The sequence below is a fragment of the Ictalurus furcatus genome, chromosome 11 (assembly GCF_023375685.1).
Source record: "Ictalurus furcatus strain D&B chromosome 11, Billie_1.0, whole genome shotgun sequence".
NCBI lineage: Eukaryota > Metazoa > Chordata > Actinopteri > Siluriformes > Ictaluridae > Ictalurus > Ictalurus furcatus.
The window spans coordinates 14,473,773-14,760,853 of NC_071265.1; the positions used below are offsets into that span (position 1 = coordinate 14,473,773).

The 287,081-nt window shown below is 40.1% G+C and overlaps 1 protein-coding gene and 1 long non-coding RNA gene across 5 annotated transcripts; one reads left to right on the forward strand and one right to left on the reverse strand.

Moving 5' to 3' along the window:
* The first annotated feature begins 26,074 nt into the window (after positions 1–26,074).
* Positions 26,075–28,141, forward strand: LOC128614501 (uncharacterized). Its single transcript, XR_008387056.1, has 3 exons — positions 26,075–26,795; positions 26,925–26,951; positions 27,080–28,141. It is a non-coding gene; the product is annotated as an uncharacterized LOC128614501 (long non-coding RNA).
* Positions 28,142–68,883: 40,742 nt separating this feature from the next.
* On the reverse strand, positions 68,884–189,741 carry chl1b (cell adhesion molecule L1-like b). 4 transcript variants are annotated; one of them, XM_053635831.1, is made up of 27 exons: positions 154,909–155,028; positions 154,415–154,497; positions 134,794–134,986; positions 127,236–127,344; positions 121,183–121,373; positions 120,518–120,640; positions 118,402–118,572; positions 114,886–114,924; positions 114,462–114,573; positions 113,987–114,168; positions 113,133–113,264; positions 110,060–110,200; positions 108,363–108,474; positions 107,341–107,507; positions 101,750–101,909; positions 101,527–101,651; positions 100,480–100,581; positions 99,634–99,831; positions 99,249–99,319; positions 93,878–94,100; positions 91,288–91,403; positions 89,273–89,477; positions 88,624–88,746; positions 77,873–78,052; positions 73,711–73,842; positions 72,887–72,959; positions 68,884–69,407 (listed from the first exon to the last, which is right to left on the reverse strand). In XM_053635831.1, exons 3-27 carry the CDS (start codon positions 134,885–134,887, stop codon positions 69,206–69,208), a joined length of 3,483 nt encoding a protein of 1,160 aa, XP_053491806.1. In that variant the 5' UTR covers positions 134,888–134,986; positions 154,415–154,497; positions 154,909–155,028; the 3' UTR covers positions 68,884–69,205. The 4 variants fall into 4 exon arrangements, with proteins under 4 accessions (XP_053491806.1, XP_053491805.1, XP_053491804.1 ...); XM_053635830.1 differs by lacking the exons at positions 154,415–154,497; positions 154,909–155,028 and adding an exon at positions 189,655–189,741; XM_053635829.1 differs by lacking the exon at positions 154,415–154,497.
* Positions 189,742–287,081: the final 97,340 nt, after the last annotated feature.

Sequence of the window (287,081 nt, forward strand, 5' to 3'; positions counted from 1 at the left end):
AAGAAAAGTGGGGAAGGGGATGGTGAGGGAGTGATGAATTAAAGTGAAGAGAGTTGTCGTTGCTTTCGTCCCAGCATGGGGCATGGTGAGCAGGGCTGGGTGGCGCCAAGGTGGGACCCAGGGAACTTTGTACTGAACTTGGGCACAGGCTGACAAGGGCAGCATTGTCAGGGAGCATAGTCTTCATCACTGTCATCCATCAGCTTCTATGAAAGAAAAGGAAGAATCAGCATAGCCATGCAAGGAATTCATGCTCACCTGTCTGTGTCTTCTGCACCCTTTTATACTCTCCTGGCTTCTGCAGGAGAGAGGAGAGTTGCCACTGCAATCATTGGCTGCCAACCATGTTTGTTCCCTTTCAAAGGGAACTCAACATTGCGTGAGTTACATGCCATGGAAAGCGCTCTCGCATGTGACCAGCATCTGAACCACCTATGAACCGCACCGTCAGCCTTATTATCTTCAGCAAGAAATCTATTTACTTTTCTGTCCCTTTAAAAAAAAGAGAGCGGAAAGTATGAGTGAGAGAGAATTCAGGAAGTGTGTTACCCCTTGCTCCCTTTTGATCACGCGGGGGGGGGGGGGGGGGGGGGGACACACGCTTTCTTTGCGAAGTGTCTAGGGTTGGTGTGTACTGTGCGCATTGTTAATGCCTTACAATAACACTCTCTTCTCAGCCGAGGGGAGTTGGGTTTCAGAGCCTCGCGGATTTGGGATGGACAGCCGGATCAGGTCCTGGGGATCTCGTATGGATCTGGAAGAGGAGCCGGAGATGAGTGGTCCTCTATCTCTTTCTCTGTCTTCTGGGTCCTGCTCTCCGCCGGATTTAGGAGCTCGCGTCACGACTCCTCCTTCCGCTATGGAAAGCCAAAAAAGAAATTCAAAAACTAAAGTAAATAAATAAACAAACAAATAAATAAATTTAAAAAATGATAAATGAATAAATAAATAAAAATAATTTCCTCTCGGACTCTGAGGAGCCAGAAGGGTGTGGTAAAATCTGAGTTTAGCTCTCAAGCATATAAAGAGCTGCTTGATTACTAAGGCTGGATGACGATTTTTTTTTTTCACCGGTGAAAATAAATCTCCTTCACACTACAGAAAACTCCCCTTTTTTCCGGAAGTGAATGACAAAATATCACGCTTCTGGGGAAAACCTTACACTGTAAAAAAAAAAAAAAAAGTGAAATTTACGGTGAAAAACCGGCAGCTGTGGTTGACAGAACTTTACCGTAAAAAACACGGTATCAACGTTTTAAGTTGTACGGGATTGCACTTTGTTTACTGTATTCATTACGGTTCATAACTGTCTAATTTAAAGGTTTATATTGTAATAATTACAGCTCATAAGTGTCTAATTTAAAGGTTTATGTGGTAAAATACAGTTATGGACCGTATTTATTACAGCTCATAACTGTCTAATTTAAAGGTTTAAGTTGTACTAATTACAGACAAAAACTATAATTATAAAAAATATTTCTGAAAGGGCACAGGAAACCAGTGTTTAACTATAGGAAAAAATTACATTAAATATGTTGGATATTGTGAACCAATCACGTGTTTCACTGTAAAAATTACAAATAACCACTATGATTTCATTCAGCAATTTCTATAAAAGCCTCATACTATCACACTAGCTGGACACTCAGGCTTTATGAAATATAAGCTACATATTGTGCAGCTGACAAGTGTTTCTTTTACTTTTAAATTGTAATTTTAATAATGCTTTAAACAACGAGAGGCATTTAAGGTTAAGATTATTAAGAGTATTGTTACACTAATTAACAAATATATTTAACTTGCAAACCTAAATCAAAAACTAGTCCATAAAAGACTAAGACATCAGTGTGGTTCCAAGTATTTTTAATTAAGACCGGCAAGAATTTAAGGAGATACAGTATGCTGTATTACTGAATTTTTCTTTGTTTTCAAACAGAAGTAGGCAGTGTTTTAAACAAAACACAAATGCTCCAGTTAGTCCAGACTGTAGAAGTTAAAACATTACTCTTACTACTCTACAGGCATTTTCAACAGAGCTTATTTAACGTTAAGTAAAGGTTAAATAAACCTGATAAATTAAAAAGAAAAGTGGATGTTTAAATACATTGTTCTACTTAACATCCTATGAGGAAAATCCTTCCCAGAAAAACACCGATTAGAGACTCCATAATTTACTATAACATAACCTCAGTAAATTATTTAAAACAGCACATCATATAAAAAACAAAACAGAACAAATCACCAAATTTGATCCAGTTGTTTTGATGACCAGCAAACTTGCTGTCTTGTGGTTACAACACATGTCAATAACACGTTCCCTGTTAATTCAATATAACCAAAAACTAGTTCAGCTTTACAATGTCTCTCGCCACTCATGATCTGAAAGGTCTGAGATTAAGGTGAAGACTCTTGGGTTCACTGGAAGTTGCTTTTTGTTCTTCTTCATCTCAACTTTTGTGCCCTTCTCTGGACTTATGATGAAAAAACACCTTGAAAAAGAATGATGGATTGTGAAAATTCTGTGAATGAACCTACGTAGTAAATTAACCACACCTCCACCCAAATAAAAACGTATTTGCATACCTTTGCAGGAACTCAAGCACTGAGGCCAATTCTGAAGGTAGTGAATGTTGAAACAGTAATAACTACCAAACATTAGACAGACAGCAGAGATGAATGTGGGAATGTCATCATTCACAATCTTGCAGTCCACATTCAGCATGAAGCGATCACCCGCAAAGCAGGAGAGTCCTGTGGATAAAACAAAAATTTTATGTAATATATACACATACACATGTAGTTATACACAAATGTATATACACAGATATATACACAGACAGATAGACAGAGACAAATAGATAGATAGATAGATAGACAGACAGACAGACAGACAGACAGAGACAAATAGATAGATAGATAGATAGATAGATAGATATAAAAATGGACAGACAGACAGACAGACAGATAGAGCTGTGCTTGAAGGTTTGTGAACTCTTTAGAATTTTCTATATATCTGCATAAATATGACCCAAAACATCATCAGCTTTTCACACAAGTCCTAAAAGTAGACAAAGAGAACCCAATTAACAAATGAGACAAAAATATTATATGTGGTCATTTCTTCATTGAGGAAAATGATCCAATATTACATATCTGTGAGTGGCAAAAGTATGTCAAGCTCTAGGATTAGCAGTTAATTTGAAAGTGAAATTAGAGGCAGGTGTTTTCAATTAATGATGATAATCAGGTGAGCACCTTGCTTTATTGAAAGAACAGGGATCTCTCAAAGTCTGATCTTCACAACACATGTTTGTGGAAGTGTCTCATGGCACAAACATCTGAGATTCTGAGGACCTCAGAAAAAGAGTTGTTGATGCTCATCAGGCTGGAAAAGGTTACAAAACCATCTCTAATTTCTAGTTTGGACTACACCAATCCACAGTCAGATGGATTGTGTACACATGGAGGAAATTTATGACCATTATTCCCCTCCCCAGGAGTGGTCCACCAACAAAAATCACTCCAAGAGTCTCCAAGGTCAAGTCTCCAAGAACCCAGGGTAACTTCTAAGCAACTAAAGGCCTCTTTCTCATTGGCTAAAGTTTTAACTTTAGTCCACCATCAGGAGAACATGGAACAGCAATAATATGCATGGCAGGGTTACAAGGAAAAAGCCACTGCTCTTCAAATATAACATTGCTGCCCTACTGCAGTTTGTCAAACGGTGGTGGTAGTATGATGGTTTGGGCCTGTTTTGCTGCATCTGGCCCAGGACGACTTGCCATCCTTGATGGAGCAATGAATTCTGAATTATACTAGCGAATTCTAAAGGAAAATATCAGGACATCTGTATGTGAACTGAATCTCAAGAGAAAGATAGTCATGCAGCAAGACAATGACCCTACGCACACAAGTTGTTTGAACAAACAATGGTTAAAGAACAATAAAGTTAATGTATTGGAATGGCCAGGTCAAAGTCCTGACCTTAATCCAAGAGAAATTTTGTGGAAGGACATGAAGCAAGAAGTTAATGTGAGAAATCCCACCAACATTCCAGATTTGAAGCTGTTCTGTGCTGAGGAATGGCCCAAAATTCCTCCAAGCCAATGTGCAGGACTGATGAACAGTTACTGCAAACGTTTAGTTGCAGTTATTGATGCACAAGGGGGTCACACCAGATACTGAAAGCAAAGGTTCACATACTTTTGCAACTTATTTGCACAAGGTGTGCTTGACTTGGAACACAAAATACCTGAACTGGGTAGATGCAGAAAATATATAAAATACCTGAAAGGGGCAGAAAAAGGAAGCTATCAACGGCTGCAAACAGATTTCTGAGAAGGCAGGTTGTGAAAAACCCTCGAGTGACTGCAAAAGATGAGGAGCAAGACTTGGTGGCAACAGGTACTGAGGTTTCAGTGAGCATAGTAAGGTGCGTACTAAACACAGAAGGTTTCCATGCCAGAACTGCAAGATGTACACCACTACTGACCCAAAAGTACAAGAAAATGTCAGCTCAAAATCATATAAATAAGCCAGAGAAGTTTTGGAATTCTGTTTTGTGGAGCTTGGTTGCAGAAGAAGTCCTGGAAGATTCTACAGGGCCATCACAGTCACCTGACTTGAACTCCATAGAAAATCTCTCATGGGATTTGAAGAAGGCGGTTGCAGCACACAAACCCAAGAATATTACTGAACTGGAGGCCACTGATCATGAGGAACGAGATAAGATTCTTCAGGAATGTTGCTAGACAGCAAAAGGGTGCTCCAAATTAAAGATGCTTGCCATGAAGGGGATGAATCATTTTGAAACTGGAAAAAAGCATAATAAGTTGCATTTTCAGTTGAATTTTGGGAAACCACTTGAAGCATTCGTTGTGTTGAACCATTTCAAATGCTTTTGTTTGATTTGTTCATTGCAAACAGCTGAAAGTCTGTACATTTTGACAATAAACCTGATTTGCAATGGGGGTGAATAATTTTTTTTGCAACTATATATAGACCACTGCAAAATTATCTGGAGTTTCTCTGTATTTACTATTTATAGGTATCTGTGAGTAAAATTAACATTTTTACTCAACAATATCGTCAGTACATTATAGAATAAAAGAAGAGAATCTGATCATTTTCTCTTCATTTTTTTTTTCCAGAGCTACACAGGTATATTGCTATAATTAGTTCATCATGATCAACCAAAACAGATCTGCATTGTAATAATACTACTAGTATAAGATTGGGGGGTGCCATCATAAAAATTGTACTTACCACACACAACAATGCATGGGGTCACAGGTAGGTCTTCCAACTCTACATTCATAGTGAGGCATGTCTCTTCCACATAATGAAAGAGGAGTTCCTCTTTCTCATCAAAATAGGAGAGGAGGAGAAGAATCATGTCTTTCACATCTTCTGAGCATCCGTTCCTCTGTCCTCTCATTACTTGTAGTTTTGTAGCAACCTGTAAGACATACTTGTTCTTAATTGTGCAAACTTTCCTCATGAAGTCCAGCAGCCTTTTCCCTTTTCTGTCAATGCTACTCAGGAAGGTCGCTTTGGTAAATGGTCTGCACTTATATAGTTACATACACTTACTTAGTTACATACTTATATACTTATATACACTGTGTCTCATTCACCCATTCACACACACACTCACACACCAGTGGTAGCAGAGCTGCCATGCAAGGCACTAACTTGCCATCGGGAGCAACTTGGGGTTCAGTGTCTTGCCCAAGGACACTTCGGCATGTGGAGTCATGCGGGCCGGGAATTGAACCACCAACCCTACGATTAGTGAACAACCCGCTCTACCACCTGAGCCACAGCCGCTTTCATTGGTATACCTGTGAGCTGTTTAAAGTGGACTTCCATGCCACTCTCCTGAAACAAAAAAGTCCATTCTTCAATGAGGGCTTTAATGTCTGCTCCTTTGTTGATATCCTTTAGTTGACTGTAGTATGTAGACTTCATAAGAACTTTCACCTCTTCTTGATTCCAGTCAGTTTTTTGTGAGAGACACTTCATCTGCTCTTTCTTCAACTGCTGACTTTCAGTAGTTTCACTAAGAAACATAAATTTAACATAAATTTAACTTAATGCATCCATATGTATCTTGAACTGCAGTTCTTCTTTCAGGTGGGAGTTCCTCAGTGTCATATTCATCTGAATTGTGAACACGCTTTCTTATTTTCGGTGTGATAGACCTTATTTTAGAGTATTTTCCACTCTGGCTTGAAATTGCTTGACCAAGGCGTAGTATCCAGGACCAATTACTGTCTCTTCAATCACATCTTGCAAAGACTTTGGATACTTTGCAACCATCCTTTTGGCAACTTCTGTTAAATTCTTCTTACTTGGACAAGCACTAACTTTCATCATTGCCTTAACAACAGCCCTTACCATTTCCCTGCGCAAACGAGGAGGCCTTTTCTGTCTCTCAAGGCCTGCATTAATTCCTCAGGAAACGTTTTCCATGGAATTTCGAAACTGTCAACCCAGTTCACAGTAGGAACTGGAGCTGGAGGATGAGCAGAAAGAACTCTGGGATAGGGAAGATGTTTGAGATGAATAGACTGGTTGCTTCAAGGTTCTGAACTTTGCGCTGTAAAAAAGTAAAAAAGAAATGAAAAAGCATCAGTGATATGTACTTAGTTAGAACAGGTATAGTTCACCCAAAATTAATATTCTGTCATCATTTACTTACCCTCAGGTCATTCCAAATCAGGTATTTGTTTGGAATGACAAGAGGATGAGTAAGTAACTTTTATTTTCAGGTACTCAACAATTTATTTAATTGTTGTGACCAATTTTACCCCACTGTTAAACAAAAACATAAAATGATAAATAAAATTTTAGAATAAAAATGTTACAACATATTTGATATTTGGTGTGTCCAACCATAAAGGTCTTTGTAATTGAAACAAATACATGGATTTACTGCTCTCCTTCAAAGCCGAAATAAATTTTCTGGCTTGAATGGGCCTCAGTACAGCAACCAGATCTGATTCCTCAAGATATTTTAAATCTTCTGGTGTCTCCACTCCAAGCGATTTTAAGGTGTCCTCAAGAGATTTTTTATTTGTGATTGGGAGGTCAGGTAATACAGCAGCAATGGCACTGCTAATGTTGGGAATGCTCAGCTCTGATTCACCCATTTCTGAAAAACAACCAAAGAATAATTAACATGAATAAACCACGTGTGAAAAAAAAAAAAGAGCCACAATCACCTTCAGTGTGATAACACACTGTGCTTCAATGGAATTACTAGTTTCTCATTCGTCACATATGATGTTAAAGTATAGAAATCTGCCAGGTCATTGATGCTCACACATTGCATTACTTTGGTCTGTATTTATTTATTTATTTATTTTCAATTCATGCAGACTGTACTCAGGAATTAATTCTGCTACAAATTTTCACAGCAGAAAATTAACAATTTCATCTTTTATCAGAATAAGTGCAAGTTCTCCAAACTCCATTGAGTCCACATTCTGTGTCACAAGGAACTGGCCTTTTTTGAATAATGTACCCCTGCTTTGACATTGTGGCACTGGCGTTGGCACATTGATACATTACAGAAAATGAGCCTTAAATGCTCCATATGTACGAAAAGTTTCGTGACAATCAGTAGCGACGCACTTGAACACACAACGTGGTTCATTACAATGAAGTTTGCAATGTAAAACATATTCCCTTAAGGTTTGCACCGAGGTTCCACAAAAATGACAGCTAGACATTTTAAATTATGTGAAAAAGCACACACTGCACTGCACCTCACCGCTCTGTTAAACACCGAAATGGTGGGTTCATGTCACGGGCAGGACTTTTCAGAACTTACAAGTGTTGATTAGACATGTTTCTGTGTCGTGAAAATAACGTGCATGAATGCTATTTATATTTCAAACCTGGCAATGCTAAGATGACTACATAGCCCAGACTGATTCAGAGGTGAGCTCCGAAAAGCCACTGTTACACACGAAGAGTGTTAAACAATCAAACTCTTTGCCCATTGGAGCGAAAGCGCACGCTGCATTTTGCCTGGATGATGCTCAAGCGTCAACGTTTAAATACTTGTGGAATTTGTCTTCTCATCATGAAATACATCCCTGAGTGCAGAGACAAAAAGCTTGACTTTCAATATATTTTCTTTCGAACAAACATGTTTTCCACATTAAAAGAAAGTGCTTATAATCAGTGTAGGAAAGCTGTTTTTCAATGCTAGTTATTCTTAATCAACAGCATTTGTTGCATAATGTTGATTACTACAAAATATTAGTTCAGCTCATCCCTCCTTTTATTTATAACAATATCAATTTCAAGGTTACAATGGAAGTGAAGGTGGACAAGTTTTTGAGGGTTTAATGACAGAAAAGAAAATCTTATAATTTTATAAAATTATTTACATTAATCCTTTAGTTAAAACATGTGTACTATTTAAGCTGTAAATTTGTTTAAATTGATTTTAAGGTTGTTTTAGGGTTTGATGACATTGCGTCTTCATAGCAACAAAGCTGTAAAATTGATTATAACTACCCAGAAAAGGTCAGTAGCTGATTTTATGGCACAAAAATCATGTTAATATACATTTGTTTATGTCCTGTGGCTATAGAAACAGAAGTATTTTAACATTTTCAGATGCACGTCCATTGTAGGTGCCTCACTGTTCTGCTTTTTTAAAGTGTTAAAATAATTATTTGAGTCAAAATCAACATTCAACATCAACATTATACAACAAATGCTGTTGATTGTGCTAAACTTATATCGAAGCAGGAATATTCCTTTAAGTGCACACTGCACAGTAAACCAAATAAGTATGTGTAATAATAAGTAAATAATACAGCTGCAAGCAGCGATGACAGGCCCAAGCACTACGGTGCCATCACCACCCTGTGGGTATATGAAACCAATGCATAGTGAAGCGAGTGCTATAGAGTACAATACACAAATATACAAAGAAAAAAGTATTAAAGTTTGATTCATTACCACAGCAACACTATTTAAGATATCAAGAATCATTTTGCAATTTGACATCAGCCATGTCTCAACATTATTCTGACCAAGTCTAAAGCGATTTGGGTAAATATGAGAAGATTCTTTGAAAGCCTGTTGTAAGTGGTACACTTCCTGCTGCCAGGTGGTGGTGCTATAACCGTGGCTCACAATAGTCACATCCATGTGATCAGCCCCCATTACCAAACATACAGCTCAAGATATATATAAATATACACACACACACACACACACACACACACACATATATATATATATATATATATATATATATATATATATATATATATATATATATATATATATATATCCCTTTTTTTGTCATACATTTATTGCCTCGTCATTTTGAAACTGTTTGGGATGTCAAAAATCCCTTCATAATTTTGCTTCCTGATTGTCTTGCCATAATGTTGACCAAGTTTGGTGACAATCACATGAATCCCCTAGAAGGTATCAAGCAAAATCAAAAATGCCCGACTTCCTGTTGGGCAGAGCTAATGATTGTTGTTCAAAAGTTGAAAGTTGTTTGGGTCGATGAGAACAGTGTGTACTGAGCTTCGTACATATATGTACAAGTATGTACAATTTATGCACCAAGGTTTTGTGTCATGTAAAACCATGCCCGTGTGCTACCGATGACTGGCATGTGTGCGGCATTTCATAATTTCATCTCATAAAAACAATGTTTTTTTTTTACGGTAAATAACACAATGCTTGGTTCATTCTACTGCAATAAACTATATTTTCATATGTTTTTTACTGTTAAATTAAATTTAGTACTCTGTAAAACAAATTACAGTTTTCACCGTAAATTCTATGGTTTTTGTACGTTTTGTACAATACGGGTCTTTACTATAGCATTTCTACAGTATTTTACCGTTAAATTCACAAACATTTTTTTACAGTGTAGATAAGCCGTATTTATAACATCGTGATGTCTGATTATTCGGCCATCGTGGGGAATGAACAGTACGGCTATTTAGCGATGCTGAAGGTGGAGGTGGTGCTTGTGAGCTACTACTCTCCATTGACGACAGATAATTTAGAGGGACCGGACTGTACTGTACTGTTTGGACATACAGGTTCAAGATGCTGGCACTCAAACTTATCATTCAGTTTGAGGACTGGTTTTTGATGATAGATATAAAAGATGTATATTTAAACATATTAATATTGCCCAGTCACAAGAAGTTCCTGAGGTTTATGTTTGGAGGCAACGCATAGCAATATCGGGTTCTTTGGGCTAGCTTTATCCCCTCACACCTTCACAAAGTGCATAGATGTCATTCTGGCTCCATTGCAATGCCAGGGCATCCGTGTACTAAACTACCTAGACAACTGGTTAGTTCTAGCACAATCCAGGGAACTGGCGATTCAACATTGAGATTTTATTCTTACCCACATGAACAGCTTAGGGCTCAGGTTGAACCTCAAGAAAAGTATGCTTTCTCCAGTGCAGAGGACAACTTTTCTAGAGGATATAAGGATTCAACTAGTATTAGGTCGTTTCTATCCCCAACATGCGTAGAGTCAATCATATCATCAACATTGAGCAAGAAAAAGCTGGATCGCGGCATCCCCTCCAGTCACTACGAGAGACTGTTGGGGCTTTTGACAGCAAAAACAGAGAGGATAAAACATCTGAGAGTAATTAGTGTCACGCGGCGATGCCTACGTGCTCTAGGAATTTGGAGGTGTCCCCATTTTCTACCCTTGGGTCACACTCCCATCCACAGGGGTCTACTGTCTCAAGCTGGAGGGCTGATTTATCACCCTCAGCTGGAACTATGGAAACTGTGGGTCTGGCCCCTGAGGGGCACCAGCTCATAGATTCTGGTCTCTACAACCTCAGTTGTACCATGTTGAATGCTAGAGGACTATCGACGAGAAATTGTATGTGCTCAAGTGGCAACTTTTTGTCTCGTGGTGTGAAGAACATCAGCTAGATCCAGTGAACTGCCCAATAGCTATAGTCCTGGAGATCTTACAAGGATGTTTCTCAGAAGGGGTTCTCCTTCTAGAACAGGGTCTATGTGGCCACCATTTTGGCCACCCACGCCCCATTGATGGAGCGTTTGTGGGGCAACATCCTCTAACTTCGAGGTTTATGCGTTGTATCAGGCAGATGAGGCCCATCTGCAGACCACACATACCTTCCTGGGACCTTTCTGTGGTTCTGGAAGGTCTGTCAGGGCCCCATTTGAGCCCTTAGAGTCAGCCTCAGAGAAGCTTCTGACTCCAAAGGTAGCTCTTCTGCTGGCTCTGGCATCTCTCAAGTGAGTAGGATATCTACAAGCTCTCTCTGTTGCCCCTTCCTGCCTTGACGTTGCCCCTGTATTAGCCAGGTCCTTTCTATATCCTAGGCCGGGTTATATTCCTAAAGTTCCTAGGTCTGCTGCCCAGCCAGTAGTGTTGCAGGCTTTCTACCCTCCTCTGTTCCTCACAACAGAACTGCACCTACTGTGTCCAGTAAGGACTCTCTGTACTTACGTCCACTGCTCTGGCCAGTGGCGTAAGTCTGAGCAGCTGCTTTGGCAGCGACAGTAGAGGTGATGCTGTGTCGATGCAGCACATCTCTAATTGGAGAGTGGAAGCAATCTCTATCGCTAATGAGGTGCTCGGTCTCGCTTCACCTCTGGGCATAAGGGCTCATTCCACTAGGGGTGTCGCCTCCTCAAAAGGCTTTGTCCAAAGTGATACCCTTACAGGATGTGTGTACTTCATTTGATATTACAGCCTGAATATATATGCATGGAACGAGATGTTGCGTAGCTTTGTCATACTGGGGCATGCCTGTGAATTGCATCTTCGCTTCAGATAATAGAGACTGATGGCACGATTCACAGGTGCTGTTTTTATATCATGCGACGCACGCACTTAATTCACGTCACCTGATCATGGCATGCCTGTAAATAGGCATGATGTTACACAAGCTTCAGATACTGGTCACACACGAGGGCACTTCCCACGGCATGTAGCTCATGCAATGTCTTGTTCCCTTCTCAGGGAGCAGGGTTACATGTGTAACCCTGATTTTTCTGCTGCCCCGCCTTGCAGCCATGTGCTTCTGTGCTTTTCACAACAGGTGGGGTGCTGAAGCGGAGCTGTCCTTTCAGCACCCGGGCAGCAATCATGCAAGGAGCACATCTGCTGCTTACAACTATAAAGTTAAAAATGTAGCACGTCAGCACTGTTAACAACACTAAAGTTAACAATGAAGTCACAGCATGCAGTACACTTAAAATAGTTATATTATGTCATGTAAATCCCCATTCAATGTTCATAAAGTTTTTGGTTTGCACTGAGTGGCTTCCAGTGCGACTCAGCACTCCTGTGTTTTTGTTTTGATCACCATCCATGTATGTTTTGTTTTGATTCTAGTCATGTCTCCACCCCTGTCATTGGTTTTTGCCCTAGTGTGTCATTATTGTCTTCAACTGTTTTCAGTTACTTTATAATTAGTTTATCTATTTAAACCTGTCTGTTAATTTGTGTCATGGTGAAGGCTTATTGTGCTTTCACATAAGTTAAGTCTTAGCCTCATTTCCACGAATGCTTGTTCCCGTATTTTTCCATATTTTCCTAGTTCTGTGTTTGGCGTGTTCCTCATTTGATTTCCTGGTTTTCTGATCTTTAACTGTTAATGTGATTTATGATTATGAATTTTCCTGTGGTGAACCTGTCTGCTGGTGATTTGACCTATGATTTGAACTGTGACTATAATTTTGTATGTGCCCTAATAAACATGCTGAAAAGATCATGTGATTGTGTTATCTCGCGATTGCGTTCTTGTGATTGTATCCTGCCTCTTCACCCTCTCAGACCACATTAAGGAAGACTTCATTGCCTAAGGACGCAGCTGAGAAATGTGCAGAATGGAAGTCTGGTAAGCTGCACCCCCTCTCTTTGACTCCATTAGGTACCTGTTGATGTGCCCTCTTGATGTTCCGACATCTTATGCTGGCATTGACTTCCCACTGAATGGATTCCTGCTGCAATGCAAAGCTGTATTTCCAGTATATGGAGGATCCTCATTTTGAGAAGCGAGAGAAGGTGTGGTTTTGTTATCATAGCTTAATACTTGCCAGTGGGCAGAAAATTTGGTCACCCATGAACATCCTGGCCTGCAGACCATCATAGTGTTCTCTAGTCTCCTGAGAAGAGTGTTCCCACTCAGTAAAGATGATCTTCTCCTAGGAAACTTGTTTTAGGAGGGCCTACAGTCTCTCCAGCCAAGTCCAAGGCTGATGAAGCTGACTCTCCTGCCAAGTCCAAGACAGATACCGCTCCCATTCTGTCAAGTCTGCTTTCTGATACCAGTGAGGACATTAGGGGTCCACCTCCCTGCTCCGGCAAGGACCTTATTCCTCCACTTGGCTGTGCTGAGGTTGTTGCTCTACATCCTGGCTCTGCCAAGGATGATGCACAGTGTATATATGGAAAGTGTAAACAATTACGTCTATTTTACACACTTTAAGTGTAACCTTCATTAGTGTGGTTGCAAGTACACTAATGCAGCATCATAATCTAATTTGGTATTTCAGTGATTTTTTTCACTAGGTTAGTATTGTTGGGCCACAAGTCTCTTTAATTATACTGGAGGTATGGAATATTACATCCCAAAATAATCTCTTTGGACAGTGTTCTTCATGAGATTGGGTTGAGATCTATTGACTGCAAACAACATAGCTTAAAATGTACATAATTTTCAAACATTCAATGAGCCCTCATGTCCTTTAGATGGGTTCATAGTCATCCTGGCAGAGGCCACTCCCATCAGGATATAAAAGTTTGATCATAGGATAATGGTTATTATTATCACAAAATTTTTTGCATTGATTTGGAGAGACACTTACCTCTAAGGGAACAGGTGGGCCATGCTGAGTAACCATGCCAGCAAATTTACCAGATGGCGTTATAGAGCCACCAGTTTTTCCTTCAATCTCTCACTTATCTGAACCTTTACAAAGAAAATTTAAAATTGGCATATGAAATGGATAAATTCTGGCCAATTTGAAGCAGTTCTCTGCCTGTTCACTGTTAATATTGCATTAAATACACTGGTTTAAGAGAGAGGTGAATTTCCTAGTTATAATGAAGACAATCATATTCAATGTTCCACTTTGGATTTTGATCCTAAAACAAGATGAGGATCAGTAGCAGTTAATTTTTAACCCTCACCTCTGAATCCAGTTACCAAAAGAACACACAGCCCCCATTAACAAAAAAAAAAGGATCAAAAGAAATGATAATCAAGACACACAGGGAATCTGGTTAAAAGTATCAACATTTCTTTCTCAAAGAGGACTGAGACAAAAGAATTGATGGCCCATTAATGTGCCTCTTTTGTGGACACTTTGACTCAAAAATCTTAATGTTGCTAACAGTTAATGTAAACTAATAAAGGCGGATTAGAATTTTGCAAATGTAATGATGCTAACTGCGCTATGTTATTCTTCCGCCTTTAGCAATCCTAGCACTTACAAAGAGTTATTCTGTTGGCTTAGTATAGCATTTCACTTGTAAGCATTTTAACTTTTTCTTGTTAAATAATGTGTACATTTTACACAAATATTTTTTTCAGTAACATAACTGTTTTTGGTTCCATGTAGTAATATTATAGTTTATGTTTTCTGTAATTAGTTTTTCCTAATTACAAAAATGCTTTTTTTTTTAAAAAACTCTTGAGTTTAAAGTTAAAATAATTACACTCATTGTGAACCCAGTAATAATAATTATAGTCATAAAACTTCATGAATACAGGCTTCATGAAAAGAAAGTGTTACCCATGGCAGCAAACTATTTGTAGCATGTTGAAAGTGAGGTGGATAGTTCCCTTTCAAACGGAACTCAATGTTGCATAAGCTTCACTCTGTGTGAAGCGCCCTCACGCATGACTGGTATCTGAAGTCTGCGTGAAATCACACCTATTTATAGGCCTGCCTTGGGCAGGTGATGTGGCAATTTTGCATGTTGCGTGACTATAAAATGGCACTTGTGAACCACATCATTGGCCTTATTATCTTCAGTGAAAGACTGCATGTTGGTCATTTGTGTGAACGCTCATAAAAAAGACTTAATTTCCTCTCTAATTTAAATATATATATATATATCTTTACTTTTCTGTCCCTTTAAAAAAAACAACAAGAAAACGCCAGGGTTATGCATGTAACCCTGTTCCCTGAGAAGGGAACGAGACATTGTGTTAGCTGAACACTGTGGGAAGCACCCTCGGGCGTGACCGGTATCTGAAGCTTGTGTAACATCATGCCTATTTATAGGCCTGCCGTGATCAGGTGACGTGGCAATTAGGCGAGTTCCGTGATTATATAAACGACACCTGTGAACCGCACCATCAGCCTCTATTATCAGAAGCGAAGACGCAATCAATTCACAGGCATGCCCCAGTATGACATAGCTACGGAATGTCTCATTCTCTTCTCAGAGAACAGGGTTACATGCGTAAACCAGATGTTTCCTTTCATGTAGACGCTGATTTTAGGAGGAGCCAACCCCGCTGAGAAACGTCCTTGTAAGAACTCAGGACTGTAGCTATTGCGCAGTTCACTGGGTCTAGCTGATGTTCCTCACACCACGAGACAAAAAGTTGCCACTTGAGCACATTCAATTTAGTCGTGGATGGCGTTCTAGCATTCTACATGGTCTCAACAACCTCAGTTGTGAGACCAGAATCTATGAGCTGGTGCCCCTCAGAGGCCAGACCCACAGTTTCCATAGTTGTGGCCGAGGGTGATAAATCAGCCCTCCGGCTTGAGACAGTAGATCCCTGCAGATGGGACTCTCCGAAGGAATGCTGTCTAGCAGGGATATAGTCTCTAAGAACCATATTTGAGCTGGCCATTAAGGTGCTACTAGCAGCAGACCTAGACATTCTTGGCGAACTCTCGCTACAACTTGTGGGAGCAGAGCGATCAGGGGAAAAAAATATAGATGTGACCTCGGCCACATGTGCATCATGGCGTCCAGCCCTATTAGTGCAGGAGGAGTGTGAGCGAACCACAGCGGGCAGTGTGTTGCCTCCTCGCAGGCAAACACATCCACTTCCGCTTGGCCAAACCTCCACCATATGGACTCCACCATTTGTTGATGGAGCCACCAATCCCTGGACCTCAGCCCCTGACTCAGCAGGATGTCTGCCCCCAAATTCCACATGCCCAGAATGTACACTGCACTAACTGACAAAACTTTCCCTCTGCCCAGAGAACAATTATTTGCTCCTGCCTGAACAGGGGGCACAAACATAATCCTCCCTGGTGGTCGATATATGAGACCACCGTTGTGTTGTCTGTCAACACATAGTGAATTCTGAATTGAGGAAGAAAGAATTTCAGTGGTAGAAATATGGCCCGCATTTCTAGACGATTAATATGCCACTCCAGATGAGGTCCGCTCCAGAGACCGTGAGCTGGACTGCCGTCTAAGACTGAGCCCCAGCCCATGAGGGAGATGTCTGTCATTACCATGTTGCGATAAGGAGACACCCCTAGAGTGTGACGCAAGGCTAGAGACCGGGTCACTTCCAAATTCTCAGAGCACGTAGGCATCGTCGCGTGATACTGATTACTCTCAGGGGTTTGGTCCGAGGACAAAACCAACTTTTCAGCGACCACTGAAATGGTCTCCTTTACAATAGCCCCAACGGTATGACGTTGCATGCTGCTGCCATAAGCTCCAACAGACTCTTGTAGAGACTGGAGGGAATGCCAAGATCCAGCTTTATCTTGCTCAATGTTGATAGGATTGACCCTACGTATGTTGGGGATAGAAACGCCCTCATCGTAGTTGAATCCTTGTAACCCTTTGAAAAGTTGTCCACTTCACTAGAGAAAGCATACTTTTCTGAGGTTCAACCTGAGCCCCAAGCTCTTCATGTGGGCAAGAACAACATCTCAATGTTGAACCGCCAGTTCCCTGGATTGTGCTAGAATTAACCAGTCATCCAGATAGTTTATTACATGGATGCCCTGGAGTCACAATGGAGCCAGAATGACATCCATGCACTTTGTGAAGGTGCGAGGGGATAAAGCTAGCCCAAAGTGAAGAACCTGATATTGGTATGCGTTGCCTCCAACGCAACCCTCAGGAACTTCCTGTGACTGGGCAATATTTCTATGTGGAAATAGGCACCTTTTAGATCTATCGTCACAAACCAGTCATCAAACTGAATTTGTGGAATAATAAGTTTGTGCGTCAGCATCTTGAACCTGTATGTCTGAAGAGTACAGTACAGATGATGCAGATCTAAAATTGGCTGCATGCTCATCTCTCTTTTTGTGGACTAGGAAATAATGGCTGTAAAATCCTCTCTCCCTCATGGAACGGGGTACATGTTCTATGGTCCCTTTGTCCAAGACGGATCTTACTTCCTGCACTAACATAGAGCTCTGCTCTGTGCTGACTACTGTGGTGAGCTCACCTCTGAACTGGAGCCGGTAACACTTTTCTACGGTAGACAGAACCCATGGGGAGACATTTGGCAGTAGTTTCCACACTGCAAGATGGTCTTTTGTGATGTTAACTTTTCCACATTCTATTGGAGGGAAAGCATCAGATTTTTGTTGCCCTGTGACAGCTCGCTGAGCAGAGAACATTGAAAACTTGGGACAGCCTTGGCTAGGGGAGGCCCTACAGTAATAATGGGGGCTAACTGCCCTAACAACCTTATGTCCCCTGATACGTCCCTCCACGGCCCCTCAGGACCACTCCTCCTTTGTCTGGTTGGCCTTTATGACCATTCTCAGATCAGGCCTATTAGCAGGCAGTGACTGTGGTCACCTCGTTTCCCTGGCTGTCTGCGGGGGGAGGCGGGCTGCCATACTCACCTTCTGTGCCTCCCTCACACTAGCGCTTTTTGGGTTTTTTTGGCTTTCTATAGCGGAATGAGCTCTCGCAATGCGAGCTCTAAAATCCAACAGAGAGCCGGACCCGGAAGACAGAGCAAGAGATGAGCAGCGCTCATGTCCGGCTCCTCTTCCAGATCCATACGAGATCTCCCGGACCTGAGATGTCTGGCCCTGATCCGTGAGGCTCTGAAACCCAACTCGCTTCGGCCGAAATGAGAGCGAGTGGCAAGCGGAGCTGTCTAATTGTAAGGCATTAACAATGCGCACAGTCAGAACTCTCGAGGGCTGCTGTGGCATGTTCCAGCCCTAGACACGTCACACAGAAAGTGTGCCGTCCTCCTCGATTTTTTTTAAAGAGACAGAAAAGAAAAGAGATTCTTTTTTTTTTTTGATAACATAGAGAGGAAATGAAGAGTCTTTTTGCAGGCAGTACACAAATGACCGACATTCAGTCTTGCTGAAGATTATAAGGCTGACAGCGCGGTTCACATGTGTCGTTTATATATCACGCAATGCGCTTAATTGCCATGTCACCTGATCACAGCAGGTTTGATGTTACACAAGCTTCAGATACCAGTCACGCATGAGGGCACTTCCCACAGTGTTCAGCTAACACAACGTGGAGTTCCCTTTGATAGGGGAGTATGCTTTCTCCAATGCAGAGGACAACTTTTCTAGGGGTTATATTGTATTATACTACAATTCTACTATGTAGGGTCAATCCTATCAACATTGAGCAAAATAATGCTGGGTCTGGGCATCCCCTCCAGTCTCTACACTGCTTATGGCAGCAGCAGCCAATGTCATACCGTTGGACCTATAGATGTGGCCTTTAAGAATGCAAAATTTTTTCACACGGTATCACACGATTCGTCACGTGTGATCACACGGTATACTGCAGGCACAGTTCTAAGAATTTAAATTAATTTCTTGTGCTTCACACAATAACCACCAGGTGGCACATGGAACAACATACTGTAACTGAACATAGCACAGTAAAAATGTGGGGTCGAATGTTTCAGATAAAAATATTACGTTTCTCATCAAAACTTTGGATAAACTTAATTTAAACAAGTTTCTAATTACAACATTATGTAAAATATAAAGTCTGGTAGTACAGGTACAATAACTATAGTATTTTCAATTAAGGTGGTATTGAATGTGTGTTATTGCAGCGGCAACATTTAGGCTTACTATGACTGCAACCCAAGTTTGAGCCTCAGCTCAACCAACTGTTTTTTAAATGAGCATATTTTTAACTTTATTAATTGTGGAAAGACCATGGTATAAACGTGGTAATCCATGGCTAGATGTGCATTAAACGATTTGAACGAGTGGTTCTTCGCCTCCACATCATGCATTAAAATCGTTTAATTCACACCTAGCCATGGATTACCCCTTACATATCATCTGAGAGAGACAGCTAATTCTGTATGTAAACAGATATACTTACCAATCATGACCTCTCCGAGTTGGAGAGTTGCCAGTGAAGTCTTTCCATTGACTCCCCTACAATTGAGGTTATTTACCAGAGAGTTGGCAATCACTCTCTTCAATATGCGCCAGGTGCAGTCATGCACATCTGCTCCGTCAATACGCGCCAACCAGTTTATCTGAAACCGATTGTTTTTAAAACAATATAATATAAAATAATATAAAAATTAATAATTAATAAGCATGTATTGCCTTGTCAACTGTGTACCAAAGATTAGGTCATAACTGTTGGTGTGTTGTATGTTGTGCTTTGAGTACAAGTGTCATTTTGAGAAAAAAGAAACGCTTTCAGTAGCTGTTTAATTGTGCAAGGAACTGTTAACAAAAAAAGAAAAAAACTGTCACTAGTTTTTGCTTGTAATCTGGGCTCTGTTGCATCCTTTGGTCCAGACTACACAGTTAAGGAAGGTCTTGCAGGGGCAGTAAACCTTCCTCAATATCCAAAGGCTGTACCTGGACCTCCTGTAGTTGAAGAAATCTCACTGGTTTGTTGGTCCAGCACCATCTCTAATTTAGTCAACACCTCCCTCAGCATGACTATGACAAAGAAGTTAACAATATTTAAAAATGATTCACACTACAAAACTATACATCTCCATCCTTAGTCTTATTCCTAACCTACACAAATTCCAGTAAGATGGCTGAGTGGAAATCACGGTTGGCCCTACCTGGTACTGATGATTGCTGGGGTCCCCTCGTGAAGTCTAATTGCCTGGCAGCGCTACAAGAGAACACTGTGTTAAGGGAAGTGAGGAAAATGTTCTACAAAATTAATATGTACAAAAGAAAGTCAATCAGAAAGCAGAGGAATACACTCACATGGCATATTGTCCACCGGCTGCCAGTTCTGCAGTATCTCTGTGAACGAGCCATGTGCTGCTGGTGGTGGTGCTGCTGGCAAAGTGGTGGTGGGAACAGGGGTGAAAGTGGTGTTAGGGGTGACTGTGGGGAAGTTAACAGTGGTAGCAGGTGGAAGAATTTGTTTGGGTGGTGTAGCACACATCCTCTGAGTCAAACAAACAATGCTCCTGACCTCCAGGGGGGCCAAACTGGACCCTCCTCCTAATAAAAAAATGTAATTGATCAAAACTAAATGTACACTTATAAAATATTGACTATATTGCCCAATTCTACAATGTTTCATGAAAAATACAACTTTAAATACAGCCTCAAAGCATCAAGGAATAGTAATAGTGATGTGCTGGACAAATATCCGTATGTTTTACATCTTGGTGGTCTTTGCCCAGATACTTCCATATTTGACTGGAGGTCTGACCAGGTCCTGCCCTCTTTGGCTTTCCTCCTGCCCTCTCTATAGGTGTCTGTAAAATACAGTTACATTTAAACATTATTCAATGCCTTCAGGATCACTTAATGAGACAAAAAATACTGTATGTTGCTAGACTCAGGCCTCCCTGGGATAGGCTCCAGGTTCCCCCATAACCCTGAAGAGGATAAGCGGTATAGAAGATGGATGGCTAGACTCAGGCTAAGAATTACACAAACGCCATAAGAAATACAGTACTGAGCGGAACAATGTGTCTGTTATCATGCCAAGTGGACAATATAATCTAATAACGGGACCACAGCATGCTGCAAACTGTGTGGGTTTTCTGACAGAACATATTAAATTAGCATTAGCTCCATCTTCCAGAAAGTTCTAACCAAACATTCAGAAAAAAAGACAATGGGAACAAAAAGTAAAATAAAAAGTAGTAAAGAGGAAAGGGAAGGAATAAATGAAGAGTTTGTGCCTTAATTGTAGAGCAATAAATTAAAAAAAAAAACTTTATAAAACAGTGTCGAGCAGTGAGAATCTGCATTTGTCACGATGATGCCAAACTCTCAGAGTCTCCCGACTGCTGTTATTGTGAAGTACACCCCCCCTCCCCTGTTCATCATTTCTGCCCGAGGATTAGTGCGTTAGCTATCCTAATAATTAAAAACATAACATTAAAATAAACAACCATCCGGATCTACTGCGTGAATGGATACACAATTTGGGCACTCTGTCATGTCCTCCTGACTCTTATACACATTATTAACATTAGCTAAATTAGCTATCCGGCTAGATAGCTGCTGGTACACCATCTAATGTTATGTTCTCGTCGCCATTACACATACCATAATAAAAAAATAAAAAACATCTTCTTCCTTACATTTTAAACATCAACCAATATTGTAGTCTGAAATTAATTAAATTGCTGACCATCTTCAGCTGAAAGAATTCCTCTTGAAAACGAAGAATGACTGCAGCCTCGAGGATCCTAACTGATTTAACCATCAAAATCTTTTTTTCCAGGCAGTTGAGCTCTTTAATTCTAGCTGTGGCCTGACTGTGACTTAACAAACTTGGGCCGAAAGTAGATACACACAGCTACACTGCGTATACACCAGCTTTCAGCTGAGATTGGCCCACATAGCAAAACCCATCTATCAGCCAGAAGTGGTGTGAACCGTCGGCAGGGCTCTGGTCAATGACCTTTTCACCGATACCGGCAATGAGCCGACAATGGCACATTTCTACCGGAATCAGCGCAAATGTGCTTGCTATCTGGGTCTGCTGCTTGTTGCAAAACGGTTCTGAGAGGTTCACAGATCCATGGGCCAAGCACAAACAGATCATGGGCTTCAGTACAAGAAACAGCACCATTTGGTTGGTAAAAGAATATATGTGTATAGTATATGCAGAACTACTGTATCTACTAGTAAGCTGTGTTTATTCAAATGAAACATGACTGCCCCCTACTGGTCTTGTATTTCCTGCACCCGCAGCACTCGCGTGATTCCATGTGATACCGCATGAAATTATAGGATCCCGTTTCTCCAACGCGCATTTTTAATGGCCAGATCTGTATTGCACATAAGACCGTTTCAGTGGCTGAAAAGTCGAGGGTTTCATTCGAAGACGAAACCCCTGAGAGTACTCAATGTCATGCAGTGATGCCTATGTGCTCTGAAAATTTGGAGGTGTCCCCAGTGTCTAGCCTTGGGTCACACTCTTGGGGCATCTCTTTATCGCAAGACGGTAATGACAGACGCATACCTCACGGGTCTTATGGACAGTTGTCCAGCTCACGGTCTCTGGAGCAGACCTCATCTAGAGTGGCATATAAATTGCCTAGAAATACAGGCCATATTTCTACCACTGAAATTCTTTCTTCCTCAATTGAGAGGTCACCATGTGTTAGTTGTGATGGACAACACACCGGTGGTCTCATATATCAACCACTAGGAAGGGTTATGCTTGTGCCCTCTTTTCAGGCAGGCGCAAATAATTCTTCTCTGGTTGGAGGGACAGTTTTTGTCAGTGAGTGCACTGTACATTCCAGGCAAGTGGAATGTGGGGGCAGACATCCTGTTGAGGCAGGGGCTGAGGCCCAGGGATTGGAGGCTCCATCCTCAAGTGGTGGAGTCTGTATGGGGGAGGTTCAGCCAAGCGGAAGTGGACATGCTGGCATGCGAGGAGACAACACACTGCCCGCTGCGGGTTGCACCCACTCTTCCCACTGGGGCTGGAAACCATGGTGCACACGTGATCGAGGCCATGTCTGTATGCTTTTCCCCCGATCGCTCTACGATCAGACCATCTATGTCTGCTGCTAGTAGCACCTTACTGGCCAGCTCAAATATGGTTCTCTTTGATAATATCACTGCTAGATGGCACTCCCTGGGAGATTCCCATCTGCAGGGATCTACTGTCTCAAGCCAGACGGCTGATTTATCACCCTCGGCCAGAACTATGGAGACTGTGGGTCTGGCCCCTGAAGAGCACCAGCTCATAGATTCTGGTCTCTCATCCGAGGTTGTAGAGACCATACTGAACACTAGAGCACCATCCACAAGAAAATTGTGTGCACTCAAGTGATGACTTTTTTTGTTGTTGCATGAGGAACATCAATTAGACCAAGTGAACTGTGCAATAGCTACAGTCCTGGAGTTCTTACAGGGACATTTCTTTGCAGGGTTGGCTCCTTCTACAATCAGGGTCTACATGGCTGCCATTTTGGCCAGCCACACCCCTAACATCCTCTAACATTGAGGTTTAGGCATGGTGTCAGTCGGATGAGGCCCATCTGCAGACCACACATACCTTCCTGGAATCGGTCCGTGGTCGTGGAAGGTCTGTCAGGCACCCCATTTGAGCCCTTGGAGTCAGCCTCAGAGAAGCTTCTTACTCTAAATTAAGCTCTTCTGCTGGCTCTGTCATTTCTCAAGTGAGTAGGAGATCTACAAGCTCACTCTGTTGCCTCTTCCTGCCTTGACTTTGCCCCTGGATTAGCCAAGGCATTCCTATATCATAGGCCAGATTATATTCCTAAGTGGCTACATCTGCTGCCCAGCGGTGTTACAGGATTTCTGGAACACCGAAACAAGAGAAATTGCACCTACTGTGTCCAGTAAGGGCTCTGTGTACTAACATCCACCACTCCAGCCAGTGGCATAAGTCAGAGCAGTTGCTGGTCTGCTTTGGCAGCAACAGTAGAGGTGAAGCTGTGTCGAAGCAGCACTTCTGTAATTCAGTTGTGGAAGCAATCTCTATTGCTTATGAGGCACTCTGTCTCTATGCCTCTGGACATAAGGGTTCATTCCACTAGGGGGGTTGCCTCCTCAATGACTTTATCCAAAGGGGTTCTCTTACAGGATGTGTGTACTGCCGTGAGGTGGTCTTCACCGGACACATTCATTCAATATTACAGTTTGGACATGAATTCCACCCCTGGCTTGAGTGCCTTGCAGTGACCCTCAGGCTCGGATCTTTCTGAACAGGCCATTCCCTCAGTGTGATGGAGTGGGTATACTCATTCCCACAACATAAAGCTCACGTAACGTTGAGTTCCCTTTGAAAGGAATGTCTGGGTTACGCATGTAACCCTGTTCCCTGAGAAGAGAACGAGAAGTTGCATAGCTTCATCATACTAAGTTTTTGCTTCAGATAATAAAGGCTGATGGTGCGGTTCACAGTTGCTATTTTACAGTCACGTGATGTGCAAAATTGCCACGTGACCTGACCACGGCAGGCCTATAAATAGGCATGATTTCACACAGACTTCATATACTGGTCACGCACGAGGGCGTGTCCCATGGCATGTAGCTCATGCAATGTCTCGTTTCCTTCTCAGGGAACAGGGTTACATGTGTAACCCAGAAGTTTAGCTCTCAACACATTATTAGATGCATCTGCATTGTCAAATATAAAAATGGGAACGTAAAAATGCAACAGAGCATTGTATAATAATGTGTTGGTCTGTTGGCTGTCTCTTAGTCATCATTTTGACAAAGAAGGACACTCTGACATTTCCCTAATAATTCCTCTGGGATTTCGAAAACTTGACAACATATTGCAATATACAATGAGTACATATACTGCATAGAATGTCTGGATAGCAGACAATCTAACCTCAGTGAAATGAATCAGCTGTAAGAACCCATGGGATTTCTCATGAATGATAGAATGCAGATGAATAATTAATAAAAAATTATTGAGAATACGAATAATTTAGTAAATCCTTAGTGCCTGTGTTGGACATACACATTTGAGGCAGAACATATTAGTAATGTCTAAAATGCCCTACTGCACCCATGATGTGTGAGTCTTTTGATTTAGTGTTCAATAAACCCAAGACCTGTTTTGGTCAATTAGATCTATTTATCTAAGTAATGGTATTTCATTTGGCTTTGACTTTCCTCTCTAGAGTAAATGATGTATACATTTTTGTGCTGAAGCTTGACTTCTCAGTTTATTCAATTTCATACAGTTTTTTATTGTGAATCAACAGCCAGTGAGGAAATTTGGATAAACTGAAATATAAGATAATATATTATCAGTATTATTTGTCATAGGGAAGTAATGAAATAAGGTGATAGCTTTGTTGCCAAGTTTTTTGTCAAAACTTTATGTGGGTGCATGATGACACTGTTATTTGTAGCTACGGCAACATGGGTTAGGGTAGAAATTCTTTATATGATCCTGAGGGACATATGCTCTGGAGAGACTTATTATTACATTTCAAAGATTGCTTATTCCGATCTTAAGACAGCAATTCAAGTGACTACTTTTGTTCTGCCACTAGAGATGACACAAATGATCTTGGTAATAAGTACTTTATTGATATGAATAATAAATAATACATTAGTCTTAAATTACTTTCCTCCTTAGCCCCTCTAGGCATGCAGTCCCCTCCAAAAGTATTGGAACAGCAAGGTCAATTATTTTGGTTTTGCTATACACTGGTTATAAAACTGGCTATAAGACAGTTGGGTTTGAGATCAACAGATGAATATGAGATGATAAATCAGAATTTCAGCGTTCATATCCTGATATATAGCAGCCTATACAGGATTTCACAGAGTTTTTTGTGATTCTTTATGTCACGGTTTCCCCTTTAAGCAGTGCGCTGGAGAGCATGTGGGCGCGCGTGCATGAGCAAGGTGCGCGAGCGCCCGCTCTTCATATGTTGACAAGCGTGACATTGTTTACTATGGACATGTGCTTTTGTTATGTTTCTGTTATGTCTCCTCCCTGTTCTGTCATTGGCTATTGTTTAAGCGTGTGTCTAGATTGGTGTCAGCCATCACCATCAGCACTTTAAATGCTGATTATGCTTGTATATATACCGCGCGCCTCCCAGCACACGGCACAGAGTATTAGTTTAGATTAGTTTAATATACGTTATAGATAGTTACGTTAGATATAGAGAGTCAAAGTCATAGTCATTGTCCATGTTATGTTTCATTGTTAGATTAGTGCATTTAGTCCACACTGGTTTTCTGCTCCCAGTTCCTAATCATAGTTTATGTTTCTTGTTTTGTTCTCGACCCTGTTTTCCGTGACCACGACCTTGATTCCTGCTTTGCCCCGTTTATCCCTGTTTGCTGATCGCCTGACCTTTGCATGTTTGTGGATTACGTTTTTGGATCACGATTTGGATTTACCTGCCTGTGTCTCTCTTTAATAAGACTGTTAAACTGCATTTGCATCCATCCTATCTCCCTTACGTCTGGGGACGTGACACTTTTGACCAAAAATGTTTGATTTTGCTGCAGCTTCTTTTCAAAATTTGCAATGAAATTTGCAGAGGTTTTTTTTTTTTTTTTGCTTTGCTTTTTTCTGGAAAATTACTCGAATTGGTGCAATTGCATGAAATTGTTTTCATGGTCTTTCACAGTGATGTTTACTCATGTTTGATGCTCGTGGATCAAAGGGAGCTTTGGTTGAATGTGCATTGTGACGATGTCACAAGATGCATCTTGGCCCAAATCTGCAGAAAATTTATAAAAATGGCTGGCTCCTGTGAATATTGTGGAGTTTGCCTGATTTTGTGTTAATTTCTGCAGCTGCAAAATACTAAAGGGACTTATTTAGAGCTACACGTGTTAAACTACTTAGAACATGGCAACTCTGATGGCAGACCACGCAATTTTTAGGTGAGCAAAAATATTAGAACAGATACTCTTAATATGACATATTTGGTTGCATATCCTTTTGTTGCAATAACTGCATAAAGCTGTCGACCCACTGACATCACCAAATTGTTGCATTCTTCTTATGTGAAGCTTTTCCAGGCTACATCCCACATCAAGGTATGTGCAGTTATAGGAAAATATCTCAACCTTAAATATCCTAAATTCTAAGAATTTACATAAAGTTTGTTTGAACTGTTTGTTTGAACTGAATTTTGTCTATTTTTCAAACCTTTATTGTACTTCAGGGCAGGATGGCAAGTTATTTGTTCTGCTAAACCCCAATGGAGACAGTGGACATGACCAATGCCCAAATTGTTTGGGGCATCTGCAAAAGGCAGTGCAGCATAATGCAAATGTGCCTCACAGGCCATTTTAAAAACTGTTGTCTATTCATCACCTTCCTCTGTTGCTGTATGGCCATGAAGAAAACTGTAATGAACAGCAGATTCCAGGCCTGAGGAAGAGGAAGGAGTGCCTTTAGTTCATTGAAATGCAGATTATAGGAGATATATAGAATTATTGCAGAGATTTATGGAGCCTACATATAGAGCTGATTCACATGTAGAGACAGAACCTGATATGCTATCAGTGGCTGTCTCTCATTCTTTGAAATTCAGTCCCACTTTAGCAGAGAGTGGTGGTAGCACAACATCAAAGCAGACTAAAGATCATTTTGGAAAAAGCAGGAGCACTGCACAGCATTGGCATTGAATGTGCTACAGGCTATTAGACTACTCTGGCAAAATTCCACAGGTGGTGGCAAATCACTGGGGATTTTAATGCAGATGAGGAGACAAGTTTGTCTTTAAAATACACTGTTCAGCTGGCACTGGTACCTCTACAGGTTTTTAGCGCACAGGCCCAGGAAGCATTAAACAATCACCTTTTCCAGTCTGAGATTAGTGAGTTAAACATGTGAATCAATAGATTACTCTTAGGCACTTGTCTGTGCTGGCACATTATACCTGCTGAGTTGGATTTCAAAGACCATAACAGTGGATGGAAAGAGCTTTGCAGGATGCATCAGGGACCACAGCAGCATTGAACAACAAGGTGGTTTTGTGCCAAAACATGGTGTGATCAAGCATCTAAAGCACATTTTACCAACCCTAAAAGTCAACTGGCTACACTGACCTGTGAAAGAGTTGCTATAAAAACAGGCAATATAAATAGTACAAGAACCAAAAATCCTGACTAGGTTTTGAGATCTTTTTTTAATTCAAAATATGGGTGTGGAATCCACCCTATTTTACATCTTCAAGATCTAACACAAATCTAATGCTATGAATATATACAAACATGATGTGTTTGTAATGGGGTGTAATAATATGATGATTTGGATTGATGAATCATTTTAAAAAGCAACAATACCTTGGTGATTTTATTTGACCAGATTTTTTAAAATTATAATTGAAATGGACATCCATATTTCTCATATTTATACATATATTTTTGCACCCACGAGAGATGCAGTAATGTTTTCACACGTTTATACATGTGTTGGTTGTTACAGAACTGTGCACACAATTGCACCACAAACTGCACAACTTGTATAGTATAGCATTTTGAAACACCCTTTCATAGACTTCTGAGTGTGCTAGAGTGTTACAAGCATTACACTTGTACATAAAAACATTTGTGCATTTACATACTTAAACTGTTGTTTAAATATTTTAATAGTGTAGCAAGGTGATTTTCCTATATCTTCTATATCTTTCCTATATCCTGCCATCCATTTTCTGTACGACTTATCCTTACTGGGTCACGTGGAACCTGGAGCCTATCCTAAGGGGCATGGGGCACAAGGCGGGATACACCCTGGATAGGGTGCCAATACATTGGAGGGCACAATCACACACATTCACACATCCATTCATACCCTTCTGACACTTTTGGACATGCCAATCAACCTACAATGCATGTCTTTGGACTTTGAACAAAAGTATGTGGACATCTGACCTTCACACCCATATGTGGGCCTTCCCCAAACTGCTGCCACACTGTTGGAGGCACTCAGTTGTCTAGAATGTCTTTTTATACTGTTGAATTATAATTTCCCTTTACTGGAACTAAGGGGCCCAAACCTGTTGCAGCATGGCAATACCCCTGTGCACAAAGTGAGCTCCAGAAAGACATGATTTGCCAAGGTTGGCAAGAATTCGAGTAACCTGCATGGAACCCTGACCTATACACCACTGAACACGTTTGGAATTAATTGGAACGCAGACTGCATGCCAGGCCTCTTCGCCCGACATTTGTGCCCAAGCTCACTGATGCGCTTCCTAATGGAAGAGTGGAGATTGTTACAACGACAAATGCGGGGACCAACTTTGGAATGGGGTGATCAAAAAGCACGTATAAGTATGATGGTCAGGTCTTTACATACTATTGGCCATATAGTGTATCATCAGATGTTTAAGGTGGATGTCCGGCTCAGTCAAGGATGTGTCTTTTTTCGTCTTCTTTTTGGGGTTTACATGGACAGGATACCAAGATGGAGCCTAGGTTGGAGAGGAGTCCAGTATTGAGGTCTAGTGGTAACATCCCTATTATAGATGATGTGGCATATGACATACCTTCAGGTGGGGAGAGAGACCTTGGCAGTTCAGGAAAATGTCTGGGTTACGCATGTAACCCTGTTCCCTGAGAAGGGAATGAGATGTTGCGTGAGCTTCACACTGTGGGAAGCGCCTTCGCACGTGACCAGTATCTGAAGTCTCTGTAAAATCACACCTATGTATAGGCTTGCCGTGGTCAGGTGATGTGGCAATTAAGTGCGTCACTTGATATAAAAACGGCACCTGTGAACCGCGCTGTCAGCCTCTATTATCTGAAGCAAAGACAAATTCACAGGCATGCCCCAGCTTTCTTCTCAAGAATCTTCTGGTAAACGACTCCATTCATTGTTCCTTCAATTATATGAAGGTTGCCAGCACCATGTGATGAAAAACAGCCCCACACCATGATGCTTCCACCTCCAAATTTCACTGTTGGTATAGTGTTTTTAGGGTGATGTGCAGTGCCATTTCTTCTCCAAATATGGTGTATGACAGCCAAAAAGTTCAATTTTGCTCTCAGCTGCCAAGAGTACACTCTCCCAGTATTTCATACACTTGTTCAAATGAGTTGTAGCAAACTTTAAACGAACTTCAATATGCTTTTCTTTAGAAATGGAGTCTTGTGGGGTGAGCATGAGCAGTGGAGTGCATTGCCAATTGTTTTCTCTGTGACGATGGTACCTGCTGCTTCCAAGTGTTTCTGGAGTTCTTTCCAAGTGGTCCTTGGCTTTTGGGCTACTCTTCTGACTATTCTTCTGAATCCTTGGTTAGAAATCTTGTGTCCGGTTGATGACTGAGTGATGTTGCTTCCACTTTCAGATAATGGCCCCAGTGGTGCTTACTGGAGGATTCAGAAGTTTTGAAATATGTCTGTATCCAATTCCATCAATATGTTATGCAACAATAAGGTTGCAAAGGTCTTGGGAGAGCTCTTTGCTTTTACCCATCATGAGATGTTTCTTGTGTGACACCTTAGTAACAAAAACATTTTTATAGACCATCAATTTTCTAGCCCAGGTGATATTAATTTGCACAGATAGGACATATAATTACTTGCGGATTTCAGCTGCTTCCTTGCTTTACCTTGCCTTGGATAACTGCGTTTTTCTTAGCACATGCAATACTTCTTTTCTGTGTCATTCCACTTTATTACACATAACTTTATTTATGGACTTTAATGTTGTGAATTCTTTATATTTCCAAATTTCTTGTTAATACCGATGTCTGGTGAAAATTTCATGTGAATGTGAATGCCTCATTGAAAATATATTTACTGAAAAAAAATGTTGACATGTTCAATACTTATTTCCACCACTGTAAGGGCAAACTTTAATACCTAATGAATTTGTGCAGCGTAGACCACCCTGCTGCAGCGCACACATCATCCTGTAATTGACCCCTTAGATAAAGCCTTTGAGGAGGTGCCCCCCCGGTGGAATGAGCCCCAATGCCCAGAGGTGTAGCGAGACTGCGCACCTCACAAGCAATAGAGATTGCTTCCACTATCCAAATAGAGATGCAATGCTTTGACACAGCATCACTACTACTGTCACTGTCAAGCAGACCAGCAACCACTCAACTTATGCCACTAGCCGGGGCAGTGAATGTTAGTACAAAGAGCCCTCACTGGACACAGTAGGCACAGTCTTCTTTGTTCTGTTGTAAGGAACAGAGGAGGGGAGAAAGCCTGCAACACTACTGGCTGGGCACCAGACATAGACACTTAGGAATAATCTGGCCTCGGATATAGGGTGGCCTTGGCTAATCCAGGAGCAAATTCAATGCAGGAAGGGGCAACAGGGATGTAAGGGTCAGCCAAAAGAGCTACCTTTAGGATCAGAAGTATCTCTGAAGCAGACTCTAAGGGCTCAACTGCAGTGCCTGACAGACCTTCCTGGACCACAGAAGGTCCAAGGAAGGTATGCATAGTCTGCAGATGGGCTCAGCCGTTTGACACCATGCATAAATCTTGAGTTTAAGGATGCTGCTCCACAGAGGCTCCATCAATAGGGGCATGGCTAGCCGAAATTGCGGCTACATAGACCCTAATTGTAGAAGGAGCCAACCTTGCTGAGAAACATTCCTGTAAGAACTCCAGGACTGTAGCTATTGTGCAGTTACTGGGTCTCACTGGTGTTTCTCACACCACAATAAAAAAGTCACCACTTGAGCACATACAATTTCCTTGTAGATGGTGCTCTAGCATTCAACATGGTTTCTATAACCTCAGTTGTGAGACCAGAATCTACGAGCTGGTGCCCCTTAGAGGTTAGACTCACAGTTTCCATAGTTGTGGCCGAGGGTGATAAATCAATCTTCTGGCTTGAGACAATAGATCCCTGTGAACGGGGATCTCCCAGGGATTGCCGGCCAGCAGAGATATATCTCTGAGAACCAAATTCAAGCTCGGAAACACTCAATAGAGCCTGTGGGAGCAGAGCAATCAGGGGAAAGATATACAGATGTGACCTCGGCCACGTGTGTACCATGGCGTCCAGCCCTGACCTTTTTTCCTTTGGTGAGGGAGGAGTGAGGGCGAACCACAACAGGCAGAGTGTTGTCTCCTTGGAGGCAAATACATCCACTTCTGCTTGGCCGAAACTCTGTCATATGGACTCAGCCACTTCTGGATGGGCCTCATCCCCTGCCTCAACAGGATGTCTGCCCCCACATTTTGGTTGCGTGGAATGTACATTGCACTCACTGACAAAACTTCCCCTCTGACAGAGAAGAATTAGTTGAGCCTGTGCAAAAACAATCCTCCATGGTGGTTGATATATGAGACCACAACTGTATTGTCTAACACATGGTGACCTCTCAACTGAGGAAAGGAATTTCAGTGGTAGGAGTACGGCCCACACTTCTAGGCGATTTATGTGCCACTCTAGATGAGGGCCGCTCCAGCGACTATGAGGGAGGAGTCTGACATTACCATCTTGGGATAAGAGACATACCTAGAGGGTGATTTGAGGCTAGAAACCAGGGATACCTCTCTCAGAGCACATAGGCATCACTGCATGACACTGATTACTGTCATGGGTTTCACCCTGAGATGAAATCCCCAACTTTCAGCCCCAAGCTCCTCACATGGGTGAAAACAACATCTCGATGTTGAATCACCAACTTCCTGGACCACACTAGAATTAACCAGTCATCCAGGTAGTTTAGCACATGGATGCCCTGGAGTCACAAACGAGCCAGCATGGCATCCATGCACTTCGTGAAGGTGCGAGGGGATAAAGCTAGTGAAAGGAAGAACCAATAAACGTGAACCTCAGGAACTTCCTGTGACTGCGCAATGGAATATGCATCTTTTTTTAGATCTATCACCACAAACCAATCCTCAAACTGAGTCTGTAGAATGATAAGTTTGAGCATCAAAATCTTGAACCTGTATGTTGGAAGAGTATGTTTCAGATGATGCAGATCTAAAACTTTTCCCATGGACCAGGAAATTATGGCTGTAAACATCCCTCCCTCAGAGAAAGAAGTACATGTTCTATGGCCTCTTTGTCAAGAGAGATCTACTTCCTGGGCTAATGTCGGGCTCTGCATTGTGCTGTTTACTGTGCTGACTACTCTGAAAAGGTGGGGGGAGGGTCGAGCTACAAACTGGACCCAGAACCCTTTTGTATGGAGGACAGAACCCATGGAGAGACATTTGCCAGTAGTTTCCACACTGCCAGATGGTCTTTAGTGTAATTTTGAATTTGATGGCCACAAAATGTCTCAAAAAAAGTTGGGACGGGGGCAACAAAAGGCTGGAAAAATAAGTGTTACTCAAAAGAAACTTCTGGAGATTAATTGCCAACAGGTCAGTAACATGATTGGGTATAAAAAGAGTATCTTAGAGAGGCAGAGTCTTTCAGAAGTAAAGCTGGGCAGAGGTTCACCAATCTGCACAAAACAGCATCTACAATTTGTGGAACAATTTCAGAATAATGTTCCTCAATGTAAAATTGTGAAGACTATGAATATCTCATCATCTACAGTACACAATATCATCAAAAAATTCAGAGAATCTGGAGAAATCTATGTACGCAAGGGACAAGGGTGAAAATTAATATTGCATGACCTTGATCTTCGGGCCCTCAGTCGACACTGCATTAAAAACAGGCATGATTCTGTAATGGAAATCACTGCATGGGCTCAGAAACACCTCCAGAACTCATGGTTTGTGAACACAGTTCGCTGTGCCATCCACAAATGCTGGTTAAAGCTCTATCATGCAAAGAAGAAGCCATATGTGAACATGATCCAGAAATGCCATCGTCTTCTCTGGGCCAAAGCTCATTTAAAATGCAGTGAGGCAAAGTGGAAAACTGTTCTGTGATCAGACGAATTGAAATTTGAAATTCTTTTTAGAAACCATGGACAACGCGTCCTCTAAACTAAAGAGGACTAAAAAGGAGAATTACCATCCGTATTTTTTATCAGCGCTCAGTTCAAAAGCCTACATCTCTGATGGTATGGGGGTGCATTAGTGCCTATTGGGTGGGTAGCTTGCATATCTGGAAAGGCACCACCAATGCTGAAACGTATATACAGGTTTTATAGCAACATATGCATCCATCCAGATTCTATCCCATCTTTACTTCTGAGACTCTGCCTCTCTAAGATGCTCTTTTTATACCCAATCATGTTACTGACCTGTTTCCAATTAACCTAATTAGTTGCAAAATGTTCCTCCAGCTGTTTCTTTTTAGTAACACTTACTTTTCTAGCCTTTTGTTGCCCCGTCCCAACTTTTTTAGACGCGTTGCGTCTAAAATATATATATATATATATATATATATATATATATATATATATATATATATATATATATTCTTTTCAAAATAAAGAGAAGAGTTTTAGGAATGTTTACACAGACAACTGACATGTGGCTTGTGCTGAACACAAAGAAAGCTTATGATGAGGTATAGTCTGCTGTATAGTCAGTCGACACGTGAAATGCCATGTCACCTGACCAGAGTAAGCCTATATATAGGCGTGATCTTACACAGACCTTAGATTCCAGTCGCATGAGGGCGTGTCCCACAGCATGACTCTCATGTAACGTTGAATTCCCTTTGAAAGGGACCATGTGATTTTTTTTTTTAGAACATTACAGAAAATGTCAAATTTTGACCATGTGAAGGGTTTTCTCAGGCCTCCACACCTTTATAAGCACATCTTTATATTGGTTGACTGAATTGCAATTGAATTTACAGATTATTTTTTTTAATAATTCGCTAGCTCAATTAATGTACCATTGCTCTGTGAGCATTATTATATTCATCCTGGCCCTCTTAGTGTGCTTTTAGACATCTTGGAATTTAATCTCCCTTTCTCTTTCTGTCGAGCTACACATGATGCTCCTGAGATACCAGTGATCCTGACCCCTTCTCATCAACTGAAAGTTACATGCTGCTGCTGAGGATGGCCCCACATAGTGCAGCCTAAAGATCATTGAGATTGCTGAGGATGGTACCACTTAAAAACCATAAAGATGGCTTTGGACCTCAATTCATATGAACAGTTATGCTATGATGGCTAGGACTACAATTGCTATTATAGCAATTATCTTAGCACTGAAATTACCACAAACAGTTTTGCATTCAAGTCTCCATCAGTTGATAAGTTAAAAAAACAGACTTTATGTAAAATCTGTAATGAATTTACCTGGTTGCACAACTGCACTATTTGAGCATGTAGTAATAGCACATTTATAGAAGGGATTTATTTATAATTGTACTATCCGCTGTCACCCAAATGTGGATGGGTTCCCTTTTGAGTATGGTTCCTCTCAAGGTTTTTTCCTCATATCATCTCAGGCAGTTTTTCCTTGCCACTGTCACCTCTGGCTTGCTCATTAGGGGCAAATTCATACATTTAAAATCTATATCCTGAATTTATACATTTCTGTAAAGCTGCTTTGGGACAATGTCCATTGTTAAAAGCACTATACAAATAAAACTGAATTGAATTGAATAATCTAAAATGAACCACTCACACCCATGCACACAGACACACACACTCCATCTGCCTGTCATCTCTGGAGACATGTTCCAATCTGTGACCTACTTGGCAGATTCACCTGACCTTTAGGAGTGGAATCTCTTTGTCAGAACTACAGTCACATCTGATGAACAACAACCTGCATCCACATACAAGGTTAATTTGCAATGCCATTCACCTTATTATAAGCATTACATATGCATTAGATGAAGGATGACTATTTGATCCCTCTAGAAAAGCATGTTTTGGGAAGTTCTAACACTTGAGGCACTGACTGATCTGATTGGAATTACCCGCCCCAAGCTAATGATTCAGAACAAGGTTGCCAGATTGCTGACCGTGTGAAGGATAAAACATAACAGCATAATTTGCATGGTTTACTGCTCTTTCATATATGGAGTACGCTGTCACATTTGAATTGTTTATTTATTTATTTATGCTTGCAGCATTTAGCAGAGCAATTTATAGCAGTGTTTTGGAGTGTCTATCAAAAACCCATCTTATCACTAAGTCAGGGACTCGTTTTATATTATTTATATTAATGAAATAATATGAAAAATAAAGAAAGCTAGCCAATACAAAACAATAAATTAAGACTAATAAAAGTAGGCATTCAATTATGACAAAAGAAATGCCTCCAAATAAACAGCCGTACGGATGTAAGCCGTAAAGAAATGACTCAGCTGACGGAAGATTTCATGCTCAATTATCTTAGCTTACACATTTACCGCCAACTATATTAAAATATTGATAAATGAGGCCCAGTGTTAGCAAAACAGCCCACGATTAGGCTGGAAATTTTTAATATTTCAATAAAAACCACACCTAAATTATTACATGTCTATGCTGACTCTAAGTGATCTCACAGACATCATTGAGACCCTAGGATGATATTCAAGTCAAATCCAAGTAAAGTCCTGAATATGGTGCCTGGGTAGTGGGGTCTTCACATTGCCTTAATGAATTGCATTATGCCACTGTAGCGAAGTTTATGTAACAATTTAATGTTGAATACAATTATTATTTTTGTCCATTAACATATCAGAGCATGAAAATTTCAGTGAAAATGTCTGTCTTATAATAGAAAGTCAAATCTCAAATTATTGATGAACTAGAATGTCAAATAATGTCACAAAATTTGCTGGACATCAGGTCAATTTTAACACACTTAAGTAGCATATCAGGGTGATGTAAAATCAGAGAAATGAGTATCATACCATAAAAAAGTGCCATAGAGACGAGAATAACATGCCAGCATACGCAAGACAATCCAACACGGGATTTAAACAACTGATAAGTTTTAAAGTTGGGATTAGTTGTTTTAAGTTAGAGAAGGAACCCTTTATTAAGTTGTGCCCTATTTGATAAATTCATATTTTGAGTTTCTTTGGTTGCCGCAGTCACTCTAAATTGGTGAAAAATACATATATACATCTACACAAATATAACAACTTATGTTTACTACCAACATCCAAGAAATCAGGACAAGGAGGAACATCTACCTGCCAATCAGTGATTTTGCTTGTCAACTGAGAGCTCCCCTTTTGCACCAGATTTCATACATTTTAGCCCATGCAATATTTTTCAGGCTTTGGACGGAACAGCTAGTTATGTAAAAAAATCACTGACAGGTGTTCCTTGTTGTCCAGGTGTGTCCTGTTAGATTGATTGTTTAAACAATAAATGGCATTGAACTTCTACTCTTGGTTTTAGCCTTTTACACCTGTGAGATCTTCATTTGTTGTTAAAAAGGATAATTAAAAAGATAACTGTTTATGGGAGAAAATCAAGCCATTTTGAAGCTGTGAAATAAATCCATTCAGTGGCATTGCACAAACATTGGACATAGCCAATACAACAATTTGGAATGTCCTGAAAATGGAAGAAACCACTGGTGTACTGAGCAACAGACACCGAATCAAGGAAAACAACACCTGAAAAGGGAATGAGATGTTGGTGAGCTTTACGCTGTGGTAAGAACCCTGTGGTAAGTCGGAGCAGCTGCTAGTCTGCTTTGGCGGCGACAGTAGGGGTGATGCTGTGTCGAAGCAGCGCATCTCAAATTAAATAGTGGAAGCAATTTCTATCACTTATGAGGCATGCAGTCTCACTACGCCTCTGGGCATAAGGATTCATTCCACTAGGGGAGTCACCTCCACAAAGGCTTTGTCCAAAGAGGTACCCTTACAGGATGTATGTGCTGTGGCGGCGTGGTCTATGCCGTACATATTCATTTGATATTTACAACCTGGATATACATTCCAACCCGGCTTGAGTGTCTTGCAGTGACCCTTGGACTCAGACCTTTTGAACAGGCCATGTCCTTAGTATGACGGAGTGGGTATTCTCATTCCCACAGCATAAAGCCGGGTTGTAACCCTGGTCTGGGTTGTAACCCTGTTCCCTGAAAAGGGAACGTGACATTGCGTATATTTGTCATACTGGGGCATGCTTGTGAATTGCCTCTTCGCTTCAGATAATAGAGGCTGACAGTGCGGTTCACAAATGCCATTTTTATATCACGCAACGCACTTAATTGACATGTCACCTGATCACGGCAGGCCTATAAATAGGCATGATTTTACACAAGCTTCAGAATTCGATCACATGCAAGGGTGCTTCCCACAGCATAAAGCCTATGTAACTTCCCTTTGAATGGGAACATTGTGACAGCTGTGAAGAAAAACACAAAAACAACAGTCAGTGATATCAACACCCTCCACAAGGCAGTGGTGATGGCATCACAATCCACCTTTTGATGAAGAATTAGAGAGTAGAAACATAGAGGCCATACCACAAGATGCAAACCACTCATCAGCAGTAAGAATTGGAAGGCCAGATTGGAATTCACAAAGAAATATAGAGATGAGCCACAAAAGTTCTGGAAACAATATAAACCTCTACCAAAGTAATAGACAGGCCAAAGTGTGGAGAACAAAAGGATCTGCTCATGATCCAAAACATACAAGCTCATCTGTGAAACATGGTGGAGGTAGTGTCTTGGCTTGGGCTTACATGGCTGCTTCTGGAACTCACTAATCTTTTTTGATCATGTAGCTCATGATGGTAGCAGAAAAATGAATTCAGAAGTTTATAGGAATATTTTGCATGCCAATTTTCAGAGAAATACATCCAAATTAATTTTGAGGAACTTAATCCTGCAGCAAGATCAAATGACGATCAAAAACTGCCAACTCAACAATGGACTTTATAAGGGGGGAAAGTGGAAGGTTTTAGACTGGCCAAGTCAATCACCGGACCTTAACCCAATTGACTATGCATTTCACCTCCTGAATAGGAGAATAAAGGGAGAAACCACCAAAACAAGCAACAACTTAAAGAGGCTGCAGTAAACGCCTGGAAGAGCATCACAAAAGAAGACACCAACAATTTGGTGATGTCAGTGAGTCACAGGCTTGAGGCAGATATTGCAAGCAATGGATATGCAACCAAATATTACGTGTTATTTACTTTAATTTAGTTCAAGACATGTCTGGTCCTATACTTTTGCTAGCCTAAAAATTGGGTGGTCTGATACAAAAGGTTCCATGTTTTATGTTGTTTAACACATCTAGATGGAACACATGGAAATACATGGAAATAAAAATTTAATTCCTAAACTCTCATCTCATATCCATCTTTTGATCTTAAACCCAAATGTATTTTATGTATAGCACAAAGAAATGAATTGGCCTTGCATTCCAATAGTTTTGAAGGGGACTGTATGTTTGTACCAAAATTTTATTCTGACGTCTTTCTTTTTTGGGTGGAACTAATAACAATTCTTGATTACTTTTTGAATTTGCTATTACATATTGAATTCTGTGAAGAAAGATTAGTCTCTTGTAAGAGTGTTTCATGTTGTTTTTTATTTTTTTTGCCTCATGGTTTGCCGCATTAGAGGAAAGAGTAGCCTGAAGAATCTGCCAAGGAAATTTTTAAGAACTCTTAAGAAATTTAAGAGTTAGAATGTATCTTTTCTAACACTAGCCAGTTAGACCCAGCTTGCTAGATAGCTATGAACAACCACTAAACCAGCACATAGTTTCAATGAACCTCAAAGATAAGACAAAGGCATTCCCCATGCTTGAATACTGGTAAGAAATATGTTTTTATTAATACATCTGTGATTTAATTTATTTGCTAATTAACTCAGCCAGCTAATTAATTTTTTATTTGTATTTTTAATGAACTTAATTAATGAATTTATTTATTTATTTATTTATTTTAAGACTGAAAGGACCTATTCTAAACTACTCAAAATCAGCCAGTTACTATTAAGCTAATTTAGCTAGTTAGCTGTTGTCAAGTGGCAGAGACTGTGACAATTTCAGAGCATGATTTTTATTAAAATCACTGGCAATAACAAACAAATTAAAATTGCGAGGCAAATGTCAGAAATGCTAAACAGACAGAAGGTCAGGTGAGATACAAACTGGATATCACAGAACTTAACAAAGATCAAGAGTTGAAGGCAACTATGTGGAGGCCGTTAGCAAACATCAAGCAAAGGCCTATTCTGTTAGATCTGAACACAAATTTAATGAATACTTCGCAGTGTGACTGAGTACCCCCCACCAAATGGCTTACTCCAGGAGTGGAGCTCATTCTTGGATTGCCTCTAATACATGGTTTGGGCTTTTCATTGTGATCAGACATTAAAGTTTTCCTCCCTAAGATCAGGAATCTAGAATTGCTCTGACTCTGTAGGTGCACTGTCGTTCTATGTCTAGATAGATAGCGAGATAGATATAGAGAGTTTTTATAGAATTAGTTTATTGATTACTTTATTGGTAAATTTGGTGTCACATCAGCCACAAAACAAGAGTAACAGGGAGGACTAAGAGTTAACAGTTCACAAGACTTTAAAAATGCACAATCAATTCATAATACACCACAAATACATTAAGAGGGAATAAAAATATACATATAAATAGCTCTCCAGGTTATTTACAGATTAAGATTCCTGTTCAGATTAACTATATTACAGGATGATAGGCTTAAACCTGTACATTAGACATTGGTATGTTTGGAGTGTGATGAGCAATTGTGGTAGTGTGTGTTTAAAAATGTACAGTAGTCATAAGTGTGGTCATAAGTAAAGTGGCAGTGCATATGTAAGAATGTGCAGTGACCCTATGTAAAAATTATTGTGCAATATGCAGTGTGGTAGTTGGGTATGCCAAATCAGTAAACAAGTCCATTGACTCCATTGTCCACATAGCTCCCCAACCTCATTGTTGACTCATTATAGAGTTGGATAGCAGTGGGAAAGAATGACTTCTTTGTACCGTTCTTTGTTACAGCAAAGCTGCCCTAATCTACTGAAGAAAAAGCTCTGCTGTTTGGCCAGAGTGGCATGGAGGGGGCATTTGCTATTGTCCATGATCCTCTCAATTTTGTCCACCATCTGCCTTTCCACCACACCTTCCTGGTGTCCAGTTTGCAGCCTAGGACAGAGCCAGCTTTCATGCTTAGCTTATTCAGCTTCTTCGCATTGCCAGCTCTAATGCTGCTCCCCCAACTGATTGCAGCAAAGAATATTGCAACCACAGACTGGTAGAAGGTCTAAAGCAGATTGGTACATACATTGAAGGATCTGAGTTTCCTCAGGAAGTAGCGTATGCTCATACCCTTCTTGTAAACCACCTCGCTATTGGTCCTCCAGACCAGTCTGTTGTTGAGATGGAAACCAAGGTATTTATAATCACTGAGCACCATGACTTCCTTGCCAATGATGAAGATGGGCTAGGTTACTATCATCTTCCTACTATAGTCCACCACCAACTCCTGGTCTTGAACACAGTGAGTAGCAGTTTGCTGTTCTAGAACCTCTACACAAATCTGTCCACCATGATCCTGTACCCTGCCTCCTGCCCATCCTTTATACACCCTACCACTGCAGAGTCATCAGAGAATGTCTGCAAGTGGCATGACTCAGTGTTGTATTGGAAGTCCTGGGTGTAGAGTGTGAACAAGAACGGAGACAGAAGTCCCCTGCAGTGCCCCTGTGCTCATGGGATGTGAGGACAACTGGATGGTAGACATTTAGGGTAGAGTGCTGCTTTTTTAGGGACACGAATAAGGCAAGCTGTCTCGCAAGCTGTGGGTTTGTGGGGGAGGAACACCTGCTGGCCCTGAGCTGAATCTATTGAAAAACAAATTTAGCTAATTAGCCCTGTCCAGGCTTCCCTCGGATTGTTGATGGTCCATATTGAAGCTGGTGATCTGCCTCATGCCAGTCCACACATCTCTTGTGTTTCCTGAAGCTGAAGTTTCATCTCCAACTTCCTTCTGTAGCTGTCTAATCTTTCCCTTAGCCTCAGATTTAATTCCCTTAGCACACACCTCAGTGCAGTCTCTAGTTCTGAAGGCTCTTTTTTTCTTATACAATAGAATAAGAATTTTCCTTCTCCTTATTCTCCTTCAGTTAGCTGGTAATCCAAGGATTGTTGTTGGGAAGACAGTGTACTGTTATTAACACAGAAAGTAATTGAGGCTGTGGTGCACTCTGTCATGCTGTTAATGTCCTCCCTATGTGACTTGAATAGTGCATTCCAGTCCTTGTATTCCAAACAGTCTTTCAGTGCCTCATTAGCTTCCTGTGTCCACCTCCTCACCATTCCTGTGGTCACAGGTTGCATCAGAACAACAGGAGCATATACAGTTGTTAATAGGACCGGTTTGTGGTCTGATCTACCAAGGGGGAACGGCAGTAGCACTGTATGCACTTCTTAATTCTATTCTTCATTCCTTAAGTCTAGGGGTTCAGGTGTTGTTGGTGGTATTCCTTCAGCTAGGGGACCTTGAATTGCTGGTTTGAGATAAGAAATGTGGAAGGATGGTGCTAGTCTGCACTGATGTGGCAATTCCAGCTGGTAAGTGAATCATTAATGCATTTTAGTACTTTATATGGTCCAATGTATCTGTAGGTGAGTTTACAGCAACTGTGACTGAGGCAAATGTCTTTGTAGAGAGCAATAACGGATCTCCAGGATGATTCATGGGGGTGTTCTTGCAGCATCGGTCAGCAAATTCTTTGTTGTTACAGGCTACCTGATTGAGTCTCTGATGGTAGCTTCCCACACTTGTTTACTGCACCTGAACCATTTGTCTATGGCTGGCAAGTCTGTGAATAAGGCATGTGAGGGGAACTAGGAAGGTCGGAATCCGAGGAAACTCTGAAATGTGGGTGAGCTAGGTGGCTGAATATCTGAGAGAATTCTCGGTGTACTGAGCCCAAGGGAGGAAGCACAATCTTCTTGATTCTCTGCACAGAAGGAACATACAGATGGTAGCGCTACGTGGTGATATAACCACAGATTTTAGGGGGTGAATGTGTCACAGCTCATTTTTTCAAGTAGCAGACAATCATGCCTTGCCAATGGGCTAGATTTGATGGTTGCAGTCAGTGGATAATAAAATAAAAACTCTATCTGTAAGTTAAAAACAAATAATTTTATCAGAACGAAATTTAATGCTCAAAAACCCATGTAAGCATTTGTTGTTTAGAATGAATTCAAGCCACATAGTAAATGTCAAGTCTGTGTTCTGTGCCTACTTTTATGTACTGTGTAATGTAGTACTACTACCTCGTATTTTATTTTATTAAAATTTAGGAATATGTGCATTATTATTTACATCATTCTATCTTATACTATTTTGTCCTTGAAATAAAATGAAAATGAAAGGAAAGGCAGACAGTCACGTAAATGTGGCTGAGGCAGAAGCAAGTGCAAGTTAGGCAGATTAATACAAGAAGTACAAGTCCAAAAGATCAGGCAGAAAATAATAAACAAAGACAGGCAGAGGTCAGGCGATCAGGCAAGCAGTCCAAACAAGGCAAGGCAAAAAGTTGAGGTTGAAAACAAGAACAAAGTCAAACCAGAATCAACAAACAAAATATCAAGGTTTGGTAATGGCAGAAACAAAATGTAACTTCGCGTATACTTCGCAAAGACTAGTGTTCAAACAGTCTCCTTTATGTGGGGTGTGATTGTGTGTGAGATTGGATGCAGGTGTGCATGATTAGAATGTTCTGGGAATTGTGGTCCATGGCGGACATGTTTGTAGGCCGCAGTGCAGGATGGGAAATGTAATCAGTGGTTTGCTGTGAGATGACAGAACCCCCCCAAAATACACTCCCTTCCCTGGCGGTCCTGGCCCTCTTTGCAAAATGTTCACACAGCCATCCATCCATCCATCCATCCATCCATCTTCTACCGCTTACTCCTTCTTCAGGGTCACGGGGAAACCTGGAACCAATCCCAGGGAGCATCGGGCACAAGGCGGGGTACACCCTGGACAGGGTGCCAGTCCATCGCAGGGCACAATCACATATACACTCACACACACACACCCTTTCATACATTACGGACACTTTAGACATGCCAATCCCCTCAGGTTCCAATGCAGGCAATTGTCCAACAAGTAGCAGGTTCCTCAAGGTGCCGAGGAGCAGACATGAGGCTGAGGCTGGTTCACCAGGGTCATTAGGCTAGACCCAGGCTTGGGAAGTGGTGTCATCAGCTTTAGACGGGGGCTTGACTTTAGACAGTGGGCCATCCCATCGGCCTTTCTTGAGTGTGGCGTGACGTCCTCAGCGGAGCAGGAAGGTGGAGCGATGTCCGTAGAGAAGCCTGGCGTAGTGACTTCTGAGGCACAGTAGGGAAGCAAAACAGAGCTGTTGGCTGCAACGGGAGGTGGAGAAACTTCCTCAGCTGAACAAGGACGTTAAGTGGTGTACTCAGCTGTATAGGGATGCTGAGCCGTAAACTCAGTAAACTCAGGTTTACGCAGAGCCTGGTCGGCCGTGTCATCAGTCTCCAGCATGAGAATAACTTGGTTGGTCGTGACGTCCGCTTCAGGTGTGAGCATAACTTGGTTGATCGTGACATCATTTTCAGGCATGAGCAGAACTTGGTTGGCCTTGACATCGGCTTCAGGTGTGAGCAGAACTTGGTTGGCTGTGATGTCAGCTTCAGGCGTGAGCAAAACCTGGTTGGCTGTGTCATCAATCTCAAGCATAACTTGGTTGGCCATGTCACCAGACTCGGGTGTGAGCTGAACTTGGTTGGCTGTGTCAGTGATCTCATACTTGAATTTGGCGTGGGAGGCCATCTTTTTCGACCTGGGACAGCAACGTGGTGTGGGAGGCCATCTCTTTGACTTCAGACAGGAACTTGGCTTGGGAGGCCGTCTCTTCGAACTCAGACAGGAACTTGGCTTGGGAGGCCATCTCTTTGACCTCATACAGGAACTTGGCTTGAGACGTCGTCTCTTCGACCTCGGACAGGAAATTGACTTTATGCTGGGGCTCTGGAGATGATCCAAACTCATGGGTCTCATGCTGGAGCTCTGAGGAGGAGCTCGCCCTGTTGACCTTCAACTGAGGCTCTGGAGCTGAGGTCGCCACATTGACCTCAGATGAGTGTTCAGCCAGTGAGACCACCTCAGCTAGGTCGTAGGTCTTATGCTGGAACTCTGGTGAAGAGATCGCCACATTGACCTCTGACTGGAGCTTGGCAGGTGAGACCACCTCATGGGTCTCAGGTTGGAGCGCTGGAGATGAGGTCACAACGTTGACCTCCTGCTGGAGCTCGGCAGGTGAGACCACCTGTGGGTCTCTGGCGGGAGCTCTGCTTTTGCTTTCTTGTGGAGCCTTTTGTGGGCACGCCAGCTGCCCTTGAAACATTCCTGAGAGCAGAAATATGATCCGGGTATTCCAAGTTTACTACAGGTGGGACATTGTAGCTGGTCTTCTTTACAGCAGCCCTCGGTCTTGCAGATCTGAGTCAACCCCACCACTGCCCTGTCAGCTGGGGACTGAAGCTGATCTGTGGAGGCTGGCCTGTCGATCCACTCATAGTATGTCACTCACAGATCATACTGGCTCGCTAAGCTAACTCCTCTCAATAGTTCATCCAGGTTGCAGTTCTGCCTTGGATTCCCAAACTCCTTTAAAAATAGTTCCGCAAACTGAGTTACTTGGGTGAGGGCACTGGACCCTGTACTGGCCTGCTGCTGTGCCCATTGGTAGGCTGGGCCATAAAGCCGGGACACAATGGACCCGAGCCACTGCCCTTTGTCCAGCTTGGGGTTTGCCAGGCTTATAAAGTACATTTGGCAATGGAACATGAACTGCCTCGGGTAGTAACACAATCCATAATCAGATCGGGGAGGTCTATGTCAGTCTACTGGGGAAACTGGACTGACAGGAATGGTGGCCAGACATCCCCATGTACTCTGGCGTGACACTCTCCTTGCTCTCCTGATGCTTCCATGTTGTGGGCAAAGTATTTCTGTCACGTAAAGGTGGCTGAGACGGAAGCAAGTGCAGGTTAGATAGTTTAATAGAAGTCCAAGTTCAAAGAATCAGGCAGAAATTAATAAACAAAGACAGGCAGAGGTAAGGCAATCAGGCAAACAGTCCAAACAAGGCAAGGCAAAAAGATGAGATCAAAAACAAGAACAAAGTCAAAACCAGAATCAACAAACAAGATATCAAGGTTTGGTAATGGCAGAAACAAAATGTAACTTAGCGTATATTTCACAAAGACTAGTGTTCAAACATTCTCCTTCATGTGTAGTGTGATTGTGTGTGAGATTGGATGCAGGTATGCATAATTAGAATGAAAGTGAGTGTTCTGGGAATTGCGGCCCATGGCGACCATGTTTGTAGGCCGCAGTGCAGGACGGGAAATGTAGTCACTGGTTTGCTGTGATATGACACAGACTATTCTGCATGGGAGCATTAAGAGTGGAAGCCTAGTTGTCTAATACCCTAGACTTTAAATCAAATGTTGTGATCACATTATTTATTATTTGTCACAAATACAAATGTTTGAAATGTACATTTAATAATTAGAAACATTGCATTCAAATAGGTGCTATTCGTTATCTGTCCTTTTTATTAGTAGTAGGTGTATTATTAATCGAAACTTATGAAAACTTAAATAAAACATTATTAATTTGCTATAAACCAATGTTGACTGACAGCATTTATGTTTTTCCATTCTCTGTGATGCTTAGAAATAAGAGACAGTAGACCATTATGATCAAGTGTTTGGTTTAATAAATAACAGCAACATTACAATAATTTGGTACAATTTGCCACATTCCAGTAGACCCTCAGCTGCGCTGTACCACAGCTGGAAAAACCTCTGAAGGTGGTCAGTGTATCTGTTGCAAGCGGTTTTTGTCAGGTGATCACACCAGAAAATCACAATGGCCTTGTGAAAGAAGCTTGTCTTTATTCCTTGGCTTGGTCTCACGTCTGATGAACTCCTTCAGTGCGTGCCAAACCAGCTCGATGGGACTGAGATTTGGTGATCTGCAGGCAAACAATGAACAAGTTAGATGAATTAGTCATATGCACACTTCATAAATGACTTCATGTAAAAAAGGTACCTGGTATAGAAAAATAAGACACATATTTGAGTGGTGCTTTCACCCAGTTGATCCCCTCCTCAGCAATACACTGTCTCACCGCTGTATGTTTCAGCTCATTGTCCATAAATGCATAGATACGTTAGAAAATAAATACATGCGAACATTCCGAGGGGGGTACCCTCATTTAATAGGTATGAGGATTCTCATGCATTTCTAGGGATTCCAGTGCTAATCCATTCACATTTACTTAAGTTTTATGATTTTTTTTTGTATATTATTATTATTATTATTATTATTATTATCATTATTATTGGAAAAAAACACTCATCCAAACCTTATTTCATGGCTCACTCGGCAATCCAAACAGCCTGTGACAGGTAACTCGGGAGCTGATTTTTTTTGACACAGCAATTAGGGTGTTATAGTAGGGGGAGGGTGCATTGTTTCTAATGTTTCACAAAGCTACTAACCCAGCAGCTGGGGAACACAAAAACTGTTCACTGCAGCCTCACGTATGAAGTTAAAGAACTTTTTGTAATCCAATGTAAGAGCATCTCCTAAATAAAATTCCCTCATAGACCTTTAACAAAATGTACATAGGAATTACATGGTGGTAAAATTAAACACAATTCAAAATTCATAATTTATTGATTTATGTTTATTTAACATTTATTCATTTGTATCTACACTGTACAATCGTCTGCTTGCAGCTCACTATCCCTACGGGTAGCCCGGTGGTTAGCATGTCAGAGAGAGCTCCTCAGTTCGTGCCCCATTGCCATTGGCATTAGTTGAGTTTGTGTTTCAGTCAGTAGAAGCTGCTCTTTTTGCTCCAGAACCACATTTTGGTTCTGTAAATTTTCATCTATTATCCATTTAGATAGTGGGCCCACCGTTTCCACCTTTGTACCTAGCCCTTTCCGTAACAGTTTGATTCACGTTTTGTGTTCTTTGGCTTGAACTAGTTTAACAAAATTTTTAGAAACATGAGGAAAAAAATAAAAACAAATAAGTAAAATTAACCCTTTAGATAACATAAATAAGCATGGTTGGGGAGTAATGGAATACAAGCAAAAATAGAGCAAAAACTGTATTTTTTCGTTCTGGTTTGAGTACATTGTTCTAATAAGTTTTGAAAATAACAATAACATGAAATCAGTCACTGCCGATTTTTTATTCAACAAAATAACAAAAATAATATAATAATTTTAGATTTTTATTACTATAAATTATTCCGTTATTTGAGCTCCATTTAAAAACCGAAATGTCACACTTCCAGTCGTTTTAAAAACCGTCCCTTTGTGCCACCTGATGGTAATATTTTGAATGGCTTTCACATGTGACTGGCTTTTATTTACCACCGTGGCCTTGCTATGGTGGTATACGCCACTGTAAAAGACATTCTGGTTGACTACCTAATGTAAGAACCAACCAATTACTTGGTTGGCTCTTCTGACTTGCCCATGTGTTTGAGGATGATACCCAGATGTGAGACTGATGGCCACTCCTAACTTCTCCATAAAACTTCTCCAGACTTAGGACGTGAATTTTGTGCCTCAGTCACTAACGACATCTTCATGTAATCTGTTAGATTTAAAGAATCTCAGATTATGTCCTTCAGTCCTCCATCAGCCTTACAGCCTTTTATTTCTTTTAACTCTTAGTTCTGTGCTATGAGCGAGAAAGTGTGATTTACCACAAAGCATTCAGGCGCCTGGAGAGTCTAAATGAACACACATTGACACAATGCTGTTCACAGAGACATCCAGTTTATTTCGTATTGAACAGGAGTATTTATACACATTGATAACAGCATTGCGTAGTAGGCGGGTTTCTGCTTGTGCAGGTGCTAGACAGATTTAGACAAAACACACAGAACACTACAAAAATAAGTCTTTTCAAGAAATAGAAAATACATATGTCAGCTATAATAAAGGATGGCAGTTGATCAGCTTATTCAAAGAGGTAATTAAATGGATACATTCATCATAGGTATTTGATAGCAGTTCATAATATAAGAAAATACATGATATAAGAGAATTTCCTTTCATAATCCAAAGTGAATACGTGGTTGAATATGAGTTCTGCAGTTTTAAAAGCCATTGGCAGCTTGGGCAGTGGTATTAGACAGAGTGAGTTGGAAAACCAATCAATAATGACCATGGGCATTGTAGAATGGGTAAAGGCACTAATTTATCAACAGAGAGTGTGCATGGGATTTTGGACTGGGCACAGACTGTACAGGAAGAGATGAGTCTCTAGATGTCAGTGAGTATCTGAAGCCACCAGTATTTACTTTGCAACAATACGTGAGTCTTATGCACCCTGAACTCCAGGGTGTCCTGTTGCTGGTGATGAATGTGCCCAAGTGAGTTCTCTCATAGTCCAGGTTTTCCTGGTAGGGCATGATGCTGGTGTTCTGAGGCTGTTGGCTTGAGTAATTTCTTGATCAAGGTCCCCTGTGATAGCTCAAGTGATCTGATTGTTCTCATGGGGGCTCCACTTTGCTATTGTGGTGGTGTTAAAAGCATTTTTCATCTCCTCTAGTGGTAGGACACCTCTGGTGTCCACGTCAAACCCAACCATAGTTCTTTAACTATGTTTGGGGATGTCCAGTCTTGGACTGCCATTACTTTGCCCTAGTCCATAATAATCCCTTCCAGGTTAATGACCTAACCCTGGAATGAGATTTGTGTGATGTAAAATTTGCACTTTTCTGTTTTTACAGTGGGGAAAATAAGTATTGAACTCGTCAACATTTTTTTTTCAGTAAATATGTTTCCAATGTGGCTATTGACATGAAATTTTCACCAGACTTTGGTATTAACTCAAGAAATCCACAAATATAAAGAAATCCAAACATTAAAGTCCATAAATAAAGTTATGTGTAATAAAGTGGAACGACACAGAAAAAAAAGTATTGAACACACTAACTGAAATTTATTTAATACTTAGTGGAGAAGCCTTTGTTTGTAATGACAGCTTCAAGATGCTTCCTGTGTGAAGAAATTAATTGGCCGCAGAATTCAGGTGTGATTTTGGCCCATTCTTCTAAACATTTTTTCTTTAAATCTTGTTCAATTGGCTTCAAGTTAGCTAATTGACTGGGCCACTATAACACCTTGATTTTGTTTCTCTGAAACCAATTGAAAGTTTCCTGTGCTGTATGCTTTGGATCGTTGTCCTGATGTGCAGTGCCATTTCTTCTTCAAACATGGTGTGTAGTATGACAGCCAAAAAGTAAAATTTTGCTCTCGTCTGACCAGACTACACTCCCAGTATTTCATAGTCTTGTCCAAATGAGTTGTAGCAAACTTTAAACAAGCTTCGACATGCCATTTCTTTAGTAATGGAGTGTTGCGTGACTGAACGTGGGATGACCGTGAGCAGTGGAGTGCATTTCCTATTGTTTTCTCTGTGATGATGGCACCTGCTGCCTCCAAGTGTTTCTGGAGCTTTTCTGGGTGCTCCTTGGTTCTTAAGCTACTCTTCTGACTATTCTTCTGACTCCCTGGTCAGAAATCTTGCAAGGAGCTCCCGTGTATGGCTGATGCCGTTGATGCACCATGCCGGGTTGATGACGGAATGATCTTGCTTCCATTTGCAGATAATGGCCCCAATGGTGCTTACTGGAAGATTCAGAAGTTTTGAAATACATCTGTATCGATTCCATCAATATGTTTTTCAACAATAAGGTTCCAAAGGTATTCGGAGAGCTCTTTGCTTTTACCCATCATGAGATGTTTCTTGTGTGAGACCTTGGTAATGAAAAGTCTTTTTATAGACCATCAATTTACTAACCCAGCTGAGATTAATTTGCATAGATAGGGATATAATTACTTATGGATTTCAACTGGTTCCTTGCCTTACTTTGCCTTGGAGAACTGCTTTTTCTTAGCATGTTCAATACTTTTTTTATGTGTCATTCCACTTTTACACATAACTTTATTTATGGACTTTATTGTTGCAAATTCTTTATATTTCCAGATTTCTTGAGTTAATACTGATGTCTGATGAAAATTTCATGTTAATAGCCTCATTGCAAATATATTTACTGAAAAAAATGTTGACTCGTCCAGTACTTATTTCCCCCACTGTACATCGAGCTTGTTCTCCCATAATTTCTTGAGCACTTTGTAACCCAGGGGTAAAACTTAGATATAAATAGATTAAATAAATAAATAAATAAGTCCCGAGTGACTATTAGTATCATTCAATACGAGGTCAGGGTGCTGTTAGGACATCAGCCTGTAGGAGTGAGAGTTGCTACATTCCAGCCAATGGGATGGCTGAGCCCACCTCTCATCTAGCGAGGGAGATAGGAAGAGATGCCAGTATTAACTGAGGCATCGTAGAGGTGTGTTGATGCTGCTGTTACGAGTGTAAATTACCAATAGTGTAGACTGCCACGAAAGAGTCTAAGTTGGAAGGCATGCTAGAGTAATGTTCACTCACACTCACGCCAACTCACTCACACTCATGCCAACCAGGACGGCCAGGAACCTTGGGGTGATTCTTGATGAAAGCTTGACCTTTACAGACCACATCTCAACAACTGCAAGGTCCTGTAGGTTCATCCTGTACAACATCAAGAAAATCTGACCCTACCTCACCGAACAGGCTACACAGATACTAGTCCAGGCTCTTGTTATCACTAAACTGGACTACTGCAACTCACTGCTTTCAGGCCTCCCAGCCAGCTCCATCAAACCCCTTCAGATGATTCTGAATGCTGCAGCGCGCCTCGTCTTCAACCAGCCCAAGAGAACCCATGTCACACCCCTCTTCGTCTCCCTCCACTGGCTTCCTGTAGCTGCCCGCATCAAATTCAAGGCCTTGATGCTCACCTACAAGACCTTTTCAGGAACAGCACCCTCCTACCTCAACTCTCTCCTGAAGGCCTACGTTCCCTCTTGCAATCTGCAATCGATTAGCGACCGACGTTTAGTAGTTCCTACTCAGCGTGGCGCAAGGTCCCTTTCCAGAAGCTTCAAACTAACTGTTCCTCAGTGGTGGAATGAACTTCCAACATCAATCCGGACCGCAGAAACTCTCACCATCTTCAAAAAACAGCTAAAGACCCACCTCTTCCGTGAACACCTAACCAACTAATAAAAAAAATTTAAAAAATAAAAAATAAAAAATTGCACTTACACCTCTACTCTGTGCACTTTGCTTCTTCTGGAACTCAATTAAAGAGCTTGTATGGTAGCACTTGTATTGTTCTCTGCTTGATATATCGCTTTGCTTGTATTTTTCTCATTTGTAAGTCGCTTTGGATAAAAGCGTCTTCTAAGTGAATAAATGTAAATGTAATGTGCCATTCTCTTGCACTGGTGAGTTTATATCTGTCAATTTATATGCGAAATCGGCCATTTTAGATTATTAACCGGGTTATAAACGTGTATAAACGGCGCTAGCCGCCACGCCTCGTGTTGCTGTATGCTAGGTGTGAGCTGTAAGCTAACGGCTATGGTGCCTTAACTGTGTTAATAAGTTGTATATATGTTAACTGATAAAAACAGGATATTTCATGGTATTCTGTATTTAGGACTGCTACCACTGGTAAGAGTAGCTCCGTTGAGATGTATGTTTTATTGTATTTTATGTCAAATGTTAAATTGAGTGTAATAACTGTTACGCCTTGAGGCCTAGTAACTGTTGAAACACTGATGTTAGTGAATGTTAGCAGATAGCTAGTTTTCATACCCTACATTCACACAGTTAAATTATTAACTGTATTATTTATTAATGTGGTTACTGAGTTATTGATATTAACTCCATTTATGCTGACTATGTTAATAGTTAGCTGTTAAGTAATTTTATGTGATCTATCTCATGTAGGTCAGGTTTTAATCTTGAGTTCAGATGTTGATTGATCGCGGATACGGTGGAGTCGACCCGGCGGCGAAGATTCTGGATAACCTCGGAGAAACTGTTCCAGTAATGGATGGCGAGCCAACCCCATTTGACCTAGAACCTGATTGCAGCTAGGAGAGCTTTGATTTATTTTCCCCTTGGCCCAAGGGATCAGGTAGAACTGTGTGCACATTGACACTTGTTTCCTTTGGAGGAGGACACTCAGACTGCACTGACTTGGTACTCGGTAAACCGAGGGACTGTGAACTCTGTCTCACCAAGACCCGAGTTTAGTTAAGTTAGTAGTTCAATGTGATCTGATTTGAGTACCACATTGTTTGAAGGATGTTGTGTTAACTTAATAATTGTGTAGTGTACATATACTGTGTTCTTCTGATAATTGTTTAGTGTATAAATTTGGGATTCTAATTTTTTATTTATTTCATTCATTTTATTTCCTTACTGCTATATTTGTTCCTATTGGTTATTTTATACAATATATGAAGTTAACTTAATTTGTTTGTCTGGCGTATTACTTCACTTTCGTCATTCAACTTGTGGCTCCAGCGAGTGAATCTATAGTCTTTTGATCTGGCCCAATTCCGACCATCTAGGTATCTCGACTACTCATTACGGTCATTACACGCTGTAATACCCCAGTAAGTGACCCGCCCTCGACGAGTGGGTTACAACTTGCTTGACATTGCTTTGGATGGAGAGTAAATTCATCTATATACATGATGACAAATTTTCCCAGCATTACTTGAAGTATATCATTAATAAGACATTGGAACACAGAGGGCATGCAAGAGAGCCCATATGGCATCACTAAGCACTTGTAGTGACCAGACGTGGTGCTACAGGTTGTCTTCCTCACATCTCTGGCTTTGGGTTTGCTGAAAACTTCTTGACAGCATCAAACATCCCAGGTCACCACAACACCCTATGCTAATGAGACCGCCATATCTGCTCATTTATTTAAGAAAAAAACTATTCACAAAAGGCTTGACTAAACAAGTATGTTTTCAGCCTAGACTTGAACAATTAGACTGTTTTGGAGTCCAGAACACTAATTGGAAGGCTGTTCCATAACTGTGGGGTTTTGTAAGAGAAAATTCTACCCCCTGCTATAGCCTTCAGTATTCAAGGTACCAAAATATAACCTGAACCTTTTGATCTAAATAAGTGTGATGGATCATACAAGACCAAAATTTCACTCAGGTACTGTGGTGAGAGACCATTCAGTGCTTTACAGGTGAATAGTAGTATTTTATAATCAATGCGAAATTTGATTGGGAGCCAGTGCAGTGTGGATAAGATATGGTGGATGTGGTCATATCTTCTAGTTCTAGTAAGGACTCTTGCAGCTGCATTCTGGATTAACTGGAGCTTGTTTATGCACCTACTGGAACAGCCAGACAGTAAGGCATTATAATAATTCAACCTAGAGGTAAGAAAAGCATGAACTAATTGTTCTACATGCTGTAGTGACATTATATTTCTTATCTTAGCAATATTTCTGAAATGAAACAAGGCTATCGTCTGGGTTACGCATGTATCCCTGTTCCCTGAGAAGGGAACGGGATGTTGCATTTAGCATAACACATGGGGAGCGCCCCTTGTGTGACCGGCTTCTGAAGCTTGTATAAAATCATGCCTATTTATAGGCCTGCCATGATCAGGTGACGTGGCAATTAAGCATGTCGCGTGATATATCTGGCACCTGTGAACCATGCCATCAGCCTCTATTATCTGAAGCAAAGACACAATTCACAGGTCTACCCCGGTATGACAAAGCTGCATGCGTAACCCAGATGTTCCCTTACAAAGGGAACTCGAAGTTGCGTTTAGCACAACAGTATGTGAACAAGAATACCCACTCCGTCATACTGAGGGTACGGCCTGTTCTAAAAGACCCAAGCCGGAGGGTCACTGCAAGACACTCGAGCATGGGGTGGAATGAATATCCAGGCTGTAATATCGAATGAATGTGTGTGGCATAGACTACCCTGTAGTAACAAAGATATCCTGTAATGATACCCCGTTGGACAAAGCCTTCGAGGAGGCAACCCCCCTAGTGGAATGAGCCCTTATGCTCAGAGTTGTAGCGAGACCGCGCACCTCATAAGCGATAGAGATTGCTTCCACTATCCAATAAGAGATGCGCTGCTTTGACACAGCATCACCTCTACTGTTGCGGCCAAAGCAGACCAGCAGCTGCTCCGACTTACACCACAGGCTGGAGCGGTGGACGTAATTACAGAGAGGCCTTACTGGCCACAGCAGGTGCATTCTCTCTTGTTCCGGTGTGAGGAACAGAGGAGGGCAGAAAGCCTGCAAGACCACAGGCTGGGCAGCAGATGTAGCCACCTTAGGAAAATAACACTTCCTAGGATACAGGAAGGCCTTGGCTAATCCAGCGGTAAAGGCAAGGCAGGAAGGGGCAACTGAGAGAGCTTGTAGATCTACTACTCGCTTCAGAGATGTCAGGGGCAGTAGAAGAGCTACCTTTGGAGTCAGAAGCTTCTCAGAGGCTGACTCTAAGGGCTCAAATGGGGAACCTGACAGACCTTCCAGGACCACCGAAGGTCCCAGGAAGGTATGCTCGGCCTCCAGATGGGCCTCAGCCGCCTGACTACATGCATAAACCTTGAAGATAGAGGATATTGCCCCACAGAGGCTCCATCAACAGGGGCATGGGTGGTCAAAATGGCAGCCATATAAGCTCTGATTGAAGAAGGATTACACCTCGCTGAGAAATGTTGTTGTGAGAACTGCAGGACTGTAGCTATTGCACAGTACACTGGGTCTACAGTGGATCCCTGTGGATGGGAATCTCCCAAGGAGTGCCATCTAGCAGGGATATTATCTCTGAGAACCGTATTCGAGCTGGCCAAAAAGGTGCTACTAGCAGCAGACACAGACTGTCTTGGCAAACTCTCGCTGGAACTTGTGGGAGCAGAGCGATCGGGGGAAAAGCGTACAGATGCGACCTCGGCCACATGTGCACCATGGTGTCCAGCCCTAATTGTGCGGGAGGAGTGAGGGCGAACCACAGTGTATAGTCTCCTCGGAAGCAAACACATGCAGTCCCGCTTGGCCAAACCTCCGCCATATGGACTCCACCACTTGTGGATGGAGCCACCAATCCCTGGGCCTCAGCCCCGGGCCTCAGCAGGATGTCCGCCCCCACATTCCAGTTGTCCAGAATGTACATTACACTCACTGACAAAACTTTCCCTCTGCCCAGAGAAGAATTAGTTGCGCCTGCCTGAACAGAGACATAATCCTCCCTGGTAGTCAATATATGAGACCACCGCTGTGTTGACTGTAAACACATGGTGACCTCTCAATTGAGGAAGAAGGAATTTCAGTGCTAGAAATATGGCCCACATTTCTAGGCAATTTATATGCCGCTCCAGATGAGGGCCACTCCAGAGACCGTGAGCTGGACAGCTGTCTAAGACCGCGCTCCAGCCCATGAGGGAGGTGTCTGTCATTACCGCCTTGCACTAAGGAAACACCTCTAGAGTGTGACCCAAGGCTAGAAACCGGGGACACTCAAATTCTCAGAGCACGTAGGCATCGCCGCGTGACACTGATTGCTCTGAGATTTCGTCCTTGGATGAAACCCCCAACTTGTCAGCCACCACTGAAACAGTCTCCTGTGCAATAGGCCCAATGGTATGACGCTGGCTGCCCATAAGCTCTAATAGTCCCCCATAGAGACTGGAGGGGATGCCAAAATCCAGCTTTATCTTGCTCAATGTTGATAGGATTGACCCTACACATGTTGGGGATAGAAATGCCCTCATCATCATAGATTCCTTATAACCCCTAGAAAAGTCAGTTTCTCCACTGCACTGGAGAAAGCATGCTTTTCAAGGTTCAGGTTCAACCTGAGCACCAAGCTCTTCATGTGGGGCAAGAACAACATCTCGATGTTGAATGGCCAGTTTCCTGGATCGTGCTAGAATTAACCAGTCGTCCAGATAGTTTAGTACATGGATGCCCTGGAGATACAATGGAGCCAGAATGACATGCATGCACTTTGTGAAGGTGCAAGGGGATAAAGCTAGCAATATTTCTATATGGAAATATGCACCTTTTAGAGATATCGTCACAAACCAGTCCTCAAACCGAATCTGTGGAATGATAAGTTTGGGCGTCAACATCTTGAACCTGTATGTCCGAAGAGTACAGTTCAGATGACGCAGATCTAAAATTCTAAAAAATCTATTTTTTGCGGACCAGGAAATAATGGCTGTAAAATCCTCCCTCCTTCAGGGAACGGGGTACACGTTCTATGGCCCCTTTGTCCAAGAGGGATCTTCCTTCCATGTAGGTATGAGCATAGCTGCTGAACAACAACATTTTTCTTTGATCTTGGAGATAAAGTGGAAATTAGACATGGGCCTATAGTTGGACAATTAACAGGGGTCAAGGTCAGGTTTTTTTAATCAGGATTTTGATAACTGCTTACCTTAAAATTATTTAGGTGCATATCCAGTGTTAAGAGAAGAATTGATTATTTTTAGAAGAGGTTCGATTGCTTCTGGAATTATCTGTTTGAAAACACATGTAGATTAGGGATCTAGTATACAAGTTGACGATATTTATGAGAAAATTAGTGAAATTAGTCTCTTGAAGTCCCCTTAAGTCATTCAGTTGCCTGATCAAGTTCTTTGGGATCAGACAGTGATCCAATCATAGTTGATAACTCTGGGAGATTATTGATAAAACATCAGATTATTGATGAAGTTGATGTGAATGTACATTTGATGTGCTAGTGTGACAAGGTGCATATATTATGATTAAGACACATTTTAAAAGAGATAAGATAATAATCTGAGATAGCTTCAGACAGAAATATGACTATATTTTCTATATTTAATCCATTTTGGCTGATCTGGTGAGGCCACCCTGTAGGCCTTTGGTGTTGGCTTAGCTGGTGAGGCCACCCTGTTGGCCTCTGGCGTGGGTCATACAGGGAAGTCTGTCCCATCAGCCTCAGCCATTAGCTGGTTCATTGAGACTGTCCCCTTAGCCTCTAGGGCAGAGGTGCTCATTACATCGATCACGATCGACCAGTTGATCGCAAGAGAACCATTGGTCAATCTTCCCGTCCCGTCATGGACACACACACACACACACACTCACACACACACACATACACATAAAGTGTGAATTTGAACCTGATTGAGAGAAAGCTGTGAGTCCGGGACGGACCCATTTCCTGTCGTTGTGTTGAGTTGTGTGAGTTTTGAAAGCGCCCTAAAAAGCACGGACTGAGTAAACGCGAGCCCAAAGTTCAGTTAAAATTCCACCTGTCTGCCAAGTCTTCCTCCATGACCTCACCCACCGGGGTTCTACACACAAATAAATTAAACACATATATTTAATTATAATAGAACAATCTCCAAGATCACTTTTATTTCCTATCTATAAACTTAATGATTTCTAAAAGATATCTCCAATGCTCTGCCACCATACGCTTCTGAGGCTATATGGTTACCATAACAACCCCTAGCAAATATAGCAGCAGTTAAAGCATATTACAGTTGCAAATTAAAAATGGCGGACGAAGCAGAAGCAGGTGGAGTGCCAAAAATAAAAACTATACCATTTTCACTCAGAATGGGAGGAAGATTTTTTCTTTACACTACCGAATTCAAAAAGTGTGTCTAATTTGTCAAAAACAAATCTCTCAAAATAATTTCTCAAACTCCAAATTTCAAGTGGATGTGCATATTTTACGTGGTGGATCTTACCATAATAATAATATGAAAAGTAGATCTCTTGTCGTAAAAGTGTGAGCACCCCTGCTCTGGTGTAAGCTGCACTGGGGAGGACACTTCATCATACTCTGGTATGAGCCCCGCTGTCGCCCAGCTGCCTGTGTCCTTCTAGACTCGGCCACTGCACAGGCTATAGTCCTACCCCCAATTTTTTTTGAGGGAGCCCAGCCTGAAGCTGGTCCAGGATAATCTGGATCTGGTTGAGCTGTCATTGGTTCTCCTAGATCTGCTTAGCCTTGTCTGACATCATCTGGATAAACTCCCATGCATCCATGGTTCAGTCAGGTGTAGGTGGATTTTACAATACAATTTCTAATTTTCTAATTAGATAAATCTAAAAGTATGCTTAAATTATTACAATACCAATTATTATTTAAACTTAAACTCCTTTCTTCTAATATGAAATATGCCTTGCTAAGTATTTGCAGTGTTACCACTTATGTAGAACAGTGCCTGACTCAAAAAATGTTCACCCAAATTCTTAACTGTCAACAGAAAAGTTTCTCTTTCACACTTGGTCTCCTGTTCACATGGAAAATGGGAGGGAAAAATGTAGTGATGAATGAAGCCTTCATTCAAAGTGAATAGCTGAAAGCTCCTGAGACTTGGGGACCAATTCATTTGCTGCAGAACTGCGATATGCTGAGATCATTCCCTCAGATATCCCCAAAGTACTGTGGAGGAGGCAGAAATTTTGCCCAAATGCCTAACAAGCATATCTTCCCCATCTCTCTCTGTATTGATAATAAAACTTCTCCTTATAAAAGCTAATGTCTGTTATAATTAACTGCAATTCTTAGATCTATATGTGTGTCATGCAAAGCAAATGTGACACTTATTGTGAAACATGAAGAGCTTTAGTAGTTCTCTTACTTTTTAAATGCTGGAGTCTCTATACAAAAGTAGCAGCTCTGCTCTGTTGATTCAAATCCATTTGTTTATGCTCATGCCTGGCCAATGGACAAAGAAGCCTTGCATTATTAATCTCGTTCTGGGTAATACAAATATGAACTGCAACTTGAGTTTTTTGTCTGGCTTGTGTTGTGGCATGTCACCATGCTCTTTCAACTTGCAGTGGTTGAGCTGTCTTTGCATATCTTATTGTCTCAGAAAGAATTATGCTCTCCCTCCTTAAAGAAATATACCAGCTTTGCACACCCTTACACAAAGAAAAAAATAATGTAAAACATAGCAACCTGGATAATAGTAGAATTTAGTAACTAATTAGCAGCAATCAATGATCTTAATGTAACATGTACTGTCATTTTACTACAATAATTAGCATCTGTTAATATGCTCAAGGATAACATCCTTGTCAGAACTTCTGTTCCTGAACAGAAAGTTTTGTCATTGCTCGGAACTGAACTTTTCACTATACAAATGTGGCATTCACAAGTGGAGGGAAACGTTTATCCCAAATTTAGTAAATCCAACTATGACACCCTGGGGGAGAACCAGGGAAATACTCCCAAATAAAGGCACACATAAGTTTCACCAACTGGGGCAAGGAACGAGACTGAGACGCAAGTACGAATATAAAAATTATATTTTATTATGACACTTAAGCATCATTAAAATTTAACATACAAATGTAAAATCACTCTCCCATGAAGCACAATAAGGATTTTTAAACTAGCCACTTCTCCAGGCCCAGGCTTGGCTGGGACAAGGCAGGCCAGCTACAGCTCAGGAGGTCATCCAAACCCACTTTAAGTCACACCCAAAATCAACAACACTACCTACACCATAAGGAAGTTGTTGTGTTGGCACACTGAGCACACACCACCGAATAAATGCAGCTAGCTTCCCCTGTCCCACCAAGACTCACTGGCTCCTGGAGAGAAAGAAGACACCGGTTAACACAAAATTACACAAAACACTAAACAACAAACAAAGAAAGACAAATATTACAGACACTGTGGTGTGGTGGCTATAACACCCAGGCCCACTGACACCACCACATGAAAGAGGCAGTTGACAGCACCTAAACAGAACCAGAATTATGGTAAACAGTACAAATGAAAAGTATAGTCACTATAGCATGGAAACAATAAGGCATAGCATACACCCCATCAGTAGTAAGGTGGTTGTGTGGAACAAACCTGAAACAGGTTTGAGGTTGGAAAACACTAATTTACCATTAAGCCTCTCAGACTACATGTGGTTACAAAACATAAGCCCAACATACATCCAAAACAAAAGTAAAGCAAAACACTGAAGTAAAGCAAAACAGATCGGGTGAAACAGAACAGTAAGTAAAGCAAAACAGCAGTGGCGTCACATGTAGCGTCTTCAGCTAGGGATTTGTCTTGGAGAAGACTTAGATGCTCAACTCCCCACTCTCAACTTAACACAAAGATCAGAGGGTCAACCTAAGTCTACCAAGTCCCAATGTGAAAAAGGTAGAGGTGCACTTACCATTGGGTTGAACAAAACACCAGACACGAAGTGGTAGAATTACTCACATGTACCGGCTCGACGTACATATACATATTCAGCCACCGGCTAAATGTTGCGATCACTGAATGCGATCTCCGGCGCGATCTCCGCCGCAAACTCGTCACAATGCACACGCCACCAGTGCCACTCTAAGACTATAAATAAACAAATTAGCCTTGAGATGTTCACCTCATTACACCATGAGCAAAGCCTGAACGTACCTGACCGGCCATGGGTAACGTGGACCGGAAATGCCAGGGGAACGAGGAACTCTGAATCACCAAGACACCTATGCACCTACCAAAATAAGGGTCCTTAAATAGTCGGGTAGCTCCCACCCTATTGGTCTGCCGAAGCCATACCCCAGACAAAAAGCCAATAGGATAGTTAAATCGCTTACCCTGCCACACAAAGAATATTTCCTTCTGCATATATGACTGAAAAATATTACTGTGCTTTAAAGTATGTGGTTGCTATCTGTTGATTTACTGATCTAAAAACACTGTAAAAAAACAAACAACAAAAAAAAAACTTTACTTATAAAGGTAAGGCAATTAGCAGGTATGTTTAAAAATAGAATAACCTATTCTGCCTTAAAGCCTCTTCTATTAACTGACAGTTAATGTTAGTGTAAGCTAAATTTATAGTTGAAGATATGTGGCAAAGTTTCATATAAGTAAAAGTAGTTTTCTGTCATTCATTTGAGAATCAATTTGAAGTGGGTACTGTTGCCTCATAGGCACTAACCTGACATAGCCCAATAACCACCCGCCTATGTGGTTAAGCCACGGCACCCGATGCACAAAAATGTCCTTGGCTGAACAAGAAAGCAGATTGGTGTCCTCAGTGGAGCAGGGAGGCTAAGTGATGGCTGATGTCGGGCTTGGGTGGAAGTTTTGGGTTGTTTTGGTCATGTTTCTTTACTGTCCAGGGTTTCTTAATCTGAACCAGATCACCAGGTTGAAGCCTGAAGGGTTTTGCATTTTTCCTGGCATCGGTGTACTGTTTAGCTGTCTTGTTTTCTTTTCACATGCTGTCTTATCATGCTTTTGTCAGTGTCTTTTACAGGAAAGTCCATGACTTGTAATTTGGTTCACATATAACGACTGTGGAGCAGCTCAAAGGGTGTAACACGAGGGGTACTCCTGTAATTCATTAGGAATGACAACAATGTGACAACAATGAGAGAAACCCACTCAGGTGAGTCAGTCCTTTCAATTATTCTATTCACCTCAGGTGTCTTGAGTTGATCTGACACCGGTGGCCGTACCGATAGAGGTAAGTGACAGAGTTTTTGTTGTAACGACTTGACTCCTGGGCAGATCTTTACTTTGTGTACAAAGTTTTTAGTGCATGCAAATCTAGGAGTGGTTGGTACGGAAGCAGGGCTATCTGTAAATGTAGTTGGAGTTGTGGATGGCTGAAGCATTGGACAGTGTGTGACAGGTTCAGTCAAATGACATCCTTAATTTCATTGTCCAGTGACTTACATAGTGTCATGCCCATTGAGAGGAGTTCCAGATTTCCTTATGTTAAACTCACCAACAACAGTATTTCCATAATATGTCACAATTATTCTCGGGTAACCACACACACAGGTATTTTGTCCTTTGAGTAGCTCAGGGGCTGCATTCTTAGTGGGGACAGGACACATAAACTGAAGGGTTTTTTGTAAATGTGTTGTGGCAAGATTGATGCTCCAGACGTCGTATCAACCATCATCTTAATGGTGCAGGTCTGTGTGGGAGATGTGGCTACTATAAAAGCGCCCATAGGAGGTCCATCTCCTGTGTTGCAGGCATTCACACTGAGGACCATCACTTCAGCTATGCACACTTAATTAACTGACTTTAACATTGATTTGCACACCTTTGACAAATGTCTGAGTTTTCTGCATGTTTTACATGTCTTTAGCAGGGCAGGACTTGTCATTTACAAGCTGGTTTGTAGAGCCACAGTGGTAACACTGTGGTTGTACTTTCACTCGTTTATCCTCATTCATCTTATTCTTTTGTTTATGCTTGTGCATCCATGTCTTATCCTGTTTTTGGATCACTGCAGCTTGTTTTGTTTCCCCTTCAGCTATGACTTTGGCATCTGCTACTGCAGCTCCACTTTGTCTTGCAATAATTAGCATCTTTTCAGGGGTTAAATCTGGCTCTAATAGTACTTTCTCATGAATTTGAGGCATGCACGTTTTTTCCTCAGTCTGATCACTGATTATTTCATGCTCAATTTCCCCTCAGGTGCATGTTTTCACCAGTTCATGAAGCGCTGCAATGTAATAGGCAGTCGACTCACCCATAGCTAGAGCACATTGCCTAAAGCAATACCTCTCTGAGACCACATTCAGTTTGGGGGAGAAGAACTGTTTCATTGCTTGTAAAGATGAGTCATACGTTTTAGTGGTAAGAGGTAAAGTATTGTAGATTCATTGCCCTTTTGTTCCCAACCAGTCTACTAGCATAGCTCTCTTTCTCTTGGCAGAAAACTCTTCACCACCAATACCTAGCAAGTAGTTCTTAGATAACTTTTCTCACACATCAAAGGGAATTTTTGGTTCACCTGGCCATTCCAGGAATGCTACTGGAGGTTGTATGGGCTGCAAATTGCTTACAAAGCAGGTACAGGATCTCGTTGTTGAAACACATCAATCAGAGTTTTAGTCTTTAATCAGAGTGGAGGGAATAATGAATAGCTCCAAATACCAGTCAATTTTGGCACAAAAGTCTTCTGCTAAAAATTCTACTAGGAATTTCACCTTTCATCAAGATAATGACCTTCAGAAACTTCTAAATCAACAAAAGAATGGCTTTGTCAAAACAAAATCAAGGTTTTGGTATGGCTTAGCCAGAGTGCATACCTAAATCCAATTGAAAATCTGTGGGGAGACCTGAAGAGGGCTGTGCACAGGAGATGCCCAGCCAATTTGAAAGAGTTAAGGGCCTTTCACACTGAGCGTGATTAAGTTACGCAAAGGTATGTCGTGATGATGCTCTTAAATTGAAACAATAGATTCCTGTAGAGCTATTCATACCGGGCACGATCAATCGCAGTGTGATAAAGCAAGATTATTTTTTTCCCATTGCCCCACGATGAAACGGGCCGTCCAATTAGATTTGAGCTTTAAATCACGTGCCCGGAGCCGCTGCTGTTGCACAAAAGGGCAAGATTGGTGGTGCTACAGCAGAGAAAGCTGTTTTGAAAACCAGTGTAAACACAGAAGAAAAGTATTAGTTTAGTTTAGTTTAGTTTATTGATTTATAAAGCACATTTAAAACAACAGATGTTGAAACCAAAGTTCTGTACAAGAAATATAAAACAATTCAACAAATTAAAAGAGTAAACAAAAAACAAAAAGGAGCAATGAAAAATTTACAGGATTATTTAAAAAATAAAGAATACAAATAGGTCTTCAACAGGTGTCATGTGCTCACTTTTTTAGTGTCAGTCAGTAATCTGGCTGCCGCATTTTGTAACAATTGCAAACGATCAGCAGTTGTTCTAGGCAAACCCAGATACAGCGAATTACAATAGTCCAACCTAGATGCTATAAATGCATGAATAACAGTTTTGAAATCCTTCTTGGAGAGCATTATCTTGATTTTAGCAATAGACCTTAACTGAAAGAAACTGCTTTTTAGAACAGCACTAATCTGCTAATAAAAGCAGAATGTGGAGTCAAAAATGACACCAAGGTTTTTGACACAGTCACACACATTAGAAGAGAGGGGACCAAGCTGACTGACAATGTCAGAGGACAGAGCTGATGGACCAAAGACAATTATTTCGGTTTTATCATTGTTTAGCTGTAAAAAGCTCATGTCCATCCAATGTTTAATATCATGCAGACAGTCAAACAAACTAGACAAAGAGCAGGTCTTATTTTCACGGGAAGTTAAAGCGATGAGCATCATCGGCATAGAAATTATATGATAAGTGGTGTCTCTCAATAATGTGACCTAGAGGAAGCATATATAGAGAAAAGAAAAGAGAACCCAAAATGGAACCCTGGGGAACACTATAGGACATTTAAGTACAGGATGAGAAACACTTCCTTACATTAACAGAAAAGGTTCTCTCCTTGAGATAAGAGGCAAACCACTCCAGCACAGGCCCCTGAAACCCAGCTACATGATGATCAAGTCTTAGCAGAAGGATATCATGATCTACTGTGTCAAATGCTGCACTCAAATCATGTAAGATTGAAATACAGCAAGAGCCTGATTCAAGAGTGAGTAAGATATCTTCAGTAACCTTCAAGAAAGCAGATTCAGTACTGTGAAGTTTCCTGAAACCGGACTAAAATTATTCAAAAATGCTAAAAGCACTCAAGTATGAAGAAATCCAAGAATAGACAACGTTTTCCAAGACTTCTGAAATGACAGATAGTTTGGAAATGGATCTGTTGTTATCCATGACATGCTGACCAAGATGATGCTTTTTTCACAGCGGTTGTACAATAGCATGTTTAAAAGTGGCTGGCACCACCCCATTTACTAGTGAGCTTTTAATAATAGCGGTCATGACCGGACTCAAAGCAGGAAAAGCCTCTTTAAAAATAGGCACAGGCAGAACATCAGAAGGGCAGAAAGGGGACTTCATACTAGAAACAATATCAAAAAGCTGTGAAGGAGACACTGGTTGAAAAAGCGAAAGAGAGCTCTGACAGAGAGGTGATTCTAGAGGAGAAGAACTATGAGATGGTATGTTAGACCAAATACCCTCAATTTTATGAGTAAAATAAGTTAAAAACTGATCATACAGGTCATCTCGAATGGAACACTAGGAGAGGGATTTAGAAGGGCATTAATTGTACTTAAAAGACCCTTCGGCCTTTGTGCATTTTGTGCAATTAAATCAGACATGTATTTCAACTGTGCCTCCTTAACAGCGCTCTGATACCACTTAAGACACTCCCTGAAGATTTCGTATGATATCTGAAGTCTTTCTTTCTTAAATCTGTGCTCAGAGCACCTACACTCCTGCCAGAGCGCATGAGTGGAGCTTTTTAACCAGGGCTGAACTTTCTTCGTCACCTTGGATCTTTGTAACTTCAAGGGGACGATTGAGTCTATGGTAGCAGTGCAGGTACTGATAAGTACCTGATCAGTAGGTTGTGCCACCTAGTGTGCAGGCGTAAAATGCGTTCTCAGTCAGCACCACCTATTGTGCAGGTGTGAATTAGCCGAAGGTGATCAATCATTTCGCGGTCAATGTGAAAGCAATGTTTGCCGGCGATTTGCTTCGCTTTATAGCATCGCACTCAGTGTGAAAGGGCCTTCTTTTGCATGGAAGAATGGCAAAATAGTCCTAAGATGTGCCAAACTGATTGACTCTTACCCAAAAAAAGATTGAATGCTGTCATAAAATTTAAAGGTACTTCAACTAAGTATTAGTTTAGGGGTGTGCTCACTTCTGCAACCAGGTTATTGTACATTTTTTATTTTACTTTTTTTCAGTATAATGATTCTTATTGTTTTTCACTTAAATTTATATGTAAAAATTTCAAAATAAAGGTACAAAATGTTCTATTAGTGAATTGTTTTCATTCATTTTTTACTTTATTCATTTTTTTGGCAGAGCTATATCTTTAAGATTATTGCACAGTCTGGGTTTCTTAAAATGAATAACTCATGCAATAAATATGTTAAACATACAGTGGGGGAAATAAGTATTGGATATGTCAACATTTTTTTTCAGTAAATATATTTCCAATCAGGCTATTCACATGAATTTTTCACCAGATTTTGGAATTACCTCAAGAAATCTGGCAATATAAAGAATTTACAACATTAAAATCCATAAATAAAGTTATGTGTAATAAAGTGGAATGACATAGGGAAAAAGTATTGAACATGCTAAGAACAAGCAGTTCTCCAAGGCAAAGTAAGGCAAGGAACCAGGTGAAAGCTGTAAGTAATTATACTTCCTATATGTGCAAATTAATATCAGCTGGGTTAGTAAATTGGTGGTCTATCTCATCATGATGGGTAAAAGCAAAGAGCAGAAGAGTAGCCCAAGATCCAAGGACCACTCAGAAAGAGCTCCAGAAACAATTGGAGGCAGCAGGTACCATCATCAAAGAGAAAAAAATAGGCAATGCATTCCACTGCTCACGCTCACTGCGCAAGACTCCATTACTAAAGAAAAGGCATGTTGAAGTTTTAAAGTTTGCTACAACTCATTTGGACAAGCCTATGACATACTGGGAGAGTGTAGTCTGGTCAGACGAGAGCAAAATTGAATTTTGTGGCTGTTGGTTTCAGACAAAAAAAATAAAAAAAAAATCAAGGCGTTAGAATGGCCCAGTCAATCACCTGACGTGAAACCAATTGAACAAGATTTAACGACAAGATGTTTAGAAGTATGGGCCAAAATCACACCTGAATACTGCGGCCGATTAATTTCTTCATACAGGAAGCATCTTGAAGCTGTCATTACAAACAAAGGCTTCTCCACTAAGTATTAAATACATTTCAGTTAGCATGTTCAATACTTTTTTCCTGTATCATTCCACTTTATTACACATAACTTCATTTATGGACTTTAATGCTTGGATTCTTTATGTGTGGATTTCTTGAGTTAATACTGATGTCTGGTGAAAATGTCATGTTAATAGCCTCATTGGAAATATATTTACTGAAAAAAATGTTGTTTAATACTTATTTCCCTCACTGTAAGAATCATTTTTGTTAGTGGAAAAGTTGTTTCTTCAGTTGTTAGAGTGGAAATTTGGAATAATTTTGTATGACCTTAATAAAAGTAGCAGAAAGAGTTTGTACCAAGTAAATGAAATGGTACAATTAGCAATTTATTTAAGACAGAAGACCACAGTGATCTGATTTGGAACAAAGTTTGGAATTAAACTTTGGAATTTTAGTTTGGAACGAAAGTGATATGAGGACAAAAAACAATGGTCTTTGAGTCACCAAATCTGAAAATGAGAAGTGATAAAATTTAATGTCAAATCTGTGCGAAATATCATTCAACATCCATAAACATGCAAACACAGACATGTTTGTACAGAGGAGTTGCCTGATGCCATTCAAATTTAACTTAATATTTCAATTGCCATTCTACACTCTGTTATGCTAGGTCAAAACAGTTGTGTGTATCCAAAGGCCTAGTTAAATATCATGTTTAAAATGGGAAATTTACCAAGATTAAGGACTAAACAGCTCAACACCATGATGGTATTGCTTTATGTGGTATGTTCATAGAACTCAAACTCCAACCATCAAAATGTCTGTTGGGTCAAATCCTCAGCTGGAATTATATTTGATCTTAAATTAAGAACTGGTAGAAGTGAGCCACAGTTGAAACAGTATTTACTAAGAGAGTGCATATGTGTGCATTTTGCATTTGTGTAAAGCCCTTGTGATATAACAATACTAAATGCAAGGCTGAAAACATTATAATGGTGATATCATAACCCTTTTTTTACAATATATATTTCACATATCATGATGGTATTGTATATTGCTCAGACAATGAGTTAATAGAAGCAAACACAAAATAATAATGATTGCACTGTATATGGATAATGGTTAGTGTAGCTTGAATACTGGATATGTTTACAGACTCAATGACTAGGCATGACTACTGTAGTTGCTTACAGAATCCTCGTTTTTTCTTTCTCTTCTAGTCTGCATACTTTTAAAATGGGAAATAATTTAATGAACAACTTTTTTGTACACATATTTAATTACACAATGAATGCAGATCTGAATATAAAATGTAAATAATATTTGCCTAGAAGGAAATAAAACTGGGAAAATTTCATAGTTTCATACTCTAACAAAAATTTGCTTGACTACAAGAAGACAATGGGGGAGACCCCAGAGACCTCACAGTACATAACAAATTAAGACTGGAATGTCTCCTTTTTTACCTCTTATTTTACATTAGGATGACCAAGACTGCCTTTGCAAAACAAAACAAAAAAACAAACTATATATATATATATATATATATATATATATATATATATATATATATATATATATATATATATAAAATAAAAAACACAGCACAACAAAAACAAACTTATTCCTGGCAGTTTGACATAATTTCAAAAATATAAAGAGAATACCTGACATTTATATACAACTGAAAATGACTGAATTATCTGTTACAATTTGTTTGAAACTAAGCCTTGTAAAATAACATAAGCACGAGAGCATGATTAACAATAAACACATGAATTACTGTTTTGTTTTTTTTTAACCAAATTGCATATGGGGGGGAGGATTATGTCATTCTCCCCCCTTTTTTGTCCCTGTGCCAAATTTATGTAAGCAATATCAAATAGGATTTTGTCCTTTCATGGTTTGCTCTGAGAGGTTCCTTTGATTTCCATGGATGCCCTTTCCTTCTGTCCAGCATATTCTCCAATAAAGGATCCATCCTCGTTAAACTGAGCATCCCCATCGCCATAATCCACTATGCTGTCCCCACTGTCCCCTCGCTTCAGGTCTCGAGACAGTGAGTGCTGGCTGCCTTTCAGGGGTTTCTCATCATTATCACTGCATTAAAAAAAAAAAAAAAAAAAAAAAAAAAGAGACAGATGACTCAACAGGACTGCTTCTGGTCGAGTTTAGCCCCTTAAAATGCCACCTTAGTTCTTAAATATCCATCTTGAAGCATATTTATTCTGTAAGTACAATTTAACTAACAGTAAAAGTATGCAGTAAGGTATAATATTGTATGGTATCATTTGACATAAGGTTCTCTGTCCTATATGTCTGCATATAGAACAATACACTGAACAGACTGCACAATAAAGTAGACTATTCATCATAAAATATAATTTATATAACATGACATTTAATAAACATTTAAACTTAATCAAGCCTACACTCCCTTGTCTGAAAAAAATAAACAAAAAACTTCTCAACTCAGGATAGGCTACAGGAATAATAAAACAAAAAAATCTCCTAAGTACACTGTTTTTCATGACCAAATGTGCTAGCATACTAGCTGGCACTAATACTATTCATAGCTCCAGACATACTGTAATTACACTCGCTGCCATGGAGAACATAGAATTCCAAAAGTTGCACAACTTTGTGTATTCCGGCTTATGAGTCAGACCAGCAGGGCTGCCAGATAGTTTGGCTGCCAGTTATACACGTGAGTTGGTTAGGGAACAAAGACTTATAAAAAGAAGAAAAACGAGTCTCTCTTTTCCGATGCCTGAATTCTTTGGGCTACTTTCAGGTGCATTTGCATTGTTTTATGGAAGTAGTTGGGGTGGAAATTTTGCTGAGACCTGGCAACCCTGCACACCAGTAGAAGCCTGGCCAGAGAGACAATGTTTAATTAGCCATGTTTAATTTTGTTACATTCTAATGCACAGCTTTTATTTAATTATTTGCTGCTAATAGTCTGTATCACATAAACACTGTGTCATTATTATGTTTTAATTATTGTACTATTATAAATGTTGAATGTTTTAATCAATTGCAAATAGAAACCTAAGACACATATACAAGCAGTCAATGTTTATTTTTGCTGTTTTAAAACAAAAGCTGCATTTACATGGACAACAATAATCCACTCTTAACCTGATTAAGACCATACTTTGATTAAGAAACTACCATGTAAACAGCAATTTTTACTTACCTTAATCTAATTATGGTCATACTCTAATTAAGCTCTAATCGAATTAAGACAGGTGGAGTACTCCTGTTTTAGTCACATTATGGACGTGTATTACAGACATGTAAACACCTTAATCACATTATGAATGTCGTGTGAGTGTTTTCACTGCATTTTGCGACAGGACATGATCACACACGGCAGTTTTCAACATTTTACGGCGACCAAGAGAGTTCAGCTGCATCCCAAACCGCATACTTATCTACTATAGGCCTGTAGTGGGGAAAAATACATGTGTCTCGGCTACTATATAGACAGTAAGTACGCGGTTTGGGACACAGCTCACGGCTTCAAGCAGTTGTCTATTAGCACGTATAGCATGACAAATAATTAACTGCACTTAAGGCATTCGTTAAAAAATTAAATAAAAACACCCCAAACAGTATACAGTACCATAACGAAGACGAACTGTATGTTGATACGTGAAATTCTGGAGGGATGTCGGACGGCGTGGCGCGGTGACGTAATGACGCGGGCTGTTAATCTAATTATGTTCTAAAACATGTCAAACGGGAACATGAAAGGAGTATTCTAAAAGCGACACATGTAAACACCTTAATCACAATATTATCTTACTCAGAGTAAGGTCAATAATTAGATTACTGCTGTCCATGTAAACGTAGTCAATGTATCATATTGCATCTAATTTAAATTTGGTGTATGGTTACACCCCTATTATGTAGCTATGAGAGTGAGGATTGAAGTCTAGGCGATGGTCTAAGTGAAAGGAATATATGATTTTTCAATGTGATACATAAGGGGAAGCTGGGGAAAGAAAAGGAAGGCTGTGCATGAGTGATTGATGTACAACAAATTTTAAAAGTACTATTTATTCCCAATTTATGAGGACTTGCAGGTGGGTGAGAGGTTACAGCAACACCTGCTGAAAGGTACGTTCACATATACAGCGATTTTATCGCTGCAAGTCGCCAGTCACTGTACTATGAAGTCACCAGTAGGCATTCCTACTACTGGTTTCCATAGTAACATTTATCAGTGGTTGGAAACTAGCATTCCATTTTAAACAACAAACCAGTTTTCTTGCCGCTAAAATTAAATATTCTGGATGGAGAGTGTTTGTATATAAAATTCATCAATGTATATAGGCATCATATCCTATGACATGAAGGAGAAGCAGTGTGTGCTCTTTGCCATTGCGGCCATCTATCTGCAGCAAAAGCTTAGCTTATGGCCTCCTTCGGCTGCAGCCTCAATGTTTCCTGTGTGAAGTGTCCGACTTGGCGCTGCTTGTTGCCAGGCGCCAGAGCTGGCCGTGTCAGCCTCAGATTCTCAGTCCTTGTGCTAGTGAGCACAGGAGGCTACGGATCACGTGCGCTCTACTGCCTTGACTCCCAGTGGTAGTCACTGCACCAATTCACTCCAAATTTCCATGAAGTTAAACTTTCCTCAACTTTGTCACGTCGCTAGATACACCCACACTCCAACAGTTGCTGTCGCTCATTCGCCAGAAGTAGCCAACTCTCATTGAAAACGAATGGTCTCCGGTCTCTTTGTTGCTGCGAATCGCTGTATGTGTGAATGTAGCTTAAGACTTTTGGTAGCCTAGTTTAGTTTGATTTGTGGAGGAGGAAATTTAAAGTGTATGAATGTTGGGAAGTATTTTATACTGGGCACTCACAGTAGTTGAATGAACTATTTGCTGCTACTACCTACAACTATTCCTCCTCCTTACAACTAGTGCTCTTACTGGTAAATACTACTACTATTTCTACCATTCCACTACTACTACTACTACTACTACTACTAGTACTACTACTAGTACTACTACTATTCCTACCATTCCACTTCTACTACTACAACATCTGCACTTCTTAATATTTGCACCCCTAACTCTTTAAAAATAAAGAAATAAATGGGAGAAAAAAATATCCACACTTTTCATCTGGTATTGGATAATCTAAATTTTGGGATGGTGGGCCTACACACACTGAGCTCTCAAAGAGAATGTTATGAAATGGATCACTTAAAGATTAATGAAATGAACACAGATATCGCTGCCCTGGAGGCAAGTGCCTTTCAATTATACCAGATTGTCCCTCACATTATCTCCTGCTGAGAACTGGGCATACTCCATTTAGTTTTGTTCCAAAAAACAAACACATTTCAATTTAACAGTGATGCAATTACGCCTAATTTCTATCACAACACTTGAGCTACATACCAAGCACTCTGAAATAAAAACACTGATTTAACATGAGCAATGTGTAGTTGTTGGATTTTTGTTTTTGTTGTTTGTTTATTATTTTCCCCCCAGACATCCTTATATACATGAGTTGACAAGGTTACAGCATTTCTATATGGAGTGACTTTAGACTTGGCCTACCTGTATTCACAGAAAGTGTCATCATTTATGCCTTGAGACTCCAAGTCTGGATGGAGATCTTCCTTCTCTTTCACTACCGAAAGGGGGATAAATATAGTTCTTTTAATTTCATTAACACAACTATTAAGGTAAATGAACCAATAAATTAAAGTGGAAATGTTTTATGTGACTAGATCCATCCTGTGTAGTCAATTACTGTCGCCATGATGTAAAAGCTATACTGGTAACAATAAGGTCGGGCTAATACCGAGTACAATTCCCCAATTTGGAATATAATAAACAATAGCAATTGCTGACTATCCTGAGCACGGCGCTTCTTATAGAAAATATTTAGAACAGTATGATTTACACAGGCAGTGATTTTTGAGCTTTTTACTAGTAAGTTATACATAATTTCACTTTTAGCATTTAGATTTTTGCCTAATTTGAAAGATATATCTTGTATAATTTTATATAGTATTTTTTAATAGGAGGAATTTAACAGATAAAATTTCACACCCTATCTTTTATTTACTGCATGGTTCATCCATACTGATGCTGTCATCCGAATATACATATGTTGGTCTTTCTTTCTACATATTTTATGTTGTAAAATTTCTTGAATTCTGTTCCTCATCAAGCTCCTTCTCTCTCTGTTTCTCTCTTTCAAACATCACTAATCTTTTTTGTAGTAGCTCTGTTCAGAGGTTCTTTCTTTGCTAACTATCTATCATCTGTCTGTCTATCTGTCACTCCCCCACCCTGCAATGCCCGTGGGTAATTGGCTCCTGGTGATAAGTGAACACAAAGAGGTTGATGGAGGTGCATTTGATGCAGGTCCTTACCCGAGTACTTCCCTCCTTTGTTCCTGTTTACAAAGCAAGTGATGAGCACGATGAGTGTGAGTAAAGCCACAGCACACATCAATCCAATAAACCAACCCTGATTTGAAATTCCACTGTGAATGCTGGCCAAACCTGAGGAACATAACAATTTGTTCACACAATTTTGCTGGACCGTCTTGTGCTATTGACTGTTTATATTGACAAAGCCTTTCTTAGGCCAGCTTATCAATGTGCAGACTAGTAGAATGGAAATGTAACAGTTACTTAATAATTAACAGCCAACCTGATTGTACAATTAATCAATTTAAGATGCTGGAAAAAAAAAACACCTAATTCCTTTCACTGAGCTGGTAACATTTAGAGATTATTGATCACAGTTGAGAAGTATGTTCAAGGACAATGACATGGCAATGGGACGCTTGTTGGCAGAGAACCCCTCCCCTCACCTTTGGCCCTGGTCTTGATAACATCTTCAAAAATGCTAGAACTATCATGCCAGCTTTTAACCATAACTCGTACTGTATATTCTGTCCCAGGCTCCAGCTCCTTAATGACCAGGAAAGTCTTAGAGGAGTTAACGGCCTCAGATATCTTCCAGTTACCTTCACCTACAGAAGGTGCATAACCAGGGAAGGGTTAGGCAGGGGTTAGTAAGCCAGAAACATGAAGTTAGTATTAATTAAATACAGGGGTTGCTAAGGTGTTACTAAGCCAGAAAGAATAATTTAGGTTAAAAAAAAAGAGAGAGAACGTTAGCACTAAGAAAGTCAAAGTGATCTAAATAATTAATTTTATGATTGTGCTTTATAATCATTGCATACATTATATTTACTTTGACTTTGTGACTTGTATAAATTTATCAATTAAAGTTCAGTATCAGCCTTGTTAGCTATAAAGAATGGTAAGATGGGCTTACGGTTTTTCATATATGCAACATATAACTCTGAATCCATTTGTTCCTTCCCCAGAATCCAGCTGATATTTGCAAAGTTGTCGCTAACTGAGGCACTAATATTCAACACAGTGGGTGCTGACAGGAACAAGAGGGAAAGAAAAATAACATGGCAAGAAAAAGAACAAAAAGTTGTTAGTGTATATCAAGAGAGATCTGTGTTCAAGAAAAAAAAGTTTTGATAGTTTGTTTCAGGAAGGAAGCAGGATTATTTTGTGTATGTGGCCGTCTTTAAGAAATTACATGAATAAAATGTTGGTTATTAGCATAAAAGCAGCATCTGTGCTATTGCTCAGTGCATTAAGACAGCAAAATAAGAACAGACAGGATGGACTACTTTTATGTAACATCACTAACAGAAAAATCGCTTTATAATATTGAAGCAAAATGATAAACCATGTCTCCAAGGCATGTTGTTTTTGAGCATCTTTTAGTTTCTCTGTTGTGCCAAAAACATGCTGAAAGTTTTAGCCTCCTGATGCTAAATTAATAATTACTTATTTGGCTCAGAGATGTATGTAATTAAATTAAAATTTAATTAATAACCAGCTTGAGCTAAGTTTCAGGAATCTACACCAACCATAAATACGAAATAATAAGGAAGCCATATTTCACAAAATAAGAAGAAAAAAAAAAAATAAATAAATAACCCAAACTAATAGACAAGCACTGGAAGCTTTATTAATGGTCGCCACTATGACACACAGTACACAATCTAACATCAGCATACTGGCTAATTGTTTTCACCATTTTTGGGTGTCCCAATTAGGCAAAGTGTCTTGAGCTGTCAGCTTTATTTAATCTACATCTCACTCATGGAAACGTCTTCCTTCATGACCAGACATGATAATCACATCCATCACACTCTTCCGTCAGGCCGAATGTTTCTGCATACATAGCTTCTGGCACACATTCTCTCCCATCACACCATTCGAAAATGTCACCTGCTAATTTCAGACGTGTTTCTTTGCTCCCTGTCACAGCAGCAATTCACGTAAATCGCAGTTCACTCTGATGATTTCATGTCACAAGTAAAAAAAAAAGGAGTGGGGGGCTATAAATATCGAGTGCTGCTGGCTGGGTCATTTGCTGCTGGAGAGTGGGATTAAATGAGACAGGAAGCATCTGCCAGTGTAGCAGTATAGGAGAAGCCCTCACACCAGGCCAAAAAACACCAAAAGCCATGGGAGCAAAGAAAATGTTCTGATCCACAGCTTTCAACTGTTTCCATTTATCCACTTAAGTAGTGGCAGCTGACTCTCTATGTAGCTCTGTCTTTCACCTCTCTAGCTGCTACCCCCAACTGTCACACATGAGAAGTTCTTACCCGTTCAGATGCTGGCTGTTTGCTTGGGATTGTGCCACTAAAGCTTTTCCACCAGGTTAACAAAGCATGGCCTATCTGTGCTTCACGTTTGATCAGTTACTGACAGTGGAAATGTAACAAGCTCTTGCCTCTAAGCGTTCAGTTTACTACATCTATTTCCAACTAAATAAATATCAGCATTATTTTTAATGCACACATCATACTGACATACAGACAATCTCCTTTTCTGTTCCATTTTCTCTTTTTTATAACCTAATTAGTCATGTATAGACCATCTATTTTGGACAACCTGTGACTAATTTTAAATATGGACTCATGTTTAATACCTATAGAAGAAAGTGTGGCTTTAGCCACAGGGGAGACAGAAGGTTTTCTTGGAGTCAAATGAGTTCTGGACTGTCCTGAAAAGAAAAATACAATCTTGAGTTTGTCCACTACAGTTTCTTAGTAAAGTTTCTACTAGGCTTTAAGTTAATGAATCCATGCATGCTACCCTACTGGACTCTAGTGAACTGCAGAACTATTAAACACAGGAAAAATTTAAGAGTTATTTGATGGAGACAAGGACTCTTTCAAGTACGGTATTAGATTTACTACAGTGTTGATAAACATTCTGTGATCAGAGAACATTTCTAAATTTAATGGCCTTTCTCATCTATATAAAAAAAGAGTTGTATCTCATAATTAGGTTTGTTGTCACTTTTTTTTTTTTTAACACAATAGTGATCTCTATGGCTGAGTTATAGTGTTTCTTTTTTAAGATGAGCATGAAAAGACAAAAAAATCTACTTTATTTAAACAGCTATTAAATGGAAATACTTCCATTTTATTTAGCATTTCTAATTTAATAATCTAAAGTACCACTAATGTTAGTACTACTATTACTAAATCTACATCTATGGAATAAAGAAGACCATACTGCTGGTGAAAGTATGCACATCTGTTGAAGCTGGCAAATCAAATAAAAAAAGCCATAAAAACAAGAAAAAAATGAATGAAAGAGACAGCTTGTTAAAGACAGCACACATTGAAAGTAAATAGCATCTACTTTCCGTTGAAAGCAATGCAAATTACCAAGGTGTTGTAAGGAAATGCTCCCTAGCAGCAGGCATGGAGAAATGCTGAGCTCTTACAAATTGGGATCTTCAAATTGTTCCCTGTAATACTGCTGAACACTGAGTTTACATTACATCATGTAAGACTTATATTCCTGCTTTCCTCTCCTCCTGACAATATTGAGTCCCATAGTCTGTCTAATGGTCTGTTGTTGATAAAGGAAATAAGATATCAAACTGCATATGAAATAGGCAATTCAATTTCCTAACTGTTCTTTTTATTATGCCATATATTAATGCAAGGCTACAAGCTTATGGCTCTCATGATATCTTTGCTGCGACTATGTGGATCCCCAGTCAAGTAAAAATAATAAATAACTTTTTATTGATCATTATTCTTTTTTAAGTATGTAAAAACATTGTATTCAACACAGCACATATTCTGGCACATTTAGTTGATCACTACATCATTACCAAATATGAAATGATAACTACATTATTTCATTACTTCCTGGAGGTGACATTATTTATTTTCCCTTTCTAAAGCTTTCACCCTTCCCCCAAATCAATAAGCACTTGGTCTTCCTTGACAGTGATGAATGTTACTGCTCCCACACTGCTATGATATTGTTTAGCAATAAAGAAGCGCATAGATGGGCATATGAAAAGCATGGTGGAATGAGAGGGAAAATGAACATCCTCTGACATGGATGGATGATCAGAAACTATTGACTCGGTCATCCATATCAGAGGACCAAGATCTCTGCCGTGTAAGCTGGGATCCATGCACGAGTCTCATTCGTAAAACAGCTATGCCCTGGTACTCACGTGCTTCTGGGATGGTGATGTACTCCTCACTAGTTACTGGGCCACAGCCTGTTTGTGTGCAGTAATACAGGTAGAACCTGTAGCGGCTAACTGGTTCCAGGTCCTTGAGGTGCCATTTATTTGTATCTGGATTGGTGATGTTCACAGTCAGCAGGGGTCCCACTTCCTCTGTGCTGTTAACTAAACAGAAAGTTTGGAATACAACTCAGATTTGCAAGATACATGAGTAGTGGACTTACTCTACTGTTGTGTATTTTACTCCCAGTCCTGGAAGGCCACTTCACTACACATTTAGCTGACTTTTTTTTTTTTAATCTAAAGTGACATTGATAACAATTAAGATTGGATACAACTGAGCAACTGAGAGTTAATGGCCTTCTGATCAGCAGCCCACAGCTTTAACCACTGAGCCACTGGTTTCGTCCCTCAAACTAAGACGCCCAGATGTAAAACTCTGTGGGATGGGCGGTTGAAAAATTCTCATTGCATTCACTGGGATTGATTACCACAAACAACAAATACCTCAGCCTTCTATGTCACAAGACAAGTGACAAGATTGACCTCTAGACAGGCTCAGATAATGCATCTCATTCACATACCATGCTGGACCCTGTAGAACCATGTCCTCTCGCATGCTGGGATGATTGATTAAGCTCTTAAAGGGTTTGATGATTACTTGAGAGGAATATAGTGCATTGTGGGTGGAAATCACTGAGCTGTGGAGAGCTTTGATCTCCCAATAATGTGAGTGGTCTGGAATATTCCAAAATGATAAAGACCTTAATTCATTAAATTAATTAAAATAATGTGTGATATGCTAATAATTACAATATGCAATCGGTAAATAACTACCTCATTATAACATATGTTCCCTATCAAAGGGAACTCCACGTTGTGTTTGGTCAACGCTTTGGGAAGCGCCCTCACACATGACCGGCATCAGAAGCTTGTGTAACATCATGCCTATTTATAGGCCTGCCATGATCAGGTGATGTGGCAATTAAGCGTGTCACGTGATACATATACTGCACCTGTGAACCATACCGTCAGCCTTATTATCTTCAGCTAGACTGCATGTCGGTCGTTTGTGTAATGCTCACAAAAAGACGCTTCATTTCCTCTCTATCTTTTCAAAAAAAGAAAGAAAAATCTTTACTTTTCTGCCCCTTTCAAAAAAGGGAAAAAAGAGACTGAGCGAGAGAGACTTCAGGAAGTGTGTTGCGCCTTGCTCCTGTTTCATCACGGGGGATGGACGGACACACTTTTTGTGTGAAGTGTTTAGGGATGGAGCATGCCACTCAAGGGGTCTGCTGTGAGCACTGTGAATTTTACAATTACGCAGCTCCGCTCGTGACTCGCTCTCTTCTCTGCCGAAGGGAGATGGGTTTCACAGCCTCACGGATCAGGTCCTGGGGATCTTGTATGGATCTGGAAGAGGAGCCGGAGATGAGCACCGCTATATCTCTTGCTCTGTCTTCCGGGTCCGGCTCTCTGCCTGACTTTGGAGCTCGCGTCGCGAATCCTCCTGCTATGGAAAGCCACAAACCAAAAAAACCCTCTCTGACTCCAATGAGCCAGTAGGGGGTGCCATTGCACCAAAAACAGATAGCAGCTCTCAAGCATATAAAGAGCTGCTTGAGGTGATTACTAGGGCAGTGGAAGTGGCTCGTAGCAGGCTGGATGAGCGCTTCCTCCCCAGTGAAAATAAATCTCCCTTACGCCACTGAAAACTCCCCTTTTTCCAGAAGTGCATAATGAAATATCACACTTCTGGGGAAAACCATACACTAGCCATGTTTATAACCCCGCAACGTCTGATTATTTGGCCATCATGGGGAGTGAACAGCACGGCTATTTAGTTATGCCGAAGTTGGAGGAGACGCTTGCGAGCTACTTCTCTCCATCGATGGCAAGTAATTTAGGGGGGCTTTCCTTTCCAATTCATGTAAGGCCACCTTGGTGTTGGCGGACAAAGTCTCTGCGGTAGCGGATCTTGCTTGTGGGTCACTGCTTACAATCACAGTGTTGCAGGCCTAACAAGCAGACCTGTTGAGTGAGCTTGACACTGAGGAGGAAATTGGGCCCGAGGCAGTAGCAAAGCTGTGCAGTGCCATGGATTTGTCTCTTTGGGTGACCAAGCAAATGGCCCGTCATATCGGCCGTTCAATGGGTAGCTTTGTTGCAGTGGAGAGGCACTTATGGCTTGACCTCTCAGGGATGGGAGACAAAGATAAGGTCTCCTTGCTGGACGCCCCTGTTAAACCTTCCGGCCTGTTCGGCGGCATGGTTAATTCCATAGCCGATGAATTTCATGAAGCAAAACAGTAAATGGCAGCGTTCAGCCAGTTCCTTCCACGTTGTGTCGAGTTCGCCCAGGCATTCATGAGTGGAGCCCAGGCCAGTGCTAGTGCAAGGGGTGACACAGAAGGCAAGTGTGGCAGCCCACCTACCCCCGCGGAGAGCCAGGGGGACTGGGTGGCCACAGTCACAGGCTGCTAATAGGCCTGATCTGAGAATGATCATAAAGGCCAAGCAGGCAAGGATGGAGCAGTCCTGAGGGGCCATGGAGGGACGTATCAGGGTATGTGAGGTTGTTAGAGCAGATAGCCCCCGTGCTACTGTAGGGCCTCCCCTAGTCAAGGACGTCTCAAGTTTTCAGTCTTCTCTGGTCAGCGAGCTGTCACAGGCAATGAAAATCCGATGCGTTCCCTCCAACAAAATGTGGAAAAGTTAACGTCACTAAAAGACAATCTGGCAGCATGTAAACTACTGCCAAATGTGTCTCCATGGTTTCTATCTACCATAGAAAAGGGTTACTAGGTCCAATTCAGAGCTCGATCCCCCTGGTTCAGAGGTGTGCTCACCACAGTAGTCAGCACAGAGCAGAGCCCAAAGTTAGCACAGGAGGTAAGATCCCTGTTGGACAAAGGGGCCATAGAACATGTACCCAGTTTCCTAAGGGAGGGAGGTTTTTACAGCTGTTATTTCCTGGTCTGCAAAAAAGATGGGAGTATGCTGCCAACTTTAGATCTGCGTCATCTGAACCATACTCTTCGGACATACAGGTTCAAGATACTGATGCACAAACTTATCATTCCGCAGATTCAGTTTGAGGACTGGTTTGTGACGATAGATCTAAAAGATGCATACTTACTCATAGGAATATTGCCAAGTCACAGGAAGTTCCTGAGGTTCGCGTTTGGAGGCAACACATACCAATATCGGGTTATTCCCTTCAGGCTAGCTTTATCCCCTTGAAACTTAACAAAGTGCATGGATGCCACTCTGACTCCGACTCCAGGGTATCGGTGTACTAAACTACCTGGACGACTGGTTAATTATAGCACAATCCAGGGAACTGGTGCTTCAGCATTGTTCTCACCCACATGAGGAGCTTGAGGCTCAGGTTGAACTTCAAGAAAAGTATGATTTCTCTAATACAGAGGACAAATTTTCAAGGAGTTATATGGGATTCTGCTATGATGAGGGTGTTTCTATCCCCAACACGCATAGGGTCACTCCTATCAACATTGAGCAAGATAAAGCTGGATCTTGGCATTCCCTCTATGAGAGGATATTGGAGCTTATGGCAGCAGCAGCCAACATCATACCATTGGGCCTATTGCACAGGAGACCGTTTCAGTGGTGGCTAAAAAGTTGGGGGTTTCACCCAAGTAATCAGTGTCATGCGGCGATGCCTACGTGTTCTGAGAATTTGGAGGTGTCCCCAGTTTCTAGCCTCTGTTCACACTCTAGGGGCATCTGCTTATCGCAAGACCATAATGACAGATGTGTCCCACACAGGCTGGGACGCAGTCTTAGATGGCTGTCCAGCTCACAGTCTTTGGAGCAGCCCTCATCTGGAGTGGCATATAAATCACCTAGAGATGTGGACCATATTTCTAGCACTGAAGTTCTTTCTTCCTCAATTAACAGGTCACCATGTGTTAGTTGTGACAGACAACACAGCGGTGGTCTCATATATTAACCTCCAGGGAGGGTTACGTTCACGCCCCCTGTTCAGGCAGGCACAAATAATTCTTCTCTGGGCAGAGGGAAGGTTATTGTCAGTGAGTGTAATGTACATTCTGGGCAGCCAGAATGTGGGGGCAGACGGGACGGGACGGGACGAGGGGGGGGTGGAGGCTCCGTCCACAAGTGGTGGGGTCCATATGGCGGAGGCTCGGCCAAGCGGAAGTGGATGTGTTCGCCTCCGAGGAGACAACAGACTGCCCGCTGTGGTTTGTCCTCACTGCTCCCACATCATTAGGGTTGGCCGCCATTGTGCACATGTGGCCAAGGTCGCATCTATATGCTTTTCCCCCGATCACTCTGCTCACACAAATTCTAGCGAGAGTTCTCCAAGACCGTCTACGTCTGCTGCTAGTAGCACCTTATTGGCCAGCTCGAATATGGTTCTCAGATATATCCCTGCTAGACAGCACTGCTTGGGAGATTCCCATCTGCAGGGATCTACTGTCTCAAGCTAGAGGGCTGATTTATAATCCTTGACTGGAACTATGGAAACTGTGGGTCTGGCCCCTGAGGGGCACCAGCTCATAAATTCTGGTCTCACAACTGAGGTTGTAGAGACCACCTTGAACACTAGAGCACCATCCATGAGGAAATTGTACACGCTCAAGTGGCAACTTTTTGTCTCGTGGTGTGAGGAACATCAGCTAGACCCAGTGAACTGTGCAATAGTTTCTCAGCGGGGTTGGCTCCTTCTACAGTCAGGGTCTACGTGGTCGCCATTTCGGCCAGCCACGCCCCTATTGATGGAGCCTCTGTGGGGCAACATCCTCTAACTTCGAGGTTTATGCATGGTGTCAGGCAGCTGAGGCCCATCTGCAGACCACGCATACCTTCCTGGGATCTTCTGTGGTCCTGGAAGGTCTGTCGAGCGCCCCATTTGAGCCCTTAGTGTCAGCCTCTGAGAAGCTTGTAACTCTAAACGTAGCTCTTCTGCTGGCCCTGACATCTCTCAAGTGAGAAGGAGATCTACAAGCTCTCTCTGCTGCCCCTTCCTGTCTTGACTTTATCTCTAGATTAGCCAAGGCCTTCCTGTACCCTAGTGGGGATTATATTCCTAAAGTGCCTACATCGGCTGCTCAGCCTGTAGTGTTGCAGGCTTTCTGCCCTCCGTTCCTCACACCGGAACAAGAGAGAATGCACTTACTGTGTCCAGTAAGGGCTCTCTGCATTTATGTCCACCGCTCTAGCCAGTGGCATAAGTCAGAGCAGCTGCTGGTCTGCTTCGGCGGCGACAGTACAAGTGTTGCTGTGTCGAACAGCGCATCTCTAATTGGATAGTGGAAGCAATCGCTGTCACTTATGAGGCGCACGGTCTCACTATGCCTCTGGGCATAAAGGATCATTCCACTAGGGGGGTCACCTCCTCGAAAGCTTTGTCCAAAGGGGTATCCTTACAGGATGTGTGTGTGCTGCTCCTTGGATATTCATTACTCTGCGGGGTCGAGTGTCTTGCAATGACCCTGGGAACTCAAAGGGAACTCCACATTGCGTTTGCTCAACGCTTTGAGAGCGAGAATACCCACTTTGTCATACCAAGGGTACGGCCTGTTCAAAATGAACAGTGCCTGTGAATTGCGTCTTCGCTTCAGATAATAGAGGCTGACGGTGCGATTCACAGGTGCAGTATATACCTGATCACGGCAGGCCTCTAAACAGGGATGATGTTGCATGAACTTCACATGCAGATGATTTATTGATAACCCAGATGATTTAGTTTCCCTTTGTAAAGACACACACACACACACATATATATATATATATATATATATATATATATATATATATATATATATATACACACACACATACACACACACAGTGAGGGAAATAAGTATTGGACACGAGCATTTTTTCAGTAAATATATTCACACGAGGCTATTCACATGAAATTTTCAAGAAACATTGGTATTAACTCAAGAAATTGAGAAATATAAAGAATTCACAACATTAAATTCCATAAATAAAGTTATGTGTAATAAAGTGGAATGGCATAGGAAAAAAGTATTGAACCCGCTAAGAAAAAGCAGTTCTCCAAGGCAAGGTTAGGCAAGGAACCAGCTGAAATGCGTAAGTAATTATACCCCCTATCTGTGCAAATAGTCAGACGAGTAGCCCAAGAGCCAAGGAGCACTCGGAAAGAGCTCCAGAAACACTTGGAGGCAGCAGGTGCCTTCATCACAGAGAAAACAATAGGCAATGCACTCCACTGCTAACACTCACCCCACAAAACTCCATTACTAAAGAAAAGGCATGTCGAAGCTTGTTTAAATTTTGCTGCAACTCATTTGGACAAGCGTATGAAATACTGGGAGAGTGTAGTCTGGTCAGACAAGAGCAAAAGTTAACTTTTTGGCTGTCATACTACACACCATGTTTGGGGAAAAAAATGGCACTGCACATCACACTTAAAACACTATACCAACAGTGGGTTTGGAAGTGGAAGCATCATGGTGTGGGGCTGTTTTTCATCGTATGGTAGTGGCAGACTTCATATAATTGAAGGAACGATGAATGGAGCCCTTGACGGGGAGATTCTTGAGAAGAATCTGCTGCCATCCTCCAGGATGATGAATTTGAGACATGGGTGGAGCTTCCAACAGGACAACGATCCAAAGCATACGGCAAAGGAAAGAATTAGAATGCCCAGTCAATCACCTGACTTGAATCCAATTGAACAAGATAGAAAGACAATATGTTTAGAAGAATGGGCCAAAATCACACCTGAATACTGTGGCCAACTGATTTCTTCATACAGGAAGCGTCTTGAAGCTGTCATTACAAACAAAGACTTCTCCACTAAGTATTAAATAAATTTCAGTTAGCGTATTACTTTTTTCCTGTGTCATTCCACTTTATCACACATAACTTTATTTGTGGACTGTAATGTTGTGAGTTCTTTATATTTCTGGATTTCTTGAGTTAATACTGACGCCTGGTGAAAATTTCATGTGAATAACCTCATTGGAAATATATTTACTGAAAAAATGTGATTGCATCAAATACTTATATTCTCCACTGTATATATATTCATGTATGCATGTATACCAAATGCTTATATATATATATATATATATATATATATATATATATATATATATATATATATATAAAATCTGGACCACTAATAAACAAAATTAACTCTGAAATCTATTACTATTTTTTGATTAAATGTAGTTAACTTTAATTGCATATGCAGTTATGGCTAGTCTCAGATCACATACAATTTTAACAGAATTAGCGCATTAAAAAAATACAAGCATTGTCACTTCTTTGGAGGATGTTAAGGGTTATGCCTTTTGAAGACAGCATGTTTTAGCAACCGGACCTATTTCTTAGCTGTAAGCTCTCAGTAGTTTATAGGCAGATTGTATGACTCACTCCTGAAATCCATACACATAAATTTCTGCCATCAGATAGGACCCAAGCTGAATACGGAACCCAGGAGCATAAATACACTTCCACTTTACTAATCAAAATTCTTTTTCCTCTGAAGAGAAGTTTTTTTTGCTTTTCCCCATGGGCCCTGCACTGGACTGGCATCCCATCTGGCATGAATTCTCCCACCTTGCCCTCCGTGGGCCACCTCTACCCTGATCAGGATAAAGTGGTTAGAAAAGATGATTAAAGAATGAATGAATGAATTTCCCTGTGGATTTCCTTTTTTGGGGGGGGGGGATATCAAGCTGGATATGAAGAGATTTATTCATAAGTCATTCATAGGAATATTCATACAAGAAATTTGGCGTTCATGATACATACATTTGTAAACTACTTGTGCTCCTGAGTGTGTGTAAATTTATCCTAAAGGAGACAAATTAATATAAACTTTGATTTATTTACTTCAAATCATATAAATTGTGATGAGATACAGCACTTTTACCTTAATTCATATTAAAGGCATTAACAAAAGAAATATTAAGTATGGGAAAAAGATATAGAAAGCAAGCCAACTGTGGCAGTGGGGGCATGATAGAGTGTCAGCTGCGGATAGAGAGGAGGCGGGTCAAACCAGCAGGTAATGCGTGATGATTCTCATCTGTGTCTTATTACCACCAGTCTACTTATTTGTATCTCTTTGTGCTTTCACTGACAGCCGTAACCAGAGAGAGAGAGTGCTCGAACTGGCAGAGTGTGCAACACACACACACACACACACAGACAGACACGCACACACACCGAGGAGTGTGAACATGAATTTGAACAGAGAGAAAGTCATGAGTTCATGACGGACCCTTTTCAGTTGGTTTGGTTTTTCTGATTGAGTTTGTGAAAGTGTGCTGAAAAGCACAGCATGAATAAATGCGAGCCTGGATCTCTGCTAGAATTCCGCCTGTCTCCAAAGTCTTCATCCATACCCTAACACACTGGGTTCTACACCAAGATAAATCTATAAATTAAGACAAATAAGACCAGTAATTAAATTAAGAATGCCACTGTATACAAGGAAGACAGGTTCAGGCAGCGTATAGGCAGTGTCTCCGAGACACTTTGAATATAAAAATACAATTAAAAATAGCAGTTTCCCTGTGTGATATGATTGGTGTCGATGATCACCTGTGTACTGTAGATATACAGTGAGGGGAAAAAAGTATTTGATCCCCTGCTGATTTTGTACATTTGCCCACTGACAAAGAAATGATCATTCTATAATTTTAATGGTAGATTTATTTGAACAGTGAGAGACAGAATAACAACAAAAAAAATCCAGAAAAACGCATGTCAAAAATGTTATAAATTGATTTGCATTTTAATGAGGGAAATATGTATTTGACCCCTCTGCAAAACATGACTTAGTACTTGGTGGCAAAACCCTTGTTGGCAATCACAGAGGTCAGACGTTTCTTGTAGTTGGCCACCAGGTTTGCACACATCTCAGGAGGGATTTTGTCCCACTCCTCTTTGCAGATCTTCTCCAAGTCATTAAGGTTTTGAGGCTGACGTTTGGCAACTCGAACCTTCAGCTCCCTCCACAGATTTTCTATGGGATTAAGGTCTAGAGACTGGCTAGGCCACTCCAGGACCTTAATGTGCTTCTTCTTGAGCCACTCCTTTGTTGCCTTGGCCGTGTGTTTTGGGTCATTGTCATGCTGGAATACCCATCCACGACCCATTTTCAATGCCCTGGCTGAGGGAAGGAGGTTCTCACCCAAGATTTGACGGTACATGGCCCCGTCCATCGTCCCTTTGATGCGGTGAAGTTGTCCTGTCCCCTTAGCAGAAAAACACCCCCAAAGCATAATGTTTCCACCTCCATGTTTGACGGTGGGGATGGTGGTCTTGGGGTCATAGGCAACATTCCTCCTCCTCCAAACACGGCGAGTTGAGTTAATGCCAAAGAGCTCCATTTTGGTCTCATCTGACCACAACACTTTCACCCAGTTGTCCTCTGAATCATTCAGATCTTCATTGGCAAACTTCAGACGGGCATATATATGTGCTTTCTTGAGCAAGGGGACCTTGCGGGCGCTGCAGGATTTCAGTCCTTCATGGCGTAGTGTGTTACCAATTGTTTTCTTGGTGACTATGGTCCCAGCTGCCTTGAGATCATTGACAAGATCCTCCTGTGTATTTCTGGGCTGATTCCTAAGTGTTCTCATGATCATTGCAACTCCACGAGGTGAGATTCTAAAGTTTTCTTCATAAGGACCAATTTAAAAACTTTTTCTATATAACACTGACAAATGATCAGGATCTCTGGATTCTAAGACAGGATCCATGGATGTGTCCCACTCTCACAACAGCTACACTGGAGTAGACTCGTGCAGCATTTACTCATTAAATGCATCATCAGCCTGTCAGAGCACGTCGTGAAAGCATCAGACAAGTTCTCTCAGTGAGACTGGTTAATTTGTCTCACAATGAGACACCCCACGTCTATTCTCTGAATGTATAAAACGCTATCTCTAAATATTTTCATGAAACAAGCAATGAGCGTGAAATATTGAGTGTGTAAAAGCTCAGTGCAGCCAAGCTTAGCCATGTGATGTGTGTGCACTAGCATTTTAAATTCCAGGCTGCTGTGTGCCACATGGACAGCTGGATGCATTATCCCAAACATTTCACACCCTGCTTCCTGTGCAGGGACTTCAAAGGGCACACTGAGACTCTTGCACACTCTTCTGATTAAAATGTCCCTCCTTTTAATATGGAGCATGGCACCTAGCCACAGTGATCAGCTGCACTGGCAAATACATGAACTAATAAACCCTTCCAGGCTGTGTGTGTTTTATTGGCTGCTTGAAGTCCAGAGATCTCCAATGTGTAATGTGTCCTAGCTGATAATCTGTGGTGAGAACAGGTTATGAGATGAGAAAAGCGTTTGCTTGAACCCCCCAAAACACTTAACATGATTAACAGTAAATGTAAACTATGCAGGGAAATAAGCATGAAAATCAAGTTTAGATTGCATTTGTCTTTTTGCCTGTATGCTTTTCTTTATGTTGGCTTATATTCTAAGCGGTCCCAGTCATAAATATTCATCCACTGGTGTACTCTCATATAAGCATTAACATTTTGTAGATAACAAATATAAGTAACAGGTTCCTATAATAATCATAACCAGGCCTGATGTTGTCTAGACCTGGCCACAGACCAATGCTAACCCTATTTCCTATTTTGTAAAACATGTGGGTGGCACAACAGTGTCTCCTAGTGGTGAGATTTTGAAGGAACGAAGTTGCTGGATATTCGGAAAGAATGCATTAATATTGCCATACTTAGCTGGTATTGCAGGACACAGCCGATAAGAACTCCATTAGCCTCCACTGGAGGAGACCAGCTAAGAGTGAGAGCATGCTTCTGAACATCTGTAGCCCTGAAAAGTGCAGCCTGATCTGGAACTATCGGAGAGAGAAAGGAGATTAGTTGAAAAAAGTAAAATAAAATCCAATTATAGTTATAAGAACATATTGGTATAAATAAAGTCATCACACACAACCATTTTTCCAGCTATTTTTTTTCAAGAAATGTATATCTACATACTACTACAATAGCTTTAATAAATGACTGAAGGCTAACAGAATCGTTATAACAAGTACATAAAAATTCTAACAACATCTTAATATTGTAATTGAATCCTTCCTCTTGCACGGTCATTTAAGGTCAAAATTTATTTTGAAAATGTTAGCTATAGGAGATATTTTGATTTACATGGTTATCAGATAAAAAATTCATGTACCCTTCCATATATATACATTATATATACATATATATATATATATATATATATATATATATATATATATATATATATATATATATATATAATAAGAATTAACATTTTATTTAGATTTTTTTCATATATCCTTCAGGCAATTGCAATTTAGATCACAAAACACAAATTATGCTCCTTTCATCAACTCCTACCTCCCTCTGGAGTTTTAAAAGTGGCCGGGTGGCTTCCTGGTCCATTGCCTCGTCCATTGTAGGCCATGACAATGAGACTGTATTCGGAGAAAGGTCGGAGCCCTGGGATTAGGGCATGATTTCTGTCCCCAGGAAACCTGAGTGTGTGTTTATCACCATGCATTTTCCTTGTGTTCAAGAGACTGCGCAGACGCCACCACTGAACCTGAAACACAAACTGTGATGTTACAAAACTTTTCTCTTCTCTCTCTCAATACACTGTACTAATAACTCCACTGCCAAAACACTTGGTGGAGCTTCTCCAGCACTTTGTCTCTCGCACTCTGTTAATTAGACAGTGCTTATGTTCTATTCTATACTGTTACTGAATACTAACAGGTTTTTCCGATTACAGTTAGTGTTTGAATTTTAAAAACCTCTCTTGTAGCCTTCAAACTTGTGAAACCTCTATAAGATCAGAGTTTTTGATTTGAGATGCAGCTCATCACAACAATCATGATGACAGTGGAACATTTTAAGAAAAACAGAGTTCATTCGTGTGTTTAATGTTGCTGTGCATAGAATCGCTAAACATTTTACATTCCAGCTTGGAAACCTGATGGACAGGAATGTTTTGGCTCTGTTGTGCCATCTAGTTAATTTTGATTTTAAATCTTCCGAATGGACATAAGGTATATAGCAAGTGTGTGAACAATGCTGCTAGCGCTGCCACTGCTTTTGCATGTACACACAAAATCACGCCTTAAGTATGAACCAGGCTTCTTTGCCTTATGTCGGACTGTGTCACACCACCCTGGCGTGGAATTTCCTGTAACAACACAACACATCCCATTAGACTGGTAGGTCAGTGCAAACAACATTTCTTTGGTTTTTAGAACCCCTGGCTTAGACTAAACTCATACCCTCATTCTCCCCTCACTGGGTTGTATTACCATGTCTTTTTATACTCATGTGTGTGTTTATATGTGGATATATGTATGTGTTGTGAGCCAGAAAGTGTAGCTGTCACAACACTGTTTGTTTGTGTGCTCTTCGGTGCCATCATAAGGGGAAAGTGTGCCATTAGGTGAAGGGCACAGACTGTTAAAAAACAAGATGTCTCCAATTCTGTGAGACAAGAGGGGCATGGCTAAAGAGGTGACACTTTGGTACAGACCTAAAGTAACAGGATACTTTGCAGCTGCTAGCGATCAGACAATGTGTCATTTTTCCAATCATCAACCGTCCAATTTTGGTGAACCTGTGTCCACTGTAGCCTCAGATTCTAGTTCTTGGTTGACAGGAGTGGACGTTGATGTGGTCTTCTGCTGTTGTAGCCCATCCATCTTCTGCATGTTTTGCATTCTGAGATCCTTTTCTGCTCATGACGATTGTAAAGAGTGGTTATTTGAGTTACTGTAGTCTTCCAATCAGCTCAAACCAGTCTCTGAACTCTCTCATCAACTGGTTGTTTTTTAGTGTTTCGTTGCATTCCATGTAACCTCTACTGACTGTTGTGTGTGCAAATTCTGATATACTATATTGAGTTCAACCACGTGTTTGGCTGACTGGATAATTGGATGAATGACCATGTTTACTGGTGCTTCTATTAAAGTGGCCAGTGAGTGTATATGGGCATTGTGTATAATGTACTTCAAGTATCTTTGATTTAATGAAAAGCACCATATATAATCAAATATTTATTGTTCATCTTCAAAATTTTTTATTAAAATCCATATTTATGGCCTTTCATAAGTGTCTTACAAGAACACTGAAAATATACCCTCATTCTGAGTTAATCAGTCCCTCAGCACAGTATGAAGGACAAGCCTACAAGAAATAAAGATTAAACTAAATAAACTACAAGGCTATTTATTTGGGGTTTAGTCAAGAGCCTGTAGTTGTGAATGTACCATTAGATATGGTTTTGGAAGAGTCAGCTGTCATAATAGAAGATACAACCCAGGGTCACACAAGAGATAGAGGGGCCTTTAAGTGAGGACTGGAAATCAGAAAGGGCATGGGTGAGGGATTACCATGTAGCCTCCCAGATGTCCATGCAATTTGTCCTTGTGAATGCGTTTCCAGCTGACCTTCACCACTGTGTTGTTCATCGCCTCCACTGCTACGTCCTCTGGTGCTGCTGATGGGACTGCAGTAGTACACACACACACACACACACACACACACCAAATAACAATAAAAGCCCCATATAAGTATTCCAAAGCTACATTAGCTCTTTCAGTGTCAGGATAATGACTGAAAAAGCTCCAGCTGCAGATATACTATACAGACAGTCATACAAGTGTGGTGTAATTTCCAAAATGGGATAGGTGACGGTGCCAATTTTCAAAACACTGAAAATGGTTTCTCTATACAGTAAAACGCTATTTACTATTTAAAGCCTAAGGAGTCTGTTTCACTACTTTAACATGGCCAATTGCTGCTAATAAGAGGAGTTTCAATGCAACAACAAAACAGATTTAGCAAACACACACTGAGGGAGAGAGTGACAGCAACGCAGATAAAGACAAGAGAAAGGAACAGAGAGATAACACAAACTTAAACAACACATGTGAGCAATGAGATACCATTAGGAGGTAAACTCCAAAAGAAATCTGAAAGCAAGATGAATAATTTGAGCTGAAAATACAGAATAGCTCACAGACACTATTGCATTTCATTTGTCAGTCTGCTGAAGACTACAAAGCTTTGACGTGGGAACCCCCCCCCGGACTATTTAATATGCACAATAAGGTCAAGCAGGTGAATAATTATGTAAAGTGGAGACTCTATTTTTTTTCAGCAGGTTACTCTTCTCCAGGCTTGTTTATATTCTTCTAACACATGCAGTATCTCACAAAAGTGAGTATAACCCTCACATTTTTGTAAATATTTGATTTTATATATCTTTTCATGTGACAACACTGGAGAAATGACACTTTGCTACAATGTAAAGTAGTGAGTGTACAACTTGTGTGACAGTGTAAATTTGCTGTCCCCTCAAAATAACTTAACACATAGCCATTAATGTCTAAAACGCTGGCAACAAAAGTGAGTACACCCCTAAGTGAAAATGTCCAAATTGGGCCCAATTAGCTATTTTCCCTCCCCGGTGTCATGTGACTTGTTATTGTTACAAGGTCTCAGGTGTGAATGGGGAGCAGGTGTGTTAAATTTGGTGTCACTGGAAGTTCAACATGGCACCTCATGGCAAAGAACTCTCTGAGGATCTGAAAAAAAGAATTGTTGCTCTACATAAAGATGGCCTAGACTATAAGAAGATTCCCAAGACCCTGACACTGAGCTGGAGCACGGTGGCCAAGACCATACAGCGGTTTAACAGGACAGGTTCCACTCAGAACAGGCCTCACCATGGTCAACCAAAGAAGTTGAGTGCATGTGCTCAGCGTCATATCCAGAGGTTGTGTTTGGGAAATAGACGTATGAGTTGAAGGGGTGGGGGGTCAGCGTGTCAGTGCTCAGACCATACGCCACACACTGCATCAAATTGGTCTGCATGGCTGTTGTTCCAGAAGGAAGCCTCTTCTAAAGATGATGCACAAGAAAGCCCGCAAACAGTTTGCTGAAGACAAGCAGACTAAGGACATGGATTACTGGAACCACGTCCTGTGGTCTGATGAGACCAAGATAAAATTATTTGGTTCAAGTGGTGTCAAGCGTGTCAAGCGTGTGTGGCGGCAACCAGGTGAGGAGTACAAAGACAAGTGTGTCTTCCCTACAGTCAAGCATGGTGCTGGGAGTGTCATGGTCTGGGGCTGCATGAGTGCTGCTAGCACTGGGGAGCTACAGTTCATTGAGGGAACCATGAATGCCAACTTGTACTGTGACCTACAGAAGCAGAGCATGATCCCCTCCCTTCGGAGACTGGGCCGCAGGGTAGTATTCCAGCATGATAACGACCCCAAACACACCTCCAAGATGACCACTGCCTTGCTAAAGAAGCTGAGGGTGAAGGTGATGGACTGGCCAAGCATGTCTCCAGACCTAAACCCTATTGAGCATCTGTGGGGCATCCTGAAACGGAAGGTGGAGGAGCACAAGGTCTCTAACATCCACCAGCTCCATGATGAGGACTCCAGTGGCAACCTGTGAAGCTATGGTGAACTCCATGCCCAAGAGGTTTAAGGCAGTGCTGGAAAATAATGGTGGCCACACAAAATATTGACACTTTGGGCCCAATTTGGACATTTTCACTTAGGGGTGTACTCACTTTTGTTGCCAGCGGTTTAGACATTAATGGCTGTGTGTTGAGTTATTTTGAGGGGACAGCAAATTTACACTGTTATACAAGCTGTACATTCACTACTTTACATTGTAACAAAGTGTCATTTCTTCAGTGTTGTCACATGAAAATATATAATCAAATATTTACAAAAATGTGAGGGGTGTACTCACTTTTGTGAGATACTGTACTTTGGTTGGGGTGGGGATATCGTTGACAAAGTATTTTCTATTAATAAAAAGATAAGAGATAGAGATGGACACTCTCTCGCAAACTTTTCCTATTTTGTAAAACATGCCAAATGTTATTATAGGCAAAATGTTAACAGCTTGTTTGAGTTCATGCCCATGTGTATAAAAAAATGTGTGCCATGTACTTACAGTCTTCTCCTGAATAGGCGACTATGGTTTCAGGTTCAGGAGCCCAGCCAGCATGATTCTTGGCTTGTATCTTAACCTCGTAAGGGACAAATGTTGGCGTGTTCTTCACCACAAATGAGTGCCTCTTTACCATGTGCTCCTGCCACTCCTCTTCCACATCCTGTCGTCGGTAGCTCACTCTGTACTCCAAACCAGGACCGTTGTGTTCCATGGGGGACAAGGGCTAGAAAATTATAGAATGGGCTGTTGGTTATTATTGTATCCATTATGCAAACCAAGTTTAATTGGTTTCCAGATAAAGCAATCAATCTTAGTACAACATCTCTCAGTGTGAGCAGGTGACAAATCAAATTCCATGGAAGTGATAAACCTGGCAAATCTAGCTAAATATGATTCTGATTTCATGGTTCTGAAAGAAGGATCTGTAGCATAGTTACACAGGGCCACACTTTTTGCTTGTGTCTTCTTTTTCTTTTTAATTACATTACAGCAGTGGAGATCACTATCAACTGCTATAAATTACTAACTAAAAAAACTACTAACATATAGTTATTATTATTATTATTATTATTATTATTATTATTTGGATACTATAATTCTAGCCAGACTGACATTTGAATTTAAAGCTTAATAACTCAAAACAATGTAAAAAATTGCTGAATATAATTGAAATTTTAATAAATCTAGGAAAAGTTATAGAAAACAGTGCTTTGATTTTTATGTAATCTAAATGAAGACATTTATTAGTTAATTCATTTCATGTATGGAAAATTAATCTGAACTGCAAATTATTGGGAAAAAATATATTTTTTCTTTGCTGTGTCGTCATTTTGCCTTGAAATGTATTATTCAATATTTCTCAGTTATTTCAGGATATTATGTCAGTATTTCAACTTAATGTCTCCTTATTTAAAGATATCATGTCATTTTGATTAACTATCTCATTATTTCAAGTTACTGTCTTGTTATTTTAGCATTTTTACACAATATTTAACACCCCACAATCTATAAATATGACTAATTTATTGAATATTAGCTTATTAGGTTCCACATGCTGAGCTCCAGCCGGAGGTCAACATGGCGACCTCATCTCCAGAGCTCCAACCTGAGACCCACAAGGTAGTCTCTCCTGCAGAGCTCCAGCATGAGACCCACAAGGTGGTCTCATCTCCAGAGCTCCAGCATAAAGTCAAGTTCCTGCTAGAGGTCAACGTGGCGACCTCATCTCCAGAGCTCCAACCTGAGACTCATGAGGTAGTCTCACTTGAAGAGCTCCAGCGTGAGACCCATGGGGTGGTCTCATCCCCAGAGCTCCAAGCTGAAGGCCACAAAGCGGTCTCATCTCCAGAGCTCCAGCATAAAGTCAAGTTCCTGCTAGAGGTCAATGTGGTGACCTCACCTCCAGAGCTCCAACCTGAGACCCACGAGGTAGTCTCACTTGCAGAGCTCCAGCATGAGATCCACGGGGCGGTCTCATCCCCAGAGCTCCAACCCGAGGCTCGCGAAGCGGTTTCATCTCTAGAGCTCCAGCCTGAGGCCCATGAAGCCGCCTCATCCCCAGAGCTCCAGCAGGAGACCCACAAGGCGCTCTCATCCCCAGAGTTCCAGTCTGAGACCCAAGAGGTTGTCTCATGTCCAGAGCTCCAGCATAAAGTAAAATTCCTGCTAGAGGTCAATGGGGTGACCTCCCAAGCCATGTTCCTGCCCAAGGTCGAAGAGACAGCCTCCCAAGCCAAGTTCCTGTCCAAGGTCAAAGATATGGCCTCCCAAGCCAAGTTTATGTAAGAGGTCAAAGAGGCGACCTCTCAAGGCAAGTTTCTGTCCGAGGTCGAAGAGACGGCCTCCCAAGCCAAGTTTCTGTCCGAGGTCAAAGAGATGACCTTCACACCAAGTTCCTGTCCAAGGTCGAAGAGACGACCTCCCAATACACAGTCCTGTCTGAGGTCAACGAGGCGACCTCCCACACCAAGTCGTCACGACCGACATCACGACCATCCAAGTTATGCTCATGCCTGAGTCTGTTGACATAACCAACCAAGTTCTCCTCATGCCTGAAACTGACGTCACGACCAACCAAGTTATGCTCATGCCTGAGTCTGTTGACACGACCAACCAAGTTCTCCTCATGCGTGAAACCGATGTCACGACCAACCAGCTTCTGCTCACGCCTGAAACAGACGTCACGACCAACCAGGTTCTGCTCATGCCTGAAGCCTACGTCACGACCAACCAGATTCTGCTCACGCCTGAAGCCGACATCACAACCAACCAAGATCTGCTCACGTCAGAGTCTGCTGACATGGACAACCAAGTTCTGATCATGCCCGATTCTGCTGACACGGACAACCAGGTCCTGCTCAAGCCCGAGTCTGCTGGCACGGACAACCAATTTCTGCTCAGGCCCGAGTCTGCTGACATGGACAGTGAAGCTCTGCTCAGGCCCGAGTTTGCTGACATGGACAACCAAGTTCTGCTCACGCCTGACTCTGCTGACATGGACAACGAAGTTCAGCCTGCAGAGTCGATGGAGGACGACGTTCTGCCTTCCTGCACCAGTGAGGACGACGCTCCGCCTTCCTGCTCCGCTGAGGACGCCGTTCAGTCTCCCGGCACTTCTTTAGCATTTTGCCCAAAGGGCCAGGACCACCAGGGGAGGGGAGTGTGTTCTGGCACTCCAGGCAGAGTGCCCTTGGCATGATTTCCCCTGGAGCCAGCGCTGTACCATGCAGCGTGCTCGGAGACCCGAAGCGCAAGGTCGATGCGTGTGCTTGAAGCGCAAGCCAATGCGCGAGCTCTTAGCAAACGCATGCTTTTGGGTCTTCAGTGACTTTACTTTCTACACGCGCTTTTGTTATGGATTTTGTCCTGTCTCCACCCCTGTATTGTCATTGGTTGTTTCCTGTAAGTGTTGCATCATTGTTCTCAGCTGTCTTGTGTTTCACCCCTGATTACATTTGTCATTTAAACCCCTTGTGTCTCTTTGCACTTTGCGAAGTATTAGTGTTATCACTGTACCAAGCGTATGTTTTGATTATCATAGTATATGTAGTAGTAGTTAGTATTAGGAAAGAGACAGTGATGCTTGAACCCAATTAAACAAATGAGACAAAAATAGTATACTTGGTCATATATTTATTGAGGTATATGATCCAATTTATTTTGGATTTATTATTATCCAATTTAATGGATATTATCTAAGGTATTTTAGCTCATATATCAGTACAGAACAGCTTCAACTCTGGCATGTTGGTGGGTTTCCACACATGAACTGCTTGCTTCAGGTTCTTCTACAATATTTCTATTGGATGCAGGTCAGGACATTGACTTGGCCATTCCAAAACATTAACTTTATTCTTCTTTAACCATTCTTTGCTAGGACAACTTGTGTGCTTAGGGTTGTTGTCTTGCTGCATGACCCACTGTCTCTTGAGATTCAGATCACAGACAGATGTCCTGACATTTTCTTTTAGAATTTGCTGGTATAATTCAGAATTCATTGTTCCATCAATGATGGCAAGCCATCCTGGCCTAGATACAGCAAAACTAGCCCAAACCATGATACTACCACTACCATGTTTCACAGATGGGATAAGGTTCTTATTCTGGAATGCAGTGTTTCCTTTCTCCAAACATAATGCGTCCCCTTAAAAAACAAAAAGTTCTATTTTGTTCTAATCTGTCAACAAAACTTTTATCCAATAGCCTTCTGGCTCGTCCATGTGATCTTTAGCAAATGCAGATGGGCAGCAATGTTCTTTTTGGAGAGCAGTGGTTTTCTCCTTGCAACCCTGCCATGCACACCATTGTTGTTCCGTGTTCTCCTGATGGTAGACTCATGAACATTAACATTAGCTAATGTGAAAGAGGCCTTTAGGTGCTTAGAAGTTACCATGGGTTCCTTTGTGACCTTGTAGATTATTACATGTCTTGCTCTTGGAGTGATCTTTGATGGGCGACCACTCCTGTGGAGGGTAACAATGGTCTTGAATTTCCTCCATTTGTACACAATCGATTGGACTGTGGATTGATGGAGTCTAAACTCTTTAGAGGAGGTTTTCTAACCTTTTCCAGTCTAATGAGCATCATCAACTCTTTCTAAGGTCCTCAGAAATCTCCTTTGTTTGTGCCATGATACACTTCCACAAACATGTGTTGTGAATATCAGACTTTGATAGATGGTGCTCATTCACACCTGATTGTCATCATATTAATTGAAAACACGACTAATTTCACCTTCAAATTAACTGCTAAACCTAGAGGTTCACATAGTTTTGCCACTCACAGATATGTAATATTGCATCATTTTCCTCAATAAATAAAACTAAGTATAATATTTTTGTCTCATTTGTTAAATTGGGTTCTCTCTGTGCACTTTTAGGACTTGTGTGAAACTCTTATGATGTTTTAGGTCATATTTATGCAGAAATATAGAAAATTGTGGGTTCACAAGCAACACTGTAAGCTGCAAAGAATGTTTTTATTTTAATTAAGTTCGTTCAGGCTAATGATTTGTCTGCTTGTTCTTGTTTATGCCTCACCTCACAGAAAAGGTATACAAACAGCACCAATCAATAGGTTAGAAACCTTTGAAGACATGTTTGTATAAGGGAGCATCTAGGGGAAACTCACTGTGTGTTTATTAAAGAAAGAAAAAACATAGACTGAGCACAAATAATTGTCATGAAGGTCACTAAGTTCACACTTTACTCTATAAATCACTGATATCTCCTAGAAAACACTGCACTATAAAGGTAAGAAGATGTTCACATGCTGTAGCAAGTTCACTGCTATAGACCCACAGTCTAGCTTTTAAATGTATACTAGACATAAAATTACTTTACTGTTGACTTTTTGTTAAAATGTGAAGAGAATCTTTGACACCCCTAAAAATGGTGTGGCAGCAGAAGGCTGAATGAAACAGAATTAAGCATGCTATTAATAATAAGAGAAGCACATAATTCCAAGAAGCATAGTTCTATTGTCATAGCCAGGAAGCCAAGTAATAACCAAGTGAATGGGAGAGAATCACCTTATCAAATAAAAATGTAGAATATACTACTCAATCCTGCCAACTCCTTTCACTTTTTAATGAAAGACTCTGGCTGCTTACTTGGATCAGAATCTTATACATTTGGATCTGTTTCACAAAGGCCTTTGTTTGCTACTGTAAAATGATGGCGATAACATTTTTCTATGCAAACCTTTTTTTTGCCGGGGGGGGGGTGACGGAGTCAAATGGATAATACGAGCCAAAAAACTGATAAGATTTGTTTGTTCTCTACTTCTACTCTGAGGGAATAGAACTGTGCTCCAGCGCTTTGGATCTAGTCACTCTTGAAAGCATTTCATAACAAAACACATGGCCTCCTACCTTCCAGTTGATATGCATTTCATGTGGAAAATTAGCTTCTATCTTGACGTTTTCTGGGTTGTTGTCAGGTGCTTTTGAGAGAACAGAAATATGGATTTTGTTGGCAGTGAAATTTGTAGTGCAGAAGAGAGACCGAGAGGGAGAGAGGGAAAACAGTGAGAGAAGGAACAGAAAGAAAATGATGGCCTGTGAAATTCATGAAATTCAACGGAGCAGAGGTTTAACAAATAGGAGAAATCAATTATCTCACCGCTCTGAAAATTTGAAAGTTCCATGCATTTGAAAACAATGTGTTTGAATGTGTGAGAGCAGTGCATTGGGCTTTGCAGTTCTAGAAGAATCAATTATTGATAAAGGGAGAGACAAAGAAGGAGATAATGCAAACCTGAGGCTGGGGTATTGTATCTGTCACTGGCTCTACTGGGTCGTCCTTTTCCGACCTCATTCACTGCTGAGATGCGGAAGCTGTAGTCTATGTGCCCGTGGAGCTTCAGCAGAACTGAGCGGTGATTTCCAGGCACTCGCACCAGCTCCTTCCACCTGCCTGGGTCCCACTGGCTCTCCTCATATTCGATGATGAACTCTGGATTAGAAATTAGAAATTGATGACCAATCAGAAGGTCATCAAAATGCTGTCAAAAGCTATAAAAATTAAATAATATTGCAGATTATGTACAAGAATTAAGAATTTCTGTAGTAATATTATATTAAAGAAAACACAATACACTGACATTTTTATAGTGTTAGTATTAACTGTCAGCTACAAGTGATTTGTTAAATTTAAAGGTAAAACATTTCCAAACATTTCTCAGTTCACTACTACATAGAAATGCATAGATTTTCTAATTGTACAGTATATATATTGAAATGATTTATTCAAGTTGTACTAAAGATTTCAAGCTGATGGTACCACTACAGTGCATAGTTACATTTTGAGCTTTAAATATATAGTGTTACAATACATTTTCTTCATTGATCTTCAGTAAGTGCTTTATCCTTGCTTTATCTCAGGACCTGAGAAATCATCTTAAAATGTTTAAAAATATGTACAACATGAACTTATCCCTCAATAAATTCAGTTTGGTATTAGGTTTCTTGGGTATAAGGTTCAGTCCTTATTTCCAAAGCTGTATTCCTCACATCTGTTTGCACTGAGTATAGATTTATATTGTGTATTCTGTGTATGTGTGGTGATACACAAACTACGGCAGGTAGAAGGTGACCCTATTACCTGTGGTAGTGCTATTATGGTCATCTCCTGGGATCCATTTAAGTTTCACAGTCCTGTCTTTGCGTTCAGTGAGCACCACACCTTGTGGGGCGTCCGGTACACCTGAGGCAACAGCACAAAAATATTGCTTCACTGATGGCAGAGAGCTTCTTGACCTGTTTGCTAGCTAGCATTTGATGTCCTTTTGATTCACAGCTATTTTGATTTTTAATTGCTTAATATCGCATGTATTCACTTCAGTTATACATCCATTTTCTATACCACTTGTCCTTCAGGGTCACGGAGAACCTGGAGCCTATCCTAGGGAGCATCGGGCACAAGGCAGGGTACACCCTGGACAGGGTGCCAATCTATCACAGGGCACAATCACATACACATTCAATTTCACACACGCCAATCATGCCTACCATGCATGTCTTTGGACTGGAGGAGGAAACCGAATAGGGAGGACGTGCAAACTCTCAGACCCCCAACCCTGGCGGTGTGAGGCGAACATGCTAACTACTAAGCCACTGTGCGCCCTCACTTCAGTTATCCATCCATCTTCTACCGCTTACTCCTTCTTCAGGGTCACGGGGGAACCTGAAGCCTATCCAGGTTGCTCCCAGGGAGTACCCCAGGTTGCTCCCTGGATGTATCGGGTACACCCTGGACAGGGTGCCAGTCCATCGCAGGGCACACTCACATACACACTCACACACCCATTCATACACTACGGACACTTTATACACGCCAATCAGCCTACCACGCATGTCTTTGGCCTGGGGAGGAAACTGGAGTACCCGGAGGAAACCCCCACAGCAAGGGGAGAACATGTAAACTCCGCACACACATTCGGTTCGATTCCCACCGTGGGAATCGAACCCCTGCCCCTGGAGGTGTGAGGTGAACGTGCTAACCACTAAGCCACCGTGCACCCATCACTTCAGTTATTCGAAATTTAAACTATATTGACAGATGCACACAAAAAATCCTTTACATATTTTAGAAACCTGCTGATGGTGGGTGCACATGCCAAGCTGCACTCTTTTGAACCTTCTCACTCACCCAGTACTGTAAGCAGTGCCATGGCACTGTCCTGATCTGCTGGACTTCTGGCTATGCAAACGTACACACCCTGGTCTCTGAAGCTCACATTAACAATCTGCAGCATCTCTCCATCGACAAAATAGCTGTCAAAAAATATAGAAGAGCAATCCATTGAACAGGAAGACATCCAGGGCATTCATTCACCACACTGATCAAGAATTGTAACTCTCAAGCATTTTACCCAGTGCTTTCACTGTCGTTGAGAGGGATGCCATCTTTTTCCCAGATCATCTCATAATCCTCACTGAAGGATGGATCTACTTCAGCCTGACATGAGAATTGAACTGTGGTGCCTACCAAAACACGGTGGTCCCGAGGAGAATTCACTATCTTGGTGGGAGCTGAAAGAGTGAAAAAATATCACTAAACTTTAACATATTTCAGATAATTTAAGTTTTTTTTTGTCTAAACTTTAAACAATTGCATTAGATGCAGCTGAATGAATTAAATCAAACCACTTACAGATGTGTCCTTTAAGAATGCGTGTTTTTTCAAGCGATTTGTCACGTGTGATCACACGATATAATGCAGGCATGGTTCTAAGAATTTAAATTCATTTGTTGTGCTTCACACAATAACCACCAGGTGGTGCATGGAACAACATATAGTAGCTGAACACAGCACGATAAAAAAATGGAGTGCGGTCGAATGGTTCACATAAAAATGTTACGTTTCTCATCAAAACTTATGATAAACCTAATTTAAGCAAGTTTCTAATTACAAGATTTAAGTATACAATAACTACAGTATTTAAATTGTTGAGGTTATATCATGTGTATTAGGATAGCTCAGTGGTAACATGCAGGTTTTGTGTATCAGTGATTGGGGTTTGAGCCCCAGCTCAGGTTAATGTTTTTTAAATGAGCGGGGTTTCTCACTGTAGAAAGTTCCTCAAGGTAACATTAATGAATTCCATCTTCTCCTTTCTTGCCAATGGAAACTTTAGTTCTTTCCTTAGATTTGTTTTCTTTTGTTTTCCTAGTTTTATTATTTTAAACAAAAAACTGGTTTAAAGTGAACATAGAAGTCCACACACTGAAAAAAGCTCAGTGAAGCCCAGAGGATTACATCATTCTCAGTACTTCAAGGGAGTGAGCGTTCGCTGCACCACGATTTTATTTTATTAAAATTAACCTTTTTTTATACACATTTCTGCATTGTTCAAAAGAAACAAAGTTTATTTAATAAAGGTAAAGTTAAATCGAGTTTTTAAGTACACTACTTGTCAGTTTTTAAACATATTCAAAATATTTTTTTCACATTTTAGAATAATATTACTGTCAGCAAAGCTGCTGTATGAAATAACACAAATGGGTCAAGTCTGTGTTCTTAATCTTTAATGTAGAAATGAACTACAATTCCAAATTATTGTTAAGTCACATTTGGGGTTTTTTCAGCAAATCTAAACAGGATACATAATGTACAAGGTAAAGTTATTGAAAGTTTGGAAATGATCTGCTACATGCCAGTGTGTCCACCCTTACACAACCATGGCTGGAAGAACTTTAAACAGTCTGTTGATATAATTATCATATGACATTTCTGTCAGTTTCTTCTATGTCTTGTATGACCGATCCAGCATTGTGTGTAAATGACTTGATCCCAGTGATTATTAAAAGGGAAAACATGTTGTCCCAACAACAAGTTTAATTTCTCGTAATTTGTTGTTTAGACATTGATCCCACTCTGACTGCCACTTGTTGTTGATATATGCATTCAGAGTTGGTTTCAGATCTGTGGAAGGTATAGGGCATTTTACAGGTTCAGTAGCTAGTGCTTCTCTTGCAGCTGTCTGCTTGCTCGTTACCAGAGAGATTCCTAAGTGTCCTGGTACCCAGCAGAAAATAATATTAATTGCTTCAAGAGATGACAATTTGATTAAAAGTTTCACGATTGCTGGGTTATCAGTTTTTAGTAGCTTCCAATGCTTCAAGACACGATTTTGAATCAGTTATTATTAAAAATGCTTTTGTGGAGCAGACTCAATAAACTTCAGTGCAAGTAGTAGAGCGTTTGCTTCTGCAGTGAAAACTGAACTTTGGTCAGGGATGCATTTACACAGTTGGTTTGACACAGTTGGTTTGTTGCAAAAGCTGCTGCCACTTTATTTCCAGATTTAGATCCATCTGTGTATATTGGGATATGTTGTGGTTATACTGCTCTTGTGTCCAGAACTGTTGATGGAAATCATTCGGATGCGTTTTGGATTATTGGTTCCTTGTTAAATTTAGATGGATTTTAGGCTTTTTGAGATCCCATTGAGGAACTTTTCAGAAGTGTGTCTGTTCTCCAGATGGGTTTTTATACCTAGGCCAAATGGATGAATGACACTTTTTTCATATATTGTTGAATGCTGGAGTGGGAAAACTGCAAAAGGCTTGGTTTTTACATTATTTTACAATTACTTTTTTTTAGAAAAGGAATGCAGTTTGTTTAATTAGGCAATCCAGGGAGTAAAATGCATATGCTTACTTACTGTAGCTTGAGTAGCTTTGGATTCACATACAAATGTACTGGGCGTTTAATAAGTAATCATCATCTTTAAGTAATCTTATCATCTTTTGGCTCATCAAATTGAAAGGGAGGAGCAGAAGTATAAAACATGGAGAGTCATATAAATTCTATCCAGGTCAAGTTATTTGTCTGTATTTGCAGTCTATGACATCGCAATGGAGGCAAAAGCATTTTACTCAAAGAGAAGCACTGCTGAGAGGTGATAATAGTTGGGGGGAAGGGAAGATCCATGCGTCAATAAGTTGCAGGATTCATCCTCTTCAAAAATACAACGAATTTACTTGTTGCTGAAGCCAATCCTACGAAATCCCTAAGTGGCCATGCATTATTATTTTTTTTCTTTGCCTATCCTTCAAGCAGCGAATGTCAAACTACTCTGCCTGTTATGTTCAGAGACCATGGCTCTTATGAAAAGTGCCGACGTGAAGCGCCACTACGAGACAAAGTACAGATCTTTTGAGCAAACATATCCACAGCAGAGAGTGGATAGAGTGGTATAGAGAGATGGTCATGTCTCTGAGCTGTACCAGTTCCCCTTCCAGCACTGTCAGTTACATGATTGGGTATAAAAAGAGTATCTTAGAGAGGCAAAGTCTCTCAGAAGTAAAGATGGGCAGAGGTTCACCAATCTTTTTTTGGCTGCCATCAAATTCAAAATGACCTTATTTTTCCCTTAAAATGGTACATTTCCTCAGTTTAAACATTTGATATGTTTTCTACATTCAATTTTGAATAAAATATGCGTTTATGAGATTTGCAAATCATTGCATTCTGTTTTTATTTACATTGTTACCAATTTTTATATGTTGATGCTGACAGTTGTTGTGTCTTCCTGGTTGTTTTTTTTTTTAGCTTTTCTTTCAGCAAAGGGAAAGTTTGAAATTATGGCCCTGTGCATGGTGGATGGGGTAAAAAAAGAACAGGTTTCTGGTGCTGCCATCCTTATGGAGGTCTATAAATATGAATGGAGAACTCTGTGTGTGTGTGTATGTGTATGTGTGTGTGTGTGTGTCCTGACACGCTCACTTCTTCCCTCTTTCCAGGATGCTAAAAACATGAGCAGTTTTTGTGTCAGACCACTGCAGCGTATCGCAAGGGTCGGGACCTCATTATATGTCATTTAAATGAATTATTAAAACTACACATATTCATTAATAATTAACAGTAACGGAGGAACACCACCGAATGTAGCAAAGTAAAAATACTTTTTTGTGATTAAAGATGAACTTGAATACGAGTATAAGTATGGCCAGTTAACTATTAAAAGTCATTTTTTTTAAAAAAGTTACTGAAGTAAATATAATGAAGTAAATGTAGCATGTTACTACCCACCTCTGAGTATCTGTAATAATCAGGATATGTAAATCACCTTGTGAATATGGTCTTTCTTTAACAACATATTTGATAAATGTTGCCACATGTTTAAATTAATACATAAAATGTTTCAACATTTGGTTTCATTTTGATCAATTTACACAGTACAGGTACTATAACTATACAATTTAAATTAACATGGGTAAACAGTGTGTGGTAGAGTAACACAGTGGTTTTGTGGCTGTTGCAGACTGTCAGCAACTGGGGTTCAATTCTCAGCTCAAATTGAAGTTAAATTTTTTTCAGGGCTTTGAAAATATATGATCAAGTCATTTTTGATGTACAAAAACAAATTAACTCAATTCAATCATGTGGAATCGATGTACGAATTTGAATTAAGTAAATTCAAGGAGCTTTTGTTCAGTGTGTGGACTTCTGTGTTCACTTTAAACCAGTTTTTAAATAGTCAAACTATTTAATCTAAGAAAAGAATAAATGTTTCCATTGGCAAAATAGGAGCAGATGGAATTAATTCAACATTACACTGAGGAACTTTCTACAGTGAAAAAAAAACCTAGTCACATTAATTTAAATACTATAGTTACCTATACTACGTGACTCGACCATGCTCACTCTTGTAATTAGAAACCTGTTTAAATTAGGTTTATCATAAGTTTTAATGAGAAATGTAATATTTTTATGTAAACCATACGTAATATTTTTTCTTAAATCTAACCGACCACACATTCCATTTTTTTTCAGGCTCACCAGCATTTAATGTGCTCTGCTGATTGTTGAAAAATGGTTCTAAGAGAGGTTCACAGGTCCACGGGCTTCAGTACAAGTGTCACGTATCAGAGAAGGAACTCTGAACTCCAGTTCCCAGCAGCCACTGCATCATAGTCACATGACCACCTGCACCTGAATCCTGTTTCTGTTAACGAGCACTCATGTATATAGCCACTGTTTGCACTGCGTTCCTTGTCTTACATTTGTCTTTGATGCTCTAGCTGTGTTTTGTTCTTTAGTTTATGTTTAATCTTTGCCACCGTGTTTTGCTTCATAGTCATAGTGTCTTTGTATTTTGTTTGGTTATTTATTGAACTTTATACTTCTGCACTTGCAACTGTCTCAACCTCCAATTGTGACAACAAAAAACAGCACTGTTTGGTTGGTAAGACAATAAATATGTATACAGTATATGTCCAGGCAGAACTACTGTCTGCTAGCAAGCCGTGCTTATTCAAATGAAACATGGCTGACCCCTACTGGTCTTGTATTTCCTGTGCCTGCAGCATGAGTGTGATTCTGTGTGATGCAAATTGTAGGATCCTGTTTCCTTTGACGCGTGTTTTTAATGGCCACATCTGTAAGCCAGTCATTACAGCACTGATCCTTTTGTCAGTTGAAGACAGACTATATTATGACACAATGAAAAAAAAGTTTCTCCTGACAGTCAGGCAACACTTTAATTAATTTTTTTATTTTCCCTACCAGAATAAAAAAAAATCAGCCAGGATTTTATGAATAAGACCATCTGAAATGCTGTAGTGCAACCTACCAGAACCACATGGCTCAGAAATGTACCTACATTGTAATATACACAAAAATGGTGGGCAAAAACTAATCCTCCTACCAAACTGCAGCACAAGCAATGCATGAGGCAGCATTATAGACTATCCATCTTCACTGTAAATATTGACAGCCTACGTTAAGGAGTAAAATGAACCATTTCTTTCTTGATAAGTTACTATCATGATTCCTAATCTGAGTTTAATTTCCTGTGCTAGATAAGACCTCCCCTAACCCCTAATTATCCTTACGCAAGTGAGACTGCAACATATTACAGATAATTTTCATTCACTTTTATGCATTAATTATTTGTTCCAAAATTAGGTCTGACATTAAATCTGCAGAGAGTTATGAAAAGATCTAAGATCTCACCTTTAACCTCCAGCTTAGCAGTGATGGCCAGTTTGCCCTCAGAGTTTTCAGTGACACATGTGTACTCGCCATCATCCTCCCCCTTCACGCTGTGGATCTCCAGTGACCCATTTGCGTGTATGAAGAACCTTGATCCCTCTAAGGCATTAGTGTCGTCATCCTTGCTCCTGAAAACAAACAAATATATAATCAAACAAATAAATAAGTGAATAACCTCTATGCACATACTTATGGGGCCCATTCATTGTTTGAAAATTTGTGTGATGCTACAAATTAGTATACATTCATATCTCCCTCATGCCTAACTGAAAATGACCTCTTTCAGTTATATTGGTTGTAAATTATTGCTAATTACCTATGGTCATTTGTTACTAAACACATTTCTCTTTTTATTGAATTATTCTTACATTTCTAATTAGGCAGTTGTAGCCTTATAGTGAATAATAACAAAAAAGTGCAAATTGCAATTTTTGATAATGTTAAGAATTTTCTCATTGGATATGCTATTTCATTCATTACATTTGCTTAATATTTTACTAATCATTAGTGAATTATTTGGATCCTGCTTCATTTAATAAATTGGATAATAACTTGGAGTATATTTATATTTACACAAAACAGCTGTATTCCCTTGTGCCACCAATCTACTCCTGCATGTGTCTAATGACTTAGTGTACACACACACAACCTTGCAAATATACAGTACATCTTACCATCACAATCATCATAACTAGTGCCTATAGACTGATTAGCTCAGAATATGTTCCCCTGTCGCACCTATGCAACAGAATCTTGTTTATCTTGGTTGATGCATTTTGAAAAACCTTGCTGTATTCCCCACTGATAAAATACATGCATTGTACAAAGACAAACAAATTGTTTACACCATGTGACCACTGCTGTCCCCCATCTTGAGGCACCAAATATACTGTCTTGTAATACATACTGTACTGTAGCTAATGCAGACTTATTTTTTTGACTGGTCAATTGTATTGAGTTTTCAGAAGGTGAACTTTGCTCACCAGATGATAGCTGAGGGTGGTGAGCTGAACACCCTGCAGTGCATGATCACTTGCTTTCCTTCCACTGCTGAATACTGAAGATTATCTTCTGTCAAAATCAGCGGTCGCAGGTCTATAAAAGGAAAAAAAACAACATTGTGTGTTTAATTCTTATGAGGTGCTTGGGCCGAAATATCCCACTTAAATTTTTTTGTAAATGTTTAACAGTATAAATACTAATTAATCATAATTAATTTAATTAGTGCTTTATAAAATAGTCATTCTGATATGACTGAGTTTATGCTTATTCTGACCTGAGAGTTACAATTAGACAAATGGTGTAAAATATCAGATTTTTGTAAATAACAATTTTTGTCTGTCCTATGATCTTCATCTCTCATACATTTGTGTACACAGATGAGTGACAGCCTTAGACCAGTGGTCACCAACCCTGTTGCTGGAGATCTACCTTCCTGAAGACTTTAGCTCCAACCATAATCATGCCCACTTGACCATCTCATGGTTGCCTTAAGAAATACTTGATAAAACAGGTGTGTTAGATTTTGGAGATGAAACCTGCAGGAACCAGGTTGGTGACCACTGCCTTAGACAGATCTCACACACAACAAATAACGATGTATTATTGGCTAAAGAAAATACTGAAAGCAAGTTTGTGGGCAACACTTACTTCAGAGAAGAATGCCCTACTAAAATAGTGTGTTCAGGATTCCCCACTGCATTACCTATCTAGATCTGTAATATTTATATCTATAGAAGGACTTGTATACTAATGATTAACATATTCCATCAGTTTTAACCGCAAGGAAAATGTGTTTTCTTTAACATTCATGGAAACTGGTGGGGGGGGGGGAAGGTACTCAGTAGTCATCTGGTAGTTATGTGACCTGGTTTTATGATCCATTGCTGGAGTCGATGTCACAAAAAAAGAAAAGCACTGGGGCTCTGTTGTCCTGTGTATGTATAATTATTATATTAATATATTATAAAAATTACACACACTAGTGTGTTACACACTTCTCCTCACACACAACATTGCTGGCCTCAGAGATCCACTTATACTCAAATCTACACCAACAAAGAAGCAGATGTTTATTATTTGTCCAGTTCCATTGTTACCCTTTTATGTTTCTATTCATATGAATTGAAAGTAATAGTTTAAACATATTTTAATTAATAAGGGCACAGCAGTGACACTACTGATTGATTTTGCTGTTCTCCAGTTGTATTGCTACAGTATATGCCTGGTTTTTGTCACAATAAACTGTCATGTGTGTTAACATACTGGATTGTGTGTTTATGAAGTGCCCAGTCTAGGGTGAATTAAACAGTTAAAGTCTGATAATTTTGATTATGACTGCCTTGTTTGCTGGAACCTGTGATGGAAATAAAGTATATTTTTAATTCTTACACTTCTCTTTAATATATACTGTATTTAACCACCACACTGTCTGATCATAATCAGGACAACAAAATGTTGCCATAGCAACACAATCTCTTTTTATTGCATTGAAGATAAAAATCCTAGTAACAGATCATTCCATCTTCAATACACTGCAATTTAAGATATGTCGGGTAAGCTTCATATATCTATACTGTACTGTGCACTAAATTTGAAAATCCAAATTCATTCATTTTAAAAACAAATAAAGCAATGAAAAGGGATTCATCTTCAGCAGGATTATTGAGGATTTACTCACTCATGACCATGATGTTAGCATTGGCCAGCAGCGTTCCGTGTCTGTTGGAGACTTCACACTGATAAACTGCACTGTCACTGGGGCTGGCATTGTGGATCATGATGGTGTCATCATACACTTTTCTGTTGGCTGTTGGAACCTCTGAAACAGATGAATAAATAAGCAGTGGCTTACAGCAATCCTATTTTTATATATTTATTTATTTTTCTCAGAAACTATATGTAAATTGTTCTTTTATAAAACTGAATTTCTGAGATTTTTATTGGACGTGAAATGCACTTAAAAATAAAGCATATTATGTAATGTGCTTATTTCATATATATATGAGTGTGTGTATATATGTCTGTATGTGAAATCAACAGAAAGGGGGTAACAGTCACTCCACTTCACAAAATCAAATTTGACTAATTTCCAATAACGACACTTCCTGCGGTGCTTCTTTCCTCTCACGCTACAGAAATTTGATAATGCTAACTATTTGGTTTTGTCACGTCCCGAGACGTAAGGGAGTAGAATACGGAAGCAAGCGCAGGTTGCTTCCACCTTTTTATTTAAAGGAGACAGGCAGATAAATCCAAATCGTGAAACAGATGCGTAGTCAAAAACAGGCAGTGGGTCGGGCGATCGGCAAACATGCATAAATGGGGCAAAGCAGGAATCAAAGTCGTGGTCACAGAAAACAGGATCAAAACACAAAACAAGAAACATAAAGCTAAGACAGGTAATTGGGAGCGGAAATATCAGCATGGTCTAAATGAACTAATCTATCGTGGTAAACTAAATCTGTCAAGGTACATAACATGAACTAAGACTATGAACTATACTATACCTATATCTAATACTCCGCGAGGTGTACAGGGAAGCGAGCGGTATATATCCCAAACAAAATCAGCACTAAGTGCTGGCAGCTGGCAAAACACTCCTCTCCATTGGCAGTCCTGGCCCCCTGGGTAATTGTCCCTAGCTGAACCAGGAGACTGCGCGGTGTCCTCATCGGAACAGAAAAGCAGAGCAACGTCCTCAGCGGAACAGGAAAGCAGAGCGGCGTCCTCAGCGGAACAGGTAAGCAGAGCAACTTCCTCAGCAGAACACATAAGCAGAACAACGTCCTCAGCGGAACAGGTAAGCAGAGCAACGTCCTCAGCGGAACAGGTAAGCAGAGCAACGTCCTCAGCGGAACAGGTAAGCAGAGCGGCATCCTCAGTGGACTCTGCAGGCTGAACTTGGTTTGCTGTGTCAGCAGACTCGGGCGTGAGCCGAACCTGGTTGTCCGTGTCAGCAGACTCGGGCGTGAGCAGAACCTGGCTGTACGTGTTAACAGACTCAGGCTTGAGCAGAACTTGGTTGGTTGTATCTACAGACTCTGGCATGAGCATAACTTGGTTGGTGATGTCAGCAGACTTGGACGTGAGCAGAGCTTGGTTGTGCATGTCCACCAACTCTGTCATGAGCTGAACTTGATTATCCGTGTCAGCAGACTTGGTCGTGAGCGGAACTTGGTCGTCCGTGTCAGTGGACTCGGACATGAGCGGAATTTGGTCGTTAATAACTTCGGCATCGACCTGGGACAAGGACTTGGCGTGAGCACGGCCTGGGTTGGCCGTCTCTTCGACCTAGGTCAGGAACTTGGCATGAACAGAGCTTGGGTTGGTCGTCTCTTCAGCCTGGGACAGGAACTTGGCATTATATTGGAGTTCTGGCACTGAGACCCCCTCATGGGTCTCCGGCTGATACTCTGAGGCTGAGGTCGCCACGTTGTCCTCTGGCTGAAGCTCAGCATGCGAGACCAACTCATGGGTCTCAGGTTCGAGCTCTGGTTGTGAGGTCGCCACGTTGACCTCTTGTTGGAGCTCAGGTGCTGTGACCCTCTCGTGGGTTTCAAGCTGGATCTCTGAGGTCACCGCATTGACCTCGGGCTGTAGTTCTGCAGGGGCTTTCTTGTGTAGATGCTTATGCTTACACCAGCTGCTTTTGAAGCATTCTTTAGAGCAGAAAAATGCTTCCTGGAGACCTAGCTTCTTACATGTTGGACATTGTAGCTGAGTCTCTTTCCCACAGCCCTCAGTCATGCATCTCGGAGGAACCTCCCCGCACATTGACTGGAACCTGAAGCGGAGCTGTGGAGGCTGCCCTGTCAATCCCTTCATAATAGATGTGTAAAGGCAGGTCAGCCTGGGGCATCCCATTGACGCTCCACCCCAGTAAATCCAGGCCGTGTAGCTGCCCTGGCTGCGTGAACTCCTCCAGAAAAAGTTTCGCAAACTAAGTGACATCATTAAGGGCGGTGGACCCTGTATGTACCAGCTGCTCCGCCTAGTCACGGGCCGGGCCGCAAAACCGGGACACTAAGAACCCAATACACTGTTTCTTGTCAGGCTTAGGATACGCCAGGCTACAGAAGTACACTTGGCAGTTACACAGGAACATCATCGGGTAGCTCTCTAACCCATATGTCTCAGGTGGGAGTTTGGCGGCAGTCCTCTGGGGAAACTGCACTGACAAGAATCGTGGCCAGTAATCTGTATATTTACTGCCGTGATGCTCTCCTTGTTCTCCTGCTGCTTCCATGTTTCAGCGGAGTATTCTGTCCCGTCCCGAGACGTAAGGGAGTAGAGTAAAGGAAGCAAGCGCAGGTAAAGACGTTTTTATTTAAAGGAGACAGGCAGATAAATCCAAATTGTGAAACAGATGCGTAGTCAAAAACAGGCAGTGGGTCGGGTGATCGGCAAACAGGCATAAATGGGGCAAAGCAGGAATCGAAGTCGCGGTCACAGAAAACAGGGTCAAAACACAAAACAGGAAACATAAAGCTAAGACAGGGAACTGGGAGCGGAAATATCAGCCTGGTCTAAATGAACTAATCTATCGTGGTAAACTGACTAAATCTATCAAGGTACGTAACATGAACTAAGACAATGAACTATACTATATCTATATCTAATATGTTTATTACTAAAATCATTCCATAGACATGGCATGAACTAGGGAACACTATGTATACCACTCCTCACATATCTAAATATACAACAGTAGTGTTCAGGGTTCAGCAATGCAGGGAGAAATGGAGTCATACCACTAATAGGGCGCCCGTTCACCATCCATGCCACAGAGGGTGCTGGGTTAGCATATGCAGCACATCTAATGATGACATCAGATCCAATGACATTCAACTGGCCCTTGGGTTCAACATTCCACCTAGGAGCCTCTGTTACAAAAGAGTGACATAAAGGTACCCACAATGTAATGACAAGCCTGGTATTTCCAAAGTAATAGTTTGGTGAGTCTAAGCTACATTTTTAATCTTTTCACTTTCTGCTATTTTTTGGGCAGACATGAAACTGTGTGCACTGACATGATTGGAGTGGAGCAAAATATGTCATTTGATCTAAAACTGTTAAGTGTAACTGTTAACTCCATTTCCAGAGACAGTTATTATTTTTGTGTATGTACACCATTTATTGCTACATAAAAAGAACAGATGGGACAAGTTTTAGAACATTTTAAGAAAAACATCTTGTAAGAATAGATAAATAAAATATCTGATAACATGAATTAAATACCAGACTTGAAAAATGTTTTGGCACCATAGAGATGATCATAGAGGTGATGAAAGCAGGTGATTTGATTGAATATATCCAATTACATGTTTTGATAATATATTAAATATACCCCAACTCCTTTTTATAACTGCATTGTCAGGTTACCACCACCAATGGATAAAAAAATACCAAGAATATATCTCCCCCACCATACACACACGGCAATACTGTGATCTTGTGCTTTATGTTGGAGTTGATGTTATATCATGAGAATTATGTCACTATTCTCATTTAGCTAATAATGAAAACACAATACCTTAACAAAACCCACATTGTTTTTAAAACCTCAAAAAAAAAGAAAAAAAAAAAGAAAGAAAGAATATCTCACCCTCCACTGCTACATGGAAGTAATGAACAGCTACTCCATGGGAGTTATGGGCCTTGCACATGTATTTCCCTTCATCATCTTCTATCACTTCCTCTATGGTGAGGTGCTTCCCGAAATTCTTCAGTAGAGCTCGGTCAGGAAGTTTGTCTCCTATCTTGGTCCATTCGACCATTGGAGTTGGGCTGGAGGAAGGCCACAAGAAAAATATTCATAAGTAAACCAAATAACAAATAGTGTTGTTATTTAAGTGACATTTAGAGAAAGTAATTTTATGGGACTGGATTGAACTGGTACTCGAAGGTAAACACATTATCTGAGAATAATATTTAATGTCATATTAATGTTCTAACATATTTATTGATAGTCAAAGTGCTCTTGGTTAACATTACACTAATGTCTATAAATGACAGACAGTGTAGGAAATCTCATATTGGTAAATACGATGAATTCAGTTAAATGAGAGAATGTTACTTACAAGCCTTCAGCAATGCATTCTAATATCAGTTCCTCCCCTTTCACAATATGAGTGTATGTTTGACCACCAGAGGGCGACAGAAGACTGGGCTTCCTCTCCAGAATGGAGTTGGCTAGGATGAAGGACCATATGATCCATATGTGAGGCCATATGATACATATGAATACATGAAGAGCCATTTTATTGCATGTGTGCATGATGGTGTAATTAATTAATCTAATAATTAATTTTTATACACATGCCACTAAAGCCATAAAAAATCTGGTTACATCCAACAGATGCCACAGAACACACCACAGGTGCTCATCCTGAAGTACTATGTCTAGGTTTAAATTTAAGCATTAAAATAGGTTTGATAACTTCGTTTCATGGTGCTAAGTATGCGTGCTATTCTAGAGAAGCAGGCGTAGTGAACAATGCTCACCTGTTCCCCTTCGACTACCAGATTGACTCATTGACTTGACTGAAATGGAGAAATGGAAAACAGATGGAAAATACATGGAGGTACAAATAATAAATCCAAATAATGAATGCAATACAACATAAATGAGATCGACATCTGGCAATGGTGATTAAAGTGACAATCAAGGATTTGCAATGCCATTTTGTCATGAAAAAAGAAAAAAAAAGTTGTTTATGCATTTTGTGCATTATCCCAAAGATTTAATGTTTTTTGCCCTCAGTGAGTTTTTCTCTTTTTCCTGTATTGCAATATTTAAATATTAAAATTTAAGCATATTAGAATGGGATTTTTTTCTGCTCATTTTGAAGTCATATAATACAAAAGTTGAGCCATTTGGTCTAAAGTCAAAGCATAATGTTTGGCACAAACCAAATATAGCCCAGCACCCATTTTGCACCAATTCTGTGATTAAGTATATTGGTGGCAGCATCATGCTCTAGGTTTGCTTTTCTGCAGGAGGAACTGGAAAGCTTGTTGCCATCATACAGTAAGTAATATGGATGGAGTCATATAAAAGCAAACTGCTGAGAAGAACCTGTTCCAGTCTGTGAGTCATTTGCATTTAGGGCAAATATATACACTACATGGCCAAAAGATTGTAGAAACCTGACCATCACAATCATATGTGCTTTTTGAAAATCCCATTTCAGATGTAGTCAACCTTTGCTGCTATAATAACCTCCACTCTTCTGAAAAGGCTTTCCACTCAATTTTGGAGCATTTGGTGGGGATTTGTGATCATTGATCCACAAGAGCATTAGTGAGATCAGACACTGATGTTTGGTGAGGAGGCCTGGAGTGCAGTTGGGGTTCCAGTTAATCCCAAAGGTGTTTGTGGCAACAGTTTGGGGAATGTCTACTGTACATATGGGTGTCCACAAACTATTGGCCATACAATGACCGTTCCACCAGGACATTAAGCCAAAACACAGAGGAAAAACTACAAAAAAATGGCTTGAAAAAAAGTTTGTGTTTTGGAATGGCCAAGTCAAAGCCCAAATCCAACTGAAAATCTGTGGTATGACATGTAAATTGCTGTCCACCAACATTTTCCATTTAATTTGGGGGAGTTGGAGAAAATTTGCATTGAGGAATGGGAAAAAATGTCAAAATCAAAATGTGCAAAGCTCATAGAGACACATTTGAGCCAACTCACATGTGTAATTGCTGGAAAAGTACAATTCACGCTGAGGAGGAAAATACTTATCAGTTGAGCAGTTTTTAGATTTTTACTAAATTGTTCTCAAATAATTCTGAGGTCATCTTAATCTTTAATTATGTTTTTTATGTTTTTTGTTTGTTTGTTTGTTTTTTTCGTAGGGAGTCACTTCAAAGTGGGCCGTAAAAAAATCCCTTTCTGATGTCCTTAAATTTGATGTTTGAAAAGAGAAATAATCATTAGTGGGTGAATACTTTCTGGCGGCAATCTATATAAATGGCTGTACATTTCTGTGAGGAAACCCAGCAGAAGTTTCAGGTCCAAGGTTTTGAAATGATGACATGATTACCAAAGCACAATTTATCTTTTAAATAGGTTCCTCTGTGTCCTGGTCCAATGTTTCTTGTAACAGTTTAGAAAATGTCATCAAGTGGCTTCTTTTACAATATGCTGCTCTTAAATCCCAGACCATGACTTAAATGTAGGCCAGTGCAAAAACATGAACTTTATGAACAATGCTGATGTTTAAAAGGCTTTCCTTCAAAGAATGGACAACATGTTCTAGATGTCTAAAACACAAATGACCATGAAACAAACCTGTTTGATCACTGCACTGCACTGCACCATCACTGCACCCTAGACCTCAGATGAAACCAATTGCTGATGCTATGTCATTAATCAAATGTCATACTCTTGCTGACACACAGACTGTGAAGTCTTATGTTCTGTTCAGGTCAAAATGACAGATTTAATGTTTAAAGGTGGAACAAGATGAAACCCCTTTAAACTCTCAGCTGAATATTGCATTTTGTTATATTAAAGAATTTCAGCAACTACTATGACTTATCCAGAAGCTACAGTAAAGATAACATGAAAAGTTAGCTACAAGGATCATTCCTTCATTTTCTGTAACCACAATCCTGGTCAGAGTTGAGTGGGATCTGGAGCCTATGCCGGGAGCACAGGGCATAAGGCAGGAATAAACACTGGCTGGTCTATTAGTCCAACTCAGGACACCATGTACACACATTCACACTTATGGGTAATTTAGCATAGCCAATACACCTACTGACAGGTTTTTGGGAAGTAAGAGAAAAGCAGAGAACCCGGAGGAAGCCCAAGTGGACACAGTGAGGACATCTGAAACTGTAGGAAATATTCTGCCCCGAACTAGTCCCTCACCGTTTGACTCACAGACACAGACTCTGAATTTTCAGGAGATGTGTATGATAAATAAAAATTCCAGATGAAATTTCCTGATGAAATTTTCCCTTTACACACTCACTGAGAAATCAGTAGTAGGTCCTAACAGGCCATAAACTAATCAACATCTAATCAAAAACTAATCAACTACTGTAACCATGTCATACACCAAAACGGCTCACTAAGGGGAACTGCATTATGAGGGATGACAATACCCTCAACTCTGTGTGCACAAATGCATTATGGGTATTTTAGTGACGTCACATGCACATTAACCCCCAAAATATGAGGAATCACAAAACTACCTCAATAAAGACGCGTGACATATCAAAACGCTCAGCTCAATGAGAAGAATTTCATTATGGGTATTCTAGTGACTTTATGTAACAATTGAGTAATCCAAGCTCAAACCGGGGGTCCTGGAGCTGTAAGCTAACTGCTCCACCACCATGCCACCCTAGCTACAAGGGTTGTACATGAACATAAATAGAAACTTACTGATAGATCAAGAAACCAGATCCAGAAAGATGTTAATAATTTTATGGACAGTGGTGGCTCAGTGATTATGGCTCTGGGATGCTGATCAGAAAGTTCAAGCCCCACTACCACTGTGGGACAGCAAGGCCCTTTACCATCTCTGCTCCAGGGGTGCATGCTATAGCTGACCCTGTTAGCTCCCTAATAAGCTAGGATATGCAAAATAGAATGTCACCTTTTTTATAGTGCACTATTTAATTTTTTTCACTTGTGATTTAAGGATATTGCACATGCCAACTTTCTGTGCTTTGTGGACTACTGTATCTTTAAAATCATAATCTACTATGTGCAGCCTGTATCTGAAAGCATTAGTTTTGCTGAAACTGAAACTGAAAGCACCTAAGGAATTAATATGTTAAAAACAAATAGTCTTTGTAAACAAGGCAGCAAATAAGCAATTTTCTACTGTATCATTCCCTCCATCTCTTATGTGCACTCCTGCCCACACACACAAACACACACACTTGCATTATAATCTTAAAGCATGTCAAGATTTTATAATGTTTATATTACAAAAGTAATGACCTGAGTCAGTGGAGAATACACCAGTGAACAGATTGTTTAAGGGTTATACATACAGTTGCTGACAATAACGGACATGGCAGTTTTCTGGACGATGGTGCGTATTCTTGGGAAGGATGCATAGCAGCAATAATCTCTCCGGCTGTCTGTCTGAATAGCGTTGGAGAAGTAGAGGTTCCCATTCAGCCCCACAGTCACTCTCTCATCCTGCTCTATTTGCTTCATGCCTACATGAGTAAGACAGAGTGAGAGGGCACAGAAAATAGGTTCAGTGCTGTCTTGTGGCTGCAAAAGCATAGCAAGTACAGCTATATACAGTGCCCTTCACTAATATTGGCACCCTTGGTAAATATAAGCAAAGAAGGCTGTGAAAATTTGTCTTTTTTGTTTAACCTTTTGATCTTTTGTTAAAAAATAAAATAAAATCACAAAAATACTCTGGTCTCATGCATAACAAACAATTGCAAACAGAGCACAGGTTTATCCAAAAATGAAATATTTGTTAAAAATAGGTGTGCAACAATTATTGGCACCCTTTTAGTCAATATTTTGTGCTACCTCCCTTTGCCAAGATAACAGCTCTGAGTCTTCTCCTATAATGCCTGATGAGGTTGTAGAATACATGGCAAGGGATCTGAGACCATTCCTCCATACAGAGTCTCTCCATCAAATTTCAAGGTCCATGCTGGTGGACTCTCCTCTTCAGTTCACCCCACAGGTTTTCTATGGGTTTCAACTCAGGGGGCTAGGATGGCCATGACAGGACCTTGATTTTGTGGTCAGTAAACCATTTTTGTGTTGATTTTTATGCATGTTTTGGATCATTGTCCTGCTGGAAGATTCAACCATGTCCCATTTTAAGTTTTCTGGCAGAGGCAGTCAGGTTTTCACTTAATATCTGTTGATATTTGATAGAGTCCGTGATGCTCTGTCCATGTTTTCTGACAGAAAAACAGCCCAAAAACATTAAAGAGCCACCACCATATTTAACCGTGGGCATGAGTTACTTTTCCATATGGCTACCTCTCTGTGTGCACCAAAACCACCTCTGGTGTTTATTGCCAAAAAGCTCTATTTTAGTTTCATCTGACCATAGAACCCGATCCCATTTGAAGGTCGAGTAGTGTCTGCCAAACTGAAGACACTTGAGTTTGTTTTTGGATGAGAGTGGAGGCTTTTTTCTTGAAACCCTTCCGAACAGCTTGTGGTGATGTAGGTGACTTCGGATTGTAGAATTCTTGTAGAAAACTTGGAGATTTTTGGCCACTCAAACCATCCTCTTCACAGTGTGTTGAGACAATAGACACACGTCCAATTCCAGGTTTATTCATAACATTTCTAGTTGACTGGAACTTCTTAATTATTGCCCTGATGGTGGAAATGGACATTTTCAATGCTTGTAATATTTTCTTATAGCCACTTCCCATTTTGTGAAGCTCAAAAACCTTTTTCTGGACACATCACAGCTAAATTCCTTGGTCTTACCCATTGTTAGGAATGACTAAGGGAATTTGGTCTATGTGTTGCATGACTTCCTGTGAAACAGGAAGTCATGGTTGAACAATTTCCTGTTCCTAGTCTGCCAGGTGTACTAAAAAACGTTTAAATATCAATAGGAATATACTTCAAATATATTTTTCTCATATGAATTCATAGGAGTGTCAATAATTGTTGCACACGTATATTTAACAAAGATGTTTTTTTTTTTATAAACCTGTGTTGTGTTTGCAAATGTTTGATATCCACGAAACAGAGTATTTTTGTGATTTGTTTAAAACAAAATATAAAAAGTTTTCTTTCCTTATATTTACCAAGGGTGCCAATATTAGTTCAGGGCACTGTACACATAATATTTGCTAAGCCGTTTTATTTTTTATTTTACATTAAATGGTTGAGAGCAACATTAAACATTAAATGATCATTAAAATAATGCTTCTGTGCAAGTGCTTTTTACCGACTCAAAATAAGTGTCATACTGTGATGCTGAAGCAGGGCACTCAAATAAATTTTATTTAAAAAAAATTTTAATAATAACTCAAATTGTGTGGTAACAAAAATAATTCTGTATAAAAATATGTGTGCCTGAAAAGTAAGAAAATATTAAAACAATTTTTTTATAGAAGCTTGATGTGACCCAATATATGTACATGCATGTCATGCTTGGTTACTGACTTATGGTCATCCAGTAGATTTCCAGTGGAGGAATTCCTTTAGGCGGATTGCAATCCAGAATAAATGGCTGTCCCTCTTCTACCTCGATTGGATCAATTTTCTCTTTTGGGAACTTCGGAACATCTGGTAAGCACAATAAAAACAAGGCATATGCCAAAATCGGCAGGTGTAGTAATATACCATGGCAGCAGGGCGGCAGTAAGAGGTCTCTCTATAGTTCACCTAAGGATGTGCCAACATAAAACACAGAAGATTTATAGCACCCTATATCCTTGGTCCCAAAGCACAGTAATAACACACTATTACTACAACACTGCCTCATGTCAAACTTCAGTGAGTGACTAAGAAGTGCTCATGCTTTGTCACTTCTGCCCCCTTTGGCCTGGTTCCATCATCCAGATATTTATATGGTGGGTTTTAGAGCACTGTGAGGAATGTATCTAGGAGTATGATAAAGAGAGCAGTGGGTCTATTTTTCATGCACTCCATCCCCAAAGTTCACATACACACACTTATACAGCAGAGAGAGAGGGCAAAGATCAAGGGCCCTGAAGCAGGCAAATACAGTGGACACTCCCATTGAGAGCAAGAGTGGCCGTTTCAGCAGACTCCGGCCTCTAAATCTAACTGAAAGAACCATAATAGTACATTAATATTTCACTCACTGGGAATGATGAATTCAATTTCTTCTGACATGGCAGTTCCGAGTTTGTTGAAGGCATAACAGCGATAGAGGCCTTGGTATTCAGTGAGGTTCCCATTGTTTGGGATGATAAACGTGCCAGAGTCTTCTTTAGTGATCAACATGGGGTCCTGATAGGGATCAAAATCTTGCCCATTCTTTGTCCATTTGAATCTAGGGGAATACAATCTTGGATAAACAATCCAAATCCTAAAACTCTTTTAATTAAACAGCATTCAGATAATTATCTAATTATTTATGTTAACTTTGTTTTTTTGAAATAATGCAGTGCATAGCGTCGAGAGAAAGAGAGAAGACCTGCAGATTGAGGGTAATTCAGATTTTACTATGTTATGCCCATACAATATTGATATAATTTATATGTTAGCAATTGTGGAAGCAATATCATTTATTCATTCATCTTCAGAATAACATTCATATTAATATTCCTAGAAAATGTCTTGAGTAAAGTCAATCAATCTGTTTGACTATTTATTTGTTTGTTTGTTTGTTTTTAAGTCTGCATGGCTGGACAACATGTAGATTTTCTGTTATTAACAAGTGCATCTGTGCTGAATGTCGAACCGATATCCAAAAGTATTTTCTGTTATTCAGTTACCTCTAACTTACCGTGTGTATGTTTGTTATTTCATAAGGAAATAACAAACATGTTTTTTATTAGATGTTAGCTATCCTGTAAATGCTATTGTGATAAAAAAAATAAAATAACTGCTGATGGGAGAGTAATACAGACCCTGTACATCAAACATATCTAACTTAAAGATCTTGTGATCTCATTTCCTACATGTCCTCTAAACACTGCCTCCCTGTCTACCTGACTAGATGCTTTAAGTGTTGTCATGGAAACCCCCCCCCCCCCCGTGTTAAACAAACAAACAAAGAAACGAATATTTCTGTGCAATATTCCATTATTTATCTTTGCTTTCCATTGTATTATTATTAGGGATGCACCGAAATGAAAATTCTTGGCCGAAGCCGAAACCAAATATAAAGAAAAACTTGGCCGAAAGCCGAAGGCCAAATACCGAACACGTTTTTTCGTGTTTTTCCATTTATTTTGCCATTTTTTTCACTACTGCATAAATTAAATAGTCAAAATGTGCTTTTTACTATTTTGTCTTGCTTTTCAAAGAAAAAAATCAATTACAAAAACTACAATTTCAAACTATTTATTTAACACTGAACATTTTTTTTTCATTCCAGCAAGCATAGGCTACCAATAAGGCACAATATAACTTTAAATAAATAAATTAGTAAAATAAAAATATTTTGATGTGGTCATCTTTGACCTTGAATAGCCTATGTTAGGCCTATAACTGACTGCTGAAAGAATGTAACACTCTGTAGCCTACAACTAAAAAGTGCATTAAAAAGTGCATTGACAAGAGTGCAAAAAATGGTTCTATTCAGTTCTATACGGCTGATTATATTGGGGATATATACAGCTCGCGTCCCTGTACACCTCGCGGAGTATTATAGTAGATATAGGATTTGTCTACCTGCCCTTAAATAAATACGTCTTTACCTGCTTCCGTACTCTACTCCCTTACGTCTCGTGACGTGACAGAAACATGCTCCGGAACAGAAACAAAACAAACGCACGTGTCCACAGCTCGTGCATGCTCGCGCCCCCTCATCGAGGTCGTGACATTCGCGCGTCTCACTCTGGTTGCTAGGCTATTTGGTCGCGTCATCAAACACGTCAATGTTCGGTCAAATTTATTCGGCCTTTTCACTTATTCGGCCGAACGCCGAAAATGCTTTTTTTGCTATTTTTGGCCGAATAATTTCGGTTGCAGAACATTCGGTGCATCCCTAATTATTATGTATATGTTTATTGTTACATTACATACATTATCTACACATATACATATACTCAGTTTATTAAGAACAGGACTAATGAGCAGGTGTACATGTGCTCCTAATAAAGTGGCCAGTGATTGTATATAGACATAATGTGTTCTAAACAGATACAAGCAATAAACAGATATGCATTCTAAACAGATACAAATACAAGCTTTAAACAGATACAAACAATTTGTCTATTGTCAGTGGTTTGCTCCAGTAGATTAACCTAAACACTGCCTTATAGAGCTCCACTATATTTCTAAAAAAAAAACTGGTGCAAATTTTCAAAAGGATTATGCATTTACTTATAGAGATGCTGCTCCTTATAGCCCACATGCACCACATGCTGGGTACAGAATTTTTTTTTTTAATTCATTTTAAAGATATTAACTTGTCTCACTGTTGTGTGTGTTTTTTTCCCATTGTTCTTAAACGAATGTCCGCTACTGTTTTTAAAAGAAAATCTTTATGTAAAATCATACTAGCATTATAACCAATTTAAAGACCTTAAAGGACTTTAGACTCACATTAGCACTGCATCCCAGCATTGTGGAAGATTCTAATAGTGTGTCTGATTATTAACTGAAGTTTCTGGAATGTGGCACCCAAAAAAACAAAAAATAAATCTGAAAATATGTCATTAGGTGACTACTGTATTATAAATGTCCGGGTTATGCATGTAACCCTGTTCCCTAAGAAGAGAACGAGATGTTGTGTGAGCTTCATGCTGTGGGAAGTACCCTCGCACATGACCGGTATTTGAAGTCTATGTGAAATCATGCCTATTTATAGGCCTGCCGTGGTCAGGTGATGTGGCAATTTCGCGTTGTGTGACTATAAAACGGCACCTGATCTGAAGCGAAGAAGCAATTCACAGGCATGCTCCAGTATGTCTCAGGGAACATGGTTACATGCATAACCCAGATGTTCCCTTTTAAAGCGAACTCAACATTGCATGAGCTTCACGCTGTTTGAACGAGAATACCCTCTCTGTCATACTGAGTGTATGTCCTGTTAAAAGAAATCCAAGTCCAAGGGTCACTGCAAGACACTCGAGCCCGGGGTCGAATGCATGTCAAAACTGTAACATCAAATTAATGTGTGTGACGTAGACCACTCCACACACACATCCCACAACTTTTCAGCCACCACTGAAACGGTCTCATGTGCAATAGACCCAATGGTATGACATTGGCTGCTACTGCCATAAGCCCCAGCAGTCTCTTGTAGAGACTATAGGGGATGCCCAGACCCAGCTTTATCTTGCTCATTGTTGATAAGATTGACCATATGCATGGTGAGGATAGAAATGCCCTCATCGTAGAAGAATCCCATATAACCCCTAGAAAAGTTGTCTTCTGCACTGCAGAAAGCATATGGTAACACTTTTTATGAAACCCATGCTTATAATGAATTATAACCCCATTTATAATTATTTATAAGCAATTATTACTGCTCTATAAACACATTTATAAGGACAGATAAAAACCTATACTTTATTATAATAATAGTTATAGCTATATTTATATTATTGTTATAATTACTTATAAGTGATACACTTGATTTTTCAGTGCCTATGCTCATAATGCATTATACACCAATTTAGAAGTATTAATTAGTCAGTCTTATGGTTCCATTAATGTATTCATAAAAATGCTGCCCGCATTTTTATCATGTTATTATATTATAGTTATAATGACTTATTGGTAATGCAGATTTATTTCTAGGTCCAATTATTTTATATTGTTGTTGATAATTGTGTTGCAGAGCCTTATAAATACTTATTGTGAGTTATAATACAATTGCTAACATTTATAAATGCATCATTGATGGCTTTGATGACCAGCTCTGAACTGGACACTGTAACCCTTTTCTATGGTGGACAGAACCCATGCAGACACATTTGGCAGTAGTTTCTTTTAGTGATGTTAACTCTTCCACATTCAGAGGGGAAGCATCAGATTTCCATTGTGCTGTGACAGCTTGCTGACCAGAGAAATTGAAAACTTGGGATGACATTGGCTAGGGGAGGCCCTACAGTAATGCTGGGGGCTAACTGTCCTAACAACCTCATGTCCCCTGATACTTCCATCAGGACTGCTCCTCATTTGCCTACTTGGCATTTATGATCATTCTCAGATCAGGCCTACTAGCAGGCTGCAACTGTGGCTGCCTGGTCCCCCTGGCTCTCTGTGAGGGGAGGCAGGCTGCCACACTCACCTTCTGTGCCTCCCTTGCACTAGTGCTGGACTCGACACGAGGGGGAAGGATCTGGCTGAAGGCCGCCGTTTTCTTTTTCACCTCGTGAAACCTGTCGGCGAGGCGTTAACTGCAACACCAAACAGGCCAGAAGATTCAACAGCCAATATGACGGGCCATTTGCTTGGTTGCCCAAAGAGACAAATCTGTGACGTGGCGAAGCTCCGCAACTGCCTCTGGCCCAATTCCCTCCCCACTGTCAAGCTCACTCAGCAGGTCTGCTTGGTAGGCCTGTAACACTGCCATTGTATGCAGTGACCCACAAGCGAGACCCGCTGCCGCATAGGCTTTGCCAACCAGTGCCGAGGTGGCCTTACATGACTTGGATGGTGAAGCCGGTCCCCCTAAGTTTTCTGCCATCAATGGAGACAGGTAGCTTGCAAACACTTCCTCCACCTTTCACATAGCCACATACACGTTCTGTTCATTCCCCACAATGGCCAAATAATCCGACATTGTGGGTTATAAACACGGCTAGTGTATGGTTTTCTCCCAGAAGTGCGATATTTCATCATACAATTCTGGTAAAAAGGGAAGTTTTCTGTGGTGTGAGGGAGATTTATATTCACTGGGGAGATGTCCAGTCTGATGTCCAGCTTGCTACAAGCCACTTCCTCTTCCCTGGGCCAGTCACGATTAAGTTTCTCTACAGCCCTAGTAATGACTTCAAGCAGCTCTTTATATGCTTGAGAGATGCTGTCCATTTTTAGTGCAATGGCTCCCCCCTAAGGCTCCTCAGATTCAGAGAGGGTGGGTGGACTTCCATACCGTAAGGAGGAGTCGCAATGCGAGCTCCAAAATCCAGCAGAGAGTCAGACCCGGAAGACAGGGCAAGAGCTGCGCTTGTCTCTGGTTCCTCATACAGACCCATACGGGATCCCCAGGATCTGCGAGGCTCTAAAACCCAATTTTCTTTGGCCGAGATGAGAGTGGGCCACAAGCGGACTGAAAAATGTTCCCCCTCACGGGCCGCTGCGGCATGCTCCATCCCCAGACACTTCACACAAAAAGTGTCCCACCAAATAATGAAATGGGAGCAAGGCGTGACACACTTCCTGAACTCTCTCTGACTCACACTTTTCTTTTTTTTAAAGGGACAGAAAAGTAAAGAGGTTGTTTTTTTTTAAATAGAGAGCAAATTAAGAGTCTTTTTTGTGAGCGTTCACACAAACGACCGACATGCAGTCTTTCACTGAAGATAGTAAGGCTGATGACATGATTCACAGGTGCCAGTTTATAGTCATGCGATGCATGAAATTGCCACATCACCTGACCACGGCAGGCCTATAAATAGGCGTAATTTCACACAGACTTCAGATAACATTCAGGCGCGAGGGTGCTTCCCACAGTGTGAAGCTCATGCAACATTGAGTTTCCTTTGAAAGGGAACAACTGTTCCTTGATTTGGGAAAGACATTGTGTTGAAAGATAGTTCTTTATTTTACTCAGTCACAATACACAGAACTGTTCAAGTTCAAGTTATGTTCTGCAAAATTGCTATTTGTTTTTACATTTTGTGAATAAAAATTTACTTCTTTTTCAGTAGTTTCTAGGTTGCTCAGTGTTTTCCAGTGTTTCTGGATGTATAATGGTAGGGTTAACATTTAACATATAATAGATAAAATATTGTGTATGAATATATAAATAGTACATATTGTGGAAGTATGAAAATTATAGCTGGAAACATTCAGAACACTGGTAGCAATATAACAGTGTTAACATGTGTTTCAAAAGCATCCAGTATTTGCTTTGTTTTAAAATGTACCACTGGACTGCAGAATGTCAAGTACATGACATTGGACAGCATTATCATACTTTTCTTTTAGGAGATACCTCTTTTGGCATTGCTAATGACCTAGTGTGTGAGTGTAAGCATGAGTGCATGTGTGTACTTGTTTGTGTGCTTACTCTGGATCAGGGTTTCCTTTGGCTTCACACGTGACTGCAAAGCTCTCATCAAAGGACAAAGCGATAAGAGTGGCTGGTGACTGCTCTGTTATCGTTGGCGGTTGCTCAACTGGGTAAAGAGAATACAGAAGAGGCTGTTACACTACACAGTAATACATGAGAGGCTTAGGCGTATGGGGCGCCTCACTTGTGTGCTCACATTAATCATGGGCAATGATGCATACGTTCCGGTAAGGACCTACTGTGACAGTGTGACCTTAGGCTTTCATTAACAATGATGTGCAACTCTAATACAAGATGCACAAAATAATAAACATCATAATATGGCATAGAAAAAAAAAATCAGCTGAAATCTTAATCAGTGGCTGAACCATGGCTTGAGGTCAAGTAAATTCACTATTACCTTTTTTTTAATGGTACATTTACTAAGTTTAAACATGTAATATGTTTTCTATGTTCTATTGTAAATAACATATGGTTTAATGAGATTTGCAAATCATTGCATTCTGTTTTTATTTACATTTTACTTATATAACTTATAACTAATTGTATAAGTGTTTTGAAGAGAGATTGCTTGTGGCTAATTTAGTTAAAATTCACATATATTTCAGCAGCCACATTGTAAGTTTTAAGAAAATGCTCCTAACTGTCACAGTCTCCCCTTTAGGCAGCGCGCTTGGAGAGCCGGAGGGTGCGCTCATGCATGAGCAAGGTGCGCGAGTGCTCAGCGAGCGCCTGCTCTCCGAATGTTGACAACTATGACATTGTTTACTGTGGATAAGTGCGTTTGTTTGTTTCTGTTCTGTCTCCTCCCAGTTCTGTCATTGGTTGTTGTTCGAGGGTGTGTCTTCAGCGTTTTCAGCTGTCAGCACTTTCAGCTGTCAGCTGATTATGTTTGATATATATACCGCGCGCCTCCCAGTACACGGCGCAGAGTATTAGATATAGTTCTATAGATTATTTAGGTTAACATTAGATTACTTTACTTTGTCCACACTGGTGTTTTCCAAAAACACTGTATTCTACTTTCAGAATCAGGTATTAATGAATGGAATAGATAAGCCTTAGATTGGAACAAATAGCCTTAGATTATGGCCCTTCAAGTAGTTAGAAAGATATTGTGGCCCAGGAAGAATTTGAGATTGATACCCAGGGCATGGGTGTCCAAAGTCCAGCCCCAGGGCCAAAGGCGGCTCTTAGACAGATGTTAATTAGCCCATGACTTCTGTCTTAGAATATATGAATGATGGCCTGCCAATCAACATGTCGCAATTTTTCCTTTTACCTGACTGTGGCAACAGACTGTGATAACACAATTAGCTAAAATGCAAGAGCCTTTTATTTTTCTCTGATTACACCTGTAAATTAATTTACTGAATTATATTTAGTCATGGCTACAGACAAAAAGCACAAAGTTAACAGTGAGAAGAGGCGATTTCAAAAAAGCTGGATTTTTTTTTTTCCCACTTTTGTGAATTCTTGAAAGTCCTTAATTAAAGTGTATTTGCAAAAGTATTAAAAATGACTATTTTATGATTCTTAGTTTGTCCAATTATTTTTGGCCCCTGAAATAGGGGAGGGCAATATATAAAAGTTATTCCTACACTGTTCACCTGATTAAATACCTTCAAATTAAAGCTGAAAGGCTGCATATCTAATATTTAAATTTAACAACACAATGGTAGACATATTTATTACTGTATATATAACCATAAACCACGTCAGAACCCTTTTCACCTTTAATGTAAATTTGCAACATATAGATATCAAGTGACAAACACCCAGAAATGTTTTTGGGGGAAAAACAAAAACAACCTATACCCAATACCCAGCTTGCGTAAGAGTGCACACCCTTTTATAATTGGGAATGTGGCAGTGTTCAGAATCAACCAATCACATTCAAACTCATATTAAATATTAATTAGTATACACCTGCCATCAATTAAAGTGACTGATTACCCCCAAATAAAGTACAGCTTTTCCTATAGGATTTTCCTGACATCTTCTTGTTAACATCCAACTGGAAAAGCCATGGGCTGCAACTAGCTTATAAAACAGGTACAGGATTTCGTACAAAAATATCAATCATGAGAGAGTTACAAAAAAAATTATACAGCATTGCATGTACCATGGCACAATGTAAAGACAATAATCAACAAGTGGAGAAAATTTGACATGACCTTGACACTATTAAGAACAGGACATCCCTCTAAAATTGATGAGAGGATCAGGAGTAAACTGGTCAGAGAGGCTGCCAAGATGCCTACAGCAACATTAAAAGAATTGCATACATTTTTGGAAAGTACTGGAGGCTCCCTACACGCGACAACAATGTCCCAAATTCTTCATATATCTGGACTACGGGGTATTGTGGCAAGACGGAAGCCTTTTTTAACAAACAAACAAAAAAAACCCATCCAAGCCTAGCTAAAGTTTGTAAAGAAATCCATCCAATCCCCCAAAACCATTTGGAATAGCCTAATGTGTTATGATCTGATAAGACCAAAGTTGAACTTTTTGGGCCATAATACCAAAAAATATGTTTGGCACAAAAAAACAAATTAAACAAAAAACACAGCACATCACCAAAAAGAACACTATCCCCACGAGGAAGCACAGAGGCCGCATCATACTTTGGGGCTGCTTTTCATCAGCTGGAACTGGGGCTTTAAACAGGGTGGTGGGAATAATGAATAGCTTTGAACACCAGTTAATTTTGTTACAAAAATTTTGGTAAAAAAGGCTTCTTCTAAAACACTTAAAATAAAGAGGTATTTCAGCTTTCAGCATGACCATGACAACGCAAACTTCCAGATCAACAAAGGAATGGCTTCACCAAAACAAGGTTTCCAGATCTAAGTCAAATAGGGGTGACCTGAAGAGGGCTGTGCACAGGAGATACCCAGCCAATTAGAAACAGGTAGAATGCTTTTGCAAGAGTGACAAAATATTGCTAAGTCAATATGTACCAAACTGATTGACTCTTACCCAAAGAGATTGAATGCTGTGATCAAATCTAAAGGTGTTTCAACTAAATATTAGTTTAGGGGTGTGTACACTTATGCAACCAGTTTATTGCACAACCCCAATTCCAAAAAAGTTGGGACAATATGGAAAATGCAAAAAAAAAACAAACAAAAAGAGTAATCGGAAAATTCAGTTTACCCTGTACTATATTTAAAACACATTATTAACATTATTTGACATTTTACTTTGTGAATTTAATTTCTTTTTAAAAACATACACTCATGTCAAATCTAATGACTGCAACACATTCCAAAGACGTTGGGATAGTCGAAGTCGACTGTTTACAACTGTGTAGCATAACCTTTTCTTTTAATAACACCTATTAATTGTTTGGGCACTGAAGACACCAGTTGGTTAAGTTTAGCAAGTGGAATTTTCCCCTATTCATCCATTATGCATTTCTTCAGCTGCTCAACTGTACTGTGTGGTCCTTCGTTGCCTTATTTTGCGCTTCATAATGCACCACACATTCTCAATCGGAGACAGGTCAGGACTGCAGGCAGGCAATGATAGTACCCACACTCTCTGCTTACGCAACCATGTGCTTGTAATCTGGGCAGAATGTGGTTTGGCGTTGTCCTTCTCTGGATGGCAGCATATGTTGCTCCAAAATGTGTACATATCTTTCAGCATTAATGGTGCTCTCACAGATGTGCAGGTTACCCATGCCATGGCTACTGACACACCCCAATTCCATGACAGACGCTGGCTTTTGGACCTGATGCTTTTCCTCTTTGGCCCGGAGAACAAGACAGCTGTTCCCTTTCAAAGGGATCTTGACGTTGTGTTTAGCATAACACTATGGGAGCACCCTTGTGCACGCGACCCACATCTGAAGCTTGTGTTAAATCATGCCTCTATTTATAGGCCTGCCGTGATCATGTGATGTGGCAATTAAGCGTGTCACGTGAGATATATATATATATATTATGGCACCTGTGAACCGCGCCGTCAGGCTCTGTTATCTTCAGAGAGATTAAATGTCGGTTGTTTGTGTAACAAAGACACTTCGATTCTCCTCTATATTTTCTCAAAATCTCTGAACTTTTCTATCCCTTTTTAAAAGAAAAGAAAAGAGAAAGAAAGAATGAGCAACAGAGAATTCAGAAAGTGTGTTACACCTTGCTCCCGTTTCATCACGGGAGGAGACGGACACACTTTCTGTGTGAAGTGTTTAGGGGTGGGGCATGCGACGGCAGCCCTTGAGGGGGCTGACTGTCAGCATTGTGAACGCTTTATGATTAGGCAGCTCCGCTCGCGACTCGCTCTCTTCTCGTCCGAAGGGAGATGGGTTTCAGAGCCTTGCGGATCTCAGGTCCTGGGGATCTCGTATGGATTTGGAAGTGGAGCCGGTGATGTCTTGCTCTGTCTTCCGGGTCTGGCTCTCAGCCTGACTTTGGAGCTTGCATCGTGACTCCTCCTTCCCCTATGGGAAGCCAAAACACCCTCACTGACTCTGAGGAGTCAGTAGGGGGTGCCATTGTACCAAAAACCGAGAGCAGCTCTCAAACATATAAAGAACTGCTTGAGGTGATTACTAAGGCAGTTGAAAAGCTGAATATAGACTGGCCAGAGGAAGAGGAAGTGGCTTGTAGCAGGCTGGATGAGTGATTCCTCTCCAGTTAAAATAAATATAAATCTCCCTCACACCACAGAAAACTCCCCTTTTTTCCAGAAATGCATGATGAGATATCACACTTCTGGGGAAAACCATACACTAGCCGTGTTTATAACCCTGTGACGTCTGATTACTCAGCCATCATGGGGAGTGAGCGGTGGTCTCATATATCAACAACCAGGGACGGTTACGTTCACACACCCTTTTCAGGCAGGCGCAATTAATCCTTCTCTGAGCAGAGGGAAAGTTCTTGTCAGTGAGTGCAATGTACATTCTGGGCAGCCGGAATGTGGGGGCAGTCGAGGCAGGGGCTGATGCCTGGGGCTTGGAGGCTCCATCCACAAGTGGTGACAACACACTGCCCGCTGTGGTTCGCCCTCACTCCTCCCGCACCATTGGGGCTGGACACCATGGTGCACATTTGGCCGAGGACATGTCTATATGCTTTCCCCCCGATTGCTCTGCTCCCACAAGTTCTAGTGAGAGTTCGCCAAGATTGTCTATGTCTGCTGCTAGTAGCACTTTATTAGCCAGCTCGAATACGGTTCTCTGAGATAATATCCCAGCTAGACGGCACTCCTTGGGAGATTCCCATCCACAGGGAACTACTGTCTCAAGCCAGAGGGCTGATTTATCACCCTCGGCCGGAACTATGGAAACTGTGGGTCTGGCCCCTGAGGGGCACCAGCTCATAGATTCTGGTCTCAGAACTGAGGTTCTAGAACACTAAAGCACCATCCACAAGGAAATTGTATGCGCTCAAGTGGTGGCTTTTTGTCTTGTGGTGTGAGGAACGTCAGCTAGATCCAGTGAACTGCGCAATAGCTACAGTCCTGGAGTTCTTACAAGAACGTTTCTCAGCGGGGTTGGCTCCTTGTTTACGTGGCCGCCATTTCGGCCAGCCACGCCCCTGTTGATGGAGCCTCTGTGGGGCAACATCCTCTAACTTTGAGGTTCATGAGTGGTGTCAGATGGCTGAGGCCCATCTGCAGGCCACGCCTACCTTCCTGGGACCTTTCTGTGGTCCTGGAAGGTCTGTTAGGGGCCCCATTTGAGCCCTAAGAGTCAGCCTCTGAGAAGCTTCTGACACTAAAGGTAGCTCTTCTGCTGGCCCTGACATCTCTCAAGCGAGTAGGAGATCTACAAGCTCTCCCTGTTGCCCCCTCCTGCCTTGACTTTGCCCCTGGATTAGCCAAGGCCTTCCTGTATCCTCGGTCGGATTATATTCCTAAGGTGCCTACATCGGATGCCCACCCTGTGGTGTTGCAGACTTTCTGCCCTCCTCCGTTCCTCACACCAGAACAAGAGAGGATGCACCTGCTGTGTCCAGTAAGGGCTCTCTGTACTTATGTCCACCGCTCTGGCCAAGTTGGAGCAGTTGCTGGTCTGCTTTGGCGGTGACAGTAGAGGTGATGCTGTGTCAAAGCAGCGCATATCTAATTGGATAGTGGAAGCAATCTCTAATGATTATCAGGCACGCGGTCTCGCTATGTCTCTGGACATAAGGGCTCATTCCACTAGGGCGGTCACCCCCTCGAAGGCTTTGTCCAAAGGGGTATCCTTACAAGATGTGTGTGCTGCTGCAGGGTGGTCTACGCCACACACACACATTTGTTATTACAGCCTGGATATTCATTCCACCTCGGGCTCGAGTGTCTTGCAGTGACCCTCGGGCTTGGGTCTTTTTGAACAGGCCGTACCCTCGGTATGACGGAGTGGGTATTCTCTTTCCCAAAGTCTTATGCTAAACGCAACGTTGAGTTCCCTTTGAAAGGGAACATCTGGGTTACGCATGTAAGCCTGTTCCCTGAGAAGGGAACGAGACCAGGGCAGGCCTGTGAATTGCGTCTTCACTTCAGATAATAGAGGCGGACGGCACAGTTCACAGGTGCCATATATATATATATCACGCGATGCGCTTAATTGCCACGTCACCTGATCGTGGCAGGCCTATAAATAGAGGCATGATTTTACACAAGCTTCAGATGTGGGTCGCACGTGCAAGGGCGCTCCCATAGTGTATTGCTAAACGCAACATCTCATTCCATTCTCAGGGAACAGGCTTACCTGCGTAACCCAGACGTTTTGTACAAGAACTATTTGAAATGTTGACTCGTTGGAGTCATCTCAGATAAGTTGACTCAGATGAGAGAGAGCCCAGAGAAGTCGGCAGCGCTTCTGGACAGTGTTGATGTACAGTATGTCTTATGCATGGTAAAGCCTTAACTTCTGTCTTTGGATGCAGCAGTGACTGATGTTGACAGACAATGTTTTCCAAAGTATTCTCCATGTCAGGGTATCCATTACAGTCTCATGACAGTTTATAAGACAGTGAAGTCTTAGGGATAGGAGATCACGCGCATATAGAAGTGTTTTTCGGCCTATCCCTTTATGCACTGAGATTTGACCGGATTCCTTGAATCTTTTAATTTTATTGTGCACCGTAGAAAATGAAATGCCCCAAATCCTACCAATCTGTTGAATATTAGATAATTTTCCTCAATAAATACATGACCAAGTATAATATTTTTGTCTCATTTGTTTAATTGGGTTCTCACTATCTACTTTTAAGACTTGTGTGAAATTTATGTATATGTGTATGCATGTATAAATAATTTAAAAGAAGAAACATATTGTGTCTAGTTTCTAATGCAACAGCAAGATAAAATTTTAAATATGAGAAAATCTGCAAATAAGTGTCCATTAAATCAGACTGGCACTAAGAGTATAATTGGAAGAATAATTTTCTCTCATTAATGTGCTCAAGAGTTTGCAAGAAATGTTCACTTGTACACTTTGCAGCATATTAAGGAATACATCCATAATTTATCATCCATGAATGAGAAAGAATGTGAATATAAAGTCTTATAATCAGTGCTGGGAAATTATGATGTGGTATTAATCATAACATACTCTCCAACGGAATGTCCAGAGCATTGGTGAGATGCCTGGTGTTGAGGAATGTCACCAGTAGCAGGGTGACGCCAATTCTCCATGGTAACTGCATCACTAGCCACACCCTCGGAGTTGAGCAGAGGAAGAAAAAAAGACTGTTGTGGGCCAGATCTCAGTACATCTCACCCAGTAGGTACAGGAGAGTTGTGACCTGCGCAAAACACACACAATTAACATTCACACATGAACTGCTCAGAATCAGCCATTGCTAGACTTACCAAATGTCAAGGTGTGAGCACACACATACATACATACACACACACATGCACACACACACACGCACACACACACACACACTCGCGCACACACACACACACACACATGGCATCTTACTGTTAGACAGTTCTCCCCCCCAAAGGTTCACACCCACTCGCAGATACCATATGCTCACAAAAAGTGCTCAGGAACATGTATGCACACACACTTAAACATCCCCATGAGTGTACACACACACACACACACACACACACACACACACTCTCACACACACACATTACTGAAAGAACACACCTGCATCGATGCTTCCTACCCACTCTTCTTTTTATACTAAATGAACCGAATCTCCATATTAAAGGTTTCTGCTACACACTCTCAGGAACCAGATGTATTGTATTCCTGTTTATTATTTGTTGGAATGAGTGGCAGACACATTTCCTTCCATCCTCTGATTCATAATGCAACATACAAAAAGGCATGAATGTAAATAAATGAGTTGCCTCCTGTGGCTATGATAATGCATGGCAGATGTTGCAGAAATTATGCTGAATTATGAATTTCATGGCACAATAACAGACAGATTCTGATTAACTGGTTATTAGAGTGCTGCCATAAGATGGAAGCCACTCACTTCCATATAGCAGCTGCCGTGAATTTTCAAGTAGGTATACAGAGGTAGGGGTATAATGGTGCTTGAAATATGAGACCACCGGATTTTAGTTATTCGACAATAACAGCATATCCACCAATGATTTTATTTTTTTTTAAGTCTGGTATCAGATACTATTAGAATGCTAGTGAATGTCATATGCAATGAGAAACCAGACGCTACAATATAATGAAGACACAGTGGAGGGTCAGGTGCAAGAGACTCAGACTATAGCAAACAAGACAGTGCTTCAAATGTGAGCATGAACAGCCCCGCCCCCACACATTTCATTGCTCAAGGCAAAATACAGCTTTTCTGGGTGCTGCTTTATTGCAGTGCATCTCTTACACAAACAGAACAAATTATCAAAAGCACAATTCCATTATGTATGGCCTATTTATTACATTAAAGACTTCTGTTACAGGTTTAGTTTCAGTTTAGACCAGGAAACTTTGTTATTCCAAACTGGAATTTCACCTGGCACAATATTTTCTCTTCACTCAAAATGTATCCATCAATTAAATAAATGCTTAAAGTTGTCTCACAGCATTTATATTACAGCATGCCATGCTTATCTGAAGACATTATCCAATCACAAAGAGATAAATACAGGCTCTATTACAGATTATTTTAATTTATTTTGGCAATGACCACACTTCGTATTTATGGACAAACATAGACATAATAATCTTTAATCTTTTTGAGTTTTTAATCAGTTCATGATATTGAAGATTCAGAATATATGTACTTTTACTGTACACAGATCTATTGAGCAAATATGTGTGGTTTAGTGAAGAGGGGCTACATTTTTAACTTTGCATACAGGACTACAGCATTATTACTGCATTTTATATCAAACAGATTCTTTCATTTTCATGTTACACATTTTTGAACAAGGGTATCCTAAATAAATAACTTGAGTATTTGTTCATTATGTTGGTATTACTTTCTCTATTTGGTAGCTTTGTCTTTACCTATATAAGTGCACCACTTAGGCAGTGAAATAATGGTTTCTCCATCTAGTGCACTATATGTATAAATTGCAAGTGATTTGGGATTAACAAAACAAACAAACAAACAAAAAACTTAAAGAAAAACAGTCAAGAGACTGAAATCATGTTCTACTTTAGAACTATCGATTAAAGATGACATAAGACTTGTTAGTGTTGATACAGGTGCATCTCAAAAAATTTTAATATTGTGAAAAAGTTTTTTGTTTTAATCTTGATGATTACAGTTTACAGACAAAATGGAATTCAGAGATCCAGTATCTCAAAATATTAGAATAAAGAATTTATAATACAGAAATGTCGAGCTTCTGAAAAGTATGTTAATTGACTTGGTCAGGGCCCCTTTTGCACGAATTACTGCACCAATGCAGCGTGGCATGTAGGCAATCAGCTTGTGGCACTGCTGAGGAGTTATGGAAGCCCGGGTTGCTTTGATAGTGGCCTTCAGCTCATCTGTATTGTTGGTCTGGTGTCTCTCATTTTCCTCTTGACAATACATGTCAATGCAACAATCAGGCGAGTTTACAACAGACCCTCGGGCTTGGGTCTTTTTGAACAGGCCATACCCTCGGTATGACGGAGTGGGTATTCCCACTAAACGCAATGCTAAATACAACGTCGAAGTTCCCTTTGAAAGGGAACGTCTGGGTTACGCGTATAACCCTGTTCCCTGAGAAGGGAACGAGACGTTGCGTAGCTTTGTCATAGCAGGGCAGGCCTGTGAATTGCGTCTTCACTTCAGATAATAGAGGCTGACGGCGTGGTTCACAGGTGCCATATTTATATCATGCGACGCGCTTAATTGTCACATCACCTGATCATGGCAGGCCTATAAATAGGCATGATTTTACACAAGCTTCAGATACCGGTCAGGTGCGCAAGGGTGCTCCCATAGTGTTATGCTAAATGCAACGTCTCGTTCCCTTTTCAGGGAACAGGGTTACATGCGTAACCCAGACGTTTTCGTTAGTTTTCCTATTATTATTATTCTTCCACCATGGAAGTCTATGGCAGCCAATATAACTGTATGGTTAAAAGTAATTTTGCTCACAGACAGAGGACACAGCCAATTTGAAGTCTCTCTCTCAAAAGCTCTATCACCACCAACAGGTCAAAATTTCACTCATGTTTATTCTAATAACTTTTGAACTGTAAAGGCTAGAAACAAAATTCTTTTTTCCCTCTGATTCCTTGGCCCATGCTGATTCGAGACAATGCACAAAATCTTCTGTCATTTTGAATTTTCTGAAAAACCTACTTTTTCAAACTCGTCCTAGACTCCTCCTAGACTGTCCGATTTTCACCAAAATCGAATCGCATTATCTTCAGACCATGCTGACAAAATGTTAATGAATTCAAGTTGATTAGTCCAACCATTTTTTAATAGCACAAATTAGACGGTGAGCACACCAAAATGGACATGATCTATATAGTCTAAACACTTTAGCATATTCATACCAAACTTAGTATATGTTATAGCCAGCATGACTTGAGGGTACCTGTACAGTTTCAGAGCAGCACCATATAGTGGTCATGAGATTTGAAAAATTCACATTTTTGCTTATAACTTATGAATGGTTTGTCTTAAAATAATGAAACTATTCTCTACAGATTCAGTGGGGCATAACAGGTTTTTGTATGTCAGCCATTTTGATTGGCCATTTTGAATTAAGTTGTATTTTATGAACAACTTGGCGCTTTGTTACAAAAATTGGCAATTGTCATCAGGACGATGCCGCAAAAGTACTGAAAAAAGTTTTAGGACAGTGCTACCTTGTGATCAACATTTATAATGCAATAAAACAAAATGTTAATAGCTTTTGAGTACTTTTGCACATTGTCATGAGATTGATCTTGGCAGATTCCCTGGGTCATGCAGAGGGCAATGATACTAATTATGCCATGGTAGGCTAAAATTCTTGTCTGCCATTTAGAATTTTCTGAAAAACCTACTTTTTCAAACAAAAGATCGTTCGTCAAATTTTGACGAAATTCGTAAGAGATCATCTTCAGACCATGCCAGCAAAAGTAAACCAAACCATTCTCAAATAACGTGCGAATAAATTAGATGGAAATCATGCTGAAATGGATGTGAGGCTATATCTCCATAATGCATTAACATATTCAGACCAAACTTAGTACCTGTCATTGGCATCATGATTTGAGGGTGAATTCACTGTTTTGGAACATTGCCACCTTGTCATCAAAAATGATAATGTAATTTCAAAAGATGCTAATTGCTTTTGATTACTTTTGTGACTGTTGACTGGTCTTCGTACATTCTTTGGCTCAGGCCAAAAACAATGATCGCTTAGGACATGGTCAGTTGAACTTGCTGTCCGGCATTTTGAATTAAGTAAAAAATGACTTTTTTGAACTCCTCCTAGATCGTTCATCTGATTTTCACCAAAATTTAAACAGATCATCTTCAGACCATTATGGATCATATCGAACTTAAGTTATGGAACTCAAGTTGATTGGTCAAACCGTTCTTGAATGAAGCACAGATGAATTTGAAAGTGAGCATGCCAAAATAGACATGATGCTGTATCTCTGTAGTGCTTTAGCATATTCAGACCAAACTGAGTATATGTCATGGGCATCATGGGCATCATGAGGGTACAGTTTTGGAACAATGCCACCTAGTGTTCACGAGATATGGAAAAAGCACATTTTTGCTTATAACTTCTGAATGGTTTGTCATAAAATCATGACCATTCTAAAATCATGCTTACTCATCTCCTTACTTTACCCCTGCGGTGCTTGTAATTGCTGCTTGCAGCTATATTTATTAGGGGCCAAGCCCCGAAGGTGCGTAGGCACCTATTGTAATCGTTAGTTTTCATCTTCTTCTTCTTCTTATTATTATTATTATTCCACTCTGGAAGTCTATGGTAGCCCATAGAACCGTATGGTAGAAAGATGTGAAATTTGGCACACTGATAGAGGACCACTAACCCCAGCAATTTTGGAATCTCTAACTCAATCCCTCCAGTGGCACCAACTGTCCAAAGTTGCACTCATGTTTATGTTAATAACTTTTGAAGAGTGAGTCCTAGAAACAAAATTATTTCCCCCTCTGATTCCTTGGCTCAGGATGATTTGAATGACATATTTAACATATTTAATTTTCTATCATGAAAATTATTCTGCCATTTTGAATTTTCTTAAAAATCTACTTTTCAAACTCATCCTAGGCCGTTTGTCTGATTTGCACCAAAATTGGCCTGCATCATCTAGAGACACTTACAACAAATTCACAGAATTTTGATAAACCATACCATTTTCGAATGGCGCTTCAACAATTTCGATGGTGAGCATGCCAAAATGGGCGTGAGGGTATATCTCCATAACATTTTGAGGGATTCTGACAAAACTTGGTAGGTGTCATCAGCATTAGGCCCTGAGCTTAGCAGCAGCGTTTCGGAACAGCACCACATAGTGGTCACGAGATATGAAAAATGAACATTTTTGATTATAACTTCTGAACAGTTTCTCATACAATTATCAAATTGGCCTCATTAGATTCAGATATAAAAAAGATTCCTATATCGGCCATTTTGGATGTTGGCCATTTTTAATTTAATCATAAAATTCTGTATTTTTTACGAACGACTTTGTATCATTACGAACCTCAGTATGTTTCTTTGTCGCGATGCTTTGAAGGGACTCAAAAAGATTTGTGACAGCCCCACCTTCTTGTCAAACATTATAATGCCATTTCTAAAAATGCTAATAGCTCTTGACTCCGTTTGTCAACCATTATGAGACTCATCTTGATAGATTCTGTGTTTCATGTCCAGAACAATGATACCAATTATGTCATGGTTGCGCAATTCACTGTTCGCTACTTTTTAATTGTTTTGAAAACCTACTTTTTCAAAGTCCTCCTAGGCCGTTTGACCGATTTGCACGAAAATTGGCCTGTGTCATCTAGAGATACTAATGACAAAAAGTTATTCAAAGTATTTTGATAAACCATACTGTTTTCAAATGGCGCTTCAACAAAATTGATGGCGAGCATGCCAAAATGGACATGAGGATATATCTACGTAACACTTTGCGGCATCTTGACAAAACTTAGTATGGGTCATCAGAATTACACCCTGAGGTTAGCTGCAGAGTTTTGGCTTCTGTCCCCTACTGGTCAGGAGATAGCAAAAACAGCCTTTTTGGCTTATAACTCTTGAATGCTTTGGTATAACTCTTGAATGCTCATGGTGCTGATAATTGGCTTGAGCCCGGTACTGCTGCTTGCAGCTATATTTACTCTTACTTCTGTTTTTGTTACACAGCTACTGAAATGGCTACAACTCTTAGATAATAGGCTAGCTTTTAAGTTCCCCATAAGTAAATGGTTAATTATTATTATTATTATTATTATTATTATTATCATTATTATTATTATTGTTATTATTATTATTATTATCAGTGGTGGTGCTTTAAAAGCACTACTATTGTTATTCGGCATACTTATTATAATTATTATTATTAGTGGTGCTTGAAAAGCACTAATATTGTTCTCTTGCATACTTATTATTATAATAATTATTCTTCTTCTTCCCCTTTTTTTTCAGCGCGTAACTAGTCCCGCACCGTTTGACCGAATTCTACAGGTGAGGAGTCAAATCGATCGGCTTATTGAGGAGAGGTGTGCTATGACATTCATAAGCGATCGGAATGCCGGAATTCTTGCTACGGAAGCTCAAAGTCGGAAAATTTCCCATAGACTTGCATTGGGTTGAGAAAGAATTGGCACCCTACACAGCGTGCTATAAAAGAATTGCCTCCGTACACATTCGGCTCTAAAAAGTATTGGTGCCCTATCTGGAAGGCTCTCAAAACTATTGGTGCCCTGTCTGGCCGGCTCTCAAAAGTATTGGCACCCCGCATGGCTGGCTCTCCAAAGTATTTTCACCCTACAAGGCCGGCTCTAAAAAGTATAGCTGCACTACATGGCTGGCTCTATCAGTACTGGCGCCCTATCTGGCTGACTCTCAAAAGTATTGGCACCCTACGCATCCGGCTCTCAAAAGTATTGGCGCCCTTTGCGTCTGGCTCTCAAAAGTATCGGCGCCCTTTCTGTCTGGCTCTCAAAAGTATTGGTGCCCTTCTCCTCCGGTTCTCAAAAGTATTGGTGCCCTTCTCCTCCAGTTCTCAAAAGTATTGGTGCCCTTCACCTCCGGCTCTCAAAAGTATTGGCGCCCTTCGTGTCCGGCTCTCAAACGTATTGGTGCCCTACGCCGTCAGCTGTCAAAAGTATTGGCGCCCTACGCCATCGGCTCTCAAAAATATTGGCGCCCTGCGTGTCAGGCTTTCAAAAGTATTGGTGCCCTATGCCGTCGGCTCTCAAAAGTACTGGCGCCTCACGCGTCCGGCTCTCAAAAGTATTGGCGCCCTGCGCTGTCGGCTCTCAAAAGTATTGGCGCCCTGCGCTGTCGGCTCTCAAAAGTATTGGCACCCCATCCCAGTTTCGCCACAGCAAGCACCACTCACATTTTCTTCAGGAAATGTACCGGTCTAGTTTTTATTCTTCTTCTTCCACTTTTTTTTCGGCGAGTAACTAGTTCCGTACCGTTTGTCGGAATTCCATGGGTGAGGAGTCAAATCGATCGGCTTATTGAGGAAAGGTGTGCTATAAGTTTCATAAGCAATCGGAATGCCGGAATTCCTGGTATGGAAGCTCAAATTCAGAAAATTTCCCATAGACTTGCATTGAGTTGCGAAATAATTGGGGCCCTACACGGCCTGCTCTAAAAGAATTGCCTCCGTACAAGTCCAGCTCTAAAAACTATTGGCGATCTGTCCGGCTCTCAGAAGTATTGGCGCCCTACACATCCGGCTCTCGAAAGTATTGGCCCCCTGCACGGTCGGCTCTAAGAGTATTGGCGCCGGACACGGCCGGCTCTAAAACTATTTCCGCCCTAAACGGATGGCTCTAAACAGTATTGGCGCCCGATCTGTCCGGCTCTCGAAAGTATTGGTGCCCTTTCTGTCCGGCTCTCCAAAAGTATTGGCGCCCTTTCTGTCTTGCTCTCTAAAGTATTTGCACCGTACACAGTCAGCTCTAAAAAGTATTGGCGCACTTCACCACCCGCTCTGCCTGGCCAGCTCAAACAGTATTGGCGCCCTATCTGTCTGGCTCTCATAAGTATTGGCACCCTATCTGGAAGGCTCTCAAAACTATTGGCGCCCTATCTGGCCAGCTCTCAAAAGTATTAGCACCCCATATGGCTGGCTCTCCAAAGTATTTTCACCCTACATGGCTGGCTCTAAAAAGTATAGCTGCACTACATGGCTGGCTCTACCAGTACTCGCGCCCTATCTGTCTGGCTCTCGAAAGTATTGGCGCCCTTCGTGTCCGGCTCTCAAAAGTATTGGTGACCTACGCCGTCAGCTCTCAAAAGTATTGGCACCCCATCCTGGTTTCGCAACAGCAAGCACCACTCAAATTTTCTACAGAAAATGTACCGGTCTAGTTTTTATTCTTCTTCCACTTTTTTTTCGATGTGTAACTAGTCCCGCACCGTTTGTCGGAATTCCACAGGTGAGGAGTCAAATCGATCGGCTTATTGAGGAGAGGTGTGCTATGAGTTTCATAAGCGATCGGATTGCCAGAATTCCCGGTATGGAAGCTCAAATTCAGAAAATTTCCCATAGACTTGCATTGAGTTGCGAAAGAATTGGCCCCCTGCGCGGTCAGATCTAAGAGTATTGGCGCCAGACATGGCCGGCTCTAAAACTATTTCTGCCCTAAACGGACGGCTCTAAACAGTATTGGCGCCCTTTCTGTCTGCTCTCAAAAGTATTTGCGCCATACACAGTCGACTCAATGGTTGGATCTTTCAGCAGGACAATGATCCAAAACATACACCAAAATCAACACAAAAAATGATTTACTGATCACAAAGTCAAGGTCCTGCCATGCCCATCCCAGTCCCCTGACTTGGAAACCACAGAAATCCTTTGACGTGAACAGAAAAAGAGAGTCCACCAGCATGGACCTCAAAATTTGAAGGATCTGGAGTGATTCTGTATGGAGGAATAGTCACAGATCCCTTGCCATGTATTCTCTTAGCTCATCAGGCATTCGAGGAGAAAGCTCAGTGGCCAGTCAGTGCCAATAATTGTTGCACACCTATATTTAACAAATATATACATTTTTTGATTAACCTGTGTTTTGTTAGCAATTATTTGATATCCATGAGAGCAGAGTATTTTTGATCTTTTTTTTAAAATAAAAGATCATTAGCTTAAACAATAAAGACAATTTTTCACAGCCATCTTTGCTCATATTTGCCAAGGGTGCCAAAATTTGTGGAGGGCACTATAAATAAAGTATTTAAAAAATTTATTTGACCATGAAAGCAAGTAATAACTTTGATCATATACAACATGGATTTTTGTTAGCATTAAAATCTTGCCTGCAGCAATTTCTACAGTGTGATGGTGCATGTGTACTGCAGATAGTTTTATAATTGTTTGATAATAGTTTACAAAATGAATCCATTAGGCTTATGTTAATTTCATTATGACATGTACCAACAACCTGTTCAAAACATGACATTCAATGCATGAGGAAAGCACTCTTAGTTAGAATGATAGCAATTAAAACACCTTTTGGCAGACCATTTTACAGCTGTATTTGTATCTACCTCACACATCTATGTGATGTGAACTTTGCAGAAAGCCTATGCAAGTATAAATGGTAAAATGGTAAATGGCACACTTATATAGCACTTTTATCCAAAGCGCTTTACACTGTGTCTCATTCACCCATTCGCACACACACTCACACACCAATGGTAGCAGAGCTACCATGCAAGGTGCTAACTTGCATTCGGGAGCAACTTGGGGTTCAGTGTCTTGCCCAAGGACACTTCGGCATGTGGAGTCATGTGGGCCGGGAATTGAAGCGCCAACCCTTACGATTAGTGGACAACCCGCTCTACCACCTGAGCCACAGCCGCCCATAGTATAGAAAGCTAACAAACAATGTAATTTTTGGGAACTGTATTTATGATGTTTTTATTTTATTTTTTTAACATACACACAATGAAGAAAGAACACACAAAAATGACAGATGCAAAATCTTGCATGACAGGCCTACCCTTAACCATATTGTACTAACTGGAAATGAGCCATCACTATTAGTCTTTTAAAAACATAAAGGCCATTTCTTTCTAATAACACTTACTGTTGAGCTTATAGTACCAGTTAACATGGGATTGCATTAATTTGTTATATTAATTTACATAGCTAACAACTGATAAACATTTTTAATGATATTTCCTGGCTGATCCTAAAGTCACTAATTAACTTGCATTTATGTTTGTGTTTTAGCAGTGGAGTCAGTTGAGTATCTGCTGATGAGCCCTTCTCATTCAGGCTGTGACCCAGCTCATTAGTTAAGTTCCTTTTGGCTCTAATTAGTCAAATAACCAACAGCAAAAAGAGCTATAAATTATAACATAAGGATATTTTTTTAAAGTGGAAGAGAGAAGTAGTCTCGGACTCCCAGCCAAGTTCAGAAAAGTGACCTCATAAAACTTCATTGTTTCATAATGTTCAGCAACATGATACACAACACGCACAAATGGCTTCTTTGAACGATTAAAAAGTCAGGCAGAAATTCATGACCCAGCATCTTGTATTGCCTCTCTACCCATTTCCTCTCCACTACTTAAGCTGTTCTGTAATTTATCAAACTCTACAGGAAAACATAGATCAAACACCAGTGCATGAAGCCTTTATTGAACAAGGAGTTGATTCCTTTTGTTTCTCTGTAGGGGGTTCTTGTTTTCCAGATGGGCATGAACACTGCTCTACAAGTCTGCATATTGTGATAATGGGATTAACTCTGTCTCGCTCCTTTCGTCAAGTCGATGCTGGTTGCTCTGACCCCCTGTATGACCTATGTGATGTCACTGGAAAAGTCATTAGAATCTAAGAAAATTGGTTTGTGCACCACTGACCCGTTTAGCTCACATTTTTACAATATTAAGACAATGTGCTCTAGTTTTATCATATTGTGCCTTCATCAATCAAAGGCTACTCAGATGAATATATTATATCTCCACTCTAATTGAACTTGAGCCCTCTCCATCAAATTGAATTTGGCTGCTCTTCATTATTATTGAGTGTCTAGCAGAAATAGCAATATGGCCAGCTGGCTGGGGACAGCTTGCAAACCATGGGACCGGACATGAAAGATGTTCAATTTAGAACTACTTCATTCATATGGTATACAGTGTTGGGGAAGTTATTCAAAAAAAGTAATCCACTACAGATTATTACTACATTAAAATTTTAATTTGATTACTTTACTGATTACTACATGTTAAAAGTAATCAGATTACTAATTACTTTACTTTCACATTACTTTCAAAACCTATAAAACCTACAAAAAAAACACTACAAAGTGAAACTCATAGTTCTTTCAGTAATTTTAGCATACGTAAATTTAGTGTGACATGATCAGAAAAAGTTGGATTTATCATAAAACTTGCCTCGGGTGCTGTGACTGTTTGCAGGACTATCAGACCGATAAAATATAAAACTTTTCTAACTATGCTAGTTTGCGAGCCAGACCCTGTCTGATTTGTCTCACCTCAGTTCACTGAAGATGTAAAATTACAACACTGTTGTCTTCTTTTACTGACGTTCAGTTACGTAGTGACAAGTGGAGAATTATTCAGGGCTAAAGAAAAAATCTTCAGAGCAGAACGTGATTTATTTTAAAATGGATTTTATACTTAATATTGTTTTCTTAATAATAAATTTGTAACTCAAGTAACATAATTTTCTTGACATCAGTAACTGTAATCAAATTACATAAATTTAACGTGTAATGCGTTACATTACTGCATTATCAGAAAAAGTAATTCGATTACAGTAACGTGTTACTTTGTAACGCGTTATACCCAACTCTGATGGTATATAGCCAAAGTGGCTATTGACAAAGCATCTCCATAGACACACAGTTCATCATAGATCAGTACCTTTATACTAAGAGCATCTTTTGAGATTAGTAATTAAACGTCCTCTTTGATGTATGCTGAGCATGCTAGACCAAAACTGATGCACACACAGCCAACCTGCCAGACAATTGCTCATGTACATAGAACTAAGACCTGTTTAAGGATCTCAGGCTGTTTCCTAATTCCCTTGCTCAGTGCCGGAGGCTCACACCCGAGCCTGCCGAAGTTGGCAGGAGGCTAAAAGCTGCCAGCGTGGGAAGCCCAGTATGACCTCTGACCCACACTAGTTCTGGCACTGCCTAAGCACATCAGTATATGACAGGTGCCAGAAGAGGAGGAGAGGAAGATAGAATCTGGGGCAAGGAAAATCTGGAGCAGGCTTTTCAGATGGATGGCAGCTCTCTCCCTTTCCTACACTACCCTTGCTCACAGCGGGGACTCCTTTAGCACCACGGATAAGCATAAATCAAGCGACTGGGAAGGTGGGAAATTAAAGTGACAGAGTGGGGCACCTTGTGAAGATCATTTGGTGGCAGAGCTCAGAGGCATGCCATGCCACCCACTCTCAACACACCAAACTGTCCTTTTAGTACCCTTCCCCCCAAATTGTATGCACTTTGGGATACAACTAAATGAACAAGGTTCTATAGGGAAAATGCCCAAAGTGCATACAATTTGGTGGGAAAGGTACTCAAAGGACAGTTTGGTGTGTTGAGAGTTGGTGGCAGAGCTCAGAGGCACCGCCCCATATATTATTTCCAATAGATAAATTGCTTAGGAACAATCTACGGTTTGTACAGTATGTCATACAGCACAGGTTATTTTTACTTTCAGAAGACGCATCTGCTACCCTCTGATAGTTCTGTGTTAAATTACCTATTGCATGGGAGTTTTTCATGCTGGCCGGTAATGGGATTAGCTCATGCTAGTTGAATAAAAGTGCATTAGATTATCTCTAATAGTGGAAAATCTGATTGTGATCTTTTCCACATAATTCAGGCATGGCTGTGACTAACATCACTAAATAGTTATTTCCCTGCATGATTATAGTGATTTCATTTAATCACTAGTTCATTTATGTTCAAATCAGCTAAGTTCCTACAGAGGCAGTTTCCTAAGTAAGGAAAAAAAAACAAGATGGGGAACAGTGAAGAGTTGGACTGCTGCCCCAAAAGCAAGCGTGGAAAATACTTGAGTAATTGTACTTTATTGTACTTTTTGCGGCTGTGGCACAGGTGGTAGAGCGGGTTGTCTACTAATCGTAGGGTTGGCGGCTCAATTCCCGGCCCAGATGACTCCACATGCCGAAGTGTCCTTGGGCAAGACACTGAACCCCAAGTTGCTCCCGATGGCAAGTTAGCGCCTTGCATGGCAGCTCTGCTACCATTGGTGTGTGAGTGTGTGTGTGAATGGGTGAATGAGACACAGTGTAAAGCGCTTTGGATTGAAGCGCTATATAAGTGCGCCATTTACCATTTACTTTGTTACTATACTTAAGTATTACTTACCTGGAGAAAAACAAACACAGGGCAAATGTGGGAATCAAACCCCCAACTCTGGAGGTGTGAGGCAACCTTACTAACCACTAAGCCACAATGCCCCATGTTTAGCAACCAATCAAGTTTATCAATTTAAAAATTGTGCCAATTCATCATCTGCGTTGACCTTGCTCACACTTACTCATACTACACAATGTAGTTAATGCTATAGCTATCCAAGTGTATGTGAAGATTGCTAAGCCACAAGACTGTATTTTCAACATTTGAGTATGAGCACCCTGGCCTTACATCACTGTTTCAGTATGCTGAAGTAAGCAAAGACTCAAAAATGAGGTGTATCCTTTGCCTGTCTAGAAGGCATGAACTCCATTTAATTTAAACCATGTTGAGGTAGGTTTCACTATTTGCTAAAACTAACTGGCTATATTCTTGCTAATGTTAAATATTTATTACATGATATTTTGCATCTGATGAATTCATTAGCAAACTACATAGTGTTAATCATGTATATAACCAGCAAACAGAGACTGAATGATGTTTTCAGGCAAACTGGTGTAGTTGCTTTAAAACAAAAATCATCTAACAGTTTTAGATAAGCAATAAAAGTTACTTTTCAGATGTAAATATGTAATATATATATATATATATATATATATATATATATATATATATATATATATATATATATATATATATATATAACTTCATCAATTAAAAACATTTATTTTTTTATTTTTAATACTTGAGTACATTTAAAGTAGTAACTTTCTTTGCATTCACTTCAGTACATTTTGGCTGAAGGCTTCCACTTTTAACTTGAATGGTATTTTGAATCATTGTCTATATATTAACTTAAGTATACAGTAATATCTCAGTATATTTTCATATCGCTGCACAAAAGTGTTTTTCCATAAAAATGTTTTTCCATAAAAAAGTTTTATTCATCTTATATCACAGCAATATATCCATGGTTACTATTTTACAATTTATGAAAGAATGACACTTCATCAATTTTATGTTTTTATCTCTCTCAAAGTTAATAAGACACAAAATGCAGTTTGTCACATAACTGAGAAACCAGCATTCAAAAACCTCCATGGTAATGACTGGAAGTGCCAATGAATTAACACATGATGCTTAGTTAGCAGCATAACCAGGTAGCTAACGTATCTAGTGTAATAAGTTATCTAGTGTAGTCAGATGCGGAAAAAGCAAGCTGGCTGCCTGGATAGCCAGCTTAGTGGTGATATCATTGTCTCCATTAGCTGTCATTTAAAGACACCATGCCTAGCTAGTTTTGCAGCAGTTAGCTAACAGCAAGCATTTACCAGTTATAATGGGGACCCCTAATTGTGCAAAAAAAAACACTGGTTTTTACCAGTTCAAATGACTAACCTAAAAATCAGGCCACAGCTTCAAAATACATAAAAAATGCATCAGTTATTAAACTAGTTAAGGCCAAAGAATTGCAACAGCCTTTAGAACAGGCTTGTGTGGGAAAGGAAAGACCAGCACTGAGCTGGAGTATGAGATAAATATTATCAAGGAGTGAAAAGAGAAATAGAGTAAAAGTAAAAATTAGTGAATGCTTCATAGAGATGCACAGAAAGATGGAGTGGGTGCTAAGACAGGGTGTAAGAGAGTAAGAGGATGATGAAATTGATGGATACAGTCTTAGCCACAATAAATGAACAGTGGAGTTCCTGACATAAGCTCCCCTGTGACAAGATGACGAATAACCCCATGACCACAGTCAAATGCACCGCAGGCCACAGAGATGGACAGATCCCCTGACACAATTTAAAATCCCAATCAAATCCAGCACCTTGGCAAAATCAGTAAACTGCAACATGCATTTTCTTGATTTTATTGATTAGGCTTTCCTGGGGTTTAGGTCAAGATTTCACTACACAAAGATGCACTCCAGGCAAAAGCAAACAGTATGGATAGTAGTTCTGTTGTTCCAAATGGATGCCTAAACTAAGAAAACACTTTTTTTTGTTGTTTTGTAACAAGCTAACCAGTTCTTTAAACATTTTCTCTCCTGGACAAAATAGGATTGTTATAAATACAAAACTAAAAACCAAGGCAACCACAGTAAGTGTAGGTACAGGACTCAGTCTTCCTGTAGGTCTGACGCAGCTACTGAATTCATTTTTAATTGTGTTAAACTTAAGCTAAATGCTTCATCAGCTGCTGGCTTTGAAACTAAAATATGGTAGTTGAGTACACATTGTGAACATTTATGAATATGGTTTAATTTAACCCGTGGTAAGTAGCTGGCTAATGTTAGTAGTGAGGATTATTGACATTTATGAATATGTAGTAAAATGATCTGCAATGACCAAGAGTTCTTGGTTCATCTTAATTATTTAGAAAGCTTGTTACATTTATTTACATTTATTCATTTAGCAGATGCTTTTATCTAATGTGACTTTGAAGAAATACAAGTAAAGACTTGTTAAACTTCAATATGGCAGCTAACTTTACTCAACTGTCAGCTCCTCCAGTCATTAACATAGGCATTCCAAAACCCCAAATGGAGTTGCTTGATTTACAAGAGATTGTGAGAGAAACTCACAATTTCCTCTATTGCTTCATGCATTTACTTTACAAATTATTATAAGAAATATAGAAACTAGCATTGCATTTCAAATCACATATTATGTACTATTCTACACTGTTATTGAGTATTAACATTAACCGGTTGACCTATTACTGTTAGTGTTTGAATTTTAAAAACCTCTCATGCCTTCAAGCCTACCAAAAGATCTGTTTTGCATACCAGTCTTCTGATTTTTTTAGATTAGTAAATACTTTTGAAAATAACGTCAGAGTTTTTGATTTGAGACACAGCTCATGACAGTAATCACAATGAGGGTGGAAAGTTTTAAAGAGAATAGATCTCTTCAGTGTGTTTAAAATCTCTGTGCATAAAATCACTAAATGTTTTACAGTTCGACTTGGAAACCTGACAGACAGGGGTGTATTGACTGTGACGCACCATATAGTGTACATAAGATAAGCAGACGCTTCTCCATGGGCATGCAAAAGTCATGTGTCAAGCATAAACCATATGTACAGTATATACAGTATATATACACATCTGGTAGATGCTAAGCTATCTATCTATGTAATATATCTATATATGTAAATTTTGACTATATCCAGGGTTTTTGCACAATTTTTTTGCAGTGCTCCAAAGGTATCATAAGTTCATAATACCAAATCCACAATAAGTCTCAATTATGATCTACAAATCCAATTGCAAAGCTAATCTTACCTAACTTGAAATGTACAACCAAGCAGTAGGAGCATTGGAAAAGAACTGAGCTGAGTTACAGAGGAGAGAAACAATAATAAACAGTAACAAACTGGAAACCTGCCTTTCCTCCTGCATAAGGCCCCTCATAAAAGGAAAATACATATTGTCATAGCGTTCACATGTGAAAAGTCATTTCTCATTGTCTTCTTTTGAGATGCACCTCATGCAACCAAATGCTGTTCAAGGCACTGGCATTTCTGGAGAAAATCATAGCTTATGTTATAATTACCATTCAAATCAGTGGAGTGATTCTGGAAAGTCCCCAGCATGATGTTGATGCCATTGATCTGAGTGTTTTAGTACACTGAGGCATTCTGCTTTTCATAAGGTAAAGTGGCTAATAATTTAAACAATTTGCTAGCTTATAAAATGACGGATTGCATTATACTGTATATCTGGCAAAGAATGCAGCTACACTGACATCTGATCTTCTGCGTTCTCAGCAGGTTTTTCCACCTTGTAAAATTAGTTCCAAGATTCACTGAAGTTTCATGGTATTATGAAGATTTACAGGCATTATAATATGATATACTGTTTTCCCTCATAGCAAAAGTATATGCCACTGAATTACCTCATGGTTACCTTTCTGGGACTTTGCAATAGAGTTGGATTGAAGGACACTTGAGTGTCTATAACTAGACTGACAGTAGGGATATGTAAACATAACAACAAAATGCAAATGAAAGTCTGTAATGTATTACCATGTTATTTGTAATTAAAGAAAAATAATAAAAAATAACTTGTTCTCCTGGAAACCTGCAACAACTTTCTCTATAATTAGGAACTTAATATCTATAACAAATTTCAAAACTTGTACTATTATAAATAAAACACAGAGAATATTGTGGGAAATCAAAAGTTTCCTCATTCTTCAAAACATTAAAGGCTATTGAATAGAATCCTCAAGACTGTCTTCACAGCACTTACTTTATTTTATTATTATAATTTGATTGATTTATTTATTTTACAAAACCATATCTGTCATAATTATTGACACACCTAGAAATATAATCTAATGAACAAAATACAACTGAAGCATGTTCCCATTTAGAGTTACTTTTTTTTTTTTTTTATCTGAAGTGGTCATCCATGACTTGTTTGACCTGTTTCACTGAGGTATAAATATGAGATGACTCAAAGGGGCAAATTCCATAAGTCAACATTGTGAAGATTTGAGAATAGACAAATGAAATGAGACAAAAGTGTGTTGACCTTCATAAATCAGGCAATGGCTACAATAAATAGAAATACAAAAAAAATGCTCATATCCATGATCCATAGATCCACTGAGCAATAATTAAGAAGTTCCAGACTTGTAATGAACCTGCCTGGAAGGAGGTGCAAGTGTATTTTCCTCCCATGCAAAATAAAAGATGCTGGTTAGAGATGCAAAAATTACTCCAAGGATCATGGTTAGAGATCTGCAGGAGTAGCTTTTGGGTCACTGTTATACAGAAAAGAACCAGTGTTAAATATTACATATGGTAGATGAGCTGCATCATGGACTCCATGAAGCACCAGGAGATTTTGAATGAAAATCTGTCTGCCTCTGGAAGGAGCTACATCTGGGTTGTGGTTGGATCATTAAGTAGGACAGTTAATCCAAAATGTCCAAATCCACACAAAAGTGGTTCAGTGAACACAGAATCAAGATTTTGACATGGCCATCCCAGTCCCCTGACATAAACCCTGTGGGTTGAGCTGAAGAGTAAACCACAAGAGAGGAAGCAGGGCCATGGAGGATGTGCAGAGATTCTCTATTGAGAAGTGCTATCAGATTCCTTACCCTTGCCCAAGTTCAATCAGTGTCAGATTAAGCTAATTATCCACATATATTTTAATAACTATTTTATCCATCTTTCTCAATAATACTGGAGCAGACTTGATTTTCCTGGGCATTTAAAACGTCTTCATTTTAGTTTAGCACCGTTACTGCCGTTTGCCTTTGTACAGCTCAGGAAACAGAACCTATTTGAGTGCCACAAGTCATAGTGTAAATTACAAGGATGTGCTATTCAACTCAACTTGATTAAAAACAGTGCCACTACAGACTGCACTACAGGAAAAGTAATAAATTGTCCGTACAGCTAAGGTCACACACAAGGCAGTAAAGAATGAAAGACGCCAAATTAAAGGGGCTCTGTGATCACAGATGTGTCAAGTTGGAAGTGAGAGAGAAAGAGAGAATGAAAGAGAGGTGAGAGAGATGGATTGGGATTTGGAGATAGAACAAGTGAGGGGAAAATGCATAATTAAAAATGCGCTTGTGTTTGTGAACACAAAGGGAATTACTTTCTCTGATTTTCTTCCACCTATTTCTATCTCTTTGAAGTCTGTGAATCACAGAGGATCCATTCTCAGGACAATAATGATGTTAGCCTGTGATCCGCTCCGAGTGGCATGAAGTGGGTGTGTGGCTGAGAGCAATTTCACAGGAGAGACTGTTGGATTATTTGGTAGGAATAGAAATAGCCAAGGACCTCACTACATTCACTCACAACATCTGATGGATGTTGGCAATCTCCCAGAAAACAACTGGTCACAGTTGGAAAAGATGGATGAAAATTACATTCTAGATCCCCTGCATTAGAACCTGAAGCCAATTTGCTTTCTGTGCCTAAGAGGGAGATTTTGATTTCCCAGTGCTGTGGACAACTGGTGTGCTGAGGTGGAGCAGTGAGTAAAGAATAGCTCTTGTTTGTTTTTCCCTATTGCTCCGTTTCCACAATTGAACATATTAACCACTGAGTTTCAAGTTCCGGACATGTGATTCATAAGTGCTACGCTAAATGATACAAAGTGAACATCCTGCTATGATCTGGACAAACTCTTCACGACAGGCTGTTTAAAGATTTGGAGGTTATATTAAAAATGTTCTGTGCTTGTTCATCAGTGCTTACATATGGCTGTTGTATCTCTTTTATCTCTTCTTTTATGATTGATTATCTGAGAAAGTCCAGCTTCACAGGAAACTTTCGAACACCTGTCACCATAAAACCAGCAGGATGTAAATATTTACTCATTTTTGCACAAAAGCACGCAATTCAAACTGATGCACTTTTCAAAAAGGAAAATTTCATACATTCTTGCAGAGGAACAGATGTACACAGTATGAGATACGGAACAACAAATGAGTAACAAGTCAAACCCAAACGCTTTTCTTATTTCTTCCTAAAGACCAAAGGGCAAAATTAAAAATTTACAAAGAAATCCTCAAATCTCTTCATTCACTTACGACTCTTAAGGCGCTTAAGTCTCACCTTTCTTCCTAACCCCCCCACCCATAACATATGTGCAGAGACCCAAAACACTTGTTTTGCTACTGTAATCCCCCACCTGATGCATTTGTTACAAGCTCAGCCAAAGCACACAAAACAGAAGTCTGACTACTCACAAGTCCCTGCTCCATTCTCTTCTTTCCTTCTGCCTCTGGCTAACCCCTTCCTCTGATACACATTATAACAGACTGAAAACAGAATGCAGACAAGAATGCGGGATACGAGGAACTGACGGAGTGCTCTGTAGGCGGCCAAGAGATGGGAGGCACAGGAAAAGATTATGCTGCCAGAGCCTCTCCCTTGGCAAAGGAGCTCATTAAGTGAGTGACAATCAAAGCCTGATCTGAGAGCTATTCACTGCACTGGGTGGGTATGGGAAGAGAAAGAGAGAGGGGGGGCACGAGTGAAGGAATGTTGAATAGGGACACAGTTTAGAAAATCAATTTTAAATAACCAGAAAGTATACAGACGTCTCCAGAAATGTAATCTAAGGTAAGATCTTATTATGCATATTCGTCTATGTGCAGTTTTAATCATTCAGTGTTTTGGTAGAGAGAATATTATTGTATAACTGATGTTCTGTATTTCTGCAATCATAGCATCAATGAGCATATGCAAACACACACACACACACACATACACACACACACACACACACACACACACACATAAGTGAGCATGAAGTGAGCATAATTTAACACGCCGCTCATGACACATTCAAACAGCTGCAAGTGGCTGCTTATATCAGACTAACTGGTAGCAATTCAAAGGGAACTTAATCAAGAACATGTCCAGAAACCCAAAGAGTATGTGATTTTTTGTTTTATTTACAGCATAGCCATAGGTGGACTAGTAACAATCCCTCAACAGCAAACTAGGGGGGAAAAACCCAGTCCTCTCCCATTACACTGGGGGAGTAGGGGGTGAGGGAGAGAATCGAGATGATATATGATGTGGAATGGGGTGTATGACTTACAGTTTAACAGGGAAGAGGGAAGAAGAAAATTAGAAACTGGGGGGAGGGTTGAACTATGCTTGAATTATACTGATATGGGGCATTAAAGGACAGAAAAAGCTTCAAAGCACAGAAAAAATGTCCTTGAAAAAAAATGCAGAAGAGATTCTACATAAGCCTATATCAAGCTGACATATCAACCGTGCATAGCCTTTTCCATGCTTTATTGGATTACATTTGCTATAGGAAGTATGATCCTAACAGGTGACATCAGTTAGTTGGAATACCATTGAATTTACAGGCACCAGAAAAAAAAACAAAAAACATCTTAATTAGAAAACAATTATAATGAATATATTTGTGAGCTTGTCTTTTGAAGGTTTCATTAATTCCATCCTCTCTGACTGAAGCTAATTATCTAACTATATGAAAGACATAACTGGTATTTCTATATTTGTGTATGACAAAGCTTTTCTTTGTGTTGCAATAAATGCCTCAACCTCAGATTTTAATCAAATCAATAAATCACTTAAGCTTAATTCTGATAAACCAGAATGATCTGTCCTGTGTGAAGATGTTCTGGCAAATGAAAGGCAATAAAGGTACCGCCCTTATAGAAAATAAATTGTACACTAGATTAAGAAAACAGCTGATCTGTTTATATGAAATACTGTGATTAGTCATAATTCATCTTCATTTAACAAATAACACAAACAAGTTTCATCTTGAAGCATCCACTGCTCTAAAATGTCAAATGACAGAGAATAGTATTTAGCAGAAACACTGCGGTGTGTTTAATCGTGAGAGCAGATTGCCAAAACCAGACACTGAGAACAGTCAGTGCTGTGTCAATACAGGTCCCTTGGCACTCCCTTTAAGTGGCAGCAGGATCGGGCTGCCATTATGGGCCGCACAAACAGAGGGAAGCCATATGAACTTTGCACAAGCACTTATGGAAGTAAGCAGCAGAGGACAGTGGACAGAGGGAAAGAATGAAGCTGCAGAAAGGATGGACAAAGCTGCCAGCTCTCCAGAGTTCAGCCAGGCCGAACAAACCTGACATTGTTCTTTGTACTGCCTAGAGGACAACTTCCCCTCCCTCCGCTTCTCTCTCTCACCATCTCTATGCCTTTGTGTCCCTCTTCTCCATGGCTCACAGTAAGCCACCATGCATTACAGGGTTGTTCCAGGGCCATTTGGTCTGGCATTCACAAACCAAAACAACTCTGACACATATTATGTGTGTCATTTGTTTTTAGCTCTAATTCCTCATTAATAGTAATTCCAATAATTTGACAAACATTATCTACTCATCACTCAGAACAGCATTTTGCCAAGAGTCAGGGCACTGCAGAAGTAGCCAATCAGACTAGTTGTGGAAAAACTGCACTACCTGCAAAAACTAATAACCAAACTAACAACCGCCAAGCCAAATGCAGCGCATGGGGAGCACAGGTGTTCTCCGCTACAGGAAATAACCTCAGAGTAACCTTCAGGCAACACTGACAACCTGCACCATGTGCTCAACTGGGTCCTGATCAACTCTGCCATCCTGTCTTTGATCTATGCTTTGGCATTAGAAAGGAACTCCCAGAGCATCTATATAGGCTGAGGAATAAAAAGTAGGGTACAGAACATGATGGGTCAGTGGCATGAAAAGCTGGGCATCATCAAACCAACAGAGAATGTTTTGTGCTGGATTCATACCACTTTAGCATTGGAGATATAGGGTTTTGTAAAAGCATCTGTAAGATAAGATCGTCTTAACTGAGAGATGGGTCTTTAAAAAACGCTATTTGTGCTGCAAAGCTTAATGGGAAACTCAGTCTTAAGCACCTTCCAAAGTTATATTCACTGTCAGAGCAATAAAAGAAGCTTCTGGTACTCCAGTTTCAAATATGTATCAAATAAACCTATACACATGTTAAAACCACCTTCTCACAGAAACAGATGTTAATATATCTCTACAGAAATGACTTAAAGATTTAAGAATTAGAGACAAACACTTAAAAGCTGTATGGTTAACATATACATTTCAGACTTTAAAAAAATTACATGCATGTAGTCACTATAAATGATGCCAAATGGGTTTGAGAAAGTTTTTGTTTTCAGTTGATTCCCACTTGTTTAGGACAAGACTGATTTAGCAGGTGTTTTTATTCAGTTTCAAAGCTATAACACGTTTATTTCTCAGCAGTTTCTTTGATGCCTAAAATGCCTAAATGCTTAAAATAAAGGCCGGATATCTGATGGGTGCTCTTTATGAACTCTACCACCATATGCCTCTCAAGACGAAGTACCTGTGAGTGTTTATATTCAGTTCCCCATTAGCCTCGACACATTAACAACCTCTAAATTGATTCCAGACCTTGGTTAATAGGTGAGTGAAACATACACCACTGACTAACATAAGGTATTAATTTTACAGTGTAGTCAAGCATGGAAAGAGATAGCTAATGCATGCTTGGAGCTGCATTTTTCCATTGCAAAAAGTCTACTGTGCACAGGTTGGTGAAATGTTAAGCATGTTAAATCACAGAGTGACAATTACATGAGACATTTGCACTTGGTGTGTGTGATATGGTTTGCAGGACTGTAATCCTATTGAGTGATTTCTCCTGTCTCCTCTGTCTTTTTTAGACTTTCCATTGCCAGACTTGATCACAGATGGCACTCCCTGTGATTATGGCAACAACTATTATGTGATCAGCTTTCCTGATTGGCATCCTCACCAAAGGTCTCGGGCAAACACATAACACAATAACACTGCTAGCACCAAACATTAGGTTCATTCACATTGACTGCAATATAACTGAGGATAAACATGCTGTTCAGGAAAACACGGAGGGGGGGTTTAAACAGTGGGAGGCAGGCTAACTTGCATTCTAGCTTCTCTCACTTATGGGACTGTTGTTGCTGACAGGTTTTAAATAAAGAGTCCTGTTGAACCCATTTTAATCATGTTACCCCATAAACCGATGAGCTATTTCCCCTAGTCCTCAGCCTTAACAAAGTCAAAGGTCTGGAACCCAGGGGTATTTTGAGTGTTTACATAAGCCAGTTGAGAATGTTGGACAAACATGAAGTCAGGGAGACAAATTCATTAAAACAACTATCAAATCATTTAACATGCATAGCAACATAGTACCTCTAAAGCTTTAGAGCTTATACTGTGGAAAGCAGGAATGAAAAAAAAAAAAGAGATGTGTCCTAGCTCAAAATGAAAGTAGTTCAGTGGTTCAATAGTAATTTAATGCAGCAGTGCTTCAGGCATAGAGCTCTGTGTGGATCATCCCCATCATCTTCCCACCTGCCAGCAGAGAAAGTCCATTGCAGAGGGCTGCAGGCGGAAAGTGTGCCGCCAAACAAACGCCTCCTGTGCTGCAAAATCAGATTTCCAACAAGTGAGATTAATGTTTCTTGGAAGCATCCATATCCGAGCCTCTTCTCCTCCTGCCGCTTTAAGCCTGGGTTAATTCGGCCAAGATAAGGTCTCAGCATCGAGCTGATGCCTTTTAAGGAGAGATAAGCCTGAGGACTGGGGTCAGGGTAAAGAGACGGAATGTAATGTTACAATACATGATTAATCCAACAGCAGAAAATTGCACCAAGGATTAACTTTGTGAATTCCTCTTAATAAAAGTAAAATCCTATGGACTTGAAGGGGAAAAAATCAGGTGTGTTTGAATTGGCATGCAGGTCACGATCGCACAAGGCTACAGAATACTTTGAGACATTTCTACTGAAATGAGGAAGCAGATCTCTGTATGTGTGTGTGTGTGTGTGTGTGTGTGTGTGTGTGTGTGTGTGTGTGTGTGTGTGCGTGTGCGTGTGTGTGTGCGTGTGTTTATCCCTGGTTGAGAGTGATTGCTCATGAATAAACCAACATTGTTTAAATGATTTTGAAAATGCAGGAATAGTACTTGAATGATGACTCATTCCTTGCATCAGGAGTACCAAGTGAATGAAACCAGCCCCAGTTCTTATCTCAGTGCTCTTGAAGTTAAGTGAATTACATTTAAAAAATCTTCAATCTTGATCTTGAATCTTTTATAAGTGACCACACACATACACACAAAAGAAAATGTGGTAAAACTTTTAAAACAAAATTTTATAAAAGCAACAAAATAGTTACATAGACCTAGCACTTACTTGTGTAAAAAGATGGTGCTATTCTCAGACACCATGAAAATAATTAGGAGATACCAGGTCCTGAGGCCTTTAGGCAAAACTGTATTAGTTGTGCTGGGAAACTCTATTATTATGTAAATGTCCCTGTCAGCTTTGCACGAATGATTACGTTGGTTAATTACTTTACCAGCAATCATAGGTGATTGCTGCTGGAACTTTCAGTTTGAAAAGTCTGCATAGGTAATATTATCAGGCACCCATAAGCAGTATGAAGAATATCAATAAAATAGCCATTAAATGTTTGAAGGCATGTTCTGATGTGTGTTGTAGCTTTCTGTGCTCTAAGCTACTTCCCTTCTTGTGCAAATCAACTTTACAACATTTATAGCTGTCTATATTTTAGTAAGATCCAGGATACCCTATGCATCATTACATGCTGTTTATAACTATAAGTGCTCTCATTTTACATTGCACTGATCCCTATGGCCTTGTAGTATATTGTATGGAAGCACCTGCAGTGCACATCTGGTGGCTTTGAACCCACTAGGCCAATAGTGTGAGCAATTTCCTTACAGCAGTGTTTCTCAATATTCTGAGAGCCACTGCCCTGTATATTTTAGTGTTTTGCCTCCTCTAAAGCACTCAGTTCAATCTCTTTCTGGGTTATTCATTAGCTTATGAGTTGAGAACAAGAAAATCAACAAAATGTGCATAGCAGAGGCAGTCCAGGAGAAACACTACCTTAGAGCCACACTGAAAGCTGATCATCTAACCATGTAGGTGCCCATTTATTTCTGTTAGGCTTATGCTGAGCAGTCTTGCAGTTTTATAATTAATAATGCTGCTTTGCCCCTCACACTAATGTGAAAATTCACCGTTATTTTGTCTGCACTGTGGGACTGAGTAATTCATACCTCCACATATCTGTTCTGATAATGTGGATAGCTTGGATAACATGGACATACAATCAGAGCTTGACCGTTTAAGAGGTTTCATGTACTGACTATAAGAGTGTGTTCCTGTTGAAAGGGCTCATGGAGGATACATTCTGATTTTGCATTCTGTTCTAATTCAATACAACAATTTTCATTACAAATTATATTATTGACAACAACGAGTGATAAGTGGAAAGGAAAAATCTGTAGTAGTTAACATGGTCAGTATCACAAATTTGCTTACATTTAAATGGGGACCTAGAAATAGTGCAGAATATTGAATTTTAAATATGCAAAATATTAAACATTTAAAACATCTAAAACCTTCCGTTTATTTACAATTTTAAATGAAAAAAATAAATTAACAAAAAAATCCCAGATTTTTTGGACCCCACTCCATATCTTAATTGCACATATTATATCATATTGAAAATCATATCTTTAGAGTTCTGAAAGGTGAGAAAGGACATTAGAGAGCCAACGAAAATGAGGTTCTAAAGTGGTGCCCTTGACTAAAGCTTCTCTCACAGTGAAAAATAAGGACATCTGCATCATTCACACTTTCCATGAAATTTCTCTTATATGGTATGTGACATTTAAGAAGTCATTAAATGTATTAAAATGTATGCTTTGAGCACTTTGGTTTGTCTATCAGCTACAGTGCTGTGAAAAAGTACTTGCCCCTATCCTGATTTCTTCTGTTTTTGTGTATATCTCATACTCAATATTTTCAGAAATTAAAACAAAATCTAAGGTAAAACAAAGGCAACCTGAGTAATCACAAAATACAGTTTTTAAATGATAATGTAAGATGTTGTAATGATAAGTGAAGATGTTATTTATTGAAGCAAAACAATTATCCAATACCAACTGAGCCTGTGGGGAAATGTATTTGCCCCTGTAGTTACTAATTCCCCAACTAAATGAAACTGCATACATATTGGTGTTCAGCTAGACACAACCAGCCCTGATTGGCCAGTCCTGTTCATTCAAATCAACTCTTAAATAGAACTTTTTCAACAGCATAAAGTTGGTTAAAAGGTCTTTCCCAGTAACATACTATGCCAAAGTTGAAAGAAATTCCAGAGATGATGAGGAAGAAGGTGAGTGAAATACATCAGGCTGGGAAGGGTTATAAAGCTATTTCAAAGACTCTGGGCCTTGAGAAAACCACAGTGAGAGCCATTATCTCTAAATAGAAAAAAAAAAACTCGACACTGTGGTGAACCTTCCCAAAAGTGGCTGACCTTCCAAAATTCCTCCAAGAGCAGAGCAACTATTCATCCAGGAAGTCACAAAGAGCCAAGGACAACATCAAAGGACCTACAGGCCTCTTTTGCATCAATAAAGGTCACTGTTCATGACTCCACTATCAGAAAAACACTGGGCAAAAATGGCATCCATGGAAGAGTGGCAAAGTGAAAACCACTGCTAACCCAGATGAACATTAAGGCTCATCTGAATTTTGCGAAAACACACCTTGATGATCCTCTAAACTTTTGCGAGAATGTTTGGTAGATTGATGAGTCAAAAGTGGAACTGTTTGGAAGACAGTCCCGTTACATCTGGCATAAACCAAACACCAAATTCCACAAAAAAAAAATCATACCTACGGTCAAGTATGGTGGTGGAAGTGTGATGATGTGGGGAAGCTTTGCTGCTTCAGACTTGGGCAACTTGCAATAATTGAGGAAAACATAAATTCACATGAAAACACTCTACCAGGAAATCCTAAAGGAGAATGTTCAGTCTGTCTGTAAGTTGAAACTCAAGTTATCGGAAGCGTTTGGTTGCAGTGATTGCTAAAGGTGGCACAAGCAGATTTTAAGTATAAGGGGGCAATTACTTTTTCACAATGGTGATAGGTGTTGGATAACTTTTTTTGCTTCAATAATAATAAAAAAAACTGAATAAATAAAAACTGCATTGTGTGTTTACTCAGGTTGCCTTTGTTTTATGTTGTATTTCGTTGGAAGATCTAAAACTACTTAGTATGAGATATACACAAAAACAGAAGAAATTAGGACTTCACAGCACTGTATATCTTACTCCTGTCATGTTCTCTGTGAGCCAGATTTACTCATGAAAGACACATGCCATAATGTGCCATCAACTGACAAAGGATTTTGTGCTTGGTATGAATGACTGACAGCTCTTTCATTTCTGAATTGCTGCAATTTGTTTTTTTTCCTGTTATTGTTTCATTGACTTCTGTTGTCATCACTGAATGTTTTGGCTCTTTTCGATTGGCAAGTGTGTATCGCATTCTTTATTTTTCAGTTTATTACTTTTTTTTATAAACTGAGATTTATTCCTGTTTAAATGGCATTAGATTTCATGATTGGAATCTATTTGAACACTTCACTTCTAACAGCAGCCACTCTGCTTAATATTCACATCAAAGCAGATTTATGAGTATAGAAATCAAAGGCTAACATGTTCATTATTACTCAGGGCACCTGCATAATTTGCTACTACCCTTTTGAACTATGATGTCAGACAAAGCGATTGTGAATTGAATTAACAAAGAGTCTAGCAGGGCTACTGTTAGCGTGCATACTTAACAGATGTTTGCAACACTCTCAGAAGACTTGTGGTGACTCAGATGAAGGAGATCAGCGTCTGTTCTATTTTATTGTACATTTCTATTCATCCTTTGCTCTATAAGCTGAGCTTGGCTGTCGTACCCTTAGATGAATTTCACTAATAGAACTTTGTTGCATTTGCTTAAACATGCGTTTCAGTACTAATCAGTAACAGTGGCTTCATATTGGAGGAATTGGGATTTCTCTTTCAAAGAATGATGTGTCAAATGGATTTTTGTGCAGTGTCTTAAATACATAAAATCAAAACATGAATAAACCTTTTTTGAATAAAAAAACAAGTTTTTATTTATATTTAAATGATATTTTATGATTACGCTTTTACTGTACATGATACATCCATAGTGATTCAACATTTTCCAGGCTCTTTTATGGGAATGCCAAAGAAATTATGACTGAATATTAATGGTATTTTGACAGTCTTTTATTTGACTCCTCTCTCATCTATTGACTGTGTACAGCTGAGCAATCAAGCTAGTTTGAACAGCAAACATGCATTGTTCACTCCTGACAAAAACTTCAAAGATGAGAAGAAACAGACAAGCTAAAGAGTATAGCAGACAATCTCTTATAAGTCGTGCAGCTATACATGAGTAATATTCCACTCTATAGAAACCCATGTTCATACAAAGGAAGTAAAGGAAGTGTGTCATCCAAGCATAATGAAAAGGCAGTGTGTGTGTGTGTGTGTGTGTGTGTGTGTGTGTGTGTGTGTGTGTGTGTGTGAGAGAGAGAGAGAGAGAGAGAGAGAAACTCTGCAGGATGCTCAAATAGTTTGCTGAATCACTGTCTGTCTTGGAAATCTCTGAAATTTGGAGTGATTAGCTTTTGCCCAGCGTGTTCTTGAAGCCACACCTTACACTCACTCCCTTTCAGTTGAGCTTTGTAAACATGACATCAACTGGAAATATGTCAAAATGCTTTCTCTCACAAGTAATGTGGCACTGTGGGGGAACGAGCGAAAATAGGAAGAGCATTCGAATGAAAATAGGTTATGTCCCTAGATAGTGCTCATGAAAATTCATGTATGTTAAAAGAATGGGCTTTGAGCCCTTTTTTTCATAGAACTTAAAGATTCTTTTACTTAAATGACTGTTGAGGAATTTTTTTTTTTTTTTCCCAGATTTTCTCATATTAATATTTAGCAGTTGGGCCTCCTGTAGCAAGCTCCAGAAATACAAGAATCCACCCAACCATATCTGGCTTTGGTGTCACATTTGAATTTTTGCTTTTTCAGGAATAAACAATCCATTTAATTTCAGCCAACTGTATGCCAATATACTAGATAGACAAAAAGCATATGCACTGTATTGTGTAACAAGTCATCTCAACATCTTGGATATTGATTGAATTGCCTTTATGTTTTTAAGAAATTACATTACAACTGTTTTTAGGAAACATGATGCACTTGTACTCTTCTAGAAACAGGACTTGCCATATGAGTAGCCATCACTTACTAATGCAATCAGGCCGGAACTTTGATCTATCAGTAGGTGTTCCAAATCCAATTTGGGAATTGCTCTCTTTGAAGTTAAAGACAATTTTGCTAAGCTCACTGGTATGAAGAGCTCGAAGGGCAAGACTGAAATTTAGTCCAACAGAAGTTGAAGCAATCGGTGTATGCACTTTATCTTAAACTTAGAAGAGCAGAGTGGCCTTGCAAAGACCAGATATGGGCATAATTGCTTTTGCTTTCCACATTGTGACAGCCTAGCTCTCATTAGTGTGCAAGGCAGCACATCTACTGACTGCAGAGAGCAGGAGACTCTTTGACTACCTGTGTTTCAGTTCCGTCTTCAGGAATCGCCTTGAGTCAAAACAAAAGCCCCCGTTTAAGTACCTCTGTTTGGACTGTGATGGAAACTTGGTAACCTTAAAAAACTGTTGACACGTCTTACTTCAACTGGTTCAAAGTAAAGGCATTAAGGGGAGAAGTCTTGCAGTTGCATCCTGTACTGTTTATGGCTTATTTTTTTCAGTGTGTCCAAAGACATCGTGTGAAGACTACAAAACAATTATTACATTCTGTGCCTTTTACTGAATAAGTGTTTTATTGCCATAAGACCAAGATATCTTTATATTAAGATATCAACATAAGAGAACAATTAATACATGAATTACTGAGGATGTTATAATCAGTATCAGCCTAAGATAAGGAAGTATTTACACAATTCTACACAGCATAAGTTCACAGGAATTACAATGGAAGGTTACTGAAAAGTCTAAAGCAATTGGGAGATATCCCTAAACTTCGCAGTACTTCAGGAAAACCCCACTATATTGTTTTCTGTCTGGAAAACGTTAATGTGTACCAGTGCTTTGATGCAGCACATGCAAAAGCAGGCACTGATGTACTCTGTGCCATATTGTGACATGGGAAACCTCAATAAAAAGTGTTAAGGGCCAGGGGCATTTGCATTTTGGAAGGCACTGAATGAATGTGCTTGTTCGTTGTCCTGTGCCTCCATGAAAGGCTCTATTAAGAGAGAGGTTTTCAAATCCCCCATTCTGCTCATATTAAACTTTGGAATAGAAAATGGGAAGTCTAACAGTTAATTCAAGTTTTCTTTAGTGTCTGTTTTACTGGAAGTGTGAAAGCTATTTCAGGGGTTTCACTTTTGCGCTTTCAGTTCATCGTTCATCTGCATTGCTTGGAAGCATTCTGACGGTGTCTTGGAAACAAGGGCTTTATCTTAAAATTATGAGGGAAAAATAAGACTCATGCACAAATACTGCCTGGAAGTTTATCAGATTGCAAATGACAGGTTTTTTGGATAATAAAGACTTTCTTATTGGTGGTGGAGCTTTGAATTACCACTAATCCAAAGTTGACTTAGGTTAAATCAAGATGTAAATAATGCAGGGGGTTGGGGTGGAAGCAGAAAAACATCTTAGGTTTGAGGGATTGGATGAATGTTGGGAATAATAAGTACCTGACTATTCTCTTCTTATTAATAACAATAGATTTCTACTCTTAAAATCCATCCATGCATCCATTTTCTATACCACTTATCCTACGCAGGGTTGAGGGGGCCTGGAGCCTATCCCAGGGGATGTGGGGCATTTCCCAGCCTGCACTGTGGCCTACAAACATGGCCACCATGGACTTCAATTCCCAGACCACTCACACATTGACACGTTCACGGTCACCTTCATTCTAATCATGCACACCTGCATCCAATTTTCAGCACTATCATAGCAACAGTTTAAAAGGACTTTGAGTTCACTCTCACCTTCATTTTAATCATGCACACCTGCATCCAATTCTCAGCATTATCACAGCTACAGTTTAAAAGGACTTTAGTTCTTTAAGTTCACTCACACATTGTGCGGTATAAGTGCCATTCCTTGTGTTTGTGATTATACCAAGCCTGTTTATCTCTCGGTTCATGTTTATGTTATTGCCATCCTTTTGCCTAGTATTTTCTGAGATTGTCTTGACTTGGATATCCTGTTTGTTGATTGTCTGACCTTTTGCCTATTTCTTGATTCTGATTTTGCCTACATTTTTGGATTTGTCTGCTTGGATCTTAATAAACATCTCTACCTACATTTGTATCTCTCTGCATGTTCCCTCACTTGACAGCAAGCATATGTAAGGATGATTTTTAAAATCTTTTTTTTTTTTTTTATTTGATGACTTTGATTATTTTTAAATCATGATTTTAACGTAACATTCCTGAAGTTTGGTGTTAAAATTTGTAGCTAGTGAGATTTCTTTGAACTAGAAGCAAGTGCCCCAGGTCTCTTTAATATATTTTGGTTTTACTAAAAATCAGGAACCCAAAGCTAGCAGCACAAGTGCTATCTCGAGCCCTGGCAATAACTGCATTAGCAACACATCACCCCAGCATGCCACTGCTAAAATCAAGCTGTTTGAGAACACTGAAGAGCAAGTTGAGGATGGCCAGGCCAAGGTCTGTTATATGGCAATGACTTATCAGCAAATGATTTCCCACACAACTGGACCACTACACCATGGAGAGAATGGAAAGAGAAAACCCCTTGGCTGTGGGTGCATTGTGCAAACATCACTGCTTCATTTAGTACTGCTCCTGTGTTTCAGTTTCTTTCACGACACTCACAATGGTTCTAGTTTACAACTGGTCTGTGTCTGCAATAACTCATGATGATGAAAGTCAGTGATGCTCATCAGATATGGTATATAAGAAAACTTGCAAAATAAGATAACATAAGATAAATTAGAATACTTGCAAACCTCCTACTGGCAAGCTGTAGAAAGGCTTAAAACCGTAGACTTCATAATACAGTATATACACCACTACAAAGGTAAGAAAATACCTATTTCATATAAAAAAAAAGAGGAATAAGAGTTATTGAAACCTGACAGACCAGTTGCTGTCTCACTGCACTGATGAATGAAAACAATGCTGCCCTGCTATTTTTGAAACCTAAACGGAATCATCCCCCATCCTCTCAGCTCCATTTCAAAATTTCAGGTGAGTCGGATACATTTGCATCCCACACTTACTAATAAAGTACAGGGAATACAATAAGAGCAAACTGACCTAAAGAGACAAACACAATTGAGAGAGTTGGAGATTTGCTGTGAGACTTTCTAAGACAATCTGTATTGTTAGGGAGTGCAGAAAGGTTTTCAGAGGGCTGTAAACTGAGTAAACTTCACAGAATTGCAGTGTTGCCAGGTACTGTATGCCTGTATATTTAATAAAGCCTTGTTAACATTTATTGTATGAGATTACTTATAAGACAAGGCAACTCTGTCAACCTGAAAAAATGAACAAAAAATTTCAAGACCTGTGATGAAAGAGGCAGAAATGTAGCTGAGAGAGGTTTTATTTAACTCATAAAAGGTGAGGAGCAGCGTGGTGGCACAGTATGTAATGTTGTTGCCTCAGAGATCCAGGGTTCCTGGTTCAATCCTGACACAAGCGATCATGTGACATTTAGACCAATTACAGACACGGGGGGGTCTCTGAACCAAAGATACAGTGGTCTGTTCCAAAGAACAGAGTTCTGTTTGGAAGCTCACAAACTGACACCACTGCTCACAGGATGTCTTTTAGCATCAAAGCACAGTTGAAATGGCATGGTCCTAAAGAACATGGCCCTAAATCAAATTTATATATCAGTCATTAAAATCTTAGCTATATAACAAACAGCCATCTGAGCCATTTTTGGTCTATTTCTTGTGTGCATGCACTGTTATTAGACAAAAACATACAAATATATGCCTTAGAGTCCCTATATCACGTATATAACAGTATTGTTGTTCCCTGATAGCTATCAACTTTACTAGAAAAAGTAGGTTTGTAGGGTTTAATGGATATGAATCAAATTCCTTTCAAGAGCTTTGTAATAAGCAGGGTAGAAATCTCCTTCTGCTAACCCAGGCTATGTTGATTCACCCAGACATTTGTTCAGTTATGCATTCCCAGAGCCCTACCCCCTACCCTCACACTAAACTAGTGCTCACCCCTCTAGAGTCAAATGTTCATGTCAGCAAATCTGCTTTACTTTTTTTAAATTAAAAACGTACATGTTTCGAGTCATCCTTGACCACCATGCAATTTACTCAGTAAAGAGTATATATTAGCATATATATTTCTGTAAAAAAAAAAAAAAAAAAAAAAAGGATAAGGGATGTTAAGGGATGTTTTCTTCTGCTGAGAACACAACATTCAAAATAAGGTTGCTGGGGGATGGGAAATTGATCTGAGTGAGGATGGGCTTGTTATGTGTTCATTTAACAGCCTTTCAGTTTTGAATATGTTTCATGGTAGGCCTTTTGTTGTGAACTAAACAGATTAGTGAGTGATAAAGAGGTGTAGCAAATTTAAGGAGAGCTAAAATAGTTATAGTACAGATGAGATATTTTGAAAAATGCTGTAGATTAGATTCAATTAATATAGCCTTATAAAGCATCTACAACTCTTGCACAATATATAAAATATTTTATATCAAACTGGGTTGATCATTTAAGCAAACTTTGATCATATGTGTGAATGTACTGCCTACTAAAGCTATGTGGGGTGGAGATCTGCTAAGAACAAATAATGTGCTGATAGAGAATGAATTGAGAAATGAAAGGAAACACTGAGAAATGACTCAGTGAGTCAAATGAGTCATACGTCCTCTGTTAGTAAGGTCCTGATGGACAGAAACCTCTGAAACACAGTCAAGCACTAATAAGATTACATCTAACCACTGGTGTGGAATCAAAGGTTCTGAACTCTATTAAAACAGTGTCACGATATCATCAATCTTCAATGAAATTTCACTGTTCCCAAGGAACTGATGTTCTTCTCTGTACTTTCTTTGTGTTCCTGTGTCCCATGCAGTTCCTTATAGCATTTTTTTTTTTACTATGTGCCTTCAAAGACAGAGACAGCAAAATCCTGATCCAACCAGAATGAAAGTGGATCCAACTATATAATTACAAAATGAGAAAGTGATTGTTCCTTAATTTATAAAGCAAGAGGAAATACTATAAAAGTGATTTAAAATCCTTATCAGTAATAAGGACACATGGTTCTTATTTAACATAATTCATATAACTCCAATTTTTCGAAAGAAATGCATAATCTTATTGAACTATTCAAATCACAACTGTAGGCAACCTGTTCATTTGATCCACTTAAAATCTTAGTGATAGTTCTGAGAGCAGAAACTGGCCACACAACTAACCTGATTAGGATATTTTCTGTTCTGAGATAGCATTTTAATTAATAAAAAATGAATAAAAGAACAGCTAAGGCTGTTGAAAACCATTGTCTTTCATTCAACCAAGAGATACAGCAAGAATCTCTTGCCATATTTGGAACCAAGAGAGTTAAATTAAATTGCTATTGATTGAATTGGGTCCATTCGAAACAGGCAGAGCAAAGCTTGTGAGCATGGGGACTGCTCAGTTTGGTGCGGAAAAATCCATATCCTCAGCAAGACACCAGAGACTGTGCTCGGCACCATGCAATTGTGAACACTGTTGATGAGACTCACAGAAACATTTTGGCAGACAGTTGATTAATGGCCATTGTTGTCTTATTGTATTGACTCGTGCCATTTTCAGCACTACCAGTGACAGCTTGATGAATGCAGATTGCAACCTGGTGTATCTTCCAGTTAATGCCATTGGTGGCCATCTCACCACAGTGTGCATCATTAATTCTGTACTGTCTTCAGAGGCAGACTGAAAGAAACTAAAGGTAATTAAAAGTCCGAGAGAAAACTGCACCAGTACCTTGAGTAATGTCATATCCCCCATCAACAAACACAACCTTTAGTAATTATCACTCCTCTCTATTTTATACCTGATGTGGCACTTGTTAAACAAAACCTACGTTAGATTCCTTAAATGAGGTCTGTATTCAAGACAGCTTGTTGCCTCTGATGCAGAAGGACAAAGCATAATGTTTCCCTGCTTTAAGGCACTACAAGGTTCATGCAAATGTCCCACAGCCCATGTTTCATTGGTCTCAAATGATCTGGTAGAAAGTGCAGATATAGCAGAAAGAGGCAGTTATTGTATTCTCTGGGCCTCTGGTACATAATGGTGGTATAATGCTGGTTGGGGTGGTGTTGCTACTCTCTGCAGTTAATAAAGTAACATCCCCCACTCATGGGCTCACAATGTTGCTGATTGTGCTGTCTGTCTTCATTCTGTGCTCAAGTGTGCAAGTGTGCAGGAAAAGGCTATATTGCAAAATATCCCAGCAGCACATGTGTAACATTGCCCACATGTATAGCATATCTTCACTCTTTCTGTCTCTGAGGATCTCAGACTGGTTTTGTGTTTAGTTTGTGTTGATGCTGACCTTGTTTGTTCCACATGAATTGGCCATGAGGTGTTCCCACGAGTGATTCAGTGGATGTTAAGCAATAAATTATCTCCATACATATTATACATTTATTTAACTTGTCAGTTAGAGAGTTTATACATCACCCGCTTGGCCGATGTAGAGCAATTTGTTTAAATGTAATGAATTTTGGAATAACTCACTAAAGGCAGACATTTGAGACAGCCCATTGCACATTTGGCTCATTGTGAATGATACTACAGCTGTGAATCTTAAATGCAAAAAAATTTTTCTCTCTCTCTCTCTCTCACACACACACACACACATACACATACACTTTTACCATTCATACATCTCATAAAGACAGTCTCCCTTATCAGTTGCCAAAAAACATCCTTAACCTGCATTTCCAGCTAAAGCTTGTCCTTTAATGTTTGCCAATTTGATGGAGGAACAGACGAATTGTTCATTACTGACAGTGTGAAGTGCAATCATCCATTCCCAGACACAGTCATTTATGAATTCCAAGCATATCTCCTCACTCCACATGTCCATCGTTGAACATGGCAGGTAAGGGCTCCTCACCCTTCCCTCTGCACAATGAGAAGTTGAAGGTGTGCTTTGTGTATTCAAGAGGGAGACAAAACAGTTCCAAAAGCAATCACTTATGGCTTATGTAGAGGTTGGAAAATTCCCTTTTTTTTTTGCTACATTGAAGCACTAGTTTTCTCAGTCTTAATATGAGTGATGGAATGCTTGTGTTAGCAATCACTGCTAGTTGTGCTTTGCCATCTGCACTTCAGTAGGCTGACGTGACTCCACTGCTAATGCTAACTCTCCCAGCAGCGTCTGTCAGCAGAGCTGCTACTGATCCATTTCTATTATTTACACAGCAGTGAGGATGAAAGAAGTCATTATGGTAACAAAAGGCTTCTGTGGGGTAGTAATGAAGCCTTATGTCTGCGTTAAGTTTCGATGGATGGGTTAGTTTGAAGTCCGAGATTATGATGCGCTATTCATTGAGTGTCTTTGTCTGCTGTACATTTGTGTTCTTTCTGTAACACTTCTACACTGACACTAATCTTTGTGATGGTTTTCTTTTTATCAGCATGAGGGTGTGGCAACAGAACTCTTAACAGGCAAAAGTAAGGGAATCCTGTGTTGCCTTTTCTCGCTGTAATTTGCTCGATGAACAGTCATAAGGATGTACTATATATCATGACTTTAAGTTTACTAGCAAGATTATAATAGTCTAAAAAAGGCTGTTTAGGCATGGGAGTGGCTGCTTGGGCATGAATGAAGAGGTTGTGTGAGTATTCGTGGTCCCCTGCCAAAAAAAAACAGCCACAGGAATAGGGGGGTTAATAGATGAGTTGGCACACTAAAGCTCAAACTATGGGGGCCTGTATCACAGCTGGTAAAAGGCTCTGGAAAGTTAGAGTGGGTTGTGCTTTTTAGTATTATTAACGAGAGATTCTTTAGGGAGTCTCTGAGCATCTAATGATATTAGATGCAGAACAGGAGAGGACAAGTGTTTGCCATGAACCCTATTTCTCAGTTCAACTCACACAAACTCTCTCTCTCTCTCTCTCTCTCTCTCTCTCTCTCCTTGTCTCCATTTCTGCATTGTGGGTAACCACAACACAAAAGTATACAAGGACATCTTGACCAGAGGGATAGTTATGGTAGGTCCGAGATGTATGTGCGTGTGCATGTGTGAGACAGTGTGTAGCACAGGCTGAGGGATCAGAAGACCAGGTGTCACCAAGGGCCCCATGTGTTGCCAGTTACCTATGGTAAGTATGTTAGCTACAGTCAACACTAATGCAAATAACAACTGCATCCACCTCAAACACACCAGATGTGAAAAAAATACACTTAATGTCTTTGATGAATCAAATGTAAGCAACCTTTCATTCACAGCTGGTGATCTTTGATATGTGGGCAGACCTTTTTACATTTGTTAACTCTGTTAGTTTGACTGACAGCCCCATAATCCAATTACCAGCATGCAGTGCTCCTCTGTGTGAGGGTCATATTTAACAGAGCAGAAACACATGCTATGTGCCATTTAAGCTGACATATTTAAGGAGGATTCAAATATATAATACATACTATCTATATGTGTGGAGAGCATGTAAAGAAAAGCTGGCTTTAAGTCAGTTACCCATCAGAAAAAATAAACAGTGCATTTGACTGAAAAATGGCAAACATAGAGAAAGGAAGATGACTGTTTTGCAGTCTTAGATGTTTAGTAAAAAACAAAGCACATGCACATATTTGTGCTCACAAATGGGCTTCAGATCTGGCACATTTATGCCAAAATGACATTAACGAATAAAAGTTATGAGAAACTGTTTTGTTTGCATCACTCCTCTGCATGTCAATTTGTACAATAACTGACACTTAACTGAAACCAAATTAACAAACCAGACTTCAAATTTGACAGACTTCAATATTCTGAGCTAGACTGGAATAGTAACAACACACCCACAATAAGACAAGCATGTCAACAAGAAATGTCCCAACCGATTCTAATAAATGCATAACTGACATCAATGCATCCTTAAGTAATGCATCTATTGTTGTGAGTAAAGTATTATTGTTATACATAACATTTCTGCATTTTACACACTGATCAGCCATAACATAAAAACCACCTGCCCAGCACATTAAACTTCCTCCGCACACACTCCCAGCTGTCCACATGATGTAATAGAAAACGTGATTCATGAAACCAGTTATGATGCTCACGTGCCCTTTCTAGGTGTTTTCGGCAGTGGACAAGGGTCAGCATGGGCACTTTGACCGGTCTGCAGCTATGCAGCAAGCTACGCAGCTGCACCATGTGTTCTGACACCTTTCTATCAATTTATAATGTATCTTTATTGATCACAGACCAGTGAAATTCTGATCTTCGTATACACCAGCATATCAGGAAACTGGGGTCAGAGCGGAGGCTACATGAGAGGCCCTTGGAGAGAGGGTTAAGGGCCTTGCTCAAGGGCAACTTGGCAGTGCTGGGGCTTGAACCCCCGACCTTCCGATCAGTCACCCAGAGCCTTAACCGCCAAGCCACCACTGCCCCTGGCTTTCTTTTACAGTCCTCCAGTAGCTCTTCTGTGGGATTGGACCAGACAGGCTAGCCTTTACTCCCCACACACTTCAGTGAGCCTTGGGCAACCATGAACCTGTCGCCAGTTCACTGGTTGTCCTTCCTTGGACCACTTTTGGTAGGTACTAACCACCACATACTGGGAACATCCCACAAGACCTGCTGTTTTGGAGATGCTCTGACCCAGTCGTCTAACCTTACAATTTGGTTCTTGTCGCTCAGATCCTTAAACTTGCCCATTTTTTCTGCTTCCAATGCATCAACTTTGAGAACTGACTGTTCACTTGCTGCCTAATCATCCCACCCCTTGGCAGGTGCCATTATAAAGAGATAGTCAATGTTATTCACGTCATCTGTCAGCATTTTAAGGGGCCAAACCCTGAAGGGGTTGTAGCCCCTATTGTATCTGTTAGTTTTCTTATTATTAGGGGCCAATGGCAGCCCTATGAAGTGTAAGTAGGAAAATGATGAAATGTGGCACACTTATAGACATGGTCATGAATAGTATCTGGACCAATTATGGGGTCTCAAAGACCCCAGCACCACCACTAGTTAAAAATTTGAGAACATCACCACTGTCTACAGGTCATGAGATTTGAAAAATGAACATTTTTGCTTATAACTTTTGACTACTTTGACAGAAAATTATGATCTAGGTGTGTACAGATTCATTGGGTCATGGTGAATCCGTGGATACCAATATGCAATTTGAAATTTGTCATATATTGTAATATTTTTTAAAATATTTGACATATCGGCACAAAATTTCATAGGGATCATTCATAGCGTGTCCTTTAGGTACCTGAAAGAATTTTAATACAGCGCCACCTAGTGTTCTAGAGGTATACGGTTTTATGTAAAAACACAACTTTTGATGTGTGGAGCAGTGTGATAAACAACAATCATTAATTCTGAAGGTCCTGGGTTTGATTCCCATGTGGTGCAAGTTCTTAAAAGTTTGTGTAATGTTTTGTATTTCGGTTCCTTTCTTTTGTGGCTCAGCATTGAATTAACCTTTCAACCTCTTGGCATGCAAATAAATGCCTCTGTTCATTTGCTGTTCAACCTTGTTCTCAGCTGTGCTTCTGAAATTTCTGAATCTTTTATTCATTCATGTACATTCTATTTCTCCTCTTCATGTTCTTCAGGCTCTGCATTGTGCTTGCTGTGCCTTTGGTGCTTGGTCCCTTTAAACGCTGTTTGAAGCTTTCATTGTTTTATTATGGCTAATCAGTGTATGCAAATTAAATAGTCAAAATGTGCTTTTTACTATTTTGTCTTGCTTTTCAAAGAAAAAAATCAATTACAAAAACTACAATTTCAAAATATTTATTTAACACTGAACATTTTTTTCATTCCAGCAGGCGTAGGCTACCAATAAGGCACAATATAACTTTAAATAAATAAATTAGTAAAATAAAAATATTTTTATGTGGTCATCTTTGAGCCCCCCTTGAATAGCCGATGTTAGGCCTATAACTGACTGCTGAAAGAATGTAACACTCTGTAGCCTACAACTAAAACTGCATTAAAAAGTGCATTGACAAGAGTGCAAAAAATTCGTTTCTATTCGGTTATATACGGCTGATTATATTGGGGATATACACTGCTCGCATCCCTGTACACCTCGCGGAGTATTAGAGTAGATATAGTATAGTTAGATACGTTATTAATGTTATGTTCCTTGATAGATTTAGTTAGGTTAAACTTTAGATTAGTTAATTTAGTCCCAGCTGGTTTTTCCGCTCCCAGTCCATAGTACTAGTTCATGTTTCTTGTTTTGTGTTTTGACCCTGTTTTCTGTGACCGCGACTCTGATTCCTGCTTTGCCCCGTTTATGCCTGTTTGCCGATCGCCCGACCCTTTGCCTGTCTTGACTATGTTTTTTGGATTACGATTTGGATTTGTCTGCCTGCCCTTAAATAAATGCGTCTTTACCTGCTTCCGTACTCTACTCCCTTACGTCTCGCGATGAGACAGAATACTCCGGAACAGAAACAAAACAAACGCATGTGTCCTCAGTAAACAATGTCATGGTTGTCAACATCCAAAGAGCACGTAGCTCATGCACGTAGCTCGTGTATGTGCGTGCCCACTCATCTCTCCGAGCGCACTGCCGGAAGTGGAGGTCGTGACATTCGCGAGTCTCACGCTGGTTGCTACGCTATTTGGTCGCGTCATCAAACACGTCATTGTTCGGTCAAATTTATTCGCCCTTTTCACTTATTTGGCTGAACACCGAAAGTGCTTTTTTTGCTATTTTCGGCCGAATAATTTCGGTTGCCGAACATTCGGTGCAGCCCTAGTTCACATACTTTTGCCACTCACAGATGTGTAATATTGGATCATTTTCCTCAATAAATAAATGACCAAGTATAATATGGTTGTCTCATTTGTTTGTCTAATTTTAGGACTTGGGTGAAAATCTGATTATGTTTTAGGTCATATTTATGTAGATATACAGAAAATCCTTAAGGGTTCACAAACGTTCAAGCACCACTTTAGCATTATGAATTCTGGAATATACAAAGGGAGAGAGAATAATGCAGTTGAGAATAAATAAATAAAAATCTCCCTTCAAATAAATATATGTTAAACAAATAGGGGTCACGATTTGGCCAACACAAAAAGGCACATGGAGAAAAATAATAAAGGTTACTGGTTCTCTGTAGGTGCTTCATGGGTCAGATATGTCATTATGAATGTGAGGATTCTGGTCCCCAAGCACAACACAGATTACTTGTTCTGTATCTTGACTGGTTTGGCAGTGTCTCTTATAACAGTTGCTCTTTCTGCAGGACAAGAACATTAAGATCTGGACTATAACTGTGCTTTTGGCCTCATTGCAGGTCTTTTTTTCCTCCATTTTTTTCCACAGCATGCCAAGGTCAGACACAAAGACTGTTCTCATGTTCTCATTGCACCAACCATGTTAAATATTTTCTAAATGGCCTTCCCAGTGAGACATAAAGTCAGAGTACTTACAAAATGTATAGGAAAGGTGTATTAGGGTAAAATATTTAATGGTTAATGCAAATTTATGTTTTGTAACTCTTTGGAACAGTGAATCAAATTACACTCGAAATTTGGCAAAATAAATTTATCTTTTTCGTCTTGCGGTCTTGCTGCCAAATGTAGCATTGTAAAATGTAATCTCTATATGCTAGATATTGCATAAACTGCTTCTGTAGCACAACTACTTAGCATGCTCTCTGTGTTTATTCTGTTGTAGTGAAAGCTCATGATGAACACACTGAAGCTCAATTAGGGGATAACAGTGTCGGGCTCAAGGCTGTAAACAAGATTTTGCAATTCAGAGCACATGAGCGCATGTTGCATACATTTTGGTCTCCACCATAAATGTTACTAAAGCATCATGACCTGCAATGTAATGCATTTCCTTATATAGTACAGTACAGCCCCACAAAATGGGATGAATGCTATTGAGGTAGAGTTTGTGTGGGTCTGCTGCTCTGTGTGACAGATAGACTTTGTGGTCTGAGCCAAATTGGAGTGTTTATTAAGAACATAGCTCACGGTAAACAAAAAGAGAGAACCGCATTAGACAAAGCATGAAGCCAAACAATTTACCCACACAGGCAGTTGTAAGCAAGCATCTGGCATCCATATTTTTGTAGGCTTGTTAAACAGAGATATGCAGTTTTACAGCAAGTCATTTGGTGTCTGCTGACAATATGCAGTGGAAAATAGGACATGTGGAGCATTCTGACTTTCTCAATGCAGACAACTGGTAGCTGTGCATGAATAAAGCAGATGTGTTGCTAATAATAAGGTTTAGAACATCATGTAGATCAATTGCTAAATGCTGGTGAAGGAGGATATGTTGATTAACGATACAGTGAGGCTCAATCAATACTCCATTTCCATGTTTCTATAAGTTTCTAAATGGTGTCTTCCTGTTACAGAGAGAAACTGAAGGCTGAAATTAATGGGAAACCTCTGCATGTTTCATATCACGTCCCATAAACACAATGAGCCTTTTCACTGCTAAGGTCCCTATGGCTGTCACATCTATCCTGCTTCATCTTTTCTCCCCCCATCCATTCGTCCTTTCCTCAATCAGGGAGTCCCCACAACTTTGCGCATACCCCCAAACTGTCTTTTATGGGGAGTACAGGGGACAAAGGTTGCTATTCCATTACTAGTCGAGAACATTCATCATTTTAATGGATCTTGCCTTTACGCATATATTCAGCTTTCTACAGGCTAAGCTCCTGTTTTGTGGTATGTCCTCCATACATATTAGGTTTAAGGTACACACCGACAGATTTCTAAAATTGATAATTTCCAGAAACTCAGATATCATAATGTGTATCAGATAGCATAGCCAAGGTCATAAAAGGATCACAGCAAATTTGGATATAACGGCTGTGTTACATTAGATATATGTTTAGATAAAATAGCAATTTTAGGGGGGAAAAAACCCCAACCCTATACCATTTTTAAAACATACGGAATTGTTAAGGCAATTATTAATAATAAACTTATGCTGTTTAGAATACAACATATTACAATACGATATTATATCTAGATTTTTATGGTTTCTGCAACTCAATATACCACAGTTAATGTACTGTATGTGTTCCTTTGCTTGCTTGCTTTCTTCAATAGTGAGGAAATTTTTGCATTGTTACTACTGACACCAAGGCAAAGAGCAATAAGAGGAAAGGTGTTTCACCACTGTATAAGGGCTTCGGTAATGATGTGCTTAGCTGCAACAGAACAGTATTGACCATGTCTCCTGTTTTTCTGAAATACCCCAGTAATCACCAACAGCCAGAGGGTGTATTTTCAGGATTTCTACAAACTCGTGTCCACCACTCCAAACCATTCATATGGTATAATCTATATATTATATAGTATATATAATATGATTCATAATAGTATAATAACGCATGATAAAGAGATCTGAAATACTTCCTTTGTGAAGATTAGATTATACTGCTATAGATATCAAAATTAAGCTTTATTTCCGGCTGTAGTGTATTGATTAAAATTTGCTGCAAAGTGGTATCTTAAACCTATAACCTCACTGCACATTTTATCCCCACGTATTCAATTTTATGTGATATCCTGAAAACTAGAACATTAGGATTATATGGTATTCATACCATTAGGGTTCTGCAACACCTCATTGTTAATAATCTGCAAAAAAAAAATGTAATAGAAGACCAATAGCTATATCCCATGTCATTCTGAAAAACACTAGCAAACGTTTCTCACACATCCAACACTCCAAATCACTCTCTGATATGGCATTATTTTAAACTGCCAGAAAGGTATGGAAATTGCCATTGATTTTTTTTTTTTTTTTTCAGCACAGGGGCAGAAATCATCTTGAAACCAGAGCGTACAGCTTCCCTTTCTTCCATTCATCCTTCCAAAGTCTAGGGAGCAAAGCAGCTCTGAACATGTGTGATAACATTGACCTCACACTCAGGTTCGTCCTTCAATGGCCCAAGCAGATTAATTGGCTGTGGCCATCCAATGGCTCAAGGGTCCTGTTTAATAAGATATGTTCTATGCAGTACTTGCCCCCACCGTTTTTGCCCTCCCATGTGCTCACTGGACAGCAAAGGGTGTCATTCATGTACACTCATGCATGTAAGGTAACCTCTCCCCAAAGTCAGCTTTTTTTTGGATTGCAAACAAATTGATATGTGACGACATGGGGTTCAACCTAAGGCTGTATAGGTAATCATGATTTTTGAATTTGTGAATAAATTTAACCTAATCAATTGTGTAATTGGTGAACTTTGCTAAAATTTGCTACTTGGCTAATATTAGACAGCAGTTTTGATGTATAAAATCATAAACACCCTATTCACATCTTTGAACTTTCTATCTGATTGCATACCATGGTAGCTTGCTTATTGCTTTTAGCACACTAAAACTACTTTTTTCCTAGTTGAAGGATTATGATTTTATGCAAAATAAATATGATTATCATTTTAGTCATCATAGATCAAATCAGCATCACAGTAACAAAGAAAGCTGGTAGCTCTGCATTGGTATAACAATATTTTATTTAGTTATTTAACCTATATATTGGAGAAAAACGAAATGCTTTCAGTGATTTTGTGATTAAATATAAAAATCAAAGATAGCGAAGATATTGATTATATTAGCAAACCTGCATTCTACTATGGTCAAGTTTTTTATCAACTGTTTTTCCGATGTCAGACATTTCACAATTACCGTAATTTTCAGACTATTGAGTTCACCTGAATATAAGCCGCACCCACTAACTTTAAAAAGAAAAAAAAATTTGTACATATATAGGCCGCACTTGTCTATAAGCCGCAGGTGTCCACGTTGTAAACATGAGATATGTACACAGAAAGATGTTACACAGAGATTTTTTTTAACTTTTAATTAAATACGTACCGTAAATGCTTTATTCCGAACAGTGCCTGTAACACGGCTGGTTAAAAAAATAAAAAATACAGTTGCCTACCAGGAAAAGTCATTGATCGCTATCTTCATCTTCCTCCTGCGCACTAAAACCACTAAAGTCGTCTTCTTCAGTGTCGGAATTGAACAGCCTCAGAATTACCGGTACTTCGTCACACACTTCCTCAGTCTCTCTTTTGTTGTCGCTCTCAATGTCACTTACGTCTCGAGGCAAATTCGCCCTTGAGCTCGTGCTGTCCTCTTCATCACACAGCAGTCCAGCCTTTCGAAACCCGCTGGTGATAGATTTTTTGACACTGCTCCACGCTGTTAGGATCCACTGGCAGACTTGAGCAAAAGTTGCTCCTCGCATGCTATTTCCTTCTTCGACAGCCAGATCGATTGCCTTTAACTTGAAAGCTGCATCATATGCATTTCTTCGTGTGTTTTCCATGATGAGGGTGTGTGCATGAAGCGCAAAATGACTGATCTGAAGAATTTAGTGTGAGTGCGTTTGATTTAATTCGAACAGTTTCATTGGTCGACTGTGACCTGTTCAGTAATTTCATTGGTAAGCTCGTTAGCCCGTAAAAATCCATAAATTAGCCGCATCATTGTTTAAGCCGCAGTGTTCAAAGCGTGTGAAAAAAGTAGCGGCTTATAGTCCGGAAATTACGGTAACAGGGCCATGTGTGTTTGTCATTAACTTTTTCGGAATTGTTTAGGAATTACAGCAATTTTTTTTTACATAGTCCCTATATTTTCACAGACTCAAAAGTAATTGGGCAACTGACTGATAAGCAATTTTGTGGATAATGATGGTCTGTTTCCTCATTATTTCGTGACAAATTAAGGAAATAAAAGTTCTGGAGATGATTCAAAAGTGTTGAATTTGCATTTGGTAGCTGTTCATGGGAACTCTCAATATGTGGCCCAAAAAAGGTGTTGATGCAAGTGAAAGAGTATATCATTAGGCTGAAAAAACCCCAAAACAATTCAATTCAACATTTTGAATAATTCTTGAAAAGAAGAGCTCAGCAAAAGGCCTAGACAACTAAAGTGGATGAATGCAGAATTCTTTCCTTGGTGAAGAAAAAACCCTTCACAACATCTAGCCAAGTCAAGAACACTCTGGAGGAGGTAGACACATCACTGTCAAAATCTACATTCAAGAGATGCCTTCATGAATGTAAATACAGCGGGTTTACTACAAGGTGCAAACCACATGTAACACTCAAGAACAGAAAGATAAGATTAGATGTACCTTTATTGCTCCCCGTGGGGGAAATTCAAGTTGGCTAGATTAGACTTTGCTAGTAAATATCTGAAAAACTCTGATCAGTCCTGGAACAAGACTGATGTCTTTGGACATATTAAACTAAGATTAACTTGTACCAGAATGATGGGAAGAGAAGAACGTGGAGAAGGAAAGGACGTGCTCATGATCCAAAGCATACCACATCATCGTGTATGGCTGCCAATGTAACTGTAACTGGTATTTACTTATGATGTGACTGCTGATAGAAGTAGCAGGATGAATTCTGAAGTGAATATAACTATACTTTGGCATGTCACAGTACAGATGGATAATGAATGAAAACATACCATGTAAGCAACCCAAAGCTTCTTAAGGCAAAGAAATAAAATTTTCTAAAGCAATCAGTCACCTGACCTCAACTCAACTGAGCACTTATTGAAGACAAAACTGAAGGCAGAAAGATCCACAAACAAGCAGCAAATGTACGCAGTTGCAGTAATGGCCTGGCAAAGCATTAAGTGAGGAAACTCAGAATTTGATGATGTCCATGGGCTCCTGACTTCAGTTTACTTACTTATTTACTGCAATTTTGGATCCAAGTATAACAATAATTAGTATATTTATAATTATGTTAGTTTGTCCAATTACTTTTGAGCCTGTGAAAATGGAGGGACTCTTCAAAAAATGGCTGTAATTCCTAAACAGTTAATGGAATGTTTTTGTTAAATCGCTTAAAGCTGAAAGTCTACACTTCAATCACATCTTGATTGCATAATTATGGTGGTGTACAGAGGCAAAATTAAGAAAATTGTGTCACTGTCCAAATAATTACAGACCTGATTGTAAGCGAACAAAACATCATACAAAAAGATATACAATTTTGTAGCCACATACTTTTCCAAGTAGTTTCACTATAATTACTGAATATTTTAAGCAGATACTAAATATGTATAGTGATTAATACATATAATTGATAAATATTAATATAATTATTGTATTAGTAAATAATAAGCTAGCATTTTAATAAATTGGATAAAGCAAATTCATCAAAATTGCATAGAAACAGCCACAGACTTGAGCACCCAGAATTGTGCAGAAATAAATCTGATTCTTGAAACTGTTCTACACCATCAATGAATTGAGTGCAAATAATGGATCAGTTTCAGCTACTTGGTAGCAAATTCCTGCTCACTAGTCCCATATTTATATGCTCTACACTCTCAGAAAAAAAAGGTTAACAAACCATTCCTTTCTTTGTCACTGAGGTGGAACCTTTATTTAATATTTTATTTACCATATTTACTATTAAATATGCATTTAGCTCTTATTTAACATTTCATGCACATCTTTCACCTGGAAATACAGATATAGTGCATCTTTAAAATAAGATTTACAATACATAAATAGACCGTTTAGAGTAACACTTTGAAGATACGCTACATACACTTTTCTAGGTAAAAGACTCTAGGTATAATAGGTGTACACTTGAGGGTACCAGGTTGGTACACTATGTATTTGTGCAGCCTGCTCCAATTTGCCCTCATACAGTACATCTAATTTACATAAAATTTATGCAGGTGTTGAGAGCGTGTGAACATTTTATTCTCAGCACAATTGATGCTCCATGATGCATCTTGTACACAAATGCCCTTTGTTGAAATTCCCTCAGTTGAAAGACCTATGAGCTAATAAAGATTTATGTATGCGCATTCTGATTCACATACACAAATTAAACTACATTAAACTGCATTACCTACAATTTAATGCCAATTTAATATACAACAGTATTAATGTTATTTTCTATGTTTATTGTTATTGTACAGTTATGAAATATTATACTGTTATGTTATAGTACTCTTAATACTCTAAGTAAAGCATACTATGTCACTTTACTTGCTATAATTATTGATGAATTTGCTTTTGATTATTTAACTAGAAATCAAGCATTTTTAGGACTTTTATAATATTCTGTTCAAATTTCAAACCACTCTCACCAGAAATGAGATATGCCAAAGATGACACTGATAAATAAAGTAACTGCTCATGGAAAACACTCTTGCTGCATCATCATTTATTACAAAATTCTGCTTCCATCACCCACCTGCTCTACTGTATACATGCAGTGTATGTCAAATTCAGGTCAACCAACCATAAAAAAATATTTTGTGAAATTAAAGTTTGTTTAGAATTTCTGCCATTTCTATTTATGTCATAGTGCAAGTTCAGAATTCAACAGGCTGTATGGAAACATCTGGGTTATGCATGTAACCCTGTTCCCTGAGAAGGGAACAAGACATTTCATGAGCTTCACTCTGTGGGAAGCGCCCTCACATGTGACTGAGATCTGAGGTCCGTGTAAAATCACGTCTATTTATAGGCCTGCTGTGGTCAGGTGACGTAGCATTTCACGCACCTCGTGACTGTAAACCATGTCAACAGCTTCTATTATCTGAAGCGAAGACAAGCACAGGCATGCCCTAGCATGACAAAATGCATAACCCAGACATTCCCTTTCAAAGGGAACTCAATGTTGCATGAGCTTCACGCTGTGGGAATGAGTATACCCACTCAGCAATACTGAGGGTATGGCCTGGCACAGAGGCTCCATCAATAGGGGCATGGCTGGCTGAAATTGTGGCCATGTAGACCCTAATTGTAGAGCCAACCCTGCTGAGAAACGTTCCTGTAAGAACTCCAGGATTGTAGCTATAGTTACTGGGTCTCACTGATTGTTCCTCACACCATGATAAAAAAGTTTCTAATTGAATGTATACAATTTTCTTGTGGATGGTGCTCTAGTGTTTAACATGGTCTCTACAACCTCCATGATCTGCACAGTTTCCATAGTTCCACAGCAGGCAGTGTGTTGTCTCCTCGAAGGCAAACACGTCCGCTTCTACTCTGCAAAAACTCTGCCATATGGAGTCACCCACTTGTGGACAAAGCCTCCAATCCCCGGGCCTCAGCCCCTGCCTCGGCAGGATGTCTGCCCCCACATTCCAATTGCCCAGAATGTACATTGAACTTACTGACAAAACTTCCCCTCCACCAAAAAAGAATTAGTTGAGCCTGACATTACCGTCTTGTGATGAGAGATGCCCCTAGAGTGTGACCCAAGGCTATATACCGGGGACAACTCCAAGTTCTCAGAGCATGTATGCATCACCGCGTGACACTGATCACTCTCGGGGATTTCGTCCTCGGATGAAACCCCCAACTTTCAGCCACTACTGAACAGTCTCAGGTGCAATGGGCCCAATGGTATGAGGTTGACTGCTGCAGCCATAAGCCCCCACAGTCTCCATAGAGACTGGAAGGGATGCCCAGACCTAACTTTATCTTGCTCAATGTTGATAGGATTGCCCTACACGTGTTGGGGATAGACATGCCCTCATCGTATTCAAATCCCATATAACCTCTAGAAAAGTTGCTCTCAACATGAGCCCCAAGCTACTCACGTGGGCGAGAACAACGTCTTGATGTTGACTCACCAACTTCCTGGACCACACTAGAATTAAACAGTCATCCAGGTAGTTTAGCACACGGATGGCCTGGAGTTGCAAAGGAGCCAGGGTGGCATCCATGCCCTTTGTGAAGGTGCGAGGGGTTAAATCTAGAAAGGAAAAGGAAAACCCAATATTGATACTTGTTGCCTCCAAACACAAACCTGAGGAACTTCCTGTGATTGGGCAGTGGAATATGCATCTATTTTAGATCTATCGTCACAAACCAGTCCTCAAACTGAGTCTGTGGAACAATAATTTTGAGCGTCAACATCCTGAACCTTCATGTCCAAAGTGTATGGTTCAGATGACGCAGAACTAAAATTGGCCGCATACCTGTCTTTTCTGTGGACCAGGAAATAGCGGCTGTAAAACTGCCCTCCCTTGGAGAAGAGGTACATGTTCCATGGCCCTTTTTACAAGAAAGATATCCTTTTCTATGGCAGACAGAACCCATGGAGACACATTTGGCAGTAGTTTCGATGCTGTCAGATGGTCTTTTAGTGATGTTATCTCTTCCACATTTTGCTGGAGGGAAAGCATCAGATTTTCATTGCCCTGTGACAGCTCACTGACCAGAGAAAGTGTAAACTTGGGATGACATTGGCTAGGGGAGCCCTACAGTAATACTGGCGGCTAACTGCCCTAACAACCTCTTATCCCCTGACACCTCCCTTCGTGGCCCCCAGGACCGTGACTTTTTTGGCTTTTTGGCATTGATTATAATTTTAAATCATAGCAAAATAGCTTTACTGTTTATGTCCTCCAATGGCTGAATAATCTCACGTCGTGGGGTTATAAACACAGCTTTCCCCAGAAGCGTGACACTTCATGGTGCACTTCCGGGAAAAAAGGGGAGTTCTCTGTGGTGTGATGTAATGCTCTCCTTCTCACTGGCTCCCCACTCTGAAGGAGGGAGCCTGAGAAGTGAGAGAGCCAAGAGCTTAGCTGATTCATTATGTCTTTTTTATTAATTGGTTAATTAATTAATTAATTAATTAATTAATTTATATATTATATATATATATATATATATATATATATATATATATATAGGGCTGCTGCAGCATATTCCACTCCCATAAAAATGATGCACTGGCTCCCTCCTCGGGCTCCTCGGAGTCAGAGAGGGTGGGTTGATGCGAGCTGCAGTCTTTTTTTTTAAAACCTGGAAGCGAAGCGTCAGATCGATAGAAAAGAAGAAGAGATAGAACAGCACTCGTTTTCGATTCCCCCTCCATACATACCCCCATGATACCCTCATGATCTGAGCCGGCTGGCTGCCTCGACAGTGGCCGGCCCAGAGTCCTGAGGTTCGGAAACCCATCTTGTTTCAGCTGAGAAGATAGAGAGAGCCAGAAGCGGAACCATGCCATATCGGGGTCCACTCCCATACACTTCACACAGAAAGTGTCCCAGCCCTCCCCTGTAATGAATGGGAGCAAGGATTAACACACTTCCTGAACTCTCATACTTTTCTTTTCTTTTTCCCCAAAGGGAAAAAGTGGTGTCATTTTACAGGTGCCATTTTACAGTCACGCGATGTGCGAAATGCAACGTCACCTGGCCATGGCAGGCCTATAGGCGTGATTTTACACAGACTTCAGATACCAGTCATGAGCAAGGGCGGTTCCCACAGCGTGAAGGTTATGCAATGTTATGTCATATTGCTTCAGAAGTCTGCTACTTTACATGAAAAAGAGGACAAAAGGCATACAGCATATTCTGGCAAGGGCACAGGTGTTTTTGTAGTGAGTTCATATAACTAACTGAATCGAGAGTCACATATGGAGATGGAAGCGTGGCTGTGGATTTGATCTCTGGCTGTGATAGTTGGATAAAAATAGTGAGGGGCTCAGTGAATATCATCAGGGACCGCGTGGATTCTCACTCTCAAATCAAAGAAAAATTGTATTATTTTTTACCATAGAGGTGCACACAAACTGTGTGCCCTTAAACATATGTAAGATGGTTAGGTAGGAATAGCTTATTAACCAGTAAACATTTTGGTAAACTACTAAAAAAGCTTAAGAGTGACTCTCCTAACACATCAGGTGTTTTTTTCCCCCTGATCATTGGAAAGGCACCAGAAAGGTTTTCATACCAATATATCCAAATTATGATGTGGAATTATGGTTATAAATATTGAAACAAATGCTGTATTGCCTACTGCATTATGTGCTGAATCCACTGCCTGGGATTTGCTATGCATTTGTAGACTTGAAGCTCATCCAATCAGTTAATTCCTTTCATTAGTTTGGAGAGGCAGAGAAAGAATTTGGCCTAATTTTCTTGGTGGGGAGCTAGTGGCCTCAATAGGCAAGGCTTGCCACATAAATGTTCATTAGGATGATGAGAGCATTCTATTATGCGTGAAAACATAGTCGAAAGAAAATTACTTTGTGGAATTTTTGCAATGTATATTTTATGGTTGTATGGTTAGTATTTGAGAAATCATTATATTAAACACTGTGATATCATCTGACCAAAATCCCTGAAAATCTGCATGTGAAATAAGGGAATATTTTTAAGCCTTCACACTCCTGTTATCATTGCATATTAAATTGGGATTCAAAGGCACACATCTGACCTGTTTTGTTTTTTGTTTTTTTAAACAATAGTCCAGTAATATATATGTAACTGTGATCTTTAGCCCTTTTTTTGCACCCGACAGTGTACTGTATCATTGCAGTCTGTTTCCTAACTCTCTACTTCCTGAACCAGTAACCCATCATCCACTACCCAATTCAATTACAAAGTCTCAGCATACTGGAGTCTTCTGACAGCAACCTGGTGTCTGTCTCTAATGCGAATTTAATTGTTATCATTAAATTGGTGTAGCTCATCTCACTGTAATGGCACATTCTCTCTGAGATATAATTTAATTTTGTATCATTACAGCAAAGCCACAGTGATAATTGTTCTCTACAAATCGGAAATGGAAACACTCATGAAGTGTTGCTGAAAATGGTGTGTAATAAATAATGCACTCAGGATTCAGATGCTTGTAAAAGGGCAAGAATAATGAAATAGCAACAGGCAAGTCAGAGTGAAGCAATCACCTCCTTCACTCCCTACTTCAGCTCCCTTTATTTATTTATATTATTTTACCAACATTCATAAAAATATCAAAAGTACTACAAATACAAAAACAGATAAAAAGATGCTTATTTAAAAACTGAAATTAGTAGTATAATTTGGTGTATATAAACACTTATAAAAGGGTGATTTTTTTTTTGTAAATAAAGCTGTTTTAAGCTTTTTACCAGGAGTGTAGGAGAGAATCAATCACCTTATTCAGTTCCTTCTTCAGCTTCATACTCTTACTTATTTTTTTTTTTTTTTTTCCAACATCCACATCAGACAATCAAATCAGCACCAAAATAAAGCTCACATTATGCAATGCAACAACAAAAGGAAAATACTTACTACTACATTACAACATTAGAAATATAGCCTATACTAAAAATACAAACGTAGATACCACATTATGCAGTTCAGGCACTGAAATTCAGCATGTGAAGAAGTGTGCTTTTCAAGATCACTACAGCATTCTGGTGGTGTGCTTTTTTGGATATGCCTATGGTAGCCTGTTTACAGCACCATAGGAAATAATAATAATAATAATAATAATAATAATAATAATAATAATAAAAAATTTAACACGGTAAGTTTGATGGACGGACCTTTCTGTTGGATTCATCAGATCTGATCATAATGACTGAATGACGGAATTGTTAAATGAGAAATCTGGACAATTCAGAAGCTAGTAGTCATATTTTGACTTAAGAGAATGTATGTAAAATTAAAGTGAAATAACATTTGCAACAACTAAGGTTGTGCAGACTTCATAGTGTGCGCTACTAATGCTGAAGTGAAAGTGGTTTTTATCCCATTTCTGTGCAGGATGCAGTGAAATAACGCACACATGATGTGATATTAGAAATGGAGCGTATTATGGTACTTTTTTTTTTTTTTAAATCATCAGACCAGTGGTGTTCACTGACTTTTCCATCATCATATCCCACTGTCATCGGTACATACAGCAAAACAAAGTGGACAGATTTCACGTGGTGGTTTCAAGTGATTTAAGCCAGAAAGCTAAAATAGTAATATAAGTCAAACACGAATTTGTGTGGAAAATGTAGAAAATATACATACGTTGCCTACCTTTCGGAAAACGGTGTGTGGAGAGCAATAGCTGGAAGAAATCTGGGGTGATAATGTCTCGCACGAGATTCTATCTTTTTTTTTTTTTTTCCTCCGCTAAAGACAATATAGTAACGCAACAGCTTTGCTCTGCTCTTTGCTCTGCTCTGAAAGAGATCAGTTGCAGTCAATGGGCTTTTTTTTGTGTTAATTTTTTTTTTAGAAATCCATGGCAACCGAGAAAAAACCTCCGCAACTTCAGCACGCTGTGACCGGGTTAACACACACGCACGCGCGCGCGCACACACAGACGCAGAATGACAGCGACATCATTCCCGCGAACAGAATAACCAGGCGGTAGGTACTGACGCGTGAGCTGGGGGAAGGGGTCTACTAGGAATGTTTCCTAAACCATACATAACTACTCGTGTTTAAATATTCTGGGAAATTCATGGCATGTTCGATAATTAAAAAAAAGACTTATGGACTGATATATATATATTATGAATCGTTGTATAGCAAATCCGTTTCGACATTAGGAGCATAGTGTCTGTTAATCGTTTAAAGCTTACTAGCCACGTTACAGTAAACAGTGCCAACTTGGTTTTTCAGCACCTTAGACAGCAGCTTCTAATCACTACTCGATTCAATCTGTCTGGTTTCACATTTGGTCCAGATGGTCAAGGAATCAAGCTAAGGAAGTGGACAGTTACGATGCTCTTTTTTCAGGGTCAGAGCCTATCCGGGGCACACTAGGCACTAGGCGGGACAATTCAGCCCAGATGCGCATACACACTCACTCACACACACACACACACACACACACACACACATCCATACCTAGGGGCAACTTAGCGTAGCCAAACCACCTATGAGCATTTTGGTCTATGGAAGGAAAGTGGAGAACTTGAAAGAAACCTATGTGAACACAGGGAGAATGTGCGAAACTCCACACAAGCAGCATCCCAATCTCAGGATCTAACCAGGGACGTTGTAAGAATGAGGCGACAAAGCTACTCACTGCACCACTGTTTATCCTAATCAGGGTTGTAGTGGATCCAGAGCCTATCCTGGAAACTCTGAGATGTGACGCAGGAGTATACACCAAAGATGGGAGACCAGCCCATCCCATGAGCCATGCATAAATACTCGTGTGTATCCATAGCACCAGTCCATCAGAGGGCACATGCCCACAAAATCCACAGTCACTTCATGGACAGCAGCGACATGTGGCAGGGCATTCAGGCCATCAGCAACAACATCACCTGCCTGTGACAGTGATGCCTCCCTTCCAGATGCACTGAATAACTTCTATGCTTGGTTTGAGGTGCAGAAAGATGTCACGGCGAGGAAAACCACCCCTCCTACCAACAAGCAGGTACGGTGTCTAACCACAGCTGATGTGAGGAAACCTCGATGCAGAGTCAACCCACGGAAAGCTGCTGGAGCAGACAGCATTCCTAGTGCTCAGAACATGTGCAGACCACTTGGGATGTTCTCACTGACATCTTCAACATTTCCCTTAGCAGCGCCATCGTTTCCAATGTGCTTCAAGGACACCACCATTGTCCCCGTGCCAAAGAAGTCTTCAATGTCCTGCCTCAACAACTACCACCCCACTGCACTCACACCCATCATCATGAAGTGCTTGGAGAGGCTAGTCATGAGGAATATCAAGACACTGCTACCCTCCTCACCAGACCTCCAGCAATTCATGTATCTGCCCAACCGCTCAACAGACCATGCCATCGCCACCACCCTACATCTGGCCCTCACCCACCTGGACAAAAAGGAGACCTACATTTGAAAGTTTGTGAACCCTTCAGAATTTTCTATATTTCTGCATAAATAAAACCTAAATCATCATCAGATTTTCAAAAAGCCCTAAAAGTAAATAAGGAGAACCCAATAAAACAAATTATTAAAAAAAATATGCTAGATCATTTATTAATTGTGGAAAAATATCCAATATTACATATCCGTGAGTGGCAAAAGTATATGAACCTTTGCATTCAGTATCTGCTGTGACCCCCTTATGCAGCAATAACTGCAACTAAACATTTCTGGTAACTGTTGATCAGTCCTGCACATCGGGTCGGAGGAATTTTAGTCCATTCCTCAGAACAGCTTAAACTCTGGGATGTTGGTGAGTTTCTTCGCATGAACTGCTTGCTTCAGGACCTTCCACAACATTTCTATTCGATTAAGGTCAGGACTTTGACTTGGCCATTCCAAAACATTAACCTTATTCTTCTTTAACCAATCTTTGATAGAATGACTTGTGTGCTAGGGTCATTGTCTTGCTGGATGGTCTCATCCATCCACAAAACATTTTTCCAATAGCCTTCTGGCTTGTCTAAAGCAAACTGCAGAAGGGCAGCAATGTTCTTTTTGGAGACCAGTGACTTTCTCCTTGCAGCCCTGACATGCACACCATTGTTGTTCAGTGTTCTCCTGATGGTGGACTCATGAACATTAACATTAACCAATGAGAGAGGCCTTTAGTTGCTTAGAAGTTACCCTGGGTTTCTTTGTGACCTCACGGACTATTACTAATCTTGCTCTTGGACTGATCTTTGTTGGTTGACCACTCCTGGGGAGGGTAACAATGGTCCTGAATTTTCTCTAGTTTCTTCATTCCTAATGTTTTAAAACTAAACAATGTTAGCACAGAGCAAAGTGATTCACAAATATACCACTGAGTGTGGTATAAAATGAAATGAATTGAAAATTTATTTAGATAAGATTGCCCTCAATTTAAGTCTGTTACTTTATAAAGAGCACAATCACTAGCCAATTACCTCAATTTAAGTCTGTTACTTTATAAAGAGCACAATCACTAGCCAATTACTAGCAACTTTGTCATACATTAACTTCGACTAGTTGAAAGTACATACAGTACATATACTTAATTAGAAATGATCTGGGTTAGAGGAAAATTCGCTCTTTTCCAGGGCTTAATTCTATTATGTACAGCCTGTTTTACACATACTGTTCTCAAATGAGTCATCCTGTAGCCAACACTTTGCTTAAATCCTTCTCATATATCTAAGACAGCAAATAAGCTAATCAAAGCTAATTTAATTTGGACCAATTTAATCTCATTGAGAGAGGCTTACATGATGGCATTTGCTAGCCACAGAGTGCAAGTGGATCTTTTTATGAGGCTACGCAGTACTCAAAGCAAGCTCTCAACCCCCAAACTGATTCACTGTCACTCAAAGGACACCTGTCACACACTCTCATCTGCTCCAGAGGCAGAAGGAATTATTTTTTAACCCCAAGATCACTGTGAAACTAGCAATCAGATAGACACATGATAACGCAAAATTGGAGGGGTGGGGTTTGTCCGGCTTTGAATAATGTGTCACAGCTGAGTGAGTGTAGAGCAAATACTTTAAGGGCGGCCACATAAAGACCTAACACAGGTTGTTTTAAGCTTTACGAAAGTTGTAGATCTATACTGAGAAATGGGTAAACACATTTTTTGATGGAAGTATACTATATAGTAACTACAGTGCATTTTGTAGAGATTGACAAAGGCAAATTTTTTATTGTCTCTGTACTGCAGCACATTTGGCAACTTAATTTGAGCTTATATTGGTCTACATTGGGTAAACTCTGTAGGAGTTTTGAACTCCTTTGAAACACATTCCTGTTATTCTAGGGAACCAAAAGAAAAGTCTAAGAAATTGCTTTAGAGTTGATCTTAAATGTGGCATTTGCATCTGGAATCTGTTGTTGCTGTCTCAGTATGCTAGTATAAATTCTAAAGCAGACCTCATTAGCTTAATCTCATTGATACATAATGATGGTTAAGGACAGATGCAAATGCAGATAAGAGCTTCATTAGAGACAGACAGACAAATCCAAAATGTGAGACAATAGCATGGTCAAAAAGAGGCTATAGGTCAAGCGATCGGCAAACGGGCATTAACTAGACTAAACCAGAATCGAACAAGATCAAAACTATGGCACAGAAACAAAGAACAACAGCTTGGTATATGGAAAACTCACACAATACTTTGCACTGAACATAGACACACGAGGGTGAACACAAAACAGCTGAGACTAATGACGATACATAAGGGAAACAACCAATGACAATACAGGGGCAGAGACAGGGCATAAACCATAACAAAACACACTCCAGTGCTTTGCACAAGGGGAAATCATGACAGACCCCCCCCCCAAGGCGCTACTCCCGGAGTGCCAGAAAACACTCCATCCCCCGGCAGTCCTGGCCCTTTGGGCAAAATGTCTTCACAGCCCCTCAGATCCCAAAGCTGGTGTTGTCCCACACATAGCAGACTCCTCAAGGAGCCAAAGAGCAGGCATGAGGAAGTGGCAGCTTCACCGGGTTCCCTAGGCAGCACCCAGGTGTGGGAAGCTGGATCGTCAGCTTTGGTGGAACAGGAAAGCAGAGCGAGATCCTCAGCAGAGCAGGATGGCAGATCGACGTCCTTAGCCAAGCCGGGAGGCTGAACGTCACTCTCAGTCAACTCTGCAGGCTGAACTTGGTTTGCAGTGTCAGCAGACTCTGGCGTGAGCAAAACGTGGTTGGCCGTCTCATCGCCCTCAGACAGGAACATGGCTTGAGAGGCTGTCTCGTCGACCTCCGACAGGAACGTGGCTTGGGAAGTCACCTCATTGCCTTCGGACAGGAACATGGCTTGAAAGGCCATCTCCTTGCCCTTGGACAGGAACATGGCTTGAGAGGCCATCTCTTCAACCTCAGGCAGGAACATGGCTTGGGATGCCATCTCGCCGCCCTCAGACAGAAACATGGCTTGGGAGGCCGTCTCATCAGCCTCGGACAGGAATACGGCTTGGGAGGCTGTCTCTTTGGCCTCTGGCAGGAACACGGTTTAGGAAACCGGTCTTGTTGGCCTCCGCCAGGAACATGGCTTGAGAGGCCATCTCGTCGGCTTTCAGCTGGGACTTGACGTGGGAGGTCGCCTTGTTAACCTCCAACGAAAGTTCTGTAGGTGAAACCACCTCGTGGGTCTCAGGCTGGAGCTCTGGAGATGAGGTCACCATGTTGACCTCTGGCTGGAGCTCTGCAGGGGAGACCACCTCATGGATCTCAGAATGGGACACTGGGGTTGAGGCCACCTTGTAGGTCTCAGGCTGTAGCTCTGGAGATGAGGTTGCTATGTTGACCTCTGGCTGGAGCTCTGCAGGTGAGAGCACCTTGTGTATCTCAGGCTGTAGCTTTGGGGAGGACGTCACCCTGTTTGACTGCTGATAATAGGTGTTGAATGGCAGGGCAGGTTTATCTGACAGGCTGACCCCCCTAAAAAAAGCTGTTCCAATTCATCCTTGGATCCTTTACTCCTAAATGTCATTACAAATAGTCCCACAAGCTGAGTTACATTCTGAAGTTCCCTGGATCCCTTGGCCTCTAGGAACTGCACCCACTGGTGGGTTGGGCCGAAGAGCTGGAATCACATGAACTTGAGCCATTGTTTGTTGTCGGACTTTGGGGTTTGCTAGGCTAGCAAAATTGAACTGGCGTCAGGGTAGCCAAAAAACCCATCATATGGATCTTGGAGATCTATGACAGTCCACTGGGGAAACTGGATTGAATCCAAAGCTGGGACGGTTTGCTTAGTTTCCCTAGCATGATGTCTCCTCCATCTTCCTGCTGCATCCATGTTGAGGCAAAGCATTCTGTCATGTAATGAGGGTTAAGGAAAGATGCAAGTGCAGATAAGAGATTTATTAGAGTAAAGATAGGCAGACAAATCCAAAACTTGAGACAATAGCATGGTCAAAAACAGGCAATAGGTCAGGCGACCAGCAAATGTGCATTAACTAGACTAAACAAGAATCAAACAACGAGGGAGAGAACAAGATCAAAACTATGGAACAGAAACAAAGATCAACAGCTTGGTATAAAGAAAACTCACTCAATACTTCGCACTGAACATAGACACACAAGGTGTTTAAATACCAAACGTAATCAAGGGTGAACACAAAACAGCTGAGACTAATTATGACAAATAAGGGAAACAAGCAATGACAATACAGGGGCAGAGACAGGACATAAACCATAACACATGTCAAAAGTGAACAAAGTCAACGTCACTGAAAAACCCAGATTTTGGGTTTTGGAGCCTGCTGCGATCTCCAGCACTTTATGCAAGGGGAAATTGTGACACTCATTTTGATGTAGTCCCCAGTTTGTGTCTTATGAGCTTATTGCAACTGCTTGTGTGCATGCATTTTCAAGCTTTAGAAATAGTGGTATTGATTGCCTGGCTTTGTTTTTTTTATGTATGTATGTATTTATTTATTTGTTTAACATTCCAGGATATAGCACATTAACCAAACTGCTAAGTAAAAAAAAAAATTATCTTGGAAGAAATCTGTTATTCAAAATCCATATTAAAAACCACTTAGCAAAATATTGACAAGATTAAAAAAAAAACAGTTAAAAAATTATTTGCCAAAATCACAATAAGAACCATTATGCAGTTCAAAACTTTGCAAGTAGAAGGCAAATTTAAAAAGTAAAATGACCTAATTTCAAAAAGAGGCAAAAAGGAATTATCCAACAAGAGAGACAGGTTAGAATGGCATGATGTACCGGCACGGATGGAGGCCTGTCTGAGTGCCTTCCTCCTTGCATCTGCAGATTACCTATTAATCAACCCTTCCAGTTTAAGAATTTAAGTGTTCAAGAATTTAAGATTGAGGGGATCATGATCATGGGATTAGTAGGTATCAGTGAGTATCAGGTATTAATAGTAATGTCTAAACATGCAGGTACAACAGGCCCGGATTAGTGCCAAGCAGCATGTCTTTTGATCATGCTCCAAAAATATTATTACTTCCTTCTATAGGTCAGTGAACATTATGGTAAAATCTTCAACTCTGTGTCATTAAATTTGATTCCTTAAATTTGTGAAATGGGTCATAACTGCTCTCCAAATAGCACTAAAGTATGAAAGCATTATCTGATCAAATCTCATTTGGCCTGGAGACCAGAGGGAAATTTATTTCAGACTCAAATTGCATTTGAGTTGCATGTTCATTGACTCACAATTCAACTAGGACTCAAGACTGAAGACTTGTGAAATTTTGGCCTGAATTAAAACCTAAACAAACAAACAAACAAATAAATAAATAAAATCCCTGAATAAATTAGGACCAAAATAGCACAGTAAATACAGTTCCCTTTCAAAGGGAACTCCCCGTTGTGTTTAGCATAACACTATGGGAGCGCCCTTGCGCACGTGACGGACATCTGAAGCTTGTGTAAAATCATGCCTCTATTTATAGGCCTTCCATGATCAGGTGACGTGGCAAGTAAGCATGTCACGTGATTATATATATATATATATATATATATATATATATATATATATATATATATATATATATATATATGATACATTTGATCCACACCGTCAGCCTTATTATCTTCAGCGAGACTGCATGTCGGCTGTTTGTGTAACAAAAAGACGCTTCCTTTCTCCTCTATATTTTCTAAAAATCTCTGAACTTTTCTATCCCTTTTTAAAAGAAAAGAAAAGAGAAAGAAAGAATGAGCAAGAGAGAATTCAGAAAGTGTGTTACACCTTGCTCCCGTTTCATCACGGGAGAAGATGCACATGCTTTCTGTGTGAAGTGTTTAGGGATGGAGCATGGGATGGCAGCCCTTGGGGTTCTGACTGTCAGCATTGTGAATGTTTTACGATTATGCAGCTCGCTCTCTTCTTGTCCGAAGGGAGATGGGTTTCAGAGCTTCATGTATCTGGGCCGGCCGATGCCGAGGCAGCCACCCGGCTCAGGTCCTGGGGATCTCGTATGGATTTGGAAGAGGAGCCAGAGACGAGCGCTGCTCTATCTCTTGCTCTGTCTTCCGGGTCCGGCTCTCCGCCTGACTTTGGAGCTTGCATTACGACTCTTCCTTCCCCTATGGAAAGCCAAAACACCATCGCTGCCTCCGAGGAGTCGGTAGAGGGTGCCATTGCACCAAAAACTGAGAGCAGATCTCAAGCATTGCTTGAGGTGATTACTAGGGCAGTTGAAAAGCTGAACATAGACTGGCCCGGGCAAGAGGAAATGGCTCGTAGCAGGCTGGATGAGCGCTTCCTCTCCAGTGAAAATAAATATGAATCTCAATGACACCGCAAAAAAACTCTCCTTTTTTCCAGAAGTGCATGATGAGATATCACGCTTCTGGGGAAAACCATACACTAGCTGTGTTTATAACCCCACGACGTCTGATTACTCAGCCGTCATGGGGAGTGAGCAGCACGGCTATTTAGCGATGCCGAAGGTGGAGGAGGCACTTGCAAGCCAACTCTCTCCAGCAATGGCAGGTAATTTATGGGGGCCAACTTTTCCTTCCAAGCCATGTAAGGCCACCTCGGTGTTGGTGGGTCAAGCCTATGCGGCAGTGGGTCTTGCTTGTGGGTCACTGCATACAATGGCAGTGTTGCAGGCCTACCAAGAAGACCTGCTGAGTGAGCTCAATACTGGGGAGGGAATTGGGCTGGAGGCAGTGGCAGAGCTGCGCCGCGCCACAGATTTGTCTCTCCGGGCGACCAAGCAAACGGCCTGTCATATCGGCCGTTCAATGGGTAGCTTGATTGTGGCAGAGAGGCAGTAGAGGTGATGCTGTGTCAAAGCAGCACATCTCTAATTGGATAGTGGAAGCAATCTCTATTGCTTATGAGGTGCAGGGTCACGCTATGTCTCTGCCATAAGGGCTCTTTCCACTAGGGCGGTCGCTTCCTCGAAGGCTTTGTCTAAAGGGGTATCCTTACAGCATGTGTGTGCTGCAGTGAGGTGGTCTATGCCACACACTTTCATTCGGTATTACACTTTGGCCTTATGGGCCAGCTCAAATATGGCTCAAATATGGTTCCCACTCCCTTGCTTCCACAATCCAAAGCAGCAATTGTTCCAACTCACGTCACTGGCCGGAGCAGTGCATATAAGTACAAAGAACCCTCACTGGACACAGTAGGTGCAGTCTTCCTCGTTCCGGTGTAAGGAACAGAGGAAGGGAGTAAGCCTGCAACACTTTTGGCTGGGCAGCAGACTTAGGCACTTGACTGGATGTCCTGACGGGTTAATGTGAGCTCCACTTTTCCTTTTTTTTCTTTAAACCCGGAAATGAATCATTGGATCTGGAGGAAAGATGGATAGATGGAGCAGCTCTCAGCTCCGATTCCCCCTCCAGATCCATACGGGACCCTAAGTCCTAAGGTTCCGAAACACATCTCATTTCGGCTGAGAAGCGAGAGAGCCAGATGCATAACTGTCTTGTAGCACAGTCCACCCCCATACACTTCACATAGAAAGTGTCCCCGTAACACTTCCTGAACTCTCTCTGACTCGTACTTTTCTTTTCTTTTTTCAAAGGGACAGAAACATAGAGATACTTTTTTGAAAAAAATAGAGAGGAAGTGAAAAGTTTTTAGGAGCATTCACACAAACAGACGACATGGTTTACAGGCACCATTTTATAGTCAGGCGACATGCAAAATATACCCTGGACAGGGTGTATATATATATATATATATATATATATATATATATATATATATATATATATATATATATATATATAGTGCATCCAGAAAGTATTCACTGCGCTTCACGTTTTCCACATTTTGTTATGTTACAGCCATATTCTAAAATGGATTAAATTCATTATTTTCCTCAAAATTCTACAAACAATACCCATAATGACAACGTGAAAGAAGTTTGTTTGAAATCTTTGCAAATTTATTAAAAATAAAAAACAAAAAAAAAAGCACATTTACATAAGTATTCATAGTCTTTGCTCAATACTTTGTTGAAGCACCTTTGACACCAATTACAGCCTCAAGTCTTTTTGAGAATGATGCTACAAGCTTGGCACACCAATTTTTGGGCAGTTTCTCCCATTCTTCTTTGCAGGACCTCTCAAGTTCCATCAGGTTGGATGGGGAGCGTCGGTGCACAGCCACTTTCAGATCTCTCCAGAGATGTTCATTAGGGTTCAAGTCTGGGCTCTCACTGGGCCACTCAAGGACATTCACAGAGTTGTCCTGTAGCCACTCCTTTGTTATCTTGGCTGTGTGCTTAGGGTCTTTGTCCTGTTGGAAGATGAACCTTCGCCCCAGTCTGAGGTCCAGAGTGCTCTGGAGCAGGTTTTCATCAAGGAAGTCTTTGTACATTGCTGCATTCATTCCTGCCGCTGGAAAACATCCACACAGCATGATGCTGCCACCACCATGCTTCACAGTAGGGGTGGTATTGGCCAGGTGATGAGTGGTGCCTGGTTTCCTCCAGACATGACGTTTGCCATTCAGGTCAGGCGGGCCAGGCGGGCTGTCACGTGCCTTTTACTGAGGAGTGGCCACTCTACTATACAGGCCTGATTGGTGGAGTACTGCAGAGATGGTTGTTCTTCTGGAAGGTTCTCCTCTCTCCACAGAGTGTGGGACCTTATATAGATTGGTGTGTGCCTTTCCAAATCATGTCCAAGCAACGTAATTTACCACAGGTGGACTCCAATCAAGTTGTTGAAAAATCTCAAGGATGATCAGTGGAAACAGGATGCACCTGAGCTCAATTTTGAGTGTCATGGCAAAGACTGTGAATACTTATGTAAATGTGCTTTTTTTGTTTTTTATTTTTAATAAATTTGCAAAGATTTCAAACAAACTGTGGGAAAGGTGAAGCGCTGTGAATACTTTCCGGATACACACATATATATATATATATATATATATATATATATGTTTTCACTCACAAAACTTAAAAAAGCACAATGGAATTTTGGAATTTCAGTCTCTTTTTGAATTTCTTTTTCTTCCTTTTTTGTAAATAGGAAAGTGAATTTTCATCCATATATAAGATAGTAAAATGAGATAAGGAAAACAACAACAGAAAAGGAGTGGCTTTTCAAGGCATGCCCCCTTTTGGGGAAATTTTATTTGGTTTTACATTGACATTTACATCAAATATCATCTCAAAAGGAACATCATATTGCTTTATCTTTGGCACTGCCATTCATATTCACTATCATGACCCTGTGTGACAGCCTGTTACCTAGGCAACTCCCCTTGATACCTCTGGAATTCAAATATCATAAATAGCATTCCAACCCCCCTCCCACCACGTGAAGCGTGCTTTAATATTTTGCTAGGAAAATAAACCAAATATCACATAAGTTGGAAATGTCAACCTAAATCCCACTATATGATTTAATCACTGAAAAGGCAGCAGTGGAATAGGAGTGTAAATGGTAGTTGGTCTACAATTAATATCAGTAGATGACTTTTCCACTGCCTGAGATGAAAAAGTACATTGTTCCACATAGTTATTGATTATGAAGGTCTCTCTTACTGGTTAAAATAACAACAAGGTATTAGATATTAAATATTTTTTAAAACATGTGCTAAAATGCTTAAATGTCTCTGGAAAGGACAACAGACATGTTCTGGTCTTGTAAGGACTAATTGTGAATTCACTGTTTCAATTAACCATATGTTATTGTAATGTTTTTGATAAGTTTCTGAACATACTCCCCTCTCTGTGAACACCACCTCTCTGTTTCCTGGTTCCTGTCTTGGCACCTGTTTTCTCTTTGTTTTTCTGTTTACTCAGGTACAGACAGATAAAACCCCTCACAATTTGTGCATTCCTTTGTCTCCCCAAATACCATTTGCACACATTTACATACCTTCCTGAAAAACATTTGCCTGAGCTTGGTGCGGGAAGTGTGTACTGAGGGGACGGCACCGTCTTTCTTGTGTATTTTCGCTTTCTCTCTTCTTAATAATCGTAACCCGGAGATTCTCTATTTCCAAATCCTAACAGTTTTCTGGGGGCTGGTCCCGGGATATCGATGCTCAAATCCTAACAGTTTTCTGGAGGCTCATCCTGGGATATCGATTCTCAAATCCTAACAGTTTTTCCACACATGCAATGATGTTCTGATCATGCAGATTACTGACTGTTCAATTATGCCCTAGTACCCTAGAAGAGACTTGTCTTCCCAGACAAGGTGAAAAACACAAAATAAAACACAAAATTTATTTTTAAAGGGCAAGCTGTCTAGATTCATCTTACATATCCTGGATCATGGTTGACTCAATGTACTGTTATTTAATATTTATATAATGGATACACAAAACTGGACAGCTGAATATTGGACAAATGTTGGCTGGTCTTTTTCCAATCTTCAACTGTCCAGTTTTGGTGAAGCTGTGTCACCCATTTTGATGTTTAAAGTGAACATTAACTAAAAATCTTGTTTTGTATGTGCATGATTTAATGCAAGGAGCTGCTGCCACATGATTGGCTGATCAGATAAATACAGGGGCACAGGTGTTACTATTGAAGTGGTTCTATGCTGTACTCAGCAATATTCTGTAGAGCACCTCTCTTTTGACACTAAAAAGCTATGCAAAATGTAATGCTAAACTTAACTTGTTTAAGCATCTGTTAATATACACTACAATGACTTCTATTCATAACAATGTCACAGAAAAAAAGTCCTGTCTATGAAGTGGCTTCAAAAGCAGTCCCTCCATTGAGACTGCTCTGCTTTCCATCACCGAAGCCTTACGACTAGCAAGATCAACGTCAAGATCATCTGTCCTCATCCTGCTAAACCTCACTGCTGCTTTCGACTCTGCTTTGTGAATCATCAGATCCTCCTGTCAACTCTCTCTGGCCTAGGCATCACCAGAATGGCTCTGCGCTGGGTGGAATCATAACTCACAGGCAGATCCTTCAAGGTATTGTGGAGGGGAGGGGCTTCTGAAACTCAGCAACTCACAACTGGTGTTCCCCAAGGGTCAGTTCTGGGTCCACTGCTCTTTTCTATATATACTACATCTCTGGGGCCTGTGATTGAGTCTCATGACTTCTCATATCATTGCTATACTGATGACACCCAGCTCTATTTGTCCTTCCAGCCTGATGATCCATCTGTCACTACACAAATCTCTGCTTGCCTGTCTGACATCTCAAACTGGATGAGGGAACACCACCTTAAGCTCAACTTGGCAAAAACTGAGCTTCTCGTCATCCCAGCCTGCCCCCAATCAACCACAACCTCACTGTAGCACACTCAAGCCAACCAGGACAGCCAGGAATGTTGGGGTGACTTTTGATGACAGCTTGACCTTCACAGACCACATTTCAACAATTGCACAATCCTGTAGTGTCATTCTGTATAGCATCAAGAAAATCAGACCCTGTCTCACCAAACAGGCTACACAGCTACAAGTCCAGGCTCTTGTCATCTCAAAACTGGACTACAGCAAGGCACTACTCTAGGGCCTCCCAGCCAGCTCCATCAAACCCCTTCAAATGATTCAGAATGCAGCAGCACGCCTCGTCTTCAACCAACCCAAAATAACCCATGTCATACCCCTCTTCATCTCCCTCCACTGGCTTCCTGTAGCTGCCCGTATCAAATTCAAGGTCTTGATAGTCACGTACATGACCTTGTCTGGAACAGCACCCCCCTACCTCAACACACTCCTTGAGGTTTATGTTCTCTCACGCAATCTGCGATCGGTTAACGATCAACTCTTAGTAAGGCCTTCTAAGCGTGGCTCAAGGTCCCTTTCCAGAACCTTCAAACTAACCATCCCTCAGTGGTGGAATGAAATTCCAACCTCAATCCAGACAGCAGAATCTGTCGGTATTTTCAAAAAAACAGCTAAAGACCCACCTCTTGCATCAGCACTTAACTAACCCCTAACATGCCAACCCGACATTACTAAAAAACAAAACAAAACAAATAAGACTTACACTTACAAATCAACTCTGCACACTTTGCTTCTCTAGAACAAAATTATAAATTTTGCATGGTAGCACTACTTGTATTGTTCTCCACTTGATATATATATATATATATATATATATATATATATATATATATAGAGAGAGAGAGAGAGAGAGAGAGAGAGAGAGAGAGAGAGAGATGTACTGATGTATTGGCCAATAATCTGTATGAGCCGATAAAGGCTATTTTTCACTCTAACGGCTATAACAGGAGGTTTTTAAGAATTCAGTCAATGTTAATATGAATTAACAACATTATGTAAGTTGAAATCTTACTTTAATCTTCATAACTTAGTAAATGTGTTACTTTTAATTAGAGTAATGTGTTTTCTGTTTATGAGACCAGTTACTGTGAAACAACATGTTGAACTGGATAGAATGAAGTTTTTATTTGCATTTGTTTCAGAATTCTTTTAAATGAATTATTATTAATTTATAAAAAAATAAAAAAAATAAATTTAAAAAAGGCATAAAAGGAAGGACTATCGGTATCAGTAATCGTTATCGGCACCACCTGAGAAATTTAGTCTCTGATAAATAAATAAATAAATATATATATATATATATATATATATATATATATATATATATATATATATATAATTTGTAAGTCACTTTGGATAAAGCATCTGCTAAATGTAAATTTAAGTCTCATGTAAATATTTCAAAATTAAATCAAATGATTGGATACTTGTGCTTATTTTCAAAAAGAATTCAAAAAGAAATATAATTGAAGAATTCAGAATTACCTGTATTTCTGCATAAATATGACCTAAAACATCATCAGATTTTCACAAAAGTCCTACGAGTAGATAAGGAGAACCAAATGAAACAAATGAGGAAAAATATTATGCTAGGTCATTTAATTATTGTGAAAAATGATCCAATATTGCATATCTGTGAGTGGCAAAAGTATATGAACCTTTGCGTTCAGTATCTGGTGTGACCCCCTTGTGCAGCAATAACTGCAACTAAAGGTTTCCAGTAACTGTTGATCAGTCCTGCACATCGTCTTGGATGAATTTAAGCCCATTCCTCAGTACAGAACAGCTTCAACTCTGAGATGTTGATGGGTTACCTCACATGAACTGGTTGCTTCAGATCCTTCCACGACATTTCTATTGGATTAAGGTCAGGACTTTGATTTGGCCATTCCAAAACATTAACTTTATTCTTATTTAACCATTCTTTGGTAGAACAACATGTGTGCTTAGGGTCATTGTCTTGCTGCATGACCCACTTTCTCTTGATATTCAGTTCATGGACAGATGTCCATCAGCACCACTGTGTGTACCAAATTCTAAAATGATACACTATAGTGCCACCATCAGGGCGACCATTGTCAGATGATTTGCTTGATTAGTGGGGTGGATGCTGCATCTTTCACCAAATTGCTGTTCTTTATGGTCTCTACTATTGATAAATAAGAAAAGAAAACAGTAGTTCTACCATTAAGAATCATAAATTCAGAATGGTCTCCTAGATATAGGTGTACTGTGTTGCGCATTGCATCAAAAGATGATGTTTTTCTTTTCTCATAGGTTTCTAAAGACATTGTGATGGAATCACTCTTCCTTAATAAAATAATGATGGTGACGCATTTCAGTGAAAAGCTTGCTTGACATGTCAGACAATTTCTGAGTAATTATTAGCAAGCTGGTGGTCTCAAGGGAAAGAAGGTGCTATGCATACATAGGATAGACTTGTGATCAATACAGGCTATCTAGGGGCCTTGGTTACAATTTAAGCTGCATGCTAATTAAACGAAAATAATGAAATGATGTTGAGTATATTTGCTCTCTGTTTTGGCTCCATAACATGATGTTTAATTGGCAGTCAAAAGTGTAAAGGAGGGCAGAATAACAAAGCAACACTTGCACATTACAATTCTGAGCTGAGTGACAAGCCATCATTCAACTAGACTTTCACACCACTCCAGTGTCATCAGACATCATAGACATCAGACTTCTCAGTTCCTGCACTGCTGTGGGTGACAGCCATCAGACATGGCCTCTGGCTCCCACCGCTATGATATTTATAAAGTGACAAGTCAAACTAAAATAATTTGTATATAATGTCAGAGGTTCCCACCGAGCCCTTGCGTCTTTTTTACATGAGATGCTGGTTTGGCTATAATTGCATTTATATTTTAGTGAAGTATATATTGATCTCAGACCTTAATTTCTTGTCTTGATCAAGAGCCTATACATGGTATTTTTTTTAGGTTTTTATGATCATTGTGTTGATAGGTCACTGCATGACTCAGTGAGCAGCTCATCTTTATGAGCAATTCTGTGAATCATACAGATGATCTCATAATGACATCCATTAGACTGAACTAGATTGAGAAACTGCTGTCTGATTTAGACATTCCTGCAAGACCCATCCTCCATTACTGTCTGTCTTCTTTTCTTGTGTTGTTTCTACATAATAGCATTCAGTGTGTCTATATTCAGACAGAGGACTTTAAAAACGTTTATATTTTAGTGCCCTTCTTTTGAAATTATAAAAAGTGCATGACACTTTTATTAAGAAGGATTAGTGCTAAACTATATCATTTAGGTCATCCACACATATTAATAGTATGATAATTAAGACACAAATAGTATGATAGGTTAAAAAAGTATTTTATTGGCAAATATATTTGCTATAGTACTGTATGTACTGCTTTTAAATTAAAGTATTCTAAAAAATATCAAACAACACCAGAGGCTTAGTGGAGGCTTAGTGGCTTATAATAGGTTATACAAATGGCAGAATGATCATCTGTGGATATCTGGAAGGAGGAACTGAAATACAAAGGTTTTCTTAATGTTCATTTTGTTTTCCTCCCCCACCTACTGCTGCAACTGCTTTGCAGCACCCAGTGGTTGCTATGGAAATAGAAGCTATGGGGCATGTAGGAAGTTCATTAACTATCAAATGGCATATCATTAGATATTGTCCCACATGCAGGCCCAAGAGAATGAATGACAGCTTTTGTTCATTTATATTTTGGTGCAGACTCCTGCCTTATTTAAATCATAGATTTATTTAGATTGTTCTTATTGGCCCAATGAACACTCATGCAAATGCTCTATGTATGTGGCCTGACGGCATAAAGCTATTTATAAGATGCATAGCACCTTTTAAGCACTTAAATAAAGCTATTGCAAAATTTAACTGAATAAACTTGGTGGGCCACATCTATTTGTTAACAGGCTGGACATAGGAGGCAAAGCAGGGTCAGGAAATAGCCTCACAAAAGACAGTCTGATAAATCTCTCATGCCTGACAAAGGGGCTCTGGTGCTCGAAAACGTCTGCTTGTGTGCACAAAGTGCTCAGTGTTGTATAAAATCTGCATTGCGCCCTGTCTCAATAATGGCATTGCAAGCATGAATCTTAAAGTGGAAAATTGTTCTTAGTGACCAATGCTTCACATTAAAGAAACACTGGTAAATAGTACTAGGCAGGGTTTTTTTTTTTTTTGTCATACGGTTGAGTTAAACAGTGTAATTGTTTTGCATCTGCCAGGTTAATGAATACAGAAGGCTATATATGCCAGGACAGTTTCCTTCAGAATTAGTGGCATATTCCTATTTGCTTGTTTCTTGTTAAGTACCAGTGGCAAAGTTGCCACCAAGGTGGTTTCCTTCTAGTGGAACTAGCGGAGGCCATACATATAACAACTCAAACACAAGGGGTTGTAACACATGGTGGTACCCCTTACTGGACAGTAACAGACAGTGCACATAATACCATCATACCATCTTCCAATACCATCATTTATTGAAAATGAGAATCACATTATCATGATTCCAAGTGTTGATACAGCTTCCTATTATGGATGAAAACCCCTCATCTCTTCATGTTCTTTACTGTATTGAGGATGAGAATCAAATGTGGATATTACCACTGAGGACAAGAACTGCTCAGGGTGCTAATATTGTACATTGTTGATACTGTTCTTTATTCCTAAAGGTTTTGTTATTGATACCCTTGAGAATGAGAATTACTCACTGTTCTCATACTGATCACTACTGAATATAAGAATCACTTAACATTCTGATACTGCTCTCTCTTGGGCAAGAAGGCACATGAGATGTAATGAAGCAATATTCAGTCTCTAAAATCTACAGAAGATAGGCTACTACACAAATGTCTATACACAGATTAGACATCATTTTAAAACCACCTGCCTAATATTGTGTAGGTCTCCCTTGTGTTACCAAAATAGCTCTGACCCATAAAGGCAAGGACTCCACAAGACCTCTGAAGGTCGTATCTGGCACCAAGACATTAGCAGCAGATCCTACAAGTTGCAAGATGGGGCCTCCATGGATCTGACTTGATTCTCCAGCACATCCCTCACATGCTTGATCAGATTGAGATCTGGGGAATTTGGAGGCCAAGTCAACACCTTTAACTCTTTGTCCTGTTCCTCAAACCATTCCTGAAGAACTTTTGCAAAGTGGAAGGGTGCATTATCCTTCTGAAAGAAGCCGCTGCCATCAGGGAATACCGTTGCCATGAAGGGGTGTACTTGGTCTGTGACAATGCTCAGGTAGGTAGTACATGTAAAATTAACATCCACATGAATGCCAGGACCCAAGGTTTCCCAGCAGAACATTGCCTAGGGAATCACACTGCCTCCACTGGCTTAACTGGTGCCATCTATTCCCCGGGCAAGCGAATAGAATAGAGCAGAGCTGCAGAATGATTACAGGCAGTAAAACATCAGTGGCCCAACACTGTAGTGTAGAGTTCAACAGGATAATGGTTGTGGGGAAAAAGCTGGTCCTGAACCTGCTGGTCCTGAACCTGCTGGTTCTGGTGTGAATGTTGCTATATCTCCTCCTGGATGGAAGGAGGTTAAACAGTTTGTGACCGAGATGGGAGGAGTCTGTGATAATGTTGCATGCTCTATGCAGACATCTACTCTTGTGAATATGATTAATGCCTGTGAGTTTGGCACCAATGATGTGTTGGGTGGTTTTCACCACCCTTTGCTGGGCTTTTTATTTCAGACACCATGGAGCTGCCATACCACACTGTGACAAAGTTTGTCAGAATGCTCTCAATGGTGCAGCAGTAGAAGCTTGTTAAGATCTGGGGAGACAGCTGAACACTGAATCAGATGTCGAATTGGAAGCTGGAGATACACTGTACTTCAGTCCCTTGATATAGATGGGAGTGTGTCTGCTGCTTTTAGATTTCTAAGCTGCTTGGTCTTCTCAGCACTGAGGGTGAGGCTGTTGGCTAAACACCATGATGCTAAGTACAGAGAGCCCTTACTGGACACAGAAGGTGCAATTTCTCTTGTTCCGGTGTGAGGAACAGAGGAGGGCAGACAGTCTGCAACACTACCGGCTGGGCAGCAGACGAAGGCACTTTAGGAATATAATATGGCCTAGGATATAGGAAGGCCTTGGCTAATCCAGGGGCAAAGTCAAGGCAGGAAGGGGCAACAGAGAGAGCTTGTAGATCCCCTACTCACTTGAGAGATGTCAGGGCCAGCAGAAGAGCTACTTTTAGAGTCAGAAGATTCTCTGAGGCTGACTCTAAGGGCTCAAATGGTGCACCTGACAGACCTTCCAGGACCACAGACAGGTCCCAGGAAGGTATGCGTTGTCTGCAGATGGGCCTCAGTCACCTGACATCATGCATAAAACCTCGATGTTAGATGATGTTGCCCCACAGAGGCTCCATCAACAGGGGCATGTTTGGCTGAAATGATGGCCACATTGACCCTGATTATAGAAGATTATACACAGATACTCTGGAGTTTCAAGGGAGCCAGAATGGCATCCATGCACTTTGTGAAGGTGCGAAGGGGTAAAGCTAGCCCAAAGGGAAGAATGTGATATTGGTACGCATTGCCTCCAAGTGCCAACCTCAGGAAGTTCCTGTGACAGGAAGTCACAGGAAGATATTTCTATATAGATATTTCTATGTGGAAATATGCATCTTTTAGATCTATCATCACAAACCACTTCTCAAGCTGAATCTGTGAAACAATAAGTTTGAGTGTCAGCATCTTGAACCTGTATGTCCGATTGGCCCCATACTCCCATCTTTTTGTGGATCAGGAAATAATGGCTGTAAAAACCTCCCTCCCTCAGGGAATGGGGTACATGTTCTATAGCACCTTTGTCCAGGAGGGATCTTACTTCCCATGCTAATGTTGGTCTCTGCTCTGTGCTGACTACTGTGGTGAGCACACCTCTGGACCGAGGGGGACCTGGTCTGGACCCAGTAACCCTTTTCTATGGCAGACAGAACCCATGGAGACACATTTGGCAGTAGTAGACTGAAAATTTGGGACAGCCTTGGCTAGGGGTGGCCATACAGTAATACTTGGGGATAACTGCCCTAACAACCTCACGTCCCCTGATACATCCCTCCGTGGCCCATCAGGACCGTTCCCTCCTTGCCTGCTTGGCCTTTATGATCATTCTCAGGTCAGGCCTATTAGCAGGCTGCGACTGTGGTCACCTGATCCCTCTGGCTCTCTGCAGGGGGAGGCGGGTCACCACACTTGCCTTCTGTGCCTTGCTCACACTAGCGCTGGCCCGGGCTCCACTCATGGATGCATGGGCAAACTCGACAGAACAGGGAAGGAACTGGTTGAATACTGCCATATGTCGAGCTCACTGCTGCTTGGTAGGCCTGCAACACTGCCATTGTATGCAGTGACCTACAAGCGAGACCCGCTGCTGCATAGGCCTTGCCCACCAATGCTGAGGTGGCTTTACATGGCTTGGATGACAAAGCCAGCCCCCTTAGATTACCTGCCATTGATGGAGAGATGTAGCTCACAAGTGCCTCCTCCACTTTCAGCATAGATAAATAGCTGTGCCGTTCATTCCCCCTGATGGCCAAATAATCTGACATCGCAGGATTATAAATACAGCTAGTGTATTGTTTTCCCCAGAGGCGTGATATTTCATCATGCACTTTTGGAAAAAAGGGGGAGTTTTCTGCAATGTGAGGGACATTTATTTTTACTGGGGAGAAATTGCACATCCAGCCTGCTACGAGCCACATCCTCTTACCTGGGCCAGTTTAGATTTAGTTTTTCAACTGCCTTAGTAATCACTTCAAACAGCTCTTTATATGCTTGAAAGCTGCTCTCCATTTTTGGTGCAATGGCACCCCCTCAGAGATAGAGAGGGTTTTTTGTTTTTTGGCTTTCCATAGCGGAAGGAGGAGTTGTGACACAAGCTCCAAAAGCTGGCAGAGAACCAGACCCAGAAGACAGAGCAAGAGATAGAGCAGCACCTCTTCCAGATCCATACGAGATCCCCAGGACCTGAGCCAGCTGACTGCCGCATCAGTGGCTGACCCAGATCTGTGAGGCTCTGAAACTCCCTTCGGCCATGAAGAGAACGAGTTGTGAGTGGAGCTGCCTAAGTGTAAGGTGTTCACAATGCACACAGTCAGACCACCAGAGGCTGCCCTCGTATGCTCCATCTCTAGACACTTCACACAGAAAGTGTGTCTGTGCCCCCCCCCATGATGAAACAGGAGCAAGGCATGACACACTTCCCGAATTCTTCCTCATTCATACTTTTCTCTCTTTTTTTTAAAGGAACAGAATATTAAAGAGAATTTTCTTTCTTTTTTTGAAAAGATAAAGAGAAATTGAAGAGTCTTTTTCCAAGTGTTACACAAATGACCGACATGCAGTCTCATTGAAGATAATAAGGCTGACAGCACAGTTCACAGGTGCTGTTTTTATATCATGCGACATGCTTAATCGCCTCATCACATGATCATGGCAGGCCTATAAATAGGCATGATATTACACAAGCTTCAGATACCGATCACGCACGAGGGCCCTTCCCACAGCGTGAAGCTCATGCAATGTTGAGTTCCCTTTGAAAGGGAACTGGTGTTATAAGGAAGAAACCACCCCCTCTGGCCATACCTTCTCTGTCATCACTGATGTTTTCACATGTTTGATGAGTGGTATGTACTTGGATAGCATGAACAAAGAAAGCTAATCAAGACTGACCCAAATGGGGGAAGGGATTGGCCTTGTATGCCTCAGCAATGTTTGTGTAAACATGGCCCAGTGTATTGTTACAGTAGTCCGAGTCTGTGCACGATGATTTGTTAAGATAAATGCACAGACCTTCTCATTTGCTCTTACCACAGTCCACTGTCATTCTGTCTGCTCTGAAGACATTGCTCTAGTTCAGTGGCACTGCTAGGAATATTGTTGGTAAGCCATGTTTTTGTAAAATTCATGATGTTGCATTCCTAATCCATTTATGCAATGTTATCCAAAGCCACAGTTTGTCCATTTTGTTCACCAGAGACCATACATTTGTAAGAAAGATGCTTGGGAAAGATGGTCGATGTGGGTTTAGCTTTAGCATAGCTCTAATGATGCTGGGCTCTGCCGGAATAGGTAAATCAGCAGTCCATGGTGTCCTCACAAGTTCCCAAGAAACTGAAAGTTGTTTAGTATGATGTCTGTGTAGCTGTAACTGATTATTATTGCAGTTATGTTTATATAGCGCTTTTCTAGACACTCAAAGTGCTTTACATAGAGTGGGGGAAAATCTCCTCAAACACCACTAGTGTATAGCATCCATCTGGATGATGCAACGGCAGCCATAGTGCGCCAGAATGCCCACCACACACCAGCTATTAGTGGATAGGAAAGAGCCAATTCTGAGATGGGGGCCAAGATATAGAAGGGCCAGTGGGGAAATTTCGTCAGGACACTGATATACAGCAGTGCTTGTCTACTATATGAAATATACACAAGTCTATTCTGAGTGAATAAGCTTGCAACCAGTAGAGTATTAACTACTAATATTGTTATATTGGCATATGCTAATTCCGGTTCCGGTGACAGGGTACGCTGGCGTGTACTGCTGCTGCTCCTGTTACCGTTTGGTTTGTTTTCGTTTGTTATTTTAAGCCATATTTATTTATTTTTTAAATAACTGCGATTTTTTTAAGTTACATTGTCTTTAGTGCCGTTACGATTGCGATGTGGTGGTGCCATTTTATATATTTTGGACTGTAGTTTTTTATTTCTGTGCTTCACCTGGAATAACCTGCAGCGTGTAACTCTGAATCAATGCCTCGGCTCGGCTGCGTGTGTGGATTGTGTGTGAGGATTGTACAACTTTGTGCTCCGGAGTTTCACTCGCTCTGGCCTTGCGAGTGTGCACTCACCGACTATGGCGCTAAGGTACACTTCACACCAGCTATTGAATCTAAAACTGAACTGTTATTGCCTAGCCAAAGACTCTTACAATCTCTGTCGAGATGCTGGTCTGCTACGTCCTAAGCGATATATCCATCGGGGCTCGAGGCACAGTCTTGCTGTCTTGTCCTCTCCTAACATCTATGTCCCCATCTGTCGACGTAAGACCAACAAACTGCTCCATACTGGTGTTGATCACAGCAATTTCATATCGGTTCCCCGCGTGGAGATTAAACCACTGTCGTCTCCACTTCAGAGCCAAGCTTATGCCGCATTATTCAATGCACGGTCTGTGAATAACAAAGCGCTGCTTTTGTCGGATTTTCTTGCAGATAAAAAGCTGGACTTGTTGTTTTTAACTGAAACCTGGCATAAAGAAAATGATGGGCTCCTGTTTAACCAGATCACTCCAGCAGGCTTTGGAGTATTAGATCTCCCGAGGCTATCTGGCAGAGGCGGAGGCATTATTGTGGTTTACAACCTGAAGTTCAACACAAGCACTGTGTCTGTTCCCCAGTTTTCATCATTTGAATGCCTGGTCTTGAGTATTTCCGCTCCTGTATCCACCATCATCGCTACAGTCTATAAACCACCTAAGACTAAGACACATGCAGCTTTTATGTCAGAGTTTGCGGACTTCCTATCGATGTTGAATATGAAGTTTGACAGAATTGTAATTGTGGGAGACTTCATCATTCATGTGGACTGTAGTGACTCTGTGGTGGCTAAGGAATTTCTGCCGCTAATTGATTGTTTTAACTTCACACAGTTTGTAACTGACCTGACTCATAACAAGGGTCATACGCTGGATCTTGTGATTGCTCATGGCTCATTTGTATCGCAGTTTTCATCTGTTGACATTGGACTGTCTGATCATTCAGCTGTCTTTTTTAACCTCGAACTGTATCATTCAAGTGAGCCTACCATCCGAACAGTAACCTTCCGGAAGTGGAAGTCTATCGATCACACAGCTTTCTCCAATTCTGTGGTTTCCATCCTAAGCGACCTTCATCCCTCATCACTGGAGGAGAAAGTTCTACAGCTAAATTCCACTCTTGCTGCTAATCTTGACACTTTTGCTCCTCTAAGGTCACGTAAGGTCACATTCACATGCTCTGCTCCCTGGTATAATGACAATCTGCGCTCTAGAAAGGCTGTATGTTGGAAAATGGAGCGAAAATGGCACCTTACTGGACTGAATGTCTACTATCAAGCGTGGAAGGATCTTCTGGGGGATTATCGTGCACTACTGGAGACTGAAAGATCCTCTTACTTCTCTCAGGCTATTGTAAATAATCAAAATAATCCCAGACACTTGTTCCAAACCATAAACAGATTGCTTCAAGTTAATGCTATTACCACTTTGCCTGTTTCTCAGCAGCTATGTGATTCTTTTCTACAGTTTTTTAATTCTAAGATTGTTAATGTTCACAAAAAAATTCCTGTTAACCCTGACTGTGCCACTTCACTCCTTCGTCCATCTGGGTTCACTGGTGCTTCTTTCACTCATTTCCCACTGCTTAATTCTGAGGCTCTCACAAGGGAGGTATCCAGCATGAAATCTACCACTTGCTTGCTGGATCCAATTCCTACGAATTTATTAAAATTGTGCTTCACTGTGTGGTGCCCTACTATCCTCAGCATTATAAATGAATCACTGGAGATTCAAATCTTCCATTTTTGGCAAAAATACTTGAGCGTGTTGTTGCCTCTCAACTCTGTACTCATCTTACAACCAATAACCTCTTTGAACCCCTTCAGTCAGGTTTTCGTAAATTTCACAGCACTGAAATGGCGTTGGTCAAAGTCACCAATGACTTGTTGATGGCCTCTGATTCTGGAGCTACCTCACTTCTTATTCTTCTTGACCTTAGAGCCGCCTTCGGTACTGTGGATCATGGTCTTTTACTTACCCGCCTTGAAAGTGTTTTTGGTGTGTCCGGGACAGTTTTAAACTGGTTTAAATCCTATTTTACTGACCGTTCCCAGTTTATTTCTATGTGTGGCTTTAGGTCTGACACTTGCTTGGTGCTCACTGGTGTTCCTCAGGGTTCAGTTCTAGGCCCTCTACTCTTCAATATTTATCTATCTCCACTTGGGCATCTGCTGCGATCGCTTGGCCTCCATTATCACTTTTATGCCGACGATACCCAAATCTACATTCTCTCTAAATCTGGTGAAAACATTGATGCTTGTTATCTTTCTGACTGTATTTCTGAGATAAAAACATGGATGAACAATAACTTTCTGTGCCTGAACAGCAGGAAAACTGAGGTTATGCTTATAGGTTCCCGTCGTCAAATTCGCAAAGCGGCTGCACTGTCTCTGTTTGTTGATGGCTCTGTTTTAGAGACCCAAAGTAAGATGAGGAACCTTGGTGTAATTTTTGACCCCAGCCTCACTTTTGATTTTTTTGTTCAGGGCACTGTGAAGGCATCCTTTTTTCACCTCAGAAATATAGCCAGACTATGCCCAATGCTAAACTTATCTGTCACTGAAAAGTTGATTAATTCATTTGTTGTCACACGGCTGGATTACTGTAATGCCGTTTTAGCTGGAGTTTCTAAAACCGCAATAAACAAACTGCAATATGTTCTGAACTCTGCCACCCGGATCCTCACGGGAACCAGGAAATGTGACCATATTACTCCTGTTTTGAAGTCCTTACACTGGCTCCCGGTCAGGTTCCGTGTCGATTTCAAGATCATGAGTTTGACATACAAGGCATTACATGGATTGGCTCCGCAATACTTATCTGGCTTATTAATCCTTTACACCCCAAATCGCAGACTACACTCCTCACAGTGTAATCTGTTAACTGTTCCACAAACACACCTAAAATCTATGGGTGATAGGGCTTTTTCTGTCTATGCTCCTTCACTTTGGAACTCTCTTCCTCCTGAACTCAGGGAAGCCCAGACTTTTGGCATTTTTAAAGCTCTTCTCAAGACACACTTTTTTAAACTTGCATTCGACTGCTGATGTCTTTTTAGATTGTTTTATAATTATTTTTATTATTAATGTTGTTGTTTTTGTTCTTATTAACTTTTATTTGTTTTATTTTTCTGTGGACTGTGATTTTATGTACAGCGCTTTGAGAAGCTGCTTTAAAGGCGCTTTATAAAATAAAGTTTATTATTATTATTATTATTATTATTATTATTATTATTATTATTAAATTGTGAAATCTGGGGAGACATATAGTAGAGCCTTGCATTGTACACACGCTGCCATCTTGGTCTTCAAACAATTAAAAGAATGTAATTAATATTTGATAGACATATTAGTGCAATACTTAAAAGTTAAATGTAAATTTTAATCTGAAGCTGCTGTAGCCACTATTTAATTTTTTTTAGTCAGTAACTCACTAAAATTGAGAATCCATTTATGATTCTATTAAATGGGTTTATACTGTAACGATACTCACATACATACACTATATACTATATAGGTCAGCTGTCACCTATGATGACACTGCTGTTTTCACCCATGCTGTATTCTTTATCCATCAGTGTAAACTGCCCAGTGAGATGCATCAAAATGAGTGCTCTGTATAATGTCCATCTTGCTTTCCAAAATAATGCACTATATAGCAGATAGGATCTGTTTTCAAACACACAGATGGGATTTTCTCCTCATTACAACAAGTAAATCAGTCTTTTACATCATCATAGATAATATTCTTGTCCCTGATGCAGTCATTTATGAGACAAAACCACAATTACAGAATATTAGGCACCTCTTTGCTTGGTAAGGCTGCATGCGTATGAAAGAAAGAATAACTTGATGCCTTTGCTGGAACATCCATTCTATGGCACGGTTGCCTTATTAAATGGGATGTTGATTTGGAAATTGTGTGGTTAATAAGTTAATTTAATCAAATAGCCCAAGCTTAGTTTTTAAATTAAATCTGGATGAAATAATGATCTTAAAAAAAATTAAAATGTAATGAAAATTAAATAATAGTAATAATAGTAACAAACAAACAAACAAACAAACAAACAAACAAACAAATAAATAAATAAATGGCAAATAAGTGAACATATAAGGCTCAACATTGTCGTGTTAACAGCACAGATGGAAATTTTCCGGCCTTGCTGAAATGATGTTTATCTACAGAGTACTGAGGAATAGTAGTCTTCCTCTAAAGTGAAAAAACTTGAAAGTGGGGTTTGGCTGCCCTCTGCTGGCTGGTTCTAATTACGGCAGTATGCATACGCTTTTTGGTCTTTGTTGTGTTAGGTTCGGTAGGGAAAACACTAAAATGCGCAGAATAGACAGTACTCCAGGACCAGAGTTGAGAATTATATCAAAATATGTATAGCTTATTAATTATACAATTAATAATTGTTTTAAGCAAGAAAAATTGTTGGTAAATAACAAAACACAACGCAGAAAATACCATTATGTACTGCATATCTGTTCTGTGTTCTTGAAGTCTGTGGTGCAGCATCTCTTTGCAGTGCCCTTGCCTCCATTTCCTGCCTGATAAGTCATCAACCAGCCAACATAAAAGGCACATTCTGGATGCAGGGTGTCTGCTTTAACGGGTCTTTAAATGAATGCTCACTCTGGGTGTCTTAATATTGTTTTGCATTTTATGTGTTGCATCTAGATTCTCTGGCCATTTGGTATATTGTCCATTAATGCTTTTTATGTGATTCTAATAATAATTTGTGAGATGTTTTGGGGAAAAGGATGTTGATAATGTCTTAAAATTATGAAAATTATAATTATTTTAAAATTAAAATTATAATGACCTACTGCAGTAGGTTATTTGGTGCATTTGAGAATGAAAAACAACCAAACTACAATTAAACTCAAATAAAAGTTCATTTTCAAAAAGGCCTCACATTTCAATACAATAACAGTTTATCATTATATTAACAAAGTTTATCATTCATCATTTTATCATTTTTAACAAGGTGAAAAATGTTCAGTGTGTGGATTAAATAAATAAACAAAAATATATTGTACGGTAAAAAGCCATTAAATAAAAAACTATGAAGTAGTTGGAGAGCAATTATGCTTATTATCCAAGGCAACTATTTCCTTTTAAAACATCACTTTGGCCATTTCTGAAAATCAAATTGACTAATTAAGTTACAATGTAGCATTCAATTCAAACAGCTTCTGAGAAGCATCCAAAATGAAGTTCTGAAAGCGCTGAGCATTTATGGTATTTCAGAACAATAAGAGAATTTGTCAAACAGTTTTAATCAGGCAAACAATCCAAGACAAAATCCAAGAATCAAAGTCAAACAGGCAAAAAGCTCATGTCATCAGCAAATTTGTAAAACTAGTAAACTCCAAAGGGAAAAGTATCAATTACATGATTCCAAGATGCTTAGAATTGTCACTAGAAACTCAAGCAGTAAGACTTCGCAATCTGTAAATGAAAGTCATGGTTATTTTAAAACATGTGTAATTATCAATAGATGTTTGGTAATGCCTTTTTTCTAATTTTCTACAGCCTTGTCTGAGATCCCTTGTGGAGAGCCACACCCTGTACCTTGGTTCATATCTAGGTGCCTCTCCTCTGAGGTGATCTGCCTCATCCTTGTTATGTTGTGCCTCAAGACACTGGTGTGTGCACTCCCAGACCTGTTTACTCCTCTGAAACCACTTGTCCACTGTGGGTGAGTCAGTGGAGTTAGCATTCCATGGGGGAACAGGGGAGGCTGATAACCTAAGGTGCACTGGAATGAGGTGGGCTGAATGAGTGAGTGAGTTCTGAACATGTTCTTCCCAGGGTAAGTATCAGACCCAATCCTCCTGGTTCTCTGCACAAAAGGTTCTCAACAATCTGTTTCCTGGTTAGCACTCACCACTTTTCCATTTGCCTGTGGGTGTACCAAGACCTGAAACTTATTGTGACGTGCAGTTTCTCCCTGAATGATTTCCATATATTGGATTTGAACCAAGCTGCTTCATCTGACACAATGGCCTCAGGTGTTCCAAAGTATCTAAATACATGTGTGAATAGGAGGTCTGTTTTGAATGCTGAGGGAAGTGCAAGTAGGGGAATTGACTTTAAAAATCTGTCTATAATGACCAGGGTGATGATATTTTGCAGAGATGGTGGGAGGTCTGTAATAAAGTCCAGAGCTAAGTTTGACCAGAGTCATTGTGGATTGGGTAACAGATATAAGATAAGATAAGATAAGATAAACTTTATTGATCCCACACTGGGGAAATCCCTCATTACAGCAGCTCAGTTACACAAAATCAGATAGGAAAGAATACACATTAAATAGGAATGGATTTATATATATATATATATATATATATATATATATATATATATATATATATATATATATATATATATATATATATACACACACACACACACACACACACACACACACACACAACAGGAACAGAAAAATAAGAATAAAAGTAGTAAAAATAATAATGGTAATATGTACACTATGAACACCTCAATGTATATACAGATGAATACAAATTTGAATATATACAGATGAGTAACACCTTGTTTATATACATAAATGGATAAATGGATTATTGCACAGTTAATAATAGAGGGGTGAGCAACAATGATAATAATGTGTAGGTTGATGATGCAAAACAGCTAGCAGTGCTACATTATGTTGTTTTTGTATTAAAGAGCCTGACTGCTGTAGGAATGAAGGACCTGCAGTAGCGCTCTTTCTTGCACTGAGGGTGCAGCAATCTGCTGCTAAAGGAGCTGCTCAGGGACCCCAATGTCTCATACAGGGGGTGAGAGGAATTGCCCATGATAGAAGCCAACTTAGCTAACATCCTCTCCCCCACCACCTCTATGCTGTCCAGAGGGTAGACCAGGACAGAGCTAGCCGTCTTAACCAGTTTTTTGAGATGTTTCTTGTCCCTGTCTGTGCTCCCAACTCCCCAGGAAACTACTGCATAGAAGATAGCAGATGCTACCACAGTGTTATAGAAAGATTTTATCAGGGTCCTGCACACACCAAAAGACCTCAGTCTCCTCAGCAGGTGGAAATGACTTTGCACCTTTTTTATACAGGACATCTGTGTTTGTGGACCAGTACATATATTTGTACAGCAAGAAATGCTCTCTGGACTTTAACTTTGGTGCAGCCGGAGACTATTCAGCTATTCAAATACTATACCACCAGTACTTGGTTTGTAATAGGTCTTGTGAACCCTAAGATTTCCAGTTACCAAGGATGTGTGACCCCAGGTGATTAGTTCCCACATAGCCTAGAAGGGACATATCACTTGCTTTTGGAACACTGTTTGGGCACACAATGATGTTTGTTCACTCTTTTTATTTCCTGATCAATGTCCTAGGAAATGGCACTGACAAAACATGATTCTGGCAGAATGAGTTCTGTACCATTTTCTCTTGCCTGCTGGATACATTCGTGACAAGAGCATCTGTTATAGTGTTCTTATACTTATACAAGATCGTGAATTGGAATATGTAAAAGAATGAGGCCATTGGGCCTGTCTGGGGTTCAGTCATTTACCAGTATTTAAGTACTCAAGACACATATGAACAATTTATATAACAAAGGGGTGAACTGGTCCATCTAACCTGTGATGTCACTGCTCTAGGATGAAGTCTTCTGTTAAGTAGGAGGCAGAGATTGACGCCAAATGTCAAAGTGCCAAACGATTTTATTAAAAATCAGGTAAGCAATCTAAACACAATCCAAGAATCATAATTAAACAAAAAAGTCAGTCAAACAGTAACTGGGAAACACAAATCCAGAGATCAAATAAGCAATTAATTGGTCATATCAAGCAATTAAGCAAACCAGCAAATAAGTTACAGTGTCATTTTTGCCCAGTGTCTTTCTGATAGTGGAGTCATGAACAGTGACCTTTGTTGATGAAAGAGAGGCCTGCAGGTCCTTTGATGTTGTCCTTGGCTCTTTTTTGACTTCCTGGATGAGTAGTTGCTGTGCTCTTGGAGGAATTTTGGAAGGCCGGCCACTTCTGAGAAGGTTCACTACTGTGCTGAGTTTTTCCATTTGGAGATAATGGCTCTCAATGTGGTCCTTTTGACTGCCAGATCCTTTCTACCTCCTTTTTCAACCACCTTTCAACCACCTTCTTCCTCATCATTTCTGGAATTTCTTTCAACTTTGGCATAGTGTGTTATTGGGTAAGACCTTTTAACCAACTTCATGCTGTTGAAATGTTCTGTTAAAGTGTAGATTTTATTGAACAGGGTTTGCAGTAATCAGGCCTGGTTGCGTCTAGTCCAGCTGAACCCCATTATGAATGCTGTTTCTTAGATTTGGGGAATTAGTAACTACGGGGGTAAATACATTTTCACAGAGGCTCAGTTGGAAAACTTTTTTGTTTCATCAAATAACATTATCATTTTAAAACTGTATTTGGTGTTTACTGAGGTTGGCTTTGTTTGATCTTAGATTTTGTTTTAATTTCTGAAACAATTTAGTATGAGATATACACAAAAAACAAAGAAATCAGGATTGGGCAAATACTTTTTGACAGCACTGTACTAGTCTCTAAATGCTGATTCCATTAGAAATAGCTCCACTATGCTGATTTCAAAGAGAAAAGCAGTTGCAACTAATCAATTTGTTAAAGCATTTTAATGACCAAGTAATGGAGATGACTTCCCTTTTTTTTTTTTTTTTTACCCATCAGTTCAATAACATGGCAAATTCTAATAAAATGAAATGATGTTTTGTTGGTCTCTGCTACTTGTACAAGGAAATAGTTTCATTATATATAATGTACTTGAGCAAAAAGGAACACCAGTTCCATTTTGATATGGAAAATGCATTAAAACTGATAGTGCTTTGTTAGGTTTTAGCAATGCTCCCCCAAGTTTCCAATCCATTATTTACTGGCCAGTCAGATGCTTTTTTCAGAAAGTATCTATGTACATTCTGCAGCCAATAGAAATTCCTTCCTTTAAGAAATTCCTTTAAGCTGTGTTGCATTTTATCTACCCGCAGGCTTCCAGCCTTGAAGTTATTATAAGCCATTTGAGAAAGCATTTTGGGACCAAAAATTAAGTCACATTTCATAAGTCATTAATAACTTAAAAGTAGAGAAAGGCGCAACCCTTGCTTGAACATTTCACTCATCAATCACAGCAACCTGATCTAAAGCATTTTTCAAGGTATCCTCATGCAACTGCTGCAGAAGGAACTCCATGAGGGGAATGTCAACAGATGGAAGGAATATGTCCACTGAAAATGGAGATTCCACTGCCCCGACAATCATTTCCTCCTGGTCACATTCACATGATGTACCTGGAAGTGTGTGCACTGCCAAAGCTGCACAAAAGACACAGCACTTTATTTGGCAGGACTGAGTCAGTCCACAGCTAGTCAAACAAATCCCAAGCTGTGGTTCTCAAGGTTACTGGGTTTAAAATGAGGGTTTGAAATAACCACCACATTTAACATTTGTATTTGGCCATTATTATCTTTGGATCAGAAGAAAGAGACATGTTAAAGGGTTGAGGGAAAAACAAGGACGTGAAAGTGTCATGAAAATGTCAGCAATACCCACATCTTATCATCATTCCCTCTGCTGACCTGTCTACTCGTGCCTGCTTGGCAATCCCTCAGGTCAGCTGCAGGTGCGCCAGTCCAGAACTGCTTCTGGGTAGTCCAGATGGTTTTTGGGTGGCAGACTACGGGTCACCAGCTGGGCTTCCTCAATCAACATCTGTTGAATGAAGAAGCCCCACTCATGCTTGGGCCAGCCACATGCTAAAGCCATTCCTTCAAACATGTCTAGGTATGCCTCTGAGCCATCTCGGGGTGTCTTCTTGGCTAAGGTGATTGGCGTAAAGGGGGAAGAGGTGAGTAGTCTGGAGAAGGAAATGGTTAGAAGGATCTTCAACAGGGTTTGATCCGTAGCCTGAAATTCCCTCAGCCTGATGCACATTTATTGCTGCTGTTGCTGTTAAATCTCGGAAGGTGGATACCAAAGTTAAAAGAGGACCCAAACTCTTCAGGATGACACTGGATAGTGAGAAAATAAATAATGCTATCCAGAGAAAAGGCAAACAGTAGTGCATGTATTAATACCAGAGGTGGAAACAAGTCATTGTTTTGCAAGTCACAAATAAGTCGTAAGTCTTGGCATTCAAATCCCAAGTCAAGACTGATAAGTCCAAGTCAAGTTGCAAGTCCTTAACTTTATTTCCTAAACATGCCACAATGTGCTCTTTATCAAATTTAAGGTCAGAGTAATAATTAGTACAGTAAAGTTACACAAAAAATGAAGGCTTTTTAAAATTGGTGTTCATCACTTTCTAGACAAACCTAATAACTCAATGGAACTATATGGGTATTTGAAAGCCACATACAGTGGATATAAAAAGTTTACACACCCTTGTTAAAATGGCAGATTTTTGTTATGTAAAATGAGAAAAAAAAAAACCAAGATAAATCATGTCAGAACATTTTCCACCCTCAATGTGAAATTACAACGAGTACAAATTCAAACTATCAAACTTTTGGGGGAATCTCTTGTACACAGCCCTCTTCAAGCCATTTGGCATATTGGTTTATTTGTTTTACATCAAATAAACCTGTAATTTTAATAGGAATGTGTAGACTTTTGATATCCACTGTATATTGTAATGAATGCCACATGAAGTCGACTACAGAGACAGAGCTAACTATGACAACATAACTAAAATTGAGAGACAGAACGTAACACATCCATGATGGCATGCTGGGACATCAGGATCTCACCACTACACCATCACATGAGTGGTTATGTGAGAGAGGACAGCTGACTATGGCTATAGGACTAGTCTGGTTTTGAAATGTTTATTAAATTGGCTTGGACGTGTCTTGGACTTATTAGCATGTGTACTTGTACTTTTCTCAATCTTGGGCAATGATCTCACTAAATATGGTCTTTTGCACACAAACACGCACACACGCGCACACACACACACACACACATGCACACACACACAGACAGACTTCTCTTTCTCAACTCAATCTCTGTGTAGTCCTGGTCTTGGACTTGACAACATATGTCTTGACTACAGCCTTATGGTCAACAGTATCAAAACATCCCGACTGACCATAATAACTCTTAATGCCTATCAACCACCAGACCTGCATATGTACATAAAAGAAGTGATATTATAAGGCCAAAATGGAATCACCTCACTATCACACTCATATGCTGCCATTGCCACAAAGTTAAAAGCACACAATTGTCTAGAATGTCTTTGTATGATGTAGCTTTAAGATTTCCCTTCACTTGCCAAGGGTGGAGTGGGAGAACAAAGCTCTGACCTCAACCCCACTGAACAGTTTTGGGATGAACTGGACAACCCAGACTGTGCACCAGGCCTCCTCGCCCAACATCAGTGCCTGACTTTACTAATGCACTTATGGCTGAATGGGCAAAAAATTCCCAGAGCCAGATCTAGTGGAAAGTGTACCAAAAAGACTCGGGGCTGTTAAGGCAGAAAAGGCGGAGGTGATATCACACCCAAATATGGATGTAATAATCAGTTGTCCACATACTTTTGACCATATAGTGTATTTACTAAAATGCCTAACTACACAAATAGGTTGCCAAACTTGCCTAAAACTGAGACTGTCTCTGAGTCTCTAAAAGGATGAGACCTTTTAGGTCATTAGTGCTACTTTATAATCAGTGCAAAACTTTTCTGATATTCAGGTAGTCTGGATGAAATATAGATAATATGATCCAACATTTTGATTTTACTAAGGGCTACAGCTTCTGCATGCTGGACTAACCAGAACTTGTTTATGCAACTAATAATAATTCCTTACATTTATATAGCACTTTTTTCCCTAGAAACTCAAAGCACTTTACATAGTATGGGGGAGGGAATCTCATCAACCACCACTAGTGCGTAGCATCCACTTAGATCATGTGACGGCAGACATAGTGTGCCAGAACGCTCACCACACACCAGCTATTAGTGGAGAGGAGAGAGTGATGTAGCCAATTCAGAGATGGGGATTATTAGGGAGCCATGACAGAGAAGGACCAATGTGGGTATTTCGCCAGGACACTGGGGTTATACCGCTACTCTTTTACAATAAGTGTCTTGGTATTTTTAATGACCACAGAGAGTCAGGACCTCAGTTTAACATCTCATCCGAAAGACTGATTTTGATTCCATATATCTTTATTGTTGTCTTTATTAAAGCTCATATAGATAATATTTATAGGTCCACTACTGAATCCAGACAGCAAGACATCCAGCCTAGAGAAAATACAGCAATGTTTTTTCTGCATCTTGTAACATTATATTTCTTAGTTTAGCAATGTTTCTGAGCTCAAAAAAAAGGTGGACCTATTAATATTATCTATAGGAGCTTTATATAACAATATAACAACAATAAAGATATATTGAATCAAAATCTGCATTGAAATAAGTAATACCAGCAAAAATAAAACCCTATTCAGACGTCAGTAGTATATAATTTACTACATTAACCAGTCCTTAGCATTATCTCAGTACTGTGATGAAGTGTAAACCCTGACTGAAATATTATAAATATATCTAATTTCTGTATTTAATTACATTAATTGTATATGCATTTTTGTTTTGTTTTGTAAATGATCTAGTCCATGAAGTCATTTAGAGAAGATCAATGAAATTATGTCAGTCAGGTGGATTAGGATAAAAGGATTCCAATCGCTCCACTAATGTCGGTGTATAGTTAGATAATTAGGTATCAGACTGTCTGATGTTAAAATCCTAGTCTGAATTTTCAGTCAAATGATTTTCATGAACAACTATGAAATTTTTTCATGAAAAACTATCATGTTATATATTGTTGGTATCTGTACTTTGGTGGCTGCTTTTTGTCTAGTTAACTATGTTATGGTACTAAATAAAAATCTTGGATTATTTTTGTTGTCTTCAATAATGTTGTCTTCTATATACTTTACTGTAGTATACTGTGTAGTACTATATAATATTCTTCTTAGTAACACACAGTATAGTATGCAGTGTGTGAGAATTTTCATTTGGTATACTACAGGGTCATGTGACTGTATGAACATTTGTAGATGCAGTTTTCTAAGATTTGAATTTGACTTAATTTTTTTTGTGATGGGTATTTTCACAGTTATGGAACCTGCCAAGCACAGAATAATGTGTAATCCCACCAAGCTATATTTTTGTCAGTTCTTTTGTCTGAAAAGTGTCTCTTTTGTATGAAAATGTGCAGCTTTCAGGGGGTAGCAGTTAACAGTTAATAAGTTTGAAACACCTATGCAACTGTCAATCATTCCAGATTCATATGTTCACTGGAAAAAGACTCTTTTGGTATATTTTAGTGATAACCAATAGCAGCGCAATCCAGTGTTAAAATGGGTAAATGTTGGCAAGTTCACAATGTCTTAAATTTTATTGATTAGATTATATACTAAACATAAAAATGTGTCTCTATTATTCAGCTATAAAATAAAAAAATTAAGTATAAAGTTATGTTTGTTTATTTGTGATTTTTAAAAATAGATTATCGATAGATTTATAGATGTAGCTATCTATCACTACCTTCTTCAGACCAACTGATAAAAACCTGTAAGAATGTAAGAATAAAATTTCTTACATAAAATTCACAAAAATAGAGTACAATTGACCATGAATCAAATTTGTGGAGCACAAACAAATACATTAAGCTTGATAATTTTGCTTCTGACATTATAGCTAGTGTCATGCTGCCTCCTTGACAGATGCATTTATGTCTTTTATTTTGAAAAACCTAATAATACATTCAATTGAGACATGTTAGCATAAGTCAAAAATCTTTTAAAGAATTTTGCACTTACAGTAAAGGCTGTAAGATGGATGGAAGGATCTTACAGGATGTAAGATGAAGAAACTGATATTGAAATGTCAGGAATTGGTAGAGGAGGTGGATACAAGTGCAGGTAATTTATTGGAAAAGATAAATCCAAAACAAATAAAAAAGTGAAAACAAGAACCACTAACATGAACTATGGATACAAGGCAAAAAACATTCAGACTAAGAAACTGTTGTGTATGGATACCAATGGATACAGCAGATTTTTATTGTTCCAGCAGGGGATCCTGGAGAAGAACCGCCTGCTGTGGGAGCAACAGGGGAAGGGAAATTGGGTCAGTGCTGGGGGGTTGGGTTGGGGGGTGAGCTTCCAGCAGATTAAGAAGGCAGAGTGACGTCCTCAGTGGAGCCAGGTGGTGTAGTGACGTGTGAGGCAGAACACAGAGAAGAGATGGAGTGAAGGTGGAAGGTGAGGCTGGAAGATAGTCCCTGCCTGTTCAGAAACCCCCTCTTCAAAAAAAATTCTGGAAGGGGCACATGGCTTCAAGCCATTCCAGTCTAGCGCTGACCCAATTTCCCTTCCCTTGGTGCTCTGACATCAGGCAGTTCTTCTCCAGGAGCCCCTGCTAAAAATAGTAAAAATATCTACTGCATCCATCTGATCCACATCTAATAATTTTACCCCCCCCCCAAAATAGACCACTACTACTATGACTATATTTTATACTATGACTATATTATCTAAATTGTGGTAATACTTAAAAAATTTTATTTGAAGTAGCACTGAACATGAATCCAAATCTGAATGGCACACTATCATCATGTGACAATAAAGTCACATATGATCATGTCTGCAGAGTTGAGAGAGAGAGAGAGAGAGAGAGAGAGAGAGAGAACACTGCTGCATGTCCCAGCCTCGCTGTTCCTTGGCTGTATTGTTAGAGCCGTCAGCGCCTGCAGAACTGCAACTTGCCTTCATGCCAAAGGCAAAATCTGATCATTTAAAACACTTCACAGGCTTTGATAAAAAACTTTTTGGTTTCCTCTCACTTTCTCCTTTTTCCAGCACCGCTGTGGTAGCGTCACTTCATTTTTGCTCTGTCTGTACACTACACGTGACTTCGCCGATGTTTGAATGAGTTGGTTACTTTCTTCCTGAATTATTTCCGTAGATACACAGTAAAATTTGGAATAGTCCAGTGTAGTGGGTACTGGGGTGGGGGGGGGGGTCTGAGACACTTAAGAATTAAGTATTCTGATGGCATTTTAGCAAATGGATTTTTAGAAAAACATAATTAATCAGCGAAAAGTAAAAATAAATGTTTCTTAAACACAAGTTTATGCAGCATTTTGGGGGCTCTTGGTAGCTCAGGGCCCAAGGTAATTGCCGACCTTTGCCTAATGGTAAAGTCCGCCCCTGTCTGTATTGCACCACAGTCCTGGAGAAGCGCCATTTTGTTCCAATATATACAGTACAAGCTATATATAGGAATGAAAATAAAAACCCACTTGACTTGACTTGGTAGGTCAAGCTTTTGGTCAGATACATCTATCAAGAAAAGAATGAAAACTAGAGCCATTAACTATGGATATGAGGCAAGAAACATTGAGATCATAAGCAATAAGTTGCAGAATTTTGTTTTAGAGGTCTCATACAATAGGTTTACATGCATCCAAGGTCAAGAAACACTTTAATTTTCCTCATAATTTACATCGTACTTTAATTTTCTCATAATTTACATCGCACTTTAATTTTCTCATAATTTACATCACCTCTTTTTCTCAGCATCACAAACGACTCACTCAAGGATCTGTTCACTCTAAACTCCTCCTTTCAGAGAGCCTACTCTGCTCTGATTGGTCAGATGTCCAAGTCTGTTGTGATTGGTCTACCGCTTACAGCGCGTGTCGGAAAAGAAACATGGGTACGGCCCCATCTTTAATAAATAATCGTTCGCATTTGACTTCAGTTAGATTTGAGAAGCAGTCGTCAGTGAAATGACGGGAACACAATGGTCGGGGTTGAACTGCTTTGGTATCGATTTAAAAATTAAGTCTAACCACTGACGCTTTACATCCTCATCCTCTGGCAGTCCATGCAAAATGGTTTTGCTTTTGCAGTGCAGAAAACAACATCTTATAGACATGAACCTAACTCTTTCAGGATGCAACTACAACTGTAGTGTTTGAGGGCGGGTCAAAGTATACATGTTCGCAAGCAACAAATGAAGACCAGAGGTGTTTTTTTTTTGTTACAGACCTATGCAGGTTTGTACAGGAAATAAGTCTGGAATTACTGACGACTTGTTTCAGCTGTTCAGAATCGGTTCTTTCTTTTGGGAGTCAATAACTCCATTTCTCAACTTTTTACATTCACAAACAGCTATTTAACATACTACATGAAAGGTAATATCTGCAAAAGCGTAATGGGGCGCTTTAAATAGTGGCACTAACAAGGCATAATGAGACACAGATGAGAGTGATTTATTGAGGCATGTGACACGCTGGGAATGGTGGGTAATGTAGTTTTGTGCCTGTTGGAGCTACCATGACAGAAACACATAACCTTCCACATGTACACCATGAAGCATGTGGAAGGAATAATGTCCTCAGCCGAGCAATGAGGCAGAGTGATGTCCTGAGAGGAGCAAGTAGGTAGAGCCACGTCCTCAGGTGAGCTAGGAGGAAACTAAAAAAATCTGCTGCATCCATTGGTAGGTCAAGATTTTGGTCAGGAATTGTTAGAGGAAGTGAAAGTAAGTGCAGGTTATTTATTGGAGAAGCTAAAGTCAAAACAAACAAAACGGTGAAAATAAGAACCATTAACATGAACTATGGATATGAGGCAAGAAACATACAGACTATAAGCGATTATGTGGCACACACAAAACAACAACTACAACAAAAGCTTGACAGTGAGACACTGGAAAATAGTTATAAATAGTGGTGCTAACAAGGCATAGCGAGACACAGGTGACATGCTGGGGCTGATGGGTAGTGTAGTTGGTGTGCCCATGATAAGAAGGATAATGCCAATGTAATAGATCAAATGAAATGCATTGTTTGTGTTGTTTTTCTCTCAAAGTTCAAAAATAAATACAATACTAAAAAACACTATTTTTTCCAGCTTCTAGTGTGTTTGTTAATGAACTTCTGTCTCCAGTGGTTTAAGTGTTGCTTCTGAAAAAAAAAAATGAAAAAAAAAAACCTTAATAACCATACTCAGTACATGTATTCTCCCACCTTGTTTCCAGAAATGTATCAGGTGACACTATTTCTGCACATGTTTGGAATTAATAGGAAGCACTGCTAGATCACATGGTGACTCAGACAAGTGTGATGTGAAGCCATGCACCACTGCCATCTCCATCTCATGCCAGGCACCATCTGCTAATGTGCAAAATTTGGCTGCAACCTTGCACAAAGAAGGTGATTCCAATGTGCATGTCTGCTAAGCCACATCAGTAACCATATTATTTTACTCCCTTGTATTATTAACATGTTAAACCAAGATGAGAGAGTAAATGTATTAATTCAGAAAAAGAACAACCAAAGAGCTACAATAATGAAATGTTTCATTCACCTAAGAGGACAGAAGAGTTTACAACACAAAGAAAACAAGAACGTTCTCAGTTTATGATACCCATAAAACATGTATAAAATGCATGAAGTAAAAATAATGATAACAGGTTGAAATGAAAATGTTTTAAATCTAAAAGAAGGTTGAAGGTGGTAATTAAAAAAAAACAATACTAGATTCAAGGGGGATATTAAATTTGTGGGAAAAGAGCCCTTTGATCACATCCAGTGCATACCAATTAGTATAAATATATAATGTGGATCATTATTTATTCATAAAAATTAGTATAAATATATAATGATCAACATGCAGACATTACCTAAAATACAACCTGCACCAATTTCAATGCTACATTTCTTACATGAAGCTTCTTTGATGTGAGTATCTTTAGTATTTTCAGCACTACATGCTCTCCCACTTATTATATACGGTACCTTCTACTAATATTGGCACCCTTGGTAAATATGAGCAAAGAAGGCTGTGAAAAATTGTCTTTATTGTTTAACCTTTTGATCTTTTGTTAAAGAAATTAACAAAAATACTCTGCTCTCATGGATATCAAACACAACACAGGTTTATCAAAAAAAAAAAAAAAAAAAAAAACTTTGTTAAATATAGGTGTGTAGCAATTATTGGCACCCTTATGAATTCATGAGAAAAATATATTTGAAGTATGCTCCTACTGATATTTAAAAAAATAAATAAATAGTACACCTGGTTGACTAGGAACAGGAAATTGTTCAACCATGACTTCCTGATTCACAGGGGTAGAAATATGAGGTAACACATAGGCCAAATTCCCTTAGTCATTCATAACAATGGGTAAGACCAAGGAATATAGCTGTGATGTGCGGCAAAAGTTTGTTGAGCTTCACACAATGGGAAGTGTCTATAAGAAAATAGCACAAGCATTGAAAATGCCCATTTCCACCATCAAGGCAATAATTAAGAAGTTCCAGCCGACTGGAAACGTTATGAATGAACCTAGAATTAGACGTGTGTCTATATTACCCCAACACATTACATTTACATTTATTCACTTAGCAGACGCTTTTATCCAAAGCGACTTACAAATGAGAGATACAAGCAAAGCGATATCAAGCAGAGAACACCACAAGAAGTGCTACCATACAAGATCTATTAATTGAATTCCAGAAGAAGCAAAGTGCAGAGTAGAGGTGTAAGTGCAATTTTTTTTTTTTTTTTTTTTTTTTAATGAGTTGGTTAGGTGTTCATGGAAGAGGTGGGTCTTCAGCTGTTTTTTGAAGATAGTGAGAGATTCTGCGGTCCAGATTGAGATCGGAAGTGCATTCCACCACTGAGGAACAGTTAGTGTGGAGGTTCTGGAAAGGGACCTTGCGCCACGCTGAGTTGGAACTGCTAAACGTCGGTCGCAGATTGCGAGAGGGAACGTAGGCCTTCAGGAGAGAGTTGAGGTAGGAGGGTGCTGTTCCAGACAAGGTCTTGTAGGTGAGCATCAAGGCCTTGAACTTGATGCGGGCAGCTACAGGAAGCCAGTGGAGGGAGATGAAGAGGGGTGTGACATGGGTTCTCTTGGACTGGTTGAAGATGAGGCACGCTGCAGCATTCTGAATCATCTCAAGGGGTTTGATGGAGCTGGCTGGGAGGCCTGAAAGCAGTGAGTTGCAGTAGTCCAGTTTAGAGATAACAAGAGCCTGGACTAGTATCTGTGTAGCCTGTTTGGTGATGTAGGGTCGGATTTTCTTGATGTTGTAAAGGATGAACCTACAGGACCTTGCAGTTGCTGAGATATGGTCTGTAAAGGTCAAGCCATCATCAAGAATCACCCCAAGGTTCCTGGCCATCCTGGTTGGCATGAGTGTGAGTGAGCCGAGCTGTACAGTGAGGTTGTGGTTGATTGAGGGACAGGCTGGGATCACGAGAAGCTCAGATTTTGCCAGGTTAAGCTTAAGATGGTTTTCCTTCATCCAGACCGAGATGTCCGAAAGGCAAGCAGAGATGCGTGCAGAGACGGATGGATCGTCAGGCTGGAAGGACAAATGGAGCTGGGTGTCATCAGCATAGCAATGATATGAGAAGCCATGAGACTCAATCACCTGCCCTAGAGATTTAGTGTAGATAGAAAAGAGGAGTGGACCCAGAACTGACCCCTGTGGAACGCCAGTTGTGAGTTGGAGAGTTTCAGAAATACCTCCCCTCCATGACACCTTGAAGGATCTGTCAGAGAGATAGGATTCCACCCAGCATACAACCATTCCAGTGATGCCCAGGCTGGAGAGAGTTGACAGGAGGATCTGATGGTTCACAGTGTCAAAAGCAGCAGAGAGGTCAAGTAGGATGAGGACAGATGATCTAGAGGTTGCTCTTGCTAGTCGTAAGGCTTCAGTGACAGAAAGCAGAGCAGTCTCCGTGGAGTGGTTGCTCTTGAAGCCAGACTGCTTGGTGTCCAGGAGGTTGTTCTGTGTGAGAAAATTTGAGAGTTGATTAAAAACGGCTCTTTCAAGAGTTTTCGAAAGAAACGGGAGTAGGGAAACAGGTCTGTAGTTGTCAACTATAGCAGGGTTGAGTGATGGTTTTTTAAGCAGTGGGGTAACCCGGGCTTGCTTAAATGAGGTAGGGTATGTGCCAGTAGAGAGCGATGTGTTAAAGATGTCTGTGAGTGCAGGTAATAGTGTGGGAGAGATGGACTGAAGAAGGTGAGAAGGGATAGGGTCAAGAGGACAGGTTGTGGGATGGCTAGAGAGGAGGAGTTTAGAGACATTAGTCTCTGAGAGGGGAAAAAAGGAAGTCAATTGGGAGTTACACGGAGGAGGAGTCAGTCTATGCATGTCTGGGGCTGAGAACAGGTTCCTGATTGATGCAACCTTGTTGGTAAAGAAAGTGGCAAAGTCATCTGCAGTGAGAGTAGTAGGGGAAGGGGGAGGAGGGGGACAGAGTAGAGAGGAAAAGGTTTTGAAAAGAATGCAGGTGTTGGGAGAACTAAGAATCTTCTCTTGGTAGAATGTGGCTTTAGCAATGGAGATGCTATTGGAAAAAGAAGAGAGAAGTGTCTGGTAATTGGTTAGGTCAATTGGGTTGTTTGATTTTCGCCATTTCCTTTCAGATGCTCTTAGTTTGGCCCAGTTGTTACGCAGAGCTTCTGAGAGCCAAGGACTAGAGGGTGATGTGTGAGCAGGTCTGGAGGTTAGGGGGCATATGCCTTCAAGAGAAGATGTTAGAGTGGAACATAGCATGTTGGTTGCGGTGTTTAAGTCAAGTGAGGAAAGGTGGCTTTCGGAGGGAAGTAAGGTTGTGACAACGGAGGAGAAACGTGAGGGGGAAAGGGAGCGAAGATTGTGACGAAAAGAGATAGAGGGAGGAGACATTGATGGTGGTGAGGGGAGAGAAATAGAGAACTGGATAAAGAAATGGTCAGGGGTGTGGAGAGGAGTAATGAGAAGATTATGTGTGGTGCAATTACGTGTGAGGATGAGGTCAAGCTGTTTACCGGCTTTGTGGGTTGCTGGTGTGGTGAACTGCTTGAGGTCGAATGTGGGAAGGAGAGCAAGAAAGTCAGCTGCATGTGGCTTGTCTAGATGAATGTTGAAATCACCAAGGACCAGAAGAGGAGTTCCATCATCTGGGATGGTGGACAGTAGCGTGCCAAATTCATCGATGAACTTCCCCAGTTGACCTGGAGGACAGTAAACAACAAGAAAGTGCATTTTGGCAGGGTCAGTGACTGTAACAGCATGAAATTCAAAGGACATGTATGAGCAAGAGGGAGAAAGACAGGTAAATTTCCATGTTTTGGAGAGAAGCAAACCTGTACCACCCCCTCGTCTGTTGGGGCGTGAGGTATGGGAGAAGTTGAAGTTGGAGGCCAGGGCAGCGGGTGTGGCAGTGTTCTCAGCATGGATCCAGGTCTCAGTCAGAGCCAGCACGCTGAGATTGGAGTGGGTTGCAAATGCAGAAATGAAATCTGCCTTGTTGACAGCAGATTGGCAGTTCCAAAGTCCGACTGAGAATGAGATGGAACCTGCAGAGGCCGCATTCAGAGAGCGTAGGTTGTCCAAGTTGCGTACGTTTCTGGGACAATGCCACGGTCTGCGCCTGTGGCAAATAACAGGGATGAACTGATGACACATGTTAGTGTATGGAAACAGGTAACAGCAAGAGGAATAAAGGGAGAAAAAGTATACTTAGCAGTACGTGTGGTGTCTTGTCGGTGTCCTTGCTCGGTGAACTCGCGCAGGTAGACTCGCAGGTCTTTACATGAGCTCAGTCTTCACACGACAAGGGCTGACGCTTCCGCCTCAGCGTTTCTTAATTAATAAATACTGATGTGTTTCAGCTGAGCACGCCTCTTTAATTAGCAAAACAAAGAGTAGTCGCGTGAACGCGCGACTCCCGACCGAAACCGAAACTGAATACCGGAATTTGCTTTAATCTAGCAACAAGTGTACAGCTCGTAGCAACAAGGAAGCACAGTTACAGCTTCTATCTGACAATCGGTGCTAAAACTAGTTTCAACTAAAAAGTCCAGAAAGAAACACTTACCAGTTACTGTTCGCCTTGGTCAATAATCGCTTCTGCACACTGTGAAGAGGACGGTTCGAGTGACCAAAAAATCTCCAAGGATCACAGCTGGAGAACTGCAGAAGTTAGTTGCTTCTTGGGGTCAGAAAGTCTCCAAAACTACAAGCCGAAGTCACCTACATCACAACAAGTTGTTTGGAAGGGATTCAAGAAAAAGCCTCTAATCCAAAAACAAACTCAAGCATCTTCAGTTTGTCACACACTACTCAAACTTCAAATGGGATCGGGTTCTATGGTCAGATGAAACCAAAATAGAGCTTTTTGGCAATAAACACCTGGAGGGGTTTTGTCACACTAAAAGAGGTAGCCATATGGAAAAGTACCCCATGCCCATGGTTAAATATGGTGGTGGTTCTTTAATGTTTTCTTCCAGAGGACCTGGACATTTTGTTAGGATACATGGCATCATGGATGGTATCAAATATCAACAGATATTAAATGAAAACCTTACTGCCTCTGCCAGACCTCATCAGGAATTATAGGAGGAGACTCAGAGCTGATATCTTCGCGAAGGGAGGTAGCACAACGTATTTACTAAAATGGTGCCAATAATTGTTGCACACACACGCACACACACACAATCAATCAATTGCAAAAAAAAAAATACAGGTTTATACAAAAAACATCTTTGTTTTATATATTATATATATATATATATATATATATATATATATATATATATATATATATATATATATATATAACAAAGATGTTTTTTGTATAAACCTGTATTTTTTTTGCAACTGATTGATATCCATGAGAGCACAGTATTTATGTGATTTTTTTTAACATTAGTGGAGAGCACTGTATAAGAACAACATGATTTTCTAAAATATTGAATCTAGTCACTACAATTTCAGCATTTTCTTAAAAAGGTCAACTTTAGTTGTCTCTTGCAATCAATGGAACTAAAGAAAACAAACAAACACCATAGTATACTGCCTTAAACTGAACCACTTTCGTATGTATTAGCTATACTACAGTATCTCACAAAAGTGAGTACACCCCTCACATTTTTGTAAATATTTGATTATATCTTTTCATGTGACAACACTGAAGAAATGACACTTTGCTACAATGTAAAGTAGTGAATGTACAGCTTGTATAACAGTGTAAATTTGCTGTCCCCTCAAAATAACTCAACACACAGCCATTAATGTCTAAACCGCTGGCAACAAAAGTGAGTACACCCCTAAGTGAAAATGTCCAAATTGGGCCCAAAGTGTCAATATTTTGTGTGGCCACCATTATTTTCCAGCACTGCCTTAACCCGCTTGGGCATGGAGTTCACCAGAGCTTCACAGGTTGCCATAGGAGTCCTCTTCCACTCCTCCATGATGACATCACGGAGCTGGTGGATGTTAGAGACCATGTGCTCCTCCACCTTCCATTTTAGGATGCCCCACAGATGCTCAATAGGGTTTAGTCCATCACCTTCACCCTCAGCTTCTTTAGCAAGGCAGTGGTCGTCTTGGGGGTGTGTCTGGGGTCGTTATCATGCTGGAATACTGCCCTGCGGCCCAGTCTCCGAAGGGAGGGGATCATGCTCTGCTTCAGTATGTCACAGTACATGTTGGCATTCATGGTTCCCTCAATGAGCTCTAGCTCCCCAGTGCCGGCAGCATTCATGCAGCCCCAGACCATGACACTCCCACCACCATGCTTGACTGTAGGCAAGACACACTTGTCTTTGTACTCCTCACCTGCTTGCCACCACACATGCTTGACAGCATCTGAACCAAATATATTTATCTTGGTCTCATCAGACCACAGGACATGGTTCCAGTAATCCATGTCCTTAGTCTGCTTGTCTTCAGCAAACTGTTTGCGGGCTTTCTTGTGCATCATCTTTAGAAGAGGCTTCCTTCTGGGACGACAGCCATGCAGACCAATTTGATGCAGTGTGCAGCATATGGTCTGAGCACTGACAGGCTGACCCCCCACTCCTTCAACCTCTGCAGCAATGCTGGCAGCACTCATACGTCTATTTCCCAAAGACAACCTCTGGATATGACGCTGAGCACAGGCACTCAACTTCTTTGGTCGACCATGGTGAGGCCTGTTCTGAGTGGAACGTGTCCTGTTAAACCGCTGTATGGTCTTGGCCACCGTGCTGCAGCTCAGTGTCAGGGTCTTGGTCTTGAAGGTCTTCTTATAGCCTAGGCCATCTTTATGTAGAGCAACAATTCTTTTTTTCAGATCCTCAGAGAGTTCTTTGCCATGAGGTGCCATGTTGAACTTCCAGTGACCAGTATGAGGGAGTGTGAGAGTGATGACACCAAATTTAACACATCTGCTCCCCATTCACACCTGAGACCTTGTAACACTAACAAGTCACATGACACCGGGGAGTGAAAATGGCTAATTGTGCCCAATTTGGACATTTTCACTTAGGGGTGTACTCACTTTTGTTTCCAGCGGTTTAGACATTAATGGCTGTGTGTTGAGTTATTTTGAGGGGACAGCAAATTTACACTGTTACTCAAGCTGTACACTCACTACTTTACATTGTAGCAAAGTGTCATTTTTTTCAGTTTTGTCACGTGAAAAGATATAATCAAATATTAACAAAAATGTGAGGGGTGTACTCACTTTTGTGAGATACTGTAAGTGCCTTTTCCCCTTTCTTCTTTGTTTATATCACCCTGTTATCATTGCCATCATAGTATGCTTTTCCATAAGACATCTGTAGCACATGTAAATATAAAATCATGGCGTCTCATTTCTAGTGATTTGAACATGTTAGAATTACAGAGAGAATGATGGGGAAATGAGATTTGTTTTAAGCTGAAAGAAGGCTAGTGTGGCAGAAGGGCCTGTTTGATTAATCTGCACAGTCAGTCAGTGTGAAAGACCCAGGCAGGCCCTTGGGGAAGAACTGTGAGGACTGTGGTGTAGAAAGTGTGTGTGTATGTGTGTGTGTGTATGTGTGTGTGAGAGAGAGAGAGATGAGGAAGGCTGCTGTTGACAGTCCCTCTCCTCATTAGAGGGCCAGTGGCAGGGACCCACTAGTGCATTCTGTTGGAATGTGTCTTTGCAGCACTTGAAGCCCTCCAAAACCACAGTCCTGCCGTTCCAACACAGTGTTTTGACATTAATTATCTGCACAGTCCGGCACTGCCAAAACTTTTCAGTTCAACTTTGTTTTGCCTGGGTTTTTTTTATTATTAATACCATCTCATATTCCTTTTCCACATCAAGTTTTGTTTATCACATGTAGCTAGGTCAAATAGTATGATGGCAGACACTGAATAACTCATGGCATATGCCCTCCAACAAATTCATACTCTGTGTTTCTACAAGTAAGCAAATAATCATTAATTGTTATGCTTGCCAGTGGTACAAGTTAGTTGCTGTGGGTCCACTATATTTTTTATTTTTTTCACAATGGCTTTTCCTCCTACTATCAATACCCTAGTAGTTTCCCTTATAATTACACTGTATTCACCCATCTTGAATTTAAATTAACTTAATTGGGGATTTTACTATTTGGTTTAAACAATATGTCTAACAGTTGATAAATATTTTAACTGTGGTATAATGATTAATTAAACAAAAAAACAGACTTTTGCTGAATATGTAAGTATTCACCTGGTTCAATACTTTGGCTGTGATTACTAAAGTTGGGGTACTTGGTCCCGTGAATTTGAGCTCAAATTTGTTCTCAAAGTTGACATGGACTTGGACATTTTGGACTCTGAAATTTTTCAGAGTACAGTCGAGTCTGAGTCACGTGCAGGGGCGTCACCTGGCCTGGGCATTCGGGGTTATAGCCCCGAATTTATTAATTTTTTCTTTAGCCCCGAATAATTCTCCACTTGAAGCAGTTTGTCACTATGTAACTAAACGTCAGTAAAAGAAGACAGCCTGTAATTTTGTATCTTCAGTTAATGGAGGCGAGACCAATCAGACAGGGTTTACATGAAAATACGTGGATATACTCATGTCTTATTGGCTGACAGCTCTCAATTCCGCCAAACGCAAGCTCACCCAGTCAATGTGAGGAAAATGGATATACGCGGATTTTTTTAACCAGTAAATGGGTTGAAACTGAAGCACTAACATCCTCTAATGCTGAGCAGGAAAACAGGGTCTGTAAATATCTATATGAGTTTGTGTGTATGTATAAGTTACATGGATATGATATGAACAGAGCATAGGACAGATAACGTAGTTTGCATGGCACTGTAGCAGCTAAACCCATACAATGATGGATTAGTTGTACCTCCCCTTAGCTAGTGACACCAAACTAGCCTTGTCTCATGTTAGATAGCCAAAAGGTTTTACATTTTATCTGCAAAAAAATTATAATACTCAAGGCAAGTTTTATGATAAATCCAACACTGAGCTGTTAAATTAATATTTGAAACTTCACAAACCAATGGCAACAAAAATGTGACAAAAATACCACTATTACATCTTACCCTTGACATTTAATATTTTTATTTTATGTCATCAGCACCTCAGCTAGTTTCCTATCAAAAATGGTTTCAAAGAAAAAAAGGGATATAGAAAGGATATGGAAGCAATCTCTATCGTTTATGAGGCGTGCAGTCTCGCTACGCCTCTGGCATAAGGGCTCATTCCACTATGGGGTCGCCTCCTCAAAGGCTTTGTCAAAAGGGGTACCCTTACAAGTTGTGACGCTCCGGTGGGGTGGTCTACGCCGTAAACATTTATTTGATATTACAGCCTAGATATACATTCCACCCCGGGCTCAATTTTCTTGCTTTTACCCTCGGACTCAGCTCTTTTGAACAGGTCATGCCCTCAGTATGATGGAGTGGGTATTCTCGTTCCCACAGCATGAAGCTCACACAATGTTGAGTTCCATTTGAAAGGGAATGTCTGGGTTACGCATGTAACCCTGTTCCCTGAGAAGGGTATGAGACGTTGTGTAGCTTTGTCATACTGGGTCATGCCTGTAAACTGCATCTACGCTTCAGATAATAGAGGCTGATGGCGCGGTTCACAGGTGCTGTTTTTATATCACGCAACACGCTTAATTGCCACGTCACCTGGTCATGACAGGCCTACAAATAGGCATGATGTTACACAAAGTAAATATATTTCCAATGAGGCTATTCACATAAAAGTTTCATCAAACATTGGTATTAACTCAAGAAATCCAGAAATATAAAGAATTCACAACATTAAATTCCATAAATAAAGTTATGTGTAATAAAGTGGAATGACATAGGAAAAAAGTATTGAACACGCTAAGAAAAAGCAGTTCTCCGAGGCAAGGTAAGGCAAGGAACCAGCTGAAATCCGTAAGTAATTATACCCCCTATCTGTGCAAATTAATATCAGCTGGGTTAGTAAATTGATGGTCTATAAAAAGGCTTTTCGTTACCAAGGTGTCACACAAGAAACATATTACAAAAGAAACATGTTACAAAACATATTGATGGAATTGGATACAGACATATTTCAAAACTTCTGAATCCTCCAGTAAGCACCATTGGGACCATTATCCGCAAGTGGAAGCAACATTGCTCCATCATCAACTGGACACGCACAGGAGCTCCTTGCAGGATTTCTGACCAGGGAGTCAGAAGAATAATCAGAAGAGTAGCCCAAGAGCCAAGGACCACTCGAAAAGAGTTCCAGAAACACTTGGAGGCAGCAGGTACCATCATCACAGAGAAAACAATAGGCAATACACTCCACTGCTCACGCTCACCCAGCAAGACTCCATTACTAAAGAAAAAGCATGTCAAAGCTCATTTAAAGTTTGCTATAACTCATTTGGACAAGTCTATGAAATACTGGGAGAGTGTAGTCTGGTTACACAAGAGCAAAATGTAACTTTTTGGCTGTCATACCACACACCATGTTTGGAGAAGAAATGACACTGCACATCACCCTAAAAACACTATACCAACAGTGAAGTTTGGAGGTGGAAGCATCATGGTGTGGGGCTGTTTTTCATTGCATGGTACTGGTAGACTTCATATTATTGAAGGAACGATGCATGGAGCCCTTTACCAGAAGATTTTTGAGAAGAATCTGCTACCATCCACCAGGATGATGAAGATGAGATGTGGGTGGAGCTTCCAGCAGGACAACGATCCAAAGCATACAGCAAAGGAAACTCTCGATTGGTTTCACAGGAAAAAAATCAAGATGTTAGTATGGCCCAGTCAATCACCTGACTGGAATCCAATTGAACAAGATTTAAAGACAATATGTTTAGAAGAATGGGCCAAAATCAGACCTGGATACTGCAGCCAATTAATTTCTTCATACAGTAAGTGTCTTTAAGCTGTCATTACAAACAAAGGCTTCTCCACTAAGAATTAAATCAATTTCAGTGTTCAATACTTTTTTTCTGTGTCATTCCACTTTATTACACATAACTTAATTTATGGACTTTATTTTTTGGATGTCTTTATATTTGTGGATTTCTTGAGTTAATACTGATGTCTGGTGACATCATTTCATGTGAATGGCCTCACTGGAAATATATTTACTGAAAAAAATGTTGACACATTCAATACTTATTTCCCCCACTGTATCTAAATGAGAGCAAGACTCTCTCAAGCAGCCATCTTGGATGATAAATTTGTGTTTACTCACAAAAACTGTTCTAATTCTAAACCAAACTTGCTAAGTGAGTCAAGCCCTAAAGCAGGTTCATCTCAAACTTTTAGTTCAAGTTCCCCTATCCACACTAATAGTAGGTCTGCTTTAGTAGAGTCTTTTTATGTCCATAGGAAAATGAAAACAGACGACTAATGCAGAGACAAAAATGTGGGGTTTGTTAGCACTTTGTCTCCAGAGGAAATGGTACTTCCAGAGCTAGAGTTTTGCCTGTAAAGGGAATAGACTTTCTATTTGGAAATTACTTGGCTGGAAGGTAGAGCTATGCCTGTGTTGGTAGTTTTGTTGGTAGTGTTGGCCTGAGCCCACCTGAGGACATCAGTGACCTAGAAGAGATTGTGACAGATTTTTCGAATGTTTTCCCTGCCTGCACGATAGTAACACTGATCAAGCAAAGAAAGTAGCTTTATTTTTAGATGCTGGAATGTTCATGTGAATGTGGGCATCTCGTGCAAATGATGGTCACTCAGATTGTGGTTCCTTCTAAGTTTATACACTTTTGAGACACTTTTGAGTGTGGCTCATGAGCACCTTTTTTGGGTCGCTTAGGAATTGCAAAGCTATACCCAAAAGTTCTAATATATTTGTTTTGCCATCTGTTGTGGAAAGATGTAATTTCCTTTAATCAGTCATGTGAAATGTGTCATAGAGTGTTAGATAATTAGATTATTCAATCCCCCCCCCCCCCCCGCTCCACAGCCATTTGAAAGAGTTTTATTTGATTATGTAGGGCCTTTGCATAAAATTATGTCTAACTAATTTCAATTGCCTATTATGTTTTGTTAAATGTTTTGTTATGTTAAAGTACATAAAATCACAATACAGGCCATCTTAAAACTCTGGTTACTACTTTTGTTCTTCCAAGAGGGTTACAAACTGACCAGGGAGATATTTTTTGTTCTATAGTGTGGCGACACACACCCCCTAACCCACTCTCGTCTGTGTTTCAAAAGGTGAGCCGGCAGGGGAACTTTGGCCGGGAGCAGAAAGGGGACGACCGCCTGAAGCATTGCTTGGCTCAGGTGCGGCAGATTGAGGGGGTCGACCAAAACCCAGAACACAGGCTACCCACCTCCTACTTTTTAATCAGGGGAGGCCTGCTATACTACCGAACCCAGCGCAGAAGGGAAAACGTGGACCTCCTGGTAGTCCCCAAGATCCGAACCCAAACACTGTTGCACCTGGCCCATACCCATCCGCTCGGGGGCCACCTGGGGGCCCGAAACACCGAGGAAAAACTGTAGGACCGCTTCACCTGGCAGGGGATGGACGCGGAGGTCCGGGACTTTTGTCAATGGTGCCCTCAGTGTCAGCGTACCGCCCCCAGGAAGCCCCCGCCGGCACCCCGATCCCTCTTCCCATCATCAGCGTCCCCTTCGAAATGATCGGCATGGACCTCGTAGGGCCGCTCCCCAAGTCCGCTCGGGGCCACGAGTACATACTTGTCATCATGGACTACACCACCTGGTACCCCGAGGCGGTGCCACTACGCAAAGCCACCTCCTGCAACATCGCCAGAGAACTGGTACTCCTGTTCAGTCGTGTGGGGATCCCAAAGCACATTCTGACCAACCAAGATACGCCTTTTGCGTCCAAGCTAACGTCTGATCTGTGTCGGCTGTTACAGGTGAAACACCTCAAGAAGTCTGTCTACCACCCGCAAACTGATGGACTGGTCGAGAGATTCAACCAGATGCTAAAACAGATGTTACGCCGGGTGGTAGACGAGGAAGGAAGGAACTGGGACCTCCTTCTTCCCTACGTGCTCTTCACCGTCCGGTAGTGCCCCCAGGCGTACATGGGCTTCACCCCCTTTAAGCTCCTCTTCAGACGGCGACCTCGAGGACTGCTGGACGTGGCCCACGAAGCGTGGGAGAAACAACCGTCCCCATTCCGCTCGGTCATCGACTACGTGCAGGAGATGCAAGAGAAGATTGACCGGGTAACCCCGAAAGTTCATGAGCACATGTGAGCCGCCCAGGAAGAACAGAAAAGGGTGTACAACCGTCCCACACAGCCTCGGGAGTTCCAACCGGGCGATCGGGTGCTCCCACTAGTGCCCAGTAGCTCCTGCAAGTTCCTGGCCCGGTGGCAAGGCCCGTACACACTCCTCGAGCAAAAAGGCACTGTCAACTACCGCCTGCAGCAGCCAGGTAAGTGAGCAGTGGAAAAACTCTACCACATGAATCTGCTGAAGAAGTGGGTAGAACTGGCGCTGGTAGTATCGGCATACGCGACTCTGGACACAGATCACGGCAAGGGTACCTTGGTAGAATTGGGGGAAGATCTTACCCCAGCACAAAGACAGGAGCTAACCTAGTTGGTGGACCAATTCTCTGATATGTTTTCTACCTCCCCAGGAATGACGCAGCTGGTCCACCACGAGACCTGTCCAGGAGTAGTGGTAAGACAGAGGCCTTACCGTGTCCCAGAGACCCAGCGCAAGGCTATCGAGGAAGAAGTTGGCCGAATGCTGACCACATATGCTGACCAATATGACCACATCATAGAGGAGTCTAACAGCCACTGGTCCAGCCCCATCATCGTCGTGCCGAAGCCGGACGGAAGTATGCAGCTTTGTAATGACTTCCGGAAGTTGAACCAGGTCTCCGAGTTCGATAGCTACCCCCTCCCCCGAGTGGACAACCGCGTGGAGCGACTGGGGAGGGCCCGGTTCATAGGCCAGCAGAACTTGCATGAGATTTAGCAAAGGAAATGCTCTGCAAGTCACAAACAAAACAATGTTTATGTGATACAAAATAGACTGTAGCTTGTGATTTTAAGTTTGGGGATAAAGTGTTGATACTTTTACATCTTGCTCTGGAATGTATTATAGGTTTAGAGAACTATGTAATAAATATAACCTGAGCAAAATGGACTACATTGTTAGCATGCCTGACCACAGACATAAGCATCAGGTGTGCTATGTCAATATGTTGAAACCTTTCTTTGAGCATGTGCAGCCTTCAGTCAAGTCCTGTGAGCCCCCAGTTGATAGCAACTGGGTTGCTGTACTTTACTCTTCATAGCAGGTTGAGAATCCTATTTAACCCCACCTGTGGGAATAGAAGATTGGTTAGACCATTGTTTTTTAAGTTTGAAGCCAGATCACCTTACTCAGAGTTACTAGCCAAGTTAAATTGACTTTGTCACTTTTGATTTACCTTCTCAGCAATGAAAGGAAATTATGTTCTTAATTAAGTTGCTTCCATCTATTTTTGATATACCCATATAGATTTCTGACATCCAGCAAGATATTAAAGTTATGACTGGAAAAAACCTTAAGGCAGCATGCTTACTGTAAGTGCAACAAAGTTTAAAAGTATTTGCAAAGGTGAGTATCTGAAGCATAAATTCCTGAACAGACCATCAATCTTTTATGCAATCACAGTCTCAGATTCGCTTCCACAGCCAAGGACAGATGACTGTGTTGACAATACTTGTTCTGCTCACTTGTTCCTATAGTACATTGTGATGCCATTCAGCCTTTAAAATGCTCCTGCGACTATTCACAGACTAGTACTGTTTTTGCTAATATACCTAATTGTGCAGGTTATTTAGATGGTGTAGTAGTCTAATGAATGGACTGGACAACCATTACCAGTGTAATCAGTTACATAGACCTACCTAACATATCGTTGGCTACATGATATTCTAGAAACACTTTTACGTGTCTGTAAGATCAGGGACTGGGACCTTAGTGCCAGATCACTTAGTGTTCCAGGACCTCTAAATTTACAAATTAACCACTGTTCCTGCTTGATTAGAATGGAAAACTTCACCCACAACATCCCTTTGCACACCCTTGTTTACCTGATAATCTGACTGTCAAGATGTTTTAGTAACATTAAAGCATCATTGCTTTCTGTTGCCTGGAACACCTGTGCTGTTCTACATTTACAGTATTTGGCATATACCCTTATCCAGCGTGAATGACAGAAGTGAATATCTATCATTTATACAACTGAGCAGTTGAGCTTTAAGGGCCTTGATTAAGGGCCTTAAAACTCAACTGCAGTCGCAGATTGATAGTGCTGGGATTCGAAATCACAACTGTCCAATCAGTTTTTCAATGCCATTACCACTGAGCTACCTTGCCCTGGATAGGGTGTACAACCAAAATCAGTGACTAATGAGGTGGTTTTTAATTATACAGTATTACAACATGGAAATGAGACACACATGGAAGCCTCTTTTTGGGGTTGGCATATTACATGCAAATGCATGTATTTTCTCTTTGTGTATTTATTTCTGTTTTAAGGCTTTACCAGACATGTACATGATTGACACTGACAAGCTACAAATAGGATTACAATGCTGTGTGTCTCGGCTCCAACCAGCTTTTCAGTGAATTGCTTTTTATCCTATCAGATCTCCACAGAGGAGGAGCTTTGCACTTACGAGCTGGAGGGAAGCACTTTGGGAGCGAGAGAGGAAGCAAGACAAGGCACCTCACCCCAAACAAACAATGCAGTACACACAAAAACTGAGTGACAGCAACCAGATTGAGATTATATACTACATGTTATGTAAAATACCAAAGTATCTAACTAACACCTCTTACTGAAATTTAAGGGAAGTAAGGATGCATCAGTACAAGCACTATGTGGCTGTTCCTGTCACTGTGTGACTCTTCTGTAACTCCCATCTCTAGCATTCACCCTCAAATTTATCTTGAGTCACATTTCCTTTGGGTTCAAAATGGTGATACGACTGGCTGCACACAACCACTCGGTGGGGGCCTCAGCATGATGTTCTATGAGATCAATGTGCCTGGACATCTAAAATATTGGCTTGCAACATGTCATCCTCTGCTCTCTAGGATGGTGAGAGATGGTCTCTAAGTAGAATCAAAGGGAGATTTGATGTTTTAGAATGCTGTGGTCCCAACTCTGCTACTGCCATTGCCAGATCATCTTATGCCACTGTTTACAGAGATTGAGATAGTAAATCTGCATTGTGTTATTGCTAGCTGTTCACAATACCTCACAGTTGACTTCCCTAATCTGACATGTAACCTTGAAGTATCCTTGATATTTGTTTAGGTAATTTTAAGATGAGGTGGGAAGTAATGAGGAATTGTCTCAGGTGGAAGTGAGGTTGTCTCACTGTCTCAGGTGGAAGCCTCATACAGAGCTGCTCTTGCCTTTCCTGTACCTGCAGCAAATTCTCCTACATTAAGTGTCCCAGTGTGTGGAGTTTTGATCCATCTAGCATGAAATGAACTTCATGTTTACTGAGCACTGGGCCATCATCACAGTTTTCTTTTATCATATTTCCTTTTATCATATCTACCACCCATATAATAATTTAAAAGTGAAAATCCTGTGGAGTCCATTGGCACATATTGTCCTGCATATAACAGGGCTTGCAACCATTTATACTAATTCCAGCTCTCATCATATACAAATTGTGAATCATATTTTTAAGAATATTATAAAATCTAAAAAAAAAAAAAAAAAAAAAAAAAAGGGATCTAATATCCTTCTGGGACTATTGTGTTATCATACTGTGTTAAATTGACTTAGATTTAATATTGTGGATGGTGAGTAAACTTCTTTCAGTATATCTCCCTAGCTTAGCATTCCAAGCTGAAGAAAGAACTTGTAGGTAGGTACTGTCACCACTTCTTGGTCTCAGGTAGGAAATTCTTAGGCAAAGCACAAAAAATGGTGACTTATGACCTGTAGATTGGCAGTCCTTTCAAAGAAGTTCCTAGTGACAGAATGTCTCTGCACACTATACCCTGGGATCCAATGTTCCTGATCTTTCTAATTTTGAATATGTGAACTATTATTTCACTGAAATAAGGCCTCAGCAATGCCACCTGTTAATAAATAAATAAATAAATAAATATTATATATATATATATATATATATATATATATATATATATATATATATATATATATATATATATATATAATAAATATGGCGAATTCAGGTATATTGGGACATTAGGTAAATTTAGCAGTTAAAATTATCAGAATTTATTTTCTGGCCTGATAAATGAAATTCAAAATGTATGTATCAAAAAATTAAATGGAAATGGATGCAAATGCAGTTGGTTTCACTTTAATGAAAGCAAAGCAGAAAAATCCAAAACAACGAGCAGGATCAAAGTCAAAATACAGGCAAAGGATCAGGCAATCAGCAAACAGGACAATGTAGACAAAACAGAGAAACAGTGCAAAGTTGAAACCAGAACAACAAGTGCAAAATCAGTGGCTTGGTAAGTTCCGGTGCAAATATAAACTCAGTGTTACTTTGCAATATATAGAGAGTGAGAGTCCTTTTTATAGTGTGTGTGTGTGTGTGTGTGTGTGTGTGTGTGTGTGTGTGTGTGTGTGTAAAATGGGGAACAGGTGAAAGTAATCAGTAGTCTGGGATGGAGACCGTATTAACAGTGATGGATTCTGAAGCGTAGTCCAGTGCAGCCATGTCTGTAGGCCACAGTGTGTTCTGGGAAACTGAGTTCAAGGAAGGAGCTGACCTGAGAGAGCTTGTGCTGGTACCCAGCATTGTTCCTCTGGACCACAACCATCCCAGTCAATAAGATATTTCAGCTTGCAATTTATGCAAAAAGAGTTGAGAATTGTTTTACTAAGTATGCCGGCTGGCCTTTGATGTCAATGGAAACTGTATGGGTGGCTGAAGGTGTGTCAGTGGCTACGGGTCCAGATATGATGGGTTTCAGGTGGGAAACATGGAATGAGGGAGCAATGTGGCAGTGTTGTGGTAGGGCCAGTTTATATGTGACCTAATTTAATTGTTTTAGGATTTTGAATGTGGATATACAGTATCTCACAAAAGTGAGTACACCCCTCACATCATATCTGAATATTTGATTACAACTTTTAGTGTGACAACACTGAAGAAATGACACTTTGCTACAATGTAAAGTAGTGAGTGTACAGCTTGTATAACAGTCTACATTTGCTGTCCCCTCAAAATAACTCAACACACAGCCATTAATGTCTAAACCACTGGCAACAAAAGTGAGTAAACCCCTGAGTGAAAATGTCCAAATTGGGCCCAAAGTGTCAATATTTTGTGTGGCCACCATTATTTTCCAGCATCATGCTCTGCTTCAGTATGTCACAGTACATGTTGGCATTCATGGTTCCCTCAATGAACTGTAGCTCCCCAGTGCTGACAGCACTCATGCAGCCCCAGACCATGACACTCCCACCACCATGCCTGACTGTAGACAAGACACACTTGTCTTTGTACTCTTTGTCACCATCCTACACTGCAAAATATTAAATATAAGCAAAGTATATATACATTGGATATACAGTATCTCACAAAAGTGAGTACACCCCTCACATTTTTGTAAATATTTGATTATATCTTTTCATGTGACAACACTGAAGAAATGACACTTTGCTACAATGTAAAGTAGTGATTGTACAGCTTGTATAACAGTGTACATTTGCTGTCCCCTCAAAACAACTCAACACACAGCCATTAATGTCTAAACCGCTGGCAACAAAAGTGAGTACACCCCTAAGTGAAAATGTCCAAATTGGGCCAAATTAGCCATTTTCCCTCCCCGGTGTCATGTGATTTGTTAGTGTTACAAGGTCTCAGGTGTGAATGGGGAACAGGTGTTTTAAATTTGGTGTCATTGCTCTCACACTTCCTCATACTGGTCACTAGATCAGTTCAGCTGTGGCGAAGTACATGGGTAAGCCTGGTCAACTGCAATGTGTGACCAGGGTCTCTGTGTTATGGAAAAGTGTAATAGCCGATTGTTTGGTAATGTTCAAGAATTATTATAACTAGTCTGGTACATTTCTGAAGAAAATGTGAGTGGTGCTTGCCGTGGCGAAACCACGATGGGGTGCCAATACTTTCGAGAGCTGACAGCGTAGGGAGCAAATACATTTGAGAGCCGGATGTATAGGGCGCCAATACTTTTGAGAGCCGGACGTGTAGGGTGCCAATACTTTTGAGAGGCTGACATGTAAGGCGCCAATACTTTTGAGAGCCAGAGGTGAAGGGCGTCAATACATTTGAGAGCCGGAGGCGAAGGGTGCCAATAGCTTTGAGAGCCGGAGGCGAAGGGCGCCAATACTTTTGAGAGCCGGACGCTAAGGGCGCCAATACTTTTGAGAGCCGGACGTGCCGGGTGCCAATACTTTTGAGAGCCGGACGCTATGGGCGCCAATACTTTTGAGAGCCGGCAGTGTAGGGCGCCAATACTTTTGAGAGCCAGAGGCGAAGGGCGCCAATACTTTTGAGAGCTGGAGGTGAAGGGCACCAATACTTAGCCCGACAGAAAGGTCGCCAATACTGTTTAGAGCCGTCTGTTTAGGGCGGAAATAGTTTTAGAGCCCGCTGTGTCGGGCAGCAATACTATTAGAGCTGATGGCGCAGGGCGCCAATACTTTCGAGAGCCGGACTTGTAGGGCACCAATACTTTTTAGAGCCGGACAGATATGGCGCCAGTAGAGCGCCTGAACGATTGGACACCTCATCCGTGGAATTCCGACAAACGGTGCCAAAAAGTTACGGGCCAAAAAAAGTTGAAGAAGGATAATAATAATTATAATAATAAGTATGCCGAATAACAATAGTAGTGCTTTTCAAGCACCACTAATAAGTATGCACAAGAACAATGGTAGTGCTTTTCAAGCACCACTAATAATAATAATAATAATAATAATAATAATACAGTTCTTTTAATTGAAAAACCCCATTCTCTGAACCAATCGCCAAAACCCATTTGTCAAATCAGACACTCTTGGAAAAACCTTAAATCATATTGACCTACGTAGTGTCATATCATGGCAAACCAGCAACTCCATTTCCCAGAATGCACAACGAACTACAAACATGGCCGACAACTACAACTTCCAATGGAACACACACACGTCACCTTCTCCTGAAGACTAATCACACACACAGCCATTGCGAAGTATTAGGTGCAGTTGACTTATCTCTGTCGCTTATTAAGACTCTGTCTCATGTTGCTGCTTTGGTTTTTTTAATTTATTATTCCCTCGACTTTGATTCTCTGTCTTGGCTAGTTTGGATTGTTTGTATGACCATTTGACCCTTGCCTTTCTATGGTTGTTGATTTCTGCCTAACCCTGTGGATTTGTCTTCTCATTAAACTGTCGTACCTGCACTTGCTTCCATCTCAGCCTCCATTATATGACAAAATACTTCGCCTCAACCTGGAAGCAGCAGGAGAGTGAGAAGATGTCTGGCCATCATTCATGTCAGTCCAGTTTCCCCAGTGGACTGACAGACCTTCCGGTTCCTAATTATGGATTGTGCGACTACCAAAGGCAGTTCCTGTTCCACTGCCAAATGTACATTTCAAGCCTGGCAAACTCCAAGCTGGACAAGAGGCAGTGGTTTGGGTTCATTATGGCCTGGCCTACCAATGGGTGGAGCATGTACTTTGGGGTACAAGAATCATATTTCTGCTCTCAGGAATGTTTCAAAGGCAGCTGGTGCACCCATAAATGGCTCAACAAGAGAGCAAGAGCAGAGCTCCAGTTTAAGACCCACAAGGTGGTCTCACTTGTCGAGCTCCAGCTCGAGGTCAATGTGGCGACCTCCTCTGCAGCACTCCAGCCTGAGAACCACAAGGTGGTCTCGCCTGCCGAGCTCCGGCTCAAGGTCAACGAGGCAACCTCCCAAGCCAAGTTCCTGTCTGAGGTCGATGTCACGACCAACATTATACTTGCACCTGAATCTGATGACCTGACCTACCAAGTTTTGCTCACACCTGAGTCTGCTGACACGGCCAATCAGCAACTCCATTTCCCAGAATGCACCATGAACTACAAACATGGTTGACAACTACAACTCCCAATGGAACAGACATGTCGCGGTCTCCTGAAGACTAATCACAAATCAATCACACCATACTACGTAAGACATTCTCACACAGTCATTGTGAAGTATTACACTTGGTTGACTGTCTCTGTCATTTACCAACCCTTTACCTTGAGTTGTTGCTCTGGGTTTTTTTTAAAATTTATTTTGTTATTTCCTCAACTTTTGATTCTCTGTCTTGCCTAGTTTGGTTTGTTTGCATGATCGTTTGACCGTTGTCTGTCTATGGTTGATTTCTGCCTAATGCTGTGGATTTGTCTTCTCATTAAACTGCCTTACTTGCTTCCATCTCAGCCTCCATTACGTCACACTGAGACATTTGCACAACTCGAACACATTGTGGTGGTGTGTGGTGTTTTTTTTGTTTGTTTGTTTTTGTTTTTTTCTTCCAAATCTCACTCATATTTTAATGCTGATTTTTCATAGAGATGTATTTGTGATTAAACACAATAAAAACACGATCTCAAAATTGTTAGCACTTGTTTCTAATGATGAAACCAATTAGTGAATGGCTTATAAGCCAGTGCAAGTGGCAAACGCCAGCTGAATGTTGATACAAGAAATGGATGGATACCAATTATCAATGAGGCAGTGAAGAAAGAGTTCATGTCAGAGGTGGCAGAAGAGGTGGAAATGTACATGTAAGAGGTGATGGTTGAGGAGGAAGTGGACAAGGAGTTCCAAGAGCAACAATTTCTGATTAAATTCATGCCATTACCATTTATCATGTCATTGTTCATGGTATGACCATGAGGGTAACTGTACAACAGGTTCAACCAAACCTGAGCAGGCTCTCAGTGTCCACCATAGTGAGGACTTTCAGACAACATAACAGGTATAGTAATTGTGTTCTTGGTCTTTGATTATTTACTGTATGCAAACATTTTATACAATATACTTTTCCAATAGTAAAACAATTGGAGAACAACCTGTATTGCCTTTGTATTGAAGTTGGGTCCATTACTGTATTATCTTCACAGTACTGTATGTGTATGTAATTCCATCTGTGCTTTTTGTAGAGCTGCAAGATTGTCTCAAGGAGGTGGCAGGCATTCCATGTTTACGTTACAGCAAGAGGCTCACACTGTTATTGTGGTTCTTCAAAATAATGACATCTGTCTTAGAGAAATATGAGACCAAGCAATCAAAGATGATTCAAGTTTTGAAGGTATCGATACTGTGGCCCTCTCTACTATTGATCATATCTTGCAGAGGAACAGGGATCACATGAAGGAAGTGTACCAGATACCCTTTGAGTGAAATACTGGAAGAGTGAAAGAGCTATGCTTTCTGTATGTGCAAGTAAGTGCACATTTCAACTGCTTTTTGGTTCTTACTACATACAGTAATGTAAAACTGTCAAACATCTGCAAAGATCAGAAGGGGTCTGTCATTCTGTAGCACTCATATTGTTACTGTAAACCTACAATATTGTATATATTTTACCTACAGAGAATATTTGACCTGGATTCAACGTGTTTGACATGATTCAATGTGACCCTTTGCATGCCTCTCCACCGCCATGCACCCTTTAGGGCCTTATAACAATGAACACTTCCCAACATTCCAGGGTGTCCTCCTGGATCTCTAGTTTGACTGTGAGCTCCAGGATGATGGCCAATCAGAGCATTCAGTTTATGTGATTGTTTGGGACAACATGAGCTTTCACCATGGTTCCCAGGTCCAGGAGTGGTTCAACATAACCAATGTTTTTTGAAAGTTTTCCTTCCACCCTACTCTCCTTTTTTACATCCAATTGAAAAGTTCTTTTCAACATGGAGATGGAATGGTCTATGACCGGAACCGCTACACTAGGGGAAATAACTCTGCAGGCCATGGAAATGGCCAGTGGTGATATAGGTGTGGAGTCCTTTCAGGGTTGGATTTGGAACACCACAGGATTCTTCCCCCATTGCCTGGGACAGGAGAATGTGGCATGTGATATTGACAAAGTCCTCTGGCCTGACTCAGTACAGAGGCATGATGCATAGGCACAATAAAATCCTGAATTTTGTTACACAATATGTGTACTGCACTACACTGCATTGTAGTTTGCTTTTCATTCATTCATTCATTCATTCATTCATTCATTCTTCTTTTTCCTTAGGCCTTTTGCAGTACTAAAGTTTTTTTTTTTCATGCATGTAAATTCTGAACAAGCACTAGTTGCCACGTGCTATATACAATGCTGTAAATATTTATTGTGAAAACAATAAAATGTGTCTTTTTTTGTTGCAACTGGTCTCCCATATTTGTTTTTATGCACTGGACAATGGAGAATGCAAAACACACAAGCCCTTATGCACAAGAAATCATTATTTCTGTACCTATATGAACACAGTGTTTTACTTTATTTTGGTGTAGTGTCTAATGGTTGCTCAGTAGTGTTAACATTTTGACTGGCTGTGTTTATGATCTTTTTTGGTTTTGGGCAAAGTTAAAATGATTATGAGGTTACTGTTTCATTTTGAAAGAGAAGTTATAGGTTTGGTGAATTTAGCTTGAATATTTGGAGTTGTGCTTATAGTTTTAAGAAAAGGATAAGTTTCATGAAATATGTTTTAGCGATTTTAGCGAACACAGTAATAATGTACAGCTAAACAAATAAAGAAATAAACACTTTTTAACTGCGCATAGTTGAATTTAATGTTAAGGAACATATGTGAGATGTGAGTCTTTAGGAAAGGAGTTTCCAGTTTCTCTATAACATGACAAGAAGCATATTTGATTTTATTCTCTTCAAGAGAAAGACAAGGCGAGGGAATGACTGTATATAAAACTACTCAAATGTAAGTGATAACAGGAACTAACCTGTTACTGACTTTTACGTGGTGCTCCATAAATACTTCCATAAATGTTACATAAAACTTGTAAACTTGTAAAAGTAAACGTGACCATATCCAAGATTATAATTTCAATTGGTTTAATCTGTTTATTATCAGGCTTAGATTATATGGAGCATCTGCCAATGCAAGTCCCTGTCAAAGGGACCTGTGGAAATATTAAATATTTTCTAAATCCTGTTATTGTTGTTGTTGCTGTGAGAAATGAATTATAGAATGTTATTTACTCAACCTTTATATTTGTTTTTCACTTGATTTTTGTTGCATGTTATGTCACATTAAAAAAGAGCTGACACGATTTAAGAGATGGAAGAGGATGGAATTTTGATTCATGAATTGATTTAAAAAAAAAAAAAAACTGGAAGAGGAAATAGCTCAGAAAGCACATGCATAATGTTCCTAATATGTATATGCCAAGGATTGAAAATGAAGAGAGGTGTGTGATGAAATGTCCGAGAGGGCAAAGAGAAAGAAGAACAGATGGATGAAGGTTGGATGGGGTGATTAGCAGCATTGCGGTAACTGAACAGATGCATGTGGATGTCTATGCCAGACTTTCTACCCACATGGCAAAATCTGACACATCACTGTCCCATAACCCAGGTAATCAAAGGGCAAATTGTCACAACAATTACATTTTAGCAGAGGTGCTGAGACATGGGAGAAATGCAATACATGCTGTGGAACAGATGGTTGAGGAAGAAGCCTTTGGCCTCAATCTTTCAGCAGATACATCAGTTAATGTCAGAAGGAACTGGGCCACTATCAACTGATCCAAAATAGTAAAACAAACAAACAAACAAATAAATAAATATATAAAATAATGAAATACAACTATAATTATATAACAATAATAATTGCAAAAAATTAAATACAACTCACTTTTTTTTATAGGTGGTATGATGACACAGCAGGTAGTGTGACACCTCTACTATCCTAGGTTCAATCCTAAGATTTGTTTAATGCCTGTGTGTAGTCTCACATGCTTTCCCCATGTCTGCATGGGATTCTTCTGGGTTCTCTGGTTTCTTCTCATTGTCCAATACATGCCAGCACATCAGCCTAGGAATTTGGATTTAATGGCCATTTACATTTGCCCAAAGTAACATAAATGAAAGTGCATTAATTAGTATTGGCACATAGGGCTGGCTAGAGAAGCTTCAACATATAATGTACATAAATAAGAAAAAGCTTCTGGCTTAAGTTCAATCAAAACAGAAAGGGCTGTCTTTTGGATTGTTGACCAGTCTATCAAACACCCAGCGTGATACTACCACTCCCAGCCCCTCTACGCCATGTGTTTCTCTGTGCAGACACGCCGGGGTGAACGACATCAGGCTGCGGCAGATGGAAGTTCTGAAGAGGGACTTTGACATCCTGATTGAGACGGTTCAAGGCAGATCGCACACTACGAAGATCATCGTTTCTGGAGTTGGAAGGTTCAGTAGACTTTTCGCTTTGAATGACTGGTTAATATCTTGGTGTAATGAACAGAATCTGCTCTTTGCCAATAATTGGAATCTGTTCTGGGAGCGTCCGAGGTTGTTCTGTGCTGATGGCCTGCACCCCAGCAGCCTTGGAGTGGAACTCCTGTCAGACAACCTCTCCAAGATGCTACACAGCATGTAACTACCAGCCGTAAGTCCAACTTCCAACAGTAACAACATTTAACATAATTAATGTTCAATTAATAGTTTAGCACTTGTAGTACATTCTGTAGAGACTGTGTCTGTTCCCCGAGCTAAAGAAATACATAAAAAATTTCATAAAGTTTGTTTTAGTAACCTAACTAACATAAAAATAGATCATACCAAATGCACATCCAGCACCTTTGATCTGAAGCTAGGACTATTAAATATTAGATCTCTTACGTCTAAGGCACTTATTGTTAACAAAATCATTACTGATCAGGAATTTAACATAATGTGTTTAATGGAAACTTGGATTAAAATAAATGAGTACATAGCACTAAATGAAGCCAGTCCCCTTGGATACAGTTATATACATCAGCCTCATTTAACTGGTAGAGGAGGTGTTACACTCATCCATAGTCAAAATCTAGGTGTCACACAAAAACCTAATCATAAATTCAACTCTTTTGTAGTTCTTTATACCAGTATAACATATGTAGCCACAAAAAAATAAGTTAATTCCTCTAATTATTATTTGTAGACCCCCAGGGCCATATACTGAATTCCTTAACGAATTTGCAGATTTTATCTCAACGCTGGTTGTTTCTCTAGATAAAGCATTAATCGTTGGTGATTTTAATATTCATGTTGATAACCCCCGTGAACCTGAAAAGGATAAGCGGTATAGAAGATGGATGGATGGATGGATGGATGGATGTTGATAACCCGGAAGACCATCTGAGAACAGCAGTTGTGTCCATTTTAGATTCAGTATGGGTCAATCAGAATGTAATAGTACCTACTCATAATGGTGGTCACACTCTTGACCTGATACTAACATACTTTACTAATATACATCTCATTCAAAATATGTATTGATCATAATATTTGCACCTCGCCTCACTACCACGTAAAACGTACATTCACGTCAGCTACTGCACCGAGCTTCATCAATAACCTCCCGGAGATATCAATAATATTTGGATCATCTGATCCACTGAACTCGATCAGGCGACTGAATGCTTACAATCAATGCTCCGCTACACACTAGATAAAGTGGTGCCACTCAAAAAAAATAATAATTAGAGAGAAAAAGCTAGCACCCTGGTGTAATGATCAAATGCATACCTTAAAACAGACCACTCAAAAATTATAACGTAAATGGCGCCAAACCAAATTGGTAATATCTCAAATAACATGGAAGGAGAGCCTACTGAACTATAGAAAATCTCTTAGTGATGCTAGAAAAGTCTCTCTCTCCACCTTAATAGAAGATAACAAAAACAATCTGAGATTTCTATTCAACACGGAAGCAAAATTAACTAGGAATAAAACCACCACAGAAACAGGGACACAATCATTACATAGTAGCGAAGATTTCATGAATTTTATCATTGGTAAAGTTGAAAATATTAGTTGTGAAATTCAGGCTATTAAATTAAAAACAGACAGTTTCATAAGTAACCCTGTAGATGATAATATAGCAATATGTGATCAATGATTAGAATGTTTTACTCCCCTTAGAGAGACCGAACTAGCTTCATTAATCTCTTCAGCAAAATCATAAACTTCTATACTAGATCCTTTACCTATATGTTTCTTTAAACAGATTTGTCCTGGAGTAATTGAACCCCTTCTAAATATAATAAATTCTTCCCTTAGCACTAGCTAGGTAACAAAATCATTTAAATTAGCAGTTATCAAACCCCTGATTAAAAAACCTGACCTTGACCCCTGTCAACTGTCCAACTATAGGCCAATATCACATCTACCCTTTTTCTCCAAGATCTTAGAAAAGGTTCTAGCACTGCAGCTATGCTCGTACCTACATAGGAACAACATTCAGGAAATCTATCAGTCAGGATTTAGGCCTCATCATAGTACATAGACAGCGCTAGTTAAAGTAGTAAACGACCTACTACCTGCATCTGATCAGGGTTGTGTCTCCTTGCTTGTGTTGCTTGACCTTCGTGCAGCTTTTGATACTATAGATCATATTATTCTCCTTGATAGGTTAGAAAATGTTGTTGGCATTAAGGGAACCTTCCTCTCCTGGCTTAGGTCTTATTTGACAGATCAATTTTATCAATTCATAGATGTAAATGGCGATTTCTCCACGCATACCGAGGTTAAATTTGGTTTTCCACAAGGTTCTGTTTTAGGCCCACTGCTTCTTACTTTATATATGCTACCTCTAGGTCAAATTATTCATAAACATGGAATTACCCTCTACTGTTATGCTGATGATGCACAGTTGTATGTTTCAGCAAAGCCAGAGGACAGACAACAGCAGCTTAATAAAGTTGAGGAATGTGTAAAAGACATTAGATGGTGGATGCTCATTAACTTCCTCTTACTTCATTCTGATAATACAGAAGTACTTGTACTAGGACTACGTGTAGCTAGAAGTAATCTTACTGATCACAGAGTAACTCGGATGGTCTCTCCATTTGGTCATGTGCAGCAGTAAAAGACCTTGGTGTGATTATTGACTCCAGTCTTTCATTTGATGCTCATGTAGATAATATTACTAGGATAGCCTTCTTTCATCTCAGAAATATTGCTAAGATAAGAATTATAATGTCACTACATGATGCAGAAATATTAGTTCATGCTTTCGTCACCTCTAGAGTAGATTACTGTAATGCCTTACTGTCTGGATGTTCCATTAGGAGCATAAACAAACTCCAGTTAGTCCAGAATGCAGCTGCTAGAGTCCTAACTAGAACCAGAAGATACGACCACATCATCCCGATCTCATCAACACTGCATTGGCTCCCAGTGAAATCATGCATTGATTATAAAATACTATTATTGACCTTTAAAGCACTAAACGGTCTCGTGCCACAGTATCTATAAACAAACTTTTGGTTTTCTATGGTCCGCCACACCTACGTTAGATCAAAAGTTGCAGGCTATTTGTCGGTACCTTGAATAGCGAAGGCTACAGCAGGGGGAAGAGCTTTCTCTTACAAAGCTCCACAGTTATGGAATAGCCTTCCAATTAGTGTTTGGGACTCAGACACAGTCTCAGTGTTTAAGTCTAGAGTTAAAACATATTGGTTTACTCAAGCTTACCATGAGTAGACTTACTTTTACGCAAAGCACTCTTTCACTCTCTCCTTCTGTCGAGCCACACATGATTTTATGGAGATGCTTGTGATCCTGATCCTTTCTGTTCTCCGGACCAGCCTGAGCCGTTCGGATGCCCTACCTCTGGATGGAGCCCTCATCAACTCCAATTCCAGATGGACATTCTCACTGTGATTGCTGGGACTACGGTTGCTTCTAAGGCCCTGAGACTGCAATTACAACATGCAGTTTTGCACTCGGGTCTCCTTTGAACAGTGGACTAGTTCAACAAACAGACTTCATATAAAAACCATAATGAACTTTCCTTTACTTTTACACTATCTGTTGTTACCCAGATGAGGATGGGTTCCCTTCTGAGTCTGGTTCCATTCAAGGTTTCTTCCTCTTGACATCTTAGGGAGTTTTTCCTTGCCACCATCACCATCACTTGGTCAATTGGGATATATTCACACATTTCAAATTTGTATCCTGTGTTTATATTTCTGTAAAGCTGCTTTGAGACAATGTCTATTGTAAAAAGTGCTACACAAATAAAATTTTATTGAAAAAAATATATAAATATATGTGACATTTAAGTGAAAATGTCCAAATTGGGCCCAAAGTGTCAATATTTTGTGTGGCCACCATTATTTTCCAGCACTGCCTTAACCTTCTTGGGCATGGAGTTCACCAGACCTTCAGAGGTTGCCACTGGAGTCCTCTTCCACTCCTCCATGACAACATCATGGAGCTGGTGGATGTTAGAGACCTTGTGCTCCTCCACCTTCCGTTTGAGGATGCCCCACAGATGCTCAGTAGGGTTTACGTCTGGAGATATGCTTGGCCAGTCCATCACCTTCACCCTCAGCTTCTTTAGCAAGGTTATCATGCTGGAATACTGCCCTGCGGCCCAGTCTCCTAAGGGAGGGGATCATGCTCTGCTTCAGTATGACACAGTACATGTTGGCATTCATGGTTCCCTCAATGAACTGTAGCTCCCCAGTGCCGGCAGCACTCATGCAGCCCCAGACCATGACACTCCCACCACCATGCTTGACTGTAGGCAAGACACACTTGTCTTTGTACTCCTCACCTGGTAGTCGCCACACACGCTTGACACCATCTGAACCAAATAAGTTTATCTTGGTCTCATCAGACCACAGGGCATGGTTCCAGTAATCCATGTCCTTAGTCTGCTTGTCTTCAGCAAACTGTTTGCAGGCTTTCTTGTGCATCATCTTTAGAAGAGGCTTCCTTCTGGGACAACAGCCATGCAGACCAATTTGATGCAGTGTGCGGCATATGGTCTGAGCACTGACAGGCTGACCCCCATACCTCTGACTTCTCACTCTGAGGACCCAGAGGGGGGAGCCAGTGAGAAGGAGAGTGCTCCCTCACACCACAGAAAACTCCCCTTTTTTCCCGGAAGTGCACCATGAAGTGTCACGCTTCTGGGGAAAGCTGTGTTTATAACTCATGCCACGTGACCTGACCACGGCAGGCCTATAAATAGGCATGGTTTTACACAGATACCGGTCACGTGCAAGGATGCTTCCCACAGCGTGGGAACGTTAAATGCGTAACCCAGATATTCCCCATGCTAAGATGGAGAAAAAGAAGAAAAATGTATCTTCTTTGTCCAGTGCTTGAACTTTCTGAGTTTTTTGTGCAGTTTTTGAGATGTAGTTGAGATGGGAATTTTTCTGAAACCTGGCAACTTTGTGCCTTTAAAGCTGTGTATGAAAGTAAAAAAAAAAAACAATGAAAAGAAAGAGGAAAAAAAGAAGGTATTTTTAACATCTGCATCTGCCAGCAGACCTTTTCTTTTTTTTATGTCTTTTCTTTGAATGTACCTTTTCACTTTCAACATGCAGCCACATATATGGTGGGCAGAAAAAACTACTTTATGAACCAATCAGAAATTGTATCTCTGAATGGTGGTTCTTTTGTGTGTGTGTAAATGCTTCACATGATCAATTTTGGCGATTTCTTATATATATATATATATATATATATATATATATATATATATATATATATATATATATATATATATATACACAGTATCTCACAAAAGTGAGCACACCCCTCACATTTTTGTAAATATTTGATTATATCTTTTCATGTGAGAACACTGAAGAAATGACACTTTGCTACAATGTAAAGTAGTGAGTGTACAGCTTGTGTAACAGTGTAAATTTGCTGTCCCCTCAAAATAACTCAACACACAGCCATTAATGCCTAAACTGCTGGCAACAAAAGTGAGTACACCCCTAAGTGAAAATGTCCAAATTGGACCCAATTTGCCATTTTCGGTCGATGGTGTCATGTGACTTGTTAGTGTTACAAAGTCTCAGGTGTGAACGGGGAGCAGGTGGGTTAAATTTGTATGTATGTGTATATATGTATATATATATGTGTGTGTGTGTGTGTGTGTGTGTGTGTGTGTGTGTGTATGTATATATATATATACACACACATACATATATACATATATATATATATATATATATATATATATATATATATATATATATATATATATATATATACATATATATACATATATATATATATATATATATATATATATATGTATATATATATATATATATACACATACATATATATATATATATATATATATATATATATATATATACACACATACATATATATATATATATATATATATATATATATATATATATATATATATATATATATATATATATGTGTGTGTGTGTGTGTGTATGTATTCAACCAGCCCAAGAGAACCCATGTCACACCCCTCTTCATCTCCCTCCACTGGCTTCCTGTAGCTGCCCACATCAAATTCAAGGCCTTGATGCTCACCTACAAGACCTTGTCTGGAACAGCACCCTCCTACCTCAACTCTCTCCTGAAGGCTTATGTTCCCTCACGCAATCTGCGATCAATTAGCGACCGACGTTTAGTAGTTCCCACTCAGCATGGCGCAAGGTCCCTTTCCAGAACCTTCATACTAACTGTTCCTCAGTGGTGGAATGAACTTCCAACATCAATCCAGACCGCAGAATCTCTCACCATCTTCAAAAAACAGCTAAAGACCCACCTCTTCCGCGAACACCTAACCAACTCATAATAAAAAATAAATAAATAAAAAATAATAAAAAAATTTTTTGCACTTACACCTCTACTCTGTGCACTTTGCTTCTTCTGGAACTCAATTAATGGATCTTGTATGGTAGCACTACTTGTACTGTTCTCTGCTTGATATATCACTTTGCTTGTATTTTTCTCATTTGTAAGTCGCTTTGGATAAAAGCGACTGCTAAATGAATAAATGTAAATGTAAATATATATATTTACATTTACATTTATTCATTTAACAGACACTTTTGTCCAAAGCAACTGTATATATATCTTTCCCAAATCGAAATATATTTCCCTTTTGTTTGTATCTAAATGAGAATAAAGTTCTAGCATTTTAAATTCTGCTTAATCCCAAAAGTGAAAATGGAGAAAATCACATTTAAAGATTCCAATCCAGTCCCACTGATAGACACCCTGCCTACCTCAACATTTCTAACTTAATCTACTTATGGGAAACCATTACTCCAAATTTTAAAGAATTATAAGTTCACAGTGGGAAATGAGTGATCACTTTGATTTATCCACATCATCCACATCAGACTCAAGAGTTTTATCTGCTGAGGTTGTGATGTTTAAACAAGAGCATAATCTTCACAGACACTGTCATTATTTTAACCCAGTAAATGGTATAATTCTGTCTTCAAATGGTTGAAACTAATCTGTGCACACGATCGCCTGAAAATGTGGCAAATTTCATATTAATTAAGGCCCACATGCCAAACCAAACAACACATGATTTTTTTGTGGAAGATTCACTCCTCCGTAGACATGATTATGCAATCAGATTGCACATTTATTTTGTTATTGTTTTGTAGGTGTTAAGTTTGCATGTATAATTACAACTATAAACATTTAATAAATTATGCCTGCAGATTTTCATTCCAACCTCACACAAGTGACATTTTATTCCAGTGATTTAATTAATTTTTAAATTGCTGTTAGTCGTGGTGTCACGTAATGAGGGTTAGGACGGATCCAATTGCAGTTAAGAGCTTTAATGAAGAGTATAGTATTCAGAGGGCAAGGCAAAAGACATAAACAAAGATAGGCAGTGGTCACATGATCAGGTAAACAATACAAAACAGGCAAGGTCAAGGAGTCAAGGTCAAAGGAGTAACCAAAGTCAAAACCAGGCTAACAAACACTAGCTCAAGGCTTGATCCACAACAGAGAAAAGATCAACTGAGTGTATTACTTCACAAAAACATTGTGTGTGAAAGTCTCTTAAGTAGTATGGTGTAATTCAGAGTGTAATTGGGAACAGGTGTGTGTGAATAGTCTGCAGGAAAAGGTGAACGTGTCTGAGTGTTGTTTGAGAGTTGTAGTCATCGGCCATATTTGTAGTTTGCAGTGCATTCTGGGAAATTGAGTCTCTAGTTCACTGTGACATGACATGTGGCTCCTATTTGTTTGGGATGAAATCCTGATAAAATTGAGGCTGGCCCCTTCTCTAGAGAAAGAATTGGTCTTCTAAATATGAGAAGAATCAGCTTTGAGCATATGATCTCCAAAGAGTGCAGACAAGTAACTGTTGAATCTGTTGAATGACAGGTTGAGAGGAATGAGGACTGAGACATATAGGTTTTTTTTATTTGTGGCTGTATCTGTAGAATGTATAGTCTTGCACTCTGGTTAGGATTAGTTGGATTGAGGGTGGGCTTTTAAGTAGAGGTGTGGCTTGAGAAGACTAGTGGTCATATATTATTGCTCATGGCTTTTATATTAGCTGATAATATTCTGCCCTTGTGCTAGTTGTTTTTAGCTCTTATTTTAATCAATTTATACAAAAAAAATATGAAATATAGATTTGTCATTGGAAATGCTACATGCATTTTTGTCTTATAAATCAAAATGTCATTTTAGCCCAGCCTAAGAGAAGTCTGGTAGAGGAAAAATGCTTCAGAGTATGATTTTTTGAGAATTCAGTTAAATTTTCCCCCCTAGCTGTCCTGATTGACAGAAAAGAGTAAGAACACATTTTCCTCCACCATTCCTCTCTGAATCTGTCTATGATGAAAGTACTCTTGGGCTCAATACTTTTATCAGTCTGGCACATGGGTTCTCAGCTGGAATTCTGGTGACCCACGGCTCTGCACAGCTTCATATTTTACCTCCTCCAGCACACCTGATATTAGATATAACTCATAAGCTAATTATAAAGCCCTTAGTGACTTGATTCAGGTGTGTTAGAGCTTCGGAAAATATGAAACTGCAGGGCAGTGGGTGCCTTGAACTGAAGATGAGAAGCCCTGCTTAAGATTTAATATAACAGCAATCTTATAATAACACATCATGCTACTTTTACCTTTTACCTACAACAAACTTGAAATCTTATTATCTTATTATGTTCATATAGCACACTCTTGTTTGTGACTGTGTTTCAGTTAGTTCTGAGTTTTTATATCCCCCATTTCTCTTTTATCTGCCTACCTTCACAGGAAATGATCTAGCAGCTGTTAAATCTTTCAACACTTCAGCAGAGAATAAAAACAGCTTGCTCTCAGTCACCAAAGAATTAACTCATGTAAACAAATCAAGTTATGTTACAGAGGTGAGTCATTTCTATGATTTAAAGAGATGGGGCAGTGTATCCTAGGAAGACAGATCAGGAACCAGCATCATTTCTCATTGCTTTTGAAGTAAGAAATCAAACTGTCACTTTCAAAAGCAAGTCATGCGAATACCTGCAATTTAAAATGCCATGAGAGAGACTGGGCACACATCCTGACACAAAGGGAAACATATTCATGTGTCTAGGGAAGAAGTAGAATATGCACATTCTACTCATGCTGTGCTCTTGTTATAAACATCACTTTTGGTGTGTCAAGAGAGCAAGATCTAAATAATCCGTCTCCACCTTCACAAGGGCCCCCCATCAGGTCTGTGAGAAAAAGCTAGCAACAAGGCACTTCACAAACACATACAACACATTTGTTCCCAGCTGGCATTCTCCATGATGAATTGGAAGGATATTTTCAGCCTCGGCTTCCAGCAGAAACACATGGATCAGAGCCAGAAGCAGGTCAAATTGGCACCTCCAATCAAGCCAGGGAGTGTGAGGCTTGGATTCACTAGGACAGCAGATGGAGAGCAGAGGATCTTCCTTTTCTGATTGACTGTTTAGACTCCGAAATTAAGGGACACACACTCTGCTCCAACTTTGAATGTACAATCATACAAGACATTAACTGTGTACTAGGCAGATGCAATGTCTGTCACTGCCCACTGTGGGATCACTGTGTGGCACATGTCAAATCCACCTATGCATGTGTGAGCAGTGTGTGTATAGCTCTGACAGTGGGCCCAGTTTTAACGAGACACACCTGGTCCTTATTTATAATAGAAGCCATATTTCATATTAATTTGGTGGCACTTTGCTGTGTCCTGGGTGATATTCAACAGCTGTAGGACTCCACTCAGCACTGCATTATGCATGGCTCTTCACTATCATATCAAACAAAAGGTTATTATTCATTGTTATTCCACTCACCTCATTAAAGGCTGTTGAACGCCCCCCCACACCCTGATCCCAATAGCCCATCCTTTTTGTCAGAGTAATAATAATAATAATAATAATAATAATAATAATAACCTTTAAAACGTCAGTACAATTAGTATAAGAATAACTACAGTGGCATTTGAAAGTTTGTAAATTTTCTATATTTCTGCAGAAATATGACCTAAAACAACATAAAAATTTTCAGTCCTAAAAGTAGACAAAGAGAACCCAATTAAACAAATGAGACAAAAATATTATAGTTGGTCATAATATTGGAAAACGATCCAATATTACATATCTGTGTGTGGCAAAAGTATGTGAACCTTTGCTTTCAGTATCTGGTCTGACCCCCCTGTGGCATTTCTGGTAATTTAATTAAATTTTATTTGTGCAGCGCTTTTAACAATGGACATTGTAGTCCAGTGTAGTCAGTGTAGTCTCAAAGCAGCTTTACAGAAACATACAAACACAGGATACAGATTTTAAGTGTGTGAATTTATCCCTAATGAGAAAGCCGGTGGCGATGGTGGTGAGGAAAAACTCCCTAAGATGATTATGAGGAAGAAACCTCGAGAGGAAACAGACTCAGAAGGGAACCCGTCCTCATCTAAGTAACAATGGATAGTCTGAAAGTAAAGGAAATTCATTATGGCTTTTATATGAAGTCTGTTTTGTTGAACTAGTCCACCGTTCACTAAAGGAGACTTGAGTGCAAAATTGTATGTGGTAATTGCAGTCCTAAGGCCATAGCAGCAACCGTAGTCCCAGAAACCACAGCGAGAATGTCAATGTGGAATTGAGGTCCAAAACCATTTCCATGGTACTTCAAGTGGCACCATCCTCAGCAATCTCCAGGCTGCACAGCTTGGGGTCATCCTCAGTGGCAGAATGTAGCTTCCAGTTGATGAGAGCTCCATCCAGAAATAGGGCATCAGGATGGATCAGGCAGGTCCGGAGAGCAGAAAGGGTCAGGATCACTGGCATATCCATAATATCATGTTAAAGCTTCTCATTTAAAACCAAAATTTCTATTTTGGTCTCATCCATCCACAAAACATTTTTCCAATAGCCTTATGGCTTGTCCATATGATTGTAGAAAACTGCAGAAGAGCAACAATGTTCTTTTTTTGAGGATCAGTGCCTTTCTCCTTACAACCCTGACATGCACATCATTGATGTTCAGTGTTCTCCTGATGGTGGACTCATGAACATTAAAATTAGGCAATGTGAGAGAGACCTTTAGTTGCTTAGAAGTTACCCTTGGTTCCTTTGTGTTCTCAAAAATTATTACACGTCTTGCTCTTGGAGTGATCTTTGTTGGTGGACCACTCCTGGGGAGGGTAACAGTGGTCTTGAATTTTCTCCATTTGTACACAGTCTGTCTGACTGTGGACTGGTGAAGTCCAAACTCTTTAGAGATGGTTTAGTAACCTTTTCCAGCATGACTGTCATGTAATGGAGGCTGAGACGGAAGCAAGTGCAGGTTAATTAGTTTAATCCAAGAAGTACAAAGGATCAGGAGGAAATCAAGGTACACAGGCAGGCAAGGGTCAATCGAACAGGAAAACAGCCCAAACTCGGCAAGGCAAAGAGGCAAGGTCGTAAACGAGAACAAGGTCAAACCAGAATAAACAAACATGGTATCAAGGTTTGGTAACGACAGACACGGAAGGCAACTGAGCGTATACATCACAAAGAGTTAATGCGTTGAAAGTCCTTTTACACTGTGCTTGTGATTGTGCTGTGAATTGGATGCAGGTGTGCGTGATTAGAATGAAGGTTCTGGGAATTGTGGTCCATGGCAGCCTTGTTTGTAGGCCACAGTGCAGGATGGGAAATGTAGTCACTAGTTTGCTGTGATATGACATTGAGGAGCATCAACAACCTTTGCTAATATGTGGCTTCATCTGCAAATATAAAATTAATATCTAAATATAAATATAAATCCAGGGCAACAATGCTATATCATGTCCACAGTTTTGTACAATATAGATGCAGAAACTAAATGTGAAGTCTTTGCCTCAAATATGGTAAATGGTCTGCACTTATATAGCGCTTTTTTCCAAAGTGCTTTACACTGTGCCTCATTCACCCATTCACCCATTCACACACACACACACACACACACACACACCAATTACAGCTGCCATGCAAGGCGCTAACTTGCCATCAGGAGCAACTTGTGGTTCAGTGTCTTGCCCAAGGACACTTTGGCATGTGGAGTCATGTGGGCCAGGAACTGAACTGCCAACCCTACGGTTAGCGGATAACCCGCTCTACCACCTGACCCACATGGCCTTGGAGTGAAGCAGTGCTGTGATTTGAGCAGACCTGTAATGACTTGACGTGTTGATGATATTAGTTACATTCAGTGTAGGATTACTGGAGAGGCAAGCTTGTAACTTCATCTGATAAAACCAGCTGATAAAATCCTGATACTGAGTTCTGAAGTGAGATGTTTTTTTTGTTTGTTTGTTTGTTTGTTTTTTGACATTCTGACATATTTTCACTAATTTTTGAAAAAAAGGGGTAAAGTGCATCCTTTTAAAGGTTGTATATATAGTATCTGTGCCTTAGGAATCAAACTGTAGTTTAGTATAGTCCATTTAAGCTCTTTCTAGCTGTCCTGATTATCCTAACCTGTAGTGTACAAATATGGTTAAGAACAAAATTTTATCTGACTATCATCATAATATCAAAGTCTTTAGCAGGGCCTTTCCTTGGTTTTTTTTTGTTGTTTTTTTTCCCCCAATGCAATTACCAGTGCACATACACACCACCTTGAATACATTACTGTATATCATAATTTAATGAATTTAGGATAGAATTTAACTAAACTATTCACTGGTGCAATAATCGTCCAACCTGGCAAGGCATATGTAAAGTCTGCCTAGACAGCAAATTCTTCAGTGTTGAATTAACTGAATTAACACTTACATCTGGACACTGTGTGTGTTAATTTAACACTGGGAATGTTTCTGCAAGATATGGTGAAACTGTTCTGATTTAGCACTTTAAGCAACAGCGATCAATAAGGTCTTTATCCATTAATCAAACTAAAGGCCTAATAATCCTCTCTTATACAAAGCCAGGAAGAATACCCACAATGCAATCACTTAGCCCACTGATCAGTTAGGCTAATCTCTGTTACTCTAATCAGCATTTAAAGCATCCCCCAAAACTGCTGGAATTTTTATATCCGATAGCACGACTAATCAAGTGCTAAACCATCACATTAAAGCTGACTTACGGTATAAGAGAATGTATTGTTGAGAATGTTAAAAATTGTATTACAAAGCAATGTCAAAAAATGATAATGCATTATTGCATTATTGCATTATACATTTTGCCAGCGAATCCAAGCCAAATGGTCATCATAGTGTGATTATGTAAGAGAAGCAGGCGCCTGGTTTTTCCCCATGCAGCAGTGGGACAAACAAGGAGGTGCTGTATATCAAGGTCTTATCAAAAGTCCACTATTGCTAGTTAGAGAAAGAAAGATAATATGGGTGGTGTAGTCTGCAAATGTATAATATGACCCAATATCACAAGTATAGTGTTATATCTTACGACTTACTGTACATTTTAAAAAGATGGTGATAATAAATTACAACAGGGCAGGGCAGTGGTAGCTCAGTGGTTAAGACACTGAGTAGTGATCGGAAGGTCATGAGTTCAAACCCCAGGACTTCCAAGCCACCACTGCTGGGCCCTTAACCCTGAACTGCTCAGATGTATAAATGAAATATAGTACAGATCTCTCTAACTGTCACTTGTGTACCCCATGTCTAGACAAGTGTAGTCAATGCTATTGAAGTCTGTGTCATTTTTTCAGCATTTTCATAAGGCTCACATAAAAATCCTACTCTAAATTACAGGGAAAACTTTTTTCAAAACTTAATTTCTCCTCCATGTGACTTCGAAATGTCCTCAATCAGACCTGATGCTCAAAATCACAAGCCACACTCTGTTTAGATTACCACTATGTCCCTGCTTTCAACCTTTTTGGGTGCTAGATATGAACCTGCTATTATGCAAACCCAATCAGGGATATTTCACAGTTCTGTTATTTACCCAGTGGAGCATAGTAATCCACAGTCCTACTCAGGCCCTGTAATGACAGCAAAAACTCTCATTCCAAGTGCTTGGTGAAATTTCCCTGTTTTATCCTGAAATTGTACTTACAAGGAGCTTATGGTGAGCCAGCCATCACTGAAGCACTGAACACAACCCCTTTGTCTCTGTACAGGATTACACATGCCAGTGATCTCAGCTTCTGTACAACTGGAAAGCCTTATTCCGCCTGGAACCAGTAGCTATATTTTCATGAGCTTTATAAACAGAACAGCAATTTTTTCCCCAAAAATAATTTTTTTCCCCCCAATTTGGTCTACCATTTACAATGTGGAATTATAATTTAAAGGTTTATGTGGACACCATTCTACAGATTTTTTTTAACACCAAAGAGATGACACATTGAGAGGTTTGTGAAACGAATCATTTGAATTATTTTGGTGCATTGAAAATTGTATAAATACACCAAGCAATTCCTGCAGGCTGGCTATAAAAATTTATAGCACATTAAAAAAAATCTTTCTACTTCTGTAGGAGTCATTAGGATGAAACACTCATAAATAGAAGGCACAAGCATCACAGTGGGCATTACTCAATCTCTGTCATTAAAGGGGTTTAGCGGCAGTTGTGTGTGGAGAAAAAAAGGCACTTTTGTGAAAGTATTTTACTCTCACTCTGAGCCAAGAGATATTATAATGCTGTCACGAAAACTTCCCATTAACCTTTTTTTCCCCTCAGTTCCTCTTCAGCGCCACCTCAACCACAGTAACAGATCATTGTTCTTACTTGTGTCTCACCTGTGTTTGTTATCACTATAGTATTCTCACCATATACCATCCATTTTAAAAATTATCATGGATTTGGATATTATGAACCTTGACCATGATTCTTGGATAACCTATATTTGACCTCCTCTGCCGCTCAAATGTTACAGTTGCAAAATTATTGGATTGACTGTGAAAGCAGGGGGACTGTAACTTTTTTTGGTCCAGATTAAGAGCAAAGAACCTTTGGCTCATTTTGTCTTCAATGAATAACACGCAAGAATGGTTTACTTTCATGTAGATTGACTTAGCTTTTCTCCATTGGAATGTATAGTTTTACACAAAGAACATTAGTTGCTCAGTAGCACATAAAAAAGCAGTATAGAACTTCACTGGGCATATCCCATTCTTAATACATGGAAGGAAATTCCAATATAACAGCATTTCAATGCATGAATGCATTATTCGGGTTTCAGTTATGCATCTATCAGCAAATATGCACATATTCTATTTTTGATTTTTTTTTTTTTTTAAGTCTATATCCCAAGGGTGATCAATATTGTATACCTTTGTGAAATGCTCTGTGTGTTTAAAAGCACAAAGTCACTGAAGTTGAAACACAACTGCTTTAGCCTTTCTTATTTGCTTTAGTTACAGGTTTTCTCAAGATCTATGTGCAAGCATTTATAAGCAGTGTGAGTGGGTGTTTTTAGTTAAATTTTAGGAGAAAGCTTTAAGTCCTTTGCTGCACTGAGTAACATGCTACTCTTTTATGGTTGAGTGAAACACTTAAGTTGGACACTCATTAAAGGTTGTTCCTCACATAAATTTGTCTTTTTAATGGACTCTTTTTCTTTCCCCTTTATATTATATGTATTATATGACATAAAGTCAGAGAAGACTGGTCTTTTTATTCCATCCCCCCCCCAACACCCCCCCCCCCCCCCCCGGTTTTTCAATATAGTGTTATTCTCTGTGGAACATTTATGGCTTACAGTAAGACATTAAGACTTTGAAACAAATATCTCTAAGTTATTCTGCTCTAGATATATATTCACACATTATTATACACTTGTGTTTTGTAAAAATGATTTTTGCCCTAAAGACTGGCTGAGCCAATCTAGATAGCAACTTGCTAGAGAGTGCAGTGTAGGTGGATCTTGTTGAAGGGTATGAGTGTACAGATGAGAGAAACGATATCATTACACACCTTAAGGCCACATGCTGTTCTCATAAAACGATGCATCCTACCATGCTAAAAAAAAAAAAAAAAGTAAGCACCATATTTACAGTCATAAGCAGAATGCACTCTGCATATTGTCAACTGTTTTCATTTTTCATAGATGAGTACTTGGACACTTGATATGGGCAGTTAACTATTGCCATATCACTATGATGAAATGTACTTAGCAAAGGCCTTGTAACATAGTTTAGGAACAATTTTTCATTTTTGGTGGCAGCAGTTTTTATTTAGCTTGCTGTGTCACATGAGTGCTTGTTTTCTAAATTTTGTGAGTATATGTGTGCATTTCTCCAAATTAAAGTCACTTTGCTTTGTTGCTGTAGCTGTCTAGTAGCAGATAAAGAGAAAAAAAAGGAAGGTGTGTGTGTGTCTGTGTGTGTGTGTGTGTGTATGTGTGTGTGTGTGTGTGTGTGTGAGAGAGAGAGAGAGAGAGAGAGAGAGAGAGAGAAATGGAAAAAGTAGTTATGCTTAAGGGACCAAGAGTAAGTGATAAAAGTATATGACTAAACAAGTTCTTAGTGATGATCCAAAAGTCTGGATCATAATGAGGTCCCTGTACTCTGTACTGTTCTGCTGTGAGGGTCGATTGAAGCTCAATTTTTGTTCAGTCTTCCCCTCTAAATAAGCTGCTCTCTATACACTTACAGAATAGGAGAGAGAGCCCCAGCTTCTTTCCTTTTACAGATGCTTTGCATAGTGAGAGTATACTACTACTGAATACTAAGAAAGCAAACTTTGAGAGACATGGGCATAGGAATGGCTCTGCGTGTGTATTTTTCTTACTAAATGCAGCTTTTTCTAAATAAATCCATTCGTAAGATATTGTAGAAATAATCAGTCACTAGTGAAACTGTAATTACAAATTCAGTTTGTGGCTCATTTCTAATGTATAGAAATGAACAGGTAATTTTAATGTTAGCCAATTAAATATGCTGTGCTCACTTTTACAGGCTTAATATGTGTCTGGAAAACCAGCTCACAGTGTATATAAACTTCTGTATCTTGTTAGGCACGATAAGTCATCTCTTATGCAGCTATGAGAACCCTTCCCTTGCCACAGCAGTTAGTAAATTAGGTTGGAATGAAGCTCATCTTCTGCCTGACCGTTGGGATCATGTAGGCGGCATAACAAGCAAAAAATGACGGCTCCATGCCGTTAGCATGCTAGAGGCTATGTAGCATAACACAAGGTCTCCCATGCATGAACACTGTGCCAAGGGAAAGACCTTCACACCCTGCTGATTAGCACAGAAGGACCTCACCAGTTAGTGAGCTTAATTAAACCAAAACAGATAGTCCCACAGCTCTATTAAGAGTGAGCACTAGTGGCTTTTACTCAGATGAGAATATTTTGCACATGGTGAATGCTGAAATGAGCACCAGAATAGAAAAAAAGAAAGTTCTCTGCAGGGACAGCTGTCTTAGACAACAGGGTTGCACGAGCGAAAATGTGCAGGAACTTGTACAAACCAACTTGAATGAAGTTTGCAGATGATAAAGGTTAGGGTGCAAGGTGAGGTTATCAGACTTAGTTTTTCCTACAAAACTAGGGATCCAAACCAAATATTCATGCCTGGCATTTACATTTCAATGTGCTTTCAACTAAAGTAGCCCTAGCCAACCCCTGGGTCAGACGTATCTTACAAGAAACTGTACTGTCGGTTTCAAACCATCTTCAATTCTGCATCTCAAGACCCTTGGCATAAAGTGAGAGAAAGGATTTTTTGAACATCAACAATATGACCTATAAAACACTCTGATACAGTCTTAAAAAGCTTTCTATGGGCCTTGATGAAATACAAATTTACATTCTCTGCAATATTCTGCTAAAATGAATAGCTCATGTCTTAACACTCATATGCATTTTCCTCTCCCCACAGTGAGCTAGCGAACATAGAGGAGGTAGGGAGGAGCAGAGGAGTCATGCAGACGCTGAGCCTGATGGGAGCGAGATCTGATTGATTGCATTGTTATTGCTGAGGACTCTTGTTCCACCTGCTTGAATGTAAACTCTCTCTCTCTCTCTCTCTCTCTCTCTCTCTCTCTCTCTCTCTATATTCATCCATCCACTTATTCATTTATCCTCCCTTAAACTGTGCAGAAAGAGCTGGGCTCTGCTGGGAACTTAAATTTTCTATTGATGGATATTTACATGTGAGGAAAATAAGCACCACTGCTGAACATATGGGCTGTATATAGGAATTACTTTAGCACTGATATTCATTTACATATTTGTTACTATTTGGAAAATAATAAATCCTTTTGTCACAATAGATTTTATTCCACATTTTTTTGGATGTGGTTCTGTTGTCCTAAGTTGCCGTTAAGAACCAGGGGCATACAGTACCCTCCACTAATATTGGCACCCTTGGTAAATATGAGCAAAGAAGGCTGTGAAAAATTGTCTTTATTGTTTAACCTTTTGATCTTTTGTTTTAAATTTTTTTTTTAAAAAATCACAAAAATTCTCTGCTCTTATGCATATCAAACAATTGAGAAGTGGCTATAAGAAAATAGCACAAGCGTTGAAAATGCCCATTTCCGCCATCAGGGCAATAATTAAGAAGTTCCAGTCATCTGGAAATGTTATGAATCAATCTGGAAGAGTATGTGTGTCTATATTGTCTCAACGCAGTGTGAAGAGGACAGTTCGAGTGGCCAAAAAATCTCCAAGGATCACAGCTGGAGAACTGCAGAAGTTAGTTGTATCTTGGGGTCAGAAAGTCTCCAAAACTACAATCTGAAGTCAACTACATCACCACAAGTTGTTTGGAAAGTTTTCAAGAAAAAAACCCTCTACTCCCATCCAAAAACAAACTCGAGCGTCCTCAGTTTGCCAGACACTACTGGAACTTCAAATGGGATCGGGTTCTATGGTCAGATGAAACTAAAATATAACTTTTTGGCAATATACCAGAGGTGGTTTTGGCGCACACAGAGGGAGGTAGCCATATGGTAATGTACCTCATGCCCACGGTTAAATATGGTAGTGGCTCTTTAAATTTTTGGGACTGTTTTTCTGCCAGATGATCTGGACATTTTTTTTAGGATACAAGGCATCAGGGACTTGTCAAATATCAACAGATATTAAATGAAAACCTGACTGCGTCTGCCAGAAAGCTGAAAATGGGCCATGGTTAGATCTTCCAGCAGGACAAGGATCCAAAACATACATCAAAATCAACACAAAAATGGTTTACTGACCACAAAATCAAGGTCCTGCCATGACCATCCCAGTCCCCTGACCTGAACCCCATAGAAAACCTGTGGGGTGAACTGAAGAGAAGAGTCCACCAGTGTGGACCTCAAAATTTGAAGGATCTGGAGAGATTCTGTATGGAGGAACGGTCTCAGATCCCTCGCCATGTATTCTCCAACCTCATCAGGCATTATAGGAGAAAACTCAGAGCTGCTATGTTGACAAAGGGAGGTAGCACAAAGTATTGACTAAAAGGGTGGCAATAATTGTTGCACACCTATATGTAACAAAGTTATATATATATATATGGCCTTCACTTTCAGGATCAGGTTGTTCACCCACCTCATCAAACATTATAGTGTTATAGCATTCACTGTTATCATTGCAAAGAACAATAATTTCAATAGTGTCTGAAACTGTCATATTTGTGAGACACAGGTCTGTGAAATAAGTGAATGTGTAGATGATTAGTGAGGGTACTTTGGCTGCCCTGATACAAAGGAATAAAAGTTTTCATCTAAAAATAGTTAGTTGCTTATTTTGAATCAGTGTAGCTACTCACTGTGTGCTACGTGCACATGACAAGGATTAATGGGCATACTGTGATTCCAATCTGTTTTCTCCCTGTTAAAGTAAGTGATTAAGTAAATAACTAAATATGTTTAGGGTCTAAACTTTATCTCTCTCTTCGAAATCAGGTTTTAGAGCAAAACATTTAGAGTACTCTTGGATAGCAGTAGTTCTAGGTTTTAATGTTGTTTTTTTTAAATTGTTTTTGGAATGTTTTGCCACCCAAAGACTCATAGTTAAACGAGGTAATTGGAGGCTGACAAGAAATGGGCAGAAATCCTATTTAATTAAGATGTTCAACACAGTTCCTTTTTATTTTTATAGTGCTTTTTTAAAACAGATATAATCTCAAAACAGCTTTACAGAATTCTAAAGCTGAGCAAACCACAGGTGACTAAATCCTTTTGGGTGTAAGGAAGAGACCTTGGGCTCTGAAAAGGAACCCATCCTCCAGGGTAGTGCAATTTTTATATTAATTTGATGAATTTTAGTATAACAGTACTTAGGTCATATAATGCTAAGGGAGAAAGAGTAATCATTGCATTAGAAATATGCCACAAGTTACATAATGATGTACACACATTATAATACAGGTTTAACAACTTATAATCACAACATTATAATCACAACAGTTCTTAGGACCTGCAAGTCTGTGGGACAACTCTTTCATGGAAGGTAATTTATATATGCAAGTGGCTCCAAAATAGAGGAACAGCAAAGGAAAGTGTATCCAGATCAGGAATGCTATTCATCCCTCCAGACAAGCAGTTGTTAGTCACCCTTGAAAGCCTGTAAGAGTAATGCACTAATGTTAACTGACCAGCTAGCTCACAGAGACGGTGAATTCACACATAGGCTGTGCATGATCTTAGCGATTTGAGAGATTATTGTTTAAGCTCTCATTGTTTAAGGTCTGTTCTGTGTTCTCTGTTTTGTACACTGCAGCATCATTTATCAGACCCATGAAGTACTTTTTTTTTATAAGCATTTATTTTAGAAAATACTGCTCATTTTCACTAGCTGGTATATGTTTACATTTTGACATTACAGTATATAGTTCTCAAGACTACAGTTATTGTCTTCTCCCCTTCCTTAAAAGAGAAAAAATAATATGCAAAACTATGCTTGAAAGTTTTATTTTTAGTGTTTCTCCCTGCGAGCTGTGAGACTTTACACTTATGTTACTGGATTATTAAATTAGCACATGTTGAGTAGACTACAAATGATGTGTTTGTAAATTTATATTTACAATGCATAGATTCTTACTCAATGTAACTTTTAGATGAACCCTTTGTAATTCTTTTAATGGGGCTAGATAAGTGTGTGTGTGTGTGTGTGTGTGTGTGTGTGTGTGTGTGTGTGTGTGTGTGTGTGTGTGTGTGTGTGTGTGTGTGTGAGGGAGGGCAGATGATTAGATAACCTTTATTCGTGTGTTCATTTGATAGTAGATGCTTAAATATTCAGCATAAATGCTACACTGATCACTAATATTCATCTCATCATGTAGTACAAGCAGATGTTAAGGGTGAGAGAGTATTTTTGGTGAGAGAATGAGAGATTTAGAGCTCAGCAAAATCAGTTTACTGTGATTTTCATGCACACAAGTCTCTTGAGTTTAAACAAAATGGTGCAAACAAACAAACAAAAAACTGTTAGGGACAGTTCTGTAGGTGGAAATGCCATGTTGTTGAGATAGGTTAGAGGAGAATGTATAGACTGGTTCAAGCTAATAGTAAGGATGCAGTAAGTCAAATAATCATTTTTTACATCCATGGTGAGGAGAAAAGTATCTCAGAATGCATATCATACAGTACCTTGAGGCACATAAGCTACAACAACAGAAGACTACACTGGGCACAAGTTCACTGAAACTGGGCAGCAAAATATTGTAATAAGACCAGGTGATGTTTTTCCAATCTTAAATTGTACAGTTTGGGAGATCCTGTGCAAATCTTTGGTGAACAAGTTCAGAAGGCCTGATGATCTCGTCCTTTTGGTTGAAATATGACCTAAGCAAGCAATGGAACAGTAGGCTACCATTAGGAGCACTTAAACACTTTGTTTCTGAGGAAGAGCATTTCAAGACTGAAATGGTGGAGTTTTTCAAATCACAGCAAATAGCACATTTTACCACCAAAGCACTCTGTACCAGAATCTTGGGTAGAAAATACAGTTCATGGTCAACAGTAGGCTGGAACAAACTATGGTTCTACCTGTTATTGGTGTTATTGACAGGAGTTCCATGCCTACTACCCATCTTGCTGGACCTGCTATCCCAGGGACAAGGGTCACTGTGGCACATTTTGCACGACCCTGGACCATACAATTATGGGTCTAATCCCCGTTTGGATTTATCCAAAAGGTGTAAATAATAATACCGTCTACATACCAGGGACTGATGGGTGCGCATAAATGGTAGGACAGTTCATAAAGATGTGATGTCTCTGACCCCTAACACAAAGAAAAGGCCATACAGTGAGATCTGGGCTTAGCACTAGGTAGTTTGTGCAACATGGCATTTGACCCAATAAAAGATATGGATATTAAGTGGCATTCACTTACCATTCGCTGACCATCACTATGTGTAGGTGATTCAGTGAAGGGTCACTCGAGTGGTCCAATACAGGTTGCTCAACTATTTTTAATTGTCCATTTTTTGTGTGATTGCCTCTATGTATTTGCATTGCAAAAATAGCACTGCAAAATCACCAGTTTTTTCTTCTTCTTCTTTTGGTTTAATTACTTGGTTTAACTACAACAACCATCTTTGTGCCAAGGTACACAAGAAACAAATCCAGAAATCTATTGTAATTGTGTAATATTTTACATATCACAATGATTAATGAATGTATAATGGTTTACTGGTGATTATTCCTGAGCTACATAATTTAAGTGTACAGTGTTTTGGGGCAGGTGGTAAAATTGATCCAAGCGATGTTACAGTTGTGCAGATTTTCAGGGACAGTTCAAACAAGGGACATCTTTTGATTTCACTGAAAATTTACCATATATATATATATATATATATATATATATATATATATATATATATATATATATATATATATATTTTTTTTTTTTTTTTTTCATTCATTCCTTGACAGTCCCATTGCCTTATGGGATAGTACAGTGTCCATTGCTTCCACACTGTAGAATCTTGGAGGAAGCAGTAGTCATCCTGGTATTTCTCAGCTACAGTTTTATGAATACTGAGAATTTGCACATATTATTCCTTTGGGGTATTGCTTTTCTCCTATTGTATAGTAGGGTAGTAGGGATATTCGAATGCAGCCTCTGTCATGATCAGATTTAGTCTGAAAAAATATATAGATGCTTTTGCCTGCAAAGACTATCAAAGTTGTAAACCAATAAAAGCTATGGTCATTATATGGTTGCTCATTCTCTTTTTTATGCGGTCAGTCCACACAACCATAGCTCTTATATTCCAGCACAGAACTTTAAAAAATGATTCAGGCACCGTGACATGCCCTATGTTGTTAAGTGTGACCTTTTTTTATAATGCTTTATGAAGCTCTAATAGCAATCACTAAAGGTTTTGATGATTTTAAGTACATGTGTAATGAGTACAAAATCATGCTTAATTGTAGGCTATAAATTATGCTGCTTGATTCTACATGAGGATTACATTCATTCACTGAGATAAAAGCACTGAATATTACAGTGTGTCTCTGTGGGTATACGTGTGTGTGTGTGTGTGTGTGTTTCTTAATAATATCACCATTATTTCAAAGACCTGATTTAGCCTTCTGGTATGCTGCTATCTCACATGCATTCAGTGTCCTGTCTGCTTTTTAACAGAATATATATTGCAAGCAAACATGTTTAATTCTTGCAGGGATCAGCTTGCAGGCACTCGGCAGTCTGGTGCTAGTGTTGGCAAAATGGAGTGCTTGAAATATTTATTAGAGCCTTGCATATTCAGCAGAGGGTCCCTTGTGTGATCTCCAGCAACATGTACGCAAATGAAATATTGATGCCGCTTAAATAAATAGGCAAGTGACTACACTAGGGTATTCGTACTGACAGCGAGTGGAAAGGAGAGCTGCGGCAGTATTCCCTTTGTGCCATGCCTCTGTTGTGAAGCCACATACACACACACAGTTTTTCAGGAAAGACTCATGGGTTGAAGCAGGTCAGTCCAGCTTTGGAAGACGTCAGTTTGGTACAAATTGTTTATGGTCTAGACTGATGAGAAGCAGTAAGTGATACAGTATTATGAGAAAATTCTGGAAGCAAATGGATCAAGGTCTTGGGCTGTGTATGTGTAGAACTGAAAACTGACATTTTTTGCATACAGTAATGAGCAAGCTTCCATTAAAAAATTTAACAAATTTATAAACGGGAAGCAAAAAGAAAGTGTTTTATTGTATATCAACTATTCCCGGTCACAAAGAGACATGAATTGTTACTTATTTTAAGTGTTTCTATCACCCTTTATCAAATACATGTGTAAAATGTGTGTGTTTTGCTTGGATATTTCCAATCAGTTTTTTTTTTTTTTTTTTTTTTTTGCACATATTCAAAATGCACATTAAACATGGTGGATGGAATTCCCAGTACAATTTAGTACTGGTGTGTAAAAAAGGCACAGTTTTTAACAAAAATATTTCTATTTTAATTACTATATAGGAACAACCACATGTTTTTAACCCTTTCGTGCATTGTGCTCACTACAGTGGACAGCTTTCAAAAGCCATTTTCTGGCTATTGCAAGGATTTCAATAAAATAACTGCATAACCGCCACTAGAGTGGACACTAATTCTTCATTTGAATGCATGCAGTCCACTGGAGTGGACACTTCAATAACTTTTTAAAAAATGTATGTAAAAGAAGGTAAATTTTTTTATGCCTAAAGAAGAGTAAAAACACAGAGAGAAAAAAAAATCCTTGATCAAAATTTCATAATTCATGCTTGAAAGTGTTAAAGTAAATATGTTAAATATACATGTGTACTTTTTCCCCAGTCAGCACACAAAAATCAGCCAATGAATGAATGAATGAATTTATTAATTTATTATTAATTAATTAAACTGGAGGTGCTTGAAATATTTACCTGATGCATTCATATGCAGAGTATATGTACAATAATAAAATATGTGTGCCGCTTAAATGAAACTGATGATTTGTTGCATAAATTAAAGAATATGTTTCCATGCAAATGTTAATTTTTTTTTTAAAAAAGGTACAAAATTGTAACATTTTTAATTGTATATCAACTATTATGGTTAGCACATTTGCCTCGCACCTCTGCGATTGGGGGTTCAAATCGTGCCTGAGTTTACATGTTCTCCCCGTGCTTCGTGAGTTTCTTCCACCAGTCCAAAGACATGGTTTGCATTCTGATTGGCATTTCCAAATTGTCTGTAGTGTGTGTGTGTGTGTGTGTGTGTGTGTGTGTGTGTGTGTGATTGTACCCTGCGATAGGTTGGCACCCTGTCCAGGGTGTCCCCCACCTTGTGCCCAGAGTTTTATGGGATAGGCTCCAGGCTCCCCCCTATGCTGTGTAGGATAAGCGGTACAGAAGATGGAAGGATGGATGGATCAACTACTGTTATAGCATTATACTGAAGTTGGTGAAAAAAAGAGAAAATAACAAAAGCCAAAATTTAAGGGTGTGATTTTCCACAGCAGCTTATGTAAGGTGGATTTCCAAGTTTTTATTGTGTATGTAAGCGTATAGTGTATGCATGGGTTTAGTCAATGTTACGCATTTTAACAGCGATTAGCATTTTAAGATACAGATCATTATGTATTATAATCAACTAAATAAATAGATTAGGTTTCAGAAAAGGAAGGTTTCATGTATTTATGGATCGTGTATTGAAGTTTGGAGTAAAGGACCTTGCTTGGCTTGAGCTATTTCTCAAAGCAACATTGATGCCACCCCATGAATGCAGTATGATCTACCATTATTTTTTTCTCTCTTTATTACAGAGAAATCAGTTTGGATGTGGAAATTATGCATTTCATTTTGCTTTGGAGGAGCTTACACATGCTGTTTGTCACTGAATATATAAATAGTGACCTTTTGGCTGTGACACACAGGCTATTGCAGATCTCTTGGGATATGAACTAGATTTAAAGATCCTCTTGAGGAATGAAGCACCTTATTCATTCATTCATACATTATTCACACTGTACATTGGAAAGTGTCATGAAATCTGAGCTAATCTAGTACTCACCCTCTACAGAAAAATATTTAACCAAAAAAAAAAAAAAAAAAAAAAGGATTCACATTTTATATCTCCTTCAAAATGTTGTCATAATCACCGACAAAATGTGAAGGAATCAACATTGACAGATATATTATATATTCACTTAAAATGTTCTTTGCATGTTAAATGAGCCATACGAACATGCTGTTACAATATTTTACCCTTTAATAACCCATCGTTTCCTACATATACTGTATATGTAGTGATATAATGTATGTATAACACAGAGGAGCTTTATATATTGTACTTTTAACATTCAATTCAAAGACAGTTTTATTTCAGTGCGTATTGGGAAGCACTGGGTTGAAAATATGGTTTGAGTAAGAGAGTCACCATCCTAATATAGATCAATCTGAAGACAATGGTAATCTCAAACAGCTCAAAAGAGAACCAGGCATTACTGAACACTGGCTTTTAAAGAAAAACATAATGGATTTCATCTCTATTCAATACATGAATATGGAAGATTTCACCCTTGGCTTTTTGTTGTAAATACCTTCTTGTCTTTTACTCTATTTACATTTTGCTGGCTAAGCCAAGAGTAACATGAGGCTTTGTATTTCATTGCATTTCGCAGTAATGAAAGCAGCACAGAAAAAAAAAAAAAGATATTTCCCAGCAAAAAATATATTAAATCAAATTAACTTTTACATTGGTTATGTGGGTTATAAACAGACATTTTGATGGGCAATTATTCTGTGTTGTTGCCCCAGCTCTATCCATAAACACACATTACATTCATAACTTTGAGCTATTTTCATGGAAGAAATATTGTCAGTGATTAATTGTTCCAATGAATGATCCTAAGAAATAGGACTCTAAAAAAGCATGTTAATTAAAGCTTTTTAATCATGCACTCTTCCAGATTATTGACATATGGATCTTTTCATGCTATATAGACTGTATCTCTTATATAACCCAGTAGAGAATAACAGCCTTAATCCACTTCCATGCAGGATATTTCAGACTCCTTAATATTCTCAGGCTTGTGCATACTATTGTTTAAAGTGCTGGCTCAAATTTAGCCTATTACCCAAAAACACTTAAAATTCAACATAGAAGCAAATACTCACATCTACCTCTGAACCCAGTTGGAGATAGAAAAAAAAGACACCAGCCGTGAGTGAGAAGAAGCAAGGGTCCAGATTTATTGGTTCCGTTCCACCACACGAGATCCACACCGATGAGAATTCTCAGAAGTGATCGGACACCCGGAGCTCAAGCTCCAGTATTTATACTGTATTTACACAGTAGATAACCAATATGTTTCAAAAAGACTATGATATACCAATAGGGTTAAAAAAGAGCTCATCTACATTACCATTATGTTTTGAAAAAGGCCTTTCCAATTTACCATTAGGTTCTGAAAAAGGGCTTTCCAAGTTACCATTATGTTTTGGAAAAGGGCTTTCCAAGTTACCATTAGATTCAAAAGTGGAGAGACAAAACAATTTAGAGTGACCTTGGTCTCACTATTATCTCGCGGGGGGGCAGCTTGACTCAGCTACCCTTATAAATGGCTCCTCATGGTTTTCTCTTAAAATTAAGGCCTTCCTTGCGAAGGCCTTAATTCTTCACCATTTGAATTATGAGTAAGTTACATTTTTCTGTATTTCTAGTTTATATTTTATTTTCATTTTTGCTCTATATCTCTCTTTTATATATAGTTATACTGCTTGCAAAATGGTTTACTGTACTTCCTGCTTCATAATATCATTATATTACCCTTCTACTATCCTACATATCCTACAACTCTTTATTTTTATATTTTATGATTCTAAGATATTACCCTTATAATATCTTAATACTCCTTTTTATTATTCTTATAAAGTTATAATGTTATGTGTGTGAGAGAGAGAGACAGAGAGAGTGTGTGTGTGTGTTATATCTACATGCCCGCCCTTGACTGTACGAGAGCGTGTGTGTATGTGTTATCACTCCTCAGCTCTTATACTTCTTTTTGACTTTTTGACTAATAAACCATAGTGTGTTACTCTTAAAAGATCTTTAAAGTGTGAATCCAATTCGTCAATATCCGCCTAATACCGCTTCTGTGTGTCTAGGTGCCCGTCGTCATTCCTTCTTCTCCCCTTCACTGGATCTGGATCTGGACACTCATTATCAGCTTGTGCATCTCACTGCTGATATCATGGTGCTACTTAACTTTCTTCGCAGCACCCCCTCTGGAAATGGAAATGCGGGGTCCCCCCCCCCTCCGATACAGAATCTACCCTGTGAATGTGTGTATTGACGCCTCCACACAGCCAGAACCCCCCTCCAGCTTTCAGTCTGAGGAAGATGTCACCTTCTCTGATCTGGGCTCTGACCATTCTTCCCTCTTCTCACATGTCAGTCCGCCCCACTCTCAGTGGTCTTCTCACTTCACCTTTGCTGACTATCCCATGTCCCCAGGACGCACCCCATTTTCTTCCCCCTACCGCTCTCCTCAAGATTACGCACCCACCAGTCCTGTGAATTATCAATAAAATTACATATTACTCATACTAGGTCTCCCTCATGTTTATTTCATGTCATTTTTATCCACAACAAAAGCAAGTTTGCATGAAAATGTTTCTGTTTGTTTTGTTAGATTTAAGGTAAGCAGTTTGTTCTATGCAGTGAAAAATCTTATCTCCATTTTTTTAATGATTAGTATTTACAGTTATATTAGTTTCTTTCATGAAAGGTGCAAATAATTGTGGAATTGTATACACCGTTTTTAAGAACAGAACAACAGTGTGGTTTTAAATATTTTAGAACAAAGAAAGCCCTGAACTACAGTACATTCCTCCCATGAATGCAAGCTATGTCAATATAGCTACTTACCACTATTTGAGAAATTCTCAAAGACACACTAACTATTGGCACTGGTCGTTACTGTCATGTATCAGGGAAGGAACTCTGGACTCCCTTTCCCAGCAGCCACTGCACCACACTCATCAGTCACATGACCACCCGCACCAGTAGTCACTTCCTGGTTAATGAGTACACATATATAGTCACTGTTTGCACTGCTTCCTTGTCTCACGTTGTCGTCTTTCCCTGTTTTTGTCTATGCTGCCGTGTTTCGTTTTTGCCACAGTGTTTCGTATGTTTATTGTAGAGTCTTTTGTATCTTGTTAATTTGTTATTAAATGTTTGAAAATCCGCGCTTGCACCCGTACTCAACTTCGTAACGTGACAAAACATGAGATGCAAATCATGGATGCAGCGGAATTTTTCAGGGTCCAGGAGCCCCGGTACAAGTGGGAGCCTTTTAACTGAGCTGGAACCATCTCCCACCCTCCCTCCCCTATTGTGAATCTAGTCCAGCAAACAGAGTCAACGGAGAAAGTCAGTCAGCCTCCCTGCTTGTCTGAGGATGCCGCTCAGCCTTTCGGTTCAGCTGAGGATGCCGCTCAGTCGCCATGGTTTGCTGAAGACATTGCTCTGTGCCCCGACATGCCCAAATGCTCCCCTCTGTTCGCCTGTGCCGTGCTGAACACCGCTTTGTTTCCTGCTGAGGAGCTCGCCCTGCTTTTCTGCTCCACTGAGGGCATCACTTGGCTTTACCACTCTGCTAAGGAAGCCACTCCGCTTTTCTGCCCAGCTGAGGATGTTGCTCCGCCTTCCTGCTCAGCTGAGGATGATGCTCTGCCATCCTGATTCGCTGAGGACGTCGCTCTGCCTCCATGTTCCGCTGAAGACGTCGCTCCTCTTCTTTGCTGTGTGCTGTATGTCACTCCCCCTTCCTGCTCCACGGAGGGCATAGTTTCCCCCTCGTGCTTCACGGAGTGCATCGTTCCTCCCTTTGGCCTTGCAGAGAACCTTGCTCCCCTCTCTGGCCTCGAGGAAATCTTGGAGATTCCCTCTGACCTTGCGGAGAACCTCGTTCCCCTCTCTGGTCTTGCGGAGAACTTCGCTCCCCACGCGGAGAGCGGCACTCTCCCTTCTAGCATCATGGGGAACTTTGCCTCCTCTCAGGCTCCACCTTGAGCCTTGTTCCTCCTGCTGGCTGTGAAGGGGCCATCGCTCTGCATTTAAGCCAGGCTGGGGGTATCATGCCCGAGTCTGCTGACACAGACAACCAAGCTCTGCCTTACTGCCCAGCTGAGGACATCGCTCTGCTTACCTGTTCCAGTGAGGACGTCGCTCTGCTTACCTGTTCCAGTGAGGAGGTCGTTTTGCTTACCTGTTCCACTGAGGATGTCCCTCTGCTTAGCTGTTCCACTGAGGATGTCCCTCTGCTTAGCTGTTCCACTGAGGATGTCGCTTTGCTTTCTTGCTCCGCTGAGGATGCCGCTCAGTCTTATGTTCCAGCTGGGGAAATTTTGCCCAGGGGGCCAGGACCGCCAGAGGGAGGGAGTGTATTTTGGCACTCCAGGAAAAAGTTCCTAGGGAGGGTTCTGTCATGTATCAGGGAAGGAACTCTGGACTCCAGTTCCCAGCAGCCACTGCACCACACTCATCAGTCACATGACCAGCTGCACCTGTAGTCACTTCCTGGTTAACGATTACACTTATATATAGTCACTGTTTGCTTCCTTGTCTCACGTTGTCATCTTTCCATGCTTTTGTCTATGCTGCCATGTTTAGTTTTTGCCACAGTGTTTTGTATGTTTGTTGTAGAGTCTTTTGTATCTTGTTTATTTGTGTTACGATACCTTGTTTGGAAGCAAGCGTGGGTGAACCAAACTAGAGTGTCAGGAGGAAAACAAACACAGAAGACAGGAGCAAGTCAGGCGATCGGGTGAACAGTCCACACTGGGCAGGGCAAGTAATCGTGGTCGTGAAACAAGGTAAGATGTTCGAGAATCGAGAAAATCCAGACGAGAACAACGGCTTGGTGAATGACAGAGGAGATAGTTCTGAGCATTTACTTCACGAGGCTCTGATGTTAACGAGGTCCTTTATAAGCTATGATAGGGTACAGGTGTCCGCAATCAGTACTCCGTAGAATGTGAGCGCGTGCGTAATTGGGAAGTTTAGTTCTCATCGGCCATGTTTGTAATTCGCGCTGCACTGTAGTCGAACTATAGTCGCGAGTTCGCCGCAACGTGACAATTTGTTATTAAATGTTTCAAAATCTGTGCTTGCATCCGTACCCAACTTCGTGACAGTTACTATGGTGCAGGATCCAGAATATTTCAGAACTGAAGCGTCTGCTTTCCAGAAGAACATCTGCAGCTTTTTTTTTTATAAAATAATGAAAGATCATTCTTTATGTTGTAATTTCGTAAAGAATTAAGCAAAAGTCTTGGGGCAGAAGAAGATGCTAAAAGGAAGGCCTCACGTCTCTTTCTGAACAGCTGAACAGACACAGATGAGCAGAGCAATTTGTGATATCAGGAGAAGATTGTAAGTTACAGGATTGCATTCTCAGTAATTTTGATAATTAGGCAAGCTAAGAGCATTATTTAAATTGATATTTACAGTATGTTGTTATTTTTGTGTTACGTGGTTAAAAAGGTAGCATGTACTTTTGTAAAACCCTGTGTTGTTTACGCCTCCAGTTCTCCTTCAGCATCACTGAAATGCTATGGCTGTAATACCTCATTGTATCATTGTTATTAGCCCTATAAAACAGCATTCAACACTACTGTATTATGTGAAGTGCTTAAAGCAATATTGTGTGTATATATTCACTGAGCCTTTTCCCTCCCTGTCCATTTGCTGGATCACCTCTCCCTTGATGTTCCTGTACCTCATGTTTTACAATTTAAGCACTGCTATGGGGCAATGAGGCTGTGAATAGCATGCATTATTGTATTTACATGCCTTTGCCCTGGTATCACGGCAGCGCAGTGGGG

What these genes read in the sequence shown, in the direction of transcription:
- chl1b (XM_053635830.1), bottom strand. Translation starts at nt 134,887, where the DNA reads ATGCAGTTACCATGGAGAATTGGCGTCACCCTGCTACTGGTGACATTC. An exon ending in AATTGAATTCATCATTCCCA is followed by an intron (nt 120,641 to 121,182) that starts GTGAGTGAAATA and finishes TGTGCTTACCAG; the next exon opens with ATGTTCCGAAGTTCCCAAAA. An exon ending in CCATAATAGCACTACCACAG is followed by an intron (nt 99,832 to 100,479) that starts GTAATAGGGTCA and finishes TTTCTAATCCAG; the next exon opens with AGTTCATCATCGAATATGAG.